Raw genomic sequence first — 288,358 nt, forward strand, 5'->3', positions numbered from 1 at the left:
AATTGGAATGCTGTTTATAATGTATTAAAAATAGACTTTTGTTAACTGCATAATACTAATAAATGAATTAAGTGAACACCCTCAGGGGAACAAAGTCCAATGAATGGGAGATTCATCAGAGCAGATTAGAATGCGTGTGTGCATTTGAGCCAATACGAAGGTGGATAGAGGTGGCCAAGTCCCTGCTAGCGACCCATGTCGACCTGGCTTGTGGATCGGTGCCAAGAGGTTGTCAGGAGAGTATGTGAGTGCAGGACACTGACAAAGATATGTTTTCAAATCCATGGGTGCCTTGAAGGTCATATGAGGCAGGTGACAGAGGAAATAAATTAAATCCCTCCACACACTTTTACCAAGCATACCGTCACAATTGATGAGGCTAAACCCCCCGGCATGGTTAATATGTGTGGTACGGCTCCCTCCATGACTGCTGTGCTGGTCTAAGTCCGAGACAGGTCTTATTCATAGAACAAGGGCTCAAGTATATCAGCTGGTTTGGGGAATCTGGTTGAAGTCAGATCTGGCCGGGAGACTCCCAACATTTCAACACTCCAGTTTTTGGTATTAGTTTGATAGAAGGTCGGCCTAGAACTGAATATGCATCCACATCTTAGCAAATAAGTCTACTGCACTAGTTTGGTAGGTTTAGAATCTGCTTTAACAGACGGCCTGGTGCACGTTGAGCATGAAAGCCTTGCTGGAGCAGCTTCCTCCAGACGTCAGGAGTTAATTGAACCACATTTCAACTGATTCCCAACGGAAGAAGCAGCTTGATCACGAATCTGAGATCTGGTAAATGGAGCAGGGCGGAATGAGTGAAGGGGGCACATACTAAACTCCGCTCTAAAAGCGATGGGGCAACCTGTTATTGATTAAACAGGAGTCTTTTAAAATAAATATTTTAATTTGCATTATAAAAATAACCTATTCTTACCCCCTCTCCAAATGAACATATACCCATTTCTCACTTTGCATGAAAGACAAGTTTGAAATAAAACACTTGCACGCTTTATGTTGCATACTTAAAATCACAAATTGTACATTAACATCATTTGGTTTCAGGTTTAGAAACAAGGCTGTTGTTTGGCCGTAGTCTTGTAGAGGTTTGTTTTTGGATTTTTTTTTAAACCTGTGCAAAAGGCTATATAATTGTTCTAAAGTGATTAAGGTCCTTTCTGTGGCTTAGATGACCCCAGCCCAGGTGAAGACTGACGTTTCCTGCAGGGGGCTGCTCATCTCCCACCCGCATGACAGGAGTGAGGTCAGGGTCTCGGGGTCCTCCTCCTCCGGGTGCAACACTCCTTCCCGAAGCAGCTGCACAGCCTCCCTGAAATAAAGGAAGAAATAAGGGAACTTGTTACTTCTGTTACATAGGCTTTCAGATCTTCCTCCAGTGCCAGAGTTGCATTACTCTTAGGTCAACATTGGGAGACTTTTTAGGGAACTGTGTTTCAATGCAGCTTGCAGTGAGATACAGCAAGCAGGCAACTCCTGCCCCCGGCCCACACCACAGGAACCAAACCCGTAAGCACAGGTGTAAGAGAAAGATGCTGCAAGGCATGGCGACGGCAAACATCACCAGAAGGGGCGGATCCCAGCCAATTTGGAAGATGGTAAACCTACTAGGAGGTACATCATTCCAAAAGATGTCTGACGGCATGTCCGACATCCTCTCTCAGTGCTGATAAACCTTCTCAACTTCTACTACTCACTGCTCTTTAGTCACTGCTATGTTGAAAGCCCTAAGCTGCGGCCCGTGATCTTTTTGTTAATACTGGACAGTTTCACAAACCTTTTCCCAGACTGAGTCCCCATCCGAGGCCTCACCAAGGGTGCTACTCTGTAATATGTCCCAGAAGGTCCCCGTTAGCTGCGGAATCCCTAGAGGAGTCTGCCAGCAAGGACCTCTAGCAATTCACCTGGGAACCCGCCAATCAATGTTAAATTAGGAGCACATCTGCTCCCTCAGCAGCACACATCCCTCCGGTGGGTTCTTCCATTAGCGAATCCACAGCTAAACCTGACTTGAGAGAAAGAAAACCAATGTGGACAGCGATAGTCTTGGCAACCCTGGGCCCAGGGAGCCTGAGGCTAGCTAGGGCAGCCAAAAGCAGATATGGCAATTATTGGAGTAGGCTGCAAGTGTAAAGGCTGCAACCACATGGGTTACCTCTGCCCACGGAGAAGACCAGCAATGTCTGGATACATTCCAAAGTATGCAGGATTGTGACTGAAGTCTTAGTTTCCAATATTCCTATAATATTGGGAAATCGGCACCTAAACCTTTGTCAGTCCTTGCAACAAGCTCAGAAGCAACAAAAACCAATCTTAGCCCAAAGACTACTTTGTGGAAGCTCTGTTGCGGCAATCTTCTGGATCGCACTGGGACGGTGAAGTGATGCTGGGACCTGAGGATTCCGGCCTCCTCAGCAACCTGTTGGAACCATGATCCACGTTCCCTCCCCTTGACTTAGTGGGACATGCTGGCTTGATAACCTCCAAGATTCCTCTGCTCATGCTTGCTGTTTGCCCTGCACAGTCAGGCAAGAAAAGGTGGGAGCACCAGACGACTGAGGGTAACTGGCCGAGCGAGTGATCCACTGTTACCAACAACCATTCGTAATGAAGACACCTTCATCTAGAACCTCATGCTTCCTTGATCTGCACCATCAGACTACCATCTATACAGATTGGCTACTGGACCTCTGTCATCGGGAAACGTAGAGCTTCATGGGAGCCAAGCATCATATCACCTTAGTCTGTGGCCCAGCAACACCCCTGGTAAAGTCTTCCGTCCTATAAGGAAACATTTTACCTTCATAAGTAAAATTGCTGCTTACCAAATGCTCTGACACTAGCGACTTTTGTACCCCCAAACTTTTAACAGCTCACAGCTGCTTTCCTATGACTGCCAATGCTGGTCTATGAGCTTTACACCGCTGCACTGACTTCTATGGGACAGGTTTATTCCGTTTAGAAGACTGATTTAGGTACAGCCTAACGCACACTTTGTATCTGGAGGCCCTTGCTGACCCGGAACCCTCCCAGGGATCTTTACTTGGCAGGGTCACATTGTAATGACTTGCGCTCCCCACTTTACAAAGTTACTCTCCTGTAATTCTGCATTGCCGTTTGTCCTGCACAGCTACGTAATAATCATATTTTGACTAATATATTGTGTGGAAAGCGCAATGCTGTTCCTTTCTCCACCTTGCTCCACTCCAGAATGTGGTCTTGGATGCTCTGCCATGTTTTCCACTAGGGCACTCAAATGCACTCCCGGGACACTCGGTTGCCTAGTTGTGGCTAGATTTGGCCACATCTTGGGTGTGGAGGAAGACAGAGATCCCCCCCAACACAAACAAAACCTGCATAACTGGGGTTTAGCCATGGCAAATCTTCAGCAAGGATGTGCCCTGACTAAGCCGTGGCTGGTTTAACGCGTCCCATCACCGAGGCTACTGGATAGGATGGGGGACCTCCACCCTCTCCTGGATGTAGGCCCTAGAGGGGTTATGCAGAGGATCCCCAGCCACCACAGCCCATCCATGTCCTGAAACGTGCTCCCTAGGAAGAAGCATGTATACACCCATCCTGCAGCTCGTGGAGCCGCCAGCCTGAGCACCCAAGGACTGAGCAAGAAAGAGTAAGGTGTGGGTTACGCAAAGACTGCAGTTTGACAACACTGTGCAAGCTATTGGAATCCGCAGGACATCGAGCAGTAGACACCAATCCATCGGCCCGTGCAGGATCAGTGGTTATACTTTGGACAGCGAAGCCACTGTAGACTTTAATGAATGTCAATTCTTGGGTGCCAGTTCTGAATACTGTTGGCCAATCACATATGTTGCCAGCAACGTATTCCCAACTGAACACACTTATGGACTTAACAAATGGTGACCTCGGTCCATATACGTGTAAAGAGACAAGGCTGTGCTTGTCGGATAGGGGGAGAAGTTAGGAGTACAGAAGTAGGATAGGTGTGGCGAAGATAAGGGACTGTAACAGAACAAAGGCAGAGACAAGAGGTGTGGGAGAGAAGAGGGGAGGAACGGAAGAGATGAGTGGAAGACAGGAGAAGAGGCGAGTAGGTGGAAGAAAGAGGAATAGAGGAGAAGAGTAGAGCAGAGAAGAAATACGGTACTGACATACAACTCCTGCTCTCTAGCATTAGTATCTTTCACATATTCACATGCTGCTTGAATATTCCCAGTCTTTAGGCTGGGAATCCTCTAATATTAATCAGTTTATTTGAATATGAAACTGCAGTCACTTTAGTGTTCTCATAGTGTCATTTTGGGCCATCTTGCACTATAGCCAATAGGCAGAGTCTGCATTAGCTCCTCCCTCGAGGCCATCTTCAGATTAGCATAGTGCACGTGCACGTGTCAAGATTAGCCAAAAAAAGAGCCATTGCAGGGTAGGCGGGAGGGTCGCATGTCAAACTCTGGGGCTCATCTCTGTGTCACTCCCTACTCTGGGATGCTTTCTGGTTCTCCTCTGCAGCCACAGTGTACCTGCTTGCTGCCTGCGATACTCACAGAATGGGAATGGAGTTGGGGCCCTTAAGTTGTAGCTGGAGGTGCAGCTTTTCAGCTGGGCTCTCCTTCGCTTTCCCGCTGTCCTTCCTCCTCGGGTCTGGGGCTGCCAGGATGGCACTGATTCACTTATGTGACCGGTCAGCCAGGCTCTGCGCTGTCTGGGCGAGGCTTTACCTTTTCGCTCTCGAGGCCCTGTAGGCGGAGCGAAGTCGCTTATACGGCGGGTCAACTGGGCTCCGCAATGGCCGTGTGAAGTCTCTGCAGCCTACTGTGGCTGCTCCCGTCAAGTCACGCTACTGCCCAATAGTGGTGCGCAGGATATGGAGGTTTTTCTCTCAAGGAAGAAGAATTGATTAGGCTACTTTATATTTCTTTTATTGTTCAGTAGTCACGGGTGATTGGAGGAACATTGATAAAGTAAGTGAGAGTAGGTTTAGGATGCTAAAAGTCATAATAATAAACAGCCTTAACAACTAATATTCAGGAACAGAGTCTTTCCCAAGCCAAGGTGGAGGATAGACAGCAGGATACTGATTGGCCAGGGAAGTAGGCTGATTGATGAGCAGTCAACATTCTAAAGTGCCTTTTACCACATATATCAAGAAGGTCCTGTGTTGTCAGGGCTCCTCCTGTGAGCCTACTATGAGTTTTCCTGTTGTATAATCAGAAGCAGAAGTTGCTGAACAGTAATCCAAGGGGGAAGGCAGCAGTCAAGGAGATCAATGGAGAAGGCTCGGCAGAGCTAGATAGGTAGTGAGGGACCCCCAGTAAAGAAAAGGAAGCTGTGAGGCTAGGAAGGGGAGAACGGTAGAAAGGGGCTAGGAATCAGTAGAAGAAGGAGTATATAAGGCAGAAAACACTAGTGTCTTACCCAAAGTAGAATTCAGGGTTGCAACGAAAGGCACAGCACGTCCAGAGTGATTATGAAAGGCGCAGAAGACGTGATCCTGGGAGAAAGACTAGAACGCTGCTGTCGTTCGTTTGAAATGTGGCTTGGCACACCGATATGTGCACGTTTCCATCTGCGCCAAAGCGACCAACGTTGCTCCATGACAGTATGTCCCCTTCTTATGCGGGGCGTTCCAGGCTTCCATCGATGGAGCAGGTGAAAACGGCTGAGTAGAAGAGGAGCATGAATATGAGAAACAGGTTGCCATGACCTTTCCGATGTGGAAAACCCCTTCCAATACAGTAAGAATTGTAGGGACCCTCTATAGTATCTAGAGTCACAGGTCTTAGACACTTTGTATTCTTCAGGTTCTTCTGGGGAAGGAAGTGAAGAAGAAGTCCATTCAGGTAGATATGACATTAGTAAAGAAGAATTAAAACCGGATGTATCCGCTTCAACTTCTTAGGTAGCTGCAGTTTAAAAGCTATTGAATTGATCTTGGTGACAACCTCAAATAGACCTAAATAACAAGGTGAAAGTTTAGATGGCTGGGCCCATCAGTGAAGGAATCTGGTAGAAAGCCAAACCTTACTGCCTCCATCCAATTTAGGGCATTCTCTTCTGTGCTTATCTGCGTACTCCATATTCCTCAGCTTGCTGAGTTCTAGGTTTTTATAGGCTAGACTATGTGCTTGTGTTATATCATCCAGAAGAGAATCAACGGATGGCATCCTAGAAGGTGGAAAAGCAATTGCAGGAAGTTGTCTTGGGTGGACATTGGTGGTACAATAAAAAGGACTCATCTTGGTAGCAGTATGTACTGTATTGTTGTAAGCAAACTCTGCGGTTGGTAACAAACCCACCCAATTATCTTGGTTAGCGTTAATGAAACCATGGAGTTATTTCTCAATGGTGTGGATGAGTCTCTCGGTCTGCCCACTGTTTTGCGGGTGATATCCAGAAGATAGAGCCCTTTCTATGCTGAGCAGAATGCAAGAGTCTTCCAAAACAATGACGTATACTAGGCTCCTCTGTCAGATACAAAGGTTAAGGGAAGGAAGTGTAGTCTGAATAAGTCCCTTAAGAAAACTGCAGTCATCTGAGGGGCTGAAGGAACCCGGAAAACAGGGAAAAATGGTCCATCTTGCTGAAAGAGTCAACGGTCGCCATAATAATAGTTCACCCATGAGAAGGCAGAAGATCAACCATGAAATTTGTGGAAATATGTAGCCAGGGACCCTTTGCGGTAGGTTCTTTTTCGAGAAGACTGGTAGGTTTAGCGGTAGAATATTTATCATGAATACATACAGGACAAGTAGAAACGTATTCTCGCACGTCCTTCTTGACAGAGTGCCACAACAATGTCTGTAGAACTAAATCCATTTTTCCAGCTATGCCCTTATGGCCCGCAGTCTTAGAGTTGTGACACCAGGACATTACCTGTTGTTGCAGTGTAGCGTTGAGCACCACTAAACAATTACTCAGGAATAATAATCCGCCGTCCTCTGTGATGGAATGATCAGATCGTCCAGGTGACGGAATAACATACACAAAGGAAGCCTCCTTAACTTCTATGAGAAAAGAGTAAATAGCGAAAACAAAACAATTGTCCTTTAAGATCTTTTCAGAGGGTAAAGCAAGGTTGCTAGGAATATCCAGACTTCTTGAAAGGCAGTCCATGATGATATTTCGACTACTATGAAGTTAAGTTATGAAGAAATGAAACTGCAAAAAGAAATATGCCCACTGGGCTTGTCGAGAGTTGTGACAATGCATATGCAGAAGGACATTGAGGTTATGATGGTCTGTGCGTATAATTCTAATTGATGATTATAATTCTAATTGTTCTTTTATAACGCCCTTAATACCAAGGAGTGGTTTCTAAGCGCAGGATCAGGATTCGAACCTGTGTTGCGCTACGTTGTCTTGCTTCCAAGACAAGCGCGTTGCCCCTGAGCTATCCTTCCTCCCCACATATTTCAAAAAGATAAACTGAAACCAGTAGTAGATGAGGCCATTCGGTGCAGGTCTGCCTAATGGCAAGCAGTTCCTTTTCAATTACCGAATAGTTAGGTTCACTGATGGTCAAAGTCCAGGAATAATACCTAGTTGTTTGAGTACGGCTCAGATGGCTCCATGCGATGCATCGGTCTCAACTATAAAGGGAAGAGTTTGGTTGGGTTGTTTCAGGACAGGAGAGGAACAGAACGAAGTCTTGAGGTGAGGTGACAGAAGCCTGTTCAGCTTCATCATTCAACTCAAACTGCACGTCCTTCTTAAGGAGGGCAATGATGGGTAGACTATTTCTGAAAAGTGCTTTATGAATTTTCAGTAAAGGTTTGCCAACCTCAAGAAGCACTGCATGTTCTTAAAAGAAGGAGAAGGCCATTGCTGGATAGCCAAGGTCTTGCGAGGGTCCATCTGAATACCAAGGTTGGAAAGTACAAATCCTAGGTAAGGCACTGAAGAGACTTCAAACATGTATTTCTCTGGCTTGACTAGCAAGTTGTGACTTCATAGATGAGATAATACCTCAGTGAGATGTAGATTGTGTTGTGACGTGGATGTATAAAACATTAAAATCTCATCTACCTAGACTATCACGGAATGATACAACAGATCAGAGAAAATCCTATCCATGAAGCGCTGGAAGACTGCGTGTGCGTTTACTAACCCAAAAGGCATCACTTGATACTCAAAGTGACCAAAGGGTGTTCTGAAAGCAGTCTTCCATTTGTAGTCATGACGTATACAAAAAAGACTGCATGCTCCTCGGAGATTGAGTTTTGTAAAAACAACTGTACCATGGACTGCTTCAAGGATATCCTTGATTAAAGGCATAGGATATCTGTCTCGGATGGTAACTCTATTGAGACCTCAATAGTCTAGTCGAAGTTTCTTAGTGTCCCTTTTTGGGATGAAGAATAGTGATGCCCCGGAGGAAGATTTGGACTCTGATAAGTCAACTTTGTAGATTATTGTCGAGCTATTCTTTTAAGGCCTGCTTTTCTGGTAACAATTAAGGATACATCCTTCCAAAAGGGACTGTGGAGTCAGGCATCAAGTCTATAGCACAGTCTTCATGCCTATGTGGAGGCCGTTCCTTAGGTATCTTGTCTTCAAATATGTCATGGAAGTCTCTGCATTTAGCTGGTATGCAGGGTATTCCTATAGTGAAAGTGTTCTCTAGTGAGTAACACTAAGTGGTTCCTCAGAAATCTTCTGCATACAATGAGTAGTACAATATTCAGAAATAAACTGCACAGTGTTCTTGGGACAATCTATGGAGGGATTGTGCCTGCAAAGCCAAGGTATGGCCAAGATAATCGGAAAATGTGCAGCCTGAATGAAATAAAACAATGTCTCATTGTGGTCATACACGTGAACTGACATGAGTAAAGAGCCGTCAACACCTTCTACAGGCTGAATGCCCTTCTTGCCTTCTCTTGGTATGTTTTCTTGATCAGCCTAGAGAGTATCCATGAAGATACCGACACCACCACAATCAAGCAGGACTAAAACCTTGATAGGACTCCTATGGTGCAATCATAAGCGAACACAGAGTACCATCAATCGTGAATCAAACCCCTCAGAAAGGGCCTTAGAAACCCTGAAGGGACGGCAATTGTTACCCCGGATGGTAGTCCCCGATAGGACCGGGGTCTCTCGTTTTCTTGTCTTCTCAGTGGAACATCTGGACAGTCTCTTAGTAAATGAATGTTGGAGACAGAGTATAATCAGAGTCCCAAATTTCTTCTCTTTCTTTCTGTAGCAGTGAGGGATCCACAGAATGTTCCAATCTGCATAGGCTCATCACGGGAAGGTGCTTTGAAAGAAGTAGAGGCTGCTGGATGGAAACCCGAAGTGGCTCCTTTGTTCTTCTTTCATTCAACCCGGCATTCTGCCAGTCAGTATTCTATTTGTAATACTACCGATACCAGGTCGTAAAAAGAGCCTGGACGAGCTGTACGGGCAAATTTGCCCTTAATATCGTCACTGAGCCCTCTTCTGAATATAATATACTGGGCTGTATCTGGCCAAACTGCCTCAGCTGCTAATCTCTTGAAGGTTATACATCAGTAGTACTTTGTCGGATGTCGAGGAGAGACTCATACTAAGTATAGACCACTTCTGGTGTTTCAAACATCTCCTTAAGCACGGTTACAAAGGCAGGATAATCAAGTATCACTGGGTTAGGCAATGTAACTAATAGTGTAGCCAATGCCAGGGCATTGCCGGTCATATTGGATATGGGCATTGCAAACTCTCAGGAATAACCACAGTTGGCTCAGCTGGATCCTTTGCAGATGTCTCCAAAGTCGCCCTCCTCTGTTTCACCTTGGTCTTGTCATTGGTCGTCTTTTTGCCTTCAAAGAGAAATGGTCCACTGGAGGCCACAGTGCCCACCTGAATGCAGACATGATAAGCATAATGTACCCCCACAAGGACAGCATGGGGGAAAAGCCAAGCAGTGACAGAACCCCCCCCCCCAAAAATGTGGAAATGGGAGCACACCCAGGTCTGAAGGCAGGAGCAGCGCTTCTGATGATTGCAGAGGAAGAAGTATCCCTAATCGGGAAGCAAAGGGGAAGGCAGCAGTCAAGGAGATTAATTGAGAAGGTTCAGCAGAGCTGGATAGGAATCAGAGGGATCCACAGTATAGAAAAGGAAGCCGTGAGGCTAGAAAGGGGAGAAAAGCAAAAAGGGGCCAGGAATCGGTAGGGGAAGAAATATACGAGTCAGAAAACACTAGCGTCTTACCCAAAGTAGAAGGCGCAGCGCGTTAGGAGTGATTATGAAAGTTGCGGAAGGCTCCATCTTGGGAGAAAGACGAGAACTCTGCTGTCTTTCGTGTCAAAGGTGTATTGGCACACCGACATGTGCATGTTTCCATCTGTGCCAAAGCGACACTTTAAAGGAGAAAGATCCAAGGTTCAGCCCGGAGGTGGAGGCATTAGACACAGATCTCTGGAGACTCATGGAAAATCACCAGCCCTGCTCACCAAGGAGAAACAGGCATTGCCAAAGCACTCAATGTTTATACTGTGGGAAGTGTGCCCATTTTGTTGGTAACTGTCCTTTATGTCGTAGGAAATTCCCATCTTCAGCTTCCAGATCCAAATGGGTGGTCAATACTCGACAGACAGCTGTACGACATAGCGCTATACACATATCCTTGTTTGTGGAAGAATAATTTAAGGGAAAAGGGACAGTGGTAATAGAATCCAGGAAACTATGGATTGGGGAATAGCAAGGACCTCAGGAATACTATTAGTTAAGAAGAGTCAGGGGCAGCAATTTCCGTCGGTGGATGGCACTCAGCTTTCACCATGGTTAATTACACATGAGACAGTTACGATGAGAATGGAGATTTCAGAAAAACACGGCAAAGAGATTGTGAGAGTTGACTGAAGCACCCCAGTTGAAGGAGATCTTAGGGATGCTATGGTTGACGCCACACAACCCTTAATAGAATGGGGAAAAGGGTGGTAGAGTTCCATTCTTATTTTTGCCGTGAGCATTGCAGAATAGTTGATGTACGAGAGGTTTCATCCTGTGTGGGAGCAGAGGAAGAACTTAGATTAGCTGATGGGGAAGATATCTGCATTCAATTTATTTCTAAGTGCCCGCTGGTAGGCCTGTCTCTCAACAGGAGTAAGACCAAGATGATGGTGTTTATCCCAAAAAGGTCAAGGCCTGTGGTGTTCAGGCTGGATGTTGAGGGGACCACGCTGGAACAAGTTCCCCAGTATGATTACTTGGTGGTAAGGTTTTCAAAGAATTCCAGGCCAGTAGGACGCAGACCATCCTGGAAAAAAATAGTAGCGGCTTTAAGTCTTACTTTTTTTTCCCATGGTGCGCATGCAGCCCTACCTGCAATCAGTATTTACATGATCCAGGTTACATCAGCAGTATTGTATGGAACTGAGATCTGGGGGTCAATCCAATTGCTCAAATTTGTGGGTGGCAGAGGACACATTTCTAAAAAAGATATTTAGGCTACCATGCAGCTCCCCAAGAATCTAGAAGCCATCTTGGCTTGTAAACCGGTCCTCTAGTGGGTCAGACTCTGGAGTTCACCAGAGCTTAGACAGTACCAAGATGCCCTCCTGGATTTATTAAATCACCCGGGAGGTCGTTCTTTGCAATGGCCGAGCAACGTAAAACACCAACCCGAATTGTTGGAATTAGACGAACTTTGGTGGAGAACCCGCTAAATATGTCACATAGCTCAAAAAGTGCTGTTTAATCCACTTCTAAACGTGTCGGCTGTGATTGTCTTCTAAATTCATGTTTGAGTTTGAAGTTTGGGTTGGACTACCTCAGCTCGAAATCCATTCAGGCAAGGGAGAGTTATTTAGATGTAATAAGCCCAGCTTATGCATGCACTTTGTTTATTGAATTTAGAATTGGCAACCTACCGATTGTGTCTTTTACTCGTTCCTGGAGGGGTGGTAATTCTGTTATTTGTCCGGCTTGTGGCCTGGCTCCCGAGTCTATTGTTCATTTTTTGCTATTCCGCAAATGTTATGAGGATATGAGGAACATTTATTTGTTTCCATTATTCAGGAAAGCACCCTAACAGCACTTTAGAAGCAGTAGCTTTGTGTCGCTCTACGGAAATGTTAAATGATATTTATCCTGTTGCAAAATGTATTCATTGTGCGTGTTTTCGTAGGAGACTTCTATGTGTAAACTGATTTTATTATTGCTCATATGTGTCTATATGTTACTATGGTTTGATCTTGAATTTTAAACTGAGGCAATGATGTTTTTGTAATCTGTGAGTGCTAATGGCAAATTTGTTGAATAAAGCATTTTCTGACTGTCCAATTGTGGCTGTTGTAGGGAAGATGCCCAGGAGCTATCTAGAGTTTTGGGATGCTTTTGATGAAGGGGAGGCTGCTGAGTTTCCGACACATCGACCACAAGATTGCAAGATGTGAGGTCGACTGATTCACAGGTTGGCGGTGTTCTTTTCACAGGAGATCCTTGTCATGATCTCTGCTTCCAAAAGGTCAGGGTTTTCCCAACTCCCTTGGAAGCAGATCCATAACCCAGGTTCCGAGTGCCAACCAGTCCCAATTGGGACCTTTTGGACCCAGTCCTGGCGCCAGTGGCACCAGGCTCATAAATATGCCCAGTCCCAGCGCTGGAAGCGCCGGGCTCATAATGCTTGGGTGGACTTACCTGCAGCAGACCATGCTGCTTACTTGCCTGCCAGTTGAGCCTCTGATCCTCTTCTGTTTGGAACTACTTTTCCTGTTGGGTGGGGCAGGAGCCACTCCCTAGATTCAGAACACTGGAACTCTTCTGGAAAGCAGGAACTCTTTTCTTACCTAGGCGTGGCTGTGGAAGGAGACACCTAAGCACTACAGGAGGCTATTTAAACCACACCCGATGGATGAATCTTGCTTTGCGTTATTCTGCATCCTCTGCAGCAGAACGCTCATCGTGTCTTCTGCATCTGATCCTGGGCCTAAGCAAAAAGGCTTACCATCCTGAATCCAGTCTTCAGCAACACCTATAAAGACAAGAAAATCCAGTCTTCAGCAACACCTATAAAGACAAGAAAGAACAGGTTAGCATTACGGTCTTCAGTGACAGCTCTTCACTTACCTGGTCCATCGGCTGTCACCAACGCCTCGCGCTGCATTCCGGCATCTGAAAGACAAAGGCTTACCTACTCTTCGTGCGCTCCGGAGGTCTTCACACTGCATTCCGGCATCTGAAAGACAAAAGCTTACCAACTCTTCGCACGCTCCGGAGGCCTTCGGCGCTGCATCCCACATCTGAAAGACAAAACAAGGTGCGTTTAAAGACATTGGGGAACTTTAATACTCACGTGCCATTACTCCTTTCCACATCTAACCCAGTGGGTATTCCGGCACCCTGCAGCCGCTCCGAACTTGTACCTGCAAAATAAAAAGACAGTTAGAGCGCATCGTGCTTCCAGGCGCTTCTATTCATGACACGGGCTCCATCTTCAACTCACTTCAGCCCGTCATCCGCCATCGCCGGAACCCTGCAAAACAAGAAACATCATTACTAAAGACTTTAAAGACATTAGAATTACTCGAAACTTACCGTTCGTGCAGTAAACGACGGACAGCAGTCCTCTGAAGTCAAGAGGCCTGCTCCCCTTATCCAGTGAAGAAACTGGTTACAGCACCCTGCCCCGAGGCAGATGGAGAGCACGGCGTTCACTTACCTAAGGTGAGAGCGTTAACCTTTGGGGTTCTACAGGAGAAGAGAAAGGGAAGAAGAGAGAGACATTCAATAACCCAGTTCCTTAATCCCATATTTTCTATCTGCAGGCATCTTACCCTTTGAGTCAGACATACAGTGCACAGAGGTCCAGCCCAAAGAGCCAGCCGTGTGTTACACATCACCTTTGAAGATACGGTATACGCCCAGTCAAGACCGGCGCCTCTACGGGAATCAGGTGAGCGTTACAATCCTGGGTTTGGATGTAACAGGGCACTCACCCTCAGGGTAGGCTAATATTTTATTTTCAGGAGACTTTGGGCTTTATATTTATTGCCATGTTATCTTATGGTTGATCTGGAACTTAACTAATGTTATCAGAGTCAGGAGTTCAGTCCAAGTCAAAGGAGTTCAAGCCAAGATGGAGGTGGTCGAACAGTGAGCTGATTGGTGGAGATCAGTACAAAGAAACTGTATGCAGAGTTCTAAACTGTCTTTCATTCCAGAAGCCAAGCAGGAAGATCCTGTTTCCAGAAACTTTCCGATCTTAGTTATCTTCTACAGGTGGACAGGTGAAAATTCCAGTTTGGGAATTGTTTGCATATAACAAATCAGCTAAAGACTCTAGATCCATGTCCCCTTTCTTTTGCAGTCAAGGTTTTCACTTTCATTTCCTCCGGGAATATGTTGGGTGGAGTCTAGTAACCCAGCAGTTGGGGAAAGATTTCAAGCTATGTAAGTGAGTTTAGAACGAGCTATTCGAGCTTTACAAAAAAGAGTAAGCTTAATTATAAGCGGTTTGCTGATGTAAGATGTAAGGAGATAGAGTTTGGTTAGCCACAAAGAATTAGAGGTTGAAGAGTAAGAATAAGTTTAGCCCAAGATTTGGAGGGCCTTTCAAAATTGAAAAAGTCCTCAATCCAGTAGCATTTAGGCTGGAACAGTTTAAAGGTTGCAATGGAAGCATAGTATCACAAGTATGGCATGGATACAAAAGGTACAATTTGTAAAACCTTTATTGAATTTTCAATGGGGTTGGAGAAACTCCTACTTTGCCCTATAGCTAGAATGGGAGTAGTCTCGACCATCAAATCATAAACAAAACAGACCTAGTTGAGTCTGTCAAATCAAAATGGCCTATTCTAACAAAAACCTAATGCCTGCCCTATATCTTTTATAAAGAGTGTGAAAATCAATATATGTATGCAAAGGAAAGTCAGTGTTCAAATATAAAGAATAAAATGTGGCTGAGTCAGCTCTCCCCCCCACATTGGACAGCATGGAGTAAGGCGGTCTCTGTAAACAAGATGACACACTCTGGCTCTTACTTTCCAATTTCCTAAACATAGTTCACCAAAACGTTCACGGTGGTCCCCCTCTGTCGGGCTCAGACCATTCACAGCAAAAAGGTTCACAACACTTACAGGGGTTCCCTTCCCCAAGCTTAACTCATATAATAATAATAATTTTAAAAAAATAATTTCGCATTTATATAGTGCTACGAACTCTCAGGTATCTGAGCGCTGCTTATTATTACCCACGGTGTGTGGTGCTCATTTATCAACCTCGAAGGATGAAACGCTGAGTTTTGCCCTGCCGGGATTCAAACCTGCGTTAGCAGGCTCTGCACGGATGTCAAAGCGAGCGCTCTACTCACTGTGCCACTTGACCGGCTTTATATCCTTAAAGAGGTTCCTTTCCTCTAACTTGGTTACACTTCCAGTCTCCCTCAGTCAGGCTCGGACCATTTCCTGATCTCGAAGACTTTCAAATGTGCGTGGCTTTTTTCTACAAACCTCCGCAGGACCATTTCGACATTCCAGCTTTCAACTCACACTCTTATGTTATTTGCCCCAGTGCTTCCTGGTCTGTGTAGTTCACTGTATTATTCACCAGTTCAACGTTCACCTTTTACTTTCCCCTTCTCTCAGGGTTAATTTCAATTAACACACTTTTACAGTTAATTCACTTTAATGCTACAAACCTTTCACCCTTCATAGACACTTTCGAGTGGGCTACTTCCTTTCGCCGGACCACTCCGTTATTCAGTATCGCTGACTTTACAGCTATCGTTACTTCAATGTTAATTCGCAGGTCTGCCGTTCCTTTTGTCTCATCCACACTCGTGCATCCTTCAACTGTGAGATATAATGTTGCCATTTTAATCTTTCTTTAGCACACACTGGTCTCTCATTCTCTTGCCAACTCACTGGCTGTGTGCGTTTCTTTCTTGTCTTTACAGTCTTTCAGTTTACGAGTTAAGGTTAGTACCACAGGCTTGGCCTCGCCTCCCCAACTGTGCAGTTCACCCGGGAGGGTCGCTGGCGTCCTTGAAACACAATGCAGCCTTCTCGTTTGGGATTTGGCCTTCTCCACGTATCTTTTTCAGCCTTTTGGAGGCAACAACCTACTGCAGGGGACTTCTGGGGTTCTCCACTCGTGGCTCTCATCCCTCGGTCCGTTGCTCTGCTCCAGTAGGTTCGCCTTCACCCCGGAAGTTCTGATCTTACTCGTCTTCCACCTTGCTCAGAGTGTGTTTCTATGTTCTGCCTTTTATCTGTGTGAGGAGAGCTAATTGGTATCAGATGTATGCACTTAGAGTCAAGTGCCTGACTTTGCCTGACCCGATTAGCGGGACAAGTTCCAATGCAATGTGTAAGAGTTAGCATGGTCACTCTCAGTCACCCTCTTTCTTGGCCCAGTGTTTGTGTAGAAAGGGGTTGGAGGAGTTGGGAAAATTGAGAATCCTATGTAATAGGAGGGATCATGGGTACGGAAAAGGGAGGAATACTGCGTGTCGCCATCGGCTGCCTCACCCCGCTCCCCATAAACCCCTCACCCAGGTGATCCTCCCGCACTGGTCCACATCCAAGGTCTAGATCCAAAGGCGATGGTCGTGCCCTGGCCACCTGAGAGAGAGATCCCCGGGTACTAGCAGGTGAGAGACCCTTTGGTTTCTCACTAGGTGTATTCAACTTTTCATGCAAGTCTATTGAAGCCACTGAAACGGGTGCCCAAAGTCAATTCATGCTTTAACAGAGAAAGAAAATGAAAATCTTGGAGTATCTCAGAGAAAATGTGGCCAAGGGCCTTAGTCGACATTCCCATTGTCCGGCTGCCTCAACCATAATTTTATCCCTAAAAATGATTGCTCCATGAGGACTTGCATTGATTATCAAGCATTGAATAAAATCACCATAAAGAGCTGCTATCCATTCCCACACATTTCAGTTTTATTGGACCAAATTCAGAGAGCTAATATTTTCACGAAGTTGGATCTAAGAGGGGTTTATCACACGATTCGGGTTTGTCACAGAGATTAATGGGAGACAAAACACTGGGTATGAATATCAAGTTATGCCTTTTGGGCTGTGTAATGCCCGAGCCGCTTTCCAGTTTAAAAAATAATTAAGTGCTGCATGAATTCTGCATGAATTCTTTGGATGCATTTGTCATAGTTCACATTAATGGCATTTTCATTTTTCCTCAAGCCTTCGAACAACACCAGGTGCATGTGCGAAAGGTTTTGTAAAGGCTGAGGAAGTCATTTATTTGCTAAGCTTGAGAAGAACCAATTCCATAACAATTTGGCAGAATTCTTGGGGTTCTTCATCTCACTGCATGGTTTGGAGATGGACTTACACAAGGGGCAGGAAGTAAAGGAGTGGACAGCTCAGTATGTTAAAGACGTTGAGAGTTTTTTAGGGTTTGCTAACTTCGACCGAAGATTAATTAAGAACTTTTCTTAGTTAGTTACGCCTATTACCAGAAGTTCCTTTGGACTCAGGTGGCAACTACTGAAGGAAACTCTTTACACCCAGATGCACAACAACCATTCTTTGTGAAGGCACATGCTTCCTATGCTGCTATTGGTGTGGTAATCTCGCAAAGACATTCTGATTCTGGCCAACTCTTTGGTGGCTTTTTTTCTCTAAAATACTGCTAGCTACTGAGAAGTATCATACCAATATGGCCGCAAATTGCTAGCCATAAAAGCAGCCTTCCTAAAGTGGAGGCATTATTTACCTTGGGCTTAACATGCAGTGACAGTCCTTACTGACCACTGAATTCTGCTATTTCTGAAACCAGCTCGAACACTATATCAATAGCAGTTACAGTTGGCCATTTATTTTGGCAGAATTACTTTGTAAACATGTTTAAGCCGGGTTGTTGGATTTTTAAAGCAGATGCTTTGTCTAGCCAATTCCCTGACTGCGTGAATGAGAAGGAGTTGTTAGAGAGTAGCTCTTTAATAACAGAAGGCCACTTCTTGGCTGGAATCACTCGCCCGGAATAGGGGCTATATCAGAGCAAGGAACAGGATACCTTACCTCGCCCACTGCTTTGCCAGGAAATCCAACACCTGCCTCCTGCGATCCTCTTCCTCCACCTTGCTAACTACCCCGAGATACACTAGAGAAAGAGCCAGAGGCACCAGCTTCACATTCATCGCCCCCACCCTCTGGAATACATTCCCTCCTGTACCCAAGACTCATATTTGAGCTTCCGAAAAAAAGTAAAAACCGCTTTCTTCAACAAATATGCTTAACCATTTCCACCCCGCAATGCTTACAATGATAACTGGCTGCTTCTTGGCCACTTTATCGCCCCACTGCTCCCTACTACAAGGTCGGTAGCTTTAACTAACCCACACTGTGACTGAATGCAACTTTGCTGCCTTTATGCTTGTAACACTTTTACTTTCTCCTGACTGTGACCACAGTGAAATCCTTAAGTCACAATTCATTTACTGTAATGTAACCACCCTAGCGCCGTGATACCTCCGGTTCTGGGCGCTATCAACAAATAAAATAAATAAATTACATTGCTGCAAATGAAGGCTTGGGATATTCTTGATTCTTGCTGCAGTGTTCTAAAAGGATGAACTCAAGTGAATTCTAAGTTATATCTTCCTACTAAGATACAGGAAAGGGTGTTTGAGGGAGTGGCATGCATCCATGATATCGGGCCACCCTGGGTATCCAAAAACATTGAAACTCCCAGGTCAGAGTTTTTGGTGGGAGACTATGCGTGTAGACATATTACATTGTGTTGCAACTATGAGCTGTGTGCTAGTTTCAAGTCAGAAGGAGGGAAGCCATTAGGATCATTAGTTCCTCTACTTATTTCTCCAAACTCATGGCATACTATTTCTATGGATTTCATAGTTGACTTAGACAAGGATCAGGGGTGTTTGTCAGTCCTAGTAGTGGTAGATCTTTTAACAAAGGCAGCAAACATTCTCCCAATGAAAGGAAAGGTTAGCACAGGCAGTTTGGCACAATGTATTTTGTAAGGAGTGGTCAGGTTGCATGGATTATCCACTCAAATAATTTCAGATTGAGCGTCTCAATCTCCAAATTCTGGAGGTCCTTATTTAAAGAGTTAGGGGTTGAGGTGAAATTGTCGTTTGGCTACCATCCTCAAACTAAATGGCAAATCGAATGAGCCAATCAGGAGTTATAAAAATATCTGAGCTGTTTTTTCCAAGCTAGAGGTGATTGGGTGGACCTAGTTTGGTTGGCAGAGTTCAGTTATAACAGATCTGTCATCTTTCTTTTGTAATCTTGGTTTCCATCCCATATTTGTACAGGATTTAATGGAGGATGGAGCATCTAACCCCAATGTGGAAGATAGGTTAAGGGTTATACGAGAAACTCTGCAAACTGCAGACAAGGCTGTTAAAAAGAATAAGCTCAGATAAAAGCAGTTGGCAGATATGAAGCGCAGAAACAGTACAAAGTATTAGGTGGGAGAGAAGGTGTGGAAAGAATGCATTTAACCCTAGATTTGTGGGTCCTTTTGAGGTTGAGAGAATAATTGACCCAGAAGCGGTAAGGTTCCAGCTCCCATGAGAAATTAAAGTACATACATCATTTCATGTGAGTTTGTTAAATCCATTTAAGGAAGGAATGCGATTAGCAGGGCGCCCACCTTCAGTCACCACAATAGATGACTCTGGGCAATACAGGGTCAGAACAACATTGTATTCCCGTAAAATGTGAGGCGTTTTGCAGTACTTCTTTGATTGGAAAGGTTATGATTCTGAAAAAAAATAGTCTTTGAAAGCTGCAGGAGATGTCCATGCGCCATGCTTGGTGGCTGAGTTCCATAGAATGCATCCGCCCGAGTCAGGCCTTGAGACAGGGCCTTGCAGAGAGGGCACTGTCAGGTCCTGCTGAGGTCTGGGTATAATTTACAGGTTTGTTTGGGAGATTTGGCAGAGGTTTGTTGTGCAATATTTATGTAGACCTTTCCTTAATTATCTGTCAGGATGAATTTCAGTCCCCAGCCCAAGATGAAGACAACAAAGCAGAATTCTAGAAGGACTGGAGAGCGTAGGCAGTAAGGAACGTTGGGCGCATTCTAAACTGCCTTTCAACTGAGCCTCTGAACTAGTCGGTCCGGTTCTTAGGGATGCCAGAGTTGGGCACCTTTGTTGAAGTAAAAGATTAATTTGAAACAAGTGCTTGAAGAATTGTCACTAGAAGAAGGCCCACAGAAGCATAGACTCGTTGTGGGACATAGTTTGCTGAGAATATGGTGGTAGCGCAGAAAAACTATTTGCCACTGTTAATGACAGTGCAGCATGTAAATACCTCTTTGTAAATAAACTGTAGATAATGCTAATGGAGCGGGAAGTGTACTGCCTTATAAGAAGTACTCATTACGCTTGAGGTGGCAGCACTGCAGCTTCATGTAGACATAATGCGCATCATTTCTGCACACCGTTTCCCTGTGTCTGCGTAGTGTAGAGAAGAGCTCAAGACAAACACCTTGCAGCAGATTTCTGCCAGCAGTGTCTCTGAGGCCAAAATGCATAGAGGCCTGTCAATGACTCTACTCGATGTGTGCGAGAGCTGTGTGAATATTGAGTGTGTATGAGTGGGGTTAACGCTGGTCTTCCGTGACCCAAGAAGGTGGGTGGATTGGTAGCACAGACGCATCTTGATCAGTGCGTCGAGCCTTAGGTTCAGGGAACTTGCACCCTTCAATGAGTCGCATCGCTTCATCTAAGCATTGCCAGTCTTCATAAACTCTGGGATTCAGATACTCTTGACATGCACAAATAAGAGACAAATGTTCCAGAACATTTATTGCTTTCTTGGATCATTTAAAGGAAACTATAAAACGCGCCAATACATATCTCAGAAAATACATGTCCAGATGAGAGATCAACCTTCCAGTAGTTTAGAAGAGCGTCACAGTTAATAGAAGGGCGGGAAGAGGGTTTCAGAGACACAGAAAGAAAGCATCGTAAAACAAAGAGAAGTAATCATTGTCTGGTATCATTCTCCCTTTCTGCAGGTCTCCAGCTGAACGAAAGGAAGATCCTGTGTCGTTTGCTATTTTGTTCTGTTCCCCTTCCCCCCCAGCGGTGCGAAGGGTGCAGCAGTTTTATATTAGCTGTAAACTGAACACCAGTGCGGGTCTGTGAGCGTCAGCAGCTCCTGCAGATTGCAGCCTACTCAGGAACTAACATGAGCTCAGTGGCCCTTTGTACAGGTAAACTGGGTGTTTGTGGACGGTACTCGGTGCACAACAGAGGGCACATGACTATCTAGAACAGACCCACCACCTGTCTATATTCCTTGTGGCCCTGATTCTATCCAATAGGCGACTGGGCTCAGTACGGAAGCATCAGTTTGGGAAGCACAGCTTATGAACTATTCCTGGAGCAATACAATGGACACGGGCAAGCAGAAAGAGGAGGTGAGAAGAGGATACCAGACTGTGGGCCAGGGGGATCCATCAATTGTTTGTTTGGCTTTTTACCAAAACCTTGATAGTTTTCACAGTTGGGAAAATTTGATTTACAGCCCCATAGTTAGAGATGACAAAGAACAGCACCACAGCTTCCTTACCAGGCAACGCGAGGCATGGCGTAGAAAATTTGAGGCTGCTGGAAGCCGTTGAAGGTGGAGGAAGTGACCACTGTGTAAGCACCCATGTTATCGAAGATCAGCCAGTCACCAATCTGCAGTTCTGGCAGCTCCAGGTTTTCGGCGATTCGATCCAGTCCATCACAGGTGGGCCCCCACAGGCTACTGGAGTGCATGGGTTCGTCAGGGGCAAGCTTCTGCAAAGAGGAAAAGAGGAGCGGTTAACTCCAAGTAACACAACTCGTGCTGTAAACCATGATATGGAGCCAGCACTGGGTGACTGTTACAACTTTATCCAAAAGCCATAGTTTGAATAAACAAACAAATAAAATGAAGATAGGCTCAGAGCACAGATTGTCCTGGACTTGATACCACTGAGGGAAAGGGAGTGGAAAAGCATTTACAGACGAACTTGCAACTAATTACATCAATACGCTATACCAATTTCGAATGGGAAAAGTACTTAAAATGCATACACAGGGCTGACTTTTAGTGCCCCCTCGATTCATATGTTTTTATTCTGAACTCTTCCTATTGCCCACTCCTCTTCAGGGTGCATTCCAGTCACAGAATGCTGTATAGATTAGACACAAAGCACAGACTCTGAATGCAAATGGCAAACCTTTTTAGAGGCCGATCATCACGAACGATACAGGTTAAGCTGGTACCTGTGCAACGGACTGGGACAAGTTAAGTCTCTCCTGACGTGTGGCTGACTCTGCCATGTCATGTAAGCCATTACAGGCAGTGGCAGGCAGGACTATGCCTGATTTCCCAAAGCAGCTGTCTCAGCTTAAAGTCAGTGAAACAGCGTAAACTATCACTTTAGCCTCCATTTTGTGCATCGTTAACATCTTCAAGATGCATGGAGCATAAAGACTGAAAGAGGTACATAGTGTCCCCTAAAGAAACAATGGTGACTGCGATCCACGTTGTGGGGAGATGAGACATGGAAGACAGGTGCAAGCACCAAGAGGCCATTTGACAATTCTAAGCAACTTTTCATTTACAAACCAAGTTGACACACAGGCCCCCAACAGACGCTTGCGTTACCAATCAAGAGAGACGAAGTGTGCTATAAAGGGGGCATAGGCCTTCCACCAGGTAAGGAACGGGTCCCACTTGCCTTGTGCAGGATTGGTTTGGGCCGTGCGTTGTCAAAGAAGATGCAGTTGAAGGATCCAAACACCCCATCGTTAAGGTAATACATGATGCGCTTATGGCTACAAATATCTTCATCTGCAGAGAGGCGAAGAAAACCGGGGTTTAGAGAAAGGCCCTCTTTCTGCCATGTCTATGCGAGAGAAAGCCATAGCAAGCCAACATGGGAGGTCACCAAACCAGACTACAGATCCCCTGCTTGACCGAAATGTAAAAGCATTACAGGCTAAAGCTCTTGACAACGGGCCCCCTCAAACCCAGGCAAAATGTAGCAGCAGCCCCACAGAGAAGCAGCGAATCAGCCATGTTTACTACCTAAAACAGGCAATTTCTCCAACCATAAAACAGCGAGTAAAAGTGCACCCACCAAAGATAAATGGGAAGCCTGCAGACTGCTTTCAGTCACACAGCACTACAAAAACAGGCTCTAATAATCTTTATTGGCATAAATTACTAAGCGCAAAGATTTCAAAGAGATGTCTGTTAGAGCTAAATTACTTGCCTGAACAATTCCCCTATTGAGAAAGGCAATTCATATTTTACTCCCTAAACCAATTTTACTTCTAAATTCCAAAAATGGGTAGTAAAATAACCCTCAATTCAAAATCTGATATGGAGCCATTTTTAGCAACCCTTGAATGGACTACATGCAGGTACCAGCCCATTTACCCAGATCCTCCTTCGGGGTGTACAAGCCCGTGGTGGGTGGGGTGACCAAGCAATACACACTAAAGGTGATTCAAACATTGGCAGCATTAAGCAGGCATTAGCCAATCATATAAAGGCGACCCAAAGACAAGCACATGAACAGTGTGAACGTCCTACTGCGCGGTCACTCGAAAGAATCATTCATATCCAGTATCACCTCCACCGCCTCAATCACAAAGAGCAACCTTTGGACATTCTCTATGGTTCAACCACACTTATAAACTCACCATCTGAGCCAGACTGCTCCAGGGGTACTTCCTTCTTGGCTATGATACTGACAGCCAGCGTGAAGGCTGAAGCCACGTAGTACCGTCCAGGCTCTGCTATTATTTCCACCCCACAGCCTTCTGGGAAGTACATGTCCAAGGCAGGGTTTATCACGGCTGCCATCTGAAGGGAGAGACCACGAGACATTTTGAAAACCAGCCGCAGTATTATTAAACCACTGTATGTAGGGTTAATGTCTGATAGTTCCTCATCCGGGTCACTGCTTCAGATACACTTCCACAGCCTCTACTCCATCCACCACAAAACCCCATCTTACCTTCACAGCAAGCTCAAAACCCATCACTCACAAAAACACCAGAAAAGTGAGCCAGCATCTTCTACACATTCCATTCTGCAAACTAACATGCGCTCAAAAACAAGCATTTACCTAGTGGGCACTCAGGCAGAGAACACCGTACCACTCAACATACGCACTGCACCTCCATCACCACTTTCCGAAAGAGCCTTAAAACCTACTTGTGTCCACACACATCCATCCAGTCCCTCCACCTCTCCCGCTACCCCATGTCTATCCTACTCTTCCTATCCTGCCAACTCTTTGCAACGTCTGTGTCACCTACCACTGTTTGACCCTTTGAACCGTAAAAGGCGCTGTGAGGATCCCCCTGGTAGGACGAGCACTGATCAACAATTCAATACATAAGAAATACTAATGTTTACCTAAAACTTGCTACCATTTTGTAGACCCATAAAGAAGAGGAGTCCCTATTTGCCACTCCATCACCCACAGAAGAGTAAAGGGAATGGAATGCCCTGTCTGGTCTTGAAGTAGGGCCCACAGATCTCGCCAGCAAGTGATTAACTTGCTGAACCATCCGACTGGAATTGGAGGCAAATATTCTCATCCTTATAAGAATCCCAGCCCCCCCGCCCCCCCCCCCCAATCACTGCACAAGTGAAGCACAACAAATTCCAGAAGCATTTGTACCTCTTCAAAGCGCACTTTAGCATCTTCAGTTCCCGGGAATCCGCCACCAATATCCAGAAGATGCATGGCGTAGCCAAGCTCCGCGCCCATAGAAAAGACCAGCCGGGCATCAGCAATGGCCTGAAGGAAGGCCTGGGGGTTATTGCAGCCACTGCCCACATGGAAGCTATATAGGAGGAAGACCATTTTTTAAATTTGGACTCTTCAGAGTTTCTCGCTGAGCCCTGGCAAGTGGGAGTAAAATGATTTCTCAGGGAGGGAAGAGTTGATTATTCTTAAGCATTAAGTCATTACTTTATATAACTGTATATTTTCCATTCTAACCTATTACATACTTCTTTGCTGAAATCCATGCTGTTTGCGACTGCGCAGTCACAAAAATGAAAAGATATGATTACCTTAAAAATCCCTATTGGCAACATCCAGCAACAATAATAGTGTGTCTTCTTGTGGCCTGTCACTGAAAGGGACATAAAACCAGAACACTGTGAGCTTGAGTGGACCCCAGGCAATCTGCTACACCCCATCTTTTTCTTTTGTATTTGATGATTTACGAAGCTAGTGGGTACATCCCCAATCGGAACACAGGGCTTAAGATTCTTAATTACAATACCCTGTGTCATACATAAAGTTCACAGGTAGGAGGGAGGAGTGTAATTCAACCCTGGAATTACAGGTTTAACCAGCAGGACACTAGCACACAGACTGTATTAGAAGTGATGCTCCAGTTGCTAAGCCCCCAATGGGGGGCTCTGCTGCAGCTGAAAGTGCACACTCAGCACAATATCAGGAGCAATGTCACCTCTGGCATGTTCTAGCACATCACACACTGCACACAGCAGCAAAGTCCCCGCCTGGGTGCAGTGATGCGATGGACATGGGTGCTGGGTGCTGTTACTGTGGCATGATGCTGGGCCCGGAGCAAGTACACAGAGGATCCCGGACAACCCCACTTGACCTCATCCACTTGACCTCATGACTGGTCACTAGCAGCAAACCCTTAAATCCCCTGCCCCTTTAAGAGTTTCTCATTACTAGAACGAGTGAATACACTAATTTCCTGTTAATGAAGACCCCCTTTTATGGAGCCTGGGTTGGGGAAAACATACGGGCACTGATATATAGGTTGGTGGCATCTGGCACAGTGGGCACAGTGCAAGTGGGGCTGCTACCAGTTTGGGTGAGGGAGAGCCATGGCAGTCTGTTCGGTGGAGTCTTGAAGGCAGGCATGGCATGGCATCAAAGATGACGGCTGAACCTGAAATCAGCTTGGTCTGTGTTGTAATGAGGCAAGGTGGAATAGGTTGATGAGCGAGTTGCAAGAGACGGAAGGCTCAAGAGAAGAGAGAGGCTGGGAGAAGAAGGAAAAGAGTTAAGGCGAGAGCAAGGAGGACAAACCAAATGTAGGTAAGGAGGATAGAATGGCGATGAGAAGAGGAGGCGGAAGGCGGTGAGAACAAGAAGAGGGGGTGGAGAGTCATTTGAGGGGAGGTTAAAGGGGTGGATAAAAGAAGGGGAAAAGTGAGAGGTCAGAATGTTTTCGTCAAAGATATTTTTCAATTTTTATATTGTGATATAACCGCATTTGGGTTTTTTACACATACTTCTTAATAAAAAAAATAGCTCAATTTCCATTACAGCATATTTATCACATTCATACAATTCTCACATGGTTAAAAATAGAAAAATAAAATGAAAGAAAAATAATTGAACAATAACAATCAGGAGTAAAGTAATCATACAAGCACATCTCCTATCCATTGCAACAATTAATTTACCAGTATTTTTGTGGAATGAAACCTGTATATTGCAGCACTCTTATTACACTTAAAGTCAATTTGGTTTTGTGGCCAGAAATCATTCTTTCCCAGAAGGCGCTTGATGACAACCGATCGAGTGATCCAACTGAGTTACCCAGATGTTCAACCCTTATGTCCCAGGTGCCTTTGCAGAATCTCAGTAAGCGCTCAAGCGTTTGTTTACTTGGATGCAAGCATTCTGTGCACAGACTCCGAGTCCCTTCTGTGAGACCCCATTTGGTCAATACTGCGCCCGTCTTCATCAAATTCAGGCATACTCTCATGAAATTCTGCCTTCCTTTTACATCTGGGAACTTCGTCAGGTACCTAGGAACAAAACCCTGCTTTTTCCCGTACTTAAAAAAGCATGTAGGGATGGAAGATGACCTCACTGTATCTATTGTGGTGATCCAATCTCTCGTTGTCAGGGCTTTCTTGACCTTCAATGGATTTGTTCACAGTAGATCAACAGATCTTCTGCCACCTGCCTAAATTCTCTCAAAGTTAATGAGGTGTCTGAGTTCAAGTTGTCCAGAAGGTCTTCGTACAATGTATTAGTCATTGGCACCAAAATAGATCTATATGAGGAAAGTAGTTTCCACTGTACTGCGATCTTAAGGGATTTTAAACCTAGTTCATATCTGAGTGTAGCCGTTTGGAGGCCTCTGGACCTAGTACCTGCTTCCAGATATAACTCTCCAGTTTTTGCCAATATATTGACCATAAGAGCGGTTTTCCCTCAATTCCATATAATAGTACGGGAATGATTTTTGCCACGTAAAACGTTATTATTGGCATGACAGAGAATTTACCATACAAACTCGAGATCTTCTTCATTTTTGCTATCAGTTGTGTGCATTTGGCCAATAATTCCCTGTACTGTGTTCCAACTGTAGGGACCGCATGCAAAGTGAAGCCAAGATATATAACTTCTTTTACCACAGGGATCAAACGACCACCTATTGACCAAGAATATTTGACTCCTTTAATGCCCTTACATCCCAACACTACAACCCTTGATGTTTCCGGGTTTACTACCAGATCATTTGCTTTCATGTTGTCACAAACGTCAGTAATGTCCTCTTCTTCAGACGACAACTCAATTTCTCTCCCTTCCCCCAACTCCTCACCTTCCACTTTCTTCTTTGATTTTTCTTTCTTGAGGCTTTTTTTTAATGAAGATAAGGACCTCCTCGGTAGGATGCCACCGTGCCACCTAAAAAAGTGTAACGGGGGTAACCCCTTCGGGAACGCCAATAAGGGGAAAAAGCCAGAGGCACAAAAAACCCCTGAGAGACTTCTTTCAGGAAAATGAGGAGAAAGTGGCTGGACACGGTGGAGTATGGTAAGAGTCTGGCACACGGGTGGTCTGGTAAATACAAGGGCTGACCAAAAGTCACTCCAGGAAACAGGTAGTAGTCGGGTACACAGCAGATCGAGTAGGCTCGAGGGTCAGACAAGGGCAACCCAAAAGACAGGCTGAGGTCGGGTAGACAGCAGATCAGTAGGCTCGAGGGTCAGACAAGGGCAATCCAAAAGACAGGCTGAGGTCGGGTACACAGCAGATCAAGAGTAAACAGGAAAGGAAAAGGTAAGAAGGAGTAAAGGAAGAATGCGGGCTGGGAAAAAAGGGGGGAACCAAAAGAAAATAAGGAATAAGAGAGAGGGTAGGAGCAAAAGAAGGGAAAAGGATGCTAGGGGAAAGCAGAAAACCGCGAGGAGCACGAAAGTGCTAAAGATACCAAAAAATATAAACTAAACAAGAAAGAAGAGCAAGACGGAGGAATACAAGCAAGTACACAGAGGGAGCGACAGCAACACAGGGGGAAACCCGGAAACGTTGCAACGCGTCCGTAACCAGGAAGTACGGACCTAAATACTTCCGGCTACGTACGCGTGCAACAACTAGAACAATGCTGGAGGAAACGGAAGACCTGCCGGGAAACGGTATGGCGGACAATAACGCCAGCGATTCCACACCCGCCATCCTTTCCGTGATGACAGTATGCCCCCTCCGAAGGAGTCCACCCCCAGGTTTGCCAGGATGAAGAAAATGGAATCTGCAAACTAGAAGTTGGGCGTGGACATGAGAGGCTGGTTCCCACGAATTTTCCGACCAATGATACCCCTTCCATCGTACCAGATATTCCAATCTACCCCTGCAATACCTGGAATCACAGATCTGGGCAACTTCATATTCCTCCTGGGTGGAATCAGTGGGCAATGGAGCTCTTTTGGGATGCCGAGCCCAAGTGTCTTCATGAAAGGGTTTCAAATGAGAAGCATGAAACACTGGGTGAACCCTATGTAGACCTTTAGGTAGATCTAATCTGAAAGCCACCGGGTTGATAACCTGTGTGATCTTGTAAGATCCTAGAAACTTAGGGGAAAGCTTGGAGGGGTGTGCACATTGTGGTAAGTATCTAGTGGACAACAAAACTCGAGAACCCACCCCCCATCCAGGGACCGGGTTGCGATGTTTGTCGGCCTGTATCTTGTACCGTTCTTGGGCTTCACTGAGATTCTTTTTTGCCTGCAAGTGGATACTCCGCAGAATGCGAGAGTACAATCCACCATAGGCAAACTGGTAGGTAAGTCAGAAATGGGCAATATGGACCGCGGGTGATAGCCATAGTTACAGAAAAAAGGACTTAGACCGAGAGTAGAGTGGAAAGAGTTGTTGTAAGAGAACTCTTCTACGGGTAGTAGAGTGACACAATTGTCTTGTTGGAGGTTTACATAGCATCGTAAATACTGTTCTAGGGTTCTGTTGAGACGTTCCGTCTGTCCATTGGATTGAGGATGGAATCCAGATGTCAAAGCTCTCTCTACACCTAATCGGTCGCATAGGTCCTTCCAGAATCGGGAAGTATATTGGCTTCCCCAATCGGAGATAATCTTCTTAGGTATACCATGGAGGCGGAAGATGTCGTTGATAAATACCTCGACCATTCCAGCTGCCGTCGGGACCCCTGGTAAGGGGAAAAGTGTGCCATCTTAGTGAAGTAATCAACTACCACCATGATACAAGTACACCCCTGAGATTGAGGCAAGTCAACGATGAAATCGGTTGAAATGACGCTCCAAGGCCCATCAGGAACGGCGCTGGGTTCCAATAGTCCCACATGTCTTTGGAGTGTTCCCTTGTTGCGAAGACATATCATACAGGATTGGACGTAACGACCTACATCTCTTTTCATGTCAGGCCAGTAGAAATATCTTTGCAGGTAATCCAAAGTGCCCTTGGTACCTCTATGACCAGCCATCTTAGAATCGTGACACCAATTTAAAGCCAACTTCCGAAAAGTGGATGTAGGTAAATACAATTTACCTTTTACAAAGTAGAGACCATCCTTGATGTCGTATAAGATGTTCCTAGGATGTTTCTCCAACTCAAATTGGATTCCAGAAGCTTCTCTCACTTGTCTCAAAAACGTAGATAGCACTCGACCCGCTTAGGAGGAGGGAACATCAGGTCGAGAGCACAATCCGATTCTGACATATAATCTCCTCGGCGAGATAGAGAATCTGCAACCAGATTTTGATGCCCAGGAATGTAGGTGATATCAAAATCAAACTCGGCAAAAAAGTGGGCCCAAAGTGCTTGTCGTGTATTGTAGCACTCAAATTGTCGTAGAACGTGCAGGTTTTTGTGGTCTGTTCTAATGGAAAAAGGGTGTTTGCCTCCCTGCAGTAAATGTCCCACTCAAGACAGGCTGCCTTCATCGCTAATAGTTCGCATTCTATGACAGAATAGTTCTTTTGGCTAGCATTGAGGGTTTTTGAATAATAGGAAATCGGGTGTTCCACTCGTTGATGTTCTTGCAGTAAGACTGCACCAATGGCAGATGCAGAGGCATCTGTTTCAACAATGAAAGGTTGGCTTTGATCCGGCTGTTGAAGAATGGGAGCGGTACAAAAGGCTTCTTTAAGATTGCGAAAGCTGTCTTCTGCTTCGGTGGACCATTTAAACGGGTTTGACGATTTCTTGAGCAAGGTGGTAATGGGTACTACTCGTTGGGAAAAGTTGGAGATGAATTTCCGATAGAAGTTCGCCAATCCTAGAAACCTTTGTACATCCTTGATGGATTTGGGAGAAGGCCACTCAAGGATGGCAGTTACTTTGCGAGGGTCCATGGCGATGCCTTGAATGGATAGTATGAATCCCAAATAGGGAATGGAGGCTGCGGAGAACACACATTTATCAAGTTTGACCGAGAGGTGATTGTCCCTTAATCTCTGAAAAACTTCCTTGACGTGTTCTTCATGTTCTTCTGTAGTTTTGGAATACACCAGGATGTCATCGAGGTATACTATGGTGGTCTGACACAGTAAATCGGAAAAAAGCCTGTCCATAAAGCGCTGAAATACCGAAGGGCATTAATTAGCCCAAAGGGCATCACCTGGTATTCATACAGTCCATATGGAGTCCTGAAAGCTGTCTTCCATTCATCTCCCTTTTGAATTCGGAGCAGGTGATAGGCATTCCGAAGATCCAGCTTGGTAAATACTGTGGCACCCTGGACGGCTTGAATGATTTCTGCAATCAGAGGCATAGGGTACCAATCTTTAATGGTTACCTTGTTCAATCCCCTATAATCAATACAAGGTCTCAACTCCTGTGAATCCTTCTTAGGGATGAAAAATAAGGAGGCCCCAGCAGGAGATTTCGAAGGCCTGATTAATCCATTGGCTAAGTTGTTATCCAGGTACTCCCGGAGGAAGTGTCTCTCTTTGAGCGATAAAGGAAACATCCTACAAAAGGGTACCAAAGCCCCAGGAGCAAGGTCTATGCAGCAATCTTCCGGTCTGTGTGGAGGCAGTTCGATGGGAGTTTTCTCCGTCACTACCTCAGTGTATTCCTGGAGGTGGTGTGGAAGACAGTGAATGAGTCTGGACTCGTTGTTACTGGAGGTCTGAACGGTCTCGAACCTCGGCTCCGGAAGAAATTCTGCCCTACAGAACGCTGATTGAAAGCTTAGCAAGTTCTTTGCCCAGTCTATGTGAGGGTTGTGCCTTCTAAGCCACCCTATCCCCAGTATGATGGGGAAGTGAGCTGCTCGATGATATCAAACGAGATCCTTTCAGAATGTTGCGGTATGTGTAGGTTAAGCTCTTCAGTGGTGTGGGTGATCATTCCAGAACTTAATGGCTCTCCGTCAACACCTTCCACCTTCTGGTCCTCTTGTTTAGCCACTCGGTTAATACCCTTCTGTTCTGCCCACAGGGTGTCGATGAAGTTGCCGGCAGCACCACAGTCGAGCAAGGCCTGAGTTATGATCTCTGTGTTTACCAGCCTTAAAGTAACAGTAAGGACCATCAGTCTGGAATCCTCCGGTATCTCAGAGGAAGACACCGAAAGAGTTGTGTAAGGACTTGGGATGGCCCCTTGGAAGTGAGTCCTAACACTTACCGAGGGCGATCGTTTCCTGAACGTCTAGGAGGGACTTCTGGACAGTCACGTAGCAAATGAGTGGATGCTCCACAGTACATGCATAAACAGCCGTCCCGTCTTCTCTTACGTTCCTCTGGAGTGAGCGGGGCACGAGCAGTACCAATTTGCATCGGTTCGTCTTTACTTTGGTGTGAGAGCGGCAAAGGGGAAGGGGGCTGAGTCTCTGGAGGAAGAAGACTGTACAGCTTGGTCTTCTTTCTTTCGGCCCGTCGTTCCGACAGTCGGAGGTCGATCCGAAGAGTGGCGGTGATGAGATTGGAAAAAGATGTTGGGCGAGCTATGCGTGCCAAATCGTCCTTGAGATCCTCTCTCAAACCTTGTCGAAAAATGGCATATTGGGCCTGTTCCTGCCAGCCTGCTTCTGCAGCTATTTGTTTGAAGGTGGTGATGTAGGTCAACAAGTCGGAATTTCCTTGTCGGATATCCAAGAGATCTTCGGATGCAAGAAATGTACTTTCTGTGCGCAGAAAGGTCTGCTGTAGTAGAGCCTTGAAAGCGTCATAATCCAGCAAAACCGGATCGGGCTGATTGACCAGAGGGGTGGCCCAAGCCAGGGCATTACCCGTCATGTGGGTAATCATAAACCCTACCTTGGCGTGATCAGAAGCGAAGGTTTGTGGGCGGAAAGAAAAGTGAAGATTGCAAGCATCTAGAAATTCTTTTACTCGCTAAGGTGAGCCATCAAATTTGCATGATACTAAAGGAAGCGATGGTAGGTCTGCGGAGGGTCGTTCGCTTTCCGTCATTCGCTGTTGTAATGCTGTGTTAGCAGCCTTGAGGTTCTGTACTTCCAGATTCAGGCTTTGAACGGCGGCTACAAGTTCCTGCACTTGCTGGGGGGTTGCCATCTCAGTTTCAAACTGTCACAAACGTCGGTAATGTCCTCTTCTTCAGACGACAACTCAATTTCTCCCCCTTCCACCGACTCCTCACCTTCCACTTTCTTCTTTGATTTTTCTTTCTTGAGGCTTGTAGGTCTCTCTTTTTTTAATGAAGATAAGGACGTCCTCGGTAGGATGCCACCGTGCCACCTAAAAAAAGTGTAACGGGGGTAACCCCTCTGGGAACGCCAATAAAGGGAAAAAGCCAGAGGCACAAAAAACCCCTAAGAGACTTCTTTCAGGAAAATGAGGAGAACGTGGCTGGACACGGTGGAGTATGTTAAGATTCTGGCACACGGCTGGTCTGTTAAGTACAAGGGCTAGGCAAAAGTTAATTCAGGAAACAGGCGGGTACACAGCAGATCCAGTAGGCTCGAGGGTCAGACAAGGGCAATCCAAAAGACAGGCTGAGGTCGGGTAGACAGCAGATCAGTAGGCTCGAGGGTCAGACAAGGGCAATCCAAAAGACAGGCTGAAGTCGGGTACACAGCAGATCAGGAGTAAACAGGAAAGGAAAAGGTAAGACGGAGTAAAGGAAGAATATGGGCTGGGAAAAAAGGGGGGAACCGAAAGAAAATAAGGAATAAGAGAGAGGGTAGGAGCAAAAGAAGGGAAAAGGAGGCTAGGGGAAAGCAGAAAGCCGCAAGGAGCACGAAAGTGCTAAAGATACCAAAAAAATAAACTAAACGAGAAAAAAGAGCAACACAGAGGGATACAAGCAAGTACACAGAGGGAGCGACAGCAACACAGGGGGAAACCCGGAAACGATGCAACGCGTCCGTAACCAGGAAGTACGGACCTAAATACTTCCGGCTACGTACGCGTGCAACAACTAGAATGATGCGGGAGGAAACGGAAGACATACCGGGAAACGGTATGGCGGACAATAACGCCAGCGATTCCACACCCACCATCCTTGCCGTGATATGACACATGTACAAATCAAGTGCCTTCAGCAGTCTTTGTAGACCAACAGGAGTCCTGTCTAGCAGGACAATGTTGTCTGCATACATAAGCCATTTAATGGCTAATGAACCCACCTTAGAGCTTGCCAATGCTGAGGACTCTTTGAACTGTCCAAAATCTCCCAAATAAAACTTAAAGAGAAATGGTGCCACAATACACCCTTTTCTGACTCCCCTGTTTATACTTATATACTCTGACAGGTGTCCAGCTGAATTGAGTCTTACTCTAGCTGAATTTCCCTCATGAAGGTTTACTAAAATATTTGTCAGAATTTTCGGGGCCCCTTTGTGCTCCATCTTGAGCCAGAGCTTGTCCCGATTCACCTTATCAAAGGAGCTCGACAGGTCGACAAACGCACCATAGAGTCTACCTACATTTTTTTTATCTTCATGGTTTGTTAGGGAGGCAAGTATAATACCATTTAAGGATGCTGAGTTACCTCTTCTAAACCCTGTTTGTTATTTGGGAATTATGTTATTTTCTCTTGCCCAGGTTTCCAGTTCTCTTAATACTAGACTGGTGAACAACTTGCTCTCCACGTCCAGCAACGTAATTGGCCTGTAGCTTGTTGGATTTCTTCGATCTCCCTTCTTGAAGATGGGGATTATAATCGCCGACCTCCAAGAGGGGGGAATTAATCTGTTATCTATCACTCCCCTGAATAATGTATACAGGATTTCTGCCCGCAGGATCCCATTTCCTTTGAGGACTTGGTAGGTTAGACCATTAGGGGCCGCAGATCTGGACGAAGAGGATGTTTTAAATTAGATTCAATACATCCCCTCTATCAAAACTCAACGCCCAATTTCCATCACCCCCCCTTGAAAATGTGGGACTCCCGGCGGTTTTTGATATTTCTCACCAAAATGGGTCAACCAGCTCAATTCTGGCACATTATTCGTTTGGGCAATATCTTGGTCTGTTTTAAGTGAGTTAATTATTTATTTTAAAATGTTTTTATTGGCATTTCTTAAATCAACATGGTACCATCAATGTGCATGGTTGCCAACATATAATATATAACACAAGTATAAGAACATTTTAACCGAACAATAACCAACAGTAACTGCCTCCAAATGCTTTTCATCCTATTATTTGCAACACTTTAGAGTGGGGTAATTTGTAACGCGTTCCTTTAGCTTTTATATTAGGTGCATTTGGAAATGTGTGGAGTTACCAAAAATAAAACATCTAACACTAAACAACAACAGTCTACATATGGAAGAAGCGTCTGGCTCAGGCGGGTATGTCACTGGTAAAAGTTCCATTTCTCGGGAAGTGAAGGGGACAGTGATCGAGATGACATCATCTGTGTTTCAATGCTTGAGTTCGGGTATAGTGATAGTGGTACAGTTCTTCAGGGGGGTTTATGATCTGCGCTGAAGTGTATGTCTCGCAGTAGGGCCTTCCAAGAGTCAAGGGTGCCACTCGTCATGTCTCCTCCAGAGACGACTCCATCCTGCCAGGCTCTGGTTTCGGCTGCGGTCCATCTCTCCAATTCTCTCAGCCAGCGTTCATGTCTCGGTCCCCCTGGTGTCTTCCATGCCATGGCTATGGTTCTCTTCGCCAGTATGCATGCGATATCCATCAGCTTTATGACGTGTTTGTATTTGCTTGGCCTAGGGTAAGTCCCTAATAGGCATTCTCCGGGAGTCCACGCATATCTGCTTATTCCGGCGTCTGTGCAGGTCTGTTGTACTCTGGACCACAACGCCATTGCCTTGGTACAAGTCCAGAACATGTGGATAAGATCAGCCCTGTCACTCCCACACCATGGGCATGCTGAGGAGGCCTGTTTGTTGAAGGAGGCCACCCTGTGCGGGGTCATGTACGTCCGGTATAGAACGTTTAGTTGTATCTGACCAAATCTAGAGTTCCTCGAGACCTTCTTGGGGTGTAAAAGTACTCTCTCCCATTCCTTGTCTGTGAGTGCAGTTTCAAGATCCACTTCCCACTTCGCCTTTAGCGCCGAGCTTTTGGGATTAGGTTTGTCATTGAGTCTTTTATACAATCGAGAGACGGGTTTCCAGCCATCTGTAAGGTCATGCATTTCTTGCAACAGTGGGTCCGGGGTGGGTTCCTCTGGCCAACTGCTCCAGTTTTTCTTGGCGATTTGTTTAATACGATGGTACCAGAGAAATTGGCCACTCGGTAGCCCTTCGTTGGTCTGTAAGGATTCAAAGTCCCTGAACTCGCCATCCTCAAACATATCTCCCCATGTGTAAATTCCAGCGTCCTCCCATCTCCTGGCTATTGAAAGATCCGTTTGTGTTTTGCATATGTCAGCCAGGATGGGGTTGTCTGGAGAGTAGGGGTGTTTCACTTGCCTAATGTAGCAAGTTCTGGACCAGATCTGCCTTCCAAGTTCGACAATCATGGGGGCACCAGATTTCTGTTGTAATGGGTTCCAAAGCGTTTCTCTGGGAAGTACTTCGGAAGATGCTTGCCGTATCAGTCCCAGCTCAGCCGATGGTTCGTCCGAGATCCACTTAGTCACATGGCTGAGTTGTGCCGCAAGATAATACAGCTGGAGGTCTGGGAGTTGTATTCCTCCTTCCTTATGCGGTAGGGATAGGGTAGCTAAGGACAGTTTGTGTCTGGTAGGTCCCCACAGGAAGTCCTTGATGAGTGACTCCAGTTTCTTAAAGAATGGCGGTCTGACGTAGTGGCATATGTTGGCAAAGAAATATAAAAAACGGGGAAGAACTATCATCTTGATAATTGCTGCTCTTAAGGCACGCAACATTTCTTCTCCATCGTTTTGCCACAACTCTTCTCTGTGATGTCTGGACCAGCTCCTTAAGTTGTTTTTAATTTTTTTTATCTCTATAGCAAGATCTAATTCGCTTCTTGACGTCTTTTTTGCAAGTCTTAAGTGTCTCATGTTTTTTTGCCCATATTGCTTCGTCAAAATGATGTTTGTGGGTTTGTTGAAGGCCCTTCTGAATATTCTTTGGGCAATCAATTGACCATATAAAGTCATGGAAAGATAGCAGCTTAAAGTTTTGGTATAGGACTTCAGGGCACTCCCAATTGTAGAGCCTGTCCAGACCATCATTTAGACGAGCGCCTTCTCTCTGATATTTAACCAGGCGATTTTTCTGGGCATTTACAACTACTTGATGGTCCCAAACCTCTATTGTATCTCTACAGCTCCAACTTAATTGTGTTACCAATCGCTTATGGTCACTTGTTCCACCGTCTTTTACTGAGAAATGTGTACATTTCCCAAACCAATTTGTCGATAAGGAAACATAGGGCCTCATTACACGGTAGGTGGTAACCATGGCGCTATTAGCGCCATGGTTGCCGCCGGTATTTTACCGTGTCCGCCTTGGTGGATGGCGGAATTACCGCCCTACTCCAAGGTGAGCGGGGGCGGTAATTCCCCATTCACCAAGGCACTTCCCCATTCCCATTTTTGCCCCCATAGGGCATAATGGGAATGTGTAAGGCGCTAATTACGGTACCGCAAATTGCGATACCTTAATTAGCTCCAAGGTCCCTTTGCGGCACCCTACTTTAACGGCTGGTAAAACCAGCCGTTAAGGTCGGGTCCCGCAAAGGGAACTTGTAGTACGGCGGTAAGGGTTTACTGGTACCGGTGCCCTTACCGGTACCGGTAAACCCTTACCGCCTAACGTGTATTGAGGCCCATAGTCCAGTGTTGACTCTATGTCCCCTCTCCCCACGTGGTGGCAGGCGGAACATCCCCTTCTACAGATCCGTTTAGGAGTTTTAAATCCCATTCGTCAAAGAAGTCCAGCCACTTTCTACCATTGGTTGTTATTTCTTTCGTTCTTCCCTTACCACATCTATGTTTAATTTTGACGCATTGCGAGTTTAGGTCCCCTGCAACTACTATGAAGGCCCCGGGATAAGTAATCTTAATGTCACTAAGGGCTACGAGATCGACTCTAGAAATTCCAATAATTTTTCCCTGGCCGGGTTCCAATACAAATTGATAATTATTATCTCCTTAAATGGTACATTTTCTGGGGGAGTGACTGCTCTCACCACAAGAATTCCTTATTGTTTACAGGGTATGGCTGTTATTTCATTAATTAAACCTTTCTACAAGCAATCAATAAACCCCCCATCGGTCTACCCTTGGCTTTACTATATGCTGATTGAATTACCAGGTTGAAACCCTCAAGTTCTGGTGTATTAACTAGCCAGGTTTCTTGTAGTAGGATCAGGTCACTCTCCCCAAATAACAAAGCTCTCATTTTATTGTTTACGAATGAGCTGAACCCTTGTGTATTCCAACTAGTATTTCTTAAACTTTTGCTACTAAAGAGACGCCTGCACTACCCCCAGCTTCTGGCGGACTTGCATGATTATTTCTGGTAACATCGGCCAGGATAATGGTTGTAACCCCTCTTTAGTTTGACCATCTTTCATTTTTTGTTGCTTAACTTGTACTAATGAGACTTTTCCCTAGGCGGCTCCATTTTCCTCGGCTCCTTCGACTTCTGTACCATAAAATGGCAATTTATCATGCACTTCCAGACCCAAGCAACACAACTTTTCTGCCAAATTTAAGAAAGCCTTTACCCCCAATTTGGATACAAATCCCACTTCGACTAAACTTGTGCGGCCCGGTTCTGGAAAACGAACAAATTCAATATCTTTTGTAGAAAATAGATATAATTCAGGACGTTTTTTTACTTGTAACAGGATCGCTCCCCTATTCAAAGGTTTGCCGGAATGTCTGTTTTCTTCATTAGTAAACCAAAGTCTCGGGATAGCGTAAGGGGTTGGTTCTTCTTGGAAGTTTGCAGTTCTCTCTCAGAAGATTGAATTGCAACTGATGGAATCACAATCCCTTTGTTTCCAACTCCTGCGGATTGGTCTGGTTTCTTGGTCTCCAATTTGGGTAAGAAATCTTCATTCTTACCCTCTGAGTAATCTGTCTCAGGTTTCAATGTTTCTGCTGGACATCCAGTTTTTACTCTTGTCATGTTAAATATTGGAGCAATCCTTAAGCCAGTCTCACTCTGTGTTGGGGCTTTAGGAACAATTTTCTGTTTGGGCAAGAATATAGGGGCCAATTTTAGCAACTTCCCTGTGGTCTTTGATCTGACAACATCCTGTTGCTGTGGATTTTGTATCTAAGTTTACTGATTTTTCTTCTGTCTGAGTGCTCATAGATTTTTTGTCCGTTTGTGTCTCTTCCACTATTTCTGGAACGCTATCAACTTGAGTTTTTTTCCTTTGTTGTTTTTTTAACTTTTTTGATCCTGTTCCTCCCTGAACTTCCTGGAGGGTGGATTCAGTTTCCACGTTCCTGCGATTCATTTCCGATTCGATATGATTTTCAAGTTTTTTTCCCAGGTCCGAAATCCCCTTTACAAAGCTATTTACATTTGATTTCTTTGTTTTTGAGCCTTTCATTTTTTTGTTTTGTTGTCTTGTCTACACCCAGACTTAGATGACATTTGATTTGATTTTTGATTTTTCCGCCTTTCCCTTCTCCGTCCTTATATGATTGCTGTGTACTCTTCTTTCATGAAGCTACATTTTCAGTCACTTCTTGTGTTGAAATTTCAATTATTTCATCTTGGTTTTCTGTGGGCTGTTCCAATGATAGGTCTGCAACCTGTGCCAGGCAGCAGAATTCTTCCATCACAGACTCGGATAGAGGAGTATCATCAACAGGTATACTCGGTCCTGGAGGAATGTCATCTTTTTTCATTTCGGTTTCCTGATATTTTGGGGGATTTGTTATTTGTCTAGTGTTGACTTTTGATAGCAAATCCTTGATCTCCATGTCTTCCATCAGCAAAGAAGTTAGTTGTTGTTTAATTTCAGTTAGGTCTTCACTTTGTTTAGAAAATCTATCTTCCATCTTTGTCAGTGTAGGCAGTACTGAGCAGTTTATTACATTGCTTTGACCTACCAGTGTAAATTCAAATTGTTCAATGTCCTTAGTCATTTCCATAAGTATCCCTGTGTGCGTCTGCAGATCCCTTTTAAGGAGTTCGAAAACTTTCACCAATGAATTCAGAACATAGTTCAATGCTGGTAGAGTTGGATCCACTTCCTTGGGATCTTGGTTCTCGCCTCAAAGGGCTACCCTTGGTCTATGGGCTAAATGACCTATTTTGAATTCATCGATCGCAGCTGAATCTCTTCTAAATGCCTCTGTTGAGTTCAATCTCTCTCCTTGGCATAATGGATTTTGAGTTGGGCTCAGTAGATGGTTAGGGGTCCTTGAAAGATCCATTACTGAGATTGGTAGTTCTAATTGTCTATTTTCTGCCTGTGAATTGGAATTCTGGTTTGAGAGCCTCAAGGAGTTTGAAGTGAGGGCACTCGAGCTGTTGTGTCTACGTTGCTGGAAATAATGATCAATGGTCACTTTTATATTTGTTGATGTCAAAGTAAAATCCTTTGATAATGTAGATGGAATATTTTTTACTGTATCTCTCTCTCAGAATTGCTTCTGCTGATGACTTGTCAACTTGAGGTTCTTGATGAATTTGGGCCTCCACTAAGTTAGTATCATTTGTCACGGTAATGGGAATCTGTGGGCCTGAATTGTTTACTTCCAGCTGCAAGGATTTTTCAATGTAGGAGCCATCCCATTGAGGAGCTCTTAGGTCATCAACAAAAGGGCCACTCCTCAGATTGTAACGAGAGGACATTTATCAAGTTTGTGAAGCTCTTTATTGAATATCGTTATGGATACCAGATTATTGTTGTTTGTTTTGTTTAAGATTCAATGATCTGGTTTATTGTTCAGATAAGGTTCCACACTTTGTTTTTAAGAATAAGGTGAAATAAAAAAGGGATCATAGGAGTAAAATCTCCAACAGTTTCCCTGTTTCTCACCTTTTTTACCGGCAACTGAGGTAGATTAGGTTTATTGTTACAGTAGGTTCAATCTGTGTACTCTCATCCTCGTTGTAGTTTCAGTCGAATTGTAAACACAGATCACTTATGAACCTATTGTGTTGCAAAAAGCCCGCAGAGAACAATAGCTCTGCTGAACTCTGCACATATATTGCCACCTATATTACCACCTATGTTGCCGAGTCAGTGGGATCAAAGAGACCCAGTCTCCACAGTCTCCCTACTGGGCACCGGACGACCAGCACACAGTAAACAGCACCCAACCCCCTCGGATTGAGTGCTAATAATTTCTTATGCTGCTGGATCAGCGGGTATGCAGATCCGCGGGCTAACCCCTTTCTGCCCTGCTCCCTTACCGGCTCTTATTTTTCCGAGTTCTCTAAACTCACTTGGGTTCACTCGATGGTCGAGTTTATAAGATTTATGGGGCTTACCAATTCGGGCCACGTGGAACACAAAGAACGCGGAATTCTCTGATTGTTGGTCCGCGTCCAATCTAACTCGGTCCGGTCACCAGGCTCTCCAGGCTTAGCCCCTTCCTTGGTCCTTTGCCCTGAACACGAACCGCAGACCATAAACCGCCAACCGCCAAACGTTCGCCTGTAGCCTGTAGCGGAGTCTCTCCAGTGTCTCTCCAGCCGACTGTCTCCCGACTTCCCATTAGAGGAAAGGACCTTGCGCCACGTCACTGTCAAGCCGCACTGAGGACGTACACAGAATCAGCCGCTTCCAACAGTCCTACGTCCTGTGTGTCCATGCAACTAGGGAAAGAGAATTTATTAAATGAAAAAGGGTTGGTATAATGCCTCTCTGACCATACGCTAAAGAGGAGTTTCCCTACCTATAAACCAAAACTAAGGCTCTGTCTATGTAAGGATGTCAATAACTGAAAAGCCGTCCTTGTGCCCAAAACGTCCTATCCTGACCATTACACTACAAAAATACAATGGAAATGTGTAAGGAAAATATCTTCAATTTGATACTGGGAAAAAGTGTTCACAGCTGAAGTAAGAATAATTTCAACAAAAATGTTCTCCAAGGTGGAAGCCCTTGTTTCCAGAGGAGGGATCCCTTCCCCCTGGATTCTTGAGTAGAATGTAAATAGTCTCTTTTACTAACAGTTCCTTTGTGGCTTACTTTGGCTCGAAAGGTTCCTGTTTAGGCAACAATGTTCTGTAAAAGTATTTCTTTAATGCAACACTGGGCCTCAATACGACTTTGGAGTGCCAACCTTGGAGGACCCGGTAAATCCCCATTCTGAAAACCATTCCCTTTCGAGCCCCCATGGGGCTCAATGGGAATGGGGAAGGAGCTAATAACAGGCCAGCAAATAGCGGGCCCGTTATTAGCTCCCTGGTCCAAAACCAGCCGGCCTTAGTGGGACCCACTAAGGGACCTCGGAATGCGGCAGTAAGGGGCTAACGGCACCAGCATCCTTACCGGTGCTGTTAACCCCTTACCGCTGCACTCGTAATGAGGACCAGTGTCTTTCTTTAACAACAATCTTTCCTTGGTTCAGACAACACTGTATTTCTATCATATACCTGGAGGGTTTGCATATTGCCTGGTATAACCCCCCTGCCACGACTCCTTCTGTGCTGCCACCTGCCTGGTGTACTCACCTGCCAGATCTTCACTTATGGATTTCACTTGCCTGGTATACTCCCCTGCCATTACTTCTTATATATTCTCAGTTGCCTCATGTATTGCTTGCCAGGATTTCTTATTTGCTTTACTTGCCTGGTGTCTTGCTTTGCGTTTTTACAGTTTCTCTGTATTACCAATACTGTAGGTAATGCTCTTGGCTTGGTATATATGTTTGTGGTGAGGTTTGTTCAAGGTATGCCCCACATTTGCACTTCATATATTCATAGTTCATTGGGGATTGTACTTTGACTTTTATTTATTCAAACAATTCTCTTGTCATGTAAACAATGGTATTCTATTCAAATTGCAGTTGGTGTGGTTGCCGGAAAGCTCCTTGGTCCCCACTGGCGTTGAGTAGATTAACCGGCTTTCTCCAGAGTCTCCGGTCCGTTTTGAGCTTCTGCAGCATGTTGCTTTCACCAGCTTTCCAAACTGGAGGGTGTAGATGTTCTTCCGGCTTCTTTCGCTGATCCATGATCACACGCCTGCTTGCCTTCAGGTCCCGGAATGGAGAATGCTGCCTTCTCGACATACTGAGCGCCCAGAACCTCTTCTGTCTCTGGCACGGTATCTCTTCCTCTAACATGGTGGCCTCCTCTGCTCTGCCACCCCGGTACGTGATCTTCGCGTTTGTGAGCTTTGGGACAGGAGCCAACGTCTTCTCCTGCACTGCCTCTCTGAATAGTACGCTCTCCATGATTAAAAGTCCCCCGCACAGGTGCTTTGGATAAACAACTAGACTGCATATTGTGTTTCAGGTTCTTGGTATCTTGTATAAAACTCCTGCATTCTCCTCATCTCAGTACTTAGGGAATTCTGGAAGTTTTAAGTCCATAGGTGTTATGGGACGCATAGTGCCTCATTTTGGGTCTGGCAGTAACCCTGTGTCAGGCTGAGCGTCTGGAGCTGCGTCTGCATAAGCTGCTGAACCCCCAACATTCCCTCAGAAGTGTAATACTCAGAACTACAATATTTTACAGCTCTGTCTACCACACTCCCAAGTGAAAGGGGGAAATGGATCAAATAAAAAACACCAGGATGGATTGGCGGCTTCTAGACTAGATGGCCCAAAACCTGCAGGTGAAACAAACAAATACAAATACCTTAATTACTCCCTTGGTTATGTTTTCAGGGTACTGTAACGTTATTCACAACCAAAAAGTTTTAAAAAACCATACCTGGTACTTCTCATAAGTTTCCTAGTCTGATATACTTGCCGGTAAATGGTAAGCTCTCTGTAAATGGTTAGCTTGTTAACTATCTGAAACAACTTCTTACTCAGTCTTTCTAAGATAACCTTGCAATTCTCTAAGCTGCTTGTCTCAAATGGAAAGGCTTCTTTCTCACCAAATTCAGTCTTTCCAGATTGGAAGGATAACCAGGGGGGTCCTGGGAGTCCCTCTGCCAGACATTAGTCCTGGTTACGAGAGACTTACCCAGAGTCTTTAGCTCACTATCTTTCACAAAGAAGAAATATCCCAGACATATCAGTCTTTGTCCTGCCCTGGGGCAGTCCAGCACAGAAATGCTAGGCAATTCTCCTTTGAACAAGAGTACCAACAGAAACCCCAGACACGTGTTTCAGTCTGGTTGGACCTCATCAGTAGGGTGGATCTGTGCCTCTCTAAGAATAGTGAGCAAGGGGTCCACGTCTGGATTCCCCTAGTAACTTAGGGTGAGACCCAAAGTTACTTAAATATGCAGATTAACAAGGGGGGTCCTGGGAGTCCCTCTGCCAGACATTAGTCCTGGTTACGAGAGACTTACCCAGAGTCTTTAGCTCACTATCTTTCACAAAGAAGAAATATCCCAGACATATCAGTCTTTGTCCTGCCCTGGGGCAGTCCAGCACCGAAATGCTAGGCAATTCTCCTTTGAACAAGAGTACCAACAGAAACCCCAGACACGTGTTTCGGTCTGGTTGGACCTCATCAGTAGGGTGGATCTGTGCCTCTCTAAGAATAGTGAGCAAGGGGTCCACGTCTGGATTCCCCTAGTAACTTAGGGTGAGACCCAAAGTTACTTAAATATGCAGATTAACAAGGGGGGTCCTGGGAGTCCCTCTGCCAGACATTAGTCCTGGTTACGAGAGACTTACCCAGAGTCTTTAGCTCACTATCTTTCACAAAGAAGAAATATCCCAGACATATCAGTCTTTGTCCTGCCCTGGGGCAGTCCAGCACCGAAATGCTAGGCAATTCTCCTTTGAACAAGAGTACCAACAGAAACCCCAGACACGTGTTTCGGTCTGGTTGGACCTCATCAGTAGGGTGGATCTGTGCCTCTCTAAGAATAGTGAGCAAGGGGTCCACGTCTGGATTCCCCTAGTAACTTAGGGTGAGACCCAAAGTTACTTAAATATGCAGATTAACAAGGGGGGTTCTGGGAGTCCCTCTGCCAGACATTAGTCCTGGTTACGAGAGACTTACCCAGAGTCTTTAGCTCACTATCTTTCACAAAGAAGAAATATCCCAGACATATCAGTCTTTGTCCTGCCCTGGGGCAGTCCAGCACCGAAATGCTAGGCAATTCTCCTTTGAACAAGAGTACCAACAGAAACCCCAGACACGTGTTTCGGTCTGGTTGGACCTCATCAGTTTCTGTTGGTACTCTTGTTCAGAGGAGAATTGCCTCGCATTTCGGTGCTGGACTGCCCCAGGGCAGGACAAAGACTGATATGTTTGGGATATTTCTTCTCTGTGAAAAGATAGTGAGCTAAAGACTCTGGGTAAGTCTCTCGTAACCAGGACTAATGTCTGGCAGAGAGACTCCCAGGACCCCCCTTGTTAAATATGCATATTTAAGTAACTTTGGGTCTCACCCTAAGTTACTAGGGGAATCCAGACGTGGACCCCTTGCTCACTATTCTTAGAGAGGCACAGATCCACCCTACTGATGAGGTCCAACCAGACCGAAACACGTGTCTGGGGTTTCTGTTGGTACTCTTGTTCAGAGGAGAATTGCCTCGCATTTCGGTGCTGGACTGCCCCAGGGCAGGACAAAGACTGATATGTTTGGGATATTTCTTCTCTGTGAAAAGATAGTGAGCTAAAGACTCTGGGTAAGTCTCTCGTAACCAGGACTAATGTCTGGCAGAGAGACTCCCAGGACCCCCCTTGTTAAATCTGCATATTTAAGTAACTTTGGGTCTCACCCTAAGTTACTAGGGGAATCCAGACGTGGACCCCTTGCTCACTATTCTTAGAGAGGCACAGATCCACCCTACTGATGAGGTCCAACCAGACCGAAACACGTGTCTGGGGTTTCTGTTGGTACTCTTGTTCAGAGGAGAATTGCCTCGCATTTCGGTGCTGGACTGCCCCAGGGCAGGACAAAGACTGATATGTTTGGGATATTTCTTCTCTGTGAAAAGATAGTGAGCTAAAGACTCTGGGTAAGTCTCTCGTAACCAGGACTAATGTCTGGCAGAGAGACTCCCAGGACCCCCCTTGTTAAATCTGCATATTTAAGTAACTTTGGGTCTCACCCTAAGTTACTAGGGGAATCCAGACGTGGACCCCTTGCTCACTATTCTTAGAGAGGCACAGATCCACCCTACTGATGAGGTCCAACCAGACCGAAACACGTGTCTGGGGTTTCTGTTGGTACTCTTGTTCAGAGGAGAATTGCCTCGCATTTCGGTGCTGGACTGCCCCAGGGCAGGACAAAGACTGATATGTTTGGGATATTTCTTCTCTGTGAAAAGATAGTGAGCTAAAGACTCTGGGTAAGTCTCTCGTAACCAGGACTAATGTCTGGCAGAGAGACTCCCAGGACCCCCCTTGTTAAATCTGCATATTTAAGTAACTTTGGGTCTCACCCTAAGTTACTAGGGGAATCCAGACGTGGACCCCTTGCTCCCTATTCTTAGAGAGGCACAGATCCACCCTACTGATGAGGTCCAACCAGACCGAAACACGTGTCTGGGGTTTCTGTTGGTACTCTTGTTCAGAGGAGAATTGCCTCGCATTTCGGTGCTGGACTGCCCCAGGGCAGGACAAAGACTGATATGTTTGGGATATTTCTTCTCTGTGAAAAGATAGTGAGCTAAAGACTCTGGGTAAGTCTCTCGTAACCAGGACTAATGTCTGGCAGAGAGACTCCCAGGACCCCCCTTGTTAAATCTGCATATTTAAGTAACTTTGGGTCTCACCCTAAGTTACTAGGGGAATCCAGACGTGGACCCCTTGCTCACTATTCTTAGAGAGGCACAGATCCACCCTACTGATGAGGTCCAACCAGACCGAAACACGTGTCTGGGGTTTCTGTTGGTACTCTTGTTCAGAGGAGAATTGCCTCGCATTTCGGTGCTGGACTGCCCCAGGGCAGGACAAAGACTGATATGTTTGGGATATTTCTTCTCTGTGAAAAGATAGTGAGCTAAAGACTCTGGGTAAGTCTCTCGTAACCAGGACTAATGTCTGGCAGAGAGACTCCCAGGACCCCCCTTGTTAAATCTGCATATTTAAGTAACTTTGGGTCTCACCCTAAGTTACTAGGGGAATCCAGACGTGGACCCCTTGCTCCCTATTCTTAGAGAGGCACAGATCCACCCTACTGATGAGGTCCAACCAGACCGAAACACGTGTCTGGGGTTTCTGTTGGTACTCTTGTACAGAGGAGAATTGCCTCGCATTTCGGTGCTGGACTGCCCCAGGGCAGGACAAAGACTGATATGTTTGGGATATTTCTTCTCTGTGAAAAGATAGTGAGCTGAAGACTCTGGGTAAGTCTCTCGTAACCAGGACTAATGTCTGGCAGAGAGACTCCCAGGACCCCCCTTGTTAAATCTGCATATTTAAGTAACTTTGGGTCTCACCCTAAGTTACTAGGGGAATCCAGACGTGGACCCCTTGCTCCCTATTCTTAGAGAGGCACAGATCCACCCTACTGATGAGGTCCAACCAGACCGAAACACGTGTCTGGGGTTTCTGTTGGTACTCTTGTTCAGAGGAGAATTGCCTCGCATTTCGGTGCTGGACTGCCCCAGGGCAGGACAAAGACTGATATGTTTGGGATATTTCTTCTCTGTGAAAAGATAGTGAGCTAAAGACTCTGGGTAAGTCTCTCGTAACCAGGACTAATGTCTGGCAGAGAGACTCCCAGGACCCCCCTTGTTAAATCTGCATATTTAAGTAACTTTGGGTCTCACCCTAAGTTACTAGGGGAATCCAGACGTGGACCCCTTGCTCACTATTCTTAGAGAGGCACAGATCCACCCTACTGATGAGGTCCAACCAGACCGAAACACGTGTCTGGGGTTTCTGTTGGTACTCTTGTTCAGAGGAGAATTGCCTCGCATTTCGGTGCTGGACTGCCCCAGGGCAGGACAAAGACTGATATGTTTGGGATATTTCTTCTCTGTGAAAAGATAGTGAGCTAAAGACTCTGGGTAAGTCTCTTGTAACCAGGACTAATGTCTGGCAGAGAGACTCCCAGGACCCCCCTTGTTAAATCTGCATATTTAAGTAACTTTGGGTCTCACCCTAAGTTACTAGGGGAATCCAGACGTGGACCCCTTGCTCACTATTCTTAGAGAGGCACAGATCCACCCTACTGATGATGTCCAACCAGACCGAAACACGTGTCTGGGGTTTCTGTTGGTACTCTTGTTCAGAGGAGAATTGCCTCGCATTTCGGTGCTGGACTGCCCCAGGGCAGGACAAAGACTGATATGTTTGGGATATTTCTTCTCTGTGAAAAGATAGTGAGCTAAAGACTCTGGGTAAGTCTCTCGTAACCAGGACTAATGTCTGGCAGAGAGACTCCCAGGACCCCCCTTGTTAAATCTGCATATTTAAGTAACTTTGGGTCTCACCCTAAGTTACTAGGGGAATCCAGACGTGGACCCCTTGCTCACTATTCTTAGAGAGGCACAGATCCACCCTACTGATGAGGTCCAACCAGACCGAAACACGTGTCTGGGGTTTCTGTTGGTACTCTTGTTCAGAGGAGAATTGCCTCGCATTTCGGTGCTGGACTGCCCCAGGGCAGGACAAAGACTGATATGTTTGGGATATTTCTTCTCTGTGAAAAGATAGTGAGCTAAAGACTCTGGGTAAGTCTCTCGTAACCAGGACTAATGTCTGGCAGAGAGACTCCCAGGACCCCCCTTGTTAAATCTGCATATTTAAGTAACTTTGGGTCTCACCCTAAGTTACTAGGGGAATCCAGACGTGGACCCCTTGCTCACTATTCTTAGAGAGGCACAGATCCACCCTACTGATGAGGTCCAACCAGACCGAAACACGTGTCTGGGGTTTCTGTTGGTACTCTTGTTCAGAGGAGAATTGCCTCACATTTCGGTGCTGGACTGCCCCAGGGCAGGACAAAGACTGATATGTTTGGGATATTTCTTCTCTGTGAAAAGATAGTGAGCTAAAGACTCTGGGTAAGTCTCTCGTAACCAGGACTAATGTCTGGCAGAGAGACTCCCAGGACCCCCCTTGTTAAATCTGCATATTTAAGTAACTTTGGGTCTCACCCTAAGTTACTAGGGGAATCCAGACGTGGACCCCTTGCTCCCTATTCTTAGAGAGGCACAGATCCACCCTACTGATGAGGTCCAACCAGACCGAAACACGTGTCTGGGGTTTCTGTTGGTACTCTTGTTCAGAGGAGAATTGCCTCGCATTTCGGTGCTGGACTGCCCCAGGGCAGGACAAAGACTGATATGTTTGGGATATTTCTTCTCTGTGAAAAGATAGTGAGCTAAAGACTCTGGGTAAGTCTCTCGTAACCAGGACTAATGTCTGGCAGAGAGACTCCCAGGACCCCCCTTGTTAAATCTGCATATTTAAGTAACTTTGGGTCTCACCCTAAGTTACTAGGGGAATCCAGACGTGGACCCCTTGCTCCCTATTCTTAGAGAGGCACAGATCCACCCTACTGATGAGGTCCAACCAGACCGAAACACGTGTCTGGGGTTTCTGTTGGTACTCTTGTTCAGAGGAGAATTGCCTCGCATTTCGGTGCTGGACTGCCCCAGGGCAGGACAAAGACTGATATGTTTGGGATATTTCTTCTCTGTGAAAAGATAGTGAGCTAAAGACTCTGGGTAAGTCTCTCGTAACCAGGACTAATGTCTGGCAGAGAGATTCCCAGGACCCCCCTTGTTAAATCTGCATATTTAAGTAACTTTGGGTCTCACCCTAAGTTACTAGGGGAATCCAGACGTGGACCCCTTGCTCACTATTCTTAGAGAGGCACAGATCCACCCTACTGATGAGGTCCAACCAGACCGAAACACGTGTCTGGGGTTTCTGTTGGTACTCTTGTTCAGAGGAGAATTGCCTCGCATTTCGGTGCTGGACTGCCCCAGGGCAGGACAAAGACTGATATGTTTGGGATATATAGTTCTGCTTTAATTTATTCTGCTTCTTTACTTGAAGCCAGGAAGCTCATTTAATATGCCACAGAGTAGGAGGTCTAAGAATGAGCAAGTATTGCAGCTCTTTGTTAGATTCTCAGCGCTCTCATGGATGACAGCGCTCTCTTGAAATTGAAGACGCAGGCTTACATAACCGCGCGCGCAAGAAGGAAGTATCCCAAATCCTTTCAGATGCAAACGCGCATGCACATATATCAGGACACGAAAATGACTATGATTGCGCACGCGCGTAGGTGAAGACGCGAAGATGACTACAATTGCGCCCACGCGTAGCAGCTGACTCGACGTAACAAAAATCATTCATGTGCGATGAAAAATTACACAAGTTTTGAGTGATCACTGGAATCACACACACACACAAAAGAGATGACGCAAATCTTTAAATGAATACACACGCCAAACGTATTCACAATAATTTGAAGATCGCACACGCGCAGATTCAGCATCTACCGCCCACTAGACGAACTGCGCTAGAATACACGTGCAGACACTCTCCAGTCAAAACGGCGCATGTGCGCACTGATAAAAGACAACCCGAACTCACATGCGCCAAACGGTACGGCGCTGAAACACGCACACTCAATGTTACGCTGGAATTCACTTCTTACAGACTGCACTGAAGGCTCACAAGTTATTTGGCAGTAAGTCTTTGTCCAGAGCCAATTAACTGAGTTCAGACTTTCCAATATACATATTATTGAGACTGACTCTCAACTATGAACTATTTACAACAAGAGTTGAGTTATAAATGTTTGATCAACTGTGCCTTCAACTGACTGAAATATTTACTAACATAAAGAAACAGAAGATTAGTCACTTATCTCCAGAATAGACTTCTGCTGATTCTCCACAGGCAAAGAGTTGGATCTCTGATCTTCCCAACTGTCTCCCAAACGACTCCAGAAACTACTCCTGTTAGCACCCACAGGGTAGTTGCTCCACTGCTTGAAACCTGGACCCACAGATCTTAAAGGCCCAAATTAAGCAGGAGCAGCTTCAAAACATGTCCTCTCGGCTGGGCTACGACAATGAAAGGCAGTTTAGAATGTTCATTGTCTTCCCAGCAGCAGACTTCAACCAATCAGGACTTAAGCTGGGAGACTCCATCTTGGCTTGGGGAACTCTCCATACACTGCAAGGAAGGTTAATGCCAAACCAACTACTGATTATGTAACAACCTATAGAAAACTCACCAAATCCCCCAAGGTTCTAAGTGCAGTACCTGACACCCTGCCAAAGATACCGGCGGATTGCCGCCAGATCCAAAAGAAATTATTGGCGCCTGACTTCCCAGTAAAACTGGGGTATTACATCCCTGCCGTCCGGGAAGTCAGGCCCCGGTATTTGTGTTAATCCCCATTCCCATGGAGTCCCGTAGGACTTCATGGGAATGGGAACACGGGAGCACAGGCATGTTAATAACGGTGCCGGTGTTACCGTGAGAACTCTGTAAAGGGGTGTTAACCCGCCTGCCAGGTCTGACCCTGGCGGGCGGGACGGCACCCGCCTGCTGAGTTGTACTGTTCCGGTCCGGTAACAACGGTGCCGGTAGGCTTACCAGCACCATTGTTACCGGACCAGTACAGTTAGAATGAGGTCCACGGTATTGAATAACTCTTCTTAATGATTTTACATGAAGGTACTTAAGGAGAGAAAGCTGTTGTTTTGGCGCTGTGTGCATTTGTTTTATAGTTGGGTATTTGACCAGAAAAATATGGGGAAGAGGGTTCTTTACTTCTTCTACAAGGGGGAACTAGGACTTGACAGTAGGCCATGGGGGTCTTGGGTATCAGAGGGGCTTTCTCATGGAAAAGGGTCTTTAGTATTAGATACATGGGACAAGGGGAGATACAACATCTTGTTCAATGAAGTCATGACATTTCCCCTGTAGTTGTCTCCTTCCACGTGATCCTCCCTCCTATAGCCGCCCCGTGGTCAGGCTCAGGTAGTGGCTGCCGTCCCCTGGCCACATTGGAGGAGTTCACTGATGGGGAATCTGTAATGACTCCACTGGATTCATCACAGAGAGTACCTAAAATAGTGGTCGAATGAGGCAAGAAAGTTGCTGAGAGAAACATAAGGAAGGGGTGGATGCGATATTCAGGAGAAAGAGAGATATAACGTCAAGGAGAAGGGAAGGAGACACCAGAAGATTAATGGAAGGAGAAAAAAGGTTGAGGAAGAAGGATTTATACCAGAAAGAGAGACCATCCAAGAGGAGGGAACCAGGCAGAGCGAGAAGGATGTAGAAAATACCAAGAACAAAGGCATGGATAAGACCCGTGAGGGGATTGGAAGAAATATTAAAGCTGGAAATTGTATTCAGGATTGAAGTGGAGAAGACACTGCGATGGAGCTGGAGGAGGATATAAGAGAAGACTGATACAGAGATCAGGTGACTAACCCAATGCCCGACAAGGGTGAGCCTGAGAGTGATGGAGGTAGCAAAACATTGAGGACGACCATGGGGAGAAACAGACTGCAGATGGGAGGCAGAAGGAAGGTGTAGGGCAGCTCTCCTTAGGTACAACATAGTTACAGGCTGTCGAGCAAGAAGTTGAAGACTGGGCTTCCATTTGCCACTTCCCTGACATAGGGAAGTGGCAAATGGAAATAAAGCCTCTAGATTAGGGGTCTGGAATCTGTGGCTCGCCCAATATCCATCACCATGTACAAGCGCACATGGTGCTCCGAAACGCCAAAAAAGCGTTACCTTTGCAATAGAGGATGAGAAAAGGATCAGAGTCTACAGACCAAAGAAGACAAAAAAGAATTGTGGGGAGAAGGATAAAAACCCTAGGACTGTGAGAGGCTGAATTAAAGACCTACACTGGTAATGAAATCAAGTGTGATTTACAAGCAAAGGCTCAAACAGATGGCCCCATGGGGAACCCATTGTGGTCTTGTTGAAGTTTTACATTGCGTTTTCAAAATTTTGCCCAGGCAGTAACTAGCTGTAAGAAGCATTTGCTTAAATGTACAACTTTGTGCTTGCCTCGTGTTGCTCCTATTTGACTTCCTGACGACACTCAGAACTGCATCTGGAGGAATGCCCATTGGACCGTTCTGCCACAGTGGATTTAAACGAAGAGCACTGCAATCTCTAGGCAATTGTGTCATCCTGGAGTTGATGCAGGGTCCTGAACGAGGCCACTAGAAAGACAGTGCCTCAGCCCTTACCTCACACCAATGACCTCCACATTCAGAGCCTTGGCCATTTCCAGAAGATGCCGACAGGACTTGAGGGGAGCGCCAAACTTCACACTCAGTCGGGCTGACGATTGGGAGTCATCAGTATGTATTCGGAGCACCATTCTGAAGAAGACAGAAGGGACCCAGTAAATGTAAGGCCCAACAGTCTAGGCAGCAGGCAGTGAAACGGTGTCCCCTTGACATCCAAACAATGAGTAATACTGGACACATTGTGACAGGTATGAGGCAGGCTCACTGACATACTGTACACCCCGTAGTGTCCTCCCCACAGAAGCATCAATGTAAACATGGCACGAACCTGCTGTTGGGGTGGCTGCGAGCAACCTTCGCTAGCTCCACCTCATTGTCAAAGGTCATCAAAAGGACTCCGTTCTTGGCAGCATACTTAATTTGATTTATCTGTTTGCAAGGGTTGGCATAGATAATCCGATCAGCGGGGACGCACAAGCCTTGCACCAGTTCGATTTCTACCTGTGAATAAAAAGTCAGGATATTAGGCACTGCACCAGCTTCGTAAGAACCCAGTCAAAGGGCTGAATACTAATTTCTCTAGGCTGCACCATGTAAGGATAATTATTCCTGTCTATGCCATGACCCACAGCGGCATCAGTTCCACAGCCCTAGCGAGCGTAGGGTCGTTATGCTGAGACACAGCAGCTGACTTGGATATGAAATCGTACAACGGTTAGTGCACTTGTGAAAACAAAAGGGACATGGGTTTAGTGGGGGGAGAACACTATAACACAGGGGGAGCGGACTTGTGATTCAGCAAGGAGGTGATCCACAAAGAGCCATTTCCTGGCCACAATCCATCTGAATGCAGCAGTGCTTCTCACTGGAGGTGCACCCTGCAAGAAGGAGCTGCAGCATGGAGTGAAGGCTCATGGGAGGGACTCGGGTGACTCTGGGATTGCCACCTGCTCTCCAACGCAAGTCCTGAAGGGGTTTACAGAGGATCCCCAGATTTCCTGGTAGGTTGGAAATCCATCCTAGGGTTCCTTTTGCTAACTGTGTGAGTCCCCTAAACTTTTTGCTTGCATTTGTGGTTTTTCAAATTTCTTTTTCTGACGGAGGAATTTCGAAAGAGGTACCCCTGCAGTTGGCAACTTCTTTCTGGTGTGCTTAGTGTCCCAGATGGCAGCCAGGGCCGGGGTGTTCCTTCTGCACCCCACTTTGTGAGTTCTCTCCTGCATAAAGTGTATTGGGGAGCAGGCTGGTGGGACCTACACATTTTATTTCCGGTACTCCATGCAGTAGCCTTCTTATTACGATACTATCCAAATACCCACATATGGCGACCATCCTATGTCCCAGCCCTTTTGTTTGTGGCCTTTTGTTTGTGGCTGTTTGGACTACATAATGGCACAGGAATCACTCCAAGACTCACAGATGGTACAAGTGTTTTTATTGATTTGTCATTGGAGCCTCTGGCCATCCCGCTCTCTCATTTTAGAAAGCATCTCCTTCCTAATCCAGACGTCCCTGGCTTGGGATTAGTAGATGCCTGTGAATGCTAACCTAGACTCTGTAATGACAGTCTTAAGACTTGGTGTGAGGACCTAAAGGGAAGGTGCCTTCTCGGACTAGACTCCCACTGTCCGTACTCTATCCAATGATTAGTGTTGTACAGGGGTACGAAATGTACCTTGCAGAGGCCCTGCACAATTTGCCGTTGAATCTGTCACGCTCACACTTTCCCATCCCCTTTCTGTACCTCTTACTACTCTCGGCCTCCAACCCCACCCACCTCACTTCTCTTCTACCTCTACTCTCCTCTCCCTCTGATGTCTCGCACTCCTTCGAAACCTTACATTCCTGCACCTTCTTGCATTGCCTCCTGCATCTTGTCTTCACTGCGGGACCATTCCTGCTGCCTCAGATGATCCTTTGTGCTCACTTTGTTAATGTTGATTTGCCCTTCTCCATGAAGGTCGAATACAGAGGTTCCTTTGAAACTGACATTCTGTTTTCTTAGCACTGTCATCTTCTGGGACTTTGCTCACACTGACCATAAACTGCAACCGATGGCTAGTCAGACCTGCTCAAGGTATCGAAACTTCCTGGACCGTTTGCCCTGCACCCAGCCTCTTGGGTCAGTGACCCAGATTCAGCGGCTGATCTGGTTCGCCATGGTCATGGGGTGTTAGGAAAGATTTTTCTTTTTATAATGTTCCTCCAGCTTGAACTTGGTGCAGATTTTTGGACATTAAGTATAGTCTTTTTGCTTTACTTCCCTTGATCGCCTCACTTATTTTGGGGGACATCGTCTGCCCACATGGTCACCAGTGCAGGGGAACTCTGTAGCCAGGGCCAGATTATTGCATTGTATTACTGTAGCACCCATCACTTTACAGGGCAGTGGTATTAGGGGTACTATGGATCCCATTTCCTTTAGGAACATTTGTGTTACCTTTTTTCTGTGCAGAGGACGGCTGGTGGCAGTAATGATGTTCTACTTTTTGACCACTGCACTCGACTTGCATCTTTATCTTTTCACAAATTATCCCATTTTGAGTAATATATAATAAAAATGGCCTTGCTATGTGGCTCAAACCCTTTCATTTGACCATCTTGTTCTTTGTGCCTTCTGTGACAATTTGCGGGATCTCGTCACTTCTCCCCAGAGGGACGTCCTTCCCCATGAGGCTAGGGAGGTGAGGCGACTACCCAATATTCACCCTAGGGGATAAGGACTCCCGTCCCGATAAAGTCGCCTCTAAACCCTTGTTCCCAGAAGATATGGCCTTATTAACTCCCGTTCCCTCCAAACTTGAAACTACTACTGTGTGTTATTGTGAGGTCTCTGCTATTCCATCTGTAGGGTCAGATAGGACTGAAATGAATAAGAACCAAAGAAACATACAGAACAACAGTAAAAGGGATAGATAACTGACGAGGGGGCCAGTAGGAGCCATGAAAATAACTTCATAGGCATTGAAAACAAACAGTGATCTTACGCTGGGGCGGTCCCAGCAATATGAAGTGAAGACAGAGGAAGGACTAGGGGTGGTTGAGAACAGGAAGAGTAGCATGGGAAGCTGGTGTCCAGAGGCATTTCTAAGGGGAGCTGAGGGGGCTATAACCCCAGGTCTTTTTGTTGTAGACCCGGATATAAGCTCAGGGGCTACAACCAAAAGGCTAGCTAGCCCCGAGTCCCGACAGTCCTGACATTAGCATAGCCCTGGAACTTTTCCAGACCTAGTGTCACGATCCTACTCGCCTGCCACCCAGCACAACTTCTGCCTTTATTTCCTTGTTTTAGCACTGCAGTTTTGGATTAATTTAATTGCATGTTCCATTCCGACTTTTGGGTTAAACCAGCAGATGCATTCTGGGACATGTATGCTGTCCAAAAGGCAGAGGGCTGGAGGAGGCATACTAAATACATTTGTTTGCAGCAAGCTACTAAGAGCTGCAGAGGGCCTGATTGCATTCACCTGTTCAAGCTACTGCAGGCTAGTCTGCAGAAAGCTGGAAAGCATTTCATTAGAAACCATTGCTGCTACTGCTGCAGGCTACTGGAGCCAGGGCTGGGCTTATTTGAACACAGCTGCCAGAGTATGCAATCAGCCCCACCCTGCTGGCCTGCTGGCTGGGACAAACTTTGTTTGTTTATTTATTTATTTATTTATTTATTCGCATTTGTTAAGCGCACATCAGACCGAAGACATCGTGGCGCTGGTTACAATGTTTCTTAAACTTAGTTACAAACAGTTGTACCCTTGGTTACATTGGGTAATGGTTATGCTTGAGTACTTGTACATAGAGATAGTAGCGGTGGTTAGGTGCACAAGTTAGTTGAAGAGAGCAGTTTTAAGTTGTTTCCGAAAGGAGAGGAGGGATGTTTCTGCTCTGAGGTTGGTGGGCAGTGCGTTCCAAAGCTTAGGTGCCAGGTAGGGGAAGCCTATACCTCCGGCCTTGGATCTATTGATGCGTGGTATGGTGAGACGGTTGGCGTATGTGGATCTGGTGGGTCTTGTGGATTGGGATCTAGACAGGGTGTCGGATAGGTAGGATGGTGCTGTGAGGTTGATGCATTTATGCGTTGTGGTCAGGATTTTGAAAGCAATCCTGTCCTTAACTGGGAGCCAGTGGACGGATTTCCTGGCTAGGGTGATGTGCTCTCTTTTACGTATGCTGAGTGCTGCTCTGAGAGCATTATTTTGGGTGGTTTGGAGCCTTGCTAAGTTGTTCTTGGAGGTGCCGGCTAGGAGCGCATTGCAGTAGTCAAGTTTGGCTCCAATTGTGGCTCTTGCGATGGACAGGCAGTTATCTTTTGTTAGGAACGGTTTTATTGCATTGATGAGTTTAGTGCTCAGTGCCGAAGCCGAGACGATTGCGCTTACTTTTTTATCCATAGATAGGGTGGCATCTATGTGAACACCTAGTGTTTTGACTGATGATATGACTGGGATAGTGCAGTTGTCTAAGCTAAAGTTAGTGTAGAGTGGGTTGAGGTTGGCAAGGGTGGGCTTCTGGCCTAAGATGAGGATTTCAGTTTTGTCCCCATTCAAGCAGAGGCCGTTGGTGGCCATCCAGGCTTGTATGGTGGAGTAGATTAGTTGGAGGGATGTGGAGTCTTGATGATAGTTGCCAGTCAGGGGCAGGAGTATCTGTGTGTCGTCAGCGTAGTTCGTGTAGGTGATCCCCATAGCGTCCAGTTTGTCGAATAGGGGCTTGGTAAAGAGGTTGTATAGCGTAGGGGCCGTGCAGGAGCCTTGAGGAACCCCGCAGTGGATGATGGATGGCGCAGCATGAGCTGTGTTGGAGAAGACTTTCATAGCTCTGCCCTGGAGGAAGGAAGTTACCCATGAGGCCGCGTTCTTGGAAGTGTGCTGCGTGTGTTAGATGGTTGGTGAGAATGTCATGATCTACTAGGTCAAATGCTGCTGATAGGTCGAGGAGGAGGAGGAGGGCAGGCTTGCCCTTGTCGAGGATGTTAGTAATTTCATTTTTTAGGTCTAGAAGGGCGGTTTCAGTTCCGTGTCCCTTACGGAATCCAGATTGCCTCTTGCCTAGAATTGCGTTGGATTCCAGGTAGTGTAGGATCTGTATATGGGCGGCTTTGTCAAGTCATTTTAGAAGGAATGGAACTCTGGTTATGGGGCGATAGTTGTTAGGGTTTGCGGGGTCAAGTGTGGTTTTTTTTTTTAGGAGGGGGCGCACCCCGGCCTCTTTGAGGGTGTCTGGGACAATGCCTGACCTAAATGATGCATTAATGAACGCTGTGATGAGAGGAGCGAGCTGCTCTGCACATTCTTTGATGATTTTTGGGGGGAATATGTCACCCTTACAGAGTGAGGGTTTGAGATGTTGAAGGATGTTGATAGTCTCAGTATTGGTGATTTCGGAGAAAGTGAACTTGGGAATGTTGTTGGCGTTGAGACTATGATTCATATGTGCGTATGAACTTTGCTTAGGTAAGGAGATGTAGTGGTGTGATATCTTTTTTTGGAGGAGGTTTATTTTTTCTAGCATGGCTGTTTGTATGCCTGTGGACCAGGCCTCGTCCTTGATGATCTCATCTGGGCAAGTGGGAGGTATGGTTAGTTCTTTAAAGATACAGAATAGCTCTTTAGATTGAGAGTTGGCCGCATTGATGCGTTGGTTTTAGGCTTCGGATTTGGCTAGGAAGATGGCCTCTTTGTATTTTTTGGCTATGGTTTTGAATATATCTTTTGTATTGTCGCTGGGGTTCCATTGCCAGTTCTTGAGCGCTTGGCGTTGGTCTGTGAGCATTGCTTGAAGATCCTCTGAGAACCAGGAGTTGGAGTGGAAGGATTTTTTCTCTTTTTTGCTTTCTAAGGGGGCGGCAGTGTTGACTGCCCTTGTGATAGTGTCTTTAAATATGTCAGCGAGTGTATTAGGGTCTGTTGAGAAGGGGGGCTTGAGACAGGGCATGTTGAGTAGTGCACTGATATTGGATGCTGTGAGTTTTTTGGCACTTCTGGCTAGAGCAGCCGCAGCTTTGGTGGGCACTCTACTACTTATAGTGCGGGGGATATCGAACAGGATGAGGTTATGGTCTGTCCAAGGGAGGCTGGTGTTGGCGGTGATTGATATGTTGCAGTTGTGGTCAGAGATCCAATCTAGGGTGCGCCCTTTAGCATGTGTGGGCGTTACGATTTTTGGGGAGAATCCTAGGTTGTGGAGGTCCTTGGCTAGAGATAGGGCAGCTTTGTCCTTGATGTCGTTGAGTCCTAAGTTTAAGTCTCCTAAGAGAAGTGATTTCATGGATTTTTTAATGGTGTTTCCTACGAGGTGGTTAATTAGGTCTTGGAAGTTGGTGGAAGTGCCAGGTGGACGATAGATGGTATGGATATTAATCGTACAGTTAGGTGATGGAGCTAGTTTGGTAGAAAGGATGTCAGCATTTCCGTACTCTTTGTGTGGTATGGTTCTAATGGGTAGGGTTTCCTTATGTATAAGGGCAACCCCCCTCCTATTTTGGTCATTCTGTCTTGTCTGATGATGGCATACCCTGGGGGTAGGGCTAGAGCGATGGCAGGGCCGGACACTTGGTGAAGCCGTGTCTCGGTGATGGCTAGTATGTCTAAATCATTTGAGGTAAGTAGGTCATGTACTTCAATGGCGTGAGCATTGAGGGATCTAACATTGAGGAGAGCACATTTGTATGGAGTATGGCCGGAGTTCTGTGGACCTCTGGTAAGAAGATTTGGTGTGTCTGTAGCGTTAATTTGGGCGCTGGGAATACTGCTGGGTATATTGATTGTAGACTTACTACTGTGGTGTGAGGTCGTGTTCCTTTGATAGTGTGGGATACTAACTTTTGTGGTACGTGAGCTGAGTCTGTAATTTCTGAGTGTTATGTGTGCAGTGTTGGCCTGGTGTTGGGAGGGAGCTACGCGAGCTCTGAGTCTGACTAGTCTGAGGTTGGCACCTGGTGTCAGTGCTGTGAGTAGTGGTGAAGGTGTGGGCGTGCGCAAATGGTCCATTATAGTTGGGTGGTGTCCCTGTGAATGTTGGTCGAGCGTGTGGTGCTATCTGTTGTGGCTGAGTAGTGTGATCATGAGGGTTAGTAGCGCACAGAGTAGGCAGATGTGGAAGAGCGAGGAGGACATACTGGGCATGAGATAGATACACGTGGCAGACTATCACAGTGGAGGCAGGCTAACTCAGTGGAGGCAGGCTAACACAGTGGAGGCAGACTAACACAGTGGAGGCAGGCTAACAGAGTGGAGGCAGGCTAACAGAGTGGAGGCAGGCTAACACAGTGGAGGCAGGCTAACACAGTGCAGGCAGGCAGTCTCGGTGCTGGCTAGGGGGACGTTATGCATTGTCATTTGCAGCAGCTGTGGTGACTTACGATTGCTCTGTCTTCCACGTGGTTAGCCTGTGCGCATTGCGGTCCATAGTTCTTAGTTCGATAGGTGGCAGGGCAGCATCTCGCGCCGTAGCGCAGTGGCGGACAGGAGGGGCCTTTGGCTCATGGGCCTTAGGCAGCAGAGGGCCGGCTTCCGCCTCCGGTCGTCTGCGCCGGGGAATATGTTGATCTGGTTGCTCAGCAACCATGGGGAATGCTCCTGGTGCGTTCACGATGGCGGCCATCTTGCCGCAGCGTCGCTCGTCGGGTTACCCTTGCGGGGATGCATGTGAACGGTGCGGGCACAGGGGAGTAGGCCCTGTAGTGGTGGGGGCTGGCTGGCTCCTAGATGTTGCGGCGGATGCCGAAAAGAAAGGAATGTCGGACGGGCGAGCGAAGTGCTTAATGCGCCTCGCAATCAGCTGCTCCTGCAGCCTGATCCAGCTTGGGCACACGGAGCTGCCTGAGAGAGGGTGCAGCAGGGCTCTTGCCCATGGAGGTAGTGGGCTGAGTGGCAGACAGGAGGGGCCTTTGGCTCATGGGCCTTGGGCAGCAGAGGGCCGGCTTCCGCCTCCGGTCGTCTGTGCCGGGGAATATGCTGATCTGGTTGCTAGGCAACCGTGGGGAACGCTCCTGGTGCGTTCGCGATGGCAGCCATCTTGCCGCAGCGTCGCTCGTCGGGTTACCCTTGCGGGGATGCGTGTGAACGGTACGGGCACAGGGGAGTAGGCCCTGTAGTGGTGGGGGCTGGCTGGCTTCTAGATGTTGCGGCGGATGCAGAAAAGAAAGGAATGTCGGACGGGCGAGCGAAGTGCTTAATGCGCCTCGCGATCAGCTGCTCCTGTAGCCTGATCCAGCTTGGGCACACGGAGCTGCCTGAGAGAGGGTGCACCAGGGCTCCTGCCCATGGAGGTAGTGTGAGCTCTCTTTGTACAGAAGCAGCAGACTACTGAAGCCAGGGCTGGGCTTAATTGAACACAGCTGCCAGAGTGTGCAATCAGCTCCAACCTGCTGGCGGGGAGGGCCTTTATAAGCTCACTTTGAACAGAAGCAGTTGTCAGTCAACTGCTTCCACTGGGAGTTTGTGCGTGTGCTCCTGTTACCAGTTTGTTTTACCTTTCCTGGAAATCCTTTTTTGACCTTTGGTTCCTGTTGCTGTTGTTGCGTGCAGCTCCCTCTCCAGTCTGCTGCAGCCTTCTGCCCTGCTCCTCTGGGCTTCCCCGCCTGACAGCCTTGCTACACTCAGCTGCATTCTGCCCTGCTCTTCTGGGCTCCTACCTGGCGGCTCTGCGCACTCTGCTGTCTTCTGCCCTGCTATTCTGGGCTCCCACCTGGCGGCTCTGCCACACTCTGCTGCCTTCCGCCCTGTTCCTTTGGACTCCCACCTGGCGGCTCTACCACACTCTGCTGCCTTGCCCTGCTCCTCTGGGCTCCCGCCTGGCGGCTCTGCCATACTCTGCAGCCTTCCACCCTGCTCCTCTGGCCTCTCAGCTGGTGGCCCTGCCACACTCTGCTGCCTTCCACCCTTCTCCTCTGGGCTCCCACCTGACAGCTCTGCCGCACTCCATTGCCTTCCGCCCTGCTCCTCTAGGCTCCCACCTGGTGGCTCTGCCACACTCCGCTGCCTTAAAGCCTGCTCCTTTGGGCTCCCACCTGTACCTTCTGCCCTGCTCCTGTGGGCTCTCACCTGACGGCGCTGCTGCACTCCGTTGCCTTCCACCGTGCTCCTCTGGGCTCCCGCCCGACGGCTCTGACACATTCTGCTACCTTCCGCCCTGTTCCTCTGGGTTCCCGTCTGACAGCTTTGCCGCACTCCGCTGTCTTCTGCCCTTCTCCTCTGGGCTTCCCTGCCTGGCAACCTTGCCACACTCCTCTGCCTTCTGCCCTGTTCCTTTGGGCTCCCTGCCTTGCTTCCTGCCTGTTACAACTTCTGATATCCTATCCTGTCCTGTACCTGGTTATTTCTTTCAACACTGCTTTCTACTTGTATACATCTTGGTCCACTGTGGTGTCTCCACTTGAATCCGTTTTACAGTGTGACCAGGGCTGGTCTCCTTTCAGATCAGATAATGGAAGACTTCTGTTGCCTTCACCTAGTCGGTTGAAGTCGTACCTGCCTGAGTATATGGTCTTTCAGTTTTACCCTTGCACTGAGTACAACAGTTTCCTTGGCACGCCCAAGTCATGACGTTGCTGTATGACTGTTGTTAAGAGTAATCTGCTGGTACCTATCCCAATGGCTTTCCTTAATCCCTGGATACCCTTATCATATTCCAGTGCACCCTTATTTCTGATCAATCCAAGTTGCCCAACATACTTGCTTGTCTTTGCCGTTTCTCTGTCTCTTTGTTTACAGCCTGCTCCTGCAGTTCCTTTAAATACCTGTCTGAACTAACAGCTTGGTATGTACCTTTAATCTGTTATATTCTAGCATTGTCTCCTGAATCTCCCTTAATCTACTTGCATACAGTGAGAGATAGCCTCTGCCCTGTACTCTCCGCCTAGACTTGTGACACCTAGCAACACCCCTGCTGGCGTCCATCCTGCAGGGCCTGGTAATTTCAAACCTGCGCTGCCCGAGATATTGAGAGGCCGTCAGTCTCAGAAGTAAAAACCGAAAGGAACTACGCAAGTTGGGGTAAACCCGACTCGCTGCAGAAGCAGGAAGAATCCAGAGGTGGCGTGGCCTCTCTGAGCTCGACCACGTGGACCATAAAACATGGCGAGATCGCTGCAGCAACGACTCTGCAGAGCCGCATAGATCAAAGAAGAGGAAAGCAGGAATAAGTGCTTCCTTCTTGCAGAATCAACAGCAACCTAAGACCCCGGGAAGAACCAGTACCGCTCCCCAGTGAAGATACAGGTAACAGGAGTTGTAGGAAATGTGGGGGGGATTAGGGAGCCCAAAGAGTCAAGTATTTCTCAAGAGTTAACTCCCTCGTCAAAGCAGAAACACGAACAACTATAAATCTCAAAAGTGCTTCGGGAGTGAACTCCCTCGTCACAGTGGGAAAACCAACATATGTGAAAGATACTAAAAGGAAAAAGACCTGTCAGGGAGTAATATCCCTAATATACAAGATATAAAAAGTCCTGTTAAAGTGCCAGCAGCAAGAAGAAAAGTGGATAAAGCCTTAAATCTGTTGTCTGCAAATCCTTGGGAGAAAACAGAGAGACTTTTAAAGGACTATCAACGAATAGTCTCCAGAACTCTTCCAAATAGAGCAGGAGAATGGAGTCAACCTCCTGGTCCAGGTGTAGTTGGTAAATCAGACCATAGTGCAAGAGAATGATGTTGATTTAGCATGAGACTGCACTGTTTCACCAGGAGAAGGGAGTCATTCTCCTAGTGACTTGATAAGAAGTTAATTGAATCCTTTTTTTGGTTTATTTCTTAGTGGTAGGGATAGAGTAGCTGGTTTGAACAGAGTACGATATTTTGGTTTTGACTTGTATCCTGACGAGCACCTGAGTTATTCTGTGTTGAGGTAGAGAAAAACCCTCTAGGAATATGGAAATACAGGTTCTTTGCTTTATTTAAATAAAAGTGTATGGCCAATATGAAAACGCCTCGCCAGCCTCCTTACTTCATCACGCCACACTTCTCACAACAGAAAATGAATCTAGGCATGTACTTTCACGGGATCCAGCTTGGATTTGTGGGTAAATTGAGGGTTTAGTGCGACCTAGTCAGTCCTATTCCTCCCATATGGGGGAATGGGACTGTTTTTTGTGCATCTCGAAATTGGGATAAGAGGAGCCCTGCAGCTTTTTCTCAGTTGAGAATAAGACTAGCCTGTGCTGAAGAGCTGGAAGACTGCTGCTCAGAACAACCAGCATTGACAAAATCAAGGCCAGCTGAAGCCCAGCCTCTCTTGCAGAAATCCTTCAAGATCATGGTCAGTACTTCGAACCTTGGACTGATGAGACCAACTAGTCCAGAGCCCTGCGGGAAAAGCACACCACCAGAAACAGTCATAAGTGCCCTGGGACGCCTCTTTAAATGCATGCCGGCTCCACCAGTCACTGTCCGGGGCTGTCACCCTTCCCTCCTGCTGCCGCTCTCCAGAATTTAAGAGGGACCGTCCTGGAACCAAGACTTCCTGGCTGCCACTTGTCTCACCTGTAGTCTCCTGATCGGGATAACATGTGCTGCTGACAGTCTCTGTTGTGTCCTCTCATCATAGGACCTGCTGTGGCTGCTGTCCTGAAGTGCTGTCCTGCTGAAAGATCTCTAGAACCATTCCATCAGAGCTCCGGACCACTGCCTAGGCAGAACCAAACTCGACTTCAGTTACTGCATCCGTGGCCTCTCGATCTCCTGCAACTGGAACAATGAGCAATTCAGAGTATTCTGGGCTGGTGTCTCAGAAAAAGCAGAGCTCAGGACTGACCTTGCATATCTGTTTTCGTGCCTCCTTTCTGCCATAGGGATTGTACAAGCATAAAGTCCACTCCACAACTCACTTGGCTGGTCGTGGTCGGTGGGTGTTGGACAACGACCCTCCAGCCCCCTCTAGGCTAACCCCTAGTGTGGTGGGATTGGGAGAGGAGCCCTAAAAACCCTTTACTTTCCTTTTATACTCCAAAAGTGCTTCATTCTGGAACTTTACTCAACAAATTGGCTTGACCAAAACCTGATCCGGGGGAACTTTCAAATCTTCCCGCTCCCTACTCCTGTATTGACTCTGTTGATGCACTAGGCTTATTTACCTGGTAGGGAAGGAATGCTGAAAGTACAAGGGCTTAATAATTATAAGTGAGTATATGTGGTGTTGTGATTAATGCACAGTGTCTTCCCTTTACTGCTCTGGGTGTTGGTTTCATTCATTTGAACTGCTTTTAGTTTTTTAATGTTGAAGTGAAGGTGATCTCACTTTGAGATCACTGAATAAACGAAAAAAAACGTTGTTTCGTGCCACGCACTCCCGAATTTGCTTTCGTAGTAAAAGAAGATCACTGTCACACACATGCTGTGTTCCAAAAAAGTTACTTCTTTATTTATGAATTCCCATGTCGGCAGACAGCCGATATAAAACAATATTAAAACAACTGAGCGTTTCGCCAAATGGCTTCTTCGGAGTTGTGTGTGTGGCCAGTGTGAGAGTTCTTGTTATTGGTGGATTCAATGATTTCAAGAGAGAGTCTCTTTCCCAAATACTGTTGCTTTTCATCACAAATATGGGCCCCATCTTTGACAGTTCTTGCTTTCTTTAAAGATCTTATTTTTAATTTTATTTCTTTCATGCGATGTGGCTTGATATTAAGCTTTCACATATTCATCACTTACATTTTTAAATGTTCAATGTTTCCCCATTCAAGTTTTGTTGCTTATATTCCATTCAGATTTAAAAGAAAAAAAACATTTCAGACATTTAAAACATTTCTTTAACAATTCATCTAATTTCATTATTGTTTTGCCTTTGATTTCTTATTGCTTCATTTTGTAAGGTCCATTTTATTGTTGTAGTTGTAATTTCTCAAGGAATCTGAATGTAGCCAAGTTTAATGAAAGATGATTCGCACTGATTATTCGGAGCCACATTTCTTTTCGATCTAATAAACGATAGTTTTTGAAAAATGTATGGCAGCTTTCTATTCGAAGCTCACTTAGGCATCGCAATGCCAGTAGATGTTCTATTGATTCTATGCTAATTTCAGCATTACAAAAGCTGCATTTCAAGTTCAAATGTTGTTCTTTGTTACGTTTAGTAATGACAGCTCTCCAAAGATCAAGCTGTAGTCGTAAAATATTTGCTAAATATTCTTTGTCCGGATATTTCTGCATGTATTTAGGTACTTGATCAATAAGATTTTTGATTTCAAAGTTAGTGGCATCCCATATTTTATAGATTTTACATTTTTCCAGCGTTTCAATCCAATCATGGTCCCATAATTAACTTTTAGCTCCATCAAGATCTGATAGAAGTGTATTTATATCAATATCAGCACTTTCCATGACTCGTTTACAATCTTCACTCCACGCCTGTGTATGTCGTTCTCGATGGCTGCTGCAATAATAGGAATAATAGTGTTTCTAGATGCGTTTTTCATTATATATTTCCTATATAGTGCTAGTAATTGTCTCTGCAGACCGATAGTGGTCTGATCGGCAAGGACTAAATTGTCTGCATATAAAAGCCAGGCCACCGGCTGATGTCCAATTTTCAGCGGGAAAGACTTAGTGGATCAAAGGTGATTGCCTATATCACTGATGATGTAGAAATTAAATAGGTTTGCTGCGAGTAAGCAGCCTTGCTTAAGACCGCGTTGAGATGGTATTGGTTTGGATAATAGGCCTTGTTGATCTAACTTTACCCTTACAGATGTATTAAGAGTATAGTTGATCTATGATATTTAATATATATGTTGGGCAAACAGCATTTTGTAATATTTCACATAATCTGTGTCGTGGTATGGAATCAAACGCTTGTTTGAAGTCTACAAAGGACACAAATAGAGATTGTTCAGATACTCTTGCTTGTTCTTGTAAGATAGAAACTGCTAATAGAATGGATGCAGTCCCCAGTCCTGTAATAAAACCTGCCTGCAAGGTATCATTTCTTTTGGTTTGAGTTAACCATTTTTGCATATTGCAAAGCACCGGTTTAGCATAGATTTTACCAGGAGAATCGAGTAATGCTAAAGGTCTGTAATTGAGAGGGTCTCTTCTGTCGCCTTTTTTGAAAATAGGAATCAAAATGGATAGTTTCCATGAAGAGGGCATATATCCAGTAAGTTCAATTCTTTTGTATTTATTTATTTATGTGTTCATTTATAAAGCGCTCCTGACCCTGGGGTATCTGGGCGAATACATTACAGTTACATAGCAGGCAAGTGCAAACTCAGTATGACAGATACAGTTACATGAGGACGGTATTCCACATCACAATAAGCATCACAGAATATTATGTGTATCAAGCAATTTCACGGTTCACATAGCAGTTACCGGCAGGTGAGTGCGGATTAGGTCAGACGATTGTGTTTACAGTAGGCGTAGGAACGGCATAGTGCTGTGTCTATGTAAGCAGTGTTATCAAAGGTATTTGTGTCTTATTGACACTCGTTTTCACTTTTTTACGGAAGCCCCAGAACAAAGGTTCTGCTCTTAGAGCTAATGGCATGGAGTTCCATAGTTTAGTGACTAATACAGGAAAGATGTTTCCTCCTGCTTTTTGTAGCTTAAATTTGGGAACTTTGAGGCAGTGAGTGAGTGTGTTATTAACCAATTTCTTCCTTAGCACTAAATCTACTCCTCACCCTCAATGCTGGCGGATGGATAGCACAATCAAAGTGCAGCTTGCCTTGTCTTCGGAACTGCAACAAGTGATGAGAGTTCAACTGCCACACTCTCCCTGCGCTTATAAATAAAGCACTTGGAGACCACAGCAGGGAAACCCTCGAACAGGAGAAAACCCTGGGCAGTTTGAGTGCGCTGGTCTGGAGGAACTGGCTAGTGAGCGTAGTCTTCCCCTTTACTCGTAAGTTTATTCTACTTCTCGTGGATGTAACTAGAATAACAAGAAGAGAATTAATAGAGGGTCTTACAGGAAGGACTATCAGAAGGGAAAAGTGAATTAAGGTACCTTTCCGGGATGTAGATTTGCTGAACGAGAGAGAAGAGGGATAGGAAGTCTTGCTGTTGGTAAACACGCTCGATTCCTTTAATAAACAGAGTAAGAGAAAGGAGAGGTTTCAAGTGGCAGTTAGAAAGCTCTACTCTATCACTACTCTATTGAGGATTCCATTTACCTAAGTTGGTAAAGACACTGTCCGTGACTTGAGGAGAAAGAGTTGTGGGTAACGTAGTCTTGTATCAAGGATCCTCGTTAGCAGCGAGGAATGCTACCTGAAAAGGCGAAGAGTTATTGCCGGCTAAATAGCAGCAAGACACAAACCTGATCTCCGATAAATTACGAAACCTACTTGAAAAGGGTCTCGAGTTATGCTATGAGCGGGAAGAATCGCGTCTACACTCAGTGGGCGCGTAGGAGGGAACTGCCTGGAATACAAAGGAAACGGGAGGTAAGGAAAGTGGAAAGTTGCCGAAAAGTAAGGATTCGGTAGAGAGTTCGTAAGCTATCCGATTACTCACGTAATGTGGCTACAGTAAGTAGTAGCAACACACTGCTGTCCCGGCTTCTGGTTCAGATGAACTGTTTCCGGGTAAGAGGGAGGAGCCTCCTATCTGCCGTTCTGTAGGTCTAGAATGCAGCTCTCAGTGAGATGCGCCATCTTGGGAGAATGATACGCCATCTTGGGTGTAGCGTGATATATTGACGAGATGTGACGCCAGCGGTGCCAAATCGACCAAGTCCGCCGGCGATTCATAACAGAGTGAAGACTGTGTAGGTCGGTCAGTCTGATTTCTAGAGATTTTGCAATAGGCATTTATGGGTTAGAGCTAGGACTCTGAACACAATTCTGTCTTGAACTGGCAGCCAGTGGGCATTGCGCCTTGCTGCCGAAATATGGTGGGTTTTGGGGAAATTGAGAGCCGTCGTCAGTGCATTATTGAGAGCCGTCGTCAGCGCATTATTTTGTAAAATTTGTAATTTGTTTCCATTGCGTTTGTTAGTTCCTATGTAGAGGGCATTACAGTAATCTCATTTAGATAGTATGAGGGTTCTTGCTGAGGTAGTACAGCTTTCCGTAGATAAGAAGCATTGATCAATTTGCATGTATAAGCCGTAGCTGTAGCGTTGACTTGTTTGGTCACAGTAAGTGAGGAGTCTAAATAAATTCCTAAGGTCTTCACTTTCCTAGAAACATTGATGTCAATGCCATCAATGTAGAAAGATTTGAACTGGTTATCCAATTTAGTTTGGGATCCAATGAGTAGTAGCTCTGTCTTTTCGTCGTTAAGGCATAGGCCATGAATGGCCATATAAGCTTGAATGGTTAGGTAGATTTAATTGATCAGTTTAGTATCGACGTCATAGTCACCTGTGATGGGAATGAGGATTTGTCGAAAAGTGGCATGGTAAAGATATTATATAAAGTGGGGGAGACGCATGAACCCTGTGGTACTCTGCAGGTGACAGGGGCCTGCTCAGCCATTGCAGTAGGTGCAAATACCATCATGGTTCTATTGTCCAGGAAAGATTGTATCCAATTGGTAGATTTTTTGACGGAGAAGTGGGCTGACGAAGACAGGTGTTTGCAGAGGACTTTATGATTAACTAAACCAAAGGCAATGGATAGATCCAGTAGCAGGAGGAGGGCCAGGTTACCTTTGTCCTTTAGTTTGTCCATTTCCATTTTTAAGTCAATCAAGGCTGATTCAGTGCCGTTACCTGGTCTAAAGCCTGATTGCCTCAAGCTGAGAAGATTGTTCGATTCAAGGTGTTCCTGGATTTGTAAGTAAGCAGCCCTGTCTAGGATTTTCAAAAGGAAAGGCACTGTAGTTATAGGTCTATAATTTGTTGGTATGTTAGGATCAAGACCGGTAAGAGCGAAGTAGAGGTAAGACCGAAGCATCTTTTAGATTAGATGGGACCATACCCATTTCAAATTATGAGTTGATTAACATGGCGATGAAAGGGGCGAGATCCTTCGCAGTCTCATTAATGATGGTTGCCTGGCAGATGTCCCATTGGCATCTCAGTGGTTTAAGGCTGGATATTATTTCCTCTACTTCTCGAGTGGTGACAGGGGCAAACTCAAATGGACTACAGGAGTTAGAAGGCGAATCCTGTGGTTTTAAAAATTGCATATCGGCTGGCAGGCGATGTTTATTTGTTTCTATTTTTGTTTGTAATAGAGACATTTTTTATCAAGTAGCGCTTTATGTATATTTGTACACAAGCTTGCATCTTTAGTGCTAGTTTCTGGTGAGGGTGAAGGGATTTCTAATTCTTTGAGGATGGTAGTTTTTCGTTCCAGAGGTAGCTTTCAGGATTCTGTCTCTTTTAGTCTGGAGAATGGCAATTTTATAGCTTTTAGAGACTTTAGAGTATATTTGTTCAGGTCTGAGGGGAGCTTTTTCCAATTAGCTTTGGCATTTCTTTTTTCATTCAGCAAGGTTTTAAGATTGGAAGTAAACCATTTATTGAGGTGAGCAAGTGGCTTGGCTTTGCGCATTTTAGCGGCGCTACTTTATCGATAGCTTGCCGTAGCGTATGGTTGTACAGCTCAACTAATGCGGATGGATCCATGCTCAGATGGTGATAGGTTCTAGAAGAGGCAGTAGATTCTCCACTGTGATATTACGGTTATTTCTTGTGGGTGCAGGAGGTGCGTGTAGGTTGCTGGAGTTAGGTCGAGGGCTATCCTGGATAGCGAAGGATATCATTTTGTGGCCTGACGAGTTGCAGGGTGCATTAGCTGTGATCTTGATGTCATAGTTCAGATCGGCAAGCCAATCCAAGGTTCTTGTTACGCTCACCTGGCTCCCACAGAGGCGTTGATCGGAACTGGACAGCTGCGGTCTCCACCAATGTGACGAGTAGGGCCGAGATGACGGACTGGACTGCCCCACCTAGCTTCGTTTGTTTGGCCCGTAGGAATATTCTTCTGAAAATGGAGAAAGGGAATTAACAACCAGTGGAGTTGAGCGTAAATCCCCCCACCCCTGCTGTTCTCCCCATAGAACACCTTTGATGTCCCCTCTTATAGTCTCACCTGATGGTTTGAAAAGATGAGCTCTCCATCCTGCATTGAGCACAGGGGTGCGTTGATAACCAGTTACTTCACCGGCTCAAAGGAATTGGTGAGTTCCAGAACAATATTGACTCAGAGATTCCCGGAACGACGCCGTGAGTATAAAGTTCGTAAGAGTTCAAATGCCTGACTTTCACTCTTGTCCGATTCCTTGCAGATTGCAGCTTGACCCTAATGAAGAGTTCCTCATGGCAACCGGTAGTATTCTGGTAAGGATTTGTATTTTCCAACACAATTCGATAAAATAAAGTCAATATGTAACCTGTTGCTTTCTCCCTTATTCAGGCGCTGAGAGAAAGTATGAAGTCTTGGGGAGTAATACCTCCGGCTGTAAAATCAGGTAAATCTATTGTGGTGAGGAGGGTTCCCCTTGTTAGTCCCTTTGTTTCACCTTGCTGTCCTTTTGTTTCCTCTTAGGGGCCGGGGTTCGGCGAAGATGCAGTGGAAGCTGCGCCGACCTGTGAAGAGGAATAGTACCCCTGGTGGGAAAATCAGGTAAGTCTATGGGGGGGTAACTAATATTCCTCTGTGTATTCCCTTAGCTCACCTTGCTGTTCTTGTCTTCTTAAGTGCTAGAGTGCGGCGGGAACATGCAGGAGGATGCGGTGGAATGTGAAGATGCTGCGAAGGCCGGTGAGTTCGCGCATAAAATAACTTCTTTCTTCCAGCTCGAAGGCGCGATGGATCGGGAATTCAGGTAAGGATTAAAGGTATTGCTCTTGTTCTAACCTTTTCACCTTCTTTCTCCCTTTTTCTAGGAGTTCCAAACTCGAGGCGGCCGTGGCAGAAGGCTGGATACAGACTTGCATGCATGGTGAGCGTTACGCTGCTGGATGCAGAATAACGCGAAGCGTGTGCTGCTCTTCGGGCGTGGTTTAAATAGCCTTCAAAGTAGTCCCAGGTAAGTATTCCTCCCCAGCCCCGCCCGAGTAAAAAATAGTCCCTAAGTAAAGTAGTCCCTTCCAAGCCTCTTTTGGCTTGGAGCTCTTGCTGCATGGTCTGCATCAGGGAAGTTTGCAGCATGGTCTGCATCAGGTAAGTTTTAATCTATGAGCCTGGCGCCCATGGCGCCAGGACTGACTCTCCATATGAGCCTGGCGCCATAGGCACCAGGACTGGACCCAAATAGCCCCTAGCAGGGGTTGCTGGGCTTGCTTAGGATAACTTGATGCCTGCTTCCGGGGTTGCTGGACGTGGTCTGGGTCCCCGGGGGTAGGCATCATGACAGTTCTCCCTTTGATATGCGTTGAATTGAGGATGTGATGTGAGAAGCCTAATTCTGAGATTGTGTTCACAAGGGGTAATGCGGTGCTGTCATTTAGGTCAATAATTTGTGAGCCAGGATTGGTATTTGCAGTGAGGAGTTGAGTGATGTTTTCCTCGAAGGAGGATAGTGGGCCTCAGGGTCTGTACATAAGGTGTATCGTTGCGAGTGGCTGTGAGGGATATTTTAATGGCTAGGAGTAACTATTCCCCTAAACCATTAGCTTAGGGGAATAGTTGATTAGGGACAGCCCTTAAGCGAAGCTGCGTTTTGGCAATGATGGCTACTCCACCTCCTCTGGAAGTCTGTCTAGACTGAGGATGGTATTGTTTTCAGGGATGGCTAAGGAGAGTATAGGTCCTGCTGCAGCATGAAGCCAAGTTTCGGATATTGCTAAAAGGTCAAGATCATTCCTTACTATAAGGTCGGCTATGTCTAACGCATGTGCAAGTAGCGATCTTGCCTTCATAAGAGCGCACTTGATTAGAGGGACGTTGACGTTAGCGGTAGCTCTGAGCAAGGGCATGTTGGCAGGTGGAGTAAAAGTACTATTGGTTTTACTCTTACTTTGCGTATCCCTTTTTTTGCATATCCCACTTATATTATGTTTAAAATGTCAGTCCATAACTCAGGGTGCATTTCTAGGGCAGCATTTGTTAATCCATCCGGGCCCGGGGACCAGGATGAGCTCAGATTTTGAATTAGCATCAAAATGTCTTTATAATCAGATTTGATGTTTTTGTTATTATTTCAAAAAATTAGTTCTTGTTCTTTTTCTTGGCATTCAGCAAATAGGGCTTTTTAGTGATTTATCCACGTATTTTCATTGATTGCTTTCAGTAACAGAGATGGGGAGACAGTATTATTAGCATTTTTCAACAACAGCCATATTTGTGAGCTTGATTGGCAGCTATAGATCTTATCATATTCTCATTGTCGGTCTGTGTTTTCGCTGATGCGTACTGTTTTATCCAGTGGTTATATTTATTTTTTATTTTCGCATAGTTTTCCTTTTTTATTCCATCTGATTACATGCTTCTCATTTTATTTACTTCAGTACGCCTCTCAGGTTTCATTTGTTGGATTATTGGATCATAGGAGTATTTCTGCATTATTATTAGTCGAAAGCCTTTTAAAGGCTTCTCTTTGAACATGCTTAGAAAGTGGTCATATGAGGAATTTTATGTACTCAGCCCTGTATTGTTTGTTTGTATGCAATTTGCTGTGATTTGAGATCTTAGTAGATGCAATTTGGCTTCCGTCCATTTAATTCTGAATCTTCTGTTATTTAGTATCAAGTCCTTTTGATAATATTGTCGCAGAGGATTAATCATAGTCTTGCAAGTGATGTCTAGTAGATTGTGATCACTGTGTTTGGTAAAAATAAATGAAAACCTATACATTTTGTTAAGATCTTGAGTAGATACAAAAACGTAATCCAGTAAGGCAGAGGACTGCTCCCTTTTCCAGGTCAGTTTGGGAGATATATCATCTTGCATGGTTCCATTCAAAAGGGTGAAGTTTCTTTCTTTCATCAAATTCTTCCACCTGGATGTTTTAGACCATTTTTGAGTGTTATTTGCAGAAAACCAATGTAAATTAAAATCACCTTCTATCATGGTTATTGAGAAGTTGGGGTCCATGTCAATACTATTGAGTAAGTCCGAGACATGTTGTAGGAAGCCTGTGATAATCTAATGATTAGACTGTATGAATGATCAAGAATCATGAGACCTCAGCCAGTAAGTAGTTTTTCTTTGGACTGAAAGAGAGCCCAATTCTTTATTAACCAAATTCTTTTCTTTTCAGAAAAACCCAGAAAAAGGATACATCTGCTTCCGTGTTCAGCAATTCTTCATGGAGAGGATCGTCTCTTTTGATTGGCCACGTTTACATGGGTATGTTATATTTTAAAGTCTCCTTAAAGTCCTTTCTTTAGTTCTCTTTATCCTAACTCCTGTCTTTGCCTCTCTTCTTTTCTCTTTCCTTGTAGCTCTGTTTATTTTTATTTACTCTGTTTGACCTTTCTTGTTTTTTGCTCTTAGCTTTCTATTCTGAAAGGGTCTTTCCGTTGTCTTTTCTATTTAGCTTGTAACTAAGCTGATAGAGTTCAATTGTCCTCCTCTCCCCCTCAGACTTCGAGCAGTTTACCCTTTGTCTCTTTCAATAGACTTGCAGAGCTTCAGTTGGCTTGAATATTTCTCAATCACACTGCTGGCTTCTGTTTCCTTTCAAAAGTTTGTTTGAAGTGACTACTTTTTTTATTAAAGTTCTCTTTTCCCTAACTTCTCACACTTGAGGAAGCTCACTTGTGTTATTCTTTTAAAATATCTCTTAAAGTTATAACTTTCACCCTAGTGTAGTTTTCCCTGTTTCCTTTGTCTTCTCACGTTGTCTTTTTCCCCTTATTTCTTCTTTCCTTATGTAAACATCTTTTATAGATCGTAGTGCTTGACTCCTCCTTACGGATCCAACTTCACCCCTTTTAGAGTCTCTGCCCCCTTTTTGGGTTAAATTAGCCTGTCCTCTCTCTTTGCCGGCCTCCCTGTGGTTCCTAGCCCTTGACTCCGCATCGTAATACAGAGCGAATACTCGTCCGCTGCTCCTTTTCTTCCGGACCTCAAACCTTTCCTCCTGACTCTGCTCGATACCTTCACTTTTCGTCGTGGAGACCGTCTCTCTCTTTTCTTCACTCCGCTGGCAGGGAGCAGTTCGTTACGATCCGCGCCTCCTCACAACACTGTACGCGGTACCATTTTCTCTTCTCTGGGCGAAACACCTTTACTCGTTCCGGCGCCTGAACAAGACCTATATTACTATTGAACTTCTTTAACCGAACTATGCGCAACGGGACTCTCGCCACCTCGTCTTCCAACAGCTAATTAATATGCCCAGCTGAGACCATTGGGCTCGACCTCCTCCACGTCGCCCACCGTTTCCTAGGAAACCAAACACAGGGTTAGAGGAAAGGTCCTACATGTTTTACTTCCTGCTTTCATATCTCCCCTCAGTGAGGCTTTATGGTCCGGTTTGCATTAAATGAAAGCAGCTTCTGCATTAAGACATCCACATTGTCACAGAAGCCATAATCGGAAATTACAGAATTCCAATATATGTTCAATATGGCTATTTGTGTGGGTAGATAATATGATCTAGATGGGAATTCTATTTTGACTAGTTGTATACATGGGTGAGGATTTTGCCATGTTGTTAATAACCCTCCAGAGTTGATACGGCAGGCAACTAGAAGGGCAGCCATCGGTCTTCCTTTGGATAGTTTTATGGCAGGAATCCAGCACGTGTCATAATCAGGCATGTTGGGCTGGGAGGTAATCCAGGTTTCTTGAAGTAAGATGAGATCATATCTGTTTAAATGTAAGTCAGGATTTATTTGTAGTAGGTGGTTAAAGCCTACTCTGAACGTGGGCTTTACTTTTGGGGCATCGCTCTAGTACCAGTCAAAGTGATTCGTTTTCTTAATTGCTTCTTTTAATCAAGACCATTTTGTAGTTAGTGGCGTTGTTTTATGAGATAAAAAAACCAGTCCATCTGAGATTGACTTTGGGGCCTTCATAGTTAATTAACGTTCCCGAGGTGCATATTCTTCATTCCTTTGCTGATGATGGTTATAATTATGTGTTCTATAAGCACGTTTGGTGGTACCATAGTCTGCTAATAATTCTCATGAGTCCCAAATTCTTTCCTTTACAATTAGAGATGGCATGGTTAATATGGCTGTGTCCATTTTATGGGTCTTACTAATTTGTATTGCTTGAATATCTCTAGATTCCACTAATTTTTAATTTGGAATTGCTTGAAAAGTGGCGAGTATGGTAGTTCTATTTGGATACGGGTCACGTCTTTCTCTCTCTAGCATGGTAATAACTAGATTGTCATAGTGATCAATATTCATAGCACTTGATGTGCTTTGTTTTTGCTGGAATTCACTGGCAGGTTTTGCATCCAATGTTTTAGGTATAGCAGTGTAAATAGTCTGAGATATCTGTCTTTTGTGATGAAAGTCTTTGTCGACGTTGTAGTGTCTTTTATTCATCCGATTAAGATTTATTTTTTCTTCTAATGTTAAGAAGTTCTTATCATTAGGTGATTCATCACGTAGTCGCTGTTTGCGAAGTTCCTTGATTACATTAACCTCATTGTGCTCATGGTCATCAGCTGTTTCGATGCTATCTTTTATTTGTAACACTGTTATTGAGTAAGTTGATAAATTCAGGAGCTCCATATCCTTTTCATCATCTTGGGTTCGTAAGGAGTTATTGCTCAATTTGATACTGTCAGGATCATTTTCTCTGTCGTTCATTATTTCCTCAGTGATGTTTGTATGTGAGCTACTAGGCTCGCTCAGATGTTCGCAGGTGTCGAAAGAGCATTTATGAACCTTTTTGGTTTTCAAAGTTATGGGGCCTCATTAAGACCCTGGCGGTTTCCGTGCCGTTATTAAGGGCACGGCTGCCGCTGGTAATGATTTTTTACCGGAACCCAGAAAAGGGCATGCCGACCTTGGCGGACTCGGTAATTGCCCTTTTCAGGGCTCAAATGGGAATGGGGAGGATGCTAACAACGGGCCTGCTAGTGGGTCACGCTAAGGACGCCTGGTCTGGCCAGGCATCCTGAGCGGGACCCGCAGCAGACCTCGTAATGAGGCAGCCCGGAATTAACGGTGCTGGTCCCTTACCGGCACCGTTCATTCCGCGACCGCCAATGTCCTAATGAGGCCCATTGTTTTTTTAATCGTAATTTGATTTTTGGGTTTTTTCTTTTTTAGGTCAGTGTTTTTATTTTTAGTTGTTTTTCGTTGTTGTTTGTTTGTGCCCGTTGAATGCTTCAAACATAGAGGTTCTGTTATTTTCAGTTGAGTTAGACATTCCGCTATGAGTTTGAGAATCAATTATTTCTATCGGTATCACATCATCTTTTTACTTAGGTGGATAGATGGTCAAATCAGTCTGTGTCAGACATTTGGATTGTTGCTGGTTTCAGGAGGGAACGACAGTCGCACAAAGTTGGATGTGCTTTGCCAGAATGAGTTATGGCGATGTTCTTTTTAACAACTTGGATGTCAGCAGTGAGAATATCAATTTTCGAGGTAATCTCTTTCAGCACATCTGATTGTGCTAGCAATATTTTTTGTAATGTATCATATAGGCGAGTTAGGTTCTGTAAGCCATTGTTCATGGCAGAAAATGAAATTTCGAAAGCAACCGTTGGTGGTTGCCATAAACCGAAAGAGGGTCTCGTAGTAGGATTGATAAATGAGGTCTCAGAGGCTAGTGAAGAGCTTGTACAACAAACTGATGTTTTCAGTTGTAATGTAGGAGATTGCAATAGAGTGGATCTCAGCGGTATTGGCGAACACATTCCTGTGTCATACATGTATGGACTTTGAAGAATTACTTTGGTTTAAATATGCAAATGTACTAATGTTTTCCAAGGTGTTGCTGTAAAAGTGAGTTTTGTGTCTGGACCTGGCTGGGAAGGTTCAGAATGGGTGATATAATAGGGTATGTGAGTGGCAATACAGTTTAATGTGAATACACGCTAGTTTAAAAGGGTGCTGTATGAGAAGTATGGAGGTGCAGTGTACAAGGTAATATGTGCAAGGTAATATGCACCATTGGTTTTAAGGTTATGTGGGAAGTGCATTTGGATATTTGTGTTCTCCTTATAAAAATGCAATATGGTTTTAAATATGTATATTTGAATGTGTAGGTTTAACCTGTTGAGGATTTTCAGGATAATGGACTTTTATATACTTATGGATTTATTGGGAACAATGTTTTTAGTTTAAGAAATGCAATTGCATTTGATATATAGGACATGGGATGTGTTATGCTATTAGTATATTCATTGCTTGATGAACAAATGTGACAATGTTTTAAAGAAATTGTTTAAATGTATGGGGGCTTATGTATTGAGGGCATTATGTTTGGTGATGAAGCACATGCATGTGTGATATGAAATATGGTTGACATGTATTGATGTATGCCCTGTGCAAACAAGTTTATGAGTATGGCACAGTAAATGTTGTTGTGTGAGTCATTATAGTATTAGTGAAATGCATATGCAAATGGAGTGAAGGAGGTCGCACCTCTGGTATGAGTGGGTAGAACTGCCACAGTTATGGGTGCTTAAATGATACTATTGGTGAATCCATGTGAGTGGATTTGGGTGTAATAGGCCCTAATGATAAGCTCTATGAATAGTATGATGAATATGTATGACAATGGCTATGAGTCAGATAAGTGGCAATTTGTAAGTGTCCAGGTCATGTGGTGTGTCTGGTGATAACATTAAATGGATCCACACTTTTGAAAGTGAAATGAAATCTTATGGATGTTTGCGCAAATATTTTCCGGATGTATTTGTGTTTGCAAGATCTGTACACTTGATGGGTTGTATGGCCAACTTCCTGTCCTAGTGTTCTTTTCACGTACTGTGCCTATGGAGTTACGCTGTTTATATGTGATCTTTGTTTAGTTCGTATCTTTTCTTGATTTTCTTACTTTTATAGGTTTCTTGGGCCAAGTTGAGTATGAGAGTGTGAGTGCAACCTGCAGGTTCTTTGGTGTAAGAATGAGAGGTGGTGTTGTATGCTATGTTGGTGTATTGCTAAGGTTACAGAATGTTAGTTTGTGTATTTGGTTGGTTGCGTTAGTGCTGCGGGTGTGGCAGAAGAGACTCTGTGTGGCAGGCGGAGTGGAAGGAGTGTAAGTCGTGCTGTATGAGCCATGAAGGTGATGGAATGTGGTTAGTATGTGGTTTGTGCTCGTAAGTGGCAGTTATGAGATCCAGTGGTGGCAGTTCTGGACATATGGCTGGTTTGTGATATTTATGATGGTTGGGGAACGTTAGTTACGCGAATGTAGATGTACGCTGAGAGGGTTGAGAAAGTGGTTTGTTACGGTGAGTGTGATTAATGTTTGTTTGGTGGTTTGATGTGAGTTCCTGTTCAGTGCTTGTTGTTGGTGTGTGTGTCTGTTTATAAAGAATGGGGATGCGTAGTATGCTGCTTGTATTGGTGCACAGATGCAAGCAGTGGAATGTTGCCTGGTGACTGGAACCTTTACTACACCAAGGTTCCAGTGGAGACAGTTGGGACACACAGGATGGGAGAGAGATGGATAAAGAGGTTTCTACCTTGTGCTCCTTCCCTCTTTCCATAACTTCCCTGTAACAAATAAAGTTAACTTCCTTTTATACATATATCTTCCTCCAGTCTGGTCCCTACATATATATTTAAGAACCCTAAACGCTACAGATATCACCTAGCGTAAAATACCTTGGAATGATCATTAGCTCTAGTCTTAACGACGATCCATGGACAACAGCGACAAAACGCAAATGTAAACAACTGGCAAATCAAGCCCTAGTGCTAAAGAAAAGTTTCAGAAGGTTTTCCCTTAAAGCAGTCCTTCGATTTTACCAACAAAAAGTAATACCAGCCCTAACACATGGGGCAGAAAATGCTTTGGGTTGTTCATGGGAGTTGTGGTCAACGCTTGAGAATACCTTCTGGACCAAAGTTCTGGGTATAGCGAAAGGCACTTCGACTGCTTCAATCAGGTATGAACTATCACTAATCTCTATTCACGCACAAGTATATTGGAGTCTTTATCCTTATACCGGAAAACAAAAGCTTGTGAACAAATTCCGCAATTTGCCATTTTTCACAATGCCGGCTCGTCAGCCCCAGGTGTTTTGGCCATGTGGTTGAAACGCTATGAAAGCTTAATGTCAGAGTATGACATCAAACCAGAGCTGCTACAGGGAAATCCGGACGCAGCAAAACTAAAATTGTGGCGATTAGACTTGGAGTCGACATGCTCCGAAAGAGGGGCCTCGAAGCTACTGAGCGAAGTGCCACCGGAGGTTCGGGCATTCAACAGTTTGCAAAAATATTTTGAATTATTTCCAGATCCAAACGCAAGGAGGTTGTTCATGTGCTTTCGGCTTAACATGTTTAAAACCAAAGAACGCTTGAGAGCAGGGTCAGTTAATGCGAACTTGAACCCTATGTGTCGATGCTGTGCTCAGGAACCTGAAACTCTAAAACATCTGGTGATATTCTGCCCAAACCTACGTACAGAGAGAACCCGACTCCTGGGTATCTGGGGTGAGTGCCATCTATCCCTCAACGCAGATGAGTGGCGGCAACACATGTTCAACGGAACAGACCTGAAAGTGATACTGCCGCTGACAAACCTTTGGCCGATAATTGAAAAGCGTTTACAGGTCTAATGTGGTGGACTATAAGAGATGTAATGAGGACTAATGAATGGTCTTATTTTAAAGGTTTGTATGTAAACCAATAAAATTAATAATAAAAAAAATAAATGCATCTCATGACAAATCGCACCACCCCAGACAGAAGACACTGTGTTGAGGCTCCATTCGGGCGATATCCGTTTCACTGGTGGAAAACATCTGAAAAGGCCTTTGAGGAAATGCTTTATGAGCCTGCATCCATAGAGGGGCACGCCTTTTTCGCGTCTGGTGTACTAGAGATGGCCGCCAGGTGCACTTTGATGGAGTTCTGGGCACGGCCTTGTTTGGTTAGGTCTGGCAGGTATGGCAGTACAACCTCTGGGGTCACACTGTAATGGGTTCAGCCCTTCCTGGTGTCGCTGGTGTTGGGTTTTGCACCATTTGTAAAATCACTTCCCCTTCAGGCGGTATGATTTGTTAGTGGCGGGAGCTCTTGCCGCTGCTAGGACCTGCCTGCATTCTGGCAATATGCTCAGGCTTCCGAACTCAACGAAATCAGGATCCATGCCATCAGGCAAAGTGACTATAGATTGTGGTGCAGAAGTTTCCCATTGCCTTGCATTATGATGTCTGGCCGATTTCTGAGTTGGATGGGTTTGTCCCTGGAGAGCTGGACCACATCGGAGTACCAGGTCGGATGAGGCCAGTCTGAAGCAATGAGGATCACCTTGCAGGAGTGGCGCTTGATCGTCTGTATTGTCCTACGTAGGATCGGGAACGGCGGGATCACGTACGGGAAGATGCCGTCCCATAGAAAAGCCAACGCGTTTCCCTTTGAGCCCTTCTGGGGCGTCCTTCTGGCGTACATCGTGGCGAATAGGTCTACCGTTGGTGTACCCCAGCGTTTGAACAGCGATTGCAGCGTCGAGGAGTCAAGCTCTCATTCACGGTCCTGGGACATTTGTCTGCTGAGGCTGCCCGCCATTTGATTCTGTATCCCCGGAAGGCGGAATGTCTGATCCCGTGGGCAATGGCCCAGTGCTATGTCAGTTGAGCTTCTTTGGAAAATGTCCTGGATCTTGTTCCTACTTGCTTTCGCAGATAAACATTGCGGTGGTGTTGTCTGTGAGGACTTGGACCGTTTTGTTCTTAAGTATCGGGAGGAATGATCTGAGTGCCCACCGAACCGCTCTGAGTTCGAGTACATTTATATGTAGGGATGCCTCCTGGGGTGTCCATAGCCTCTTGACGTGTAGTTCGTCCACGTGAGCGCCCCACCCCTAGAGATATGCGTCCGTCACCAGAGGTTTGTTGGGTGTTGGATCCTGAAAAGTTTTACCCCTGCAGACATTGGCTTTGTTCACCCACCACTGAAGCTGTGAGTGCAGTTTGAGAGGGATACACACTTTGTCCCCCCATGATCCGGTGGTCTGCTACCAGTTTGCTACCAGGAACTCTTGTAGCAGCTTCATATGAAATCTGCAGTGCGGGACCAGCGGTATGCACAACGCCATTGTCCCGAGCAGCTGCATGCATTGTCACACTGCTTTCACTTTGTTCAGTGTAAACATCTGTAGTAGGGCCGCAACAGCATTTACTGTGTCGCTGGAGGGACGCACACTGTTCCGAGAATTCTGCTTCCAGGAATATGAACCTCCCGGATGGCAGAAAGAAGGATTTCTTGTAGCTTATGGAGAAGCCCAATGTTAGTAATAGGTCCACGGTTGCCACTATAGAAGACTGTGTTCCCTGACAGCCATCTAAATAAGGATAGACGTGGTGCCCTTGTCTGAATAGGCTGGCTGCCACTGGTGCGAGGCACTTCGTGAAAGTGCGCAGAGCTGACTTTAGGCCGAATGGAAGGATCTTTTACCCTGTAATGCGATTTCTCAACCACAAACCTGGGTATTTCCGGTGCCCTGGGTGGACTGGTACGTGAAAGTATGCATCCCGGAGATCTCCTTAGGTCTAGAATGGGCCTGCATTTTCTGTCCAGGTTGTGACAAAAAAGTATCGGCAGTACACTCCCTTTCTACTTCGGTCCCTGCAGACGTTTTGAATGGCCCTTTTTTGCAGCATGAGCTGCGCTTCTCATAGGAGTACGTTCTTATGTGCCTGTGGTTGGTGGTGTGGAGGTACAGGAGGGGACATTTTTTTAAACTCCAGTAGGTGCCTGTATACTACCATGTCCAGCACCCATTTGTCCTTTTGTTATTATTCTCTAGTCTCGGGTGAACCTGGAGATACTCTCTCCCAGGGCGCCGTGGGATTGACTGTCATTGTTGGGTCTTACGCTGCTGTCACCTTTGGGATCCGAAGGGCTGTTTGCAGCACTGATTTTGTCGAAAGTCTTTTGATTTGTGGTACCCCTGATAAGCTCTCCTGTACCTTTGGGAGTAATATGCTGAGCCTTTTGAGTATTGTCATCCCTTGTTGGATGTGGACGTGGATGTTCTGCCGGCTGCTCCCATGAACTGACAAATAGGTTGACGGTTCTGAAGAGATGTTAATGACCTGACTGTATCGTGTCTGTTTTAATTGTTTTTAGAGTTTTGTTACCCTCAAAGGGCATGTCCACTACTTCCTGGTGAACATCCAGCCGGAAATCCATACATCGGAGCCAGGCCTTTCTTCGTAGGACCACTCCATTGGCCACTTGTTTAAAACCTACCCAGGTTGGAGGATTCTTTTCCTTTCAGGATTGCCTTCGCCTCCTAACGCTTCTACTCTGGGAGATGCTCCAGGATTGGTGCGAGTTTATGCCAGATCTCCCTATCATACCTGGCTATGATGGTTAGGGCGTTGGCTGCTTTAACTGTTGTGGCTCCAATCGTTAAGACCTTCTTACCGAAAGCATCTTAATGCTGTGCTTCATTGTCCGGTGGTATAGTGCACTTTTGTTGTCTGGATTTAATTTTGCGGCTTGCCGCCGCCGCGAGCACTGAATTGGGAGATGGCTGGGAAGTGAGACATTTTGGTGTATTTTATGGTGGGTTGCATTTTTTGTCAAGACAGCCTTTCACCGCTGGAATCATGAATGGCTGCTTCATTGTTTTAAGTCCCTCTTTCCAGACATGGTTGAGGATGGGAATTGAGACCACTCCTTTTCTCCTCTTACCCATATGGCCAAATAAAATGCATTCCTTATCCTCAGAGGCGAGGAGGCCAAACTCATTGCACGCCCTCATGATGGTAGAATGGAACACTGTGATGTCGTCAGGGGAGATGGCTTTGCAGATTCCCCGACCTGAGGAAACCCCTGGGTGGAATTTGTGTCCCAATCATCGTCCCTTTACAGTGTTTGACGAGGATGTGGTGTGGCGGGGTTGGTCCGCATCTGTACCTATGAGTTCCCCTTCTTCCAGCACCGATCGGGTTGGTGGTGAAACGGTACGGCTCCTGGGCCTGAATTATCTTGTGGCTGTTGTAGTGCCGGCCCTGCCTCCTCTTGTGGCTGTCCAACTGTTAGGTCCCCTTCTTGGATATGGCTCCCTGGCGTTGCCGGCCTAGCTGAAGCCACCTCCTTGTTCTGAGTCTGACTGTTGATGCTGCGCCTCGAAGTCGGTATCCACCTCGTACTGTAGTATCTCCTTTGGTATTCCTTCTGGATAGGGGAAATCTGGCTGACGTGTTGTGTGGTCTCGTCTGGTTGTGGAGGCTGCACATCCTGAGGAAGTTCCCATTCTCCCGTCGACCGGGCTGTCATCAATGGTGTCAGCGATGGGCCTTCCTTCCGTGGTTTCGGGGCAACCAGGGGCGTTTTTTAGGCCGGGCAGACTAGGCTGTGCTCTTGTGGCCTTTTCCATGGTCTTCTTCGTAGACGAGTCCGGTTTACGGTGGGTTGTAGACGAGCCGATTTTGTGGAGTGCCTTGGATGAGGCTGATTTGTGGAGCGTTGTGAAAGAGCTGGATTTTTGAGATGCAGTTGATGAGGTAGTTTTATGTGGTCTCATTGACAGATCAGGAGCCTGATGTTTCGTTGCCATTGACGTAGACGGGACGACTTTGCGCAACAAGGTATTTGGGCCTCCGACCACGCGCCCATGGTGATCCTTGCGCCCCCCTCCATTGACGAGGACTCACCTTCTCTAAATGACCTTGATTTATGTTTATGCTTTTGTCCTTCCGTTAGTTTGCCGCCTTCTGCTGCCAACTACTGGCCCGGTGACGACTCACCTTTTACGGGCGATGGTGGCCTGTCCAGCCCCTAAGGCTTTTCGGCCGCTGATGACGGATTTACATGGTCTACTAGGCTTTCTGGGGCCTGCGGCCAAAATACCTTTAGCTGTCCCTCTGTAAATACCTTCCCTCCAGAGCCCTTCGCTCCCCCACCTCTAACTCCCTCAGGATCAGTAGTTTTTCAAAAAAACAAGCTGGGGGTAAATCTTCGTCTTTGGCTGGGGTCTCCTTCTTGAACAGCTTCCCTGCCACTCTGAAACTTGATGAGAACCATCTCCAGTTCTGGAAGCACCTCAAGACCTTCCTCTGCTTCTGCCTTGGCCCCTTCTCTCCCCTGCTGATCTGTTCTGTCTCGACATTGTGCACCTGGTTACTCTCTGACATTCGGGCCAGGTTCCTGCTCACCCTGCCACATACCCGCACAGCCTCCTGCCAATCCCTTCACTGGGGTCTGTATCAGTAATCCTACAGTTCCCCCCCCACCTCCTTTTTCTGCACTTATCAGACACACCCTGTCTGTTGCCTTAAACCTAGCACTTGCCACTTGCTGGCCGCACTACCACCGTTTGTTGCTTTCATTATTTATTTGTATTCCTTAGCTCAGCACTTTCCACCTTCTCCCCCTCCCTTGCACTTTGCCTTTTTTCCCTTCTCCCATGCACTTTCTCAATGTCACTGAGCCTGGTAATATCTTTGTTTTGTTTCTCCCTTGTTCCCCTCACTTGCCTCGTCGGGTATTCTTCAGGTTCTTCCGACCTGGCCCTTTCCCTTGACCGCGGTAGTTTTCATGCAGGAGCCTTGGAGCTAAGACCTCAGCATATAGTGCAGCTTTCAACTGTGTGGTGGGGGCAGTATATCCAGTCGGAGTGCTTCTACCTCATAAACATTTTTGAGTCCACAAGTGGCTCGGGCTTAAAAAGGGGTCTCCTTTTACACTACATCCCCAGAAAAATTCCTCACCTTGAAGAGTGTACTTGATGTTGTGTAGAGAAAATTCTTCTTTTCTTTTGAAATTGTTTTGAAGATTTTAACCTAAAAATTCTGACTGTGGAAAACCAGAGGACTCCCTCAGCTAAACAAAGGCTTAGACTCTGAGGGGAAGAGAAACATGAGGGTATAGTCTAGGGCTACTCAAGGTCCCATTGGTGGGGACCAAAAACAACCCTAAAAAGGGTATTAGGCTACACAATATAGGTTCTTCTTGCCTAGGGCAAGGGGAATCAAAAAGTAACCAAGGATCTTGAGACTGATGACGGGGAATATTTACAGCATGTGAATCTATGAAAGATCCAATGCTGGAGAACAATATATGGCACTGCAGTATGTTCAAAATAAGTGCAATTTAATTCGAAAGTGAAAAAGTGCGAAATGCAAAATAATAGTGTGCTGGGTTAGGATCCCAGGTTAAAATAAAACAATACAACTGTGGATCACAACGGCAGGCGCAAAGAACACCCGATTGGTTTAAGTGGCACTCAAAGTCCTACTCCCCACCTCCAACTTGCTCCCTGCAAAAACCTGTGCCTCAGCACTTGTTAAGCAGCACAAAATTCAAATGTGCCTCGTTTATTAGAGGTTAGTAACCTGAATAAAAAGGAATACGCTACAATCAGCTGCCCACCTTCAATCTTGTTCCAGGTAAGATTCACAGTTCATCCACAATTTGCCGATGGGTGGCCAAGTTAGAGTAGTTCCATATCCATGTCGAGTGTGCAGCAAAGTAGTTGTTACGCAAATAAAATGGAGGGAAGAGTTGTAGTACTATAGTGGTTTAATAATATGAGGGACTCCAGTTTCCAGTTCACTCGATCTCACTCCATCCAGGAGGAACGGCAAGACCTCCTTCAGCCCTGATCAACCACTGTGCAAAATCACACAGAGGCACGGAAAAGGAGGGAAAAAGAAAGCACTGCGTATGGCAAAACCCTGCCAATTAACTATAATTAACTAGAGCACTTTGCGTCCGATAGAATAATAGCCAAGCAGTCAATTATGCAGTGAAATATGCAGCTATTAGCCTTCTCCCATTGCTCCCGCAACAGCAAAAGCAGTTAGTAACACATAAAACTATATCGGGGTACAGTGCAGTCGGCTCATTGCTCAGTGATGATAAATTCTGCAGAAGAGTGAATTTGGGCTGATATGAGGATGCAGAGGTAAGAGACTGACACAGTGGTGGCATGTTCTGGTGTATAAACTTTTATTTAACGTATAAGATGTTGCAAAATACCTTTTCTTTCCCTATGAGTAAGAGAAATTTCCCAACCTCGAAAAAATAAATGAAAGGGTCGGTCAGGATGTCAAATAAACATAAGTCCACGTTGTGTCCAAACAACCTATTTCCTGCCCTTACACTATGAACTCATAATAAGGTGAGAGGTGAATCTCTTCAAAGTTCCAAAGGGGCACAAACTAACATTCAATTTGGGTTTGCCTCGCCTTCCAAGATAAGCGGTTTCACATCATATATTCAAATGGTTCACCAGACTTGATATTAGGGGGATGACACCCTCCCCTTAACCTTTCCAGGTTCGAAGTGCCAAGGGGGACAATGCTCTTCCCCTGGCCTTTTCCACTTTAACATTGGCTAAGAGGATGCCTCCTCCTCTTAGTTTTCATAAAGCCTTAATACACAACCCTGGTATACTCTCCTGCCAGGGACTGTCTCTCCTGTCTGGGTCACAGACCTGTCGCTCGGTTCCTTCTTTGGCAGACCTGACTCGCTTGTCTTCCAAGTACTGGGACTATGAAAATCAGGAGTGAGTAGGGCTCTCTTCCAGAGAGAATGGCAGTTTCACATTTGCTTTCTCCGTACTTTATCTACTACTTCTTCCACTTCTACTACTACTACTACTACTACCTTTACTTCCATAGACTTCAACATGTCCTTGTCCCTTTCCAGTATTAAACTGTGGCTTCCCAAGTTTCTTATGGGTCCCGACCCCTGTCTCAGGTTTGTAATGCTGACCCTTGTGTGGCTGTTACCATAGACTTGAATGGGCCGGTGGCGGTCTCCTGCACCTTCACAATCCCCCTTGCGTACCTTTATACTTGATGGTCCACGAGGGTGCCATGAGGAAGTCTGCCGGTTCCCTCAGTCCCTTGTAGACTGCTGCTGCTCCAGTGTGTACCCAGAAAGATTCCAGGCGTCCTCAGTTGCCCACAGACTGCTGCAGACCAAGGGTTTCACCCTCTCTATTGATATGGTAGTGGTCCACAACCCATTCTGCTCCTGCACGGGATTCCGGTTCACTGCTCCTCCAGGGAAGGCTCGACAATACTTTCTGGTTCTCTTCTTCTATGCCTATTGGGAGGAAACCAATAGGAAATCGGCAACAAATAGAATGTTTAAAGTGGTTCCTGGAGGCAATCCTTGTTCCTCTGTTATTCTCCCTTGTGTCAGTACCTACAAGGTAAGCCTTGGTGAAAAGACCGCAGGGGGGGTCTGCACTTCCGCTCTCTATATGGTAGAGGAGAGGCACAGAGGACCCCAGCCAAGATTCTCTATTACGGTTGCAATGGACAAGCAATCAAGGCCTAGCTTCTCAGGAGGTGATGCAAGCTGGTTCTTAAGTACAGTGTAGTCCCCAAGCACCCACAAAGGAATGTCCACACACTGCATCGGTTATGATATGATATGATAAGGCATTTGTAACGCGCCTATACACAAGTGTTTCAAGGCGCGACGAGGCAGGGGGGGGAACAAGGGGAGACAGACAACGATCTTACTAGGCCAGGTGTCATTCAGATCGCGCAAGTGCAAGGGTAGAGGGGAAGGGAAAAGTGCATGGGGGAAAGGGAGAGGGGAAAGTGCAGTACAGGGTTATAAGCATACAGCATACAGGATAAATAACAAGGGCCAGCTGGTGGCAAGTGCGAGGTAAGTGCAGACAAGTGCTGGGAAGGGGGGCTGTATGGATACAGACACAGTCCCGTAGTGCAGGGGTTGCCGTGGAGGCAGTGCAGGGGAGAGTGGCTGGGCCGAGAACGGTGAATGGCCCAGTTGCAGATTCAGTGCAGTTTCAGTAGTATTAGCAGGGGAGAGGGGGAGAGAAAGCGGAGGCAAAGAGGAAGGTTTTCAGGTGCTTCCGGAACCGGAGGTGGTTCTCCTCAAGTTTCAGGGAGGTAGGAAGGCTGTTCCAGAGGGAGGTCCCTGCAGTGGAAAGAGATCTGCCCCCAACTCGTTGTTTGGAGAAGCGGCTGACCCTGAGGGAGTTGGAGGCGGATGAGCGAAGAGCTCGAGAAGGAAGATATTTAGGAAGAGAGAGTTGAAGGTATTTTGGCCCAAGGCCCCAGACGGCCTTGTGGACAATGCAGAGGGTTTTGAACTTGATCCTCGCAGTCACTGGGAGCCAGTGTAGTGATTTCAGTCCTGGAGAGATACGGTCCCTGGGCTTGAGGCCAAGGACAAGTCTTGCAGTCCTGTTCTGGATGAGTTGCAAAGGGCGGAGAGTAGAGGCGGGCAGATTAAGATAGAGGCTGTTACAGTAGTCCAGCTTAGAGAGAACCAGGGCTCTAGAGACAGTGAGCTTCTGGGGGAAGGAGAGGAAAGGAAGGATACCTCTGAGGAGGTGTAGCTGGTAGTGTGACTTCTTAGATACGTCGGATATGTGAGGAGAGAAGGAGAGTGTGGAGTCGAAGATGACCCCAAGGTTTTTTGCCTTGCAGGTAGGAGCAGGAAGAGGGCCCAGAGAGGCCGGCCAGAGAGCAGGGAGGAAGGAGGGAGTGGGAGTGCCGATGAGTAGAATCTCGGTCTTACTGGCATTAAGGCAGAGGTCGTTGGCGGCACACCATTCCTGGATAGCAGAAAGACAGTCAGAGATGAGGGAAGGAGAAGAGGAGGCCGAGGGTAGCCTGAAAATGAGTTGGGTATCATCCGCATAGCACTGAAAGTAGGGGCAGAGAGCGGCGATGTGGTGGGCGAGAAGTGCCAGATACTGGTTGAACAGCCAGGGAGAGAGGTTAGATCCCTGGGGGACACCACAGGTAGAGAAGAAGATGTCAGAGAGGAAAGACCCCAGTTGGACCTGGGAGGGTCGATATGAGAGGAAAGAGGTCAGCCACGTCAGAGCCTGACCAGTGATACCGAGGTTATCACGGAGACGGTTGAGCAGGATGGTATGGTTGACAGTATCAAAGGCAGAAGAGAGATCAAGCAAAATGAGAACACATGGAATGTTAGAGTCAAGGTTCGAGAGCAGGTCCTCACGGATGTTCAGGAGAGCAGTTTCCGTGCTTCTGGCAGCTCTGAAGCCAGACTGATGGTCATGAAGACTACCAACACATTCAGCACTGTACAACACAGTCTTCATATAATTAATGCTCAAAGGTATATACAATATCACGATAACTCACTTTGTACTCCGAAAATCATCAATGCTAAATATATACAGTTTCTAAAGTGCTACCACTAACGTTATTAGATCTCATTAAAGTGCATACGGTCAGAACGACACACAGATCAGGATAAAGAGGAAACCAACAGTAGAGCGAGGAAGGAAAGCAAGATGGTTGAACAATTGGCAGAATACTGGCCCCTACCACTAGACACAGTTCTGTGTGGAGATCCCCCCACCTGGGCAACCTGTAGAAGAAAGATACAAGCCCAGTCCATATATTGTTCCCACTAGACTTTCCAATAGTTTTGCAACCCCAAAGTACCTGGCGTTGTAGCGTTCCTCGTCGGGGAAATCGACAACCCTTCTTGAGTGCGCCTCCCTTTAAGGCAGGTCACGGGTTGTCAAACGTCCGACGGAGAACAGGTCGAGCTACGACGGTGATGTGGCCGCGTTGTTCCTAGCGGTGCTCGTTGACTGGGAAGCGTAAACGTCCTGCAGGGAAGAGGCGTGCGGAGCACGTCGGTGTTGATAGTTCTGGACCGCAAAGAGTTGAAGAACTGTGGCCCAGCAAGGGCGTCGAGTCGTCGACATCTCTGTGGTCTTTGGGTGGCGGGAAACCCACCGGTGGATGATCCTCGGCGCGTCGACGCTCAGGCCTTCTCCGGCAGGATACAGCGGCAACGATGCGGACGAGAGCATCCTTGGATCAATGAAGTTCTTAGGCAACGGGAGCACGGCGGCTCCAGTCGGCGACGGCGGTCGGCGACAGTGGCGGACAACAGTCCGGGCGCTTCTCCTTAGAGTTCCACAGCAATCACTGTATCGGGTCGGCAGCCTGTCGAAGGTCTGTCTACCAGGGAGCTTAGGCAAAGATCAGATGTGCACGGTGGTCCCTCGTAGCTCGGGAAGAGGGCGCCTTACCAGGTCCTCTCTGGGTCAGTTCTTGAGGCACAGAAGCTTTCAGATTGTGAAGGAGAGCAACAGCAATTTTTCTCGTCCAGCAGGGCTCAAGGTTAAACTTCAGTTACTCCAGTTACTCGTCGTAGTGGACTTCCGCTTCCGAACACGATTCCTAGCAGTGAGAGGTCCCCAGATATACTGTTGATCTCCCATTCATTCCGCTGGGTCACACTCAAGCATCCAATCACGACTACGGGCATTGACGCAGACAGGCAGCCAATCAGGCACACAAGGTATTCAGGCCATTCACTTTTCTCCAGACACTCACAACAAGTTATGTGTATTGGGACAAGTACCAAGCCATTCAACACTCAAAGCTTCATTCATACCGGTTTCAGGCAGGGCTGTCTCAACCATTGTGTCAAACACCAGATACTAGACAGCCACAACATAGAATGCATGTTCGTCACACACTCCATTCACCCAGGTCCCACCCACAGGCGTACCCACAACATACGGTCGTTGAGAAGGCTCCAGCCAGTCTGGTCGGCACTTCCCCACACTACCATATATGGAACTTCCACCCAACAGCCAGTCAGGGGGAAGGGACAGAGGCAAGGCTTCCCGGGACTTCGGGAAGATCAAGGTAACAGGTGATGGAAGGCAAGAGGCCATGGGGGCCATTTTGTCTCCATCAGGAATCTACCTATTCCAATGACAGGGCCTGGGCATCCCAAAATGGAGGACGCTCAGGGCAATCAGTCATTTCAGCACAGAGCTGCCACCAGCCCGTACCCTGCTCTGTGGGTCACACACAGGTGCCCAAAGACATACACTAGGGGCACAGGGTTGTACCCCTACCCATGGGTGCCATAAGGGTATCCCACGGGTCTGTTCACCAAACCAAAAGAGAGAGAGCTGCACCGCCAGGAGTCCCACATGAACTCCTGCGTGGAAAACAAGACAGAACACACGATAAAAAGCAGAAAAGGACAAGGACACGGAGGCCCTGTCCCTCCGATGCATTTCCAGCATCACACTCGGGAAGGCAGGTTGCCTTTTTACTCATACCAGTACGTTTTAGTGTAATGGCAGGATGACCACCACTTCATTAGGTAGGGGATTTCTAGGGTCAGAAAAGGGTGGGGATATTGCTTCCTTTTTGGGAAATCACAACAGAAAGGGTTTTGAAGTGACCACGCCCTATGCTTCGTCACACAGATTATAACATCTTCTGCCAAACTTTGTGTTCGGGTTAGGCTTTCGCAGCAAAGTTGATGCTGACGTATGCAAAACCCTAGTTGCCTAGTCTGTCTCTGGTAGAATTACTGGGTCCGGAAGATCAGTGTACAATGTATGCTAGAGAACATTTATTTTTTAACCTTTATAATATAGCTACTCCAGACTTTAAGTTTAATTGTATTATCCTTACGATGTGGACTTTAACTCTTTATTGGGATTGATTCAGTAAACCTGGACCCGTATTGTACTACTGTTTCCTCTTTCTTTTGTTCATTGTCGTTTTTTCAGTGTTCTAAATAAGTGAGAAATAAACCTTGCTTAAAAAAAGAAATTATGGGTGTACTGGATTTCAGCTTTGAGTAAGCATTCGGTCGAATTTCAGCTGAAAACCGCTATTCAGCTTCAGCCGAATATTGTGCCCCTCCACCTGCTCCAACTATACTTGTAGTAAATACACTGTGAAATTTGCCATTCTGCAACCATACACCATCTTCTTAGTGACCCTGCGACCCGCCGCTGATGTACTACTTGCATCATTAGTATTTTCGAATGCCTACTGTCTACTCATCGCTTTTTAGGCACGTGCAGCACCATTTGCATTTAACTGAAACTTTATACTGCTATTATTTTTGAATGCATCATGTCTACTACTATGCCCTCTGCCTGATAATGCTTGTCGCGTAATGCCTTTGATGCACCACACTCCTGCCTACTGCTTGCACTGCCCTAGTAAATTCGAATTTGCTTGTTGCTAATTCTGCACCGCCTTAGCATAATCGAATATGCCTAGTGTTGCGACGCACCTCCTCCTAGGTGCCTATCCATCATGCTCTTTAGGGCGCTCCTCATACTGTACCACATTCTGCCCATTGAAGCAGCAACCTTCATCTTGCTACGCATACATCCAACACGGCCGTCATTCATTCAGCCATCAGCCACCTTATCTCTCCCAAGCTTTGGCCCCCCTAACCCCGCACACGGCGACCTCCACAATGGACCTTATGACACCCACCATAGGCCTCCAGAACCTCCACACTGACATTAACCCATACTTCAATGACCCAGCTCTCTGGCTGAAACACTTTGCTAGTAAACCCACTCCCAATCAACCGTGCTCCTTATCTCTCAGAAACAAAAGATTAGGCACCGGATTCCGCATTCGTCCCACCCGTAGCAACTACCCCAAGCAAACACAACACACACCACCATGCTCACCTACTGCACTTACCAATAGCAAACTCCCCTCTACAGAGGCGAAATTGCAGATTATCAAGGGCGCCCTCATCAACGCCAGATCCCTCAGAGCGCACGCTCTAGATATAGCAGACCTTATAATATCTTCAGATCTCGACTTCATTGCCATAGCTGAAACTTGGCTTCATGCTGCATCCGGTCCTTCCTTATCCCTTGCCCTACCACCCGGCTTTGGCATCATGAGATGTGACCGCACCTCTGCTTCCAACACCAGAGGTGGTGGCCTTGCCATCATCCACAAAACCACTCTGGATTTAAGAGTATCAACCAACACTAAACTTGAGTCCGCTGAACTACTATCAGTCAAACTCGCACTAACACCTAATCAAACAGCCACACTTCACCTAATCTACAGGCCCCCAGGCCCCGCACCCTCCATTGTCGGCGAAATCTCTACCCTCCTCCTTGACAATGCTAAAGCTAACTCACAAATTATTATCCTCGGAGACCTCAATCTAGGACTTGGCGACCCCAAAGATCCTACGGCACTAGACTTGGAAAATGCCCTTTCTAACTCTGGCTTCACCATACACATCCAAGAACCTACACACTCCAAAGGCAGGACCCTTGATTGGTTAGCCAGTTCTAACAGCAATATTAATGTACTGGCCAATACCCCTTGCTTATGGTCAGACCACCACATTATCCCTTTCAATATTGAAGCTTCCCCACGTATCCCAACCTTGATAACGCCTGCTCTCCCAACCAGAAACAAAAAGGACATAACTTCTCCCTCTGCTGCTCCCTTCACTTAAAGCTGCCACTGACTCCGGCGATGACCCCACCACTCTAGCTAACATCTATAACACATCTATAACTGCAGCATGCTCACAGCTATAGATGCTATTGCCTCCATCAAACTGAGGAAGGCCAAACCACGGGCACACCTTAACTCTTGGTTCACACCACAGTAAAGAGTACTCCGCAAAACTAAACACTGTGCTGAAAATTGTTGGAAAAGTCACCCTTCTGACGCGCACAAAGACGGCTTCCTCTTGGCTTCGCTCACTTACAAAGCAGCCATCATAGAGGCGAAAAAAAGAGTCCCTCAATAACCGCATCCTGCAAGCGGACTCCAACTCCAAGGAACTTTTTAAGATCCTAAAAGAGCTTGAAACTCCCGTTACCTCCCCTATCTCCCGACATCTGCCTTAAAGATAGCAAATGGTGTGCTAACATTCAGGCAGCACTACTGAACAAAATCACCATGCTTCAATCTAAGATCACAGCTAAACAAGACAGTCTGAAACTGGACAACCGTCCTCCTACCTCAGCTGGGGCCCTCTCACCCGACTTGCACAATCTCAAACGGTTTGCCTTCTCTCCGCTCACCACGGCGGAGGTGGAAAACATTATCTTGCGGATCAAACCATCCAACTGCCAGGGTGATCCCTGTCCTGCCCCTGTCATTAAGGAATCGGCACATGATCTGGCCCCATTTATCACATCCTTCATTAATGCTTCCTTCAAAACAGGAACTGTCCCAGACAACCTCAAGGACGCATGGGTGATCCCCCTGCTCAAAAAACCCTCCCTGGACCCGAGCATACTCACCAACTACCGTCCTATTACTACTGTCCCGTTCCTGCTAAAAATCCTAGACCGTGCAGCATATCTGCAAATCCAAGAATACTTGGAAGCCAGTAATCTTCTAGGTCTCAGACAATCCGGGTTCCGCCCCAAACATGGAACTGAGACAGCTCTACTAGACTTAAAAACTGAAGTTCTAAAGGACAATGGCAAACTGGCCCTGTTACTCCTACTCGACCTCTCTGCGGCATTCGATTTGGTCAATCACCAAATCTTATGCAAGCACCTGCACTCTGCCGCCCACTTCTCTCCGTCAGCTACGACCTGGATCAAATCATTCTTGAGTAATAGATCTATGCAGGTCTTTTCTCAATATGCAGCTGCAGATCCATCCCCTATTCTCTGCGGTGTCCCCCAAGGCTCTTGCGTGTCGCCAACACTCTATAACGTTTTTACAAAACCGCTCTTTGATGTACTTGACTATCTGGGTGTCTCTTACACGAATCACGCTGACGACACCCAGATACTCATTCCCATTACTGGAGACTACGTGGCTGACACCAAGGCCCTTAATGATGTCTACCTGGTCATCCAAGCTTGGATGGCACAACACCAACTATGCCTCAACGATGACAAGACTGAGCTCCTCATCCTGGGCACTACGCAACGCCTCAGTAAACTTGAACCATCTTACCAATCATTTGTCATCGACGGCAACACTATCCAAGTCTCGAAAGACACGAAAACCTTAGGTGTCTACCTTGACGCCACCTTATCCCTATCCCGTCAAACGAATGCAGTTAGATCTGCTTCAGCATACACCTGCAAACTCATTGCAGCCTGCAGGCCATTTCTGACTACTCCTAACACGGTCACACTCGCCAGAACCCTCATCATGGCCAAAATCGACTATGGTAGCGCCCTCTACCTAGGTACTAGCCAAGAGAATCTGAACAAATTGCAAATCGTCCAGAACAACACCATAAGAGCGGCTCTAAACATCCCGCAAAACCACCACATCTCGGAATCTAGATCCAATCTATATTGGCTACCTGTCAAACAGAGAATATCACTGAAAGCCTTAGGCCTTACCCACAAATGCCTAGCCAACCAAGCCCCCCTGTATCTCTGCAGCCGGCTATCCGCCACGCGCCTACCCGCCCTCAAAGAACCGCCCAGACCCACCAATTAACTATCCCTAGGTTCAAACTACAAAAAGCAGGTGGATAAAGCTTCCCCGTCCTAGCATCCAAACTCTGGAATGCTCTCCCCCTCACCATTAGATCAGAAGAATGTTTTAGTGCCTACAAGGCTAAAACGAAAGCCTGGATCTTCACTCAGCCTTGAAACTCAGACCTCTTATGTACCCGGGAGCCTTGCCCTAGCAAGCGCCAGTTCCATTCCCTACTTTGTAAATGTTGTATATTGCTGCATGCTCTGAATATTTTGTACTGTATCTATAGTTTGAATTTAAGTATGCCCGTTATGTAACCATGTCTAAGTTGCGCCCTGATGCCTTTGGGCCGGACGGTGCGCGTTACAAATAAAACAAATACAAATTGCCTGGAATACTTTCCGAAGTCAAAGCTGAAGTCCAGTCCACTTTCTATGATTAGCTTTCTCTCTCTGTGCAGAGATAAGTTGCAGAAGCCAAATAAGTTCTTTCCTTATTGGCTGCTGCAGTCTGCCCCAGCACCGAGGCCGCAAGGTAAGCCTCCTTCCCACCCCTCACCTAGCCCTGTTGCTAGAGGGACACTGGGGTTTGTCCGGGCAGCCCCCCTTTGCTGCATTTATTTAATAAACAAATCAGAATTAAGGGCAGCCAGTGCAAGGCCCTGCAACCCTTGTTCCCCCAACACAACAAGACAAACTGCAGCTGGAGGTGCTGCCAGGGCAAGCTCTGGTGACCACCACAATCATTGCTGATGGGTATGGGTGTGAGGAGGGTCTTGCCGGTCTTAAATGCAGTATCAGGGGCAGCGGAGGGAAGACATGGTGACCACTGTTGTAGTTTTTCAAATACAAAACAATATGGGAGTCTGCCAGGACAAGGCCCGGCAACCCCTCCTCAACCCCACGCCCCTCAGCAACGATTGTGGGGGTATTCGGGTCTTGCCCTGGCAGACCCCCGCAGCTGCTTTTTTTTTTTTTCATGAGCGAGGCATGAGGTGCGGAAATAGGGCAAGACCCGGGGACCCTCCCTAGCACAATTGCAGGGTTTGCCTAGTCTTGCCCCAGCAAACACTATTGTTTTGCCTTTTAAAAGGATTCAGCTCTGGTAGAATACTTGGACCAACTATTCGGTATTTGGCCGAATAGGAAATTCCAATATTCGGTACAGCCCTAGTTCAAATAAAAATACATTTCTTTCTTTTTTTAGGGAAATTCGATTGGATAGCCACATGCTTTAGTAACAGCTGGTTTTCGCAATACGAGAAACGTGAAAGTTGACCAGCGGTAATTATAATATTTGGTTCGATGTTATAAACACATTTATGCTGCAGGCACCCTTCCCACCGAGCCGCTTACAGTTCTACCACTTGAGCTCATTTAGGAGATTGGAAGTTGCAGGGATTGATGAAGCAGTTATATTAATCCCCTTAATTTGACTACTTGTAACCTGTATTCTGCATATTACAGAGAGTGTTTTGGCAAATCGATGAGACCCTGAAGAAAATGACATTTTACTGTAGCAACTTCCTAAACTATTGCTCTAGCTCAACAGTGTTCTATTGCAAAATACAGGTTACACCAGAGAGATCTCTTTGCACATCCAAAGTGATAGTGGCTGGTGATAATTGGCTCCAGGTGAGTAAGAAATTGTTTGTTGTGTGTATGTAGAGAAGTGAGGGGACAAGTGACTTGTTATGCCAGACAGGTAGATTACAGTTGGAAATTTGTAGTCCTGTTTTAGAGAGCGTTGCTTGACTTTTACTTCACCTGATGTGACAGGGTCAGAGGCCTGACCATGTCAAAGAGAGAGGGGACTCCTCCCAGCTTGTGGTAGGAATGCCGGAGCCTGTCCTACCGCAGAGGTGGAGTAAAGGCCTTATTGGGGTTGAGGGGGGGGGGGAACAGTCCCTGGAACCCCCCTGAATGTACTTTGAATGGGATGACAGGAACCATTTTCAATCATCCCATGACATGCACCCTCCATTCTGGCCAGATTTTACTTTGTTTCTTTGCAGAACTACCCGGCCCAGAATACAACACCAGACTGGAGAACTCCAGCAGACCGCAGAAGAAAAGCAACAACTTTGATAGAGGCTCTGACAACTCGGCACAGTAGGAAGAAAACAAACAATGCTCACCGCAGCCAGGAAGCAGCAGCGAGCTGACCCAATACCAGCAAACTCAATAACAAAGACTGTTACAATTGCTGCAGATCAAAAGGGGGCAATGTTGAGAGGAGTTCTTTTACCTTTTCAATGCAGCAGCCGAGCCCCGGGGAAAAAGTAATTTGCAGATTGGGCTCCAGAGTCTAGAGCCAGCCGACTTTCACCCTGTGTCTCTCCTTGTGCACTACTTTAAAGTGCTAGCACGGGTTGTGTTCAACCTCCTTACACATTTCTTGGACATCCACAGCCTTCGAGAACCTTAAAAGCAGGTTTCTGATCCTGCCACTACAAAAACTACTCTCATGAATGTCTTCAACTTCATCGCTTCTGTTAAGCACTCCAACCTATCCTCTATCCTAATTCTCCTTGACCTGGCCACTGCCTTTGACACTGTCAATCATTTTGATCTCCTTAATACTCTCATTTCCTGAGATTCGTGATCAAGCCCTTGCTTGGATTGAATCCTACCTGGCACCTCTGCACTTCTCTGACTACTGGAACAACAACAACTCTCACACCAGCTCTCAACTCACTCCTATAAGACTATTTCTTGGGTCCTCTCTTCTTTACAATCTACACCTCTGCTCTTGAAGCACTAATCTTCTCCTTTGGTTTCTCATATCAACTCCTTGAGGACGACATCCAAATCATCTCTTTTCCTGAATTCTCCTCTGACCTCTCCATCAACATTTCAAACTGTCTCTTGGACATTAAATATTTGATGACTTTTCACTCTCTGATGTTAGACTGTACCAAAACAGAGGTGCTCTTCTTCCCTGTCAAATACGTTCGCACTCTCTCTCTCTCTCTCTCTCTCTCTCTCTCTCACTCACATCTCTTCCCTTACCTATCCAGTTCCCACCCGACACTCTCCCCTACTCTTCTTCAGCTAGAAGCCTCAGTGTCATCTATGACTTTTCACACCTTCTCTACTTCCATCTACAAAACTGCCACGACGACTCAACACAAACTCCTAAATATTGGGAAAATCAGGTATCTCCTTCTTTTCAATACAGTCAAGCCTCTCAGGTCTTCTCTATACTGGAATGCTGTGCCAGCATCCTCTTTGGTCTCCCAAACTATACTTTCTGTCCTCTCGACAAGACCATTAACTTGCCTACCAGGACTCTCTTTGAACACCTCACTTCACATCTACATCTTTGTACCGTCACCAAGCTGGATGACTGATGATGCAAAATGGGGCCAGATTTGAACCTCTTCTTCTGGTAATCTATCCGGGGTAAGGCACCACTGTATCTATACAACTCTACAAGCATTCTCGTAATCTCTGTTCTGCCTCTTCGACTAAACTTGTGGCTCTGTAAATATGCAAATGCAATGTCCTAAACATAAAGGGAAATACAGATTGCGTGAATACCCAAACCTTGAGGATTCCATGTTGTTTTAGTGTCCCTGCCATTTTGAATGTGGCCCAGGTCTGCCGCATCCAAGAGAACTTATTAAGTTGCTGAGTACCTGGCTGGTTCCAGGCAGTGCAAATATTAATCATATTAGTTATTGTTTCAGGGATGATATGATAGGTATTTATAATGCGCTTAATACCCAGAGGTTTCTAAGCACAGATCTGGGGATCGAACCTGTGGTGCTCTGTGTCATCTTGCTTCCAAGGCGAGCACGTTGTCGCTGAGCTATCCTCCCAAGACCATAAGGTTCCTGTCATTCTCGCTCTCACAAAGCTTTTCCCAGGGAACCTAAGCACATAAATAATAATGATTAATGTCTTTTAGCATTAGTCAGACAAAAATACAATAGTTGCAAAAGACATGTTCTGGTGTGAATTAATCCTTGGTTTGATGCACTGCCAAAATATTGAATCAGGTTTTGGATCTACTGCCCTCTAGTGAAGTCTTAGGACTGCCGGGTATGTGCTGGAGTGGCTTAGTAGCACAACAAATACAAGAAATCACTTCTCAAAAGTAAGGCCTCTGTTACACGTCTTTCTATGAGGATCTCTCTTTTCCAAGCAAGATGAATGTCCTACAAACTAACAGTTTCTGTCCCTGGCCTAGCTGGAAGGACGAGTAATGGAGACAGCAACATGCATCAATGTGGTAGTTGCAAAGATATGTTTCACATTGATGGAGCTGCAAGGTCTGGGAATGGTCTAGAGTGCCACGCTGTCTGGTGTCCTGGGAAAAAATGCCAGTGCACCTATTGTCATGAGGTGCTGATTTCACTGTTCACTAATTGTGCTCTTAGGTCATCGGAAGGGGGATGGATCTGGAATATCACGTGTAATGTAGTAAACCAATACAATAAGTGAATGCATGTCGTTCTTTTGGGTTGTAAATGGCGGGAGCCAGTTGGATAATAGGGATTTGCATTTATTTCATTTTTGGAATGTATTGTATTCGTGTGTGGTTTTTATCTATAAATGCTGAAGCCCAATGTGGGCAGGTTGAAAGTTCTCAGCCTTTTGGGCACTTGAGACTGATTGACATTGCATGCATTAAAGAGCTGTTTTTTCTGCAATTTGTGCACCTCATTATTGATTCCTGGATTTTTTGGAGTCAAACATCACCTCGCCCACCGTGTGCTTCCTCTCGCTTCCGCTCCTTCTCTCTTCTTGCTCCACTTGCACGGAATTCTCTTCCCTAGACATCTGAGAAACAGTCCACACCCATTTGTCCAAAATCCATTTAAAGGCCTACCTCCTTGCATCAGTGGTACCCTCTTAAATTACCTCTCATCTGCCTTCTAGATAACAATTTTCCCTCGCCTCTAACCTACCTCTGTCCCTCACTTTCTGAGCCTGAACTCTGGCACTTCATCCATCATGGTCACACCCTTAACACAGCTGGCCGTACCACCTACCTGCACTTAGAAAAGGCCACTGTTGGTTGTCCTCAATCTATGTATGTCCACCTATGTATTGTCCCCGGTGACTGTTCAATTGACTCCCCTCCAAAACCTGGTCAGAAAGTTACTCAAACTCACCCCATTGTAAGAAGTTCACTGCTTCCCATCAATTCTGATTTCTTACCGGCTGTATGTTAATTTGTGATCAAATGACCATTGTTCCTCTCTGTATTTGTATTTTTATAGCGCTTGACGCCTAAGCGCTGAACAAAAAGAACCAGCAGTACAATTAAATGAGTAAATTAAAAACCAACAGATTACTGAGTAAGAAGATAGATTTTAAGACGAGTCATGAAAATAGGAAAAGAGGATATGGAACGCAAAGAGAGAGGAAGAGAATTCCAGTTCTTTGAGGCCAGAGGGGTAAAAGAACGAAATCCTGATGAAGCACAAGGAGGACGAGGAACAGCAAGAAGAAAAGGAGCTTCAGAATGAAGAGAACGAGCAGGGGAATAGAAAGAGATTAAAGAAGAAAGATAGGGAGGAGCAAGGCTATTAAGACATTTTAAAACAAAACAAATGAAAGAGTAAACTATTTTCAAACGAAAGCCATTGCAAACACAGTAAAGCGGAAGTGATGCAATCCCGGAGAACAAGGGAACAAAGAACCCGAACAGAAGACCGATAGATAGAACCAAGAGAGGCAAGATGAGAAGCAGGAAGGCCAAGAAGAAGAGAAGAACAGTAGAACAACCGAGAAAAAACTAGAATAAATTAGAAGCTTAGCAGAAGGAAAAGTAAGAAACTGACAAGTTTTTGGTAATATTAAAAAGCTGATAGCGTCAGGAAAAGAGATAAAAGAAATATGGGTAGAACATGATAATGAAGAGTTGAGAATACGTTGCGAGCCGAGGAAGAAATAACAAGAGAAGGAGGAAAAGAAAGAAGGAGGGGGAAGAGGAGAAGGAATAGTAGAATCAGGAAACAGAACCTGTCTTAGAAGGGTTAAGGTGTAAATAGTGAGACAACATCTTTGATTGAATTGCAAGAAGACAGGCCGAGAGAGAGAGTCAATAAAAAAATGAAAAGGATAAAAAGATTTGTGATTTATCTGAATACAGATGATAAGAAAGATCAAAGGAAGAAATAATACAACCAAGATGGGAAGTATAAAGAGAAAAGAGAAGAGGACCAAGTACTGAACCTTGGGGAACACCATTTAAGAGTGAAAATGTAGGAGAAGAGTGACCAGCCCAAGAAACAGAGAAAGTGTGTCCTATAAGATAAGAATGAAACCAGTTTAGCACTGAGCCCCGAAAACCCAAGTCAGAAAGAGAAGAAAGAAGAATAGTGTGGTCGGCCGTATCAAAGGCAGACGAAAGATCAAGAAGAAGAAGAAGAGATGAGTGTTTAGAATAGTGGGCAGACAGAAGAGAATTAGTGATGAATAAAAGTGCAATTTCTGTGGAATGACGGGCCTAAATCCAGATTGAAAAGGAGGTAACAAATGAACATGCATTAATAAAAGAGGAAACATGAAGATAAACAATACGCTCCAAGAACTTAAAAAGAAAGGGAAGAAGAGAAAATTAGAAGCATTATCCCCGGTGACTGTTGAATTTATTCCCCTCTATAATGTAAGAAAGGCATGGTATCAAACAGTGAAGACATACACAAGTGATTACAATTTGAGGGCGTTTATTCAACTTCAAATGGGTTGGTTGAACACCCATCTAAACCTAAATATAAGGATGGGAGCAAGCTACGACCATCAAATAATGCAGTCTTAGCGGAGTCTCTGTCAAAATAAAAGGTCCTATACTAATAAACCTATCGCCAATCCCTACTTCTAAATACAAATGGTGTGGGATGACAAGATATGCAAACAAACGAAACGCGATCAAGAAAGAATATGTCAGGATGGGTGAGAAGAGGCTTACCTTCCCCGCGTTTTCAGCACAGGGCAAGGCGACACGTGCGAGTTTCGCACACATTCTGGCTTCTTGGCCATCAGGTAACGGTTCAAAACATAGGCATCAGGACCTTCTGCCAAAGTCTCTCTTCCCAATGACAGTCTCTTATTGCAGAGGCCCTGATGTAACAAACAAAACACCTAAGTTCCTTTCCTTTGTCAGAGTTTTCATATTCACAAGTTCACAACTGGTCTCCCTTGTTCAGGCTTGAACCACGGGTCCCCCTTGTTTGGGCTCAGACCCCTTTTCCACAATGTTCCCAATTGGTCTCCCTCATTCGGGCTCGGACCACGGGTCCCCCTTGTTTGGGCACAGACCCACTTGATATCAGAATCGAAGACTTACAAATGTGCGCAAGGTTTTGCTTAAACCGTCGCAGGACCACATCCATTCACTTCACACAATTGTTCTCATCAATCTTCTACTTTTGTTTCTCTTGGCGGGATACCTTAAAGAGAGTTTCAATTGAGCACATTCACGGTGCTGGATCACTGTCAATGGTATTGCACCTTTCCTTCTCAAGTTCAAACATTCATCAGCTTTACTCGCATCTTTCATGACACGCATTTTATAATGCTCTTTCCAGCACTCGTTAATAGATGGTGCCACTTGCAACCTTGACTTAAAAATAGACTGTTCTTGCATCGGTCTCCCCAACTCACCGACTGTGTTGATCTCTTTGTTGCTTCTTTGTTCTTGGATCAAGGAGTGTACCATATTGTCTGCTGCTCCTCCCAGCCTTGGTCAGTTACGTGGGAGGGCCCTCGGTATTTGTGACACACAATGCAGGATTCTTCAGTCTGGATTCCCAGCCTCAAGCTTTCTGCCTTGAAGAATTCTTGAAAGTAACAGCGTCTTGCTGAAAAGATCAAGAGTGAATCCCTTCTTACGAATCCTCCTTGGTTTGCTGTCTTTTTCCCCCTCATTCTGCTTGCAACTCGAAACTGTTGTACCTTTTTGTGCTTTGCCTCGCTCCAACTGTGCTCTCGAGTACCGCCTTCTATCCGTATTGGGAAGTTTAATTAAAGTCAGGTGTGAGTGATTGTTAGTTATTACCTGACCACAGGTACATGGCTCGGGTGCGAGTCTGTTTTATCCCAGAGCCAACTGTCCGTGTGAAAGTGTTCATGCAGGAAAAGGGGAGGGTGAAAGAGTTTCCATATATCATTGCTGGTAGGATGAGGTAAAGATGTTACAGGGAAGAGAGGGATACCGTGTCTCACCATCAGGCATCCCACTCCCCAAAGACCACTCACCCAGGTGATCCTCCTGCACTGGTCCACCCCCAGGATCTGGATCAAAAGGCGATGGGTGTGCCCGGGCCACCTGAGAGAGAGATCACGGGGACTACTGGGTGAGACACCTTCTGGTTTCTCACAACAACCTGGTCAGAATGTCACTCAAACTAACCCAATTGTAAGAGGGTCACTGCTTCCCCTCAATTACAATTTCTTACCTATTGTATGTTTGTTTGTGATCAAATGACCATTGTTCTTCTCTGTATATATAAATATAAGTCTAAAGTCTGGTGTAGTGCCTTGTCAGTGGGGGAAGGAGAAAAGCAGGAAGAAACGAGAATAAAGGACCCGGGGGAGATGCAGGATATGTGCAGTGGCGTAACACAAAATGTGGGGGCCCCCCTGCGAGCCATGCTGAGGCAAAAAATCATGGGTCGTGCTACATTTTGGGCCGGCCTATATTATCACGCTTGCACAATACGCATGAACGTGCTGCTGAAGGGGTATACCACACACTGTACTAGGAGAAAGATATCAATATGTGTTTTAATGCAATATACAGCACACTTTCTGAGAAAAATTGGCTAAAAAGCCAGAGTGTTTGCCATTGTTTTGTAGGGTAAAACCAATCCAATACATGCAAATCACGCGTTGCTATTAAAAATGCCATGCCACATTGAAATTATGCCCCACTGGCTGCACAATGTAGACCAGTGTAAACACGTAATAACATTACAGTAAAGCATGCCAGGCCGCCTTAAGACATGCCTAGACTGGTTGCCCAAAAATGCCAGTCGAAGCAATAACACTCATCAAGAAGAGAGCACACATTGAAGCCTGGGTCTCTGCAGCCTCTAACAACACGGCCAAACTCTTTAAAATCTGCATGGAACTGGTCAATACTGTTGCGGTCTCCACCTCTCCTGTTCCCTCCCAGACCCTCTGTATGGCTCTGGCCTCACTTCTCTGCTAAAACTCAGGACATCCTGTCCACTATCTCCTCTTCCTCTCCCTCTCTTGGCCCCCCTTTGGCCATCTCTACCTCTCCTCGTCCATTCTCCTCTTTCTCTCTGACAACACCTGACAGGTTTCTAGACAAGTCTGATCCATGAAAGTGCTGTCTAAACGGTGCTCCCATGCTCCTCCATTTCTGTAATCACTCTTTCACCACTGGAACGTTCCCTCTCCCCTTAAGCACTCCCTTGTGCACCCACTCCTCAACACGCCGTCTGTCGATCCTACCTGTCAGGCAAACTATCGCCCAATCTCCATCACCCCATTCCTGGGCAAACTCTTGGAAAAAAGCTGGCCATCTCCCAGCTTACTCTCCACATTGAATCTGTTGGTTGTCTCCATGAACATCAGTCTGGCTTCAGAGCTGCCAGAGGCACAAAAACCTCTCGCCTGAACACCTGTGAAGATCTGCTCTCTAACCTTGATTCCAGCATTCCTTCTGTCCTAATCCTCCTTGATCTTTCCTCTACTTTCGACACAGTCAACCATGCCATACTGATAAATCGACTACGTGAGAACCTGGGCATCACAGATCAGGCCCTGGAGTGGCTGACCTCCTTCCTCTTATTTATTTTTTTTTTTTTATTTGTTTATGGTTTGTTTAACCTTTACAAAAATCACATTCTAATATGAGTTGCAATTTAAAATATCTACAAATCCTTTGCAATCCCGTTAAATCTAACCTAAAATCGAAAATATCATACATACATTTAACATTTCAGCAGGATTATAAAGCAGCCGGATATTACCACAGTATCAGAAATCCAAAGTAGTGACAGTACCAGACAATACATACATTACACCAACTGATCATTTTTCCCGGCTAATTCCCGTTCAATGATAACAAGGAAGTTTGTTAAACAGATAATAAGTGTTATACTTCTTCCCCACATACATCGTTGCCAAAGCGATTCCCTACTCATGCTCGTCTCAGTATAGAGGTGGGTGGTAAAGCATCGTTTTCGCTCCAGTTCGAAGCACCTGCAATATACAGTAAGGTGCTTCAATGATTCAACTATATCCGGTAATTGGCAGAATCTACATAATCCTCTCAATGCATTATTTTTGTACTTTTGCCAGAACATAATCTTTTCATTAGTAAGCATCTGATTCAGGCGAAATCTTAAGTAGATCCTTCTTACAATATTGCATGGAAACGCGATCTGATACCTTGGTCGAGATCCCCATTGTCTTATAAATTTCGCGTATTCAGTGTAAGTTTGGTACCCCTGAATCTTTTCAATCAACAGACACCAGTGGTATCTGCAGTATTTAGTCTTACATGATGGTAACCCCAATACCAACTCCTCATGTGAAATCATAGCATCTGAAAGGAATTGTTCCATCCTATTCTTAATTATCAAGATCGACCGAGGATGCCCCTTCTCAGTCATTATTGCAAGCTCTTCATACAATGAATTCTTAGGAGGAGCCAGCATTTTCCCATAGTTGGTCAGCATTCGCCAATGCCATTTAACTGATAATGGTAGAATTCCCAACTCATGGCAAACAATAGCATTTGGTATGGACATTGCAAGACCCAGAACCTTTTTTAACATTTTCCCCTGGATAGTATCCACAATATCATCCATCTTGTAAAAACAAGCATCCAAAGCATATAACAAGATTGGTTCGATCTTTTGTAGGTAAAAGGTAAGCATTGGTATCATTGAAAATTTCCCAAGGCGATTGTACACCAATTTAAGCTGTGCAGTCAACGATTGGGCTTTTTTGGTTAAAACTAACTTCCAGTTCTCACAGGAATTACTGCATGCCAGATGATAACCCAAATAACGCATGGATGGAGACCTCGGAATCGCCGAGCAATCAATCGACCATGTAACATTTTTGATTTTTTGACGTCCTTCATTGAATGTAATAATAAAGGATTTCTCCGTATTAATCGTTAAATTATGTTTACATGCAAAGGTATGAAAAAGGTTCAATTTAGTCTGTAATCCATAGGGGGTCCTATCGAAAAACAGTAAATCATCCGCAAAACTTAACCAATTCAATGCAATAATACCCAATTTTGCAGGAAAAATCACTGCCTCTTGCCATTGATCGTCTAAATCCAATAAGTAGAGGTTAAACAGGACTGCTGCAAGATTGCAGCCCTGTTTCAGTCCTATCTCAGTCCGAATGGGTTCGGTGAGCACACCAGCCTTGGTGAGTCGAATGCGATATGTTGTATGGTGGTGCAGAGCCGCTATGATTGAAACTAACTGTGATGAGAAACCACATTTAATCAATTTATTCCAAAGTAGCTCTCTGATTACTGAATCAAACGCAGCAGTAAGATCTAAGGCCGCCATGTAAACACAACCCGCCTTGTCCATTTTGGTTTGCTGGTACAAATGGGCAATAATAGTTGCGTTCAGCTGGCAGCCCATGAATCGTCGAAAGCCAGTTTGGAATTTGGATAGTAAGTTAGACTGATTAATATATTGGTTAATGGCTTGTAGTAGGAGATTAGTAAAGATCTTAGCCGAGGCATCCATAAGAGCAATCGGCCTGAAGTTCCCAGGGTCGGTCATAGGCCCCTTTTTATAAATTGGGATAATGATCGCAGAGCACCAGGAGGCGGGGATGTGCCCAAGATAATAAATAGCGTCAAATTTGATTTTTAATAATGCCGCCCACATTTCCGGATTAAGCTTGATAAGACATGGCGGAATGCCATCTGGTCCTGGAGCTCGCGACCCCTTAGATTTTGTGATGGCCAGGTGTATTTGCTCATTAGACCATGGACAACCCTGGAAAATAGGATGAAATGACGATCTCTCCTCTAATATAAATTGACTAGGCATAGCAAATTTTACTCTGATATGATTTACCCAGGAAACAGCGGAGATAGCTGATTCCTCAATCTGCTCGGCTGTGCCAAACAGGGTGCGCATAGTCACCCATAGATTCCTAGCGTTTTTAGAAATTAAAACAGCCATGAGATTCTGATTCTTAATATTGAACAGCTCATATTTCAGCCGTTTGATTTGGGATTTGTAGCATTTGTTAATCTCCGCCTTAGTCTCTGCGTAATCACAATCAAACTGTTTGCAAAAACCTAATTTTCTGATTCGATACCGTTTTTCTTTCCTTAGATCAACAATTCTTTGACTATATTTGTATAGGTGTTTAGGTGGATTCCTGCACTCAGACGCTGCCTTCAAGGTAGATATATGCACCGCTATTCTAATGGAATTCTGGAACTCTTGCCACACACACATAACACCTTTACTCTCAACACTCACTTTAATCAACGGGTCCTCTAGAATTGCAGCACTAAAAGATTGACATCTTCTAGAGGTCCACTTGATTGATAACCCAGCCCGATCATGGGCAATGGCCCTTAAGTTGGGCTCCACATCAAGACATAATGTTTCCAACTTCAAATTAGTTTTCAGGGCTAAATGATCCCCTTTAAAAAGATTAACAATCAAAATTGGATCAACTAGATGTAACCATCCTGTGGAGACAAAGAAATAGTCAATCATTGAAGTATAAAGACCTCGTGCCCATGTATGATGATAAGGTCCTGCCTTGAACGGAATCCACTGAATGTCCCAAAGCATAAGAAACTCCACCCACCTTACACCATTCGCATATGATTTCTTTCTAGAGTCAGATTTACAATGAGTATCTGCCGTATGATCATCTATACAAGTGGCATTAAAGTCACCCCCTATAATCACGTTCAAGTTTGCTTTGGTCCTAATGATCTCTTCAAAAAGTGAATTTATGCGATCTGTTAGGGTTTCAAAGGAAGTCACCATCTGATTCCAATACAAATTGATAACAATAAAATCTTGAAATTGGGATTCCGTGCTTGACATTTCCACAACCAGTAAAGCCTCATCAGCCCACAGCAGGTGGGAGATCACTTTCAGCTTTTTATCAATCAGGATCGCCAGACCCCCAGCTGGACGTCCTAGTTGCCCCCTTGATGCCGGCTGATAATGAGAGTCAAACCCTTCCAGAACTACCTCACCCATAATCATAGTTTCTTGGACCAAGCAGATCCCTGGACGAGAATCACAATCAAGTGCACTATTCCATGCCCTTAGATTAGAGCTCCCACACGAGTTCCATGACAACAGGGACAAACCACACTCATCCTCCTATTTTTTACCCATCTCTATTGACGGTTTAGGAGAAGTTGATGACCCCTTCCCCATCATCCCCGATATTGAGGCGGCAAGATTCATAAATTGCTTCAATACCTCTTCACTGATCTGCGGTATCGATCCATCCACACTTAAGGTCTTTGGTTGCTCCGGGATAGTTGCAGTGTAAATTTCTGCAGATTCCTCAGAATTAAATAGACATGGAAATAGCCCAAGTAATTGTAGGTCCTCCCTTTGTGCCCAAATTAATCGTGCAATGATGTGAGAGTGATAACCACAAATCATCCTCGTGGGGTTATTATGGGACAATCAAACCCATTCAATATCGTTGCTTCTGATAGTGCGTAAAGCTGGGATCGCTTGAAAAGCCTTCAGCATAGCTGATCTATTCAGACTTATTCTGGCAGAGGGTGGTTGCTTAGTTTCCCAACCCATAATGGGTGGCATATCTGCGGTTAGGGAAAGAATCTTATCAGACAGAGCCTGTTCATATACATCGGGGAAAGTTGTATTCTCTATCAATTCTCTTTCTGAGGGCAATCTGTCTCTAGCCCTACATTTATTGCTGTTACCTGATGAAGAATCACAGCTACCATTCTCATCATTCCCAGTAATTGCTTTCAGCACAGCTCCTTTTACCTGTGCGTTTGCTAGCAACTCCTGATGTTGATCATGAGTAGATAATTTACCCTCCTGCTTTGTTTCTCCACTTAACAGTGACTCAATGGGTTTAGTTGGTATTTTAATCAACTCCCTTGATTTTTTCAGGGGTTTCTTAGAGACTGCTTCCTTAATTTTCTTTGATGCCTTTTTCATGTAAAGCGCAGGGAAGAAACTAAGGAGCTCAGTTTGCTTATGGTTAGAGAAAGACACCTCCTCTATCCGATCAGGGGGATCTAGGTCATTGGGCATTATTCGTTTCTCCTTCCCATTACAGTTCTCAACCATACTCTGGTTGTTTTCAATATTCAATAACGCCCTAGACTCAGAATCAAGTTGCAATAGATCTATCTTTTCCTCGTCCATAGATGTTTCTTTTATCTTAATCTTAAACGAGTCAAGAACAGAGTTTGTAGCAAGGTGATTGGTAGACTTCTTTAGGTTTTTTGCTTGTTTCATTTTACGTTTTGAAGCTCTCAATAACAATCTCTTCTGCTTTCTTGTAAGTACCGGTTCATGGCATAAGTCTTCAGCCTTCTCTCCCTCTAAGACATGATGGGCATTCTGTTCATCGTCTTCGAGATCAATTAAATTGGTCAAGGCTGACGGACTATCCAAAGACTCTACTCTTAAGGAGTTGGACCGCGGCCCTATGGAGTCATCCATCATTACCGTCGGACCATAAAGACCATTTACTGGTTGCTGAGTAGAATTTATCTTTTGGATCGTAGTCAAAATCTGTTTGATGGCCCCGGCATTGGCCGTTCCTAAGTCTAACAGCTGATTCAGGGCAGGATTAACAGCCTCATTACTCTTTCTTACATCAGAGGCCATAACTTCAGCGAAGGTGGGAACTGGTTGATGCCCTATTCTTATATCAGGCAATGTTTGTGAGGCTTTGGTACATACCGTCAGCGCATTACCCATTTTTAATGCACTATTTGAGTCGCCTATGGTTTGTGACTCTTTTGAACTTATTTTAGGGACATCCCCTTGTTTGCCCTTAGTCAGGGCCGCCACCGCCTCACAGGCAAACAAGAGCCCCTCAATTCTATTGATTTTGGCCGATAAGTCAAAAATAACATCATGCGTATGCATCAATTGCGCATGAGTGTATTCATGTCCTTTATCAAGCAAATTAAGAATTCTGGATAGCACTGGGAACTCTACCCCAATATCTGATATCTCCATTAGGTTGCGTTGCTTCCACTTCTAGTTGAGATAAGCTCGTTTTAGGGTCGTCATGATGTAACGACCCTGCTATGTCACCTACTAATACATTGGTAATTGAATGTCTACCAGGAGAACTAGTATCTTGATTAAGGACCTCCTTATCATTTTCTAAATTTGCTGAGAAATCATCGAAGCAGGCATGTACCAAGGCTTGCGTCCCAGGAACATAGCCTGGATCCGCGTGAACATGTACATCTTCCATGCAGTAATTGTGGGCTTTGACCGGGGTTGATGGGCCTCTTGAAAAACGCATTCGTTTATCCAAAAGTGCCTCGATAGCCGGGGCAATGATAGACACGTCGGTGAATCTAGGTTTAGTTGGTTTTATCCCCATTGTGGCTAACAAGATCTTTTTGGGCGGAAGCCCAAGGCCCTCACTCAGCCCCTCATTCTCATTATCATGATTCATTTCAGTTAGCTTATAAGTATCTGATAGACGGGGGGCATTCGGCGCGGGAATTAAAGGCAAAATGACCCCCTCTTTCATTGAAAGCAATGTTTTTTCTCCGCCATCCTGGGGTACATGCTCACCCACATATCTCAACACTTCTTCACATTTAGATGTTCCTACCTCATTTGAGCAATATAATTCCTCATCATCTACAATGGGGGTCCCAGACATGTTTGAGTGGTTACCCACTGATTGATTTAGATCCTTGCTCTTCTCACCACGTAACTTCCTCCCACTACGCAGCCCATTCACCATTGTCACAGCGTCTAATAATGGTAAACCAATCCCGCCCAGCCGCCACCCGCGAGCAGTGAACAGTAAACAGTACTTTGAGTACTTTACACGGTGCGCGCGTGAGTGCGCGAGCACAAGGCTTTAAGTAGGAAGTGAGGCGGGCATGAGTCACACTCGAGGGAGGGGCCCGGGGAGGAAACCTAAGTGAGAGAAGAAGAAAAAGAAAAGCAAGAAACGACTTTCAGTAATCCCAGAAACTCTTTGTTACGCTGCACCAATGGCGCACGTTGCCTACGTAGCGCTAGACGCTACACACGCAACGCTAGACGCCCACGCTAGACACTTGTCACAATAGGCAGTCCAGCTCATTAGAGCATTACAGTCACCTTGATTTCGCAGGAAGCCAGGCAACCTTAGGGTTGCAGTTTAAGACGTCCTCCAGGCGTTACTTGTGCAGCCACACTCCTTCCAGCAGCTCCAAGACAGGAAAAAAAAAAAAAAAAAGTTCCGTTTGAAATTGAAATGGTAGCAGGGGCAGCACGGCAGCAGACCAGCACAGCAAGCCAGTAAACAGTACTTTGAGTACTTTACACGGTGCGCGCGCGAGTGCGCGAGCACAAGGCTTTAAGTAGGAAGTGAGGCGGGCGTGAGTCACACTCGAGGGAGGGGCCCGGGGAGGAAACCTTGATTTCGCAGGAAGCCAGGCAACCTTAGGGTTGCAGTTTAAGACGTCCTCCAGGCGTTACTTGTGCAGCCACACTCCTTCCAGCAGCTCCAAGACAAGAAAAAAAAAAAAAAAGTTCCGTTTGAAATTGAAATGGTAGCAGGGGCAGCACGGCAGCAGACCAGCACAGCAAGCCAGTAAACAGTACTTTGAGTACTTTACACGGTGCGCTCCTTCCTCTTAGACTGCCCCTCCCAGGTCTAACTTGGTCCCTTTCTCTCTGCCACCTCTCTACCTGTGGCATTCCCCAGGGCTCTATCCTCTCACCCTTGTTTTTCAACCTCTAATTGGCCTCTTTGGTCTACCTTCTCCTCTAACTTTCTGTGTTATGGGGATGGCACTCAGCTTTCCTTCAGGCTCCTCTCATCTCTTGCTCATTCCTGACTGTCTATCTGTGATTCAGGATTGGTGCACCGCCAATGATATCTACCTTAGTGCCATTAAGATGGAGATCATTCTCATTGGGACCCCTGCCCTGCTTTCCCTCTCTCACCCTGGCCGCCCACCTAGAGCCCTCTTCCTTCACCTTTTGTATCATCTTCGACTCCACTCTCTCTTTCTCTCCTCGCATCTCAGACGTTGCCAAGAAGTCCCACTACCTACCAGCTGCTCCTCCTCAAAAGGACTCTTCCCTTTCTCACTTTGCCCCAGAAGCTCACTGTCTCCAGAGCCCTGTTTCTCTCTAGGCTGGACTACTGCAACAGCCTCTTCCTCAAGCTGCCTTCCTCTCTCCACCCTCTGCAACTAATCCAGAACAGGACAGCAAGACTTATCCTTGGCCACATGCCCAGGGATCATATCTCTACAGCCCTGAAATCTCTCCACTGGCTCCCGGTGGTTGCAATAATCAAGTTCAAGACTCTTTGCATTGTCCACAAGGCTTTCTGGGGTCAGGCTCACACTACATCCAATGCTCTCTTCCAAAATACCTTTTTTCTCGAGCCCTTCCCCCGGCTACCTCCAACTCTCTAAGGGCTAGACGCTTCTTCAGGCAGAGAGTGGGGGGTAGCTCTCTTTCCTCTGCAGATGCCTCGCTGCCCCTCCCAAACTTTAGCGGACCACCTGATGTTCCAGAAGCAGCTCAAAACTTTCCTCTTCTCCTCTGCTTTCACTCTCTCCCTCCCCTGCTGACCTACCTGACCTCCTCTGCTGACCTACCTGACCTACCTGTCTGCTGTACCAACTGGTTGCTTGGCTACCCTCAGAGTCTCATTGAGTGCAGGCTCTTTCTTGATCAGTCACCCTTGCACTGCCTCCGGCCTACCACACACTTAGGGACTGTAATTGTAACCCTACAGTCCCTTGTCCTCCTTGCACTACCTAGAGCCTCACTGTCCTGGCTGCACTTACTCAGAGCATTACAGCCCTGTTTTCTCCTCCATTCTTCCTTGCACTTCCCCCTCCCTTTCCCCTTGCATTTCTCATTCTCGCACTTGCACGATTTGAATGACACAAGGCCTAGTAAGATCATTTGTCTTGTCCACCCTCTATCTTCACACCATTGATTGTCGCACCAAGAAACACTTGTGTACAGGCGTGTTATAATAGACTTATATCATATCATTTTATCACAGATGCTCAAAAAAATATACAATGCTGCAGTAAGAAATGGCTAGACTGGCAGCAGCCAAATGACAATCTAGCCAGGTAATTACACCTAGCAGGGCTGCTTTATCAGAAATGTGCAGTTAAAAAAAGGTCATAATAAACTGAGGAATAACTATACTGGGTGCACCAAAATGCCTCTCTAGCCACTAATACCACATATCATGCCTGCTCAGCCTGGACATGGACAACCATTATGATTTATCGCACAATCCCACCGCCCACACATCCCCTTTCCCTCCCATTCCCTACCCCAACCTCCAAAATCAGCTCCTTGGCCCAGAATTACTTTCACGTCCCTCTTCCTTGTCCCAGAGTTTACGTTTGAGGATCCTTGCCTCATAAGTAAGTACTGGCATGAGGAAGAGTGGGATTAGGAGTAATGAATATACAGGTAGTTAAGTCAGGCATTGTAATGCTCACCTGATTCCCGTAGAGGCGCCGGTCTTGACTGGGCGTATACCGTATCTTCAAAGGTGATGTGTAACACACGGCTGGCTCTTTGGGCTGGACCTCTGTGCACTGTATGTCTGACTCGAAGGGTAAGATGTCTGCAGATAGAAAATATGGGATTAAGGAACTGGGTTATTGAATGTCTCTCTCTTCTTCCCTTTCTCTTCTCCTGTAGAACCCCAAAGGTTAACGCTCTCACCTTAGGTAAGTGAACGCTGTGCTCTCCATCTGCCTCGGGGCAGGGTGCTGTAACCAGTTTCTTCACTGGATAAGGGGAGCAGGCCTCTTGACTTCAGAGGACTGCTGTCCGTCGTTTACTGCACGAACGGTAAGTTTCGAGTAATTCTAATGTCTTTAAAGTCTTTAGTAATGATGTCTCTTGTTTTGCAGGGTTCCGGCGATGGCGGATGACGGGCTGAAGTGAGTTGAAGATGGAGCCCATGTGATGAATAGAAGCGCCTGGAAGCACGTAAGTAAGCGCTTGTTGCCTGCTTCACGATGCGCTCTAACTGTCTTTTTATTTTGCAGGTACAAGTTCGGAGCGGCTGCAGGGTGCCGGAATACCCACTGGGTTAGATGTGGAAAGGAGTAATGGAACGTGAGTATTAAAGTTCCCCAATGTCTTTAAACGCACCTTGTTTTGTCTTTCAGATGCGGGATGCAGCGCCGAAGGCCTCCGGAGCGTGCGAAGAGTTGGTAAGCTTTTGTCTTTCAGATGCCGGAATGCAGCGTGAAGACCTCCGGAGCGCACGAAGAGTAGGTAAGCCTTTGTCTTTCAGATGCCGGAATGCAGCGCGAGGCGTTGGTGACAGCCGATGGACCAGGTAAGTGAAGAGCTGTCACTGAAGACCGTAATGCTAACCTGTTCTTTCTTGTCTTTATAGGTGTTGCTGAAGACTGGATTCAGGATGGTAAGCCTTTTTCCTTAGGCCCAGGATCAGATGCAGAAGACACGATGAGCGTTCTGCTGCAGAGGATGCAGAATAACGCAAAGCAAGATTCATCCATCGGGTGTGGTTTAAATAGCCTCCTGTAGTGCTTAGGTGTCTCCTTCCACAGCCACGCCTAGGTAAGAAAAGAGTTCCTGCTTTCCAGAAGAGTTCCAGTGTTCTGAATCTAGGGAGTAGCTCCTGCCCCACCCAACAGGAAAAGTAGTTCCAAACAGAAGAGGATCAGAGGCTCAACTGGCAGGCAAGTAAGCAGCATGGTCTGCTGCAGGTAAGTCCACCCAAGCATTATGAGCCCAGCGCTTCCAGCGCTGGGACTGGGCATATTTATGAGCCTGGTGCCACTGGCGCCAGGACTGGGTCCAAAAGGTCCCAATTGGGACTGGTTGGCACTCGGAACCTGGGTTATGGATCTGCTTCCAAGGGAGTTGGGAAAACCCTGACCTTTTGGAAGCAGAGATCATGACAGTACCCCCCCTCAAGGCCCCTCCCAAACCGGGCTTCTCCGGGGGTTTTGGCTTGTCAGGAAATGTTCGGTGAAATCTTTTGATTAGGCGAGGAGCGTGGACATATTCAGCAGGTTCCCAGGATCTCTCTTGGGGGCCGTAGCCTTTCCAGTCAATTAGGTAAAATAGTTTAGATTTGGAGATCTTGGAGTCCAGAATGCTTTTGACTTCAAACTCGAGTTCTCCATCAACTAGGATAAGTTTTGGAGATTTAGTTAGTCGGGTTTGAGGTTGCACAGGTTTTAATAGAGAGACGTGGAAGACCGGATGTATCTTCATGTGCGGGGGCAAGTCCAACTTGACCGCTACTGGGTTTACTATGGTAGTGATGGAATAGGGACCAAGGTATCTTGGGTTGAATGTGCGTGGCCCTTTTAGAGGTAGATATTTGGTGGATAACCAGACTTGATCCCCTACTTGATATTGAGGGGCTTCCTTCCGATGTTGATCTGCTCCTTTCTTGTATTGTTCTTTAGCCCTTTGAAGGTGAGAAACAGCTTCCTTAAAGGCTTGGGTGATTGTAGAATGCAGGTAGTCTACTGCTGGTGTTTCAAGATCTTGGAGGGGATCCAACTCCGAGGTTCGAGGGTGACTGCCGTACAAAAGAAAAAACGGGGTTTTCCCAGTTCCCGAATGGACAGAGTTATTGTAGGCATATTCGGCTATCCAAAGGATGTCTTTCCAAGTTTTTTCAGTTTGTTGCAGCATGCAGCGTAAATACTGTTCCAGAGTTTGATTGGTCCTCTCGGTTTGTCCGTCGGTCTGAGGGTGGTGACTGGTCGATAGTCTCACATCAATTTGAGCCGACCGACAGCAACTTCGCCAAAAATGAGAAATAAATTGACTACCTCGATCCGAAATTAGAACCGAAGGAAAACCGTGCAGTCGGACGATGTTTTCGAGAAATTCTCGGGCCAGAGTTGCTGCTGTTGGCAAGCCTTTGAGCGGAATGAAATGCGCCATCTTGGAGAATAAGTCCACGATTACTAGAATCGTATTGTATCCGGAGCATGGAGGTAGATCGGTGATGAAGTCCATAGAAAGCGTATGCCAAGGGCGAGGTGGGATGTCAATAGGGCGTAAGAGGCCTGCTGGTCTTTCCTTTTGACTCTTGTTTTGGGCGCATACTCCACAGGACATTATAAAGTCTCTGATATCTTTTTTCCAAGACGGCCACCAGAAGTAGCGCTTGATCTTTTCTGAGGTCTTGGCCATACCGGGATGTCCTTCCATTAAAGAATCGTGATAACAAGAGATTACTTTTTTCTGTAAATCTGTGCTGGGTAGGTATAATCGTTCTTGGAAATACAATAAGTTGTCCTTTACTGCAAAGTCCTTTCCCTGCAGATGCCAATTCTGTATGTCTGCTGGAGTTACAAGTTGCCTGGCTTTATCCTTAACTTCCTCTATGGATTCTGTGGCGATTACACCCAGAATTCTTTGTTCGGGAATGATTGGTACAGGTTTAGGGTTGATCAAGTGTTCTTTCACTCCCATCCGAGAAAGGGCATCAGCTTTACCGTTCTTTGTACCAGGTCGATAGGTAATTATGAAGTCAAACTCGGCAAAGAATAATGCCCAACGGAGTTGTCTAGAGGATTGGGCTTTTGCGGTTTTCAAATATTGCAGGTTTCGGTGATCCGTAATCACAGTAACGGTGTGTCGGGCCCCCACCAGATAATGCCGCCAAGCCTTAAAGGCAGACTTGATAGCCAGAAGTTCCTTGTCAGTAATCGTGTAATTGATTTCAGGAGGCGAGAATTTGCGGGACCAAAATGCCACGGGATGCAACTGATTGGTTACCGGGTCCTTTTGTGATAGAACTGCCCCCATGGCAAGGCTTGAAGCATCAGTTTCCACGATGTAGGGGAGTTCGGGGCGAGGGTGTTTTAAGATTGGTGCAGAGATAAATTTAGTCTTCAAATCCTGGAAAGCTTGTTCCGCCTCGGTAGACCATTCAAAACGTTTGTTTTTCTTTAACAAGGCAGTGATGGGCTGGACTATTCGAGAGAATTCGGGGATAAACCTGCGGTAAAAGTTAGCGAAGCCTAACATGCTTTGCACACCTTTTACGGAGGATGGTGAGGGCCATTTGAGAACTGCATCGACCTTCTTTGAATCCATACGCACTCCGCCAGGTGATAATATGAATCCCAAGAATTCAACTTCAGTCACGTTGAAAACACATTTTTCCAACTTAGCGAAAAGTTTGTGTTGACGCAATCTTTCGAGGACCATTTTCACGTGTTTCCGATGTTCAGATTCCGATGAAGAATAAACGAGGATGTCGTCAATGTAAACAACAACACACACATCTATGAGCTCTCTGAGGACATCGTTCATAAAATATTGAAAGGCGGCCGGGGCATTGCAAAGTCCGAAGGGCATGACCTGATATTCAAATAGCCCATACTTGGTGCGGAAGGCCGTCTTCCATTCATCGCCCTCTTTTACTCGTACCAAGTGGTAAGCTCCTCTAAGATCCAGCTTTGTATATATGCATGCTTTTCTGACTTGGTCCAGGAGTTCAGGGATCAAAGGTAACGGATATCTATTCTTAACGGTGATCTGGTTCAGGGAGCGATAATCTATACAAGTTCTAAGGTCTCCTTCCTTTTTTGGAACGAAGAACAAAGCTGAAGAAGCAGGAGACTTGGAAGGACGAATAAACCCATTTGCCAGGTATTGATCCAGGTATTGTCGAAGGTGAAGGTTCTCAGGCTCGGTGAGGGCATAAATTCTACTACAAGGAGGAGTAGATCCAGGTATCAGGTCTATCTGGCAGTAATAAGACCTATGGGGAGGTAGAGAGTTAGCCTGATCCTTCCGGAAAACATCTTGGTATTCTAGGTATTCGGGAGGTAACTGGGGAGTCTCTGAAGAAATTGCTGCCAGTGCAACACCAGGTGGAGGGTGACAAGTAGAGACACATTCTGGAAACTGGACCGTTCTTGCTCGCCAATCGATCAGAGGATTGTGTTTCTCTAACCAAGGTATTCCTAGAATAATCTGAAACTGAGGGGCCTTGATCACATCGAACACGATCTTCTCATGATGTCCATCTTGACTTACTAGCGTCACCTCTTGAGTGGTATGCGTTACTGGCCCGGAGGCTATCTCCGTACCATCCACCGTAGTAATGACGTCCTTTACAGCCTTGGGACAAAGAGTTAGATTCATCCTCAAAACCATTTCATGATCCACATAATTGCTGATGGCACCGCTGTCGACGTAAGCTTCAATTGCATGTAATCGATCCGGATTATCAGGGCTAATGAGGACCATAGGTATCACGAAATGCGAGGTCACGGAACTGGTTTTCACGCTCGGCAAGAGGACCTCTATTCTTGTCGGGCGAGGTCGTTTCCCTGCTCAGAGTTTGTAACTTTGGTAACTGCAGCTCCTACTGCCTTCTTGGCAGGTTTCACCGGACAGTCTCGAAGAAACTGGACCGTTCTTGCTCGCCAATCGATCAGAGGACTGTGTTTCTCTAACCAAGGTATTCCTAGAATAATCTGAAACTGAGGGGCCTTGATCACATCGAACACGATCTTCTCATGATGTCCATCTTGACTTACTAGCGTCACCTCTTGAGTGGTATGCGTTACTGGCCCGGAGGCTATCTCCGTACCATCCACCGTAGTAATGACGTCCTTTACAGCCTTGGGACAAAGAGTTAGATTCATCCTCAAAACCATTTCATGATCCACATAATTGCTGATGGCACCGCTGTCGACGTAAGCTTCAATTGCATGTAATCGATCCGGATTATCAGGGCTAATGAGGACCATAGGTATCACGAAATGCGAGGTCACGGAACTGGTTTTCACGCTCGGCAAGAGGACCTCTATTCTTGTCGGGCGAGGTCGTTTCCCTGCTCAGAGTTTGTAACTTTGGTAACTGCAGCTCCTACTGCCTTCTTGGCAGGTTTCACCGGACAGTCTCGAAGAAAGTGCCCTGAGTTTCCGCAATAGAGGCATAATTGCAACTGTTTTCTCCTTTCCCGCTCCTTGTGTGTTAGAGGACCTTTCAGACCCCCTATTTGCATGGGTTCCCCGGAGTCTACTCCTTTGGAAGGAGTTGGCGGTTTGGAAAATACTCGAGCATCAAACTTGGAACGATCGGCCTTCCTGTTCTGCAGTCTGTGATCTATTTGAACGACTAAGTCTATATAGTCCGAACAATCTTGTGGGGGATTCACTACTTGGGCTAACACATCTTTGAGCTCTCCATGTAGACCTCTATAAAACAGCGTAATCCTTTTGTCCTCAGGCCATTGAGTTTCCACTATCAGTCTGTTGAAAGACGCAATATAAGCCAAAAGGTCTTGATTACCTTGTCGCAACGAAAGAAGCTCATTGTCCAAGGCCTGCCCCTGTGAATGTCTTGCGAACAGTTTTTCCATACTGAGCTGAAAAGCTTGAAAATCATGGAGGACCGGATCATCTTGATTTACTAGAGGGATCGACCAGTCTGCCGCATTGCCACTAAGGTACGAAAGCTACTTTAGCTTGATCAGTTGGAAAGGCTGCTGGCCGGCATAAGAAATGCAACCGGCACTGATTGATAAATACTGCAAACCTCTTTGGGTCACCAGAAAATCGTTCGGGCGGAGCCAGAGGTACATTCCCAGGTAGGTTGATCTGCACTGGATTCATAGAGGATGTAGAAGGAAGATTTCCCCCAGATGCGGGTAACGAGGTCTGTCCGGCTTGTGACTGTAGCAATTGTCTAGCGAGATCATCTGTTCGCTCCTTGGAAATAATCAGTTCCCTTCTTAGAGCGTTCGTTTCCTGACGGGCTGCTTGCACTTCTGCCCTTAGTTCCCCAAGTAACTGGGCTAGCTGGTCGGTATCCGCGGTTTCCATAGCGCTTGGACGGGACTTTTGTGGTAGGCTTTGCGTTCTGTAACGCTCACCTGATTCCCGTAGAGGCGCCGGTCTTGACTGGGCGTATACCGTATCTTCAAAGGTGATGTGTAACACACGGCTGGCTCTTTGGGCTGGACCTCTGTGCACTGTATGTCTGACTCGAAGGGTAAGATGTCTGCAGATAGAAAATATGGGATTAAGGAACTGGGTTATTGAATGTCTCTCTCTTCTTCCCTTTCTCTTCTCCTGTAGAACCCCAAAGGTTAACGCTCTCACCTTAGGTAAGTGAACGCTGTGCTCTCCATCTGCCTCGGGGCAGGGTGCTGTAACCAGTTTCTTCACTGGATAAGGGGAGCAGGCCTCTTGACTTCAGAGGACTGCTGTCCGTCGTTTACTGCACGAACGGTAAGTTTCGAGTAATTCTAATGTCTTTAAAGTCTTTAGTAATGATGTCTCTTGTTTTGCAGGGTTCCGGCGATGGCGGATGATGGGCTGAAGTGAGTTGAAGATGGAGCCCATGTGATGAATAGAAGCGCCTGGAAGCACGTAAGTAAGCGCTTGTTGCCTGCTTCACGATGCGCTCTAACTGTCTTTTTATTTTGCAGGTACAAGTTCGGAGCGGCTGCAGGGTGCCGGAATACCCACTGGGTTAGATGTGGAAAGGAGTAATGGCACGTGAGTATTAAAGTTCCCCAATGTCTTTAAACGCACCTTGTTTTGTCTTTCAGATGCGGGATGCAGCGCCGAAGGCCTCCGGAGCGTGCAAAGAGTTGGTAAGCTTTTGTCTTTCAGATGCCGGAATGCAGTGTGAAGACCTCCGGAGCGCACGAAGAGTAGGTAAGCCTTTGTCTTTCAGATGCCGGAATGCAGCGCGAGGCGTTGGTGACAGCCGATGGACCAGGTAAGTGAAGAGCTGTCACTGAAGACCGTAATGCTAACCTGTTCTTTCTTGTCTTTATAGGTGTTGCTGAAGACTGGATTCAGGATGGTAAGCCTTTTTCCTTAGGCCCAGGATCAGATGCAGAAGACACGATGAGCGTTCTGCTGCAGAGGATGCAGAATAACGCAAAGCAAGATTCATCCATCGGGTGTGGTTTAAATAGCCTCCTGTAGTGCTTAGGTGTCTCCTTCCACAGCCACGCCTAGGTAAGAAAAGAGTTCCTGCTTTCCAGAAGAGTTCCAGTGTTCTGAATCTAGGGAGTGGCTCCTGCCCCACCCAACAGGAAAAGTAGTTCCAAACAGAAGAGGATCAGAGGCTCAACTGGCAGGCAAGTAAGCAGCATGGTCTGCTGCAGGTAAGTCCACCCAAGCATTATGAGCCTGGCGCTTCCAGCGCTGGGACTGGGCATATTTATGAGCCTGGTGCCACTGGCGCCAGGACTGGGTCCAAAAGGTCCCAATTGGGACTGGTTGGCACTCGGAACCTGGGTTATGGATCTGCTTCCAAGGGAGTTGGGAAAACCCTGACCTTTTGGAAGCAGAGATCATGACAGGCATTACCTCCATGTACCTCTACCTCATCCCAGTGCTTGTGTATGAGGCATGGTGCCTCATACCCAAGTACTGCCTCATACACAAGTACAGGGACAAGGAAGAATAGGGCTAGGACTAATGATGATTACCAATAAGTAATTAAGGCATTAAACACAAGTAGGGGCTTAACAATATTCAGTTGACTGGGCTGCAGCACTCACTCCCAGAAAATGTGGGCTATGTTGACTCAACCTGGTTGACCTTCAGAGCAGTTACCGGACAGAACAGGACACAGATGTTAAATGGCACCTGAGTTTCGCTGTTAACAAGGGCCCTAACGTAAAGCATTTCACTGTTAGTACCTGCATCCAAATTTTTTAGGCAATTGAAATTTGATGTGGTTTTAGTACCTTCATGCCAGGGAAGTGATTGGAAGGGTAGAAAGGGAACAGGAGACTGTTCATTATCACAACAGTTCATAAGTGGGTGCTTTTACACTTAAAGGAGGGAGTTAACTGCTTGTAACATTGAAGCTGGACTAGAATAGTCTCATTAAAATGTGTAAAGAAGTTAGATGTCCCCACACAAATAAGTTTGCTTCCCCCACCACCCGTGAAGTTAGCACCTCTTCCAACATTTGAAGAATCAGCCCCCCTAAATGTAGGTTTTGTTGTGCCCCTGAACACAAGCAGAAACACCATTCACCATATACATGCTTGCGCATCCAGCCATCCTTACATTTAAGTGTGCACTCTTTCACCACACACGTACACCCAGTCACCCATATATTTGTGTGCACCCTTTCACCATACACTCACACAGGTAGCCACCACCACATTTAAGTGTACACCCTTTCACAATACACTCACACACCTCATTGGTTTGAGGGTCGCCCTATTACTAAAAAAGAAATTGGGCCTCAGTATAAGTTTGCTGGTCGGGTAACAACGGTACCGGTAAGCTTGCCAGTACCGTTGTTACCAGACCGGCAAACTACGAGTTCTGCTCCTGAGTGCCTTCCCGCCTGCCAGGTCTGACCTGGCGGGCGTCCCGGCACTCGCGAGCAGAGCATGTCGGATGCACCGGTACCATTCTGAATGGTGCCGGTGCATCCGAGCTCCCCATTCCCATTGAACCCTTTGAGGATCAAATGAGAATGGGGAGCATTTTTTTCTGGCCCCCGCGAATGGCCAATTACCGGTAATTGCCCATTCGCAGGTGCCAGAAAAAAGTGCAAGTTTGGCGGCAGCCTACCGGTTTTACCGGCAAGGCTACCGCCAAACTTTTAATGAGGCTGATTGTCTCTTTTTGAAATCACTCTGACTTCATAAAGAAATTATTTCTGTTAAGGACCGAACAATAACGGAAATCATTTCTTTATGAAGGCAGAGTGACTTAAAAAATAAACTATTTATTTTTTAATTCATAGGACTCCCCCAACCCATGACATGGAGGCTTCCAGCCTGGGGTCTTCCATGTCCGGGGTAGGGGGAGCCCTCTGACTTCAAAAAGAAGGTTTCTTTTTGTAGTCACTCTGTCTTCATAAAGACATTATTTCTGTTATAGAAATAATTTCTTTATGAAGGCAAAGTGATTTCAAAAACAAATTAAAAAAAAAAAATATTTAGAAAAAATATTATTTTTTCATTTTTTTCCCCAGTGGGGCCCCCTCCCAGGCATGTGCTAGTGGGGCCCCCCGCACCGCGGTGGCTGCAGGGGCCCCTGTTACACCAGTGGATATGTGGGGTGTGCAGGTGAAGTCAGAAGATGGGAGGTGGAGATGAGAGCTGAGGAGTTTGTGGAGCATGTATGGAAGGATAGGTACAGGAGACCCTCCCTCCCCGACATGCCCCACCTACGTGAGGTTTGTGGCTCGTCAGGGACCCCCTGTCACCAGGGCCCAGGTGGTGGGGTGACTACTGATTGACACACAGGACTGATCGTGTTGTACTGTAACAGACCATGGACACCATTTTGGAAAACATCAGGACTCCATTTTAGATACTGACAACCTGAATCCCAACGAGACAGCCTGCCTGCGAATGCTGCAGCTTTGCCCCCACTCACAGAGGGCCATGCCCTTCCCCTGGCGCCTCCGCTCCATGGCAGATCCGCTGAAGGCCCGTTCTCACGAGCAACCAGACACGAACAAGTATCAGAACAAACACTGTATCATTTACCTTCCGCAGTACATCACTTTCCCCGAAGTGACCTGACTCGCGGTTCAAGTCTGGAAAATAACAGAAAACCATCCTAATAGAACAGGCCTCGACCCTGCATCTAACCCCTAACATGTAAAATATATGGTGTCAATACCCTCCTAGTATGAACCCCTGTCGATGTCCAACCACACTCCAAAGCCTGACGATTTATAAAGATTGCTATATTAAATATAAACATCTGTGTTTGCGGAAGGGATAAAAGTTCACAAGTATTGGTAAAACAAGCCTGGCCCCAGTTCATGCTCGATACCATGTGCCTAGAAAACGTAATGAAAATTGTTACAGACCACCCAGTGCTAACTAACGAATGCTGCTAAGTACAAAGGAAGGCAGAAAAAGCATTACTGCGAACATGTGTGTGTTGCACAGGGGGACAGGTTTAAATATACAAACCAGAATGAAAATGTATTATCTCCTCTGAAGGTATTGCTTCTATGCTCCTGAGCACACCACCAAACTTAATATTTTATCCAGCTACTACCGTGTGAGATTGCTAAAATGTAGTTGTCCGATGTTTAGTGATGTATGAAACACTGCCAAATTGTTATAGTCATATATGAAATAGTAAACAAATGCACAGACATTAGAAATGTGTGATCACTCTACTATTACTAATTTTATTAATCGTCTCCTCGTTTAGCATAGTGTGCAGCCCAGACACGGAGAATTGCTCACACACACACACACCCAAGGCCATCTCCCCTCCTCCCGCCAAGGTCCGCCAGGACTAGCTGGTGCACGAGCAGCACAGCCTCACCTCCCCTCATTCTGCTGGACCCGCTTCAAGTATTCACCTCCCCCATGTCCGAGACCGCCATGGTCGGCCAAATGAATTATTTACAACCCGTTCCTAAACCCCACCGCCCCAAGGGGCCAGAGGTACACCCTCGTTGATCCAGTGGTACTCCGGGTCTTGGAGAGCAGATATTCAACTCCGTACTAACATATCATAAAGTAATTCTTCATTACATCCAACGAGACCCGAATGACAGGGCAGCTCACCTTGTGCCCTCAGACCAGGCACCCAAGTTTATGACACCCGGTCAACAGGTCAGGAGTAACTGTGCCCCGATGTATTGGTGAAGCTTCACATTATATGCATTTCTCCTGTGTCCCATTGTCTCTTAGAATAACACATTGCAGGATTTGCAGGACAACTGGAATCGTCAAAACGGATGAATGTTGTGTGTGTGGCCACAAGGGCAGAAAGTTAGGGCAATCATCCATCAACGACACTGACCGCGCCTGGCCTGGCAGCCCCACCCCGATGAGCCCAGCTGACCCATCCGCCCACGTTGGCACCTTGCTGATGTCCACCAATCATGGAGCTGCTTGCCACTACTGCACCTATAGTTAGTCGACGCCACCCAATCCCCAAGACTATGTGCCCTCTATAGTGTGTAGGTTTCATGACGAAGTTTTGTAATAAATAAGACTGTCTTTGCTACTGTCAGACAGAGCGCTCTCGGAGCTTGCAGAGTCCTTTGCATGCCCTATTTGATTAGATAAAGAACTTTTTACATTTACCCGCACTTGCTCTTGGCCTAATTCCCTCTCAGGGGGTGTCCATTATTGCCTCTCATTGTGGGGAGGGTAATGCCTTTTGGGGATGCTTGCTTTCAGAGGTGACCCTGAAAGCGTGATTACATTTTTAATTTTTTCATCGTCCCCTCTGGCACGAGAAATTCCGGGCGGCAGTGGAGACGCACGGTGTGCCCGCTCAAGAGAGCTGCCCTCCTACAGCAACTGGTACGCTTAGACGTGCGCACGGAATAGAACAAAGGGTACGGGGTCCAGCTCCAAAAAAAACCTTTTAGTACCGCTCGCCGGAGCCGGGGGGCGGCCATTGAGTGTGTGGCAGCGCCACCTGGGCAGACCCAGTCCCGAGAATCACGATTCAAGACGGGCACATGAGTATTAAGTGCGAGTGAGTGTAAAGGGTGAAAGGGAAGGGAGTCAGAGTACACGAGGTCATTTAAAAGGGTACTTTCAACTATTAATGCTATTTGTATTTACTTTACTTTCTCTGCACATGGCCATTAGGACAAAAAAGGTGAAATAAGAGAAGATAAAAGTCGGGAACCTAGCTCTGCAAGGGGGTAGAAGGCGGCACCGCGTAGTGCTATCTCAACTAGTACTGGGAATAAGTGAAAACGTGGAGCATAAGATAAAAGTGTCTGAAAATAGGGAGACACAGTGTATACGTTAGAAACTGCTACTTTCTTTTTTCTTTCTACTCTAGTCGGGGTACCTTAGTGTTGAGCAAAAGATAAAAGGTTTTAAAAAGTGTGGGGACAATTGATGATCGAGGGAAAGAGGACCTTACCAGGGAAAGAAGTACAGGGCAAGGGAAAAAGGGAGGGGTAAATGTTATGTGTTGTATGTCAAGTCTGTTAAGTGTCTGTCCCATGTTGCATATGTTAAGTTAACAATGTTTCAATGAGTTGCAAATAAATGATGTTGAATTGATGACATTGTATAGCTCTATGGTATGGTCATTGTAAGTGTGACCCGGTAAGATCTGAAGGCAGTAATATTGTGAGCAAATGTTGTTGATCTGAAGGTAGTAATAGTGTGAGCAAGTTTTTCTTTTTGCGCATGCCCAAGAATTGTTTAAGGTAAAGGTCACCCACACACTTATAATACACAGCGTCAGATACAAGAGGATAAAAAGCTGAAAATACAATATGGGGCGGAAACACCCCTGGCCCACATCTGTAAAAGTCTACCTGGTTATGCTGAACATATAAATAAGTACCACGATCAGTGGGTCATAGAACTAAAGGGAGAAGGACTACCCCAAGTATGGCCAGAAGGGGGATTGTTTGATAAGAGTGTCCTAGATATGGTGGCAACATGCATATTCATGAAATATAAAGGAAAACAGTTTCATAATAGAAGAGAAATATTAGACTTATGGAGGTTATTTGAGGAAATGCCTCCTCTCAGAAGGAAGGAGTCAGTATCTAACCTGCCCTCCACCGTCGATACTCCCCTACTCATACATGAAGCTGTAAAGGAAGACATAGAAACAAAGGGATCAATTGAGGTAACATGACTGTACCCCCTCCTAAACAAACCAGTGCCAGCAGAAGGTTATAGTGATCCCACATATGTGCCCACTGCAGCGCCCACAGCCACCCCACGACCAACAGCACCACCACCATACGAGTGCCCCAGACAGCGCTGACAGGTAAGCACCCCTGCAGTAGATATAGAAAAATGGACAGAGGACCTAGATTCCAGGCTCTCTATGGAAAGAGATGAGTTAGCTAGAACAAGAAATATATGTGAGCAGAATGGAACTAGTGTTGTTAGACATGAGCAAACACCTAGAGCACAGGCACTTGACAAGTCATCTGAAGAGGGATGGAAGAAAGGGGAAATACTGTTCAGGATCCAGGAAGAGCCAACTCGAATAATAGAACTGGGGCCACAGGAGATGGATGAAAACACAGGTGATGAGGGAATGGCTACCGGGGGCATGGAAGAATTGTGGTGCGATATTGAGGACGATGAACAGGAAAGTGTGAGGTTGAGTGTGGCGATGGGAGGAGGGTCCGGTAGAGGAGAAGGCACATCTCTGGGAAGAACAATGGAAGAGGAATGGACATGAAGGTTAAGGAATAGAATGGGAAGAATGGTACCGTTAGGAAGGAAAGGATTGAAGGTGAGTACTGACAGAACGACAAAGGGCAAACTGCAACTCCTATTGATACATAGGGGTGGTGGAAGACCAAATGATATACCCTGGGCTCAGATGGACAAAGCCAATTTGCTAACATCATTGCCCCCGCTATCAGGAGGGGCAAGTAAGTGGATATATGCATTTCAGAAGCATACTGCGCGTGTGCCATTAGCAGTAGGAGATGTCAAAAGTCTGCTAGTATCGGCAGTGGGTGACCAAGCAGATAGAGTGTGGGCCAAAGGCTGGCTTCCCGGGAGTAACATTGGATTTTGATCGCCACAATGGAGCATCTTTTAACACAGTGCGCGCAAGAGTATGGGATGCACTAAGGGAGACATTCCCAGACACACCAGATTTACAGTCAGTGATGCAGTGCACCATGAATGATGGGGAAGAGGCTATGGATTACATTTTTCGCGTGCAGGAGATGTGGAGAGCCGAAACGGGCACGCCCTGGTATCAGTCAACATCCCTATTTTACTTTATAATAAAGAGAGGACTCCCAAAAGAGGTACAAAAAGCACTCGACAAAATAGCAGGGATTGAAGCAAAAGGGTGGCCGGAAATACAAAGCATAATAGTACACCACTGCAAAAGAATAAAAGAAAGGAAGAAAGAGATTGCCCAAAAAAGGTTGGCAGATGATGCCAAGTTAGTACAAAGGAAGCTGGTGATGGTCGCTGCAGCTGTGGCGGCACTCCCCCACGACAGGGAGGGGGAAGAGGAGGAGGGGCTGGTAGCGATACAAGGGAGGATGGCAGCAAATTGGGCCGGCAACGGGCAGCCACAGTGGAATGGACAGGAGCAATACGGAGGTCCGCAGTGGCAAGAGTGGGCCCCCCGCGGAGGACTAGGAGGGTACAGGGGCCGCAGAGGGGGTGGTCAAGGGTACAGGGGAAATGGAGGGTATGGAGGACAAGGTCCAAGGGGGGGACAGGGGAACTGTTGGAATTGTGGAAGGTGGGGACATTTCTCACGAGAATGCAGAAGCAGACCAAATAATATGTATCAAGACGACCAATTATGTGGTCATCCTCACCCGGGGAGCCCCTATGGATTACCCATGGGAGGAGCACAAGGGCAGCCAGAGCGAGGGTATGTAGACCAGCGAAGAGAACATCCTTACAATGTACAACAACATCCACAAACCCGCAACCACATGCAGTACACACAAGGTAACCCCTTCGCCACAACTGCTAACGGTGCACCTTTCCCGTATGGCGGAGTGACGGTGGTATCAGGGAATGTCTTCAGTCAAGGGGGGAACATGAGACATCCAGCATAGGACAGCCCACAGGGAGCACTTGCGTGTCCTGTTCTATCTACGACCTACAATGCAGCAGAGGAACCATTGATAGAGGCGCAGATAGGGAATAAACCGTTCATATTTATGGTGGACTCGGGAGCTGAAAAATCATGTTTACGTGAAGGACGGTTTCCGCTATCTAATCGTAAATTGGAGATGCAGGGGTTCTCTGGGGCTGTTGTCGAAGTTCCTTACACAGAAGATTTAGACGTCACAGTGGGGGGTATCATAGATGTGCCAATTCAACAATCTCAAAAAGATATAATTACTAAACTGGCAAACCCAAGGGGAAATGGGAATGGAGAACAAAACAAAAAGCAGATCTTCACTGGTATTCTATGTAGACATCTTCTCTACTGGTATTTCATCTGGAACTGGTATACTGGCTAGATGCTTCTTCAGTGTTGAGTCGGTGAAGATCTAAACACATAATATTCTATTAATATTACTCTAATTAATTTCAATTACTTTTGTATGTATTATTTTTAATAACATCTATGTATATATATATATATATATATATATATATATATATATATATATATATATATATATATATATATATATATATATATACCTGCGGCCTATGCTGAATTGCTGATAGGCTTATTATTGCTTAGTGTCTTTTAAATATTTTCTTTGACCTCTTCTTTAAATTCAAACTGAAAGCTTCATAATTAACTAAGACTCTAAAGTTAAGTGTCCAAAAAATACTTCAAAAAAATGTGACTTAGAAAATAAATGTCCTTGACTGAATGTTTGTAAACTTCTCCAAAAATCACAATGAATTGTTTATGGAATTATTTTTCTTGGTAACTTTCACTTTAACTGAGGAACAAATGTTGACAAGGAATAGGCTTCTATAAAAGTCCGGAAAATAGCGTGCTCATATCTTGACTGAAATTGATTCAGGAATCTTAGATGAAGATGTGCTCTATAAAAATAACTAAGCAAATGCAAAAATATACTCGCCTCTAATCCAAAACGCGCCTTGTAAAATGAACCGCGCACTTGAAGAGGAGCTGCACACACCTCGCACTCTTGAAAAGCTCTGCGCTGTAGCAGATAACCGCGCACTGTTTAGGAGCCGCGCACACCGCGCATGCCGGAACGGAAACACGCTGCTGAAGATGACCGCGCACAAAAAAGGAAACTCGCACACCACGCGATCTGGAAAAGATCTGCGCACCAAAGGAAATCCAAGTATCCTCGCCGATGCCGCGCCTGCCGTGCAACCGATTACACAAGATATTTCATGCGTCACAACCAGGAAGTCAATATAAACAAAGAAGGACGTCAGATACACGTCTCCTAGTCCGTTCCTCTAAATTTCAAAAAACGAATGTCACGCTCACGCGAACATTCAAATAAATATTTTCTTTTGGTTAGTACTAAATTAGTATTTTTAAAACTCCATTCTAGTATAAACACTATCATACAATATTGACCAAAGTTCAGCACATTTATAATACTAAACGCTAAATTAGAGAAAAGTAACTGCAACCGCAAGTACTAAAAACCAAACATTCACTTATCAGACGGTCAAAACAACTCGAGCTAGAGCACATTTAGTTCATTGCATTGTAGAATTATAGTTCAAAAAATATTTCTTGACTCAACTTGTAAATGTCATTTTGAATAATAAATATAATTATATTCCTCTCATGGACTTAGCTTGCTTCATCTGTATGGAAAATAGTTCTTTCAATGCAGGATAAGTTCTTCTTCAACTACTTTATCTTCTCAAGAGTAACTTCTTCTTAAATAGTTTCTCAAATTCAAATTTAGTTACTTTTTCTTCAGCGCTAAATTAACTGCTACCTTCCTCTAAGGAAACTGGAATGAAAGGCAGTTTAGAATCTTGGTGAAAGTTCCAAGTTACCTCACAGCACTTCTCATCCAATCACTATTGTGGAACAGACTCACCATCTTGGCTTGGGAAATTAGACACTTCCTGATTAGATTAACATTAAGGAAGTGTATTTAAATAATCTAATGTAAAATCAGAATCAACATCTATACCATATTCAACCATGCTTCTACATATGTGTGTGATGGAGTAATCTCTTAAATGAGGATTTTCTAGTATATTGTCCCTTAGAACATGTGTAAATGTGCCATGGGATCCTGACAAGAAAGTGAGGGCACCCCTACTATACTACGAAAAGTCCCCGATTAACTTGCTCGGAAGGGACCTACTCAGCAAGCTTAATATGACTATCTCCTTCACGGAGAGAGGGATAGTTTGCTCCACCCCAGAGATCTGTCCTTTGCGCGTAATGCTGGTGGTGCATGCACGAGCAACAGCACCAGAAGTGGTGGCATACCGGTGGATCCCGATATGTTTATTCAAGGACTGAAAACATTGGCACAGGTAGTACCTGAGTTGAAAAAGCTGGAATGGCGAGTGCCAGCAGAATTCATCTTCCGACCCATAGCACGCCCAGAGATTGTGCCAGGATCAGTGATGTCCCTAGATTTGCATGCAGTTCAAATATCAGCCAAAAGAATTGCCATAATTGCAATGGATATACATGGCTGCGAGTGGCGCACAGTATTGTGCATCAATGCTGACATTGCACTGCGGGATCTGTCAGATGAAGATCTTTTCTCAGACTCAGAAAGTGACGGTGAGATAATTATGGAAATAGCAATACCCTCTGACATCATGATACAAGAGAGGCAGGTGCCAGTACAGCTGATGGCAGTGGTGGGGGCACCACCTTCCTTCTTTGATGATGATATGAAATTAGTGCCCAATAATCTGTGGACTACAGGTCCCCATGATGTGGGATTATTGCATGGAGACACCCCAGTCAAAATAACTCAAACCTGGGGCCATTTTACCAAGGGTAAAACAGTACCCCCTGTCCCGAGAAGCAGAAGAAGGGATAAATGAAACAATCAGTGCATTACTGGCCCAAGGAATAATAGTGCCCTCAAGTTCGCCATGTAACACTTGTATCTACCCAATTAAAAAAGCAAAAGGTGGGGCATGGAGGATGATCCAAGACCTATGCCCCCTTAATGACGTCATTCAAAAAGAGTTCTCTTTGGTCCCTAATCCTGCATCAATATTGTGCAGCATCCCGAAAAAAGCCTCACATTTCACAGTAATTGACTTGAAAAATGCCTTCTTCTCCATCCCATTGGCAGAGGAGTGCAGATATCTAACAGCCTTTACACTGGGGGGGAAGAGATACGAACATTGTAGGTTACCCCAAGGGTACTGTGAGGGCCCCAGCATATTTAACTGCATCCTTCATGAAGACTTAGGAAACATGACAGCAGAGAGCATGATTATTCAATACGTAGATGATTTGCTCATCTGCGCACAGAATGAGGAAGAATGCAGAAAAGATTATGTCGCTCTGTTGACATTGCTGGCCCACAAAGGCTACAAAGTCGACAGAGGGAAACTACAGTACTGCCAACCAGAAGTGTTGTACCTGGGACAACTAATATCAAAAGATGGCAAAAAAGATAATACCAGACAGGGTAACTGCCATTACAGCAGTGAGGAGGCCAAGCACAGTGAAGGACATGCAAACATTTCTAGGCATGTGTAACTACTGCCGAGCATGGATATTAGATTACGCGGAATACACAAGACCGCTATTGCAGGCAGTCAAAGAAGCTCAGCGGGAGAACAAGGAAATTCAATGGTCGGCAGAAATGAGCGACTCATTTACCTCACTCAAGGAATTGATCTCAAGCGCACCAGTACTCGCAAACCCAGATTATGAACGCAAGTTGTACCTATTCTCCCACAGCAAGGGGATCCTCATGACAGCAGTGCTGACACATAAAACATGCCTGGGACACAAGCCACTTGCTTACTACAGTGGCACATTAGACGCAGTGATGCAAGGACACTTCGCTTGCGAGCAATCTCTCGCAGCCGCAGCATTCGCCATTGAAAAAAGTACAACAATAGTGATGTGATGCTCGGTGACACTATTTGTGGAACACTCCCTATTCGCTATATTAGAAAGATCAAAAAGTACACTGACAACACAAAGAGCAACGGCTTATGAAATAATATTGTCCAGTGCAAACATACACATAGTCAGATGCAAGACAGTAAACCCAGCAACATTCATTACATAACCATGCACAATACAAGACATGCAGGAAAACGACTGTTGCAAAGGAGAGGAAGGGGAAGGGCTGGTGGTAAGTGAAAATGCCCTAAATGGAGGAGAGGTTTACTTCATAGATGGGTCAGCGTCAATCAACACTGACACAGGGGAAAAACATGTGGGGGTGGCAGTTGTGAGATTGGAAGAAGGTGAGTATGAAGTGATAGTACAGCATCGCCTGCCATCGCATTACTCAGCCCAAGCAGCAGAGTTTATAGCCCTTATTGAAGCATTACGTGCAGCAAAAGGGTGCACAGTGACTATTTACACAGATTCAGCGTACATGACTACTACAGTACACAGCGGGTTGGCAAGGTGGGAACGGAGAGGGTTCCACAGAGCAGATGGGTCACCAGTACAACATGCAGAGCCCCTGAAAGAACTTATTGAGTCATTGAAAGAACCTACTATGGTAGCAATAGTGAAGTGCCAGGCCCATACGTCCAATACGGATGTTATCTCTTTGGGAAACGCTGCAGCCAAGTGTTGGGGAGGAGTGGTCCAAAAGACCCCCCCCCCTTGCCTACATCCCCTCCCCAGGTGAGGGCCATGGCTCATTGGGCGTCCCCTCAGACCACCCGGGCCCAGGTGGTGGAGGGTTCACCTGCTGAAGACATTGCCCACACGTATTGAATTTAGCTAGGCCCAGAAACCATTTTGTCTATCAAAGATGGTGTGAGTTCAGCGCACTGTAGCGCGGCCCCCACCCTCGGAGAGTTTCAATTATCCCTGTCGCCGCAGCACTCTGGCAGATCCGCTGTGAGCCCGTTCCCACGAACAAGACGGACATGAGCTAGCATAAGATACTAACACTGTAACATTTCATCGTCCACAGTGTATCATTGCTCCCAGCATGACCCGGTCAACGAGGCCTGGGTGATGGGAAGAACTGTAGAATGGTCATCCGATGAAAGCAGAAAAATACCCAAATACGAATGTCAAAAACTACTTGTAATACGTGTATCCTTTCCATAAAACTACTTCTACTAAAGAAACCTGTAAAATTGTGTAATTATTGTAAGAAACGCATGTTTACATGACACCAGCAATGGAGGACCCACACCCCTGCAGAGGTGTACAAATGATAAAAAGCATTCCGGGGGATTATTCTCTATATGTATCATTGAAAACCGTACACCCCGCGGTCCCGCGCCATAACTGAACTAATGCGGCTAGAGTACAGGGGAGGAAGAATGTAACTATACATAAGGCTCGTGTGAAAAGACGCGGGCAAATGCGCCAGTCATGTGTACATATCTACAGCCCTTATATGCCATTACCGCCGCGTACAATGGCGGGTCTCGTTCTCTATGTTCCACCAACCACACTACTACCTCACGTAATGCAAATATATATGCATATTACTAAATGCTGTAGTTGTTAAAACATAATGTACTAGTAAGGTGCTCAGACTGGCCTTGCACATATTCACAAAGGTATTATTCGAGAGACATGTAGTGAGTTGAAATGTATGTTTTCAAGTGATCCAAATGAGTATTATAAGAATGTTCAAATGTTTATGATGTTCTCACCAAAAGTCGGCAACACACGAGAAAAATACCTTTGTGAATATGTGCAAGGCCATTTCCCCCCCCCCCACCCTGCAAAGTCTGCCAAATAAGAGAGCTAAGGCCTGCGCCACGCTGCTCCACCTCCCCCAACTAGGCTGGAGCCGCTTCAAAGATTTGTAGTCCCCACTACAGCACCCAAGGCCACGGCCTGCCACCTGCATTATTTACAGCCCAGCAGTAAACCTCCGCTTGAATACACAAATCCAAGGCGCCCCCTCGTAAACCCCACAACCCCCCGGAACACCTCAGACTTATGACCCGGTGCAACGAAGACACCCAATACTGTGGCAACACACAACAGCCCATTCATAATAACTTCTAACGAGACAGAAAGACATGTACCGCCCGTCCCATGCCCGGAGACTTAGCCCCACGACCTATGGTACCGGTCAAACAGGACACTGGTAACCATGCACGGATAAATCACCATCAAACCCCTCACAAGGTGCATTCCTCCTGTGTTGCATTAACCTGTAGAATAACCTATTGATAGATTTACTAAAGAAGATAACATTGCAATGACTGAATGACTGCGGTGTGCATGGCATAGGGCAAATAGGTCAGGAAAAGACATTCATCTCCGACACTGGCCACAATGGCACAACAACACCGCCCGGATGAACTCAGCTGACCTGCCAGGCCCAGCCCAAACCACGAGGCTGACCAGTGATGTCCTCCAGCCAAGGCCAACCACATTGCAGCAGCACCTATAGTTAGTCATCGCCACCCAATCCCATTGAACTTGTGCCCCTTATAGTATGTAGGCACTGATGACGTTTTTTGTAAATATATACGCCTGTCTTTGCTATTGTCAGACAGAGCGCTCTCGGAGTTTGCAGAGTTCTTTGCATGCCCTATTCTGATTGATAAACTCCCATTTAAGCTCACCCGCACTCTGTCTTGGCTTTATTCCCGACTTGGGAGAGTCCGTCATTGTCTCTCATTGCGGGGAGGATCGTGCTGGCTGGGGACGCTTGCCTTCAGTGGTGACCCCGAAAGCGTGATTATTATTATTATTATTATTTTTTCCTGACCTAACATTACCGTCCCCTTTTGGCACGAGAATCTCAGGTCGAAAAGGGATACGCACGGTGCACCGGCTCCGGGAGGCTGCCCGCCAACGGCGACTGGTACACTAAGAAGTGCGCACTCAATAGAGAGGGTACGGGATCCCGGTTGAAAAATCCCCTTTGAGTACCGCTCGCCGGAGCCGGGGCTGACTGTTGAGCGGACGGCAACACTGCCTGGACGGACCCAGTTTCGGAGACTATCGGTTCAAGACGGGCACGTGAGTATTGAGTGCGAGCGATCGTAAAGGGAGTGGAGGAAGAAATTTAGGACAGAGAACGAAGAGGGGTAGAAAAGAGGGGTACGCAGATCTACTAAGGATCATCCTAAACTTTCTTTGCTTTTTCTTTGCATATGGCCATTAGGATTAAGAGGTGAATAAGAGATAAAAGTGACGGGAACCTAGCTCCGAAAGGGGGTGGAAGGCGGCGCCGCATAGTGCTATCTTGACTAGTACTGGGAATATATGAAGAAGTGGATAATAAGATAAAAGTGTCTGGCAAAGAGGGACACAGAGAATATATTAGTGACTGCTATTTCTTCTTTCTATTCTTTTCTTTAGAGTTGGGGGAAAATAAAAGTGAGATCAGTACAAAACGTTAGGGAGAAAGTAAGAGAGAGAGAGTCCTACTAGAAGAGGGAAGAGCAGACCAATCTATATATATGCGCATCCATATATCTGAATAAGACGGACAGGGACAGCCGGCTAGGGAGGAAAGGGAGGGCAGCTTGAATTGTGAATAGAGTGTTACAGAGAGGTGTGTGCACCTCGTATGCGTCAGAAGACAATTTGGTGCTGTGGGTGTGTAAAATGGTTATAAATGTATAGTAATTGAATGGTCATGGTAAGTGTGGCCGGATAAAGCTTCTTGAAGACAAAAATGACAAGGTGAAGTGAGTGTGTACCTTTTTGATTTCCGGGTTAATATTGTCAAAATCACTGATGGTTTGCTCTTGTATGTGCCCCCCCCCCCCCAAAGAGAATAGAATAGAGACTGTGTACAGCCAGTTTTGTATTGCGCAGGCAGGGGGAAGAGCACAAAGGAGCCCATTATTGAATGTGAAGTAGAAGACGAAACCCATATTGGTAATAGGTTTACATTGTAATTGTGGACACACAGAGACACACAAGTACTAGGAAAACACGAAGATGGGGGCCGAAACACCCTTATCACATATCTGTAAGAACCTACCAGGGTACGCGGAGCGAATTAAGAAATATCATGACCAATGGATAACAGAGCTGAAAGGAGAGGGGTTACCCCAGATATGGCCCGAGGGGGGGTCATTTGATAAAAGTGTTCTGGATATGGTGGCCACATGCATTTGTTTGAAATACAAGGGGAAGCAGTTGCACAATAGGAGGGAAATATTAGATCTCTGGAGGTTATTTGAAGAGATACCACCGCCTAAAGCACCAGCATCAAATCCTGACCTACCATCCACCACTGACAATCCACTGATGATACAGAAAGATGCTTAAGAATCGTCAAATGTAGAGCCACAAATAGAGGTAATAAGCTTGTACCCGATATTAAACAAGCCTGTGCCCGCAGAAGGGTACAGTGACCCCACTTATGTCCCTCCCCTGACAACTACTACGCCCCACCGGCCAACGGCACCCCCGCCATATGAAAGTACAAGGGAGCGAGCCCAGGCATGTACACAAAGGGTGGACATAGAAAAGCTAACAGATGATTTACAATCAAGACTCTCAATAGCGAAAGATGAGCTCGCAAGGATAAAAGACATATGTGAACAAACAGCACTTAATGCAGCAAGATCAGGGCGCACGTCTACAGCGCCGAGTGAGAATAGAACACTTGAAGACGGGTGGAAAAAAGGTGAGATACTGTTCAGAATTGAGGAAGAACCGACACGAATAATCGAAGTAGGGACACGAGAGGGAGGTATTGATAATGAAGAAAGGCCTATAGGGGACAGAGAGGAACTACTATGTGATATAAGGGACGATTTAGAAGAAAGCGACAGGTTGAGCATGGCAATGGGAGGGGGAAGTGAAGGGGTGGATGGTACATGTTCAATGAGAACACTGGATGATGAGTGGACGGGGCGATTAAGGAACAGGGTCGGGAAAATGGCATCACTGGGAACCTCAGCAGCCAAAACGGGTGTAGATGCAACGACAAAAGGAAGGCTACAGCTCCCATTCATACATAGGGGAGGAGGGAGGCCGAATTATATCCCATGGGCTCAGATGGATAAAGCCAATTTATTAAAGCTATTGCCCCCGTTATCAGGAGGGGCAAGTAAGTGGATATACGCCTTTGAGAAACACACTGCTGGGGTACCCCTAGCAATAGGAGATGTGAAGAGCTTGCTTGTATCAGCAGTGGGGGATCAGGCTGATAGAGTATGGGTCAAGGCTGGTTTCCCGGGAGTAACATTAGACTGCGACCGCCATGACGGGGCCTCCTTTAACACAGTGGCCCTCATTACGACCCTGGCGGAAAGTGACTGACCGGACCGCCACAGCGTAAATAGCGTTTCCGCCATTGCACGAAGGAGCAAAGTGCGGCCCATTCCGACCCATCGGGCACGAGCACCACGGCATGGCGGAAGTGCAAAGTCCGCGATGGCGGAAATGAACCCAAAACGGCCCACACCGCCGCCGTACGGCGCCCTAGGTGCAATACCGCCACCCATCTTAGCGGACACCGCAGTGAGCGCCTACCGGAAAGTACGGTGACCGGAAATATACGGAAACGGAAGTTAAAACATGGGCCCGGAACGGGAAACATCCCGCCGTACACCTATAAAACCACTAAAACCACACAACCACTAAAATCACTACCCTGAGACACACCCCAACCCGTCATCCACCCTAGCGAAACCAAGAAAAATGGGAAAAGTAGCGAAGAAAGCGTGCGACCGCAAGCGGCAGGTCCACTTCTCCCGTGAGGAACTCACCGTGCTAACAGAGACCCTCCAGGAGAATGCTGCCGTCGTCTTCTGCACGCAAATGACCAGGACGGCACTTGCAAACAAGAAGGCCATATGGGCTCTGGTGGCACAGCGGGTAAGTGCGGTGGGGACCGCACCCCGCACCCCACAGCAATGCCGTAAGCGATGGGACGACCTGCGGATACGCGTCCGCAGCATACTCTCTGCCAACCGCAACATTGCCACAGCCACCGGGGGAGGTCCTGAATCACCCATCAAGTTGACCCCCTGGGGAGAAATCTGTGCCTCCACCATCGGAATGGAGAGCATAGAGGGAGTCGGAGGGATGGAGAAAGGAGTGCAGACATCCGAAGATTCAGGTAGGTGGGCCAAATAAAACAATGCCAAATCCACAAAGTCCATCCATGTGAAGTACCATGCGTCCACATAGTGCAACAGAAACACATGTCGAGGAGAACGGCCACACACATCGGCCTGATAGCGCACGTTAAAACCCACAATAAATACATAAATAATTAAAAACCCCTAAAACACGCACTACACGTGCAGCAGGCACACCCTAACTGCAGGCTGCCAAACAACTGCACCCTCACTCCACACACAAATGAAAGCACCTCCAAGGCCCCGACCCAAATCACCCTCAGGTACCACCCCAATGCATGTGATACAATGCCATTCCAATTCCCACAGACCCATCAATAACCCTCGCCCTCCTTTACTCCACCACAGGGTCCGATCCAAACGACGAGCTCCAGGACACCCCTACCAGCACACCTGCAAAGAGGGCCAAGACCAACGGCCAAAGACCCTCCACCTCAGCTGCACGCATCAAGACACGGCAGCAGCACAAATCAGGTGGCAGCACAGAGGAGGGAACATCAACAGGCACCCCAGCAGCCAGCATGCCCACAACACCACCACCACAGGTCCCCCCAACGGATGCCACAGAAGGCACTGCCTCCGGTGGCAGCAGCACCATAGGTGACACCCCATTGATGGCAGCATGCTCCGACACAGAAGACGGGGATGTCGAAGTCAGATCCATCCATGACCTGTCCCAATCCCCCTGTCTGTCCCATCCCGTACAACATGAGGATACCACGCAGGGGCACCCAAAAGACGACGACTGGCCATCCCCCACAAGCCCTGTGGCAGGGCAACATGAGGACAACAGCCCCTCTGTGACACCCCCGCAAATGGCCATGGCCCAGCAGAGGCAACAGTCCCTCGACCAGTTAATCGTGCAACAGCAGCAACTGGCCACGCTCCTCAAGGACCATGCCGATGAATGTGGGGGCACTAAGGCAGACATAGAAACATCAACTGAGACACTTAGGGCAGAAATGGAGAGAGGTACAGAGACACTAAGGGCACAAATGGAGAGAAGCACCGAGAGCCTGAGGGGGGAACTGCATGCGACGTCCAAGGACGTATGTGCCGAACTTGCCGCAGTGCGCCGTGTGATCACTGAGCTCTCGCAAACCCTTAGGGACATGCATGGACGTGAGCAGGCAGAGACATCATCCGTTGCAAGTTCCGTCCAGGGCAGCCCCCAACGTAGATCTGGGAGGAACCTGCGCTCCACAGGCAGGGGTGCCCCTGATACCCGCAGAGGGGGCTTGCAATAGCGACTGCCCACTGACAATGAGCATCTTTGGACACTGGTGTTCGGGGGGGAGGTAGGAGGGTGGAGGGGGTGTGTTGGGCTCACTTGGGTGGCGGGTCGATAGGGTGTACAACATGATATCACATATGCCATAAAAAGTGCACGATCAACCAATGAGATGTGTGGACATTGATCTTTGTGTACTAGGCCATCATAGGCGTACAGTCCATATTGTGCATGTCCCAGACACACACAGTGCCACGAGTCCCGTGTCCATGTATCAGCCACCAGGCGTGAGTGCTAGAAGCATACATCAATGAGATGCTGACGAATGTCACGGCCCTCCGGTGCCTCGCAGACTCCTTGAGGTGCTGCCACATCCCCACCCTCATCATGACCATCATCAGGTGCTTGCAGTTCTGCGTCAGGGGGCATGGGCACATTTCTACGTACGCACATGTTGTGGAGCATGACACATGCCATCACCATCTTTGCAACCTTCTCATGGCGGTACAGGAGTGCCCCGCCAGACCTGCTGAGGCAGCGGAAACGACCCTTCAGTAGGCCGAATGCCTGTTCAATGACTACACGGGTACGTGAGTGGGCATGGTTGTAGTCCTCCTCATGCTGGTCCCGTGGGTTCCGGACTGGTGTGAGGAACCATCTCTTCAGTGGATATCCAGCATCACCTGTATGTGGACGAGAAACGTATGATGTGGAATGCCATTGCTACGTACGCACACCCCCCCCCCTTCCTGCCAGGTCATTGCCGAATCACATACCCCACATTATCATGCATGTAATGTGACTCACCGAGTAGCCAGGATCTGTTCCCTGCGTGTCGCTCCATGTAGGGAATCGGGCACAACAATGTGTAATGATCCTGTTGGAGTCACACACCATTTGTACATTCAGAGAATGAAATTGTTTTCGGTTGCGGTACTGGGCCTCCATGGCATGTGGGACGACCAATTCCACATGGGTGCAGTCGATGGCACCAATGCAACCCGGTATGCCGGCAAGTGCATGGAATCCCACTTTTGTGTTGGTAATTTCCTGCTCCGAGCGTGGTAGAGAGATGTAGTCGTCTGCGTGCTGCAGGAGGGCATCGAGCACTTGCAATAGTGTCCGTGAGAACAGTGGCTGAGAAATGCCATGCAACTGTCCGACTGTGTGCTGGTAGGTGCCTGTGGCCAGGAAGTGGAGTACAGACACCACCTTCAGTAGGGGTGGGATGGCGGTTGGGCTATCTATCATGCTGACAAGGTCAGCCTGTGTCATGTCCACAATGGCGGCTATGGTGTCCCGGTCCAGACGGTAGAGGGTGTGGATCTGCTCATCAGTGAGGTTGAACGGATGTGCTCGGAGGCGTGGGATTGCGGGCTGCCTGCGTGGTGGTAGTGGCTGTGCTGGCGGCCCTTGCTGGCCCTGCCTTGGCCTCCTCCTCCTCCTGCGTCTCCTCCGTGCGGCCGGTTGTAGTTGGTGTTCGTCTTCTTCTTGGAGTTGGAGTACTTGCAGTGCTATCAGGTCCCCCAGGGCCAACATCGCGAGTCCTGCCGGTAGCATTTCGGTGTGGTTGTGGGAGGAGACTGGCTGTGCAATTTATGTGTTTTCAGGGGAGAGGCCTCCACCTGTGGTGATTCATTCCACCTGTGCAAACTGCTCTCCCCTTTGGCCGAGCACGTCCCGCGCACAACGCTGCAATTCGTGGAATGGCATCTTGCTATTGCAATCATGTATTTGTACCCGATGGCCGTGTAACATTGGTTGATATGTTCATTCTGCTGTGGTCCCATTGTTTCACATACTATCTGTGCAGTCGCGAACAAAGTTGTGAAGGGTCAGTGGAACGTAGTACTCGAGTGACGGTGGGCCCTCATTCATCACTGTACCGAGTTGCAACGACGGGCGGGGCGTCCCATTCGTGGGTGAAGGCAGTTGCCATTTTCACACACAGCCGCACTCGATGGATTAATTAGTGTTTTCAAACGGCCACAGATGCCTCTTCGACGTGATGTTGCAAATGAGGAATTCGAAGGGCGGCGCTTTCGGTTTTCAGCTAGCGGCGAGCAGATGCCCACAGGTCTGACTGCAAATATAACGTTCTATTGTACAATGTCCTTGGGACAGGGGCCATGGCGAGTATGCAATGATTGATATGAATAGTATGGGATGCGCAATAGCGTAGTGGACGATAAGGCCGGACGTTCCCAAATACATGTTACTTCACTACACTGGAATTACGGGCTGGGGCACTGTGGATTTTGCAGGCTGCATAACGCACAGACTCAATGGATATTTCTAATGTTATGTGAGTAAATATTCAGGCGTTTTAATCCCGGGATGAGGGAATGATGAATGGATGCATGGGCAGGTGATTTGATACAGAGTTTGCCATGTACAGGGCTTCTTGGGATCTATCCGCCTCCCCTACGCTATGTGATGCAGGGCTGCCATAGTGGGACCATCGTCTATCTGGCCTTGTTGAGCCCTCCCTGTCTCGACGCGCCCTCAGACACTTGTGTCCATGCACGTTACCAATCCCATCAGATGGATTCTGTTTTCACAGGCGCATGCACAGGTACACTCGTTTGTGATGGTGTTTACACCTCGATATAGATAGTTATGAGTCGCAAGTGGTTTTTGGGTGGTGATGGACCTTTGGAGTGGGCTAGCATGCATGTGGCTGTGGATTTAGTGTGATCATTGCAGTGAGTTGTTGGAATGTAGTACTGATGGCCATTCTGTTCTTTTTCTTTTCTTTTGGTTGACAGGTATCTCCTCCCCTTTTGCCACTGCCATCTGTATGCCACTCCTGCAGATGGGTTTTACTCCCGACACCTGCTGCTTCGTGTTAATCAGTGGAGCAGCATTACGATCTTATGGGACGATCGCCAATGGGCCACATGCCCTTACGCAGTACTGGTGGCTCGGAGCAACATTTCGGCCTTTCAGCTGGACTAGTGCCTCCCCATTGGGACGGCCCTGCGGTTCTGTGCGCTTCCATGTTGCCTTTTCGTACGTGAATGTGGCTCTGTGTACCATGAGGGAACAGGGCGTCACACAAGTAGTGGCTGGTCATTTCTTGCGGATGCAGCCCACAATGGTGAAATGTGTTTTGGAGTTCATGGCCTGATGGCTGTATGGGCTTGGTGATTTTGATGTGCATTCAATTTCTATTCTGATTTGGCCCGTGTAGCGTTCTTCTTTGCAAGTGATGTGGCATATGCCTATTTGGGGGGCGATGTATTGTGAGGAGATCTGCACTGGGTTCCAGCTTCGGAGTTTAGTTGCGTGGTACTGTACTGGGCGCGTTTGCCTACGAAGCCCGTGAGGTCAGGGATGGGGGCTGCCAATATGACAGTTTGAATGTTGTCATGCTCAGGGGCGGGGGATTGGGTTTTGCGTAACAGATGCCGGTCAGCCAGGTGGACTGGTGGAATGATGTGATTTTCGGAATATTGCTGGTCACAGGTGCCTGTGTTTGCGTGCGTTTCTTGGTGGGAGACTGAGGTCATGTCCATTGGTATAGCTTCTGTATTCGTGCCATCTGTGCCCTGCAGCTCCCATTGGCCCCTGTTGTGTTTCTATTGTTCGTTGGCATGCATGGGTGACTTGTACATTTCACTGGTTGCATTGTGGCTTCGTTGCACCTACGGGGAGTTGTACTTTGTGGGCAGGGAGCGGTGTACGGGCACTCAGTGGGGCCGTTTACGGTTGATTCGCGATGCCGTACTTCTCACCATGGCGGAATGGTGCATTCCGCCATGCTTGATGGCGTTAGGTACATGTCCGCTAGGGTCGGAATTGGCGTACCGTTGCGCCATGGTGGTGTTTACGGTTTGGCATGGCGCGCGCGCGCGTGCTTGGTGCAGTTAGCGTTGGCGTTCACTACGGTGTCGCTAATGGCATCGTACTTTGCGGTGACGGGTCATAGTCGCACCGAGCGCTATTCGATGGCGGTATTGCATTTCCGCCATCGTTTTCCGAATTCCGCCAGGGTTGTAATGAGGGCCAGTGCGTGCAAGGGTGTGGGATGCCTTGCGAGAAACGTTTCCAGATACGCCAGACTTACAGTCAGTAATGCAGTGTACAATGAATGACGGGGAGGAGGCTATGGATTACATTTTTCGGGTCCAAGAGATGTGGAGAGCAGAAACGGGCACGCCCTGGTATCAATCGACATCTTTATTTTACTTCATTATAAAAAGAGGGCTCCCAAAGGAAGTGCAAAAGGCGCTCGACAAGATAGCAGGTATTGAAGCGAAGGGATGGCCTGAGATTCAGAGCATAATAGTACACCATTGCAAGCGAATAAAGGAAAGGGAGAAGGAGGTGGCGCAGAAGAGATTGGCAGACGAAGCAAAACTAGTGCAGACAAAGTTGGTGAAGGTCGCAGCGGCTGTAGCCGCACTCCCCCACAGCAGGGAGGGAGATGAGGAGGAGGAGGGGCTGGTAGCAATACAAGGAAGGATGGCAACTAATTGGGCTGGAGCAGGACAGCGGCAGTGGAACGAGCAGGAGCAAGGCGGAGGTCCGCAGTGGCAAGAGTGGACCCCTGGAGGGGGACGAGGTGGGTACAGGGGCCGAAGAGGAGGTGGACCGGGGTACGGGGGAATGGGAGGAAATGGATGGCAGGGCCCTAGAGGTGCACAAGGGAGTTGCTGGAACTGCGGAAGATGGGGGCATTACTCTAGGGAGTGCTGAGCCAGACCCAACAACGGGTTCCAAGAGGTAGAACAGTATGGCCATCCCCACCCGGGGAGCCCATATGGTCTTCCAATGGGACAACAACAACCGAGAAACCCAGGCCAAGGTAATAATGAGCAACAACAGGGGCACCAGTATAGAACACAGAACCACCCACAAAACAATGACAACATGCAGTACACGCCAGGCAACCCTTTTGCGACAACAGCAAACGGGGCCCCCGCACCAGCACCTTACAACGGCGTGTCAGTAGTTTCAGGAAGTATCTTTAATGAAGGGGGGGCGATGAGACACCCCGCATAGGACAGCCCACAGAGAACACTTGCGTGTCCAGTTCTATCTACCACCTACGATGCAGCAGAGGAACCATTGGTAGGGGCGCAGATAGGAGACAAGCAGTTCATAGTCATGGTGGATTCGGGAGCGGAGAAATCATGTATCAGGGAGGGCCGGTTCCCGTTATCTAACCGGAAGTTAGAGACGCAGGGGTTCTCTGGGGCTGTAATTGAAGTTCCTTACACAGAAGCATTGGACGTAACAGTGGGGGGTAAGACTGTAAAGACACCCTTACTGTATTATGAACACACACCAATAAATTTATTAGGGAGGGATCTCCTGAGTAAACTCAACATGACCATATCATTCACTGAGAGAGGTATAGTGTGTTCAACACCCGGAATATGCCCATTGCGTGCAATGTTGGTAGTACAAGCCCACACGACCACACAAGAAGTACGAGGTTTGCCGGAAAACGAGGAAATGTTTATTGAAGGGCTAAAGACATTGGCCCTCATAATTCCAGAGCTGAGGAAGATGGATTGGAGGATTCCAGCGGAGTTCCTCTTCCGCCCCATAGTGTGCCCCGACACAGCACCAGGGTCAGTGGTATCATTAGACTTGCACGCTGTACAGGTATCAGCGAAAAGGATTGCGGTGATTGGAATAGATATGGAAGGATGTGAGTGGCGTACAGTACTGTGCACGAATGCCAACATCGCCCTAAGAGACTTAGCAGATGAGGATCTCTTTTCGGATGCAGAGGGGGATGGTGAAATTGTAATGGAATTAGCGATGCCCTGTGACATTTTGATTCAAGCTAGGGAAATCCCCGCTCAACTGATGGCAGTGGTAGGAGCACCGCCATCATTCTTTGATGATGACATGAGACTCGTACCAAATAATTTGTGGACAACAGGACCCCATGATGTAGGGCTGTTGCATGGAGTACAACCTGTGATAATAAAACTAAAGCAAGGAGCAATTCTACCCCGAGTGAAACAGTATCCATTGTCCCGTGAAGCTGAACAAGGGATAAAAGAGACAATAGATGCACTACTAGTACAAGGGATAATAGTGCCTTCAAACTCCCCATGTAACACATGTATTTATCCAATCAAAAAAGCAAAGGGAGGGTCTTGGAGAATGATACAGGATTTACGCCCCCTAAATGATGTAATTCAGAAAGAGTTCCCTTTGGTCCCGAACCCTGCATCAATATTATGCAGCATCCCAAAAACGGCATCACACTTCACAGTAGTCGACTTGAAAAACGCATTTTTCTCAATCCCCCTGGCTGAAGAGACTAGATACCTGACAGCATTCACACTGGGGGGAAAGAGATATGAACACTGCAGATTACCGCAGGGATACTGTGAGAGCCCAAGCATATTCAACCGCATATTGCATGAAGACTTGGGAAACCTATCAGTTCAGAGTACGATCATTCAGTACGTAGACGATTTACTAGTGTGTGCACAAGACGAAGAAACATGTAGAAAGGATTCAACAACGCTCCTGACTCTATTGGCCAATAAGGGGTACAAGGTAGACAAGGAAAAGCTACAGTACTGCCTGACAGAGGTCTTATACTTGGGACAGCTGATATCAAAAGATGGAAAAAGAATAATCCCTGACAGGGTAGAAGCGATAAGATCAGTAGGAGAACCCACAACAGTGAAAAACATGCAGAAGTTCTTGGGAATGTGCAACTATTGCCGAGCATGGATATTAGACTATGCAGCATACACGAGACCCCTACTACCAGCACTCAAAGAAGCACAACAGGAAAATAAAAAAATAGAATGGTCAGAAGAAATGAGCGCGTCATTGAAATCATTAAAAGAGTTAATTTCATGCGCTCCAGTGCTAGCAAATCCTGATTATGGACGCAAATTTTATCTTTTCTCACACTGCAAGGGAACACTCATGACAGCTGTTCTGACACAAAAGACGTCCCTAGGTCACAAGCCTTTGGCTTACTATAGTGGTACTTTAGATGCCGTGATGCAAGGCCATTTCGCGTGCGAGCAATCACTCGCTGCAGCCGCGTTCGCGATTGAGAAAAGTGCCACAATAGTAATGGGATGCCCTGTGACATTGTTTGTGGAACATTCACTATTTGCAATACTTGAGAGGTCAAAAAGCACACTGACGACACAGCGGGCAACAGCCTATGAGATCATATTGTCTAGCACCAATATCCATGTGGTGAGATGCAAGACAGTGAACCCCGCAACATTCATTACAGAAGCATGCACGCTAGAGGACATGCAGGACCACGATTGTGCAACTTACACAGGAGAACGAGGGGAGGACACAGTGGTGTGTGAGAACACTCTGAGCGAGGGGGAAGTGTACTTCGTGGATGGGTCTGCATCGATTGATGTGGACACGGGAGAAAAACATGTTGGTATGGCAGTGGTGAGGTTAGAAGACGGTGAGTATGAAACACTAGTACAGTACCGCCTCCCATCACATTACTCCGCACAAGCAGCAGAACTGATTGCGCTCATAGAAGCACTACATGCAGCAAAGGGTTGCGCAGTGACAATATATACAGACTCAGCTTACATGACGACGACAGTACATGGAGGTCTAGCGAGATGGGGGCGGAGGGGATTTCGACGGGCAGACGGAACACCAGTACAGCATGCAGAATTGTTGAAAGAGTTAATTGAGGCCCTACAAAACCCTACTGCGGTAGCAATAGTGAAGTGCCAAGCCCATACATCCAACACAGACGTTGTGTCCTTGGGAAACGCGGCAGCGGACGCTGCCGCCAAGGAGGCTTCCTATTTTCAGAAATATGAAGCAGGTGAGTACATGCTGCAGCACAAGACAAACGAAGAGCTCCCAGAAGGGTACAACATGATGCCTGTATCACAAATACTAGAATTACAGGAAGGAGCTAGTGCAGACGAAAAATTAATGTGGACAAAACGAGGGTGCAGCAAGTCGGCGACAGACTTACTGTGGCGGCAAAACAACTCAGGGAAAGTGGTAATGCCAATCAAGTTAATGGAAATTGCGTTTCAACAACTACACTTCCCTGCACACAATACCAAACAGCACATCGCAGCAGAAGTACAGGAAGAATGGTTCGTGCCCTGTCTCCAGGAGCACGTATCTCGATTAGCGATGGAATGCACAACATGTCAAATATACAATTCAGGAATGACATTACGCACGCTCCGGGGAACAATTCCAAAACCCATTGGCCCATTCAGAGAGCTACATATTGATTACGCGGACATGGGGGAAAGGTGTAATGGAGCACGGTATATGATCGTGGTTGTATGCCCATTCTCAAGGTGGGTAGAAGCAGGACCATGTGCACGACCTGATGCCAAAGGCGCTGCAAAGTTCCTAGTGAGGGAAGTGTTCCCGCGCTGGGGAATTTGTGACGTTATTCGCTCAGATAATGGCACTCACTTTGTAAATGAGCTTTTCAAGGAAGTTACTACATTATTGGGAATAAAACATAAATTGTGTTTGATTTATCATCCTCAAAGTAATGGCGTAGTGGAAAAGATGAACGGACTGTTAAAAGGCAGGTTATCAAAACTATGCTTTTCATTGAAAAAGAATTGGATTTACTGTCTGCCCCTTGCGCTATTTGAGCTCAGAAATCAGCCAAGCAAAGACCACCATTTGTCCCCGCACGAGATCGTGACTGGGAGACGAATGTACACAGCACACTCTCCACTGTGCGAACACTCAGATGCACACAGGAGCGCCGCGATATTGGGAGAAGAGTTCACAGACTATTTGAAGAAATTGACAAGGGCAGCGCGCGCAATATCAAAACAGCTCTCTCCACCCTTCACGAGAGAGGAGGGAAACATAACAGGATCTGTCACGGAGCCTGAGCAACAGCTACAGCTGATGCCGGGCGAATTCATTTATGTCAGGAGTTTTGTGCGTCGATGGAATGCACCACGGTTCCATGGCCCATACGAGGTAGTGTTCTGCACGCCCACGGCAGTAAAAGTAAAGGGCCTAAAATACTGGGTACACTTGACAGATGTACGAAAAGCATATAGTAATGTGAAGGAGGAGGTAGATGAGGAGGCACAGACAACAGCAAACGAAGCAGCTGAGCAGAATGTCTGAATATGAACTTGTGTATGTGTGACAGTAATGGACCTCAATGGGAAAATGACTGATAAGTATACTTGCATTCTTTTTAGGCTCAAAAAAAAAAAAAAAAACGTTTTTTCTTTCTTTTTATCTTGTGGACTTATATGTAATTAATGAAGTGATCAAATTATGACGTGTTTACACCCTTGTCTGTGAATACCCTTCCCTGCAACCCTACCCGCTTCCATTCCCCGTCAATATATAACTGGCACTGGTAGTGCCCAAAAAATGTTTACATTCATGCACTTAATGCACTTTTATATCTCGAACAGGAACTACCATGGCATCTAACGGGCAGCCTGCAACGGATGCATTTACTAGAGTTAGAGAGTGGTTAACTGAGAAATGCAGATATTCGTATGAATGTGGACTATCAGTGTGTATTACATTGTTTTTTACACTAATGTTTGGCCTGGTCACATACTGGTTAATAGCGTTCATCTCTATCGAGATAAACGAGGGGGGAGGGACTAGCAGCACTACTGTAAGTAATGCAACCACGAGTGTAAATGCTAAGGAAGGTGACTTCTTGGTATGGGACGGGACGAAACTTGTATGGGGTTATTATACAACACCATCCAATGCTGAAGAGCTACAGGGTGAAATGCAAAATAACACAGTGTCCCCGCCAAAGAAATCTAATTACAATGCTCACAGTCTAAACGACCGAAACCCCTCCGCCATATCCTGGTTGTATAACACCCCTACCAGCCAACCTGCCCCCATAGCTATAGACACATTGTCAAATAATAGAATGGAAGAAAATGGAAGAATGAAAGCAACACATGAAATATTATATAATGATTAGGTGAAGGGGGGCGGGAAGGAGAAAGGGGGGTCTACTGTGTCTATCACCCTTGAAGCCGGGAAGTACATTAGGAAAAGAAATAACAGAAGAAAAAGGGGAGCGGAAAGGAGGAAGTATGATGAGTACTATGGGTTAGGATTAGATAGAATGGAAGACCCACGACACCCCCACCAGACAAATAAATGGTATGCGGATATTAGTGCAACAGCTAAACAAACAACAAACAAGAGCTGCTATGTCTGCTCCCTCATTCCCCATGCTTCAGGTACACCCAAAGTATTGCTACCCAAAGAGTTGCCAATTATAGATGCCCAATGTCTCCTTCATCTTACGTTATGCAGGATTAAGAACACCTTCCAGGCACATGGAGTTACTTTTAGAATGCTGCAGAACGAGAAAACTTGCTATCCAAAGACGGCAGGGGTGGTATGTCTGGAGGAACCATTTTTTGTAATACAAGGGACACTTTTTTCGGACAACAAGTGGAAGGATGAAGAAGTAATGTGTAAAGCTGAAGCACTGAGAGGTGTGGCACCGGAGAAATTGCGATGGATAGAAGAAACATGCACACCAGTATGGAAGGAACACATTTCAAAACTAACTTGGGTAACCGCCATTGAAAAACCGTTCAAACTACAGAACGAAATAGACTATGAACTATGTTTTAAAGGAGAGGGGAGAACCTCCATGGGGACAAACAAGAACTGTAACAAGACCCTCACCATCCCAGATCTGAGAAAAGGGACAGCGGCCCTGATGGAGACGTACTGGGTATGCGGCAACCAGGCATACCTGCACCTTCCCCCGTCATGGAGTGGCAGCTGCTCAATGGCCACTCTGCACTCAGCCCTAATGGTAATACCAGAAAGCCACATCGATGGGAGCAAAAAGACACAGGAACGCATACAACAGAGTGCAGCCCAGCCGACTGCGGAGTCACAAATGTATGTCCTGTCTTCCGGGAGCAAGGGAGAGGTGCTGACCCGTAACAGACGAGCATCAAACTACATATCAAAGGCATCATCAGAACTGTTGGCTCAGATCCCAGACAGATATCGATTATTCAGCTCAGCAGAAACATTCTTTGCCTCCCTCATCTCAAGTGTCCAAGCAAGGGCAAACGCAAAATGGCTCCAGATAACACGCTGGGAATTGATTCAGCTGGCAAATGACACTGAAGAAGGGTTCAACGTAATAAAAGTGGAACTAAGGGCTTTACGGCTGATGACAATGCAAAACAGGTATGTCTTGGACCTGTTGACGGCGATGGATGGAGGTGTTTGCCGAAAAATTGGAAGTGCCTGCTGCACTTTCGTACCTTCCGAAGATGCAGAAAACGGCTCCCTGTCCCATGTGATCGAAGCAGTACACAACCTAGGAGAAAAAATGAAAATGGAAGGTGGAGCAGAAGACAGTACGTGGTTCGATAACATCTTCTCCTGGGTCCCCTCACGGCTTGGAACGACTGTGAAATTTTTGATGCCAGCTGTGGTGTTCCTCCTTTTAATTTTTTGTATGTGCCAGGTGGGTCTTCGATGTTGTGCTAACGCAGTACCTAATGGTGCAATGATGATGGTGACAATGGGCAACACCCGTGGGACAATGCAAACTATGCAGGAAGTGCAGGTACAAACCGGAACTGATGATACACCAAGGTATCAACTAGTGCCTAGGTATCATGACAAGGATATCATAGACAAATTATGGCACACCATCATCAGAGAGCCCCGTATACTAGAATGGTATCAGGAGGTGTGGGTAGACTTGGAAGGAGAGAGCGGATGTATATACCTAACCTGTACCCCAGATGAATATGCTAGGAGGGGTGAGAGCTTAAGGGGGGTGTGCAGAGCCTGGATGCCGATAAAAGGCACACCAGCATGGGATGAGGCAATTATGGACGAAGAAGAGTGTAGGAGATTGAATGAGTTAAAGAATTTGTTACTTAAGTAACGAAAGGGGGGAAATGTAGGGGAGGAGTGGTCCAAAAGACCCCCCCCCCTTGCCTACATCCCCTCCCCAGGTGAGGGCCATGGCTCATTGGGCGTCCCCTCAGACCACCCGGGCCCAGGTGGTGGAGGGTTCACCTGCTGAAGACATTGCCCACACGTATTGAATTTAGCTAGGCCCAGAAACCATTTTGTCTATCAAAGATGGTGTGAGCTCAGCGCACTGTAGCGCAGCCCCCACCCTCGGAGAGTTTCAATTATCCCTGTCGCCGCAGCACTCTGGCAGATCCGCTGTGAGCCCGTTCCCACGAACAAGACGGACATGAGCTAGCATAAGATACTAACACTGTAACATTTCATCGTCCACAGTGTATCATTGCTCCCAGCATGACCCGGTCAACGAGGCCTGGGTGATGGGAAGAACTGTAGAATGGTCATCCGATGAAGGCAGAAAAATACCCAAAAACGAATGTCAAAAACTACTTGTAATACGTGTATCCTTTCCATAAAACTACTTCTACTAAAGAAACCTGTAAAATTGTGTAATTATTGTAAGAAACGCATGTTTACATGACACCAGCAATGGAGGACCCACACCCCTGCAGAGGTGTGCAAATGATAAAAAGCATTCCGGGGGATTATTCTCTATATGTATCATTGAAAACCGTACACCCCGCGGTCCCACGCCATAACTGAACTAATGCTGCTAGAGTGCAGGGGAGGACGAATGTAACTATACATAAGGCTCGTGTGAAAAGACGCGGTCAAATGCGCCAGTCATGTGTACATATCTACAGCCCTTATATGCCATTACCGCCGCGTACAATGGCGGGTCTCGTTCTCTATGTTCCACCAACCACACTACTACCTCACGTAATGCAAATATATATGCATATTACTAAATGCTGTAGTTGTTAAAACATAATGTACTAGTAAGGTGCTCAGACTGGCTATATTCGAGAGACATGTAGTGAGTTGAAATGTATGTTTTCAAGTGATCCAAATGAGTATTATAAGAATGTTCAAATGTTTATGATGTTCTCACCAAAAGTCGGCAACACACGAGAAAAATACCTTTGTGAATATGTGCAAGGCCATTCCCCCCCCCCACCCTGCAAAGTCTGCCAAATAAGAGAGCTAAGGCCTGCGCCACGCTGCTCCACCTCCCCCAACTAGGCTGGAGCCGCTTCAAAGATTTGTAGTCCCCACTACAGCACCCAAGGCCACGGCCTGCCACCTGCATTATTTACAGCCCAGCAGTAAACCTCCGCTTGAATACACAAATCCAAGGCGCCCCCTCGTAAACCCCACAACCCCCCGGAACACCTCAGACTTATGACCCGGTGCAACGAAGACACCCAATACTGTGGCAACACACAACAGCCCATTCATAATAACTTCTAACGAGACAGAAAGACATGTACCGCCCGTCCCATGCCCGGAGATTTAGCCCCACGACCTACGGTACCGGTCAAATAGGACACTGGTAACCATGCACGGATAAATCACCATCAAACCCCTCACAAGGTGCATTCCTCCTGTGTTGCATTAACCTGTAGAATAACCTATTGATAGATTTACTAAAGAAGATAACATTGCAATGACTGAATGACTGCGGTGTGCATGGCATAGGGCAAATAGGTCAGGAAAAGACATTCATCTCTGACACTGGCCACAATGGCACAACAGCACCGCCCGGATGAACTCAGCTGACCTGCCAGGCCCAGCCCAAACCACGAGGCTGACCAGTGACGTCCTCCAGCCAAGGCCAACCACATCGCAGCAGCACCTATAGTTAGTCATCGCCACCCAATCCCATTGAACTTGTGCCCCTTATAGTATGTAGGCACTGATGACGTTTTTTGTAAATATATACGCCTGTCTTTGCTATTGTCAGACAGAGCGCTCTCGGAGTTTGCAGAGTTCTTTGCATGCCCTATTCTGATTGATAAACTCCCATTTAAGCTCACCCGCACTCTGTCTTGGCTTTATTCCCGACTTGGGAGAGTACGTCATTGTCTCTCATTGCGGGGAGGATCGTGCTGGCTGGGGACGCTTGCCTTCACAAGGAAGCGTCCTATTTAGTAAAAGAAATAACAGGTGAGTACCTAATGCACCAACAGGTAGTAGAAGAGCTCCCGGACGGATACAACACCATGCCTGTGTCACAAATACTGGAGTTACAAGAAGGAGCAAGTGAGGAGGAAAAAGGGCTGTGGGAAAAGAGAGGTTGTAGTCAATCAGCAACAGATCTTTTGTGGCGTCAGAATAACACAGGGAAGGTGGTAATGCCCCTCAAACTGTTAGAAATAGCATTTTAGCAACTACACTTCCCAGCCCACAATGCTAAACAACACATAGCAGCAGAGATACAAGAAGACTGGTTTGTGCCAGGCTCCAGGAACATATATCAAAACTAGCAATGGAATGCATAACACGTCAAATATACAATTCAGGAATGACACTAAGGACACTCCGTGGAACAATACCCAAACCAGTAGGGCCCTTCAGAGAGCTGCATATTGATTATGCAGATATGGGGGAAAGGTGTAATGGGTCACGGTATAAGATAGTGGTTGTCTGTCCATTCTCTAGATGGGTTGAAGCAGCGCCGTGCGCACGACCTGATGCCAAATGCGCTGCAAGGTTCTTAGTGAAGGAAGTATTCCCGCGCTGGGGAATTTGCGACGTGATTCGCTCAGATAATGGCACTCATTTTGTTAACGAGCTGTTCAAGGAAGTAACAGCCCTGTTAGGAATAAAACATAAGCTATGCTCAATTTATCATCCGCAAAGCAATGGCGTGGTTGAGAAGATCAACGGCCTCCTAAAAGGTAGGCTGTCAAAATTGTGTTTTTCCCTTAAAAAGAACTGGGTCCATTGCCTGCCTCTGGCCTTGTTCGAGCTGAGAAATCAGCCAAGCAAGGACCACCATTTGTCACTGCAAGAGATTGTGACGGGAAGGCGCATGCACACAGCACACTCTCAACTCCGCAGGCATTCAGATGCACACAAAAGTGCCACGATACTAGGAGAAGAGTTTACTGATTATCTGACAAAACTCACAAGAGCAGCCCGCATGATATCAAGGCAGCTAGCGCCACCATTTACTCAAGAAGAAGGGAATGAGGTAGTAACATCTGTTCAGCAAAGCCCACAAGGGCAGTTAATGCCAGGGGACATGATTTATGTCAGGAGTTTTGTACGAAGGTGGAATGGCCCAAGATTTCATAGCCCTTATGAAGTGATATTTTGCACACCGACTGCGGTGAAAGTAAAGGGCTTGAGATATTGGATACATTTAACCGACGTACGTAAAGCATATGACAGTGTCCAAGAGGAACGAGAACAGGAAGCACAGACAACAGCAGAGAATACACAATAAAGAGGAAAGCAAAATGATAAATATTAAACATGGATACAAAGTAAAAGATTGACAACAAAAAAAAATGTACATTGACAAAAATTGTTTCTGTGTTAAATGAAAGCTAACAATGAAAATATAAATAAGGTTGGATTGTAAATATAAAGTTCTCTCTCTCTCTCTCTCTCTCTCTCTTACTATATAATGAAATGAAGAGCTCAACTGTTTAAGTATGCTTAATGCACTTTTATGTTTTAACATAGGAGTAACCATGGCAACGAACGGGCAGCCCGCAACGAATAGCATTAGGGCAGTTAGAAATGTAAGCAGTATCACAGTTGTATAACCGATGTAAGCATTGACCTGCTCTTCTTATGGATCTGCATGAAGTAAATGCACACAGCCCAAAAACCATCCAAATTCCTGAATAGAAACAGGTGTTTGTGTGGTCAGCGGGATGTAGGAAAGGGAAATCCTCTGGGGAATAAAACTCTTTAAAAGATCTTTTTTGAAACAACAGCAGGCGAGTAAAGCAACCGCATCCAAGAATGTAATGCAGAAGGCATAAAAGGGCAAGGAAGAAAGCTAATAGCAAATGAAGCGAGGAGTAATAAAAGCTAGGAGACACCAGAAAGGAACCGGGTGTATGGAGCGCCAGGATAAGAAGCGATGCAAAGTCCTTACCGTGTGACTGGAATATCCCTCATCTCAGCGTCTTCCGTGAAGCCACAATAGAAAGTCAGGCGCCATCTTGGAATCCACTAGAATGCGAACAATGATGTAAAAGTCGGGAGATATGCGGGCGCCATCTTGGGTGGGACAACAAGTGAACCGGGTGTCTCTTTCTCCAGCGATACCAAAAAGACAAGGAGTGCAGCTTTTTCCTGACAAGCAGTTGGATAGGAGTACACGTGAGGTATTGTATGTGATAAAGTGGTACAAGTAGAAAAAGAGTATAGTTGTGATTGTGGAAGTGAATGGCACTGGAAGGAGGGGAGAGCGTAAGAGAACAGTATAAGGGTGAAGGCAAAAAGCGGGAGGGAGAGTATTACTAGCATGGAGGGAAGAGAAAGTGTGAGAATAGAAGGGAACAGTGGAGAGGGGAAGGTCAGCAATGGAGAGGACAGCAGGAGGAGGAGGAAAATGCTAGGGAAAGGTGGGGGGAGAATGTGGAAAGAACCCAGGGACAGAGGAGGAAGGAAGATGAAGGAGGAGAGGAGAAAATTGAGCGAGAGAAAGAGTAGGGTATCTTAAGAAGTCCCGGTGGGAGTCACACTGATAGGCCCGTGACTTTTAGGCCTTCCCATGGTAGAAAGGCTACACTAGGCAATCAGGATTACCAAGCTGTACTGTTCAAGCCATGCCTGGGCTGGGGTGGAGAGAGTCCAGGGGAAACTGAGGGGCTAGCTAGAAAAGCCCTTGTGTTACATTACCCGGCAGCCAATACCAGCACCCAACAAAAACCCAAGAACCTTTACTTGTAAATAAAAAACATTGAACCATTTATCAGACTTGTGAGGCTATCTATGGCACTGCTTAGAGTTAAAGGCCTAATTAATTAGCATATTTTTGTGCAACTATGCTGCCTGTTTTATTTGGTTTTCGGTTGTTTGACCGAAGTATAAAGATTGGCGGCAAAATTGACCATAGTCAATTTCACAGCCAATCTGTTTTCACTTTGGCAAAACAACCCAAATCCGGCCATACTCCAAACCACCCACCCCCTTCCCCTACTTACCTTTTGTCTCCCTGCCACCTCCACCGCTCCTCCTGCACGCCTGTAACGTCGGATCCATCCCTCTAACGTGGGTCGGATCCGATGCTGCAGGGTCCCTTTTTATTTGTTTTATAAAACTTTAAGGGGCCGGGTGAGGGGGACACCCGTGCAACCCCCGCTGACATTATAGTGAACAAGGGTGCAGAGGACACCACCCTAAAACCCCCGCTCCCCTTGTTCATTATAATGCTGTTTGAATGGGAGATTTGATCACATTGATCGTATTCGATCGAATCTCCCATTCGAACAAAAAAAGAAATCGGTCAGATTGGGTATTACCTTTTATCTGAGTGCTTTCAGTAAAAAATGTGTTGTTTTAACATGAATCCGAAACATGTAACACGTCCACACCAGATTCACGGCTAAACACTTATCCAGTTGAAGAACCCTGATACGAGCCCCTGCAGGGATAAAGGGGAACATGGCTGATAGTTACAGTGGTAGTCAGGAACATAGAGGGAGGAGTTGTTTGGAGTGTGGCAGTGCAGCGGAAGGGCAGAAAGTGAGATGACAGTGAGTGGGGAAAGAGGAGAGCAGAGGAGCGAGAGAGGAAAAGTAGAGAAGGGAGAGAGAAAAGAGGCAGTGGATAGAAGAGTTGAGGTGGAAGAAAGAGGAACAGTGATGGAAGAGGGTAGAGTGGAAGGGGAGAAAGTAATGTGGAGTTGAAAACATTGAGAGCGGAGGATAGGAGTGCCGAGGTGATGGATGGAAAGTTAACAGCAGAGGAAGGGAGAAGAAGAGAGCGAAAGAGGTGGTGTGAGTGAGAAGACGGACAGAGGTGATGAAAAAAGCCAAAGTGCAAGAAGGAAAAAAGACAAGGAGGAGGTTAAGAAATTGTCAGTGGGGAGGAGGAAGAGACTAAGAGAGAGGCAGAGTCAGGAGCACAAGCAAAGGGGACGTCAGAGATGGCAGAAAGGAGGGACAGGCAGAGAGTTAAGGTGAAAGAACAAGCTGCATTGCGCCACAGTGAGGATGCCAGAGAAGGAATAGAGAAAGCCAGAGAGAAAAAACAAGAATGAAGAAGAGGAGAAAGAAGATAGGAGTGTTGAAGTAAAGGAGTGAAGGGGAGAAGAGAGGAGAAAGAGGGTAGACCCCAGGAGACCAACCCACTACAAAACCATAACGTGATGGAGAGGAGTCGAGTAACAGCTTTTGGCCAAAAGGAATAAGCAGCCAAGTCTGGCCTGGCCCACGGATGGGGAGGAATGTGAGGGGAGAAATCTTGTAATCCAATCATTCAAAACCAGCTAGAGTTTGGAACCTGACTCCTATCAAGATGACCCAAGTATTCCAGAAGTCTGAGTGCACAAATGCAAAACCCTGACAAGAGCATCCCAGGCCAAGAAAGACTGAAAGACTCTGCAAGGTGCCAGGTAGGATTTGCAGAGCAACCAAAACCCCCACGGACTGTGAGTGACTGTTTCCGCAGGAAGGCAGAATTTTTAAGGGAAGAGAGAAGAACTGAGGACCACAGTCCCAACAAATTCTGATTTATTTGTACCTTTTCCAGAACCCCACAACTTGGCATCAGTCATACTTAAATCTCCTGATTTTCTGATATGTTCAATAACGATACCGTGGCCTTGAGTTGTTGGTTGGCCCGCCGGCTGTGACTAGTAACATGGAAAACAGAGTGTGGTGGGAGTATGGTGTCCCAGAGATGAGGAGCGGAACGATAACTGACCACAAGGCAAACAGCAGCTACGAAGAATGACAAAACTGGAGACCAAAACACACCCTCCTGTACACTACTGCATGCACACAGGTGGGCAGGCCACATCTGGTGCACTACAAGCACTGTAGGCACTGCAAATCCTGAGCCCAAGGCAGAACGCACACAAGCAACAGAAGGAGGGAAATTGCTTGAAGTGCATTCACTTATTTCCAGTTAGTGCCTGAATCCGAAGCATTCAGATTGGTTGTGCTCAGTTTAATGTTCAAATTCTCTAAAATGTAATTTAATATGAAGCTATGTTTGGCTGGTAAGCTGTTTATTGTGCATAGCTCTCAGATAATTTGTGCTACAAACAGATGTATCGGTTATGAGGACAGAAAAGATCCTTAACACACACCCACACACTCTCCCGGGCGGAGCCCTTTTCAGAGTACTCGTTACCTTGCTAGCGCAGTCGAAGCCTGTCCCCAATTCCGCCAGTATCTGCACAATCTCTCGACTGTTGTTGCACTTGACAGCATAGAAAGGCTTCACACGTGGTAGGGCCTTCAGGAATCGTATATGTTTCTTCACCACATCCCCCAGGTCGGCGACAAAGAAGGCATCTTTATCATCCTGGAGATGGGAAGAAGAGAAAAGAAATGTTATAACACAATACCATAACAGTTGCGTCACATCCCTCTGAACAGTTGGGTAAAGAGCTTACACCCTTCTCTAACAGAACCAACTAGAAGAAAAAATTACTTACCCCTGGCAATGTTCTTTCGACTGGATGTTCCTACCACATATTTCTCATCTTTGATATATCCCATCTACAATCAGCTACTTCATCAATTGTTTTTCACAGCAGCGGTGAGTCGTCGTGTGGTCGATCTTGTGTCCCTAAGCAGCCTCTGTCTGCTCTCGAGCTTGACATTGGTGTATATAGTATGCACCGCATCCGTTACTTCAGTTTTTCCACTCTCGTATCCACAGACGTCCCTGAGGCCACAAGGTGACCTGATGTTGGAAGAGAGGTAGGTGCAAAACACAGAAATTCTCCTGAAGGTAGAGGGGCAGATTGGGAGGGTGATGTGGAATATACGTTGGAGGAACATCCAGTTGAAATAACATTACCAGGGGTAAGTAATATGTTCTTCAAATGGATTGCTTCCTCCTGCGTATTCCTCATCTTAGATAGACTCCCATAGCCATGTGTTGTAGGAGGTGGGAACAGAGAACTTACCTTTCATTAATGCTGTGCAAGACATCTTTCCCAAACTTCGCCTCCTGACCCAATGCAGAATCCAGGCAATAATGCCTTGTGAAGGTATGAAGAGAAGATCAAGTTGTAATTCTCGTCCTCCCGTTGCAAAGCCAAAAAAGTAGCTAGACCTCCTGGTAGAATGGGCTTGTAAGCCGGTAGGGACATCTTGCCCCTCCAAACTGTAGCAATCCTAAATGCATAAAATAATCCAATGGGATACGGTTTGCTTGGTTACAGCTTGACCCAGGTTGTGACCAGCATATCCCACAAAAAGTTGATCATCCTGTCTGAGTATTGCAAGTCTATTGATGTAGAAACTCAATGCCCCTTTTGTATCTAGGCAATGAAAACTCTCCTCCTTTTGGAAGGATGTGGAGGCAGATAAAAAGTAGGCAGCATAATCTGTTCGGTACAATGAATGGGACAGGGGGTAAAACGTTAGTTAACCACTTTAGAGACTGGATCACGATAGGGACCTTAAAATGCAATCCCAGCTCTGGCGAGCACTTAAAAAACAATGCTGCCAACTATCCCTTTGCATTCGCAACTTGGAGCCCCTGATGGTCTAAATTAAGCAAAAAGGACAGCACCACCAGTGTGTCACAAGAGAAGGTGTCTGCACCAGCTGCAAAACTTGTTCCACTGGCCGAAAGCAGCACCTCCATTACATCCTCTGGAAGGTCCCAATCTTTGCATCTTAACCTATCAGAAATCAGGTATGAAGGTTCAGGGTCCTGATTTCTGGACGAAAAAAGAAACCTTCCTCTTGCGAGAGCAGGTTCTCTTTGGGGAAGACAAATTGGAGGGCAGATGTAAATGTCCAGTAGTTCCGGGTACCAGTTTCTACTCACCCAATCCGGAGCAATGAGGATCATGGGCTTCCTAAACTTCCTCAACCTCCTGATGACATCAGGAATGACAGGGATTGGAGGAAACGCTTACAGGAGTGAAAATTCACAGTCCACTACAAACGTGTCTCCCAGAGCTCCACTCTAAGGAAATTCCCTGAAGCAGAACAGGTTGCACTTACTGTTGAGGCTGGATACAACCAGAACCACTTGAGGGTTTCCCCAAAGTGTGAAGATCTCTTGAAGGACTTCCTGAGTTAACTCCCACTCGTGAGAGACTGTGCTCTGCCTGCTCAGAGTATCCGCTGCGGTGTTCTCCTCTCTGGCATGCTGAATAGCCAAAAGAGATATTTCTTCTTGCAGTGCCCAAGACCAGAGCTGCATTGCCTCTCTGCACAGTGGTAGTGACCCTAGGCCTCCTCTCTTGTTGAGGTAATGTATGGCCACGTTGTTTTTCCATCATTATCGGGACATTCTTTCCCCGTACAGAGGGCAGAAAGGCCATCAGAGCTAGCGTGATTGCCCTCAGCTCCAAAAGAATGATGTGTAGTATGGAGTCAGCTGGAGACCAGCAAGAGCTCCTCAACCTGTAAGGGAGGCGTCCGTAACCACAGTTATCTCTGGCCATGGTTTCCAAAAGGGTTCCCCCTTCAACACATTCTCATCGTATGCCCACCACAGGAGTTCCTATGCAATCCAGCTTGTTATGTGAAGTAGATCCGTAATTCTGCCAGAGAACTGTGAACACTGGGATCTGAGGGTCCAGTGAAGAGACCTCATTCTCAGATGGGCTTCTGGTACCAGACAAATGCAGGATGGCATGAGACCAAGCAACCGTAGCAAGTCAAACGCCAGTAGACGTTGGGCATCTTGAAAAGTAATGACTATCTGCTGAATATGTTGAGCCCTCACCTTGGGTGGCAAGGCCTTCCCTGTGGAAGCATCCAGGACAGCTCCAATGAATTGAAGCTTCTTAGAAGGTATCATGTGGGACTTCTTGAAATTGAGGGAGAAGCCACGCTTGCGGAAACAGTGGCAGGTAATGCTGTGATGTTCCAGGACCTGTTCGGGAGAACGGGCCCTGATCAGCCAATCGTCCAGGTAGGGGTAGATGTGAATCCCACACCTTTCCTTAGACTTGCTGCAACTACCGCCATCAACTTGGGGAAAACCCTTGATGTGGAGGTGAACCCGAATGGCAGAACCTGAAATTGAAAATGAGAACTGCCAATGGCGAACCTTAGGTACTTCTGGTGCTTGGGATGAATAGGCACATGGAAGTACGCATTCTGAAGGTCCAATGATACCATCCAATCCTGGAGCTGGAGGGCCTGAAGGATCTGAGAAAGAGTGACCATCATGAATGTGTCCTTCCTGAGGAACTTGTTCAAGCATCTCAAGTCCAAGATAGGTCTCAATCCCGAAATTAGAGGAGTACCATCCCTGGTTGCCTTTTGAAGAATGGGAGGCAGTAACCTTGGGCTACAGTTAGTAGGGCTCAAGCATCGGAAGTAATGCCCCGCCATTCTCCCAGATGCTGAGTGAGCCTGCCCACCACCACGGTCCGGTGGACCAAGGCCTCAAAGAGGTTTCAGTTGCTTTGGCAGACCTACCAACTCATCCACTACGAAGAAATTTCCTCTAGCCCCTTTGTGTGCTCTGAGCACTTATCCTTCCAACTGATGAAAAAAAGCGAAAGGACCGGCCCCTCCAACCTTGAGAAGCCGTGTGGGTCTGTTGCAGCTGTCGAATTGCTGCACACATAGATTTTGACACTGCTTTCGGGGAATGAAGCTTTTCCAAGCTTTCATCCGCCTTGGGGAAAACAAATGTTCAGAAGCCTCGCTTGGACATCTGGTCCAATGCCAGATTTACGCAACCAGGCAAATCTCTGCGAGACAGTAGTAGCTGCCATTGCTCGGTTGACTCTGTTAATTGAGTCCAATCTGGACTGGAGCGACTGACACATTGCGTCCTTGTCATCTTTTACAATATTAAAAAAATCCATCCCTTTCTCTGCCATCCGGGTTGTGTTCCGCAGCCATAGCCACCTCTTCCCACAATATCTATGCTCAAGGCCCCTGTCAGAGCGTGGAGGTGCGCCGATGCGCTGCCTCCTTGTCGCCGCATGAAAGTCCATCAACCCAGGGAAATTCTAATAAGCGGCAGGCCTACCTAGTAAGTATCTTGTCAGTTGCACTAAAGCACTGCGCTCCCCTTGGCCTGGTGAATGACCAGCTGGACTGTACTTTCACGCACACATTTCTGCGAATTGAGTGACCACCGCTCACTTCCCAGCCTAACCCCAATGTTGCGCGGCCCCCATCTCTTGCCGTCAACCAGAGTGTAACCCACTCAACTGGAACTGCCTGCGTGCCTCCCCATGATACCGACTATGTGCAAGCAAACTGAAACCGACTGACAGTTTTCCTTTTATATTCTACCAAATTCTAATAGACTACACATCTTAACCATCTGTGTGTGCCACACTGTAAAACAGCACAAACTCTGTATTGCCTGCACACTTAATTATTTAATTGTTGCATTGCTGTGCTCCCATATTGCCTGCCACTAATAGTTTAATTTTTGCATCACTATGCTCCCGTATTGCCTGCACACGTAATTGTTTGCATCACTGTGCTCCCATATTTAATTGCCTGTATCCTACTGCATTCATATGTAACTACAACAAGGCCACATGAATCACCTGTCTCTCTGCCTGCGTTATCTACATAGGACCCACTCTCAGCATAAGCCTCAAATCTAGCTGTGCTCCTGCCTTGGCAAACTCTCTGCCCCACCTGTATCACTCAGGTTGTAGCTTACCTAGGACCAATTTTGCCATCTACATGTAAAGTTCACCTAAGTGCATAACTATAGCTGATTAACTTCTAGTCTGCTGCTAAACTTCCAACACCTACTCATTGCACGGGCGCTCCTCTGCAAGCTTCTGAAATAGGACCCACAACTACAGCCTACTTGCCTTAGGCCTCTATCCCTAGCCCCAGATACATTAAATCTAGTCTCACACCCTAAACCAGAAGAGACTGGTGTATTTGTACTATGGAACCTCCCTTAACCCTTTCAACGCTTCCTGCTGCAACCAGCAAGTTGCAATTAATCTTAAACGGAAGCACTACGAACACGCAGCCTACAGAGACTGCAGATGGCATCCTCATTCCTGCATTCACACACTATTCCTCCAACTCACTTCTTACCAAAGTTACCCCCTTTCATTCCACTGCACACCCATGAGGGGATTACTCCAGACCACATTGAGCTGCGAAATAAACCGAACACCCCTCCTCACTCCATGAACTGCCATTCTGAGAAACAAACGCTTAGCTTCCAGCACACACTCCTCTTCCAGAAAGGGTTCATCGGCTACCCTGTTCTACACCTACAGAAACCAATCCTCCTCCCATGGAAACCAGACACTCTCCTCCTCTGATCATCAACATGCTTTGCTTTCAAATGTAGTAGCTCCTCGGGGGTTGCTGAAACACCTTCGGAACAACCTTCACACCACAAAGAAAAATAAAAAAAACTGAAACTTTCAAAAACTAACATTAAGGATACTGACAATATTGACACCGTGACACACCTGAAAGGAGCCCTCATCAATGCTAGATCCCTCCCTGCTCACTCCCTAGACATTGCAGACCTCATTAAGACCAATGACCTAGACATCCCGCGCAATCCCTGAAACGTGGTTGCACTCAGCCTAGGGCCTAACCCTCTCTTTGGCCATCCCGGAAGGGTATACCATTTACAGGAAAGAACTAATTCTAAAGGGGGCGAAGTGGAACTCCTCGCAAAAAACAACATCAACCTAAGAATATCCACAGACCACATTTTCCCATCTGGCAAAATAATCACACTGAAAATCTCTCTCACGTCCACCTGCACCCTCACCCTCCTCATTGTCTATAGACCTCCAGGCCCATTATTCTCTTTCAAAGACGATATTACTGCACTTCTAGCATCCAACACAAAGCCTCTTTCAAAAATAGTCATTCTGGGTGACTTCAACCTAGGCCTGAACGACCCCTCAGACACACAAGCATGCCTCATCGCCAACATGATGGAAGCTCAAGGCTTCACTCACCGTATCACCCTTCTCAACACACGGAAAAGGATGAACTTTGGATTCGCTAGCCGATATCAATTGTGTCACCAAAATTAGTATATTGGCGACTCAATTGATATCGGCTTTGTGGTCAGACAAATGGTCTGACCACAATGTCATTCTCTTCTCCACTGCAATTACCACCAAACCTGTCAAACCTAGCCTACTCACTTCGACAATGCCATCAAGAAGCCAGAGGAACATCAACAGAGATAATATGCTGCCCCTCCTACTACCAATAACCAGCACTCCTTACCTTAATTCTGATCCCGCCTCCTTGGTTACTTACCCTCTACAACCAAACCATCCTAGCAGCCATCAACAAAGTAGCTCCTTTAAGTGTCCGTAAAACAAAACCAATAGCACACGCTAACACTTGGTTCTCTTTAAACTTGAAAACCCTGTGCTCAGCTAAAAGATCAGCCGAATACAATTGGAAAAAAATACCCTCAAACGCAAATAAGGCACACTTCCACGCCCTATATAGTGAATACCAGGAAACAACCATCAAAGCTAAAGGGAACTCCTATAACCAGTGAATTGAGACTGCCCAATCTAGCTCTAGGGAACTTTTTGCTATACTTCACGAGCTGGAATCCCATGACCCAACCCCTGATCACTGCATTAAGGATAAGCAGTGGTGCTCTAACGTCCAAAACACCCTTGCCGATAAAATCACCCTTCTCCAAAACAAAATTGAAGCTAAGAAAACCAAACTTAACCATGACATTGGTCCAGTAGGCGCACCTACTACTTTGCAGCAAGTCGCACACAAATTCGAATTCACACCCCTGACTACCACAGAAACCATCAAAATCATCAAAGGATTGAAGCCATCAAGATGTCATCTGTCCTGCCACCTTCATTAAGGACTGTGCCAATGAGCTAGCGCCCCTCATTACCACCCCGATCAACAGCTCATTTGCCTCCAGCAAAGTGCCTGACGATCTAAAAGAAGCTTGGGTACTCCCACTGCTTAAAAAACCAAGGTTGGACCCTAACATCCCCACTAACATTCCACCCATCACCATGGTTCCATTTCTCTTGAAAATACTAGACCGAGTACCTTACCTACAGATACAAACATTCTTGGAATCTAACAACCTCCTAGGCCTCAGACAGTCTGGCTTCCGCCTGGGCCACGATTACAGAAATAGCACTTTTGGACCTCAAAATCCAAATGGACCAAATCAAGGACAAAGGGGACCTAGAAATCCTCCTTCTGCTTGACTTATCTGCAGCATTTGATTTGGTTAACCACAAAATCCTATGCCACCATCTGGCATTAGCGGCTCAATTCTCACCTATAGCCATAGAGTGGATTGAATCCTTTCTCTCTAACCACATAATGAGAATCTTCTCCACTTCCCTAGCAGCCGACCCAGCCCCAGTCTCCTGGGGCGTGCCCCAAGGCTCATGTGTCTCGCCTACATTATACAACGTATTCCCCAAGCCTCTTTTTGACAGTCTAGATAAATTGGGTGTCATGTATACAAATTATGCGGACGATACCCAAATACACTTACATATCACAGGCTCATATGACACCGACTCCAACATACTAAACAAAATCTGCCTCACCATCCAAGCATGGATGGCGCAAAACGAGTTATGTCTCAACGATGAGAAAACTAAATTACTCATCATAGGCGCCAACTGAAACTGAATAAAACTACCCCAACTCTGACAGCAACATCATTAATGTTGCCAAGGAGATAAAAACTTTAGGTGTCTACATTGACTCAGCATTAACCTTAACAAGGCAAGTCAAGTTAACGCCATAGTCTCCTCGGCAGCCTACACCTCCAAACTAATCGGAGCCTGCAGAGCCTTCTTGTCCTCCGACAACTGCATCACGCTGGCAAGAGCACTTATCCTTTCCAGGATCGATTGCTGCAACTCCAGGTTCTAATGCCCAAAACATTAGCAAATTACATATTGTGCAAAACAATGCAATCAGAGCAGCACTCGACATACCCAAACATGAACACATCAACCAGACGTAACATCCACTGGCTCCCAGTACGAGATTAAATTCTAAATCCTCTCACTGACACACAAATGCCTTGCTAACAGTGCCCCAGCATACCTAATGAACCAAATATCAAAAACCCAACCCAACAGGTCCACCCAATCCACCTACGCCAGCCTAGTCCCTATTCCCAGATTTAGACCACAGAAAGCTGGCGGCGCTAGCTTCCCATTGATTGCTGCCAAACTATGGAACTCCATGCCCCTTCCACTGAGGACAGGCACATCATTATGATCCTTCTGCAAAGGCCTCAAAACCTGGCTTTTCACCTGCAACTAACTTACACTTAGCGTAGGGTTATCTATCACAGGTTCATTACAATGACACCTCTGAATTACTTTCTACACATCTATGTCATAATTTACTCGCCTGCTGCGCTATATTACAAGCAACATTTGCAACACATGTAACGAAGTGCTTCTTCAGAAGATCTGTAAATAATGTCAGATAAGGCTGTAATCTGTTTCCCTGTGTTGACCTATATGGTTGTAACCTTACCATGAAAGCTCTGAATGTAACCAATCTCTTAAGCAAAAAAGTGCTTAGGTGCCTGTGATACTACCAAGGTGTTGTGTTTTAAACAATAATGAGATCTCAGCCAATAAGTAGTTTGCTTGGACTAAAAGGGAGCCCAATTCTTTTATTGTTCAGAACTATTTTTAGGTAACAAGAAAAAGGATATGTCTTCAGAGTTCGTGGTGGCGAGATCCCCAAAGTTGGTGACTACAGGTAAGTTATTTAGGTAAGAATGTTCGTTTGAATGTTACTCTCTCTCTTCTTTTTATTTCCCTCTCTGTTATCTTTCTGAGTCTTCTTTTTTCATCTGTCTTTCAGATCTCAGCTGTCTTTAAAATTCGCGTGTTGCTCTCGGTGTCTTAACTCCCTTGGCGAGGGAATTTACTCCCCCCACCCCTCTTATAGAAAAAATTTCAGGCTCACTTGAGTTAGGATGCTTTCGTCCTCACCTTTGGGTTAAAAGACATCCACTGTTATTTCCTCTCAACTGGCTTTAAGTGTGGGATACCTCTTACGACTTGGCTCCCCTTCCTGGCCACTCTCCTCTCAGTCTCTCTCTTTCAAGGTCTTTGCTCAGCAATTGCTTGCTAAGAACTGTTCCTCTCCTGTTGTGCGCTTCGCCACTACAGCCGACACGTACTTGATTCAATACGAACTTTCACCCATGCACCTCTTATAACCGGAGTTCCCTCAGCAGTCCCTCTGTCACCTCCGGTGTTGAACTTCTTACTGCAACTCTCTCCTCAGTTCAGCCGGAGCATCTTTACCTTGCGGTCTCTTCCGGATGGCAGACGGTCCTTCCTGTTCGCAGCTCAGACTCCTGCCGAAGGCACTCCTCTGTCTCTTCTGAGTCCGCGTTCTCTCCGCAACTCCAGAGGCGCCTGTGCTCCTCCTCCTCAGTTCGGGGCTGGCTACGGCACTCCTCCGTCTCTCCTGAGTCCGCGTTCTCTCCGTGACTCCAGAGGCGCTTGTGCTCCGCCTCCTCAGTTCGGGTGCCGGCTACGTTCCCTTCCTCCACCAGCTCTCACATCTCCGCAGTGGCGGTACTTGTCGGCCGCCTCTCTGCCTCCGCTCCGAATACGAGCGACAACGGTCGCCTCTACCTCGCAACTTGATGGAGCGCAATGGTGCTGCTTCAAGCGTCGTTACCTTTCCACACAAAAAAACCCCGAAATTAACTCCTTAACGCCTAACTTCTGTGCAACGGCACAAATTCAGCATCAGCGGTGCTTCTTCTTGTCAGCTGTTTTTATTTTCAGTACGCCCAACTGAAACCGTTGGGTTCCCCTTCCTCGTCATCCGCCCTGGTCTCCTAGGATACCAAAACAGAGATCACATTAGAGGAAAGAACATACAGGAACTATTTCCTGGATCCATAGCCAAGCTTTGATGGTGCTTTCCCACTGTATAGAAAGCTGCAGGGCATGAACAACTCAGCACATTGTCACACCCCCTCTACTAAGCCCTTACGCTCGGGAAGGGTTTCTGCTCTAGACAGGTAATCAGCTTGGGTTAATAACTTCCCAGGTTTATGTATGGTTCTAAAAGAGAAGGGCTGGAGAGAAAGGAACCACCTGAGTATTCTCTGATTTGAATATTTGTTGCTAGCCAGCCAAACTAATAGAGCATGGTCGGTTACTAACGTGAACTCTCGTCCCAGTAGATAATATCTTAGAGCGTCAATGGCCCACTTTACTGCCAAACACTCCTTTTCGATTGTTGGATAACTCAGCTTGTGAGGTAATAACTTTCGACTGATGAATAGCACTGGTCTCTCCTCCTCTCCTTGATTCTGAAACAGCACCGCCCCGAGTCCTGTAGCTGAGGCATCCGTGTGAAGGTAAAATGGAGCGCTAAAGTCTGGGCAGTGTAAAATAGCTCTCTCAGTTAGTGCCTCTTTTAGGGAATCGAAGGCCTGCAATGTTTCTACGGTTTTCCAGACTTTCCTCGCTGATGAACTCTTCCTTAACAGATCCGTTAGTGGAGTAGCTAATGTAGAAAAGTGTGGGATAAATCTTCTATAATATCCCACAAACCCCAAAAAAGCTCTTACTTGTTTCGGTGTTTCTGGGAGATTTAATTGTCTGATAGCTTTGATTTTCTCCTCCTGGGGTCTGATGATCCCTTGACCGACATAGTACCCCAAATACTTTGTATGAAAGGTTGCCACATGAGTTTTCTCGGGATTTATGTGTAATCCGGCCTCCTCCAACGTTTCCAGTATTTTACCAATATGCTGTAGATGTTCTGACCAGGTGTTGCTATAGATTATGATGTCATCAAGATACGCACCGACATACTGTTCATGACCTTTTATAACATGGTTCATTAGTCGCTGGAAGGTGGCGGGAGCCAAATGTAACCCAAAGGGTAGCACTGTAAACTGATACAGACCAGTAGGTGTGGCAAACGCTGTCTTCTCCTTATCTGAGGGTCGCAATGGAATTTGCCAGTATCCCTTAGTTAAGTCAATTGTGGTCAAAAATCTTGCCTTCCCTAGATTATTTAGTAGATCTTCTATTCTTGGCATGGGGTACATATCGAAATTAGAAATTTCATTCAACTTCCGGAAGTCCATGCAGAACCTTACACTCCCATCAAGCTTCGGCACCAGGACTACAGGGGAACACCATTCACTGTGGGATGGTTCAACAATTCCCAGATCCAGCATCTCTTGCACCTCTTGGTTGAAGGCCTTCATCTTTGACTCAGGAATCCGATAAGGTCGCAGTCTTACGATTGTCCCAGGTTTGGTGACTATACGATGATCAGTCTTGTTAGTTTTCCCTGGTACGGAGGAGAATATGTGTGAAAACCTTTGTAATAAGCTGGACAACTCATTCACTTGAACAGGCATTAATTTTGAGTTGATATTTAGCCCTTCTAAACCTGTTTTCTCCTTTAACTGTGGGAAATGTTCTTCTGAGGTTGCATCCAGGGTTATCATAACCAAGGTTCGGACTGGCGGTATCCATTTTGTAAGTAAATTGACATGATATGTTTGATAAGGAACTTTACTGCCCGTCTGTTTCACTCTGTATGTTAATGGACCTAACACTTCTTGAATCTCATAAGGACCTTTCCAGGTAGCCAACATTTTGTTTTCTGATGTAGGGACCAGAACTAGCACTTGATCACCCTTTTTGAAAGTATGTAACTGTGCTTTCTGATTGTAGTATCTTTCTTGTCTTATTTGAGCTTGAAGGAGATTGTCCTTGGCAACATTTTGTAGTTTTTCAACTCTTTCCCGCAACTGAGAGGCATACTGGTTAATGTTACTTCCTGATCTGGTTGCTCCTCCCAACTTTCTTTTAAAATGTCCAACAGAGTACGAACGGGTCGTCCGAACAATAGCTCAAAGGGCAAAAATCCTGTCGATGACTGAGGTGTATTCCTGAGCGTCATTAAAATCCAGGGCAAAACTCTATCCCAATCTTTGTTCCCTGGGGAAGTTGTTTTCTTCAGCATTTGCTTGATGGTCTGATTATAACGTTCCACCAACCCATCGGTCTGTGGGTGGTATACAGCTGTTTTCAGATGTTCTATTTTTAGCATTTCACAAACCTGTTGGAGTACACTGGACATGAAATTTGACCCACGATCAGTGATAATCTCTCTGGGTATCCCAACTCGTCCAATAAAAGGTATCAATCCATCACAAATCTGCTGGGTATTTGTTGCTTTTAAGGGAAAGGCCTCGGGGTATCTGGTGGCATAGTCCACCACCACAAGAATGTATTTGTGACCCCTCCTGGTTGGTTCCAAAGGCCCGACCATATCAACTCCTATTCTACTAAAGGGTTCCAAGACCAGGGGCATAGGCTGAAGGGATGCTTTCCTCACATTGGCTCGGTTCTTCAGCTGACACTCCTGACATGATTGACAGAACTTAACTACTTGCTGGTACACTCCTGGCCAATAGAACCTATCCAGAATTTTTTTAGTTGTCTTCTCCGTTCCCAGGTGACCTTCACCAACTTGAAGGTGAGCAATTTCCAATACAGTCTTATAGTATTTCTTGGGAATCAGTAATTGTCTCAGATCTTCTCCACTCCTGGACTTCGTGATTCTGTAGTATAATCCCTTCTCTTTTATGAAGCGAGGTCCCTGTCCTGTCGTCTCTTCTAGGGCAAGATTCCTGGCATATCGCAGCAAGGGATCTAGCTCTTGTGCAGACCTAAAACTATCCCTCCTTCGTCTAACCTCCAATCGACTGCTGCAGGGAGAACGTTTTTAGCTCTCCATTCCTTCTTCAGCGACCGCTTGAACTTTCTGCTTTTCTGGGTCTTAGGAATCGGGCCAAGTATTTCTTCTCTATGAAAAGGGGCAGTTTCTAACCAGCTCTTCTCAATTTTATGAACTACTTCAGAGAATTTTGGTATGTCCGACCCAATCAGGAGTGGTTTAGGTAAACGAGGTAATACTGCTGCTGTCACAACCATTGTCTCCCCGACCAACTTTATTTGTACTTCCTTAGAGGGATAAACCTTTACATCCCCATGGACACATCGGATAGGAATTTCCCCTGGAGAATCATAACCTTCACCTACCAGCTCCGATGTCACCACTGTGTGTAGGCTTCCTGAGTCGATCAACACGGTAGTGGGTTTTCCATCCACCTCTGCCTCACACGTATACAAGTGTTGCGACTGTCTCCCAGATGTCTGTTCCGGGGTTTCATTTTCCTTTGGGGATTCAAAAATTCCCACATCCATTGGTTCGGCTTTTGGTTTCTTCGGACAGAACCTTGCAAGATGTCCCCAATCTCCACAGTCAAAACACTGTGGACCTCTCAGTGCTGGTGGCGTTTGACGGTAAATTATAGGACCCTCACTGTTGGGTCTGGAACATATATTTTCTCCTTCTGTTTTCCTTAGCATTGAGTGTGGCCATCTGGGCTGAGTCGTCGACTTATTCAACAAGAGGGGTGGTTTATAATTCGTCGGATAGGTCACCACCTCGCCTTGTATAGCTTTCTGGTAAGCTGATGCTACCTCAACAGCCTCGCTCAAAGTCAACCTGGGATGTTGTTTGACCCATCTCTGTACTGGCCCAGGGGGAGCTTCGATGAATTGTTCCAAAATGACCTTTTCTGTTATCTCCGCAGGGCCGGACGTACTCGGCTGTAACCATTTCTCCGCCAACTCTTTTACTCTATAAAATAACTGTCTCGGGGTTTCTTCTCCCTTCAGTTTGACTTCTCTAAACTTAACTCGGTACGTTTCCTCGTCGTGTCCCATTCGCTCCAACACTACCTTCTTCATGTCCCCATAGCTGGTGTCGCCCGCAGGGTTTGCAGCCTGATATGCACATTGCATTTCACCGGTCATCAATGGTGCGATGTAATGACACCATCTCTCGGCGGGCCACTGTGCGTTTCGAGCCACTCTTTCAAAATTCATGAAAAAGTGTCCTGGGTCCTCGCCTACCGAATACTTTTGCAACACTGAGGTAGGGACCTGGGGACTATTTTGCACATTCGTCATTTCAAGTAATTGAGCCTGCTGCATTTGTAAGGCCTGTTTAAAGGCTAACCTGTCGGCTTGTTGTGACTGCATTTGCAAGGCTTGTTGTAGAAGTTGTTGGCCTTCGCTCAGGGTCTTAATAAGGTCCTCCATGGCGTTCTCAATCTATCCCACTTCTGACACCAAACTGTGATACTACCAAGTTGTCGTGTTTTAAACAATAATGAGATCTCAGCCAATAAGTAGTTTGCTTGGACTAAAAGGGAGCCCAATTCTTTTATTGTTCAGAACTATTTTTAGGTAACAAGAAAAAGGGTACGTCTTCTTCAGCACTGCCGTCTTCAGAACAGAGTTCGTGGTGGCGAGATCCCCAAAGTTGGTGCCCACAGGTAAGTTATTTAGGTGAGAATGTTCGTTTGAATGTTACTCTCTCTCTTATTTTTATTTCCCTCTCTGTTATCTTTCTGAGTCTTCTTTTTTTATCTGTCTTTCAGATCTCAGCTGTCTTTAAAATTTGCGTGTTGCTCTCCGTGTCTTAACTCCTTTGGCGAGGGAATTTCCCCCCCATTATAGAAAAAAGTTCAGGCTCACTTGAGTTAGGATGCTTTCGTCCTCACCTTTGGGTTAAAAGACATCCACTGTTATTTCCTCTCAACAGGCTTTAAGTGTGGGATACCTCTTACAACTTGGCTCCCCTTCCTGGCCACTCTCCTCTCAGTCTCTCTCTTTCAAGGTCTTTGCTCAGCAATCGCTTGCTAAGAACTGTTCCTCTCCTGTTGTGCGCTTCGCCACTACAGCCGACACGTACTTGATTCAATACGAACTTTGACCCATGCACCTCTTATAACCGGAGTTCACTCAGCAGTCCCTCTGTCACCTCCGGTGTTGAACCTCTTACTGCAACTCTCTCCTCAGTTCAGCCGGAGCATCTTTACCTTACGGTCTCTTCAGGATGGCAGACGGTCCTTCCTCTTCGCAGCTCAGACTCCTGCCGAAGGCACTCCTCCGTCTCGTCTGAGTCTGCGTTCTCTCCGCGCTTGTGCTCCGCCTCCTCAGTTCGGGTGCCGGCTACGTTCCCCTCCTCCTCCTCCAGCTCTCAGCTCTCCGCAGTGGCAGTACTTGTCGGCCGCCTCTCTGCCTCCGCTCCGAATACGAGCGACAACCTAAAACGAAATTAACTCCTTAACGCGTAACTTCTGTGCAACGGCACAAATTCAGCATCCGCGGCGCTTCTTCTTGTCAGCTGTTTTTACTTTCAATACGCCCAAATGAAACCGTTGGGTTCCCCTTCCTCGTCATCCGCCCTGGTCTCCTAGGATACCAAAACAGAGATCACATTAGAGGAAAGAACATACAGAAACTATTTCCTGGATCCATATCCAAACTTTGATGGTGCTTCCCCACTGTATAGAAAGCTGCAGGGCATGAACAACTCAGCACATTGTCACAGTGCCTCTGGGTTATGTGCGCTATATAAATGCCAAAATAAATAAATGTAAAGTATGCCAATGCACACATGACGGTTTTTAAACTCATACTACTGGCCAAGAAAACTCTCTTAGCCAGAGTATCAAACATTTTATTATCCTTAAAAGGGGGAATTGTAGGGTAGGCCTCTGCCCTTGCTGGAGTAGTTGCAGCCTGCGCCACTAGACTCTCCAGAGATGATCTTTAGAAAAGAACTCTCGATCTACACTTGAAGGCCTGTATTTCCTGGTGAAAACCTTATTAATACAGGATTTGTATCAGGACTTTCCTAATTTGCCATGGAAAGGGAGAACAGGGTCTTTAGGGGGAGCTCTTGTCTAGGATATGCGTGAGGGCATCCTCTTCATAGACCGCAGCCGGCCTCCCCCAGCCCAGATACTCAGTAACCATGCCCATGACAGCCCTACAGGAAGCATCTCCATGTCTCAATTAGTCCATCAGATGTTGCATCCTGGCTCTTCAGAAATTAAAGCCTCAGGAACATTGGGAGTTCCAAAATCCAGGCAAAAGGGAGGAGTGTCCTGATTAGTTACCTCCTGCTCCTCGGAAATTGAAGACATAGGGCCCCATTACAGGTCCAGAGGTAACTGTGCCGGTAATACCAGAAGTTAGCCGCTAGACCCGTAATGATTTACCGGCGCCTGACTTGCCGGAACACCAGGGCATTATAACCCGGCGGTCCGGTAAGTCAGGAGCTGGTAAAATGTTGATCCCATTGCCATAGAGTCCCATAGGGCTCTATGGGAGTGGGACCACGGAAGCACCGGCACTGTTAATAACGGTGCAGGTGCTTCCGTGAAAGTTTGCAGGTGGGTTCCTTTCCGCCCAGCAAGTCAGACCTGCCGGGCGGGAGGGCACCCGCCCTGCAGACTTGTAAGCTTATTGGCACTGTTGATTCCTGACCGGCAACGTTGTAAAGAGGCCAATAGACATGAAAAAGTCTGTTCTGGAAAAGGCTTGAAAACCTTCAACAACTTGGTCGAAGACATAGACGCTGATGGTCTCGACATTGAGGAACTTGACTTGAGTCCCGTCGAACCAGTGGAGGTGTGAGGTTTAACCTTCGGCTTGTCTCAATACTTGTGTGAGGTCTGTATGTATGTGAGAAGATAGGTGGTATGTCTGGGTTAGGTAAAGGTATTGGTTAATTGTGGGAAAGGAATTCATAATTGGTTTTGTACTTAACCTCCCTTTTACAGAGTGAGAGTTCTCAAAGTCATCCTGGATGGAGTCAAGCTGCTCACTGATTGGTGGAGTGAAAGGCTCCAGGGCAGCACTAACATTCTACACTCCCTTTCATTGTTCATTCACTAGCAGGAACGTCCTGCTTTTGTTAAGTTCCTGGTTTTAGGCCCAATTTGAAGTTTTTAAGGACTACGTGCGACAGGCAATGCTGTTAATCTGGTGGGAGCGCACAGCAATTGTTTCAAGTGGAAAGAGGATTAGCTTTCCATCAAGTTTCTTAGCTTCATTAGGTATCTAGTGAGTTAGGTATTTAGGTTGTTGCAGAGAGTTTACTTCTTAAAGACATTGGGCCTCATTATGAGTCAGCCGGTCCGGAAACAACGGTGGCAGTAAATGCTCCGCCACCGTTGTTTACGGACCGGCTGATTCCGAGTCCTGCAGGCGGGAGGTGTCACTCCCGCCAGGTCTGACCTGGCGGAAGTAACACCACCCGTCTGCAGGCAGACATGGAAACACCGGCATAGACGGAACCAGTGTTTCCATGGTCCCCATGCCAATGGAGTCCTCTGGGACTCCATGGGAATGGGGATTTACAGAATTGGGCCTCCGGAATTACCGGGTCACTGGGATTGTAATGCCCGGTGATTCCGGCAATCGCAGAGGAGGAATGGTATTACCGGTCCGGCGGCAGTCTGTCAGTTTTTCCGGCACGTCTACTGCCAGATTCGTAATGAGGCCCATTGTCAAGTGTTAGTTTGCTGGAAATCAACTTTATTTGCTAAGAAAGACATTCTGTAAAATACACGTTGAATGAATACCTAGCCTGACATTTCAGCTGCATGCAAAGAATCGTTGCAAGTAGAAGTTATGCAGGCTTACAATAGTGTGGAAATGTATGGTTAAAAAACAGTGAATGAAAGAAGACATTCTTACCTGCATGTTTTTAAAAGAAAGAAAGTCAATGCAAGAGCAACAGGGTTCATTGATACTTAAAGAACTCTGCTGCAATACTTTCAAAGGGAAGTGAAAGACGCTATGACCAGGGTTGATTCCAGGTGTTGATCTGTTTATTCATGAGTTGAGATCTGGGTTTTGCTGGCTGTCCTTTCACTTACACTCAAGACAGGAACATGATGGAGTTGGAATGTCATGTAGTCACCTTATGAGAGGATAAGGTGTTTTTCTGCAATTTGTAACTTAACTTCTCTTCAAAAGAATCCAAGTCTAATTGCAGGATACCCTAAGACCTCATCAGAATAACCAAAGTTACTTACAAGTGCAAATAAATCCTCCAAGTTGTTAATGGAGGGCTAACGGGTACTAATCTTATGAAGTAGTTTCGGATAATAGTCTTTGAAGGTTTTGCTGTTTTCTGATTAACCTTTTTCCTTCCCTTCTGCAGATTCGCAGCCATTCAGAAGTTGGAGTCTGTTGTTTTTTATTTACTTCCCCTTTCCCTTGGGAGTGTTAGTTCTTCAGCTGGTAATTTACACACTTGTTGATCAGACAATCTTGAGGGATCTATGGGGTTCAGCATCTCCCGCGGACAAGAAAAGTCAGGACCGGACAACTTGCAGGTCTCCAAAGCTTCTCGAAGGAGCTTCAAAGGTTTTTTGCCCGGGCTCGAGGGTGCGCAAGCAGCACATTTTGTGGACTCCTCATCAGCCTTACGAGGTGCAATTGGGTCAAAAGACTCCTTTTCTTTCTTAGAAGGGACGGGAGAAGCCGCTTTCTTAAAGACCATCATCCGGAGGCAGAGGTACTCCCATTCGGCCTAGGTAGCCAACTTACCTGGAAAACTCACTCTGTGGTCAGGCGAGGAGTCTGAAGATGAAGAGCACGAACAATGTTCAATGTTCTTCCCTGCAGCTCTCTGGCCGGCCTCCCTTGGCCCTCTTCCTGCTCCTACCTGCAAGGCAAAAAACCTCGGGGTCATCTTCGACTCCACACTCTCCTTCTCTCCTCACATATCTGACATCTCTAATAAGTCACACTACCAGCTACACCTCCTCAGAGGTATCCTTCCTTTCCTCTCCTTCCCCCAGAAGCTCACTGTCTCTAGAGCCCTGGTTCTCTCGAAGCTGGACTACTGTAACAACCTCTATCTAAATCTGCCTGCCTCTACTCTCCCCCCTTTGTAACTCATCCAGAACAGGACTGCAAGACTTGTCCTTGGCCTCAAGCCCAGTGACCGTATCTCTCCAGGTCTGAAATTACTACACTGGCTCTCAGTGGCTGCGAGGATTAAGTTCAAAACCCTCTGCATTGTCCACAAGGCCTTCTGGGGCCTTGGGCCAAAATACCTTCAACTCTCTCTTCCTAAATATCTTCCTTCTCGAGCTCTTCGCTCATCCACCTCCAGCTCCCTCAGGGTCAGCCGCTTCTCCAAGCAACGAGTTGGGGGTAGATCTCTCTCCGCAGCAGGGGCCTCCCTCTGGAACAGCCTTCCTGCCTCCCTGAAACTTGAGGAGAACCATCTCCGGTTCCGGAAGCACCTCAAAACCTTCCTATTTGCCTCTGCTTTCTCTCCCTCACTCCCCTGCTAATATCACTGAACCTGCACTGAATTCTGCAACTGGGCCAGTCAGCGACCTCGGTCCTTGACCCAGCCACTCTTCCCTGCACTGCCTCCCTGCACTACGGGACTGTCTCTGTATCCTACAGCCCCTCCTCCCGGCACTTACTATGCACTTGCCACCAGCTGGCCCTATTATGCACTTGCGCAATCTGAATGACACCTGGCCTAGTAGGATCGTTGTCTGTCTCCCCTTGTCCCCGCCCCTGCCTCGTCGCGCCTCGAAACACTTGTGTATAGGCGTGTTACAAATGCCATATCATATCAATGTTGTTTTTTTTTTTGATCTTTTGTGGGAGATCGAATACGAAGAATGGTGGGAACTGCTTCTGGAATGAGAGCGCTTGGAGTGTTTCGAGCGCTTACAAAGAGGCCCAGATGCCCTCAAAGTTATCTCATCCGGAGACCCCCTCTTGGAAGGAGTGGTCGAAAAGGATTTATTTCGAAATGGGCCTACTCAGGACGAGTTTCCCCTTTAAGGCCTTTCCTGGCATGGACTGACAGGAACCGCAGTTATCGACAATGTGGTCAACTCCAAGGTGTGTGATCAAATACGGTGTGGGTCAGTGATAGACATTGTAGACCCACAATCCGCACACCTTTTGAAACCTGTTTTGAGAGTAGACATTTTCGAGAAAAGGGCTACTACGCAGTAGAAACAAACTGTCCAAACATACTAGGCATGAGGAAAAAGCAGAAACTGAAGTAATGGACGCAGTGCTTGCTATATATACCAAAGTCGACGTCCTACTGAAGAGGGGATAGAGACTGCCGAGGGGCATGAGATCGATGATGTTACGACCCATGGCGCCCTCTGCTGTAAAAAGAAAAAAACTCAGAAGCAGCTGACGCTGGATGGGATATATCAAAGATGAGGAATATGTGGGTGGGCAAAAATCCATTTGAATAAGCAAAGTTAGATCCAGAGATGAGATGAGATGAGATAGGCAGCAAGTGCGCAATAAACCAGCAGGTGCACAATAAACCCAACACCAGGTGCAAAAGGGCAATGGCATCAGCAGACAGGAGGGATTTGCAGTACTGGTGATGGTCCAGTTTGTCATCACTGTATGCTATTAAACTTAAGCTGATACTCCTCCATCTCTGAAGGGGAAAGCCCAGGCAGTGGGGAAGACACCAGCCCTTGCACTCTTAACACCGTCCTACAGCTTTACCTGTTCACTGGCCTCATGTCATGTCTGACATTTTTAGCCTATCCTGACCAAGCCAGCTGCACTTTGCATTGCGTAACTTGTGCTGTTTGTTTTAATTATACGGAAAGACTGACATGTCCCAGAGAGAAAATGGTGGTTGGTTAAAAATCCAGGTAGGCTGAATGCGTAACATAATGGGTAAGTACAAGAGTGGAGTTCCCAAGTGCTTAGAGGCCAGAGTCACATCTGACACATGGGGGTAGAAGAATCTGCTAAAGGGACAGAAAGAAACAAGGGATGCATACATTGGAGTACACAAGCAGTATCTCCAAGAGCTAACCTTTAGTGAGTGGCGGAGGCAAAGCTGCATCAGGGTCTGCCCATTCAGACTGGTCTGAAAAGTGAAGCTTTGAGAGTGGCTGCGGAAACCGCAGCTCATCAGAATGAATAGTGCTGGATAGGAAGGGATACTTTAAACACACTGCAATATATGCAACTTCCATAGGAAGGGATACTTTAAACACACTGCAATATATGCAACTTCCACTTGCTGGCGGAAACCGCAGCGCATCAGAATGAATAGTGCTGGATAGGAAGGGATACTTTAAACACACTGCAATATATGCAACTTCCACTTGCTGTCGGAAACCGCAGCTCATCAGAATGAATAGTGCTGGATAACACACTGCAATACATGGAACTTCCACTTGCTGTCGGAAACCGCAGCTCATCAGAATGAATAGTGCTGGATAGGAAGGGATACTTTAAACACACTGCAATATATGCAACTTCCATAGGAAGGGATACTTTAAACACACTGCAATATATGCAACTTCCACTTGCTGGCGGAAACCGCAGCGCATCAGAATGAATAGTGCTGGATAGGAAGGGATACTTTAAACACACTGCAATATATGCAACTTCCACTTGCTGTCGGAAACCGCAGCTCATCAGAATGAATAGTGCTGGATAACACACTGCAATACATGGAACTTCCACTTGCTGTCGGAAACCGCAGCTCATCAGAATGAATAGTGCTGGATAGGAAGGGATACTTTAAACACACTGCAATATATGCAACTTCCACTTGCTGTCGGAAACCGCAGCTCATCAGAATGAATAGTGCTGGATAGGAAGGGATACTTTAAACACACTGCAATATATGCAACTTCCACTTGCTGTCGGAAACCGCAGCTCATCAGAATGAATAGTGCTGGATAGGAAGGCATACTTTAAACACACTGCAATATATGCAACTTCCACTTGCTGGCAGAAACCGCAGCTCATCAGAATGAATAGTGCTGGATAGGAAGGGATACTTTAAACACACTGCAATATATGGAACTTCCATAGGAAAGGATACTTTAAACACACTGCAATATATGCAACTTCCACTTGCTGGCGGAAACCGCAGCTCATCAAAATGAATAGTGCTGGATAGGAAGGGATACTTTAAACACACTGAAATATATGCAACTTCCACTTGCTGGCTGAAACCACAGCTCATCAGAATGAATAGTGCTGGATAGGAAGGGATACTTGAAACACAATGCAATGTATGGAACTTCCATAGGAAGGGATACTTTAAACACATTGCAATATATGCAACTTCCACTTGCTGGCGGAAACCACAGCTCATCAGAATGAATAGTGCTGGATAGGAAGGGATACTTTAAACACACTGAAATATATGCAACTTCCACTTGCTGGCTGAAACCACAGCTCATCAGAATGAATAGTGCTGGATAGGAAGGGATACTTGAAACACAATGCAATATATGGAACTTCCACTTGCTGGGGGAAACCGCAGCTCATCAGAATGAATAGTGCTGGATAGGAAGGGATACTTTAAACACACTGCAATATATGCAACTTCCACTTGCTGGCGGAAACCGCAGCTCATCAGAATAAATAGTGCTGGATAGGAAGGGATACTTTAAACACACTGCAATATATGCAACTTCCACTTACTGGCGGAAATTGCAGCTCATCAGAATGAATAGTGCTGGATAGGAAGGGATACTTTAAACACACTGCAATATATGCAACTTCCACTTGCTGGCGGAAACCGCAGCTCATCAGAATGAATAGCCCTGGATAGGAAGGGATACTTTAAACACACTGCAATATATGCAACTTCCACTTGCTGGCAGAAACCGCAGCTCATCAGAATGAATAGTGCTGGATAGGAAGGGATACTTTAAACACACTGCAATATATGCAACTTCCATAGGAAGGGATACTTTAAACACACTGCAATATATGGAACTTCCATAGGAAGGGATACTTTAAACACACTGCAATATATGCAACTTCCACTTGCTGGCGGAAACCGCAGCTCATCAGAATGAATAGTGCTGGATAGGAAGGGATACTTTAAACACACTGCAATATATGGAACTTCCATAGGAAGGGATACTTTAAACACACTGCAATATATGCAACTTCCACTTGCTGACGGAAACCGCAGCTCATCAGAATGAATAGTGCTGGATAGGAAGGGATACTTTAAACACACTGCAATATATGCAACTTCCACTTGCTGTCGGAAACCGCAGCTCATCAGAATGAATAGTGCTGGATAACACACTGCAATACATGGAACTTCCACTTGCTGTCGGAAACCGCAGCTCATCAGAATGAATAGTGCTGGATAGGAAGGGATACTTTAAACACACTGCAATATATGCAACTTCCATAGGAAGGGATACTTTAAACACACTGCAATATATGCAACTTCCACTTGCTGACGGGAACCGCAGCGCATCAGAATGAATAGTGCTGGATAGGAAGGGATACTTTAAACACACTGCAATATATGCAACTTCCACTTGCTGTCGGAAACCGCAGCTCATCAGAATGAATAGTGCTGGATAACACACTGCAATACATGGAACTTCCACTTGCTGTCAGAAACCGCAGCTCATCAGAATGAATAGTGCTGGATAGGAAGGGATACTTTAAACACACTGCAATATATGCAACTTCCACTTGCTGGCGGAAACCGCAGCTCATCAGAATGAATAGTGCTGGATAGGAAGGGATACTTTAAACACACTGCAATATATGCAACTTCCACTTGCTGTCGGAAACCGCAGCTCATCAGAATGAATAGTGCTGGATAGGAAGGCATACTTTAAACACACTGCAATATATGCAACTTCCACTTGCTGGCAGAAACCGCAGCTCATCAGAATGAATAGTGCTGGATAGGAAGGGATACTTTAAACACACTGCAATATATGGAACTTCCATAGGAAAGGATACTTTAAACACACTGCAATATATGCAACTTCCACTTGCTGGCGGAAACCGCAGCTCATCAAAATGAATAATGCTGGATAGGAAGGGATGCTTTAAACACACTGCAATGTATGGAACCTCCATAGGAAGGGATACTTTAAACACATTGCAATATATGCAACTTCCACTTGCTGGCGGAAACCACAGCTCATCAGAATGAATAGTGCTGGATAGGAAGGGATACTTTAAACACACTGAAATATATGCAACTTCCACTTGCTGGCTGAAACCACAGCTCATCAGAATGAATAGTGCTGGATAGGAAGGGATACTTGAAACACAATGCAATATATGGAACTTCCACTTGCTGGCGGAAACCGCAGCTCATCAGAATGAATAATGCTGGATAGGAAGGGATACTTTTAACACACTGCAATATATGCAACTTCCACTTGCTGTCGGAAACCGCAGCTCATCAGAATGAATAGTGCTGGATAGGAAGGGATACTTTAAACACACTGCAATATATGGAACTTCCACTTGCTGGGGGAAACCGCAGCTCATCAGAATGAATAGTGCTGGATAGGAAGGGATACTTTAAACACACTGCAATATATGCAACTTCCACTTGCTGGCGGAAACCGCAGCTCATCAGAATGAATAGTGCTGGATAGGAAGGGATACTTTAAACACACTGCAATATATGCAACTTCCACTTGCTGGCGGAAATTGCAGCTCATCAGAATGAATAGTGCTGGATAGGAAGGGATACTTTAAACACACTGCAATATATGCAACTTCCACTTGCTGGCGGAAACCGCAGCTCATCAGAATGAATAGCCCTGGATAGGAAGGGATACTTTAAACACACTGCAATATATGCAACTTCCACTTGCTGGCAGAAACCGCAGCTCATCAGAATGAATAGTGCTGGATAGGAAGGGATACTTTAAACACACTGCAATATATGCAACTTCCATAGGAAGGGATACTTTAAACACACTGCAATATATGGAACTTCCATAGGAAGGGATACTTTAAACACACTGCAATATATGCAACTTCCACTTGCTGGCGGAAACCGCAGCTCATCAGAATGAATAGTGCTGGATAGGAAGGGATACTTTAAACACACTGCAATATATGGAACTTCCATAGGAAGGGATACTTTAAACACACTGCAATATATGCAACTTCCACTTGCTGACGGAAACCGCAGCTCATCAGAATGAATAGTGCTGGATAGGAAGGGATACTTTAAACACACTGCAATATATGCAACTTCCATAGGAAGGGATACTTTAAACACACTGCAATATATGCAACTTCCACTTGCTGGCGGAAACCGCAGCTCATCAGAATGAATAGTGCTGGATAGGAAGGGATACTTGAAACACACTGCAATATATGGAACTTCCACTTGCTGGCGGAAACCGCAGCTCATCAGAATGAATAATGCTGAATAGGAAGGGATACTTTAAACACACTGCAATATATGCAACTTCCACTTGCTGTCGGAAACCGCAGCTCATCAGAATGAATAGTGCTGGATAGGAAGGGATACTTTAAACACACTGCAATATATGGAACTTCCACTTGCTGGGGGAAACCGCAGCTCATCAGAATGAATAGTGCTGGATAGGAAGGGATACTTTAAACACACTGCAATATATGCAACTTCCACTTGCTGGCGGAAACCGCAGCTCATCAGAATGAATAGTGCTGGATAGGAAGGGATACTTTAAACGCACTGCAATATATGAAACTTCCACTTGCTGGCGGAAATCGCAGCTCATCAGAATGAATAGTGCTGGAAAGGAAGGGATACTTTAAACACTGCAATATATGGAACTTCCATAGGAAGGGATACTTTAAACACACTGCAATATATGCAACTTCCACTTGCTGGCGGAAACCGCAGCTCATCAGAATGAATAATGCTGGATAGGAAGGGATACTTTAAACACACTGCAATATATGGAACTTCCATAGGAAGGGATACTTTAAACACACTGCAATATATGCAACTTCCACTTGCTGGCGGAAACCGCAGCTCATCAGAATGAATAGTGCTGGATAGGAAGGGATACTTTAAACACACTGCAATATATGCAACTTCCACTTGCTGGCAGAAACCGCAGCTCATCAGAATGAATAGTGCTGGATAGGAAGGGATACTTTAAACACACTGCAATATATGCAACTTCCATAGGAAGGGATACTTTAAACACACTGCAATATATGGAACTTCCATAGGAAGGGATACTTAAAACACACTGCAATATATGCAACTTCCACTTGCTGGCGGAAACTGCAGCTCATCAGAATGAATAGTGCTGGATAGGAAGGGATACTTTAAACACACTGCAATATATGCAACTTCCATAGGAAGGGATACTTTAAACACACTGCAATATATGCAACTTCCACTTGCTGGCGGAAACCGCAGCTCATTAGAATGAATAATGCTGGATAGGAAGGGATACTTTAAACACACTGCAATATATGCAACTTCCATAGGAAGGGATACTTTAAACACACTGCAATATATGGAACTTCCATAGGAAGGGATACTTTAAACACACTGCAATATATGCAACTTCCACTTACTGACGGAAACCGCAGCTCATCAGAATGAATAGTGCTGGATAGGAAGGGATACTTTAAACACACTGCAATATATGCAACTTCCATAGGAAGGGATACTTTAAACACACTGCAATATATGCAACTTCCACTTGCTGGCGGAAACCGCAGCTCATCAGAATGAATAATGCTGGATAGGAAGGGATACTTTAAACACACTGCAACACATGCAACTTCCACTTGCTGTTGGAAACCGCAGCTCATCAGAATGAATAGTGCTGGAAAGGAAGGGATACTTTAAACACTGCAATATATGGAACTTCCATAGGAAGGGATACTTTAAACACACTGCAATATATGCAACTTCCACTTGCTGGCGGAAACCGCAGCTCATCAGAATGAATAATGCTGGATAGGAAGGGATACTTTAAACACTGCAATATATGCAACTTCCATAGGAAGGGATACTTTAAACACACTGCAATATATGCAACTTCCACTTGCTGGTAGCTTTATCTTTCTGCATTTTAAAAACATTCAAAGAGGGCGTTTAACTGAAAAAGTACACACCACAGGGCCCTGAAACTTCTGAAATTCCTGCCCAGGACCCCCCTCTTCTGAGAGCAAATACTTACCGTCTCTGAGACTTCGCTGATCCTGCGATCTATAAGATCCCTGGCCATGGAGCCCTCCGGCAGCATCCGAAAGTCTGGCTCATGGATGCATGGCATCATAATGGCGGGCAGCTGGCAGCCACTGGCAGGACGACTACAGGACTATCTCTAGGGCGCAGATTCTAAGTATGCAACACACTGCGAGAGAGGGAGAAGGAAGAGGTCACCACAAACATGTCACCCTCCTGCTATCCATAGGCAAGCAATGCACCTTTCCCTGCACCTGGCATCACAACCACTCTTCCTGCCAGTCCTGCAAACCTGAAAGTGTCTGTGCCCTAGCAAAGCTCCACATTCCCATCCTCCTGCCAAACAGGAGCACAGAGAAAACATTAGACCACGACCAATCAAATTGGCATGTTCTTGAAGGGAACACAAACGACTGAGCAGACTATGCCCTCTGGCAGCAGAGTTGAATGCAATGTGGTAATGGTGTTAAATTGTGCACATTCTTTAATAAAGGTTTGTGGGATTGGAAGTGTACAATGGCTCCACCCCAACACCCTGTGGCTGGGATCATAAAATAGGATCCTGAGGAGGCACTCACCGTGAGGAGCAAGACTCAGGCCCAGCCCCAGGGGGGCTCAGCAGTGAACTCTGAGGCTTTGCCGCACCCAGAGGTGTGAATGCTGACACCACTGAAGGCGCGCTGTGCTTCCTGTGGGAAGAGAAAAGCATGTTAGTGGAATGCAACCATAATGACCCAAGTACAAATCCTTACTCTACTAGCCATTGGCTGCAGCCCAGGACCCTGCCGCCGCTATTTCACACCTGCGTTACCCTGTCACCTCCAGGCGTCTGTGCAGATATACAGTCACACATGCACTCCTGACTGCATGCTACCCTGCCACCTTGTTCACGCTGCTGCAAACAATACCAAAATTACTTCAAACTGCTATATAAAAAAAAAAATTATGAAATACGCAGAGTTACCATGCTGCTGTACCACACACGAGTGTGCTACTATGTTGCCACAACACAGAGCAACAGAGGTTCAAATCCCGGATCCGCGCTTAGAAACCAAACTCAGGTATGGTATTAGGTGCATTATAAAAAAACAATTAAATAAATAAGCAAAACATAGGATGGCCTTTTTCAACACATGCCTATTACGACAGCTTTCCCAATTTCAGGGTGAGTGGTCAGGTTTTCAAAGTACCACAGGCATTACCTCACTCCTCCCTAATGTACAGACTCCAGAATGAGTCCAAGTCCTTCTCAGTCTCCATTCTCGTCTAGCCCTCCTCCTGCAGATCCTTCACTTTCTCCTTGTTTGTTTGTTTGTTTGTTTGGTATTTATTATGCGCACCGGACCCTGGGGTATAAGGGCGCAGGAAGTAAGAAGATGTACAGCTTAGAGCATAAATTACAGGTTACAGTTACATGTTACAGATAATTACAAGTTACAGATGCAGGTTTACAATACAAGTTTACAATCATATGGTATAGATGCTGTGTAGCAAAACAGGCGTGAGCATTATCATAATTTCAATTAGCAATAGCTGTCGTCAGCCAGTTAATTACAATTTGCCTGAATTTGGAAGGAGAATGTTCTAGCCTCGCGGTAGTGGGTAATTCGTTCCACAATTGAGCAGCTTTGACTGGGAAGCTAGCTCCGCCTATGGTGGTCAGTTTAAAGCGAGGTACTTGGAGGCGATTGGTGTAGGCAAGTCTGGTTTGTCTTGTGGAGTGTGATCTGGTGAATCTGTCCTTAAGGTATTGAGGGGCTTTGTTGTGTAGAGATTTGTATGTGAGAGATGCAGTTTTAAGTTTGATTTTCTCATGGGTGGAGAGCCATTTGTGTTTCCTTCTTGTTTCTGTAATGTGTTCTCTCCTGGGGATGTCCAAAGCCGCTCGGAGGGCCTTGTTTTGCTGTATCTGGATTTTGTTGATGATGGATTTAGTGGCTCCTATGTACAGTGCGTTACAATAATCTAGTTTAGAGATGATAAGGGCTCTGGCTAGTGTTAGACAACTGTGCTGGGATAGGAATTGTTTTCCTGCTCTAATGAGCTTACATGTGTAGGCTGTTGAGGAAGCTAGGGAATTTACCTGTTTGGAAAATGATAAGGTAGAATCAAGGTAGATCCCTAATGTTTTAACTTCTTTAGCAACTTGTATGCAGTTCCCATCTATGATAAAGGAAGAGTAATTTGTGCTTAGTTTATTGATGAGGGGTGTGGTGCCTAGGATGAGAAGCTCAGTTTTATCATCGTTCAGGCATAAGCCGTGGGTTGCCATCCATGCCTGAACGATGCTGTATATTTTGTTCACCAGTGCTAGATCTTTTTCGTAAACCCCCGTGAGTGGGAGGAGGATCTGGGTATCGTCAGCGTAGTTAGTATACGTGATACCCAGATGGTCCAAATCATCAAACAGGGGCTTAGTGAATATGTTATATAGTGTTGGTGAAACGCACGATCCCTGTGGCACACCGCAGGTAATAGGGATGGGGTCTGCAGCTGCTGTAGGTGAGAAAACCCTCATGGTGCGGTCACTAAGGAAGGATTGTATCCATGCTATGGCCTCAGTGGAGAAGTGTGCTGCTGAATCTAGGTGGTTACATAGGACTTTATGGTCCACTAAATCAAAAGCGGCCGATAGGTCTAGTAGCAGGAGGAGTGCTGGTTTTCCAGAATCTCGTACTTTGTCTATTTGGGCTTTAAGGTCAATCAGTGCAGTTTCTGTGCCGTGAAGAGGGCGGAAGCCAGATTGTCGGGAGCCTAATAGTTGGTTTTGTTCCAGGAAATTCTGGATTTGGATATATGCCACCTTGTCCAGTATCTTCAAAAGGAACGGTACCGTAGTGATGGGTCTATAATTGGTGGGTATAGTGGGGTCTAAAGTAGCCTTTTTTAAGAGTGGGAGCACCCAAGACTCTTTTAAGTTACTGGGGATAATGCCTGTGGTAAAGGAGGCATTAATTAACTTAGTGATAAATGGTGCTAGATCTCGTGCGGCATCTTTGATGAGTTGTGCTGGACATGGGTCTCCTTTGCAGTTGGACGGTTTTAGGCCGAGTATTACTTTTTCTACTTCTAGTATGGAGACTTTGGAGAAGTGGAATTGCGTAGTGGGTTTGAAGTTAGCAAGTGTCTTAGTAGGCGGTAATATATTGGATGCTAAGGTCTCGCGTTTTAGTTCTATTTTCTTTTGAAGGTTTCGGACTTTGTTAGAGAGAGCTTGCTGGATTTCAGAGCACCACTTTTTGTCTTTAAGACAGTTATCTTGAGGTGTTATTGGGTTTTCCAGTTCTCTGAGTATGGCGAACAGTTCTTTTGTGCTTGATTTAGCTTGTGTAATTCTGTTATTGTAGGTCTCTTGTTTAGCTAAGATGATTTCTTTTTTATAATGAGAGGAGATATTAACTAGTTTTAGTTTATTTTCTGGAGTGGGGCTAATTTTCCACGTATTTTCCCATTTCCTTTTTTCTAATCTCAGATTTTTTAGGAGGGGTGAACCAGTTGTTCAGGTGGCTCTGTGGTTTGCTGTTTCTGAGCTTGAGTGGTGCGATGTCATCAAGGGTTTTGTTCATGATGTTGTTAAATTCTTCCACTAGGCTGTTAGGGTTAAGGTTATCAGGTAAAGCGTCCAAGGTGGGCATGATGCCAGGGAGTAGTTTGTCTAGTGTCAGGTTTTTTTTGTTTCTGGTAAGTGCGGGTGGTGCACACAGTTGTTGCAGTTTAGGGGTGACGGTGTCCAGACGGTCGCCATACAACCATCTACTACCATCATGGGCTGGTACCACCTTCCACTGCCATGTGGGTCTCTTTTCCTCCATCGACCTGTCTAATGTTACTCCTTCCTTCAACTCCACTTCAGATCTATTTTCCACAATCCTCTTTGCTCTTGTCTCCTACTATCACTCCACTCCTGGATTTACTTCCTCCTGCCTTTCCCCTGTTCCTACTACCACCTTTTGCTCCACTCCACTCCTAGGTTTACTTCCTCCCTCTTTCCCTCCTTTGTCCCCCCTTTTACTCTCACCACTTTCTTCATCTCCTGCTCTCTCCTGCTGCCCCTTCTCCCACTCCCCTAGGCAGCACTCTAAAGTCTCTGCAGCACCTCTCCAGCAGTGTTCCCTCTCCAGCCTTATACAAACAGGTCCTAGCTGCTGCTGTCAGCCACCTCATTGGAATGGGCTGCCTGGCTTATATAGTAACATCCTCCTCCCCTGGATTTTAACTAAGGCTGATGGTCTGCAGCTGTTATCCTAAAGGATGTGAGGATTGGGCTTAGCTAGGCGCCCTCAATTCCTGAAGGTCAGAATGAGACTGAAGGGGCTCGGCAAACCATGTAAGATCCCTGGTGGACATTTTAAAGCGGTGTGCATGGAGAGGCTGAACAAGCCGTTTGTGTGGAGGCTAGCTTGTTGTTGGAAAGTGTGTTATAGGGGCTACAAAGATGCTCATGTTGCTCTCAGTGTATTGAAGTGGGAGAATGGAAGAACAGGCTCCCGTCCTTCACCTCTCGCGCTTGGCCTAGAGGGTCACGGCCCAGACACCCGCCGCGAGAAGAGTTTGTCCATTTACCAGACGACCAGGTACCCTGGTACAGGAACATACGGATGTGTCCACCTGCCTGCCCAACAGCCCGCACTGGCCATGCCGACCCCTGCGGCTCGGATCAGCTAGACTAAAAACCACACGTCGTTAGAGATGCCATGACGACCTAGACAACGGGAAGCACATCTGTACAAGTATACACACTTAACATTTCCACACCAATCTACACGAAGAACATACTCAGTGCTCTGACGTAGGCGACAGGCATATTCACGGACGTGCATCTTTATTATTTTTACATAGGCTTTCAGAATGCAGAAACGCAAGATGCATCATGAACTCATCTATAACGCTTGCTCACGCTTCCCTTGAAACCCGTTACCACCATGAGAGGTATAATGGAAACACGATACTGGTCATGGAAATGTATGCTACTATAATCTAAAGCACCTATGAACCAAACAGACTACTTAAGCACCAGGCCCGAGTAGGCCGCAAACAAGAGCTCCCGTGGACATTAACAAAGCAAGAGTCAGGTTGCTGATCCTGCAGAAAGAACCCGATGGAGCAACCAGCCAAGGTCGCAATGTTGCAAGCCCACATCCAAGAACAAATCATCAAAGGCACGATGTTGCAACCTCGCACTCCGCGTACCAACGTTAAAGTCATATCTACAAATTAAACCAGACACACAGTGGAAAAGCAATATTAATTGTGCAGAATTCTGCCTCAAACACGGTCCCGCCTCACGTGACCAAGCCGAATCTGACGAGATGCCAAAACCCAGGAGAGAAAAGGCGTCTGGGTCCCTCACTACGAGACACAGGCCGAGACACTTGAAAGGCTCAATGGACACCTGCTACAGTGGGAGCGGTCAGCCTTCCACCTATGAATAAATCCTCACATTGTCTGCACGTACCCATATTGAAACATTGTTGCAAACACAGGTACACCGAGAGCTGGGAACAACGGTGGTCCCAGGCTGGGGAGCTCACGGATGCACCAATCAGAACATGGGGCTCTTATCTCAGACGTCAGTAACATTAGCCAATCCTCAGGAGCCTTCATGTAACAATTCTTATGTATCCAATTATAGGGACAACCCAGATATACCACCTGACTACACCTTGTCCACTAATATCATTCTCTATATGTGTACTATACTAACCCTACCACTCGAGCAACCAATTAAGAGTGGCGATAGGTTTTTTGTTAACTTTCTGAAGTGACGCAAGTAGCGCGTCATAATGCAGTAAAAAGGGCCTGCGAGCCCCACGATTATGTGTGTGTCAGGACGGACGCGTACGCTCCTTGACCCATCCCTGCCGTTTTGTGTAAATAAACAGCAGAGTCGCCTTGCTCCTTGTGTGTGTCTCATACTCTATCTCATCTGGGATATACGGGAGGAGTTGGGGCCTCCCTGCCCGGAGGTCTGCGGACGGCCCGGCCGACCCCGGCAGAATTTCCCCCCGACAAGTTGGAGGCACTGCTGAGATCTGTTTAAGATCAACTTTTATTTTTAGTTTTTCCAGGCACTCCCGTTGCGAGGAGGCCCGGCGGCGCGGCCCCCTCTGCCGTTGCCCCCTTCTGAGGACTACAGGACCATCGCGGAGCCGCGAGAAGACCGGACAGCGCAATCCGGATATTGGCCCTCGGGAGCCGGTTGAGAAGTATCCCGCCCGCGGTCGGCGAGTGTCCAGACGTGGTCCAGACGAGGGGAGGTGGCGAGCCGCTTGGAGGGTGCACGCAGTCGAGTGGCCCTGCATCGAGAGAACTTGGTGAGCATGACACGCACAACAAGCAATGCGAAATTGTGAGGGAGGGGGAGGAAGTAAATAAGGGAGGTATTGTAGAGATGTGCGGCGAAGGTTTAACTGAGTGTTGCTAATGGAATGAATGGTAGGAAAACGAGTGCGAGAACAGTCGGCTAACGTTACGCGAAAGAGGGGGGCGGGGCACGAAAACATCACGTGCAGCCGCTCGTAACAGTCAGCTAACGTTACGCGAAAGAGGGGGGCGGGGCACGAAAACATCACGTGCAGCCGCTCGTAAGACCCTGATGGTCTAAATTGCGACTAAGTGTGAGGGTGGGTGTGTGTGGTTTCCTACGACTTGACATTTATTGATCAATGAGTAGATGAGGTTCCCTATTGTTCGAGCAAGAAACTCGATAGGTAGATGACGTTTCCCTGTGGGCGGTAGCTAGTTACATAGTTGCCCAAAACGGAAGATAATTGGCTGGTTAAGCCCTCCTGTTGAGGGGCGTATCACACGCGAGGCGACGCAGCGTGCGCAGTCCGGTTATATTATTGATGAGATTACCTTGTTCCAGGAGAGACAGGAAGACAGCTGTAGGGTTAGCGGGGTAGATTGCAAGTGTATTTTGAACTTAAAAAACATAACAAGAATATACCAGTAGCTCGAAGAAATCGGTGACGTCACCAGTAGGGATTTAATAGGATATCGCGAGCACAAGGAATTTTGGGTTTGAGAGTGGTGGGGAAGAGAAGCATGATAAAGGAGCTGGTACGGAGATAAACTATAAACCAGTGGATCGAAAAAAAAAAAGGGGAAAGGGGCGTGGCTGCGCACGGAGAACGCCGGCCACGGCAAGTGTAAACGGGGGGAGGAGAACGGAGAAACAGGACGACTGTATAAGATCATCGTAAGGGGTACGCAGCCGCAGGGGGCTGCGTGCGCTTCGGCCGCAGGGGGCCGTAGGGGAAGGAATATAATATAACATCATATTTATTATTATTGCATAATTTGTCAAAAGGAGTGTCGAAAGTCCCCACACTTGCGGGGCGAGGTAAGCAATACAAGGTTGTATATCGTAAACTGCTAGTAAGGGGAAGGGTAACAAGGGGAGTGAATTTATGTCATACGGGAGAGGGTCGGGAGGGTGGGGGAACACCCTCACTACCCCACTACAGCACATATGCACCACACTGCCACCACATAGGGAGAAGTTAATTAAGTACAGCATAGAGTGGACCCAGGGGACAGATAACAAAATGTTAACACCATGGCCGCCTAATGGTAGTTTCGATCCATATGCCCAACATTCACTACTGAACCATCTGCACAATACATACAAGGGGAAGAAGTTGGCAAACCATGTGGAGGTGTTTAACTTATGGAGGATGTTCCAGGGGTCTCGACCAGGACCAAATGGAATGTTCACTATGGGGGAAACACCGGAAGAAAAGGAGATTAAGAAAGAAGGAACGGGTGGGGAAAAGGAGTGCGAAAGCACAAAGAATACGGGGAACGAAAGACAGGGAGGAGAAAAGATTGATAAATCAGACGACATAAAAAAGGAACCGAGCAATGGGATACCCATAACACCGGGAGTGAAAACAGAGGGAGGAGGGTTGTACCCTTTAAGAGAATTAGGAGAAATAGCAGGACAGTTAAGGGCGGCTGAAGGATACTCAAACCCGGCATACAGCCCTCCACCATATGTGGCTCATGGGAAGATACCAATGGGGGACAGGAGGATTAGAGAAGAGCAGACTGCAGAGATAGGAAACGATGAGTGGATAGCTGCACAGATATTGTTGAAATTACGAGGCTCACTAACTGGAGAAGGAAGGGAGGCGGTAAGGAGAACAAACGAGGATAGTGCCAGAGAGAGTGAAATGAGGGGAGAGGAGCTACTACGGCAGAAGGAAGAGATTTTGGAGGAAAGATTAGCAGAACTAAGGGATGAGCAGAATGAACTGATCAAACAACTTGAGCGGGAGGAAAGAGAGAGAGTGAGGAAAAGGAAAGAAGGTAAGGACGAATTGGAAAAATTAAGGGAACGAAGTGAGGAACAAAAGAGAGAAGCTGAAAGGGTAAAAGGAGCAGCAGATAGGGTATCAAGAGTAGTGCTGAGAGAGAAGAAGAAGGAAGAAGAAGAAAAGGAAAAAGAAATGGAAATATGGAGGAGGAGGATAATATCAGAGGCAACTAAGAAATATGAAGAGGGGAAGGTAATAGAGAGTATAGTAGAAAGAGAAAGGGTGAAATGGGAAAGGAAGAAAGAGGATGAAAGGATATTGGAACAGATGAGCAACGAAGTAATGGAGGAGTTGAAAAGGAAAAGGGAGGAAAATAGTAGGGAAATGGAGGAGAGGAGTGAAGGAGGAAGAGAAGAGAGGGGTTGGGAGAGTGAAAGATGGGGAGATGTATATAAAAGTAGAGAGGTAGCAACAACATCAGCACAAAGGGGAACAGTTGGTAACAACGGAAAGGGAGAAAGAGACCTAATAGACTTAAAAACAGTAACAATAAAAGGAAAAAAGGCAGAGTGGGGGGTGCCATTTATGAATGATTTTTGCAGTGAGGAGGAAGGAGGAGTGGAGAAGGATGGAAGGAAGAGTGAAAGGGAAAGCTTAGATAAACTATACCTTACTAGAACAAACATAGATTCGCCCTGGATGAGTAGAAGATGGGAGGAGCTGGAGAGAAGTAAGGAGGAAGTGAAAAGAATAGGGGAAACACAAACCAATGAAACCACGCCACCCACATCACCATCGCACCCTCCCACGTCACGCCCTACATGTTCAACTACCGCGCGCTCTCTGCACAGAATAAAGCTCGCGCCCTTCATGAATGAATTTACACCTTATGCATGTCGGCTTAGGGACCTCCCTAGTCGCAGGCAAGACAGACAAATAAACATACCCATATTGAACACAGGAAATGATGAAAAAAGGGGAAAGGAAGAAGAGGGAGGTAGGAGCAGAGGTAGTAAGGAAGAATTTGAAGTAGTAAAAGAAATGGGGGAAGAGGAGGGGTGTGAAGACTCAACATTATGGAGCGTAAAGGGTGACACAAGACAGAATTTAATGCCACTGCTGGAGAGAGGAGGGGTTAGACCACAGTATGTACCTTGGAAACATACGGATAAGGAAAATATAAAATGTAGGCTCCCATCACTAAGTGGAGGTGCGGGTAAGTGGATATATGAAATGGAAAAACACACCGCAGGACAGAAACTAGCAGTAGGAGATGTGAAGGGCCTGTTAATATCAATATTAGGGGATAGAGCGGATGACATTTGGAAAAGAGCGGGATTCCATGGGGTAACAATAACGAACACATCGCATGATGGGGCACCATTTGCAAACTGCAGACATGCGCTATGGCAGGCACTGAGAGTGCAGTACCCAGACACATCAGACATAGGAGCCATTACTTCCCGTAAGATGGGTGAAAATGAGGGCCCTGTTGATTATATCCAGGATGTTCAAGAGAAGTGGCGCATGGAAACTAGAGAACAATGGGACAAAACACCAGCCATATTTTATCATATACTAGTACAAGGGCTCCCAGAAGGAGTTCAAAAACAACTAAAGAAAGTAGTGGGGATGGAAGCAAAACCATGGCCAGAAATACAACTGACTATAGTACATCACTGCAGAACATGGCAAGGAAAAATGAAACAAAAGGAAGAGGATAGGAAAACAGAAGAGGCCAAATTAGTACAGAAAAAACTTACTAAATACACAATGGAAGGGGCACTAATAACTACGCCCACACCAATGGCCCAAAGCCCAACGCAAGTAGTGGCTGCACAAGATCCCGCACAAATAACGCCTCCACAAGGTGTAATACAGCAAGTGCCGCCTCTGCAATTACACGCACCAAACATGGGAGGAGGGTACCCAATGCAAGGAACTGGGTATTATAGTTATAACAGAGGGAGAGGAGGGTTTATGAGGGGGAGAGGATATGGATATAATACCCAACAACAGGCTGGGGGACTAAGAAATAACTACCCCACAGGGCAACCCGTATACCAGGACAACACAGGGAGCTTCCCATGGCAAAACAGGGAACCACCCGTGTGTTGGAGCTGCGGACTATTAGGACACATGTCACGTACATGTAGGGTCAGGCCAGGAACACCAGCATGGAATGAACAAGCACAACCTAGGACATTACAAGAACAGCAGGGCATACAACAACAGCAGACGTCACAAAAAGGGAGTGACCCACAACAACAAACAACACAACAGCCACAAACCTATTCACTGCCACAACAACAAATAACACAGTACCTGCCACCGCCACAACAACAAGTAGCGTTAATACAACCACCACCCCAAAATGAACGAACACAATTGGGTGGGGTGACGGTGTTGGGACACAACCCTTACACAGGGAATGGCCAATCATTGTACCCCCAATAGGCCAGCCCACAGACGGCCTTGGTGTGTCCCATCCTGTCAGTAACACCTAATAGTGCGGAGGAACCACGCATAGAGGTAACGATAGGTGACAAAAAATTATCATTTCTTGTTGACACCGGGGCAACCCGGTCTTGCATAAGGGAAGGTAAATTTAAGATGTCAGGCGAAGCCATGAACACCCAAGGATTTTCTGGGGCTAAAGGGTTGGTTCCATTTACTGATAATGTTCCCTTATCTATTGGAGATTATGATCTGTCAGTTCCACTCTTGTATTATAGTGCCTCACCAGTAAATATACTGGGGAGGGACATAATGAACAGGTTGAACATGACGATCTCCTTTACAGAGGATGGCATAATTTGCTCTACTCCAGGGATTAACATGATCGCAGCACGACAGATTTTGCAAGCATACTGTGGACAGACAGCGATTAGGGCGGAGCCAGTAGATGGCGAGATATTCCAATATGGCACTGACATGGCATTTGCATGGATGCCAGGGATAGAAGGGAAAATATGGAGGAGACCAGCAGCCTATCTATTCCGACCAGAAACACCAGTTAATGAACTAGAAGGGAAGGTGTTTGTAGTGGACATTGAGAGCATTATTGCAACAGCTGATTATGTTGCTGTGCACGCCCAAGATAAAGAAGGGAGAGCATGGAGGGCGGTGATAGCACTAGCAGAAGGATGTAGGCTGACCCAGGTGTCAGATGAAGAGCTGTTCTCAGAAGAAAAGGAAGAAAATGAAATGGTGTTCATGATGAGTGTAGAAATGTGGCTAAGAGTGGCTCACAAACAAGTAGCACAGAAAATTGCAATGGCACTTGAGGCACCCGCAGGCACCCCAGTCCCATTTTTTAAGGAGGATATGTCAAAGGTGCCCAAATCATTATGGACTATTAGCCCTTATGACGTGGGATGCATAAAAAGCATAGGGGGTGTAAGGATAAAATTGAAAAAAGGTGCCATACTACCAAGAGTTAAACAGTACCCATTGTCAAAAGAGGCAGATGAGGGCATATATGAAACCATAACGGCCCTTATAAACAATGGCATATTGGTCCCCTCAGAATCACCATGTAACACAGCTGTGTACCCGGTGCGCAAGGCTAAAGGGGGGTCTTGGCGCTTCATACAGGACCTCAGACCCTTGAACAACATAGTAGAAGCAGAGTATCCAGTAACAGCAAACCCAGCCACAATATTGTGTGGCATTCCAGCAGAAGCATCACGATTTACAGTGATTGACCTTAAAAATGCTTTCTTCTCAATACCATTACACCCAGACTCACAAGATTTGACAAGCTTCACTTACCGAAATACAAAGTGGAAACATACCAGATTACCACAGGGGTATTGTGAATCACCCTCAATTTTCAATAGAGTAATACAGATGGATTTGGGTAACGTTGAGGTGGATTTGATTACAGCTCATACATAGGACCCCTGCTTGAGGGTTTGAAGGAAGCAAATAAAGGGGAGAAAAAGTTGGGATGGACTATGGAAATGAGGGAGGCATTTGACGAATTAAAAGACGCGATATCAACTGCTCCAGTACTTGCATCCCCAGACTATGAGCGGCGCTTCTTTATATTTTCACATTGCGACTCAGCAGTGATGAAAGCAGTATTGGCCCAAAAAACTAGCATGGGCTATAAACCAGTAGCATTTTACAGCGGTCACTTAGACCCTATAATGTTAGGCCACTTCTCTTGTGAACAAGGTCTTGCTGCAGCTGCTTTTGCAGTAGAAAAAGCATCAGCAATAACTATGGGGTGTCCAACTACACTATTTGTGGAACATGCACTATTTGCGATATTGAATAAACCTAAGTCCACATTAACGACACAGAGGGCATCAGGTTATGAGATTATTTTGTCTAAAGCTGAACTGGCAATTGTTAGATGTAGCACGGTTAACCCTGCAAGGTTCCTAGCAGAAGTAATTGAAGAGGGAGATTACGCCCACGACTGCACCCAAGTAACTGAAATATACTCATGTACTAGGAAAGTTGAAGAAAACGCACTAGAGGGAGGTGAGCTTTTGTTTATTGATGGGTCATCAACTATTGATCAAGGAGATGGGATACGAAGGACTGGGGCAGCAGTAGTAAAAATGATGGAGGCGCCGGTGTGTGTGGCTATGAAGTGTGTACAATTACCACAGCATTACTCTGCTCAAGCGGCGGAACTCGTTGCACTAATATTGGCATTAAAGGAAAGTTTTAATAAAAGAGTAACTATATATTCCGACAGTGCATATGTTACATCCACTGTCCACTCAGGGCTATCAAAATGGAGAAGGAGAGGGTTTAGGAGAGCTGATGGCACTCCAGTACAACATGCCCTCTTGTTGGCTGAACTAATTGAAGTAATAAACGACCCCCAAGAACTAGCCCTAGTAAAATGCACCGCACACACCAATGGAGAAGACTACGTTTCAAAAGGAAATGCAGCAGCAGACGCACATGCGAAATATGCTGCATATTTTGGTGAGATATGGAACCCCACAGACTCACAGAGAGGGAGAGGGAGGGGAATAGCGAGGGAGATGTTAATAAGAGAAGGGTACACCCATCTCCCAGCCACACAGATTATGGAGCTACAAGCGGCTGCACCAATGGCCGAAAAAGAAGTATGGGTGAAAAGAGGATGCACAATGTCACCAACCGACGCACTATGGCGCCAGGGTGGCACTGGGAAGGTTGTAATACCGTTGGCACTGTTAAATACCGCCTTAAGCCAATTACATCACCCTGCCCATACAGGCAAGGAAATAATTGCAGCACGAATTAGAGAAGATTGGTTTTGTCCCGAGTTAACCTCCCATGTGTCAAATTTTATCAGCAATTGCCTCACATGTCAACAGTTTACGGCCGGTCATACTCTAAAAGTGATAAGAGGTACAATACCCCGGCCAGAAGGACCTTTTCGGCACCTTCACATTGACTATGTTGATATGATCAACATCTGTCAAGGCAATAGGTATATGATTGTAGTAGTATGTCCATTTTCTAGGTGGATTGAAGCAGGGCCCTGTTCACACCCTGATGCGTTTAGAGCAGCCAAATTCATAGTAAGGGAGGTCTTCCCCAGGTGGGGAGTGTGCGAGGTGTTAAGATCAGACAACGGCCCCCATTTCGCAAATGAAATGTTCCAGCATATTACATCCCTGCTGAACATTAAACACAAATTTGCATGTGCATACCACCCACAGGCTAATGGTGTATGTGAACGCCTGAATGGCCTATTGAAGGAGGCAATTGCTAAAATACAACAAACAACAAAGAAAAGTTGGTTGTATTGCCTTCCGTTAGCATTGTTTGAACTTAGAAACAGGCCAGGGTCCGACCACCACCTCACCCCTCACGAAGTGGTTACTGGACGTCAAATGCGCCTTCCCCTAACACCAACGTCAAGGGCATTCACCGATAACGAAAGTTCAGCGAATGTGTTAGGAGATGAAATGTATCAATATGTGTCTTCTTTGATTACTAGTGTTGTGTTTGTGTCTCAACAGCTCGAGCGCACACGGGGCGGGTCTACCAGCAATCAAGAAAAAGACGAAAGTACGGAATTGGGAAAGGAGAACTCGTGCAAACTTGCCAAAGGTGACCACGTACTACTTCGCAATTTCAATAGAAGGTGGCACGAGAAGAGGTTCACTGGCCCCCATCTGGTAGAGGACGTATCAACAAGAGCAGTAAAACTAAAGGATAAGCGTGCCTGGAACCACCTACATGACGTAAAGATCTACAAACTGCAGACCCGTCCCAGCGCCAACGACAGGTCCATTGGAAGAACAGCAACAACATCGCCGACAGCGGAAGAAAGTTCCACCACAGACAACGACCCAATTGTTCCCTCGGAGACAATAACTGACGAAGAAGGGGGTGACCCCCATACTGCCCACCCCATGATCACTCGCTCAAAGAGTAAAAATACTTCCGCCATCTGAGCGCAAACCCCCCCCCCATTGACTGCTAAGTACAGTTGTAACTAAAATTGAAGGACATTGCTTGCACCAATACACATGTAAACACGTGAATGTTCTCTTTTTCTCTCGCACATACAGGAACTGCGTAATATTGTATTGTTAAGAAAAGCTAATTAACAAGTTCAGTGTGCAGGTGTAGATGGTGCTGCCAGACGATAACTACCCAGAAGAATTGTCACACCAATTTGTATACGAAATAAAGAGGCCAACATACTTAAAAAGGAGAAGGGTACGTGTATACTACACAGCCTTCCTCCTGGCCATAGAATATTACATGCCCCACCTCCGCCCATACTTGCCGGTCCTAAGAGACCCATCACTTAGAGTAGCGTGGGAGCAGCTCTTCGCCTGGGCACTGAATGACCACTTGATAGGGAGAGCTTAAAGGAAACAAAACTAACATTTAATAACGAGCACTTTTGAGAATTTACTTGAAGGGATACTTTCATTTCCCTGATTCATTTCAGGCTTTCTGGTTGGGCGAGATGGACATTGTGGGAGATGCAGTCCATGTAAGGGTGATTTGCCTGTACAAATTCCATGTTTGCGCACTGAGACAGGTTTCTTGATGTCTTCGCTGACTTCATTTTGGCAGGTTTCCAGTCTCCACATTGCTTAATTCCACTACTCCGGTCCCGGTTATGCTTGTTCTTGAAGAGCACTATGGGAAATGTATTTTTCTCTTGCTGGCTTGGCTAGGAAACCAGCTCCCTGAGTCGCCTGGCTTGAGGTCGCCATACAAAGTTCTAGATATGGAATATTGTCGCACGCAACCCGGTCATGGGGTCAAATCGCAATCTGCAGGAGCACAGCTTCACATACATATCCTTACTGAGACCACTTTAAGCATATAAATGACATGCAGGCTCTCACAGCATCAAAATACATGTTTACTGAGTCCTCTTTAAGCATTTGCGGGGATGCAGAAACAGTTCAAACTTGCACTCGTATTAGTTCAGAACAGTCAATAGCATAGTTCAGGGGCCGGCAAAGCCACACCCGGGGCACCTGGGGCCACATCGGCTTAGTCACTTGATGTTAGGGCAGGCAGCGAAAAATGGATAGCAGGGCGTCTAGGCTGCACCACATTCAGGTTCCGCCAGGCGGGAATGTCTCTGTATGCTGACAGGGCATGGAGTGGCAGCATGTTACTCACCCCCCCTTCTAGGCCGCACAAGCACCTTCTCAGTGGAGGGTGGCGCCAAGGTCAGTACCGGCATGATGGTAGGCCAGCTTTGGAGAGGCAGCACCCTGCAGCAACCAGGCTCCCCAGGCAGGAGTCACATCCTTGTGGCGGCAGGGAGTGGGGCAGCAAGACAGTGGTGGCAGGGTGTCTGGGCCAAATTCCCCCAGGCAGGGGGTCTTGCGGTTATCTTTCTGACCTGGTGGTCTTCCCACGACAGCAGGAGGCCGCCTCAGCCTCTCCTTCCTCTAGCAGGAGATGTCCACTTACTCTCCCCAAGGCAGGAGTCAATGCACTTGATGAGGCTGTGGTCCTGGTGGGGCCAAGCTTCCCTTCCCTGGCAGGAATGCCTCTGGATGTTGATAGGGCCTTGTTGTGGCAGTGTTGTAGTAGAGAGCTTTCACGAGACAGAAGGAGTATTGCCAGCACCAATAAACATTTCTTCTTAATTTCTCACATGCTCACCAAGACTGGAGGATTCATGAATACTGCCCAGAACATAACTCAATCTTTCAAACTTCTTTCTTGCCATCCTTTTGCCGTCTTTACGGCTTGCATTCTCCTCACCAGATGTTTGAGTGGAATTCGAGGATAGTGAGAGTCAGAAAGTATAAGCTGTTGCAAAAACATTGGGCCTCATTACGAGGTCGGAGGTAAACGCATCCGGTCCGGCACCCGTGAATGGGCAATTACCGGGCTATTCTGGCCCAGCCAGACCCAGTAATTGCCCTTTCGCGGATGCGGGCCCGGTACATCCCCATTCCCATTTTAGCCAGATAGGGCTCAATGGGAATGGGGACGTCGGATGCACCGGCACCGTTAATAACGGTGCCGGTGCATCCGACTTGCTGTGCTCGCGGGTGCCGCTCTGCCTGCCAGGTCAGACGTGGCAGGCTGACAGACACCCATGAGCACAGCTCAGAGTATGGCGGTATGGTAGCAATGTTGCCGGTAGCACTACGGCACTGTTGTTGCCTTACTGCCATACTTATAATGAGGCCCATTAAGTAGTTGTCAGTTGACACTCAGGAGTTTTCTGCTTTGTTTGCAGGGACGTAATACTCCTCACTGGTATGCAGTGGCATTTGAAAACCTGTATCTTCCTGTTCATAGCATGACATTTGAATGCCTATGTGCACTGGGACAGCAAGATTGTCCATGGGAATTGAGGTGCCTTGCGTGCAGGAACTACATTACCCAGCTTGAATATGACTTGGTGGGCCACCTTGTCGTGCACATGCTGGGGCACTTCCATAATCAAGCCTTTCCCAAGCTCAGCAGCATGTTGCTTCTTTCCATTCATCTCCCAGATCCAAAATGCAGAGCAAACACCATTCAGAGTTCTTTATTTTCATCCTGAGCCGGTAGACTTCGCCATGTTTATGCTATTCTCGAGCACACAGCAAGGGAAGCACTCACCTACGCTGGCAGTGGTATGCTAAGCCTCCAATGTGGGTTGGGAGGCAGGAAGTGCCAGAACGATCTGTGGTTCTGCTGTCAGAGCCACCCCAGGTCCTGATGGACAAGAAAGTGTTCCTGTTACTTCATAGTCAGACTCGAGCCCCTGATTATCTGGATACTGGGGATAAGTCTTGCCCGCTGTCTGATTTCAGTTCTCCTTCACCACCAACCTGTGTAGCACCAGTCCATTCTCTGTGTGCAGCTTACTTGACATCTTCAGCCTGTGCCTAGTTTCACTTGCTGCTATCAAGCAACCGCAGCAACACGAAAAGTGACACGGGACGCCTGCAGAAAATAAATCGCAGGAGGCTCGCCCTGAAACCACGCTGCTCTCCTCTCCACATTGACCATCCAATACCGTCAGCAGACGGAGACGCTCATCTACCTGTACAATACAGTGGGCCTCATTACACGGTAGGCGGTGGACCAAGGTGCTATTAGCACCTTGGTCCATGCCGGTAAAATACCGGCACCGCCTTGGCGGAAAGGGGATTTACCGCCCCATTCCAAGGTTGGAGGGGCGGTAAATCCCCTTTCCGCCATTGCCCTTCCCCATTCCCATTTCTGCCCCATAGGGCTCCATGGAAATGGGGAAGGCGCTAATTACGGCACCGCAATTTTGCGGTGCCGTAATTAGCTCCGAGGTCCCTTAGCGGGTTGGATATTAACGCCTGCAAGAAGCAGGCGTTAAATCCTCCAACCCGCAAAGGGACCTCGTAGTACGGCGGTAAGGGTTAACGGTCACCGTTGCCATTAACGGTGACCGTTAACCCTTACCGCCGTCCGTGTAATGAGGCCCAGTGACTTGGAATGTGAACCACGACACTTTAAAACAACGGTCCCGAAGAAGATGGTTGAATCTTGAATACCATTGAAACCGGTCGACCAACAGATTATGAGGGGTCTCATGATCACTTTGATATCCCATATAAGTAAAAGGGATACAACATATTCTAATTATAACTGTACTCACTGCTTATGAGCACTTTTTACTGGTCCATTTTCATGGGCATTTGGTTTTAAGATATTTTCAAGTACAACCAATTGTGTTTTGGCATAGTTGATACCTGTGGGTGAATAAATCATTTAAAATAGTCCCAGGGTCACAAGTATACACTGTTCTCCTCCAGTCAGTCAGCTATTACCGACAGGATCTAAAATGCAGTCCTGTTTGAGTCATAATAGCCGATTGGTTGTTTCTCGAGTTTTTTTTAACTCTAACAGTAGTTGGCACTTTCCATTGGTAGAGATTAGGGACAGTTTTCTCTTCCACTATCCCTGTTAGATAGGCGGTGCACCACACACCATCTAGGGCCAGGCACTCCTGTCAGGGACAGGGTGTTCTTCCGTCAGGGACAGCTAGGACATTGTTGCTCTATTACAATACTGTGACATTTTTAGTCATTGTTCATTTCTTCTCCCGATTGTCAGGAGTAGGCCTCTCTCCCACTATGCAGGATTCTCAAATCTAGCTGTTTTTAGACTTATACACAAACTGCATTGTTAGGTCGCTGTGTTTAGTCTTGTACACAAATTGTATTGTTGGGTTTAGGCCTCTCTACCACTGTACGGGATTCCCAGATCTGGCTGTGTTTGGTCTTGTACACAAACTGCATTGTGGGCAGCTGTTTAGTCTTGTGCACAGGTTGGATAGTTGATTAGCTGTGTTTGGTCTTATACACAAAGTGCATTGTTGAGGTGCAGTGTTTAGTCTTGTACATGAATTGCTTTGTTTGGAGTGGGACTCTCTCCAACTGTACAGGATTCCAGATCTGGCTGCGTTTAGTCTTGTACACAATCTGCATTGTTAGGTAGCTTGTTTCAGTCTTGTACACTAATTGCATTGCTGGCTAGTTGTACTTAGCCTTGTACACAAGCCTTCTACACAAATTGCATTGTTGGGTTTAGGCATCTCTATCACTGTACGGGATTCCCAGATCTGGCTGTGTTTGGTCTTGTACACAAACTGCATTGTAGGCAGCTGTTTAGTCTTGTGCACAGGTTGCATAGTTTATTAGCTGTGTTTGGTCTTGTACACAAATTGCATTGTTGGGAGTGGGACTCTCTCCCAATGTACAGGATTTCAGATCTGGCAGTGTTTAGTCTTGTACACAATCTGCATTGCTGGCTAGTTGTGCTTAGCCCTGTACACAAGCCTTGTACACAAATTGCATTTCTGGGTGTGGCCTCTCCCCCACTGCTGCGGGACCCGTGGGTCTAGCTGTGGTCAGTCTTATACACAAACTGCATTGTTAGTTATCTGTGCTTAGTCTTGTACACAAATTGCACTGAGGGACAGTTGTACTTAGCCTGGGATATCAAATTGATTTGCTAGGAAGTTGTGTTTTAGTCCTGTACACAAATTGCACTGTTAGGTGTTTGGCCTCCCTCCCACTATATGGGACTCTGAAATCTAACTGTGTTTAATCCTCTACACAAACTGCTTGGTGGGTAGCTGTGTTTATTCCTGTACACAAACTGCATTGCTAGGTAGGTGGTGTTCATACACAAAAGGTAGTCCTGTTCTTCCTTGCACTCAACCCATTTCGTGAAGTTTAGGCCTCCATCCGTAACAGTCATCGAGGCACCATGTCATTCACTTGGCACAAGCATGCAGCTCCCTGGTGCAACCCTAGCCCCATTGAGACCCACGGCATTTGCTCTATACCTTCACTACTACACAGCCCACCACCTTCCCACAGCACACATCCAACTGGCATCCCTCACTCCCCTCCTTTCCCCCGTACCAACCTTACCCTCCCGCTTCAAACTGTCACCCTCTCCCCTACTGGTAGATCCCGCTCTGCACAATTAAGAGCAGCAAGATGGAGGGAAGGATCAGATAGCTCCCACCCACAGAACACACAATCCCTGACACAGCCCACTAACATTCCCCACAACCAACTACAGACAACTCCCATCTCCCACTTCCCCTCACTTAGCGCAGCAAGACAAGCTCTGGCCAACACTCCACTTACCAGAGAACCACCCACCTTCTCGCACACTCCCATGACTGCACACAATGCAAGGAAAGGAGGAGACCCCAGACACCTATGCCCCCCCAGCATCTCCCACACAGTTCTCAACCACCTCCACCTCAATATAGGAGCAAAACTTCACCGCCCGCACCCAACCCAGTCCCAACTCTCTTCCCCTCCTTCCCCTGTCCACCCACTCCAACTACCCCCTCATCCTCACACTCCATCTCCCCCCCTTCCAATCGCCCCTCACTGCCTTTCCCTACATCAGACCCCTCCCTTCCCCCAAACATCACCCTCCCTCGACCCACAAAGGCGTTCCTCCAAATATCCTGCACCCTCATCAACGCCAGGTCAGTTTCCAAAAACAAACTCCACATCTACGACCTCATCACAGAAGAAAAGCCACACATCGTCTTCATTACTGAGACCTGTTTCTCGGATGACTACCAACCCCTCGCGCACAACTTCCCACCTGGTTACACTCTCACTTTCGCAACAGATCCCATATGGGAGGTGGGCTGGCAATATTACAAAAAGACCAATTTAAATTATTAACCATGGACATCTCCACCAGCACCACAGAGTACGAATCCCTCCTGGTAAAACTCCAACTTGCACCAGTCACCTCACACAGCTTCCTACTCATCTATAGACCCCCTGGCTATAACAAAAACTTTGCAGACTCATTTGGTGAAGCTCTGGCCGCCAACCTCATCCAACATCCAACTCTCATTATCCTAGGAGATGTCAACATATGGTGAGACTCATCATCAAACCCCATGACCAGGTCACTTACAGACAGTCTAGACCAGGGGTCTCCAACCTTTACGTTAGCTAGAGCTACTTGTAGTGGAGGCCAACAGTGGAGAGCTACTAGCGGGCGATATCAGGGTGGGGATATTTATAAACCTCAGAATTTTTACCAATTTTATTTTGGCTCCATTAGTTCCCCTCTTTAAACAGATGGAATAACAAATCCCTTCACAAATATATTAAGAACTTCAAAAACCTCTATGTTGAATTATTATTTATTAGTAGCTGCCTCAAAAAGACAGATATTTGTTGGACTTCCACACAAATATCCTGTAATTTTTGTGCCCCTTCCTTTGCGTTTTATGCAGGCTTTCTACATGCTAGGCACACTATTGTTTTCCAAATGTGCATTTCACACTTCCATAAAAAAAAAAGCAATTTCCAAATTGAAAAATGCTGCTTGCGTTCACGAGTTTTCTTTGAAATGTTTTTTTTGTCAGACACCACACATACTCCGTTATTTGCTGGTATGATAGCTCAGCGGGTTGAGCGCTCGCTGCTGCGATCTGAGCGTGATCTGCAGGTCGTAGGTTAAAGTCCCAGCAAGGCCAACTCATCCTTTCATCCTTCTGAGGTCGATAAATGAGTACCAATTTCAGTTGGGTGATATTGCATGTAAATATGTGCTCTGTAAAGCGCTTTGGATTAAGGCGCTATATAAATAACACACCATTATTATTTGTGTGCCCCTCTGTGTTTTAGCACAAGTTATATTTATAAAGATTTTAAATGCTTGTCAAACTGGTTGATCACAAATAAATGCTTCTGTTATGCTGACAGCAGTTTTTAGAAAATTAAACTGTGGGTTCATGGGTGCCAACTTTTGATTTTCACTACAGGGGCAGAAATATCCCCACCTCAGCCCTGAATATAAGCAAGCAACCAGCCCAACCCATACCCTGGCCAAACACATTGTATAGCACTTTTTTTTATAAGGCATTTCAAAAAGTCATACAATTAACAACCTGTAGTTTTGAATATATAACATCTCAGCATCGGTCTGTCAACCTGCTGAGCTACCCTGGTAGGCTTCTACTGTACAGCGTGTCTATGGATCGCTTAATGTACTAAGAGTGGGTGTACCTGTGTCATGGAAGTGATTTAAAGTGGAAATGTACAATGTGGAATTTGGAAAGAAGCCACATAAAAGAAATTGCACCATTTTTTAAATATTATTTTGAACATTTCCCAGGCGAGTGGCAGTGCTACTGTGATATTTACATTGCGTGGTCACAATGATCCTGATCCTGCCCCAGCCCCTCCAACATCTCTGGCAAACAAGAGCAGATTGCTTAAGCAAGACTGTCGTGGGGGCGCACAAGGCCAACTGTGGTACTACAGGCGGACTGCAGAAGCATAACGTGATACTGACACTTGTCAGTGGATTTCCAAGCAGCTCCATGTGGCACAGCAGCCAAGCTCCCCGCCCGCAATTGGGAGGACCAGGGTTCGGATCCGGAACACGCAAAACGCACCATTAAATAATATAATTTAGGATAAATGTTTATTTTTCGGTAACTTCAGGCGGGCGACTGAAAAGGCTCAGGCGAGCTACTAGTCGCCCGCGATCGACTGTTTGGCGACCTCTGGTCTAGACCCACTCAATCTGAAACATCACACATCCACTCCCACCCACACGAGAGGCCACACTCTGGATGCAATTTTCAGCACCTCAAACATATCCACCCAACCCCCGCGCCCACTGTCATGATCTGATCACTCAGCACTCTATTTCACCATATCGTTCAACACTGTGGTCAGCGGCCAACACCCAAGACGTCCTCCACAAACTGCCCGCCCAACTTTCCCTTTATGGCACAAAGTGGTAATCACCCCTGATCTTGAACTCTCACTGCGCAACTCCCTCACCTCACTCCTAGCGGAATGGTCACCGGCAATTGACTCCTTCGATTTTGGCTTACCAGTGCCCTCCAACCCCTCACCCTGTCAAAACGTACCTCACAGAGATGTGGACCTTCGCCGAGCTGGTTCACCCCCAATCTCAAACCCCTGAAAAACTCTCAAGCACTGCCTGGAATAGACCTGGGGAGCCAACCCTTCAGTCCAAAACAAAAATGCCCTAGCAAGGACAACCAGAACCTACAGATCAGAAATCAGAAAAAGTAAGAAATCATTCTATGGGAACCGATTCCAAAATGCCTGCAACCCAAGTAAGAAACTACATAAAATCGTAGCAGAATTCAAATCACCTTCATGTTCCCGCCTGACCATCCCAAGCTCCCAAGCCTTATGCAACACCCTCTCGCTTCACTTCGACAGCGCCGCCAATGAAAGACACAACGCCATCATCGCCAAATTAAACCACCAGCGCCCACCCACCCGCAGCACACCACTCAAACCCCACCCCAATCTCAAACTTCTTTCGACTCTATCTCCCCAATCACACATAAAGAATTCCTGTCACTGTTAGCGGCCAGCCGCCTGTCAGGATCTCCGAAAGACCCGTGCCCACCCACATTGTGCAGGTAAAGTAGCACACGCAATCCTTAACCACTCCCTCACCGCAGGATCCTTCGCAAAAGCCTTAAAAACATCCTACACCAAACCCATTCTCAAAAAAACTACGCTTGACCCACTCCTTCCCCAAAACTACTGAACTATCTCCAATACACGTTTCATCACCAAGCTGACCGTGCGGCCTACAAAGAGCTTGGCCAATTTGCTGAATCCAATAAAATCCTAGATATAGCACAATCAGGTTTCAGACCAATAAGGGGAACAGAAGCATCCCTAGTCTCCATCTGGGATGACCTAAAAAGAACACAGACGGCTGTGCGGTTCTCATCCTTCTCGACCTGTCAGCAGCCTTCGATACCATTGACCACATGATTCAACTAGACAGACTTCAAACACTAGGAATCAAAAAAGCACCGCCCTATCGTGGATCTCTTCCTTAATCTGTAACTGGTCGCAAATCATGCACCTCGACCAATTCACTTCCATATCACGTCCAGTCTGCAAAGGTGCTCCCCAAGGAGCATCCACGTCACTGCTAATCTTCAATTTCTACATACAACCCATCCCCGCAATCATCCGTTCGTACAACCTTACATGCTACAACTATGCAAATGATACCCAGATCATCCGCAAAATCCCAAATTCCGAAGGATCCGGCAGCCCGGACCTATCATCGTGCCTCTCTGATATCGCTCACTGCATCACGACCAACCACCTCATCCTCAACCCTGGGAAAACCGAAATCCTACTCTGCAGGAAAAAAATCCCTCATTCCCCAACCAATCCCCTGGCCCAAATCACTAGGACAAGCACCAGTACCTTCAAACATGGTCAAAAACCTTGGATGCAAATTCGACTCAGAGATATCCCTCACCAAACACACCACCAGCTTATCCAAAACCTGTTTCTTTCACTTCACTCATCCTCAGGCAGATTTTCCCCTACCTCACCTATCCCCACCGCTTCTCGGCTATCAACTCCATCATCCTCTCTCACCTGCACTACGCAAACTGCCTCTACCTAGGAGCCCCCGCATCCCAACTACAGAAACTCCAAAGAATCCAAAATGCAGCAGCACGCCTACTCATTAACCTTCCTGCCAGAGAACACATCAGCCCTACCCTGACAGTCCTCCACTGGCTGCCTATTGCTCGATGCACCACCTTCAAAGCCACGTGCATCACCCATCGTGCAATCCACAAAACTGGCCCTGAATTCCTACAAGACAAAATTGTCCCTTACCAACCCAATAGGAACCTCAGATCTCACAATGCATTTTGCCTATTGATCCCACTGTATAACTCCATAAGACTTTGCGGCTCCTCCTTCTCTGTCCAAGCACCAACTATCTGGAATTCCATCCCCTTACACATTTGCAACATCGATAACCACATGAAATTCAGGAAGGCCCATAAAACCTGGCTCTTCCCAATACTCTAAGCCACTGCACCCCTTGAATACTCCACTAATAAACTCCTCCGCTTTGGATCATAACTCAGGGGTCGGCAGCTCTCGCAGCGGTCCACACTACCACACACCGCTCAACAACACTGCCTGCCAACCAGAACCTGCCAACCAGAACCAGCAGCTTTCGTTGTGGCTTTCCTGATCCACCATCAACGCACCCACAACAACTTTCCAACCCATAAGCACCTGAAATAAGTCAGCTACTTTCATTGTGGCCACACTCGTTTCACACTCACCCCAAATCCCCACCCACCAGTCCACTGGAGAGACAACTAACAATGAGATAAGTGGCCCTGGCCAGCACACACACATCATCAACCGTCCACTGACACTGTTAACCCGCAGCACGCATCCTCTGGGAAGCTCCCCACACTAGCAATCCTCAATCCCCCACCATAAACCTATTCCCCAAGATAGGTACAACAAGCCATTGATGACAGTTACATTATAGATATCTACCATACAATAGGGGTCATTAGGACCCTGGAAGTAGCCATGCCACTATTTGCGGCATGGCTACCCCCATTCCGGGTACCGGGTCCGGGTTCCTGGAATGGGGAAATACCAGGCCATTCCGACCTTGGAGGGCCCGGTATTTCCCCATTCCAGGAACCCAGACCCTGTACATCCCCCATTCCCATTAGAACCCCCATTGGGCTCAATGGGAATGGGGAGGATGCAAACAACGGGCCCGTTGTTTGCATCCTGGTCTGCTCGCAGGACCCACTAAGTACGCCTGGTTTTACCAGGTGTCCTTACCGGGTCCCGCAAGCAAACCTCGTAATGCGGCGGTAGGGGGTTAACGGGGCCGGCAGCTCCACTGGCCCCGCCTAGGCCCCCCCTCCACCACACAAATCAAGGGGTAGCTCCCTCCTCTTGTTCGTTATATATGGGGACCTCCTGCACCGCAAAACCTGAGTCGCCGGCCCACCATAGAGGATTCCCAATTTAGGTTCAGCCTCCTCCTTGACTCACTATACGACGAATCACCCGGGCCTCTCCCCCTTTACAGAATTCCCCAAATCTAGGTGTTGCCTCGACCTGGGTTCACCATATGTTTACACCTTTTGCACTGTGTAACATAGGCCTTTACCCCACTGTACAGGATCCTCTAATCTAGGTTTGGACTCCGTCTCTGCCTATTATACTCTGATACCGGCAACAGTATGAAACCTAGACCCATCGCTACAGGACTCTCAATTTCTGGACCCAGACTTATAAGCAATCTCGCAGGCGGCAGGCACGGCCAAACAACCATGCACTATAGAACATGTCTACGGCTAAGCAAATCCGACCTAGTTTCCACACAGAACCGTCCAGACAAACACCTTACGTACCCAAACACTGCTGCCACTAGCATACAGCGACCACCCCTCGAAATGAACCGGTATAGCTGGCCTCATATAGACTCTCTTGACAATTGCAATCTATCTCTAACCCTGACCTCTACTGGGCTGCTTCGTCAAGCCTTGCCAGCCACCCAAGTCTTAGATTGGCAAACATGAACACACACATTTAAGTTAATCCCCTAGAATCTCGAACCACTCGGACTGCGGTCACCAAGGGCGTTCCAACTAAGGAAAAAGCGTATTGAGGCCACACAAGTGGGGAAAGAGCGCTATATTAATAACAAAATACAAATACAAAATGCAATGGCTATTTTGAAACAGGCAGGGAAGATGCCCGATGCAAGAAAGAGGAGTTTGAACAGCTAAGAGGTGACAAGGCCTTTATTGTTTGGGGGGAGCAAAACAGTCAAATGAGGCACAAGACTGGTTTGCACACAAGATAATGGGCAATCGTTCAACGGGTTATGTCAGGCAGAATGCACAAAGTGCGGGAGAGACACCATGCCTGTATGCTCCAGCATTCTCTCACTTTGCCCGGGACTATCTCTCTTGCTCTGTTGTCTCTTAGAATACATCTTGGTTTAAATCAACCAATACCTGGCACCTCTCACCCACCGCATAGCTGCTCTCTGCTCCACTTTCAGTACTATGCGTATGACACTCAGCTCGCTTTCAGGCTCCCCTCAGCCGCCTCTTCTCCCTCTCTCATCCCAGATTGTCCGCAATCCATGAGTGGTATGCCGCCAATGAACTCTGCCTTAATGCCAGTAAGACAGAGATCCTGCTTGTTGGCTCACCAGCACCTTCCTTTCCTGTCACTCTCTGGTTGCCCACTCTGGGGCCTCTTTCTGCTCCCACCTGTGAGGCTAAGAACCTTGGGGTCATCTTCGACTCCACACTCAACTCACATCTTTGAGGTCTTTAAGAAGTCAAACTACCAGCTGCACCACCTCAGAGGTATTCTTCCTTTCCTCACTTTCCCCCAGAAGCTCACTGTCTGTAGAGCTCTGGTTCTCTCTAGGCTGGACTACTGCAACATCCTCTTCCTAAATCTACCTGCCTCTACTCTCTGTCCTCTACAACTCTTCCAGAATAGGACTGCAAGACTTGTCCTTGGCCTCAAGCCTAGGGATCGTATCTCTCCAGCTCTGAAAACTCTCCATTGGCTCCCAGTGGCAAGTTCAAGACCCTCTGCATTGTCCACAAGTCTTTCTGGGGGCTGGGACTGCAATACCTTCAAACTCTCTCTACAAAAATACCTTCCTACTCTAGCTCTTCGCTCCTCCACCTCCAACTCATTGAGGGTCAGTCGCTTCTCCAAGCAATGAGTTGGGGGCAGATCTCTATTTCTTTGGCTGGTGCCTCTCTCTGAAACAGCCTCCCGGCCTGTCTGAACCTGGAGCAGAACCATCTCTGGTCCCGGAAGCACCTCACGACCGTTGTCTTTGCTTCTGCTTTCTGTCTTCCTCTCCCCTGCAGATCTCCTGTCTGACACTTGCACTGGTCACCTGGCTACCCTCTGAATTCAGGCCCAGGTCACTGCCCGTCCAGCTGCATACCCGCACTGCTTCCTGGCACTCCCTGCACTTGTGGTCTATAGCTGTAACCCTACAGTCCCCTTTCCTGCACTTCTAGACACCTGTTGTCTGCGCTTCTCACACTCGCACTTGCCACCTGTTGGCTGCACTACTTGTTATGTTGATTCCTTGTCCTGCACTTGTCCATCCTCGCATACCCCCTCCACTGGCACTTCTCCCCTCTCCTCTCCCCTCCCCTGCACTTGTGCGATCTCAATGTCACCAGGCCTAGTAAGATTGTTGTATTTTTAGTATTTTTCTTATTTTGTCCTCCCGCTGTTGTATTTTTTGTATTTTTCTTTTTTGTCCTCCCTCTTTTGCCCTCCCTTGCCTTGTCGCGCCTTGAAACACTTGTGTATAGGTGTGTTATAAATGCCATATCATATAATTTCATATCATAAATGCTTATGTGGGTATGACTTGTAATGTACTGATAAGGTGTGATATAATAAAGTACTAAAATGTTTGTAAGAAAAACTAAAACAATTTCAAAATTCCAGCTGGTCAGATAGCACAGTGACTTAAGCGCTGGCCCCTGATATCTGTGCGCAGCCTGCTGTGGCAGGTTCGAATCACGGCTTGGTCAACTCGCCTTTTATCCCTCCAAGGTTGATAAATTGAGCACCACTCTGTGGGATAATGTCTTCTGTTATTTCAGCGCTCTGAGACCTATGGGTGTGTAGCACTATATAAGAAATAAATAATTATAGGGTTCGAAATAGCCAGAAGCTTAGAAGCTATTTAGCACCCAGTAACAGCCAAAGAGAGCCTGGTTACCTTGAAACCAAGAGCTACTTCTAACACCCCAGGCAAATGGTGCCATACAAACATTGCTATGTAATATTAACTGTTTGGGTATGTGTATAAAAGAGAATAAAGAACATAGTTAATGGACATTTAAAGCATATTGAATAACATAAAAATAGGCAAAAGGTTAGAGTTTGCATTTTACGCAAAATTTACATTTGCTATGCACCATGTACTAGCTCCTGGTTGCCCCAGTCCTGCCTAACGGGTGATGCCTGATACCCTGGAGCTGCATTTTGCTCCTGGTCAACAAATCCTAATTTCGACCCCTGTTTTTATTAAAAAGAGAACAAAGTGAAATACGATATATATACTTAGTGGTTGATTATTTTGTAATGAGTCATCAATATTCTGTCAAGATTTTTTGAAGTCAATACCTTCTTATGAAAGTTTGCAAGGGAAAAAAGCAGTGGATTTCGGGACTGTGGATATTAATTTATGTATAATCTCAGATTGCGCAATATTTCACAATTAAGATCTGGGTTAACTCCACTATATTAAAAAAGGGAAAAAACCAAGATAATATTCCAAGAATTGTACGCATTACTTTAAGGGATTGTTTGAACCAAAGGGTGCAAGAGGGATACAAAAATACACCAATTGAAAGTGTACACATATCTCGTTTACCTACCACACTTTTGCAAACATTATACTATCACACACACATTCATTCTTGTTGCTAATATTTGCTGAAGGGATTTCGCATGTGTAGGCAAAGCAAACCTAAACAGCTACAGTCCGCCTAATTGTGGGATATCCAAATGCCACATTATTGCAAGGGAACATCTGAAGCTCTGAAGTTTAGCTCAAAACAATCCACAAGTTCCTGTTCACTGCAACCCAGTGTTTGTGAGATAGTTGCATATGGCATAACCATTGAGTGCCTATGCGGTTGAACTGAGATGATTTTGGTTTTTGTGGGAGGGGGGGTGAGAGCCCATTGAAGTGTAGGGGTTTGGTGGGTGAATTGATTCCATGGTGGGGAAGTCATGTCAAGGTGAGGAACTCCTGTCAAAAGCGAGTGAGTTCAGAGGTATGCATAGCGCTCAACCTTTAGTGTCATCAGGGCGGGGGGAAAACAGATTGTTTTAATTGGGCAAGGGAATGTAGTGGTTGTATCCTCCGTTTTAGATGGGTGTGTGGAGATAATGGCAGGTGAATCGGCTGATTACTAGGTGGGTGACCCCGGACAAAAGCGTGTGAGTTCAGAGTTATGCATAGTACTCAACCTTTAGGGTCGTCAGGGAGAGTTAAAAACCTGATTTTATTATTAGGGGGCTGATTGCCCATTGCAGTGGATGGGTGTGTGGTGATACTGGCAGGTGAATCAGCTGATTACTAGGCGGGTGACCCCGTCAAAAGCTTGTGAGTTGAGAGCTATGGTGTGTAGTTGGGTTTCAATGGTGGATGAAGTATAATGCTGTTAAGGCGACCCAATTGAAGGCCATGGTGGGACTATTGGGTGGTGCTCCCATTGAAGCCAATGGAGGTTGCACTTTGGCTGATTATTCTTTGGAAGCCCGTGGGCTTGCTCTGAGGAGTGGCAGGGGATGCCAGGAAGGTATTCAGGGCCTTCCCTCCTTCCCAGACAAAGATTGACTCCCTGTGCTGGCTCCTGCTTGCACACAACGCGCCATGTACCACTCAAGAAGCAAAAGAAACCGTCTAGAGACCTCAGACCGCATTGACCCGGCCGCTGTGCCCCATGGATGTCTCTGATGTCTCTGGTGTCACTGCTGCTGCTGCTGCTTCTGGCCCTGCCCTGCTCTCGCTCCTGCCCTGAGACCCGAGGGCCTCCGCCCACCCTTATATGGCAGCGCGCGCCTCTGACTCACATGCGTCGCCACGGCAACAGGATCCGCCCCCGCACGCGGCGCTCGGCCTTCCGATTGGGCGATCCACGGCTCGTGCCTGCCTCTCAGCGTCCTTGCGCATATCCAGGCGGAGATATTGTAGGCGGGGCCTCCTTCTGAGCAAGCTTTAGGCACGCGCCCCGCCCTTTCAAATAATCCCATTGGGTGATCCGGTCGCTACCCCGCCCTCTTGACGAGCGCAGACGCGGTCCGTGCGCAAAGCTGGCGTGTGGGGTGGAAAAGGGCGGGAAGGGCTGGCACTGAGCACAGGCCGGAAGCGCGCGCAGGAGGGGCTGTTCTGACAGGAATCTGTCAACCCTGGCCAAGGGCACCAACTGCCACACCCAGATGGGCTCGATGAGGTGCGACGGGAAAAATGGGGAAAGGAGCGGGAAGAAGCAGCAACAACGACATCCATGAGGTAGAATGGCTGTTCTGACAGGAATCTGTCAACCCTGGCCAAGGGCACCAACTGCCACTCCCAGATGGGCTCGATGAGGTGCGACGGGAAAAATGGGGAAAGGAGCGGGAAGAAGCAGCAACAACGACATCCATGAGGTAGAATGGCTGTTCTGACAGGAATCTGTCAACCCTGGCCAAGGGCACCAACTGCCACTCCCAGATGGGCTCGATGAGGTGCGACGGGAAAAAGGGGGAAAGGAGCGGGAAGAAGCCACAACAACGACATCCATGAGGTAGAATGGCTGTTCTGACAGGAATCTGTCAACCCTGGCCAAGGGCACCAACTGCCACACCCAGATGGGCTCGATGAGGTGCGACGGGAAAAAGGGGGAAAGGAGCGGGAAGAAGCTGCAACAACGACATCCATGAGGTAGAATGGCTGTTCTGACAGGAATCTGTCAACCCTGGCCAAGGGCACCAACTGCCACACCCAGATGGGCTCGATGAGGTGCGACGGGAAAAAGGGGAAAAGGAGCGGGAAGAAGCAGCAACAACGACATCCATGAGGTAGAATGGCTGTTCTGACAGGAATCTGTCAATCCTGGCCAAGGGCACCAACTGCCACACCCAGATGGGCTCGATGAGGTGCGACGGGAAAATGAGCGAGAGGAGCGGGAAGAAGCAGCCGTAGCTCTCAACTATTACTGTCACAAAAGCGGGTGAAAACACCCGATTTTGTTTTTGGCGGGTGAGTGCCCATTGAAATGAATGGGCAGGCAGCAGGCTTGGCGGGTGAATCACCTCTTTACAAGGCGGGTGACACTCGCCAAAAGCATGTGAGTTGAGAGCTATGGAAGCAGCAACAACATCCATGAGGTAGAATGGCTGTTCTGACAGGAATCTGTCAACCCTGGCCAAGGGCACCAACTGCCACACCCAGATGGGCTTGATGAGGTGCGACAGGAAAAAGGGGGAAAGGAGTGGGAAGAAGCAGCAACAACGACATCCATGAGGTAGAATGGCTGTTCTGACAGGAATCTGTCAATCCTGGCCAAGGGCACCAACTGCCACACCTAGATGGGCGTGGTGAGGTGCGATGGGAAAAAGGGGGAGATGAGCGGGAAGAAGCAGCAACAACGACATCCGTGAGGTAGAACGGATGGTCTGAGCTCTACTACTCCTAGTTTTGCCTCTATGATTGTACACGTTGCTTTTGTGCAAGCAGGAGCCAGAGAAGCGGGCACATCTGGGAGGCAGAAGGAGGGTGAACAGCGAACACCTTCCTGGCATCAGTTCATGCTTCCTCAGGTTTAGATCAGTGGCAGATTTAAAGCAAAGGGCCCCGTGGGCAAAAATTACAGAGGGCCCCCAAGTGGGCGGGGCCCCAAAGTGGGCAGAGTTGCGCAAAGATGAACTTTAGGGACATGATTCATTCATTTTATTTTAAGTTGTGATTTTTAAGGCCCGAGCGCAGACATCCAGCCCTGAACTAATATTACAACAAGCAGAATTCAGGTCTGCTTAAATCTGCATTCATTCTTAACTATAATACATTAAACGAAATATGGGGATGGCAAACTCTGGATCAGTTGGGCGCTGGTAGGGTATGATGGTCCAATGGTCGCTGTTGGATGGGCTCTCACGCAACGAACTCGCCGGACCCAGCCAACGATCGCCTATGCAGCCCACCTGGCCCCCTTATCTGGGAGGACCAGCCTACAGCATTTTGAAGACCACCCCTTAACTCAATTGGCCTTGAAAAAGACTTAGGTTGAAACGCGGGTCGGCTGTGTAGCGATTTACCATGTCAAAAACTTGTCATTCATTTGTACAATGATGTTTTCTTTGGTGCTAACTACCCAACAATAAACAAATTAATGACTATGACCTGACTGGACCATATAATTGATCAAATCGCTCAACAGCGACCATTGGACCATCATACACTATCAGCGCCCAACTGATCCAGAGTTTGTCATCCCCACATTTCTTACAAATAAATGGGAACCCCGGAGTTGGCTCCTCGACAAACCAGGATCCAAGCTGCTGGTCAGATTCAGAAACAAGAAAAGAGGAGGTGCGCAGGAGAAAGGGAGTCCCGCCACGATTAACTCCACCCTTGCTAAAACTAATACATTAAACGCTTGCTAGAGCAGTGGAGCGTACGTTTCCGGAGAGGGGATAGGGCGAGAAGTAAACTGCCCAGTCAGAGCACCCTGGACCGAGCTGCAGTGAACAACTGGGAAGTGATTAACAGAGTAATAGTGGGCATTGTGCACTGCACAGCAGGCGTTTAAAGCCCATTAATAGAATGATTGTCTCCATTACAGTGCACCATGACCATATGCTGAATTTCGGGTCTGACTGCAACATGTGTCTCAGAGAGAGACTGGGAAGGGGTGGGGCAGGGCACAGGGCCCCGCTCGCCATTTGTCTGTCTGCCGACCGTTACGTCCGCCACTGGCTCAGATCAAGCCTACTGCTTCCAATTACCTCTGCCAATCCTGCAAAGTAATAGTGAGGTTCCAATGGATCATCAGCCAACGGATATTACCGCTTCCAATCCTGCAAAGTAATAGTGAGGTTCCAATGGATCATCAGCCAGCGGATATTACCGCTTCCAATCCTGCAAAGTAATAGTGAGGTTCCAATGGATCATCAGCCAGGGGATATTACCGCTTCCAATCCTGCAAAGTAATAGTGAGGTTCCAATGGATCATCAGCCAAGGGAGGACCAGCCTACAGCATTTTGAAGACCACCCCTTAACTCAATTGGTCTTGAAAAAGACTTAGGTTGAAACGCGCGTCGGCTGTGGCGATTTACCATGTCAAAAACTTGTCATTCATTTGTACAATGATGTTTTCTTTGGTGCTAACTACCCAAACAAATTAATGACTATGACCTGACTGGACCATATAATTGATCAAATCGCTCAACAGCGACCATTGGACCATCATACCCTACCAGCGCCCAACTGATCCAGAGTTTGTCATCCCCACATTTCTTACAAATAAATGGGAACCCCAGAGTTGGCTCCTCGACAAACCAGGATCCAAGCTGCTGGTCAGATTCGGAAACAAGAAAAGAGGAGGTGCGCAGGAGAAAGGGAGTACCGCCACGATTAACTCCACCCTTGCTAAAACTAATACATTAAACGCTTGCTAGAGCAGTGGAGCGTGCGTTTCCGGAGAGGGGATAGGGCGAGAAGTAAACTGCCCAGTCAGAGCACCCTGGACCGAGCTACAGTGAACAACTGGGAAGTGATTAACAGAGTAATAGTGGGCATTGTGCACTGCACGGCAGGCGTTTAAAGCCCATTAATAGATTGATTGCCTCCATTACAGTGCACTGTGACCATATGCTGAATTTCGGGTCTGACTGCAACGTGTGTCTCAGAGAGAGACTGGGAAGGGGTGGGGCAGGGCACAGGGGCCTGCTCGCCATTTGTCTGTCTGCCGATCGTTAAGTCCGCCACTAGCTCAGATAAAGCCTACTGCTTCCAATTACCTCTGCCAATCCTGCAAAGTAATAGTGAGGTTCCAATGGATCATCAGCCAACGGATTTTACCGCTTCTAATCCTGCAAAGTAATAGTGAGGTTCCAATTTATCATCAGCCAGGGGATATTACCGCTTCCAATCGATCATCAGCCAGCGGATATTACCGCTTCCAATCCTGCAAAGTAATAGTGAGGTTCCAATGGATCATCAGCCAGGGGATATTACCGCTTCCAATCCTGCAAAGTAATAGTGAGGTTCCAGTGGATCATCAGCCAGGGGATATTACCGCTTCCAATCCTGCAAAGTAATAGTGAGGTTCCAGTGGATCATCAGCCAGGGGATATTACCGCTTCCAATCCTACAATGTAATAGTGAGGTTCCAGTGGATCATCAGCCAGCGGATATTCCCGGTTCCAATCCTGCAAAGTAATAGTGAGGATCCAGTGGATCATCAGCCAGGGGATATAACCGCTTCCAATCCTGCAAAGTAATAGTGAGGTTCCAGTGGATCATCAGCCAGGGGATATTACCGTTCCAATCCTGCAAAGTAATAGTGAGGTTCCAATGGATCATCAGCTAGCGGATATTACGCTTCCAATCCTGCAAAGTAATAGTGAGGTTCCAATGGATCATCAGCCAGGGGATATTACCGCTTCAAATCCTGCAAAGTAATAGTGAGGTTCCAATGGATAATCAGCCAGGGGATATTACCTCTGCCAATCCTGCAAAGTAATAGTGAGGGTCCAGTGGATCATCAGCCAGGAGATATTACTGCTTCCAATCCTGCAAAGTAATAGTGAGGTTCCAATGGATCATCAGCCAGGGGATATTACCTCTGCCAATCCTGCAAAGTAATAGTGAGGTTCCAGTGGATCATCAGCCAGGGGATATTACCGCTTCCAATACTGAAAAGTAATAGTGAGGTTCCAATGGGTCATCAGCCAGAGATATTACCGCTTCCAATCCTGCAAAGTAATAGTGAGGTTCCAATGGATCATCAGCCAGGGGATTTTACCTATGCGAATCCTGCAAAGTAATAGTGAGGTTCCAATGGATCATCAGCCAGGGGATATTACCTCTGCCAATCCTGCAAAGTAATAGTGAGGTTCCAGTGGATCATCAGCCAGGGGATATTACCGCTTCCAATACTGAAAAGTAATAGTGAGGTTCCAATGGGTCATCAGCCAGAGATATTACCGCTTCCAATCCTGCAAAGTAATAGTGAGGTTCCAGTGGATCATCAGCCAGGGGATATTACCGCTTCCAATCCTGCAAAGTGATAGTGAGGTTCCAATGGATCATCAGCCAGCGGATATTACCGCGTCCAATCCTGCAAAGTAATAGTGAGGTTCCAATGGATCATCAGTCAGCGGATATTACCTCTGCCAATCCTGCAAAGTAATAGTGAGGTTCCAATGGATCATCAGCAAGGTGATATTACCTCTGCCAATCCTGCAAAGTAATAGTCAGATTCCAATGGATCATCAGCCAGGGGATTTTACCTATGCCAATCCTGCAAAGTAATAGTGAGGTTCCAATGGATCATCAGCCAGGGGATATTACCGCTTCCAATCCTGCAAAGTAATAGTGAGGTTCCAATTGATCATCAGCCAGGGGATTTTACCTATGCCAATCCTGCAAAGTAATAGTGAGGTTCCAATGGATCATCAGCCAGGGGATATTACCGCTTCCAATCCTGCAAAGTGATAGTGAGGTTCCAATGGATCATCAGCCAGCAGATATTACCGCGTCCAATCCTGCAAAGTAATAGTGAGGTTCCAATGGATCATCAGCCAGCGGATATTACCTCTGCCAATCCTGCAAAGTAATAGTGAGGTTCCAATGGATCATCAGCCAGGGGATATTACCGCTTCCAATCCTGCAAAGTAATAGTGAGGTTCCAATGGATCATGAGCCAGGGGATATTACCGCTTCCAATCCTGCAAAGTAATAGTGAGGTTCCAATGGTTCATCAGCCAGGGGATATTACCCCTTCCAATCCTGCAAAGTAATAGTGAGGCTCCAGTGGATCATCAGTGTTAAGACGGATTTCTGAACTCTGTCCTGGTGGCGCAGAAGTTCAGAAGGCCAACCTAATTACTTGGAACAGGGTAACCTCTGGACAAGCCAGACCAATCAAGGTAGCGATCGCGGCGGTCAAGACTAGGTCTCAAGAGGGGTGAGGGTGACTGAAAGCCCGCAATGAGCACACAAAGCAAGAGCGCTTACAAACTACTCCAAACAGTTGTTATATCAAAAATAGATACACATTTATTTTAAGGCCTTTAAAACAATGACCGTAGCGAGAAAATCACAATATCACAATATTAAACCAACACATACCATATCAACACAATATATATACAACTACGACAGTCGCTAGCGTTATAAGCACGAAATGTGTAGTCCACCTGAAAGGGAAGGAAAACAGGCAGTGCGATAACGCTTTAGACTCAGTTCGCCTTCAGAGGCACCTAACTAGATGGAAGTCCGAGCCCTGCGAAGAGTGGAGCCTTGTGCTCAAAGTACCTGCCACGCCGGTGCCAACGGGCAAAAGGAGAAGCTCTTCGGAGGAAGTCAGGCAGTTCGGGTTAGTGCACAACAGAAGGAGAACAGGTTCCGCGACTCAAGCGCAGCCTCCACAGCGAGCAGAAGCAGAGCGCGAGTACGGACAAAAGCGTGCTGTTTTTACACAGCGGGGAAAAGCAATGGGCTACTGCAGGAGGGCGACCAGATCCTAGCTATACTACTCACCGGTCCCCGATGCAAGCAGACCCAGGCTTCTCCACGTTAGTTTCAGCAGCTGGCAGGTTCAGAAGAGCAGGGAACGCCTCGTAGTCGTGTAGAGCAAAAAGACGTCCCAATCGACGAAACCAGCACAGTTTGTTGCCGCAGCAGGACAACGGAGCGGCCGTGTGTATTCGAGCCAAATGTACATTCCTCCCTTCAGACTTGGGAACGCCAAGTGTACGAAGCGTGGGAGAGTGACAAGGACTCGGAATACAACACAACCTGGCGGCGGTTACAGAGCAGGACTCCCTTGTAAGCTGGTCAGTCAACTGGATGGCCCAGAGACACTTCCGAAGGCTTACTTGGCAGGAGATGATGAAGTCACCGGGAATAGCTGTTCCTGCTATTCCAAAGGTCGAAGCACCAGTACAGGCCTTCTGGTTCGATCAAAGGAGGAAAGGGGTTTCACAGGACGACAGCAGTGCAAAGGAGGATTCCTTCAGCGGGTCACCAGCGATTCCTCGGTCCAGCCTCGTGGTTGCAGGATACTTGGCTCCTGTATTCCTTCGTTCGTGAGAACTCAGGAGATCGACATGGTAGTGGTGTTTCCAGCCCCCTCTTATCCACGGTTCCCTTCGCGCCAAAACGGAGGGGAGCCAATGGGAGATCCGCTCATCAACACACATACCATACGTGGACCAATCACGGACCACGGTGGTCCCAGGCATTCACACCACCCTAGACTCTCTGGCACCCAGGATGTGTATTGGGACCAGACATCCCAGCCCACACCCTGGAGGCACACAAACGACATGTAGAAGCCCGCGAAAGCAACCACGTTTCGCGGGAAAGTACATGCCCAAATAAGGAAGGCCCCGGGTCGCTCGACCTGGGGAAGGTGAAGGGAGCAAGACGGTCAGTGGACAGGACAAAGGAGCCTCGTGGTCTGGCCATTTTGGGAGCCAGGCCACCATTTTGGGTTCAGTGCGAAAAACGTGCTCAGAACGCCAAAAGGAGCTCAAAATAAACAAAACGATCGCTGCCACTATTCCAGTCCCTAAATGACTTGCACCGATCAAAATACCATCCTAAAAGAGTATCTAGGGCCTGTAGAAGGCTAGAGACCCAAGAGAGCTGTATCTTAGCTTACAGTGCCCTCTTGTGTCATGTTGCACTAAAGCCGCAACACGATAAAAGAAACTACGGGAAACAGCGTTCCCCGGTACTGACTGTCTTAAGGGCATGTCAGTTTCCCCATAAGAAAAGGAGCGAAAGCCCAGAGGAGTGCGGCAGAAGGCTGCACTTCTCTGGCAAAGTCAAGAACAAGGTGAAAAACAACAGCAAAAAGTTTAGGGGTTGCCACATGGAAGGAAAATTACCTACAATTACGAAATCTTTCCTAACACTCGCCCCTCCCAGACTATGGACAGGGGGAACTAATCCACCCCTGGATGAGTCTCTTGTTCAGGTCGGTTAAACATTCTGGACAACCCATCAGCATTGCTATGTTGGACACCTGGCTTATGCTCAATAGTGAAGTCGAAGCCTTGCAGACTTATGGACCACCTAAGCAACTTTGGATTCTCTCCCTTCATGTTCATTAGCCACTTTAACGGCTTATGGTCAGTTTGCACAGTGAAGGGGGTCCCATAGAGGTAGGGCCTCAGCTTCCTTAGGGCCCACACAACAAAGAAACATTCTTTCTCTACCGTGGACCATCTGAGCTCTCTGTCCTTAAGCTGGCGACTAATAAAACCGATAGGGTGTTCCTTACCCTTCTCATCTACTTGTGATAGTACAGCTCCTATCCCAGTGTCAGAGGCGTCCGTCTGCACGATAAAAGGTCTTTGATAATCAGGGGCCCTGAGGACAGGGGCCTGGCACAAGGAGTCTTTTAAGCCATTGAAGGCCTTCTCACACTCGTCGGTCCAAGTTACCTTCTTGGGTTTCTTCGGAGTTGTGAGGGCAGTCAGAGGAGCAGCTATGGTGACATAGTCTGCCACAAAATTGCGGTAATACCCCGTGAGTCCTAAGAAGGCTCTCACTTGGGTTTGCGTAGTGGGGGTAGGCCAGTCTTGTACTGCTTGTACTTTACTGGGTAGAGGCTGTATCCTCCCTCCACCTACTTCATGTCCAAGGTAAACCACTGAGCCTTGTCCAATCTGGCATTTACTAGCCTTTATGGTCAAGTGGGCTTTCTGAAGAGCCTGGAGCACAATCCCGAGGTGTTTCACATGGTCTTCCCAGGTGGCACTGAAAACTGCTATATCGTCCAGATATGCAAGGCAGAATTCGTCCAACCCATTCAACACATGATTCACAAGCCTCTGGAAAGTGGCAGGTGCATTCTTCAACCCGAACGGCAGTACCCGGAATTGGTAAAGGCCGTCTGGAGTAGAAAATGCTGTCTTCTCCTTGGCATGTTCTGCTAAAGCTATTTGCCAATAGCCAGCAGTGAGGTCAAACGTGCTGAGGTACTTGGAGGCACCCAAACTATCCACCAGCTCATCTGTTCGAGGCAAGGGGTGTGCATCTGTCTTGGTGACAGCATTCAGAGCCCTGTAATCCACGCAGAACCTCAATTCAGAAGTGCCTGCTTTTGGAACCAACACCACTGGGCTGGACCAAGGACTACTAGAGGGTTCAATCACCCCAAGATCTAACATCTTGTTGACCTCGGTCTTAATATAAGACCGTACTTTGTCTGACATCCTGTATCCCCTACTTTTGGTAGGTACACTGTCTCCTGTGTCAATGTTATGTTTGCACCAAGGTGTCAAACCAGGGGACTGTGAAAACAGGAGGGAAAACTGCCTAAGCAAACTTTTCACCTCAGCCTGCTGATCAGAATTCAGGTGAGGGGCCACTCGGACACCCTCAAAGGAGCTATCTGAAGGACCGCTTTGGAACAGGTCGGGAAGAGGTTCAGACTCCTCTTCCTCAACGTCTGAAGCCAGTAGCAGTGCTGCGATTTCGACTCTTGGGACGAAAGCCTTCAGCCTATTCACTTGAAACACTTTTGGAGCCTGTCCAGGCCTTCCAAGGTCCACTAAATAGTTCACCTCACCCAGGGGCTCCACCACTGTGTAAGGGCCTGACCATTTGTCCTGTAAAGCTCGAGGCCTTATTGGATTCATGATCAGGACTTGCTGACCAGGTGTAAAGTTGATGAGGGAAGCTTTCTGGTCGTACCAATGTTTCACCAGCGCTTGCCCTGCCTTCAATTTATCACTAGCCAAGCCCATCAGAAGTACCATCCGTTTTCTGAGCCCTAGCACATAATCAACTACAGTGGTAGTAACAGGGGGAGTGGGCATCTCCCATCCCTCTTTGACGATGGCTAAGGGTCCCCGTACGGGATGACCGAACAGAAGTTCGAAGGGGCTGAAGCCAACACCCTCCTGTGGTACCTCTCGGTAGGCAAACAGTAAGCATGGTAACAGAAGATCCCATTTTCTTCTCTGAGGCTCCTCCAGAGCCCCAATCATGCTCTTCAGCGTTCTGTTGAAACGTTCCACCAGACCATTGGTCTGGGGGTGGTATGCAGAAGAGAACTTGTAGGTGACCCCACATTCTTTCCACATAGCCTGCATATACTTCGACATAAAGTTGCTGCCACGATCTGACACAACTTCTTTAGGGAAGCCAACCCTAGTAAATATGCCGAGTAAAGCTTTTGCAACTGACTTGGCAGTTACAGTTTTCAATGGGATGGCCTCAGGATACCTGATTGCATGGTCGACCAGCACCAGGATAAACCTATTGCCCGAGGATGTTTGCGGGTCAAGGGGACCAACGATGTCGATCCCTACCCTTTCAAATGGTACCCCCACAACTGGGAGCGGTACCAACGGAGCTTGGATTGTCGCGCCAACCTTACCCGACAACTGGCAGGAGGCACAACTCCTGCAGTGACTTTCTACTTGCACCCCCATCTTGGGCCAGTAGAAGTGCATGGATAACCTTTGCTTGGTCCTCTTCATACCAAGGTGACCAGCAAGGGGAACTTCATGCGCCAACTGCAGGAGGAAGGGCCTAACAGCAAGGGGAACCACCAACCTCCTATGGTCTCCTTCTGTAGACTCTGTGGGCTCACTATACAGGAGTCCACCTTCCCAATAAATCCTATGCTTCCCAGGAGGTTCACCCTCAAGCTGGGAGCAGGCCTGTCTCCTTAGGCCTTCCAGAGATGGGCACTCACGTTGGCCTTTACTGAATTCGTCCCTATCAGGACCTCCTTCAACTAACAAGTCTTTTAGTTCAGGATGATCGTTGGGGTCGAATACTTCAGGCATCGCCACCTCCTCGTCAGGCCCGGGCGATTGACCAACTTCCTCCACCACAGTGGTAGGCGAGCTCGGGGGAATATTCTCTTTCCCTCGTTTTGACTTGTAGACTCCTTTCGCCTTGGGTTTCCCCTTTGGCTGGGGCGGCGTATTGGACTTGGCCAATGCTGCCCGTGCTTGAGACCGTGTGTAGGGTCTTTCGGCAGTGTCTCCTACGAGCCCTAAAGCTCTGAGATCATTACCCAACAAGACCTTTCCCGGGACGTTTCTCTGAATGCTCACTGGAATCCTGACTGCTGTACCATTTAAAGTAAGATTTACAGGTATTACTGGAAACATACGGAGGGGGCCGTCAGCCAACTTAGTGGGCATCAGAGTAGCTCTGGCAACTTCCTCTGAGTCTACCAAGGTAGAATCCACTACAGTGCGACTGCACCCACTATCCCTAAGAGCTGGAGTATCCACTCCATTGATCAGCACACTGTCTTTAAAGTAGTGCTTGGTATTATCCGGAATCCTAGCATAAGCCTCTGCGACTTTAGGCTCCCAGGAACCCAGGGACACTAAAACTACCTCAGCCTCTATTCCGCTGGGAAATGAGTCTGAGGAGAAGGATGCTCCTGTAATCTCTTCTTCCTCGTAGGAGGAGAAGGCCAGATTAGCGGAGTGGACCCCCAAAGGTCTAACCTTACAACGGGGATCCCCCTTCACGTGGTCAGTTGCTCCACAAGAAAAACAAGCCCCAGTGGGTCTGTTTACGTAGGGAGGCTTATTGTAACCAGAGTTCTGTTTCGGAGGCGGACCTCCACTGCCCTGTGAGTTCTCTCGTGTCTTACCCTTGTTTTTCTTTTTGTGGCCCTTATGGGAAGAAGATTTAGCAGATTCCCCACCCTCCATATCTTTGGACTTTTTCCCTTCCTCCTGCTTACCAGGATGAGTTTTGTCCTTATGGGACACTCGATGTGACACCCATAAGTCTGCTGCAATGGCCAGCTTCTTAGGATCTATCTCCTTCGAATCGGCCAAATGCTGCTTAAGCTCCGGGGAAGAAGAAGCAAAAATATGTTCCAGCATGACAAGATTTATCATGCCTTCGAAGGTAGAAACCTTATAACCTTCGACCCAGCCAGTTAAGTTTTTCAAGGATTCAGCGACATAAGATACCCAAGTACCACCTTCCTTTTTCTTATACTCTCGAAAATGCTTTAAATATTGGGCCGGAGTCTTCCCAAACTTTAAAATGAGAGTTTGCTTTAACATTGCGAAATCAGCTCGCTCAGCCTTCGACATTTCCATGATGGCACTACAGCCAGAATGGGGCAGTCTACTGAGCAACCACGCAATCTTATCAGCATTGTCAACTTCTTGAACTTCGCATGCATACTCAAACGCATTCAGCCAGTCCATAATGTCATTCCTTTCTTCATACACACTGAGCAGATCTTTCGGAAACCGTGGATGAGAGGAAGCCCCAGACCCATGTCCAGGACCCTTGGACCCATTTGCAACCTGAAGCTTGGCCAGTTCCAACTGATGATCCCTGTCTTTCTGTTTTTCTGCCTGTTCGATTTTTAGTTTGGCTATGCTGAATTCAAGCTCCTGCTGCCTAAACCGCAGCTCTTGCTTCTTGAATTCAAGCATAGCCTCCCCATCAACACTGGCAGAGGAAACATTAGACATCACATCCTCCCTGTCCTCGTGGTCGCGATGGATCAGTGCAGCGGCAGAACCGTCGGTTCTACCAGTGAGAGCAGCCCCACCACCTTCTGCACTGTCCTCAGAAGTTATAGCGTCAAGCTGCACTTCTTGCCACGCCACGATTCTTTGGATCATTTCCAATTTCGTGCCTTGAGAGGAAACACCTCTCTCCGCACACATCTTCTTCAATGTTTCTGATTTGGAAGCATTTAAAGTTAACAAGGTATTTGTTTCCATACTGTTTGATAGGACTATGGCCTTTTTAAAGTTATACTACAACAATTCACTATGTGTACTGGTTGGAATAACCTGAAGTGCCTTAGTTCGAGCGCAACACTGGATACCTTCAGTCGTATCCCACCGCTGTACACCAATTTGTTAAGACGGATTTCTGAACTCTGTCCTGGTGGCGCAGAAGTTCAGAAGGCCAACCTAATTACTTGGAACAGGGTAACCTCTGAACAAGCCAGACCAATCAAGGTAGCGATCGCGGCGGTCAAGACTAAGTCTCAAGAGGGGTGAGGGTGACTGAAAGCCCGCAATGAGCACACAAAGCAAGTGCGCTTACAAACTACTCCAAACAGTTGTTATATCAAAAATAGATACACATTTATTTTAAGGCCTTTAAAACAATGACCGTAGCGAGAAAATCACAATATCACAATATTAAACCAACACATACCATATCAACACAATATATATACAAATACGACAGTCGCTAGCGTTATAAGCACGAAATGTGTAGTCCACCTGAAAGGGAAGGAAAACAGGCAGTGCGATAACGCTTTAGACTCAGTTCGCCTTCAGAGGCACCTAACTAGATGGAAGTCCGAGCCCTGCGAAGAGTGGAGCCTTGTGCTCAAAGTACCTGCCACGCCGGTGCCAACGGGCAAAAGGAGAAGCTCTTCGGAGGAAGTCAGGCAGTTCGGGTTAGTGCACAACAGAAGGAGAACAGGTTCCGCGACTCAAGCGCAGCCTCCACAGCGAGCAGAAGCAGAGCGCGAGTACGGACAAAAGGGTGCTGTTTTTACACAGCGGGGAAAAGCAATGGGCTACAGCAGGAGGGCGACCAGATCCTAGCTATACTACTCACCGGTCCCCGATGCAAGCAGACCCAGGCTTCTCCACGTTAGTTTCAGCAGCTGGCAGGTTCAGAAGAGCAGGGAACGCCTCGTAGTCGTGTAGAGCAAAAAGACGTCCCAATCGACGAAACCAGCACAGTTTGTTGCCGCAGCAGGACAACGGAGCGGCCGTGTGTATTCGAGCCAAATGTACACTCCTCCCTTCAGACTTGGGAACGCCAAGTGTACGAAGCGTGGGAGAGTGACAAGGACTCGGAATACAACACAACCTGGCGGCGGTTACAGAGCAGGACTCCCTTGTAAGCTGGTCAGTCAACTGGATGGCCCAGAGACACTTCCGAAGGCTGTTCCTGCTATTCCAAAGGTCGAAGCACCAGTACAGGCCTTCTGGTTCGATCAAAGGAGGAAAGGGGTTTCACAGGACGACAGCAGTGCAAAGGAGGATTCCTTCAGCGGGTCACCAGCGATTCCTCGGTCCAGCCTCGTGGTTGCAGGATACTTGGCTCCTGTATTCCTTTGTTCGTGAGAACTCAGGAGATCGACATGGTAGTGGTGTTTCCAGCCCCCTCTTATCCACGGTTCCCTTCGCGCCAAAACGGAGGGGAGCCAATGGGAGATCCGCTCATCAACACACATACCATACGTGGACCAATCACGGACCACGGTGGTCCCAGGCATTCACACCACCCTAGACTCTCTGGCACCCAGGATGTGTATTGGGACCAGACATCCCAGCCCACACCCTGGAGGCACACAAACGACATGTAGAAGCCCGCGAAAGCAACCACGTTTCGCGGGAAAGTACATGCCCAAATAAGGAAGGCCCCGGGTCGCTCGACCTGGGGAAGGTGAAGGGAGCAAGACGGTCAGTGGACAGGACAAAGGAGCCTCGTGGTCTGGCCATTTTGGGAGCCAGGCCACCATTTTGGGTTCAGTGCGAAAAACGTGCTCAGAACGCCAAAAGGAGCTCAAAATAAACAAAACGATCGCTGCCACCATTCCAGTCCCTGAATGACTTGCACCGATCAAAATACCATCCTAAAAGAGTATCTAGGGCCTGTAGAAGGCTAGAGACCCAAGAGAGCTGTAACTTAGCTGTAACTTAGCTTACAGTGCCCTCTTGTGTCATGTTGCACTAAAGCCGCAACACGATAAAAGAAACTACGGGAAACAGCGTTCCCCGGTACTGACTGTCTTAAGGGCATGTCAGTTTCCCCATATGAAAAGGAGCGAAAGCCCAGAGGAGTGCGGCAGAAGGCTGCACTTCTCTGGCAAAGTCAAGAACAAGGTGAAAAACAACAGCAAAAAGTTTAGGGGTTGCCACATGGAAGGAAAATTACCTACAATTACGAAATCTTTCCTAACAATCAGCCAGGGGATATTACCGCTTCCAATCCTGCAAAGTAATAGTGAGGTTCCAGTGGATCATGAGCCAGGGGATATAACCTCTGCCAATCCTGCAAAGTAATAGCAAGGTTCCAATGGACCATCAGCCATGGGATATTACCTCTGCCAATCCTGCAAAGTAATAGCAAGGTTCCAGTGGATCATCAGCCAGGGGATATTACCGCTTCCAATCCTGCAAAGTAATAGCAAGGTTCCAATGGATCATAAACCAGGGGATATTACCGCTTCCAATCCTGCAAAGTAATAGCAAGGTTCCAATGGATCATCAGCCAGCGGATATTACCTCTGCCAATCCTGCAAAGTAATAGCAAGGTTCCAGTGGATCATCAGCCAGGGAATATTACCGCTTCTAATCCTGCAAAGTAATAGTGAGGTTCCAATTTATCATCAGCCAGGGGATATTACCGCTTCCAATCGATCATCAGCCAGCGGATATTACCGCTTCCAATCCTGCAAAGTAATAGTGAGGTTCCAATGGATCATCAGCCAGGGGATATTACCGCTTCCAATCCTGCAAAGTAATAGTGAGGTTCCAGTGGATCATCAGCCAGGGGATATTACCGCTTCCAATCCTGCAAAGTAATAGTGAGGTTCCAGTGGATCATCAGCCAGGGGATATTACCGCTTCCAATCCAACAATGTAATAGTGAGGTTCCAGTGGATAATCAGCCAGGGGATATTACCGCTTCCAATCCTGCAAAGTAATAGTGAGGTTCCAGTGGATCATGAACCAGGGGATATAACCTCTGCCAATCCTGCAAAGTAATAGCAAGGTTCCAATGGACCATCAGCCATGGGATATTACCTCTGCCAATCCTGCAAAGTAATAGCAAGGTTCCAGTGGATCATCAGCCAGGGGATATTACCGCTTCCAATCCTGCAAAGTAATAGCAAGGTTCCAATGGATCATAAACCAGGGGATATTACCGCTTCCAATCCTGCAAAGTAATAGCAAGGTTCCAATGGATCATCAGCCAGCGGATATTACCTCTGCCAATCCTGCAAAGTAATAGCAAGGTTCCAGTGGATCATCAGCCAGGGAATATTACCGCTTCTAATCCTGCAAAGTAATAGTGAGGTTCCAATTTATCATCAGCCAGGGGATATTACCGCTTCCAATCGATCATCAGCCAGCGGATATTACCGCTTCCAATCCTGCAAAGTAATAGTGAGGTTCCAATGGATCATCAGCCAGGGGATATTACCGCTTCCAATCCTGCAAAGTAATAGTGAGGTTCCAGTGGATCATCAGCCAGGGGATATTACCGCTTCCAATCCTGCAAAGTAATAGTGAGGTTCCAGTGGATCATCAGCCAGGGGATATTACCGCTTCCAATCCAACAATGTAATAGTGAGGTTCCAGTGGATCATCAGCCAGTGGATATTACCGGTTCCAATCCTGCAAAGTAATAGTGAGGATCCGGTGGATCATCAGCCAGGGGATATAACCGCTTCCAATCCTGCAAAGTAATAGTGAGGTTCCAGTGGATCATCAGCCAGAGGATATTACCGTTCCAATCCTGCAAAGTAATAGTGAGGTTCCAATGGATCATCAGCTAGCGGATATTACCGCTTCCAATCCTGCAAAGTAATAGTGAGGTTCCAATGGGTCATCAGCCAGGGGATATTACCGCTTCAAATCCTGCAAAGTAATAGTGAGGTTCCAATGGATCATCAGCCAGGGGATATTACCTCTGCCAATCCTGCAAAGTAATAGTGAGGGTCCAGTGGATCATCAGCCAGGAGATATTACCGCTTCCAAACCTTCAAAGTAATAGTGAGGTTCCAATGGATCACCAGCCAGGGGATATTACCTCTGCTAATCCTGCAAAGTAATAGTGAGGGTCCAGTGGATCATCAGCCAGGAGATATTACCGCTTCCAATCCTGCAAAGTAATAGTGAGGTTCCAGTGGATCATCAGCCAGGGGATATTACCGCTTCCAATACTGAATAGTAATAGTGAGGTTCCAATGGATCATCAGCCAGCGGATATTACCGCTTCCAATCCTGCAAAGTAATAGTGAGGTTCCAATGGATCATCAGCCAGGGGATTTTACCTATGCCAATCCTGCAAAGTAATAGTGAGGTTCCAATGGATCATCAGCCAGGGGATATTACCGCTTCCAATCCTGCAAAGTAATAGTGAGGTTCCAATGGATCATCAGCCAGGGGATTTTACCTATGCCAATCCTGCAAAGTAATAGTGAGGTTCCAATGGATCATCAGCCAGGGGATATTACCGCTTCCAATCCTGCAAAGTAATAGTGAGGTTCCAGTGGATCATCAGCCAGGGGATATTACCGCTTCCAATCCTGCAAAGTGATAGGGAAGTTCCAATGGATCATCAGCCAGCGGATATTACCGCGTCCAATCCTGCAAAGTAACAGTGAGGTTCCAATGGATCATCAGCCAGTGGATATTACCTCTGCCAATCCTGCAAAGTAATAGTGAGGTTCCAATGGATCATCAGCAAGGGGATATTACCTCTGCCAATCCTGCAAAGTAATAGTCAGGTTCCAATGGATCATCAGCCAGCGGATATTACCTCTGCCAATCCTGCAAAGTAATAGTGAGGTTCCAGTGGATCATCAGCCAGGGGATATTACCGCTTCCAATCCTGCAAAGTAATAGTGAGGTTCCAATGGATCATCAGCCAGGGGATTTTACCTATGCCAATCCTGCAAAGTAATAGTGAGGTTCCAATGGATCATCAGCCAGGGGATATTACCGCTTCCAATCCTGCAAAGTAATAGTGAGGGTCCAGTGGATCATCAGCCAGGGGATATTACCGCTTCCAATCCTGCAAAGTGATAGTGAGGTTCCAATGGATCATCAGCCAGCAGATATTACAGCGTCCAATCCTGCAAAGTAATAGTGAGGTTCCAATGGATCATCAGCCAGCGGATATTACCTCTGCCAATCCTGCAAAGTAATAGTGAGGTTCCAATGGATCATCAGCAAGGGGATATTACCTCTGCCAATCCTGCAAGGTAATAGTCAGGTTCCAATGGATCATCAGCCAGCGGATATTACCTCTGCCAATCCTGCAAAGTAATAGTGAGGTTCCAGTGGATCATCAGCCAGGGGATATTACCGCTTCCAATCCTGCAAAGTAATAGTGAGGTTCCAATGGATCATCAGCCAGGGGATATTACTGCTTCCAATCCTGCAAAGTAATAGTTAGGTTCCAATGGATCATGAGCCAGGGGATATTACCGCTTCCAATCCTGCAAAGTAATAGTGAGGTTCCAATGGATCATCAGCCAGGGGATATTACCCCTTCCAATCCTGCAAAGTAATAGTGAGGTTCCAGTGGATCATCAGCCAGGGGATATTACCGCTTCCAATCCTGCAAAGTAATAGTGAGATTCCAGTGGATCATCAGCCAGGGGATATTACCTCTGCCAATCCTGCAAAGTAATAGTGAGGTTCCAGTGGATCATGAGCCAGGGGATATAACCTCTGCCAATCCTGCAAAGTAATAGCAAGGTTCCAATGGACCATCAGCCATGGGATATTACCTCTGCCAATCCTGCAAAGTAATAGTAATGTTCCAGTGGATCATCAGCCAGGGGATATTACCGCTTCCAATCCTGCAAAGTAATAGCAAGGTTCCAATGGATCATAAACCAGGGGATATTACCGCTTCCAATCCTGCAAAGTAATAGCAAGGTTCCAATGGATCATCAGCCAGCGGATATTACCTCTGCCAATCCTGCAAAGTAATAGTGAGGTTCCAATGGATCATCAGCCAGGGGATATTACCCCTTCCAATCCTGCAAAGTAATAGTGAGGTTCCAGTGGATCATCAGCCAGGGGATATTACCGCTTCCAATCCTGCAAAGTAATAGTGAGGTTCCAGTGGATCATCAGCCAGGGGATATTACCGCTTCCAATCCTGCAAAGTAATAGAGAGGTTCCAGTGGATCATGAGCCAGGGGATATAACCTCTGCCAATCCTGCAAAGTAATAGCAAGGTTCCAATGGACCATCAGCCATGGGATATTACCTCTGCCAATCCTGCAAAGTAATAGTAATGTTCCAGTGGATCATCAGCAAGGGGATATTACCGCTTCCAATCCTGCAAAGTAATAGCAAGGTTCCAATGGATCATAAACCAGGGGATATTACCGCTTCCAATCCTGCAAAGTAATAGCAAGGTTCCAATGGATCATCAGCCAGCGGATATTACCTCTGCCAATCCTGCAAAGTAATAGCAAGGTTCCAATTTATCATCAGCCAGGGGATATTACCGCTTCCAATCGATCATCAGCCAGCGGATATTACCGCTTCCAATCCTGCAAAGTAATAGTGAGGTTCCAATGGATCATCAGCCAGGGGATATTACCGCTTCCAATCCTGCAAAGTAATAGTGAGGTTCCAGTGGATCATCAGCCAGGGGATATTACCGCTTCCAATCCTGCAAAGTAATAGTGAGGTTCCAGTGGATCATCAGCCAGGGGATATTACCGCTTCCAATCCAACAATGTAATAGTGAGGTTCCAGTGGATCATCAGCCAGTGGATATTACCGGTTCCAATCCTGCAAAGTAATAGTGAGGATCCAGTGGATCGTCAGCCAGGGGATATAACCGCTTCCAATCCTGCAAAGTAATAGTGAGGTTCCAGTGGATCATCAGCCAGAGGATATTACCGTTCCAATCCTGCAAAGTAATAGTGAGGTTCCAATGGATCATCAGCTAGCGGATATTACCGCTTCCAATCCTGCAAAGTAATAGTGAGGTTCCAATGGATCATCAGCCAGGGGATATTACCGCTTCAAATCCTGCAAAGTAATAGTGAGGTTCCAATGGATCATCAGCCAGGGGATATTACCTCTGCCAATCCTGCAAAGTAATAGTGAGGGTCCAGTGGATCATCAGCCAGGAGATATTACCGCTTCCAATCCTTCAAAGTAATAGTGAGGTTCCAATGGATCATCAGCCAGGGGATATTACCTCTGCTAATCCTGCAAAGTAATAGTGAGGGTCCAGTGGATCATCAGCCAGGAGATATTACCGCTTCCAATCCTGCAAAGTAATAGTGAGGTTCCAGTGGATCATCAGCCAGGGGATATTACCGCTTCCAATACTGAATAGTAATAGTGAGGTTCCAATGGATCATCAGCCAGCGGATATTACCGCTTCCAATCCTGCAAAGTAATAGTGAGGTTCCAATGGATCATCAGCCAGGGGATTTTACCTATGCCAATCCTGCAAAGTAATAGTGAGGTTCCAATGGATCATCAGCCAGGGGATATTACCGCTTCCAATCCTGCAAAGTAATAGTGAGGTTCCAATGGATCATCAGCCAGGGGATTTTACCTATGCCAATCCTGCAAAGTAATAGTGAGGTTCCAATGGATCATCAGCCAGGGGATATTACCGCTTCCAATCCTGCAAAGTAATAGTGAGGTTCCAGTGGATAATCAGCCAGGGGATATTACCGCTTCCAATCCTGCAAAGTGATAGTGAGGTTCCAATGGATCATCAGCCAGCGGATATTACCGCGTCCAATCCTGCAAAGTAATAGTGAGGTTCCAATGGATCATCAGCCAGCGGATATTACCTCTGCCAATCCTGCAAAGTAATAGTGAGGTTCCAATGGATCATCAGCAAGGGGATATTACCTCTGCCAATCCTGCAAAGTAATAGTCAGGTTCCAATGGATCATCAGCCAGCGGATATTACCTCTGCCAATCCTGCAAAGTAATAGTGAGGTTCCAGTGGATCATCAGCCAGGGGATATTACCGCTTCCAATCCTGCAAAGTAATAGTGAGGTTCCAATGGATCATCAGCCAGGGGATATTACCGCTTCCAATCCTGCAAAGTAATAGTGAGGTTCCAATGGATCATCAGCCAGGGGATATTACCGCTTCCAATCCTGCAAAGTAATAGTGAGGTTCCAATGGATCATCAGCCAGGGGATATTACCCCTTCCAATCCTGCAAAGTAATAGTGAGGTTCCAGTGGATCATCAGCCAGGGGATATTACCGCTTCCAATCCTGCAAAGTAATAGTGAGGTTCGAGTGGATCATGAGCCAGGGGATATATTTCTGCCAATCCTGCAAAGTAATAGTGAGGTTCCAATGGACCATCAGCCAGGGGATATTACCTCTGCCAATCCTGCAAAGTAATAGCAAGGTTCCAGTGGATCATCAGCCAGGGGATATTACTGCTTCCAATCCTGCAAAGTAATAGCGAGGTTCCAATGGATCATAAGCCAGGGGATATTACCGCTTCCAATCCTGCAAAGTAATAGCGAGGTTCCAATGGATCATCAGCCAGGTGATATTACCGTTTCCAATCCTGCAAAGTAATAGCGAGGTTCCAATGGATAATCAGCCAGGGGATATTACCGCTTCCAATCCTGCAAAGTAATAGTGAGGTTCCAATGGATCATCAGTCAGGGGATATTACATCTGCCAATCCTGCAAAGTAATAGTGAGGTTCCAATGGATCATCAGCCAGGGGATATTACCTCTGCCAATCCTGAAAAGTAATAGCGAGGTTCCAATGGATCATCAGCCAGCGGATATTACCGCTTCCAATCCTGCAAAGTAATAGCGAGGTTCCAATGGATCATCAGCCAGGAGATATTACCGCTTCCAATCCTGCAAAGTAATAGCAAGGTTCCAGTGGATCATCAGCCTGGGATATTACCTCTGCCAATCCTGCAAAGTAATAGTGAGGTTCCAGTGGATCATCAGCCAGGGGATATTACCTCTGCCAATCCTGCAAAGTGATAGTGAGGTTCCAGTGGATCATCAGCCAGGGGATATTACTGCGTCCAATCCTGCAAAGTAATAGTGAGGTTCCAATAGATCATCAGCCAGCGGATATTACCGCTTCCAATCCTCCAAATTAATAGTGAGGTTCCAGTGGATCATCAGCCAGGGGATATTACCTCTGGAAATCCTGCAAAGTTATAGTGAGGTTCCAGTGGATCATCAGCCAGGGGATATTACCGCGTCCAATCCTGCAAAGTAATAGTGAGGTTCCAATGGATCATCAGCCAGCGGATATTACCGCTTCCAATCCTGCAAAGTAATTGTGAGGTTCCAGTGGATCATCAGCCAGGGGATATTACCGCATCCAATCCTGCAAAGTAATAGTGAGGTTCCAATGGATCATCAGCCAGCGGATATTACCGCTTCCAATACTGCAAAGTAATAGTGAGGTTCCATTGAATCATCAGCCAGGGGATATTACCTCTGCCAATCTTGCAAAGTAATAGTGAGGTTCCAATGGATCATCAGCCAGGGGATATTGCCTCTGCCAATCCTGCAAAGTAATAGTGAGGTTCCAATGGATCATCAGCCAGGGGATTTTACCTATGCCAATCCTGCAAAGTAATAGTGAGGTTCCAATGGATCATCAGCCAGGGGATATTACCGCTTCCAATCCTGCAAAGTAATAGTGAGGTTCCAATGGATCATCAGCCAGGGGATTTTACCTATGCCAATCCTGCAAAGTAATAGTGAGGTTCCAATGGATCATCAGCCAGGGGATATTACCGCTTCCAATCCTGCAAAGTAATAGTGAGGTTCCAGTGGATCATCAGCCAGGGGATATTACCGCTTCCAATCCTGCAAAGTGATAGTGAGGTTCCAATGGATCATCAGCCAGCGGATATTACCGCGTCCAATCCTGCAAAGTAATAGTGAGGTTCCAATGGATCATTAGCCAGGGGAGATTACCTCTGCCAATCCTGCAAAGTAATAGTGAGGTTCCAATAGATCATCAGCCAGCGGATATTACCGCTTCCAATCCTCCAAATTAATAGTGAGGTTCCAGTGGATCATCAGCCAGGGGATATTACCTCTGGAAATCCTGCAAAGTTATAGTGAGGTTCCAGTGGATCATCAGCCAGGGGATATTACCGCGTCCAATCCTGCAAAGTAATAGTGAGGTTCCAATGGATCATCAGCCAGCGGATATTACCGCTTCCAATCCTGCAAAGTAATTGTGAGGTTCCAGTGGATCATCAGCCAGGGGATATTACCGCATCCAATCCTGCAAAGTAATAGTGCGGTTCCAATGGATCATCAGCCAGCGGATATTACCGCTTCCAATACTGCAAAGTAATAGTGAGGTTCCATTGAATCATCAGCCAGGGGATATTACCTCTGCCAATCTTGCAAAGTAATAGTGAGGTTCCAATGGATCATCAGCCAGGGGATATTACCTCTGCCAATCCTGCAAAGTAATAGTGAGGTTCCAATGGATCATCAGCCAGGGGATTTTACCTATGCCAATCCTGCAAAGTAATAGTGAGGTTCCAATGGATCATCAGCCAGGGGATATTACCGCTTCCAATCCTGCAAAGTAATAGTGAGGTTCCAATGGATCATCAGCCAGGGGATTTTACCTATGCCAATCCTGCAAAGTAATAGTGAGGTTCCAATGGATCATCAGCCAGGGGATATTACCGCTTCCAATCCTGCAAAGTAATAGTGAGGTTCCAGTGGATCATCAGCCAGGGGATATTACCGCTTCCAATCCTGCAAAGTGATAGTGAGGTTCCAATGGATCATCAGCCAGCGGATATTACCGCGTCCAATCCTGCAAAGTAATAGTGAGGTTCCAATGGATCATTAGCCAGGGGAGATTACCTCTGCCAATCCTGCAAAGTAATAGTGAGGTTCCAATGGATCATCAGCAAGGGGATATTACCTCTGCCAATCCTGGAAAGTAATACTCAGGTTCCAATGGATCATCAGCCAGCGGATATTACCTCTGCCAATCCTGCAAAGTAATAGTGAGGTTCCAGTGGATCATCAGCCAGGGGATATTACCGCCTCCAATCCTGCAAAGTAATAGTGAGGTTCCAATGGATCATAAGCCAGGGGATATTACTGCCTCCAATCCTGCAAAGTAATAGTGAGGTTCCAATGGATCATAAGCCAGGGGATATTACTGCCTCCAATCCTGCTAAGTAATAGTGAGGTTCCAGTGGATCATCAGCCAGGGGATATTACCGCGTCCAATCCTGCAAAGTGATAGTGAGGTTCCAGTTGATCATCAGCCAGGGGATATTACCTCTGCCAATCCTGCAAAGTGATAGTGAGGTTCCAATGGATCATCAGCCAGGTGATATTACCTCTGCCAATCCTGCAAAGTAATAGCGAGGTTCCAGTGGATCATCAGCCAGGGGATATTACCGCTTCCAATCCTGCAAAGTAATAGCGATGTTCCAATGGATCATAAGCCAGGGGATATTACTGCTTCCAATCCTGCAAAGTAATAGCGAGGTTCCAATGGATCATCAGCCAGGTGATATTACCTCTGCCAATCCTGCAAAGTAATAGTGAGGTTCCAATGGATCATAAGCCAGGGGATATTACTGCCTCCAATCCTGCAAAGTAATAGTGAGGTTCCAATGGATCATAAGCCAGGGGATATTACTGCCTCCAATCCTGCAAAGTAATAGTGAGGTTCCAATGGATCATAAGCCAGGGGATATTACCTCTGCCAATCCTGCAAAGTAATAGTGAGGTTCCAATGGATCATAAGCCAGGGGATATTACTGCCTCCAATCCTGCTAAGTAATAGTGAGGTTCCAGTGGATCATCAGCCAGCGGATATTACCGCTTCCAATCCTGTAAAGTAATAATGAGGTTCCAATGAATCATCAGCCAGGGGATATTACCTCTGCCAATCCTGAAAAGTAATAGTGAGGTTCCAATGACTCATCAGCCAGGGGATATTACCTCTGCCAATCCTGCAAAGTAATAGTGAGGTTCCAATGGATCATCAGCCAGGGGATATTACCTCTGCCAATCCTGCAAAGTAATAGTGAGGTTCCAATGGATCATAAGCCAGGGGATATTACCGCTTCCAATCCTGCAAAGTAATAGCGAGGTTCCAATGGATCATCAGCCAGGTGATATTACCTCTGCCAATCCTGCAAAGTAATAGTGAGGTTCCAATGGATCATAAGCCAGGGGATATTACTGCCTCCAATCCTGCAAAGTAATAGTGAGGTTCCAATGGATCATAAGCCAGGGGATATTACTGTCTCCAATCCTGCAAAGTAATAGTGAGGTTCCAATGGATCATAAGCCAGGGGATATTACCTCTGCCAATCCTGCAAAGTAATAGTGAGGTTCCAATGGATCATAAGCCAGGGGATATTACTGCCTCCAATCCTGCTAAGTAATAGTGAGGTTCCAGTGGATCATCAGCCAGCGGATATTACCGCTTCCAATCCTGCAAAGTAATAGTGAGGTTCCAATGAATCATCAGCCAGGGGATATTACCTCTGCCAATCCTGAAAAGTAATAGTGAGGTTCCAATGACTCATCAGCCAGGGGATATTACCTCCGCCAATCCTGCAAAGTGATAGTGAGGTTCCAATGGATCATCAGCCAGGGGATATTACCTCTGCCAATCCTGCAAAGTAATAGTGAGGTTCCAATGGATCATAAGCCAGGGGATATGACTGCCTCCAATCCTGCAAAGTAATAGTGAGGTTCCAATGGATCATAAGCCAGGGGATATTACTGCCTCCAATCCTGCTAAGTAATAGTGATGTTCCAATGAATCATCAGCCAGGGGATATTACCTCTGCCAATCCTGAAAAGTAATAGTGAGGTTCCAATGACTCATCAGCCAGGGGATATTACCTCCGCCAATCCTGCAAAGTGATAGTGAGGTTCCAATGGATCATCAGCCAGGGGATATTACCTCTGCCAATCCTGCAAAGTAATAGTGAGGTTCCAATGGATCATAAGCCAGGGGATATTACTGCCTCCAATCCTGCAAAGTAATAGTGAGGTTCCAATGGATCATAAGCCAGGGGATATTACTGCCTCCAATCCTGCAAAGTGATAGTGAGGTTCCAATGGATCATCAGCCAGCGGATATTACCGCGTCCAATCCTGCAAAGTAATAGTGAGGTTCCATTGAATCATCAGCCAGGGGATATTACCTCTGCCAATCTTGCAAAGTAATAGTGAGGTTCCAATGGATCATCAGCCAGGGGATATTGCCTCTGCCAATCCTGCAAAGTAATAGTGAGGTTCCAATGGATCATCAGCCAGGGGATTTTACCTATGCCAATCCTGCAAAGTAATAGTGAGGTTCCAATGGATCATCAGCCAGGGGATATTACCGCTTCCAATCCTGCAAAGTAATAGTGAGGTTCCAATGGATCATCAGCCAGGGGATTTTACCTATGCCAATCCTGCAAAGTAATAGTGAGGTTCCAATGGATCATCAGCCAGGGGATATTACCGCTTCCAATCCTGCAAAGTAATAGTGAGGTTCCAGTGGATCATCAGCCAGGGGATATTACCGCTTCCAATCCTGCAAAGTGATAGTGAGGTTCCAATGGATCATCAGCCAGCGGATATTACCGCGTCCAATCCTGCAAAGTAATAGTGAGGTTCCAATGGATCATTAGCCAGGGGAGATTACCTCTGCCAATCCTGCAAAGTAATAGTGAGGTTCCAATAGATCATCAGCCAGCGGATATTACCGCTTCCAATCCTCCAAATTAATAGTGAGGTTCCAGTGGATCATCAGCCAGGGGATATTACCTCTGGAAATCCTGCAAAGTTATAGTGAGGTTCCAGTGGATCATCAGCCAGGGGATATTACCGCATCCAATCCTGCAAAGTAATAGTGCGGTTCCAATGGATCATCAGCCAGCGGATATTACCGCTTCCAATACTGCAAAGTAATAGTGAGGTTCCATTGAATCATCAGCCAGGGGATATTACCTCTGCCAATCTTGCAAAGTAATAGTGAGGTTCCAATGGATCATCAGCCAGGGGATATTACCTCTGCCAATCCTGCAAAGTAATAGTGAGGTTCCAATGGATCATCAGCCAGGGGATTTTACCTATGCCAATCCTGCAAAGTAATAGTGAGGTTCCAATGGATCATCAGCCAGGGGATATTACCGCTTCCAATCCTGCAAAGTAATAGTGAGGTTCCAATGGATCATCAGCCAGGGGATTTTACCTATGCCAATCCTGCAAAGTAATAGTGAGGTTCCAATGGATCATCAGCCAGGGGATATTACCGCTTCCAATCCTGCAAAGTAATAGTGAGGTTCCAGTGGATCATCAGCCAGGGGATATTACCGCTTCCAATCCTGCAAAGTGATAGTGAGGTTCCAATGGATCATCAGCCAGCGGATATTACCGCGTCCAATCCTGCAAAGTAATAGTGAGGTTCCAATGGATCATTAGCCAGGGGAGATTACCTCTGCCAATCCTGCAAAATAATAGTGAGGTTCCAATGGATCATCAGCAAGGGGATATTACCTCTGCCAATCCTGGAAAGTAATACTCAGGTTCCAATGGATCATCAGCCAGCGGATATTACCTCTGCCAATCCTGCAAAGTAATAGTGAGGTTCCAGTGGATCATCAGCCAGGGGATATTACCGCCTCCAATCCTGCAAAGTAATAGTGAGGTTCCAATGGATCATAAGCCAGGGGATATTACTGCCTCCAATCCTGCAAAGTAATAGTGAGGTTCCAATGGATCATAAGCCAGGGGATATTACTGCCTCCAATCCTGCTAAGTAATAGTGAGGTTCCAGTGGATCATCAGCCAGGGGATATTACCGCGTCCAATCCTGCAAAGTGATAGTGAGGTTCCAGTTGATCATCAGCCAGGGGATATTACCTCTGCCAATCCTGCAAAGTGATAGTGAGGTTCCAATGGATCATCAGCCAGGTGATATTACCTCTGCCAATCCTGCAAAGTAATAGCGAGGTTCCAGTGGATCATCAGCCAGGGGATATTACCGCTTCCAATACTGCAAAGTAATAGCGAGGTTCCAATGGATCATAAGCCAGGGGATATTACTGCTTCCAATCCTGCAAAGTAATAGCGAGGTTCCAATGGATCATCAGCCAGGTGATATTACCTCTGCCAATCCTGCAAAGTAATAGTGAGGTTCCAATGGATCATAAGCCAGGGGATATTACTGCCTCCAATCCTGCAAAGTAATAGTGAGGTTCCAATGGATCATAAGCCAGGGGATATTACTGCCTCCAATCCTGCAAAGTAATAGTGAGGTTCCAATGGATCATAAGCCAGGGGATATTACCTCTGCCAATCCTGCAAAGTAATAGTGAGGTTCCAATGGATCATAAGCCAGGGGATATTACTGCCTCCAATCCTGCTAAGTAATAGTGAGGTTCCAGTGGATCATCAGCCAGCGGATATTACCGCTTCCAATCCTGTAAAGTAATAATGAGGTTCCAATGAATCATCAGCCAGGGGATATTACCTCTGCCAATCCTGAAAAGTAATAGTGAGGTTCCAATGACTCATCAGCCAGGGGATATTACCTCTGCCAATCCTGCAAAGTAATAGTGAGGTTCCAATGGATCATCAGCCAGGGGATATTACCTCTGCCAATCCTGCAAAGTAATAGTGAGGTTCCAATGGATCATAAGCCAGGGGATATTACCGCTTCCAATCCTGCAAAGTAATAGCGAGGTTCCAATGGATCATCAGCCAGGTGATATTACCTCTGCCAATCCTGCAAAGTAATAGTGAGGTTCCAATGGATCATAAGCCAGGGGATATTACTGCCTCCAATCCTGCAAAGTAATAGTGAGGTTCCAATGGATCATAAGCCAGGGGATATTACTGTCTCCAATCCTGCAAAGTAATAGTGAGGTTCCAATGGATCATAAGCCAGGGGATATTACCTCTGCCAATCCTGCAAAGTAATAGTGAGGTTCCAATGGATCATAAGCCAGGGGATATTACTGCCTCCAATCCTGCTAAGTAATAGTGAGGTTCCAGTGGATCATCAGCCAGCGGATATTACCGCTTCCAATCCTGCAAAGTAATAGTGAGGTTCCAATGAATCATCAGCCAGGGGATATTACCTCTGCCAATCCTGAAAAGTAATAGTGAGGTTCCAATGACTCATCAGCCAGGGGATATTACCTCCGCCAATCCTGCAAAGTGATAGTGAGGTTCCAATGGATCATCAGCCAGGGGATATTACCTCTGCCAATCCTGCAAAGTAATAGTGAGGTTCCAATGGATCATAAGCCAGGGGATATTACTGCCTCCAATCCTGCAAAGTAATAGTGAGGTTCCAATGGATCATAAGCCAGGGGATATTACTGCCTCCAATCCTGCTAAGTAATAGTGATGTTCCAATGAATCATCAGCCAGGGGATATTACCTCTGCCAATCCTGAAAAGTAATAGTGAGGTTCCAATGACTCATCAGCCAGGGGATATTACCTCCGCCAATCCTGCAAAGTGATAGTGAGGTTCCAATGGATCATCAGCCAGGGGATATTACCTCTGCCAATCCTGCAAAGTAATAGTGAGGTTCCAATGGATCATAAGCCAGGGGATATTACTGCCTCCAATCCTGCAAAGTAATAGTGAGGTTCCAATGGATCATAAGCCAGGGGATATTACTGCCTCCAATCCTGCTAAGTAATAGTGATGTTCCAATGGATCATCAGCCAGGGGATATTGCCTCTGCCAATCCTGCAAAGTAATAGTGAGGTTTCAATGGATCATAAGCCAGGGGATATTACTGCCTCCAATCCTGCAAAGTAATAGTGAGGTTCCAATGGATCATAAGCCAGGGGATATTACTGCCTCCAATCCTGCTAAGTAATAGTGAGGTTCCAGTGGATCATCAGCCAGGGGATATTACCTCTGCCAATCCTGCAAAGTAATAGTGAGGTTGCAATGGATCATAAGCCAGGGGATATTACCGCTTCCAATCCTGCAAAGTAATAGTGAGGTTCCAATGGATCATAAGTCAGGGGATATTACTGATTCCAATCTTGCAAAGTAATAGTGAGCTTCCAATGGATCATCAGCCAGGTGATATTACTGCTTCCAATCCTGCAAAGTAATAGTGAGGTTCCAATGGATCATCAGCCAGGGGATATTACCTCTGCCAATCCTGCAAGGTAATAGTGAGGTTCCAATGGATCATCAGCCAGGGGATATTACCGCTTCCTATCCTGCAAAGTGATAGTGAGGTTCCAATGGATCATCAGCCAGGGGATATTACCTCTGCCAATCCTGCAAAGTAATAGTGAGGTTCCAATGGATCATAAGCCAGGGGATATTACTGCCTCCAATCCTGCAAAGTAATAGTGAGGTTCAATGGATCATAAGCCAGGGGATATTACTGCCTCCAATCCTGCAAAGTAATAGTGAGGTTCCAATGGATCATAAGCCAGGGGATATTACTGCCTCCAATCCTGCTAAGTAATAGTGAGGTTCCAGTGGATCATCAGCCAGGGGATATTACCGCGTCCAATCCTGCAAAGTAATAGTGAGGTTCCAATAGATCATCAGCCAGCGGATATTACCGCTTCCAATCCTGCAAAGTAATAGTGAGGCTCCAATGGATCATCAGCCAGGGGATATTACCTCTGCCAATCCTGCAAAGTAATAGTGAGGTTCCAATGGACCATCAGCCAGGGGATATTACCTCTGCCAATCCTGCAAAGTAATAGTGAGGTTCCAATGGACCATCAGCCAGCGGATATTACCGCTTCCAATCCTGCAAAGTAATAGTGATGTTCCAATGGATCATCAGCCAGGGGATATTACCTCTGCCAATCCTGCAAAGTAATAGTGAGGTTCCAGTGGATCATCAGCCTGGGATATTACATCTACCAATCCTGCAAAGTAATAGTGAAGTTCCAGTGGATCATCAGCCAGCGGATATTACCTCTGCCAATCCTGCAAAGTAATAGTGAGGTTCCAGTGGATCATCAGCCAGGGGATATTACCTCTGCCAATCTTGCAAAGTAATAGTGAGGCTCCAATGGATCATCAGCCAGGGGATATTACCTCTGCCAATCCTGCAAAGTAATAGTGAGGTTCCAATGGACCATCAGCCAGGGGATATTACCTCTGCCAATCCTGCAAAGTAATAGTGAGGTTCCAATGGACCATCAGCCAGCGGATATTACCGCTTCCAATCCTGCTAAGTAATAGTGAGGTTCCAGTGGATCATCAGCCAGGGGATATTACCGCGTCCAATCCTGCAAAGTAATAGTGAGATTCCAATAGATCATCAGCCAGAGGATATTACCGCTTCCAATCCTGCAAAGTAATAGTGAGGCTCCAATGGATCATCAGCCAGGGGATATTACCTCTGCCAATCCTGCAAAGTAATAGTGAGGTTCCAATGGACCATCAGCCAGGGGATATTACCTCTGCCAATCGTGCAAAGTAATAGTGAGGTTCCAATGGACCATCAGCCAGCGGATATTACCGCTTCCAATCCTGCAAAGTAATAGTGATGTTCCAATGGATCATCAGCCAGGGGATATTACCTCTGCCAATCCTGCAAAGTAATAGTGAGGTTCCAGTGGATCATCAGCCTGGGATATTACATCTGCCAATCCTGCAAAGTAACAGTGAGGTTCCAGTGGATCATCAGCCAGCGGATATTACCTCTGCCAATCCTGCAAAGTAATAGTGAGGTTCCAGTGGATCATCAGCCTGGGATATTACATCTGCCAATCCTGCAAAGTAATAGTGAGGTTCCAGTGGATCATCAGCCAGCGGATATTACCGCTTCCAATCCTGCAAATTAATAGTGAGGTTCCAGTGGATCATCAGCCAGGGGATATTACCGCTTCCAATCCTGCAAAGTAATAGTGACGTTCCAGTGGATCATTGTTACTCACCGGTATGGGGAGTGTGTAAAAACAGACCGGTCCTCTTGTGCTGGAGATTTGCTTGAAGGAGCTTGGGTTGGAGCCTCCACCCGAGCCTCCTCTCTGTGAGGGAATGAACTCTTTAAACTGATATGACCACCTGCTGAACTAAACAGACAAGGGGACCGATCAATCAAAAGAGCGGGGAGAACACACTGCCACGGACCCAGCTGTAAAGAAAAGACAAGAGATGAATATTCTATCGGATTCAACCCTGGCTTTCCCCAAGACTATTATCCTTAATAGAGTACCTGAGTGAGTTCCCCTTAAGCCACAAAAAAAGGACCTGGAGCAACCTTTAAAGCAGAAGAGACTTTAGATACTAGCTAAATGTGAAACTGCCCAATGATGGTAATCAAGGAAATATACTTTACCACTGGTGGAGGTAAGAGTAGTACAAAGAATCCTGGGCAACAACGAAAGTATAAAACAAAAAAAAAGGAAGGTTAGTAGGGTAGCTATCCCCGGACGGAACGAGGGTCGCACTGGTTTCGGGATGGTGCACCACAGCAAAGCGTTCAAAAATGCACTTTAGAAATGAAGCTATATTATCCAAAGATGAGGTAACAGTTCAATGAAGACAGGATTCCCAAAATGAAGAATTGTTCTTACCAGTGTTATTCCCCAGAAGAACGGAAGCACTCTGAGGAATGGGTTCAAGAGTCCGTGGCCAAGTGATATATGGTATTCAAACAGGAAGTAGCAGTAGCAAATTCACAATCCAGGAGTCCAGGAGCAGGCAAAAGGTCTGGTACACAGGCGGTCAGCAAACACAACAAAATCACCATCCAGGAGTCCAGGGAGCAGGCAAAGGGTCTGGTACACAGACGGTCAGCAAACAATACCAAAGTAGAATCAAGATGAAGGAGTCCGTGTGCAGGCAAGGTCAGTACACGGAAAAAACAGGAGACTTCCGGAATTAAGGTACAGAAGTAGCACTTCAGAAAATGCCGGTTTTAACTATAAACAGAAGCGGCGTTCTGAAGACCGCTGTGGTTTAAATACAACAAGGAGGCGTGACATAATCGAAAACGAGGCTCCCGTATAAATGCCGGAAACTACAACCCATGGAGGTTTTCTGGGAAATGTAGTTTGTTGCAGCTATTCTCCATGGCAGCTGCCAGCGTGAGAAAAAAGGTGCATGACGGCGCCGTAGCCCATTATGAAGAGCAACCACTTTCTTGTCCCTCTTTCTGGCCTAACAAATAGCTCCCCAACTGTCCTTGTTAACGCGGGAGACTGAAGAGGCACGGGGGAGACCCCGGGGAGTGTGATGCGGCGAAGGTCGGGGTGTAACAGCATCCACCCCCAAAGGCGGCGCAGACCCCCTCCGAGCATGGAAACGGCTTAAGAGTGCTGGAGAATGTATGTTGCATAATGGCTCCCAGGATCTGTCTTCGGGACCGTACCCTTTCCAATCGACCAGATAAAAGGGGCGCCCTCTGCGGAGACGAAAGTCCAGAATCTCAGCCACTTCATACTCATCACCCCCGTCCACCTGAACCGGAGGGGGGCGATCGGGCAGCCGAATAGAGGGCGGACAAGGTTTCAAAAGACAGACATGAAACACAGGATGCTGTTTCCAAGAGGTAGGTAAGGAAAGGCGTACAGCCACCGGATTTATAATCTCTGTGATGGAAAAAGGACCCACAAATTTAGGCAGCAACAAGCGTTTGCCAGGTATTCGCAAATTGCGGGTGGACAACCAAACTTTCATGCCCACTTTATAGTCAGGTGCCGGTTTTCTGTGACGATCAGCAATCTTTTTAGCCCTTGCTTGGGCTTGAAGCAGATGTTAACGGACCATTCTACAGATTGTCACCAGTTCCCTCACACAGTCCTGAGTCGCTGGGTTGTCGATGGGAAGAGTCGGGTCTAGTGGCAATGACCGTGGATGACAGCCATATAGAGCAAAAAACGGTGAGACCCCTGAGGCGGTATGCATAGAAATATTATAAGCGAATTCTGCAGAGGAAAGCATTGTCAACCATGAGGCTTGAAAGCGGAGGCAGAGGCACCGAAGGAATTGCTCAAGGGTGGCATTAACCCTCTCAGTTTGTCCATCAGTCTGAGGATGATAAGCAGAACTGAACCGGTCGTCAATACCCAAAGAAGCAGTCAAGGCCCTCCAGAAACGTGATGTAAACTGAGAGCCACGGTCCGAAATCATGATAGCAGGCAACCCAAAGAATCGGAAAACGCTCCTAAGAAAAAGGGAAACCAAGACAGGAGCAGAAGGCAGACCTGAACAAGGAATGAACAATGCCATCTTGGTGAAGTAGTCAATGACCACCCATATGGTATCAAAGCCTTTCACAGGAGGTAAGTCCACAACAAAGTCCATAGAAACCATGTACCATGGTTTGTGGGGCACAGGAAGAGGCCGTAACAGACCCACAGGTTTAGAACGGGAGACTTTGCATTTAGGACATACTGAACAGGATGCCAAACAGTCAATAACATCCCTTGACATAGTGGGCCACCAAGACCATCGGCGTAAGGCCTCCAGCGTCTTTTGTTGACCTGGATGAGCCGCGAATAGAGAGTCATGTGACCAAGCCAGGGCACGTAAGCGTGCCTGTCCTGGAGACACAAACAAGCGTCCCTGAATGTAGGGCAGGCCTTGAACCACATCAATATTAAGAGTGTCACATTTTTCTTTATGTGTGGAGACCCAATCTGAAATCAAGGTCCGCAGAGTAGGACCGGGCAGTCGGGATGACGTCAAGCCACTATCGCCCTCGACGACCCGTAAGGGGGACTTTGCCTGTCCAGGATCCACCACCAGCACCACCTCACCGGGCAGTGCAGCCAGCTCCAAGGGTGAGGGGCGGCTCTGATCTATACCCTGGTCTAAACCCTTTGGATTAGGCAAGAGTGTGGGGGAAACGCAGGGGGAGGCGGGCGGCGAACCACTTGAAGAGATTGCGGAGAAATTCTGGGATCCCGCCCCACAATGACCGCCATAGTAGACGGCGTGCAGTTCATGCCCAATGATTCTATCGGGGGAAACATAAAGTCACTTGTTTCATTGAGCTCACTTGGTCTCATGATGTTTGCGTGGACCATTTCCCCAGGTTGCTTATTGCGGGAATTACGTTGCAGTCTCTGATTCCCTACCGGCTCCACACCTTCCGGCGAGGTCGTATTATCCTTGGCACGACCAGGCGGCAAGGTTTGGTACTTCTGAGCTAACGTTTTTCCTGATCCTCCAAACCGAATTTCCGCTTTGCGGGCTCTTCCTGAGCTGCCATGGACCATCGGCCTCGCCGGCGCCGCCGCCGGTATAATGAATCAAATGGATGGAAAGCAGGATTTTCAAAAACTCAAAAGAGAAGTAAATCCGGAGTTGAAGGTGTCACACGATCACCGGGGGCCCGCGGACTGCAGACTGCCCTTGTCAGTCCCTTCGCGGTCCGCTTCGCGGGGGACTGAGAAGAAGAAGCTGGAGGGCTCGGGTACAAGCATCCAAACACACGCCTCCAGTAATGGAAATAGTAGAGTCACTCTTGCACCAACTCTATGTGCAAGTACTGCAGACTGCCCTTGTCAGTCTCTTCGCGGTCCGCTTCGCGGGGGACTGAGAAGAAGAAGCTGGAGGGCTCGGGTTCACGCCTCCAAGCACACGCCTCCAGTAATGGAAATAGTAGAGTCACTCTTGCACCAACACTACGTGCAAGTACTGCAGACTGCCCTTGTCAGTCCCTTCGCAGTCTGCTTCGCGGGGGACTGAGAAGAAGAAGCCGGAGGGCTCGGGTCCACGCCTCCAAGCTCACGCCTCCAGTAAAGGAAATAGTAGAGTCACTCTTGCACCAACACTACGTGCAAGTACTGCAGACTGCCCTTGTCAGTCCCTTCGCCACAACTTTTATTTAACTTAAATGTCAGGGGGGAAAATTAAGGAACGTCTGAGCCAAAGAGTTCAACTAAAGAACCTGTCTGTGTCCAAAACTCAATCAAAAGAAAACCGTTTAAAACCAAAGTTCTACCCCTTCCCCAAGTGTGAAGTAGTTTCGTAACACAGTCACAAAATGATCCTCTGTAGACAAAAATGGAAAATTGTTTGAATCAGGACCCATGGTTCCTTCCTCAGGTTTAAGGCAGTTCACAACAGAAGCACTGGGGTTCCCTTCCCCAGGTTCATAATAATTCACAGTAGAAGTAGGCTCAAAAGACTCATAATTTCTGGGTTTCACCTTCTGGTGGTTAACCTCTATTCAATCCTCCTTTTTCTCACAGTGCACGGTCCGTTTAACAATTTACGTGATTGTTAATTCAACAACAGGTCAGATGGGGACTTTCAAGAACGTGTTCTGCTCCTTTCAGACCGACACGACCACTCTGCTACAACATATACTTGCACAATCATTGGTTCCTTCACAGCGCTCGCGGCCAATTTCACACAGGGATTCCTAGTCTCTGAAACGCAGCAGCTTCCTTTGAAGGCTTCTTGCATTTCACACTGGACTCGTTTTAGCTTGGTTGACTCCAGGGTTCCCTCTTCTGCCCCTGAGATACTCCCGCCTTTTATGCACCTCTGGTGTGTGAATGAGCCGCAGGTGTGAATCCTCTCTATCAATTGCCTGACTGTAGTTAGGCTTATTAGTGAGACATGCCTAACCTTTGTAGTGATATTCCTCTAAGGCTCTCTTCCTCGTCTCAGTACCAGAGTGGTGTGGTTGTATGTTGGTGTTTATGACTCCTAGTCGTCTCTTCCTCGTCTCAGTACCAGAGTGGTGTGGTTGTATGTTGGTGTGTATGACTCATAGTCGTCTCCTCCTTGTCTCAGTACTAGAATTAGGCCCAGATTAGGCCACAGGACAAATAATTTACCCCGATCTTGTGAATCTGTTCTTTATATTTTGTCTTGTTTTTTCGTGCCTTTTGAGGCCTACAGGCAAGTAGCGCTTTATAAAAACTATAAATAAATAATTAGAATGGCATGACTGAGACAAAATAGGAGAAGCTGGTTTACAATAACTTATAAAGGTTGTAAAAGCATTGGGTGGTTTGTTATTAGGAAAAGAGGGTTACCATGGGCCTCATTAAGTAAACCCGCCGCCACCGTTGTTTCCGGGTTTCCGGACCGGCAGATTACGAGTTCTGCAGGCGGAGGTGTCACTGAGTAACGCCACCCACCTGCAGACGGAAATGGAAACACCGGCTCCGTCAAAGATGGAACCTGTGTTTCCATTGTCCCCATCCTCATAGAGTCGTATGGGACTCCTTGGGAATGGGGATTAATGGAATTCTGCCTCTGGATTTACCGGGTCACTGGGGTTGTAACGGAGGCGGTAATTCTCTACGAGTCTGGCGTCAGTCTGTTGGTTTTTCTGGCACGGCTAGCGCCAGACTCTTAATGAGGCCCCATGTCTCAGCCCAAGGGCCCTACAGACACCAAGGACCCTTTACCCAGGTGATCCTCACTCGCTTGTCCACCAACAGGGTCTGGATCCAAAAGCAATGAGGATCCATGGGGAATAGAAGTGAGAATACCCTCAGGTTTCTCTCACCACCTTCTCAAATGGTGTGCCAACCACTGGCAAAGGCTGCAGTGGGGCAATGACACTGCCTCCAGTCTTGCCAGACAACTGACAAGTGGGACAGGTCCGGCAGTGGGACTCCACTTCTACTCCCATCTTGTGCCAGTAGAAATGGGCAGAGAGCCTGTTAGGCAGAAACCTGTGCAGTTCCCTTAGGGACCACTGCAAAAGATTTAAGACTACAGGTGTTGGAAGTAAACCCACTTGGTAGCAGTCTGTACCACACAGATTTACCTGGTAGCTGTGGCTGAGCAGTCAGACTTCCCTCAAGAAGAGTTAGGCAGTATGCAAAGTATACACAATAGGCACCTAGATACAATAATACAAGCAAACACTGACCAGAGCTTTGGTATCAAAGTATATAATTATTTATTTAAAAACACACAGTTTGAAACACTCCAGCACTCTTATTGTAAAATATTCTAAACACAGTTACTATTGTAATATATACACCCCTTTTTCCTTATCAGATAAGTCACAGTAAAACACCACTTATTTTCGTACAGAGGTGAGCGCTTAACTAGATTGCACTCCAATACGTTTGTGAGAAAGGGAGGGAAAAAGACAGAATATGGAAAGGTACACCACTCTAAGATTCAGGAACACTATAAGCAAGGCAGAAGAGCAAAAGTCACTGGTGAGCCAAAGTCCAAATGCTGGGCCCACTCTTAGAGAGAGCAGAGCACAAATGCGGCCAAGATCACACAGTTACACTAGGCTTAGAAAGTCTTGCAGAGGGTTCAAAAAGAGTTTAGAGAGGCTTAGGAAAGTTTAGCTAGGGTGTCCCAGGCTAACCCAGGTTCGAAAGCCGGGGGCTAAATCTACCCCGTACAGTCGGTAGCAAGGAAAGCCAGGCAGGACACGGTACCTTAAGTGGGAAGGATCCTCCAGCGGTGGCAGTTGTTCCTGGTAGTGGGTGCAAGTTGCGTCGTCGTCCAGGGGAAGAGAAGATCTCGACTTGGAGGAAAGATGAAGGTCGTTGCACTACCAGGGCAGAAAGCAGCCGTGGAGTTTTCCGGTTAAAGGTTGGACCTTTGTTTCGCGGTCGTGGTAAAACGTGGTATCCCGGTTGCCGGGGTGCTTGGCACGGGCAAGGCGGCCACGAGGTACGTTGGGAAAGCGAAAAGACGGTGAAACTGGTTATCCACACCAGTCAAAGGAAGAAGACTCTCCGGCGGGAGATCTCCTCTGTCGTTGGGAAAAGTGGTGAGGCAGTCCAGCAGGGCTCCACCGGTAGTGGTGTCGTCGTTGCAGGTCGGCTCAGCTTCTCCCTCATCGGATTCTTAGGTCCTGTGGCGACTTCTGAAGTTCCAGTCCCCAAAGCCCTGCTTTTATGCAGCAAACCCCCATTCACTCAGCCTAGCTGTCACTCAAACATGCTAAGTGGTGAGCCGGCCGGCTCACCACTTGGGCCAATCAGGATGGAGAGCGACTTGAGTTGCCTAGGCAAATTCCCCTCCACCCCTCCTAAGTACCCCAGACAGAGTGGCACCACTTTGGAGGGCTTCTGTGGAGAAGCCCGCCAAAAAGTGGAACAAAGGGCTCGACTTGGGTTGGAGTCACAGAAGAGAACACAAACACCATTTTAGAATCAAGTTTTGGCAAAAAATACCAACCGGAGAATTAATATTACTTAAATAAACCGGCGGTATGTTCGAGGCTACCGTAAATAATTAAATAAAGATAGTAGCCTAAAACAATGGGAAATCCCATAGGGAAATATTCACGGTTGAATATAAAAAGTAGTATCCACTGCCACCAGCCAAAACTCGATCAGGGGGGACGGGGACGTGCCCCCTCGAGTAACAGACCCAGCCAGTACGTCCACAATATGATGGTTTGTACTGGTTCTGTTCAGAATTTAAGACTAGTAAAGTCAATGGTGACTTTACATGCCCTGGGAGACAGTAGTCAGTCCCAGGGTATGGAGTCTATGGTGGGGTGTCACTATGACACCCCTGTGTCACTGCACTGAGGGTGCTGTGTAACACACATCACCCAAAAACATATGAAGCCCTAAGGAGTAAAAGACCCCATAGCCCATTAAACACTTCTAGATTCAAAGAAACACACTCAAATCATGTCCAAGAGTGAGGGTAAAAGAGTCTCACTCTTGGCAGGAGAAAAAAATAAACCCCAAAAATCCAGCAAAGCTGCTGGGGGACTCACTAGGTTAGGAAATTCAGCCTAAACACAGAATTCTCCCTAACAGAGCCATTGCTTAAACTTCTTAGTACCAAGACGACCAGCTAAGGGCACCTCATGCGCCAACTGCATAAGGAAGGTCCTGTATACCTTGGGTACAACCAAGCTCTTGACTGCGCCAGGTTCAGGCTGAGTGGGCCCACTGTAAAGGAGCCCACCCTCCCAACACATCCTAAAGGATCTAGGAACTTCACTTTGTGCCAGGGTCTGTTTCCTTAGACCCTCAAGAGAGTGGCACTCTCTCTGACCCTTACAGAAATCTGCCCTAGAGGGCCCACCTTCAGCTAACACGCACTGAGGTCTCAGTGATCCTCTGGGGTGAGTACCTCGCCCTGAGTAGGGTCCTCTGGCTCTTCTCCCTCAGGAGTTGAGTCTATGGTCACCACTGGGCCTAGTCCCTCAGGAGCTGAGACCACAGTGGGTTCTGCTAAAACAGCTGGAAGAGAAGGAGCCCCCTTCACAGAGGTGGTTTTCTTCCTCTTCCTCTTAGTCGTGGGTTTCCCCTTTGGCTTGGGTAACTGACTGTCAGTCAGACCTGGTTTGACCTGTGACCTACTGACTGCAGCAGGGGTAATCCATCCGAAATTAACCGCATCTCTACTAAATCATTACCCAGCAAGATGTTGGCAGGCACATTGTCCTGAACCAGGACAGGGAGCTTTGCTGACTTGTCACAGAGAATGTTTGGGAGGCCCACCAGCTAACCTGGTGGTTCTCAGAGGAGCACCTACACAGTCCTCTGGCCTGAGCAGGGTCCTGTCCACCACTGTCATGCTAGCCCCAGTATCTCTCAAACCGGTGGAAGGCTGGCCATTTATGAGGACACTTCTCAAAAACCTATGTGTATTCTGTGGCATAGTAGCAGGTACTTCTGAGTACTGGTCCCAGGCCCCAAGAGACATTAAGGACATCTCTGCAGGAGCACCAAAGTTGATTCCTGTAGAGGAGGAGAGCACAGTGGGCTCCACCTCAGGCATAGGGTAATGGTAGGTCAGTCTGACAGCCTGGACAGCCTGGACACCAAGTGCCTCATCACGAGTTGGGCGGTAGCCCTTAATTCTGGTGGTAACAGTATTAGTGACTCCAATACCACTCTGTTGGATTACGAGTCGCCACAAATACCGCCAGATCCAAAAGAAACCACCGCTATTACAGCCGGCGCAAATAGCGCCGACAACACAAAGCGCAATTACATCCGTATCATAAGTGCATGTACGGTGGTATTATCGCCATAAACCGGTGCTAATACAGCCGGTAAGTGCCTGGAAGTGTTACAGGCTGTTTGGCTGGAGACGCTGCTGGTTCCAACTGTCTTTGGATTTACTGACTTTCTGACTTTCTGCGAGAGCGAGAGCCATTGGCAAGAGGAAGCGCCTGCTACTCGCAACGTGCCGCATTAGAACTGCATAAACCACAATCCCTGGCGCCGCTGGTAGCCCTGCCCCCTTTCCATTGGGATTGGTGTTCCTTCTTTGAAAATAGCCGTGCATGCGCACCGCGCTGGCACCGTAAGTGCCTGGAAGTGTTACAGGCAGTGGCGTAACACAAAAAGTGGGGGCCCCCCTTGCGAGCCATTCTGAGGGGGCCCCTCCCAATTGAGCAACAAATCACGGTTTGTGCTACACACTGGGCAGGCCTAGATTATCATGCTGGCACAATACGAATGAACATGCAGCTGAAGGGGTATGCCGCACACTGTACTAGGAGAAAGATATAAATATGTGTTTTAATGCAATATACAGCACACCTTGAGAATAATTGGCTAAAAGCCAGAGTGTTTGCAATTGTATTGTAGGGTAACACCAATCCAATACACGCTAGTCACCAACCAACAGTGCACAGGAACATGAATGCTTTGCTATTAAAAATGTCATGCCACATTGAAAACAGGCCCCACTGGCAGCATAATGTAGACCAGTGTAGACATGTCCTAACACTACAGTAAAGCATGCCAGGCCACATTTAGACATACCTAGACTGTTTGCACAAAAATGCCAGTCGAAGCAATAACACTCATCAAGAAGAGAGCACACACTGAAGCCCAGATCTCTGCTGCCTCTAACAACACGGCCAAACTCTTTAAAATCTGCACGGAACTGGTCAATCCTGTTGCGGTCTCCATCTCTCCTGTTCCCTCCCAGGTCCTCTGCATGGCTCTGGCCTCTCAATTCTGTGCTAAAACTCAGGACATCCTGTCAACTATCTCCTCTTCCTCTCTCGGCCTCCCTTTGGCCATCTCTACCTCTCCTCCTCCTTTCTCCTCTTTCTCTCTGACAACACCTGACAAGGTTTCTAGACAAGTCTGATCCATGAAAATGTCATCAAAACAGCTGCTGCCCTGCTCCTCCAGAACCATCAAGGACCATATTGAGACCCTTGCTGCACCTTGGCCAATTTCTGTAATCAGTCTTTCATCACTGGAACGTTCCCCCTCTCCCATTAAGCACTCCCTTGTGCACCCACTCCTCAAGAAGCCGTCTGCCGATCCTACCTGTCCAGCAAACTATCGCCCAATCTCCATCACCCCTTTCCTGGGCAAACTCTTGGAATAAATCGGGCCATCTCCCAGCTTACTCTCCATATTGAATCTGTTGGTTGTCTCCATGACCATCAGTCTGGCTTCAGAGCTGCCAGAGGCACAGAAACCTCTCTCCTGAACACCCGTGAATATCTGCTCTCTAACCTTGATTCCAGCCTTCCTTCTGTCCTAATCCTCCTTGATCTTCCCTCTACTTTCGACACAGTCAACCACGCGATCCTGATCAATCCACTATGTGAGAACCTGGACATCAAGGATCAGGCCCAGGAATGTCTGGACCTTCTTCCTCTTGGACTGCCCCTCCCAGGTCCAACTTGGTTCATTTCTCTCCGCCACCTCTCTCTACATGTGGCGTTCCCCAGGGCTCTATCCTCTCACCCTGGTTTTTCAACCTCTACTTGGCCCCTTTGGCCCTCCTGATCTCTACCTTCTCTAACTTTCTGTGTTAAGCAGATGGCACTCAGCTTTCCTTCAGGCTCCTTTCATCTCTTGCTCATTCCTGACTGTCTATCTGTGATTCAGGATTGGCGCACCTCCAACAATTTCTACCTTAGTGCTATTAAGATGGTGATCCTTCTCAATGGGACCCCTGCCCCTGCGTTCCCTCCCTCACTCTGGCCGCCCACCTTGGGCCCTCTTCCTTCGCCATCCTGCAAGGCAAAAAACCTTTTGTCATTATCGACTCCACTCTCTCTTTCATCTCGGACGTCACCAAGAAATCTCACTACCTACCAGCTTCTCCTCCTCAAAGGGACTCTTCCCTTTCTCACTTTCCCCCAGAAGCTCACTGTCTCCAGAACCCTGTTTCTCTCTAGGCTGGACTACTGCAATAGCCTCTTTCTCAAGCTGCCTTCCTCTAATCTCCGCCCTCTGCAACTAATCCAGAACAGGACAGCAAGACTTATCCTTAGCCACAAGCCCAGGGATCATATCTCTACAGCCCTGAAATCTCTCCACTGGCTCCCGGTGGTTGCAAGAATCAAGTTCAAGACCCTTTGCATTGTCCACAAGGCTTTCTGGGGTCGGGTCCACACTACATCCAACGCTCTCTTCCAAAATACAATTTTTTTCTAGCCCTTCCCCGGCTTCCTCCAACTCTCTAAGGGCTAGATGCTTCTTTAGGCAGAGAGTGGGGGTAGATCTCTCTCCTCTGCAAATGCCTCCCTCTGGAATGGCCTCCCTGCCCCTCTCAAACATTAGCAGACCACCTGATGTTCCGGAAGCAGCTCAAAACTTTCCTCTTTTCTGCTTTCGCTCTCTCCCTCCCCTGCTGACCTACCTGTCTGCTGTACTGACTGGTTGCTTAGCGAGTCTCACTGAGTCCAGGCTCTTTCTTGATCAGTCACCCTTGAACTGCCGCCAGCCTACCACGCACTTAGGGACTGTAACTGACCCTACAGTCCCTTGTTATCCTTGCGCTACCCAGAGCCGCACTGTCTTGGCTGCACTTACTAGGAGCCTTGCAGACCTGGTTTCCCCTCCCTTCTTCCTTGCACTTCCCCCCTGCCTTTCCCCTTGCATTTCTCATTCTCACACTTGCACGATTTGAATGACACAAGACCTAGTAAGATCATTTGTCTTTTCCACCCTCTATCTTCACTCCATTGCTTGTCTCGCCAAGAAACACTTGTGTACAGGCGTGTTATAATAGACTTATAACATATCATTTTATCACAGATGCTCCAAAAAATATACAATGCTGCAGTAAGAAATGGCTAAACTGACAGCACCCAAATGTCAATCTAGCCAGGTAATTACACTTACCAGGACTGCGCAGTAAAAAGAAAAGTCATACCAAACTGAGGAATAACTAGACTGGCTGCACCAAAATGCCTCTCTAGCCACTAATACCACATATCATGCCTGCTTAGCCTGGACATGGACAACCATTATGATTTATCGCACAATCCCACCGCCCACAGATCCCCTCTCCCTCTTATGCCCTACCCCAAAATCAGCTGCTTGGCCCAGAATTACCTTCATGTCCCTCTTCCTTGTCCCAGAACTTACGTTTGAGGCTCCTTGCCTCATAGGTAAGTACTGGGATGAGGAAGCGTGGCATTAGGAGTAATGAAGATACAGGTAGCTAAGTCAGGGATTACCTCCATGTACCTCTACCTCATCCCAGTGCTTGTGTATGAGGCATACTGACTCATACAAAAGTACTGCCTCATACACAAGTACAGGGACAAGGAAGAATAGGGCTAGGAGTAATGACGATTACCAATAAGTAATTAAGGCATTAAACACAAGTAGCGGCTTAACAATATTCAGTTGACTGGGCTGCAGCACTCACCCCCAGAAATGTTGGGCTATGTTGACTCAACCTGGCTGACCTTCAGAGAAGTTGCCGGACAGAATAGGAGACAGATGTTAAACGGCACCTGGGTTTCGCTGTTAACAAGGGCCCTAACGTAAAGCATTTCACTGTTAGTACCTGCATTCAAATGCCAAATTTTTTAGGCAATTGAAATTCTGATGTGGGCTTTGTACTTTCATGCCAGGGAAGTTTAGAAAGGGAACAGGGGACCGTTCATTCTCAAAACAGTTCATAAGAGGGTGCTTTCACACTTAAAGTAGAGAGTTAACTGCCTGTAACATTGAAGCTGCACTAGAATAGTCTCATTAAAATGCATAAAGAAGTTAGATGTCCCCACACAAATATGTTTGCTTCCCCCACCACCCGTGAAGTTAGCACCTCTTCCAACATTTGAAGAATCAGCCCCCCGAAATGTAGGTTTTGTGGTGCCCCTGAACACAAGCACAAACACCATTCACCATATACATGCTTGCACGTCCAGCCATCCTTACATTTAAGTGTGCACTCTTTCATCATACAGGCACACCCAGGCAGCCATTCATACATTTAAGTGTGCACCCTTTCATCCTGCAGGCACACCCAGACAGCCACCCATACATTTAAGTGTGCACCCTTTCACTGTACACGCACACCCAGTTACCCATACATTTGTGTGCACCCTTTCACCATACACACACACAGGCAGCCACCTCCACATTTAAGTGTACACTCTTTCCCAATACACTCACACACGCACACGTCATGGGGTTGAGGGGAGCCCTATTACTTCAAAAAGAAATTGGGCCTCAGTATAAGTTTGTCGGTCCGGTAACAACAGTACCGGTAAGCTTGCCGGTACCGTTGTTACCAGACTGTCAAACTATGAGTTCTGCTCGCAGATGCCTTCCCACCCGCCAGGTCTGACTTGGCGGGTGTACTGGCACCCGCGAGCCGAGCATGTTGGATGCACCGGCAGCATTCTGAATGGTCCCGGTGCATCCAAGCTCCCCATTCCCATTGGAATATGGGGATCAAATGGGAATGGGGAGCATTTTTTCCTGGCGCCTGTGAATGGGCAATTACCAGGTCCGTGGAGCTGTAATGATCCGGTAATTGCCCATTCGCGGGTGCTGGAAAAAATCGCAAGTTGGGCGGCAGCCTGCCGGTTTTACCAGCAAGGCTACGGCCAAACTTGTAATGAGGCGGATTGTTTCTTTTGAAATCACTCTGACTTCATAAAGAAATGATTTCTGTTAAGGACCGAACCATAACTGAAATCATTTCTTTATGAAAGCAGAGTGACTTCAAAAATAAACTATTTCTTTTTGTAGACATAGGGCTCCCCCACCCCATGACATGGAGATCTCCAGCCTGGGGTCTTCCATGTCATGGGGTAGGGGAGCCCTCAGACTTCAAACTTCAAAATTAATGTTTCTTTTTGTAGTTACTCCGTCTTCATAAAGACATTATTTCTTTTAAAGAAATAATTTCTTTACGCAGGCAAAGTGATTTCAAAAAGAAATTAAAAAAAAAAGATTTAGAAAAAAGATTTTTTTCATTTTTTTCTCCAAGTGGGGCCCCCTCCCAGGACATGTGCTAGCGGGGCCCCCCACACCGCGGGGGCTGCGGGGGCCCCTCTTATGCCAGTGGTTACAGGCTGTTTGGCTGTTCGGCTGGGCGGGTGGGCGAATGTAGAACACAAGTCTTCTTTTAAACTGCAAGACCCTCTATGCTGGTAATTCTAACTTGAATCAAGGTAGGATTGGTCATTGTTAGTTTCATGCTATCTTTTTTAACACATTGAAATACATTGAAAACTGATTAATATTTAAATATTTCAAAAGATGGCCAGCGGTTTGAGAAGTGGTGCTGCCTACTAGCCTCAATGTCGAGGCCGACAATTGTATTGCACCTTCCTCAAATGGTAATGTTGAAGCAGATAATGTGAATTTAGATGCATTTAGATGCACAGAATGTTGAACCTAATGCTACAACTATCGTATCTCCAGGTTCGGCCAATGAAGGGAACTCGCTTAATAGCGACTTTGATATTAAAGCATTGGCTGACCTGGATTCTCGCATTAGGTTATCTATTGGTCTTTTGACCCCACTCATTCCTAGAAATCGCGACTTGCAAGAAAATGTATATGGCAATGGTGCCCACTTACCGTCTAGCCCTCACTTGCCCATTTCAATTGCAAACAATACTGTGTTTGGTAATGTTTCTGAGTCGGAACTTTCATTAAGTCCCGATCCTGGCGTTCCATACTCACAGAATAATGGTAGTGAATCCAGTATGCCTCATACTCCTAAAGATCAAGAACCTTTCACCTTTCCAGTTACTCATTTAGAACTGAGAGACATTAAACATACCATGAGTGAGATCGTATCCAAAGTCACTAGAATGGAAGGTTTTATTCTTGCATTAGAGGGGCTCTATTTAGGTACTAAGACTCCCCCAGAGGCTAAAATTAAGATCTCACATGAACAAAGTACGCAATGTACAGAATCCTGTTTTGCTAATATACAGGGTTCTGTAAATCAACCATCAAACGAATTTGATTTGTTACGATGTGAGCTAGGAACCATAAATTCTTCCTTAGTTGATCTTATGAATAAACTTGACCTACTAACCCCATATATTTCGCCAGAAAAAAGGGAGATACCTGCTGATAGTCCTTCAGTCCTAATCAAACGTATGGACGAACATAAAGAGAACACTGGTTCTGTTGAATGCGAAACTTTCTATACAGGCTACTCGTCTAGAAGATTTCGCAAAAATCAAAGACGCTGTGTTAAACGTGCTGAAAAAAAACGTAGATCTGCCAATGAAAAAATAAAAAAATCAAATAAAGAAGTTTTGGTGATCGCGGAGAGTGGCGGTGAAGATGCGATTGATGTTGCACAGCTTTCTGTTGAATGTCAATCACATGTAGGGGCCGACCATGGGAAAGTGGCAAAGTTAAAAGAGGTCAAATTAATGCCAATTCCTTGTTGTCATTTAACAACTGTTACCGCCGAAGTGCACTCTGAATATGCAAATACTTCAGTTATGCACGAAGAAAAAATCGGCTCTGATAATATGATTGAGTTTGAAGGTGAAGTACTGAAAATCCAAAAAATACTTCCCAACTATTTTCAGAGTGCTGGAAGGAAACATACCTCCAATAGGTCTAGTTTTTCTCCGAACCAACCTACCAACCTAGGTAAAGTAACTAAATTGCCCAACACTGTAGCACCAAAAAAGGCTCCATTACTTTATTTGGAAACCTTATTGAAAAAACCTGAGACCGTTTCAGTTACGAAGTCCAATAATGTACCTATTACTCTAAACGGGAGAGGAAAGCTTACTATATTACCTAATGATTCATCTAATGGTAATCTTCCCTCCCAGAATGAATGTGAATCTGGTGCTCCTGTATGTGTTGTACATGAAATAGATAAACAAACATTGCATAATATGAATTCCCAAGTATCAAACGTGCATGAATCCATGCGCAACGCATTAAAAGCTGGGATTCCACCACTTGAGAATTTCTATATGATAACCAGAAATCGGAATCCACAGAGCAAAAAATGAATGGTGATTTGACAACTAGCGCTAAAAATGAAAAATTTTGTATATCTCAATTATTGACTATTGCTTGCACCAATAGTGAAATGGCAAGGATAGAACTGCTGTTAAAAACAATATTTGCGGCAAATCCTAACTTACTTACATCATAAGTTAAGGAGAAGACTGTCCTTACTGTACTGTCATGGAATTCATGCGGTTTCAGTAATATTCCCATTTGGCTTTCTACTCTTGATAAACTACCGTCAATTTTTATGTTCCAAGAAACGATGAAAATGGATCCACTAGTTATCTCTGATTACCACTCATATTGCTCTCTTGCCTCTAAAGGTGTGGAAGGTAGGCCTTATGGTGGCCTAGCGATTGCAGTTAACAATGCTGTTGCCTGCAGGATTATTCTGGTGTACTCATCCATTCATGTTTTGGCGGTAATTTTGTGTATGAATGAGCAAGTGTCAGGATTCCATGGTGCATTTCTAGAGTTTCAAAGGTCCACAACCTTAAAAGACATACTGTTAGAATTCCATGGTAATTTTCAAAGACCTCATTTGCTTACACATTAAATTAAGAATTCATCATTTAGAAATAAAACCCTGTGGATGTGGTTTTAGTTTGGAATGTTGGTCAGAGTTCTAAACTGCCTTTCATTTTAGCTGTCTTAGTGGCAGGTCGCAGTCTACTTAGCTCTAAGAGTATGTTTTAAAAATATTTATAGTTTGCAGATACTAAGAAGAGTTACAAAGATTTCCAAAACTTCAGAAGAAAAGACTTTGAATTCAAGACTTTCTAGGAAGCAGTGAAGATACAGATGAAGCAAGCTAAGTGATTCTCTCTTTCAAGATATATGAAATTGAGTGAAGTTCATTTGCCTTTTGTTTTGGAAAAAGACTTTTAATTAAGAAACTGTATTTTCTATTATCAGATTTGATTCCGTTTTACTATCTGAAATCTGCATATTGCATATATACATTTTTGTGTTAATAAGTTTTAATATGCGCGATGCTGATCTACTAACATTTGCGCGGTTTATTAAAAATATATATTTTCTTTTTTTTACAAATACAGTTAAGATTGGGCTGTACTTGTAACTTTATCTAATTAGTTAGTTGCTTGCGCGAGCGTATCTTTGTCTCGCTTTTGTCATTATTAGTAAGGTTAGAGTAAAGAACCTTACGTTCATTACGTGCCATCGCGTACACCTCATTTCTATTACGGAAGCAGTGCGCGGTTCGTTTTGTCAAGAAATCAAGCGTCGGATGAAAGCGCGGCTCGTTTATCAAGGAAGTAAGCGTCGGATGAATGCGTGGTTGAGTTTTTCAGAAAAGAAGGCGTCGGAAGGAGGCGCGGTATGTTAAACTACAAGGGATGCATCAGATTCATGCGCGGTTCCTATTTAAGTACAGTAGTCATTGTATTACGTGCGTGCAAGTCTAAAAGGCACCAGCAGAGTTTTAAAGAAGAGTGAACAGACTTTATTTGATTTTTGAAGATAAAGAAGTTTAGTTAAGTCAGAAACGTTTCAGTTAAGGTTATTACAATTCCTTTTAAAATATAAAGACATTTATTCTGATATATGAAGAAAATATAAAGAGACATTTTTAGCAATTGCAAAATTGCAAGACATTTTCAGAGGAAGTTAATTAGAATTCTGGCAGCAAGTTATTTTTATTAGAATTCTAGGAAAACCTGGTTAAGAAGTTTTAGGAAATTTTTAATAAGAAATAAGTTACTCAAGATCTACAGAAGTATCTACTCAACACCATCTGAAAAGAAAGCCTATCAGCATTATAGCATAGGCAACAGGTGTTTAATAGAAAGAAAACAAATTATAGTAAAAGAAATAGTAGACATATTTATCAGTTATATAGCAACATCTATATGTTATTGTTTTCCATAGATTTCACAGACACTGAGGCGAGTAATCCAGTACCAGAGGGCATTAGTGCAATCCAGTGAAGATCTGTCTTTGTTTTGTTCTCCTATTCCCCTGTCCCCTTGGGTTTGCCAGCTTGGTAGTTTTATCTGCTGAGAGACGGTTAGGCAGGCAGACTTAGGGGGTCTGGTGGGCCAGCATCACTCCTGCAGGAAGAGTCAAGATTGGACCTGACAGCAAGTTACAAAAGTACTTTTAATTATTAACTTGTACTACAATCCCTCGAAATACCGAACATTGGAGATCCTCGATGATCTAGATTGCTGTTTTGATCAAGCCTCAACCCATTATTCTAACTATGATACTATTGTGGGTGGGGACTTCAATTCTTAATGTTATGGATCAACTGCATATCATCATGTTCCTAATCAAGCTAAAACAAATAGCCAGAAAAGAGGAGCTGAATTTTGTGATTACTTTGAGAATTGGGGTATGTCTTTCGTTAAGTTTAGTGAATTTTGTAATGCACACACATGGAAAAGAGGAAATACTAGTTCCATGATTGATTTCTTCTGTGTCTCCGATTCATTGTTATCAAGCATTGACTCTGCTATTATTGGGGATATTGCCTATAGTGATCAGGCTCCCATTACCCTCAACACTTCTCTTGATATCAACCAATGGCATTCTAACCATTGTTTATGTCTGATTGAGGTTAAAAGGGACAATATTTCTTTGCGATAGAATCCTATGTTATGCAGGAAGTTAGCAGAGCATGTGCAAATACATCTTAAATATGTGATTAATTGTGACTCACTTGAATCATATTCTATTGAGTACTTGAATCTGATTATTAATGATTGCATTGAAGACATTCTTAATCGTTTTAGGACTAAACTACCTCCTTTTGCGATTATTCATAAACACAGATTTAATTACAAAATAAAAATTTTGAAAAGATCTAGAAATCGTGATGTCAGAAGGCTTGAATTAGGGAATCTACATGTTACACAATACCTGTTAAAAAAGAAGCGTATTGTTCAAAAATATAAATTCAAAATTAAAGGTGTTCATATCGAGCAATATAATAATCAAAATTGTAAAATGATCAAAGCCATTTGCTGTCGCAATTCACGTGACTTCTGGACTGCACTTAAAAAAAGAGATGCGCCAACCAGTGTAAATAAGTTCACAATAAATGCCAAAACAAGTGTATGTCAAGAAAAAATATATGCTACCGGCCTGTTTTGCCAAATTACAGGACGATACGGATCTAACCATTCCATCTATCCAATTTGTTTGGTCCACTTTTGACATCATGTGGGCCATTAAAAAATTGTCCAACTGTCGTGCACCAGGTCCCGATGGGATTCCATCTTGTGTATATAGATCTGACCCAATCTTTTGGAGTATGATCCTAAAAATCAGATTTGATAGTATTCTACAAAATGGTAATATTCCGATGTCGTGGGTTTCTTCTATTCTAATACCACTTTATAAAAAAGGAGACTCTAGTTTACCTGAGAATTATAGACCCATTTCTCTTACAGATGCAGCAACAAAGGTCTTTTGGATCTTAGTCATATATGAGCTCGAAAAATATCTAGCTATCCACAAGATCTACTCAAAATGCCAAGTAGGATTTAGGCACCAGATGGGAACAACTGAACCACTATAATGGTACATCTGATTGCTGGAGTTAAAAGAAAGGAACTAAGTACCATTTACATTGCCTCGATCGATATGTCTTCTGCGTTTGACACAGTTGTACGCAATGTTTTATGGACTAAAACGCGCACATTTGGAATTCCAGAATACCTTATATATTGGATTACCAAATTTCACACCAACACATCATGCAGAATTCGTTTGACTCAAGGGGGATCTCTGTTCAGCTTCATCTTGGATCTTTGGGTGGTAGCAATTAGCGTTACCGCCGGGGCCGAGTGCGTGTGCACGTGTGATACAGCGCTTTTAGCGCTACGGTCCCGACGGAAAAATAGCACGCATTTACCGCGCAACTCGTGATGAGGTCCCAAGTCTCTTACCTTTACACTTCGGGTCCCCATTCCTGTGGTCCAAGGCCCGACAGTCACAACCAGTGCCAGGAATGTGGGGAACTGAATTGGATCCACTGGGAGCCTGCTTGCTTTGCAGCAGGAGCACTATACTAGATATGTGGGCCTTAGAGGGAGAATATTTAGGTTTATTTCCAAATGTGGCTGCTTCTTGGACTCCTGAGCCTTCTGAGGGATCCCTTTTTCTTTGTCCTTATCCTTTCCACTGGGATCCTTAGGGGACACCCTGTGGGAGACCCACTTGTCAGCCAATTTGGCCAATTTAAGGGGGTGCATGATATTCTGGTCAGCAATGTACTGACACAGCTCTGATGAACAAGCCTCAGAAGATTGTTCAATGAACAGGAGATGAGACAATTCAACAAAGGACTTCACTTTGTAACCATCAACCCATCCCATCATATTCATATGTGCAGCACTCACCCAATCACCCCAAGACATATACCCTCTCTTCTTATAATCCCTGAACCTCTTAAACTCATACTGTGATTCTTTCCTCCACACTCAGTCATAACCAGTGTGAGACACTCTACTTAACAAACACTTAGCCCAATCTCTATGGTCAACATCATGGATACACAAGCCATCTCAAATGCTTCTATCCACAAGAGGATATCAGAACTCTCCACATACACACCAACCAAATCTTTCATAAACTTGGGTGCAGGAGACCTGGCACTGTCAACTGGTTTGGCTGAGGTCTCCATCCTAGCTTTCTTTAGCTAGAGTCTTTGATATTCAGTGTCTGTCTTCAAGTTCAGTATCTCTTTCTTTAACTCAGTTTCTAACATTTCTGCATTCAAAGGCTAATTTCATCCTCAATAACTCAAGTTCCAGGGCACTCCCCTGAGAAACAATGCTGGATTTTGGAATAGAAGTGAGAGGAGAGGTGGAATTCCCATTGGCAACATCTGTGACTTCACTAGGGTGAAGGACCCCCTCAGAGCCCCCTCTCCCCCATTTCCATCCTTTGTATCACAATCCGCCTGGTATTCCACAAGGGCAGCTATCAGCTCTGCCCTAGACTTATCCTCAAAGTCTATTCCTCTCACTTCACAAGCACTCTGTAGAGCCTCTACGCTCATCCTAGTCAATTTACCATTTGCAATAGTTTCCATTATTTGTAGTGTAATTATCAGTATACAACACTAAACTGAAAATAGTAAAGAAGTGTGGATATTTTGTAGTAGCTAGGTTAAACACTGTGTCTTAAACCCAGTGATCCCAATGCTGTACCACCAGTGTAAAGACTGGAGGGGGGTATCTGTACTTCTGCCTCTATATGGTTGGGACAAAGGCACAAAAGCCCAGCCAGGTTCTCTATATGGTAGCTTGAACACGCAACCAAGGCTTAAATATTCAGGAGATTATTCATGCAGGTTCTTAAGTACAGTGGGTTTCCAAGCCCCCGCAAAGGGATGTCCAAACACTATGTTAGGTGATAACACAGGTTCTTTATATAAAATAAGGTTCAGTAATATATATAAATTTAAATAGTAACACTTTGTACTTTGGCAATACTTATTCAAAAGAATGGCAAATATATACACTCTATGTGGTACCACACAATATTTAAATTCAGTAATAAATGCACCAACTGCATGCAGTGTCAAATAGGTATATGCATTCTAAAGTGAGGTATAACAGCATTGATTAGGGAAGAAAGGCAGTTAGTTGTGAACAGTGTCAGAATGCTTTCTTTAGACTAGTTACACAACTCTGTGTGAGCGCCCCCCCCCCCCAGGCAACCTGAAATGGAAATGTTAGGGAGTAACTTATCTTGTCTTTTACAGCCCAGTACAAAAATGTTCAATAACCCGCTACTTTCTTTTTAAAGGTTCTACTACCCCAAAGTACCTGAGAGGCCACAGGAGAACAGGATCCAAGACGAATCTGGGACCCCTGGACGACCCCTGAGGCTGGAAGATGCTCTTCCTTGTCACAGTAATTTTGGTGCCTCAGCAGATGAAGTGAGAGAGTTTCTCGGTTTCACTCAATGATTTCTCTTGGGGATGGTCCTCCCTTGGAAGAAGGAGCCACTGTGATGTGGAGTCCAAGATGAAAAATTGGAAGCAAAGTCTCTCTGAAGGGCTGCAGTTTTACTCTAAGCAGTGTTCTCTGTTGGTCGACGATTTCTCTGACTGTAGGAGTCCTGGGAAGATGAAACTTGCTGTGGGCTCCTGAGTGGGACCCCTAGGGACCCTCAATGACCTCTGGCGGTGATGGGTGCAGAGGTAACATTTGGTGTCAGGTTTTAGAATATCACAGTTTTTCCCCTTTTGGTTCATCAGTGATGCCGCTGCAGCACGGGCCTCTGGATGGCTTCTGGTGACCTGGACTCGACCATTGGAGTGGAGCACGGACCTTCACCAAGTCTGGAAGTCTGGACCCACTTTGTTGGATTCTGGTGGCGGGAATCCTACCAGTGGATCTTCCTCTGCACTCAGTGACTCTTGACCTTCTCCGGCCGGAAAAAGTGGTCATTGATGATGGCAAGGATGTCCCTTGAAGTATTCTTCAGCAGTTTGGCCCTTTCACAGTTCCGGTGTCATGCAGCCCTCTTCTGCACGCTACACTGCAAAGGGCTTCCAACGGTCATGAAGGCTCCTCCGGACCCTGGGTGACACCAATGGACTTCTTCGTCTCGAGAAGTCCAGGCACTCCTCTTCTGGAGTCATGAAGAGTCCTTCTCCGTACAGCAGGAACACAGGACTGGCTTCCAGGGTACTTCTGATGAAGAGCAGCAGTTTCCACGATGGTCCCCCATAGCTCGGGGAGAGGTCTCCTATGCAGGTCCTCTCTTGGATCAGTCCTTGGCGTGGCAAAGCAGCTTTTGGATTTAGATGAAGAGTAGCATTCGCGATATTGTTCCTCCAGCTTGACTCCATGGATCATCTTCGATTTCGACTTCAGCTTCTAAACAAATTGGTGAGTGCAGGGACCCAAGTTATACACATTTGTTCCTCATTCATTCAGGCTAAGCCAGGCTCAGTCAACCAATCAAGCAGAAGGGCATTCATGCAGGCAATCAGCTATTCTGGCTCACAGGCATTCAGGCCATTCACTCCACCCAGACACCCATAACAAGGAATGTGGATTGGGACAAGCACCCAGCCTTTCAGCACACTACACTGCATTCATACCCGTTTCAGTCAGGGCTGTTTCTGGCATTGTGTCACACACAGAAACCAGACACCCACAACTCAGAATGTGAGTTGGCTCCCAACTACACATTCCCACAGGTCCCACTCCAAGGGTGTACCCAAAACACACAGTCCCTGAGAAGGCTCTAGTAAGACTGATAGGAGGTAGCCCCGGGGCCATATATGGTATTTCCACCCAACAGCCAGTCAGGGGAAAGGGACAGAGGCAGTTCTTCCCAGGACTTTGGGAAACAAGGTAAAAGCCAATAGAAAGCAAGAGGCCACAGGGGCCATCTTGCCTTCCTGCAGGAATCCATTGATTCCAATGCAGGGCCTGGGTGTCCCAAACATGGAGGACACTCAGAGCTACTGCCAAGTCAGAATGTAGTTGCCGCTAGCCGATACCCTGCTCTGTGGGCAACACACAGGTGCCCAAAATTACATTACACACAAGGGGCACAAGAGTGTGCCCCCATCCATGGGTTCCATAAGGGTATCCCATGGGTGTTGTTCCCCAAAAGGAAAACAGGGAGAGATGCACTGCCAGAGGTCCAGGCGGAACCTCAGTGTCACGAAAGAGATAAAAACTCACACACAGAAGTGGTAGGGAAATGACTAGGAGGCTACATCCCTCCAAAAGGCATTTACAGCATCACAACGTTGTATCACAGGAAGAAACTACTATTATTAGTGCCTAATCAGAAGACGTAAACATGTATCTTTTAATGTGTATGAATAACTAGGTGCAAAGGAATCATTATTGAAAAAAAACATTTCAGATTTCCAGTTAAAACGTAAGTTTACTTGCATATAAAATACTCCCATTGGGAATTGGACTTGCATTTTTACTTCCTAAAAATCATTTTATACCAACCTTAAGAAATAGGCAGTACAATACTCCTATTTCAAAATCTGAACTGGAGCACTGTGCTTAGTGCCTTTTTGTTTTATTTTATTGTTTAAAGCATGGACCTAGCTCGAGAGCAGCGGAGCGCTGCACATGGAGTGCTTAGCCAGTGTTTGGGACCTAGCTCGAGAGCAGCGGAGCGCTGCACATGGAGTGCTTAGCCAGTGTTTGGGACCTAGCTCGAGAGCAGCGGAGCGCTGCACAGGGAGTGCGTAGACAGTGTTTGGGACCTAGCTCGAGAGCAGCGGAGCGCTGCACAGGGAGTGCGTAGACAGTGTTTGGGACCTAGATCGAGAGCAGCGGAGCGCTGCACAGGGAGTGCCTAACCAGTGTTCGTGACCTAGCTTGAGAGCAGCGGAGCGCTGCACAGGGAGTGCCTAGCCAGTGTTCGGGACCTAGCTTGAGAGCAGCGGAGCACTGCACAGGGAGTGCATAGCCAGTGTTTGGGATCTAGCTCGAGAATAGCGGAGTGCTGCACTGGGAGTGCCTAGCCAGTGTTTGGGACCTAGCTCGAGAGCAGCGGAGCGCTGCACAGAGAGTGTGTAGCCAGTGTTTGGGACCTAGCTCCAGAGCAGCGGAGCGCTGCACAGGGAGTGCGTAGCCAGTGTTTGGGATCTAGCTACAGAGCAGTGGAGCGCTGCACAGGGAGCGCATATCCAGTATTTGAGGGCTAGACCTAGAGCAGCAGAGTGTTTGGGATGTAGCTCGAGAGCAGCGGAGCACTGCACAGGGAGTGCGTAGCCAGTGTTTGGTACCTAGCTCGAGAGCAGCAGATAGCTGCACAGGGAGTACATAGCCAGTGTTTGGGACCTAGCTCGAGAGCAGCAGAGAGCTGCACAGGGAGTGCGTAGCCAGTTTTTGGGACCTAGCAGGGAGTGCATAAGAGCGATTCACAGGGAGTGCGTAGCCAGTGTTTGGGATCTAGCTCGGAAGCAGCAGAGTGTTTGGGATCTAGCTCGAGAGCAGCGGAGCGCTGCACAGGGAGTGCGTAGCCAGTGTTTGGGACCTAGTTCGAGAGCAGCAGATCGCTGCACAGGGAGTGCATAGCCAGTGTTTGGGACCTAGCTCGAGAGCAGCGGAGCGCTGCACAGGGAGTGTGTAGCCAGTGTTTGGGACCTAGATAGAGTGCAGTGGAGCGCTGCACAGGGTTTGGGATCCAGCTCGAGAGCAGCGGAGCGCTGCACAGGCAGTGCGTAGCCAGTGTTTGGGGTCTATCTAGCTCTAGAGCAGCAGAGCGCTGCACAGGAAGTGCGTAGTCAGTGTTTGGGGTCTATCTAGCTCGAGAGCAGCAGAGCGCTGCACAGGGAGTGCGTAGTCAGTGTTTGGGATTTAGTTATGTTATGTTATGTTATGTTATTTTGCATTTATATAGCGCCTTATATACCATTGGTATGGTCTGAAGGCGCTGGTAGGTTGAACGCCCTTGGGAACCGAAGTTCAGATCAGTAGAGGGAGTAGAGAGTCAGGTGCATGTGAGCACCGGGTATGTGTGCAGCTGGTGCGGTATACGTGTAATAGCTGCTTTTTAGCAGTAGGTGTGGTTGTTGAGAGATCAGTAGTATGTGTTCGTTCTGGCAGGATTTATCCAGACCGAATGTGGCTGCGTTAGGCCTGAGGAGAACCCCTGTCTGGGGGGTTGTAACCAGCAGTGTTTACTTAGAATGATGTGGAGGGAGCGGCGGATGTTGGTATGAGAACAGTTATACCGAATGGTGCCATAGTATCTCTGTGTTCTAGTTGAGTGGTGGTGTAAAGAAGAGAGTAAGCGTGGTGGTGAGATATGATGAGTTACATGCTCTTTCAAAGGTTCTCTGCATTCCAAACCACACTATGTACGTCACGCACCATGCATTCATCTGTTTTGCTCACTCACCCACTCTACGCACTTGTCCGTTTTATGTCGTCACACGCACTATGCATTCAACCCTCCTGCGCACTCACCCCCTCCGCACCCACCCCCTCCACACACTCACCCCCTCCACACACTCACCCCCTCCACACACCCATCCCCTCCACACACTCATCCCCTCCACACACTCATCCCCTCTACACACTCATCCCCTCTACACACTCATCCCCTCCACACAGAGAGGCTATTGGGCACACTTTTAAATTCAGCTTCTAAATGCACTTCTGAATTCAACTTTCACAGAGAGGCTATTGGGCACACTTCTAAATGCCCTTTTCACAGAGAGGCTATTGGGCGCACTTCTAAATTCAACTTTTCACAGAGAGGCTATTGGGCACACTTCTAAATGCAACTTCTAAATGCACTTCTAAATTCAACTTTCACAGAGAGGCTATTGGGCACACTTCTAACTGCCCTTTTGACAGAGAGGCTATTGGGCGCACTTCTAAATTCAACTTTTCACAGAGAGGCTATTGGGCACACTTCTAAATGCAACTTCTAAATGCACTTCTAAATTCAACTTTCACAGAGAGGCTATTGGGCACACTTCTAAATGCCCTTTTCACAGAGAGGCTATTGGGCACACTTCAAATTCTACTTCTAAATGCATTTCTAAATTCTACTTTCACAGAGAGGCTATTGGGCGCACTTCTAAATTCAACTTTCACAGAGAGGCTATTGGGCACACTTCTAAATGCCCTTTTCACAGAGAGGCTATTGGGCATACTTCTAAATGCAACTTCTAAATGCACTTCTAAATTCTACTTTCACAGAGAGGCTATTGGACACACTTCTAAATTCAACTTTTCACAGAGAGGCTATTGGGCACACTTAAATTCAGCTTCTAAATGCACTTCTAAATTCAACTTTTCACAGAGAGGCTATTGGGCACACTTCTAAGTTCAACTTTTCACAGAGAGGCTATTGGGCATACTTCTAAATGCAACTTCTAAATGCACTTCTAAATTCTACTTTCACAGAGAGGCTATTGGGCACACTTCTAAATTCAACTTTTCACAGAAAGGCTATTGGGCACACTTAAATTCAGCTTCTAAATGCATTTCTAAATTCAACTTTTCACAGAGAGGCTATTGGGCACACTTCTAAATTCAGCTTCTAGATGCACTTCTAAATTCTACTTTCACAGAGAGGCTATTGGGCACACTTCTAAATTCAACTTTTCACAGAGAGGCTATTGGGCACACTTAAATTCAGCTTCTAAATGCACTTCTAAATTCAACTTTTCACAGAGAGGCTATTGGGCACACTTCTAAATTCAGCTTCTAGATGCACTTCTAAATTCTACTTTCACAGAGAGGCTATTGGGCACACTTCTGAATTCAACTTTTCTCAGAGAGGCTATTGGGCACAATTCTAAATTCAACTTTTCACAGAGAGGCTATTGGGCACACTTTTAAATTCAGCTTCTAGATGCCCTTCTAAATTCAACTTTTCACAGAGAGGCTATTGGGCACACTTCTAAATGCAACTTCTAAATGCACTTCTAAATTCTACTTTCACAGAGAGGCTATTGGGCACACTTCTAAATGCAACTTCTAAATGCACTTCTAAATTCTACTTTCACGGAGAGGCTATTGGGCACACTTCTAATTTCAACTTTTCACAGAGAGGCTATTGGGCACACTTAAATTCTACTTCTAAATGCACTTCTAAAATCAACTTTCACAGGGCGGCTATTGGGCACACTTCTAAATGCACTTTTCACAGAGAGGCTATTGGGCGCACTTCTAAATTCAACTTCTAAATGCACTTCTAAATTCTACTTTCACAGAGAGGCTATTGGGCGCACTTCTAAATTCAACTTCTAAATGCACTTCTAAATTCAACTTTTCACAGAGAGGCTATTGGGCACACGTTTTTAAATGCCCTTTTCACAGAGAGGCTATTGGGCACACTTTTAAATTAAGCTTCTAAATGCACTTCTAAATTGAACTTTCACAGAGAGGCTATTGGGCACACTTCTAAGTTCAACTTTTCACAGAGAGGCTATTGGGCATACTTCTAAATGCAACTTCTAAATGCACTTCTTAATTCTACTTTCACAGAGAGGCTATTGAGCACACTTCTAAATGCCCTTTTCACAGAGAGGCTTTTGGGCACACTTCTAAATTTAGCTTCTAGATGCACTTCTAAATTCTACTTTCACAGAGAGGCTATTGGGCACACTTCTAAATTCAACTTTTCACAGAGAGGCTATTGGGCATACTTAAATTAAGCTTCTAAATGCACTTCTAAATTCAACTTTTCACAGAGAGGCTGTTGGGCATACTTCTAAATTCAGCTTCTAGATGCACTTCTAAATTCTACTTTCACAGAGAGGCTATTGGGTACACTTCTAAATTCAACTTTTCACAGAGAGGCTATTGGGCACACTTCTAAATGCAACTTCTAAATGCACTTCTAAATTCTATTTTCACAGAGAGGCTATTGGGTACACTTCTAAATTCAACTTTTCACAGAGAGGCTATTGGGCACACTTCTAAATTCAACTTTTCACAGAGAGGTTATTGGGCATACTTCTAAATGCACTTCTAAATTCTACTTTCACAGAGAGGCTATTGGGCACACTTCTAAATTCAACTTTTCACAGAGAGGCTAGTGGGCACACTAAAATTCAGCTTCTAAATGCACTTCTAAATTCAACTTTTCACAGAGAGGCTATTGGGCACACTTCTAAATTCAGCTTCTAGATGCACTTCTAAATTCTACTTTCACAGAGAGGCTATTGGGTACACTTCTAAATTCAACTTTTCACAGAGTGGCTATTGGGCACACTTCTAAATTCAACTTTTCACAGAGAGGCTATTGGGCACACTTAAATTCAGCTTCTAGATGCACTTCTAAATTCAACTTTTCACAGAGAGGCTATTGGGCACACTTCTAATTTCGACTTTTCACAGAGAGGCTATTGGGCACACTTAAATTCAGCTTCTAGATGCACTTCTAAATTTAACTTTTCACAGAGAGGCTATTGGGCACACTTCTAAATGCAACTTCTAAATGCACTTCTAAATTCTATTTTCACAGAGAGGCTATTGGGTACACTTCTAAATTCAACTTTTCACAGAGAGGCTATTGGGCACACTTCTAAATGCAACTTCTAAATGCACTTCTAAATTCTATTTTCACAGAGAGGCTATTGGGTACACTTCTAAATTCAACTTTTCACAGAGAGGCTATTGGGCACACTTCTAAATTCAACTTTTCACAGAGAGGTTATTGGGCATACTTCTAAATGCACTTCTAAATTCTACTTTCACAGAGAGGCTATTGGGCACACTTCTAAATTCAACTTTTCACAGAGAGGCTAGTGGGCACACTAAAATTCAGCTTCTAAATGCACTTCTAAATTCAACTTTTCACAGAGAGGCTATTGGGCACACTTCTAAATTCAGCTTCTAGATGCACTTCTAAATTCTACTTTCACAGAGAGGCTATTGGGTACACTTCTAAATTCAACTTTTCACAGAGTGGCTATTGGGCACACTTCTAAATTCAACTTTTCACAGAGAGGCTATTGGGCACACTTAAATTCAGCTTCTAGATGCACTTCTAAATTCAACTTTTCACAGAGAGGCTATTGGGCACACTTCTAATTTCGACTTTTCACAGAGAGGCTATTGGGCACACTTAAATTCAGCTTCTAGATGCACTTCTAAATTTAACTTTTCACAGAGAGGCTATTGGGCACACTTAAATTCAGCTTCTAGATGCACTTCTAAATTTAACTTTTCACAGAGAGGCTATTGGGCACACTTAAATTCAGCTTCTAGATGCACTTCTAAATTCAACCTTTCACAGAGAGGCTATTGGGCACACTTCTAAATGCAACTTCTAAATGCACTTCTAAATTCTACTTTAACAGAGAGGCTATTGGGCACACTTCTAAATGCAACTTCTAAATGCACTTCTAAATTCTACTTTCACAGAGAGGCTATTGGGCACACTTCTAATTTCAACTTTTCACAGAGAGGCTATTGGGCACACTTAAATTCAGCTTCTAAATGCACTTCTAAATTCAACTTTTCACAGAGAGGCTATTGGGCACACTTCTAAATTCAGCTTCTAAATGCACTTCTAAATTCTACTTTCACAGAGAGGCTATTGGGTACACTTCTAAATGCCCTTTTCACAGAGAGGCTATTGGGCACACTTTAAATTCAGCTTCTAAATGCACTTCTAAATTCAACTTTCACAGAGAGGCTATTGGGCATACCTCTAAATGCACATTTCACAGAGAGGCTATTGGGTACATTTCTAAATTCAACTTTTCACAGAGAGGCTATTGGGCACACTTCTAAATGCAACTTCTAAATGCACTTCTAAATTCTATTTTCACAGAGAGGCTATTGGGTACACTTCTAAATTCAACTTTTCACAGAGAGGCTATTGGGCACACTTCTAAATTCAACTTTTCACAGAGAGGTTATTGGGCATACTTCTAAATGCACTTCTAAATTCTACTTTCACAGAGAGGCTATTGGGCACACTTCTAAATTCAACTTTTCACAGAGAGGCTAGTGGGCACACTTAAATTCAGCTTCTAAATGCACTTCTAAATTCAACTTTACACAGAGAGGCTATTGGGCACACTTCTAAATTCAGCTTCTAGATGCACTTCTAAATTCTACTTTCACAGAGAGGCTATTGGGTACACTTCTAAATTCAACTTTTCACAGAGTGGCTATTGGGCACACTTCTAAATTCAACTTTTCACAGAGAGGCTATTGGGCACACTTAAATTCAGCTTCTAGATGCACTTCTAAATTCAACTTTTCACATAGAGGCTATTGGGCACACTTCTAATTTCGACTTTTCACAGAGAGGCTATTGGGCACACTTAAATTCAGCTTCTAAATGCACTTCTAATTCAACTTTTCACAGAGAGGCTATTGGGCACACTTAAATTCAGCTTCTAGATGCACTTCTAAATTCAACTTTTCACAGAGAGGCTATTGGGCACACTTCTAAATGCAACTTCTAAATGCACTTCTAAATTCTACTTTCACAGAGAGGCTATTGGGTACATTTCTAAATTCAACTTTTCACAGAGAGGCTATCGGGCACACTTCTAAATTCAACTTTTCACAGAGAGGCTATTGGGCACACTTAAATTCAGCTTCTAGATGCACTTCTAAATTTAACTTTTCACAGAGAGGCTATTGGGCACACTTAAATTCAGCTTCTAGATGCACTTCTAAATTTAACTTTTCACAGAGAGGCTATTGGGCACACTTAAATTCAGCTTCTAGATGCACTTCTAAATTCAACTTTTCACAGAGAGGCTATTGGGCACACTTCTAAATGCAACTTCTAAATGCACTTCTAAATTCTACTTTAACAGAGAGGCTATTGGGCACACTTCTAAATGCAACTTCTAAATGCACTTCTAAATTCTACTTTCACAGAGAGGCTATTGGGCATACTTCTAAATGCAACTTCTAAATGCACTTCTTAATTCTACTTTCACAGAGAGGCTATTGAGCACACTTCTAAATGCCCTTTTCACAGAGAGGCTTTTGGGCACACTTCTAAATTTAGCTTCTAGATGCACTTCTAAATTCTACTTTCACAGAGAGGCTATTGGGCACACTTCTAAATTCAACTTTTCACAGAGAGGCTATTGGGCATACTTAAATTAAGCTTCTAAATGCACTTCTAAATTCAACTTTTCACAGAGAGGCTATTGGGCATACTTCTAAATTCAGCTTCTAGATGCACTTCTAAATTCTACTTTCACAGAGAGGCTATTGGGTACACTTCTAAATTCAACTTTTCACAGAGAGGCTATTGGGCGCACTTCTAAATGCAACTTCTAAATGCACTTCTAAATTCTATTTTCACAGAGAGGCTATTGGGTACACTTCTAAATTCAACTTTTCACAGAGAGGCTATTGGGCACACTTCTAAATTCAACTTTTCACAGAGAGGTTATTGGGCATACTTCTAAATGCACTTCTAAATTCTACTTTCACAGAGAGGCTATTGGGCACACTTCTAAATTCAACTTTTCACAGAGAGGCTAGTGGGCACACTTAAATTCAGCTTCTAAATGCACTTCTAAATTCAACTTTTCACAGAGAGGCTATTGGGCACACTTCTAAATTCAGCTTCTAGATGCACTTCTAAATTCTACTTTCACAGAGAAGCTATTGGGTACACTTCTAAATTCAACTTTTCACAGAGTGGCTATTGGGCACACTTCTAAATTCAACTTTTCACAGAGAGGCTATTGGGCACACTTAAATTCAGCTTCTAGATGCACTTCTAAATTCAACTTTTCACAGAGAGGCTATTGGGCACACTTCTAATTTCGACTTTTCACAGAGAGGCTATTGGGCACACTTAAATTCAGCTTCTAGATGCACTTCTAGATTTAACTTTTCACAGAGAGGCTATTGGGCACACTTAAATTCAGCTTCTAGATGCACTTCTAAATTTAACTTTTCACAGAGAGGCTATTGGGCACACTTAAATTCAGCTTCTAGATGCACTTCTAAATTCAACTTTTCACAGAGAGGCTATTGGGCACACTTCTAAATGCAACTTCTAAATGCACTTCTAAATTCTACTTTAACAGAGAGGCTATTGGGCACACTTCTAAATGCAACTTCTAAATGCACTTCTAAATTCTACTTTCACAGAGAGGCTATTGGGCACACTTCTAATTTCAACTTTTCACAGAGAGGCTATTGGGCACACTTAAATTCAGCTTCTAAATGCACTTCTAAATTCAACTTTTCACAGAGAGGCTATTGGGCACACTTCTAAATTCAGCTTCTAAATGCACTTCTAAATTCTACTTTCACAGAGAGGCTATTGGGTACACTTCTAAATGCCCTTTTCACAGAGAGGCTATTGGGCACACTTTAAATTCAGCTTCTAAATGCACTTCTAAATTCAACTTTCACAGAGAGGCTATTGGGCATACCTCTAAATGCACATTTCACAGAGAGGCTATTGGGTACATTTCTAAATTCAACTTTTCACAGAGAGGCTATTGGGCACACTTCTAAATGCAACTTCTAAATGCACTTCTAAATTCTATTTTCACAGAGAGGCTATTGGGTACACTTCTAAATTCAACTTTTCACAGAGAGGCTATTGGGCACACTTCTAAATTCAACTTTTCACAGAGAGGTTATTGGGCATACTTCTAAATGCACTTCTAAATTCTACTTTCACAGAGAGGCTATTGGGCACACTTCTAAATTCAACTTTTCACAGAGAGGCTAGTGGGCACACTTAAATTCAGCTTCTAAATGCACTTCTAAATTCAACTTTACACAGAGAGGCTATTGGGCAAACTTCTAAATTCAGCTTCTAGATGCACTTCTAAATTCTACTTTCACAGAGAGGCTATTGGGTACACTTCTAAATTCAACTTTTCACAGAGTGGCTATTGGGCACACTTCTAAATTCAACTTTTCACAGAGAGGCTATTGGGCACACTTAAATTCAGCTTCTAGATGCACTTCTAAATTCAACTTTTCACATAGAGGCTATTGGGCACACTTCTAATTTCGACTTTTCACAGAGAGGCTATTGGGCACACTTAAATTCAGCTTCTAAATGCACTTCTAATTCAACTTTTCACAGAGAGGCTATTGGGCACACTTAAATTCAGCTTCTAGATGCACTTCTAAATTCAACTTTTCACAGAGAGGCTATTGGGCACACTTCTAAATGCAACTTCTAAATGCACTTCTAAATTCTACTTTCACAGAGAGGCTATTGGGTACATTTCTAAATTCAACTTTTCACAGAGAGGCTATCGGGCACACTTCTAAATTCAACTTTTCACAGAGAGGCTATTGGGCACACTTAAATTCAGCTTCTAGATGCACTTCTAAATTTAACTTTTCACAGAGAGGCTATTGGGCACACTTAAATTCAGCTTCTAGATGCACTTCTAAATTTAACTTTTCACAGAGAGGCTATTGGGCACACTTAAATTCAGCTTCTAGATGCACTTCTAAATTCAACTTTTCACAGAGAGGCTATTGGGCACACTTCTAAATGCAACTTCTAAATGCACTTCTAAATTCTACTTTAACAGAGAGGCTATTGGGCACACTTCTAAATGCAACTTCTAAATGCACTTCTAAATTCTACTTTCACAGAGAGGCTATTGGGCACACTTCTAATTTCAACTTTTCACAGAGAGGCTATTGGGCACACTTAAATTCAGCTTCTAAATGCACTTCTAAATTCAACTTTTCACAGAGAGGCTATTGGGCACACTTCTAAATTCAGCTTCTAAATGCACTTCTAAATTCTACTTTCACAGAGAGGCTATTGGGTACACTTCTAAATGCCCTTTTCACAGAGAGGCTATTGGGCACACTTTAAATTCAGCTTCTAAATGCACTTCTAAATTCAACTTTCACAGAGAGGCTATTGGGCATACCTCTAAATGCACTTTTCACAGAGAGGCTATTGGGCACACTTCTAAGTTCAACTTCTAAAGTCAGCCGGGGCGCGGTATTAGGCACAATTCTAAAGTCAACCACGGCATGTTAATAGGCACACCTCTAAATTCCACTTTGCACAGAGTGGGTATTAGGCACACATTCTAAAGAGTGTGGCAGATGCTAACATTCACATTTATATCTAGATGTGGCGCAAGCTAAAGTTAAGTTCCCTACAGGTGTGGCACTAGCTAAAATTGGGAAGTAAGTTGATATGCATCACAAGGCAACATTTACTATCCATTTACAGTGTCTAAGTCTATGGCAGTCTACGCTATGGAAGGTAAGGTAGAGTGACGGGGGCTTTCTGTAGTAGAGTAATTGCTCTACACCATACCCATGCCACACTCACAGTTTTGTTGGTGTCTGCTGGCTTCCTCGGCATCCCCTGCGGACACCTGCAGACACTTCCTGGAGCCGCCTCTGTTGGAGCCACTCTTGGCCTTGGGCCCTTAGCCGCAGGGGGCTGCCGGGCAGAGGGCTGCCCTGGGAGGACCGGTGGTGAAGGGCTTGAGGCCCAATCAGAGCGGGGATGGGCGGGTCGGGAGGCGGGAGGGACAGAGAACAGGAAGAGGGTGCGGGGTGGGAAAGGGACACTTGGGGGGTCTGGGGGCTTAGTCTAGGCCCAAAAAACACACAAGTGCCCAGAGATGGGCTGCCTCACCTCACGCCGGCTTCCTTGCAGTGGATACAGGGGCCGGTGTGAGAAGGGTCGCTAGACCCTTTCCAGCAGGGCTCGAGGCCCAATCAGAGCAGGGATGGGCGGGTCGGGAGGGACAGAGAACAGGAAGAGGGTGCGGGGTGGGAAAGGGACGCTTGGGAGGTCTGGGGGCCTAGTCTAGGCGCAAAAAACACATGAGTGCCCAGAGATGGGCTGCCTCACCTCACGCCGGCTTCCATGCAGTGGATGCAGGGGCCGGTGTGAGGAGGGTCGCTAGACCCTTTCCAGCAGGGCTCGATGCCCAATGAGAGCGGGGATGGGCGGGTCGGGAGGCGGGAGGGACAGAGAACAGGAAGAGGGAGCGGGGTGGGAAAGGGATGCCTGGGAGGGCTGGGGGCCTAGTCCAGGCCCAAAAAACACACGAGTTCCCAGAGATGGGCTGCCTCATCTCACGCCGGCTTCCTTGCAGTGGATGCAGGGGCCGGTGTGAGGAGGGTCGCTAGACCCTTTCCAGTAGGGCTCGAGGCCCAATGAGAGTGGGGATGGGCGGGTCGGGAGGCAGGAGGGACAGAGAACAGGAAGAGGGTGCGGGGTGGGAAAGGGACACTTGGGGGGCTGGGGGCCTAGTCTAGGCCCAAAAAACACACGAGTGCCCAGAGATGGGCCGCCTCACCTCACGCCGGCTTCCTTGCAGTGGATGTGATTCTAAGAAGATTCACAAGCATCAGAAAATATATTAGTGATCGCTTATGATAAGCTATTTAACCTGCACTCTAAACGAGGCCCCTTAAGGGCTGTGTGACAACTGCCTGGACACTTATATTTCTGTATTTTCCTGCTGATGAGCTAATAATTTCTCTGTACGGGCGTACTATCTAATACAAGAAGCTTGGTTTGCCATCAGTCTGGTGTCTCGTCTCATTGCTGCACGCGGACGCCGAAGCCTAGTTGACCTTTGGGAAGGGGGCCAACCATAGCTACCACAAAATGGCTGTGTCTCTCGCCTAACTGCGCCGACTAAAAAAGGTCATCACCATACCAGAGGTCGCTTTTAGAAGCATGGCACACATGTTGACTGAGAATTTACCAAAATCTATGGTCCAGCACAGTACACGGCCGTGAAACTATTCCCCTCTGGCTGATCGGTTACCACAACCTTCCTTCCTCTTCCACTGGGGTACAGGATAAAGACACCCCTCTTCAGCTGCCCAACAGAGCCCCAGCAGCTAAACCCCCAGTGACTCCACGTGCAGCACTCCTCAACGACAAAGCTCTGCTACCTGTCCCAAGGTACAACATGCAGAGTGCAGCCACCATCTCACCTGACATCATCAGGTGAACACCTACCAGAAGCACACCACTGCTACACCAGTCTTCTACGGGTGGCCCATCGCTCTCAAATGTTTTTTCAACAAGCAGCTACAGTAACACTGCGCACCTTGCGTGAAAGTGCATACGTCCTCCAGCCCAAGGGATTTGAGGGCCAGCTGAAATTGCACAGCTCCGCAGCTGAAGGATTTCTTCTGCAGTCATTGATCTCTGCATTTGCCATTGTGCCTGTCCCACGTGAAGCACCTGGGTCTCCTCCTCGCTGTTCGCCAGCCTAGAATAGTGGGACAATGGCTTGATTTCATCATCCAGCTCTATGCTTATGTCATTGTTATTCTTGCAGGGATCCGGAACTTTTGCATCATCCTTTCTCCCATCTTATGGGTCCTGTAACCACCGACACTCTTTAGTACTTTCGGCACAAAGACCCAATCTCCCTAGGGTTGGACTGTTAAAGCTAGGAATAACGCTGCTATTGCATGATTGATGCATTCACTGTCTGAAATGTTTCCAACGTGTTGCTGTTCCTTATCATGGTATTGGCTCTGCCTCCGCCATCCTACACCCAGATACCAACACCTTCCTCAACTTCTCTTGGGCCTTCGCTGACCTAATGAATGTCTCTGATTGCTGTGTATGTTCCCACACTCCTATGTACACCAGTGGGGGCGAGGCATTCCTCATCCCCATCAATCTTGTTGAATGGTGTTATGACCTAATCAATGACTCTTCATGTCCCAATTTGACCCATCCCTTGCCTCAGGGATTCTTCTACCCCAGCGAAGCCAATACTTTACCTCCTAAAATACAGACCGCATTTGTACCACACACACTTCTTTCACCGCGATCGGCACCCTGCCATCAATGGGTATCACACCAGCCACCTATGTGCTTACCTGAAGTGCAACCACCACCACCTACAACCACATACCTGTCAGTAGGATCGGACAATTTCATAGTAATGGCACACCTAGCACCGCAATAGCACTCTTCACCCACAGAGGGTTAATGTTAATGGATATTTGTACCGCACACTATCACCACCAGGGTGGTCCCCTGGCGGCTCTGAAAAAAAGAGGAATGGATGGGGCAGGGGTGGGGGAGGGGCAGAGGGGAGGGAGAGTTAGTGGGAATAAGCGGGAAAAGTGAAAGAGAACAGTGATGTGCCGTTGGCAGCCTGAACCCGGTTAGCACGTTTACTGGGCTTGGGGTGTTTTCCATTCGGTAACTGTTGTGTGAGTCTGTGTGGTTTGTTTTGTCGTTGCAGTATAGTGAAGTTTCTGCGGATTGTTGTGCTATAGGTTGTGGTTGTGTTTGGTTAGAGCTTGAGAGGTGTATGCAGAGGGGAGAAATTGTTAGTGGATTGGTTAATTGCCATTGCTCCCTGGATGGGAAGCGCTATACTTCCATATTCCCTCCAGGTGGGGCGCGTGAACATCTCCGAACCTCCATCTAGATCTGGTACAGGCTGACACCCACATTCCCTTTCACACATGATGCTCACCCACATTCATAACCGTGCCCAAGTTCGGCCCCCGCCCTCCTCCGTCAAACCGGTCTGTATGTGGGCCGAGTGTTCGTGAGTCCATCCAAATAATGCCCTGATAGCATTCCCAATCCAATCCGTACGCTGCATTGGTCAACCAACGCTAATCCATGCAGATGTAGCAGTGGTGGGCATTCACTGTCTTATCCAGCTGCTATTGCTCACAGCCCCTTTGTGGCGTGGCAAATGCCAACACTAGCAGCCACATACAGGTGCTGCACCTGCAATCATTCACAACTCTGTCGAGGGGGCCGGCGTATGCCTATCTCTACAGCTCAGTTAAAGTGTGGCAACTACTAACATTCACGCAAGTCTATCCAGGTGTGGTACCTGGTAGCGTTCATGGAGTGGCTGAGGTTGTTGGGATGGAGCTGGGCAGGGAGGCTAAATCCGTCCTTATGGGTGTGGCTTGTGTCCTATTCGACATAGCGTTGTCTCTCTTGTTAATGTAGGAGTTACCCTTAGTGGGTTCTGGGTGTTGTCAGTCTCATCCTGAATTCTGTCATCCTGTTCTTTTCGGTTTGTTTAATTGTTTCAATTTGAATCTACGGTGTTGAAGAGCCAGGTTTTTAGTAGTTTTCTGTATTGTAGGTGGTCTTTGGTGTTTCTCATTGATTTCAGGATGATGTTCCAGATTTTTGCAGCTAGGTGGGAGAAGGAGGATCCCCTAGTTATTTCTTGAGGTATGGTTTTAGTTCCAGGTGGATTTTGTTGCTTGATCTGCGGAGTCTGGTTGGCTTGTAGATTATTTTCTTTTGTAGAAATTCAGCTCCATGTCCGCTGATTGCTCTGTGTGTTATGCACATTGGTTTGAAGGAGATGCGAGGCTTGACTGGGAGCCAATGTAGTATTCTTAATGCTGGAGTGATGTGGTCTCTTCTGGATAGTTTGCGCAGGAGTCTGGCTGCTGCAATTTGGAGGCATTGTAGCTTCTTTATGAGGTATTCTGGCATCCCGAGGTAGAGGCTGTGTGTGTTTTGTGGGTGAAGGAGAGGAAAGGTTGGATTCTTGATGTGTGAAAAAGGAAGAAGCATTTATTGATTA

The 288,358-nt window shown here is 46.4% G+C and overlaps 1 protein-coding gene across 1 annotated transcript; it reads right to left on the reverse strand.

Annotated features, from left to right (window-relative positions):
* Positions 1-992: 992 nt before the first annotated feature.
* Positions 993-217,355, reverse strand: LOC138503007 (antizyme inhibitor 2-like). The gene is made up of 11 exons (XM_069622439.1): positions 217,245-217,355; positions 187,318-187,428; positions 186,732-186,908; positions 160,071-160,244; positions 53,114-53,286; positions 52,783-52,917; positions 24,607-24,772; positions 23,618-23,780; positions 22,648-22,760; positions 21,504-21,718; positions 993-1,327 (listed from the first exon to the last, which is right to left on the reverse strand). The coding sequence occupies exons 3-11, from the start codon at positions 186,828-186,830 to the stop codon at positions 1,183-1,185; spliced, it is 1,383 nt and encodes a 460-aa protein (XP_069478540.1). The 5' UTR covers positions 186,831-186,908; positions 187,318-187,428; positions 217,245-217,355; the 3' UTR covers positions 993-1,182.
* Positions 217,356-288,358: the final 71,003 nt, after the last annotated feature.

Source organism: Ambystoma mexicanum, chromosome 11, assembly GCF_040938575.1.
Source record: "Ambystoma mexicanum isolate Mex_15411 chromosome 11, UKY_AmexF1_1, whole genome shotgun sequence".
NCBI classification, from domain to species: domain Eukaryota; kingdom Metazoa; phylum Chordata; class Amphibia; order Caudata; family Ambystomatidae; genus Ambystoma; species Ambystoma mexicanum.

Excerpts from the sequence above, each read along its gene's own strand:
- LOC138503007 (XM_069622439.1), bottom strand. The coding sequence starts at position 186,830 with ATGATGCCATGCATCCATGAGCCAGACTTTCGGATGCTGCCGGAGGGC. Across the intron at positions 53,287-160,070 it reads GCTTCGACTGCGCTAGCAAG|GTAGAAATCGAACTGGTGCA; the intron begins GTAACGAGTACT and ends TTTTATTCACAG. Across the intron at positions 1,328-21,503 it reads GCCATGCCTCGCGTTGCCTG|GGAGGCTGTGCAGCTGCTTC; the intron begins GTAAGGAAGCTG and ends CCTTTATTTCAG.